The sequence below is a fragment of the Meriones unguiculatus genome, chromosome 4 (genome assembly GCF_030254825.1).
Source record: "Meriones unguiculatus strain TT.TT164.6M chromosome 4, Bangor_MerUng_6.1, whole genome shotgun sequence".
In the NCBI taxonomy this organism is placed as follows: Eukaryota; Metazoa; Chordata; class Mammalia; order Rodentia; family Muridae; genus Meriones; species Meriones unguiculatus.
The window spans coordinates 19378034-19666391 of record NC_083352.1 but is presented as its reverse complement, the minus strand read 5'-3'; the positions used below and the strand labels follow the sequence as shown (position 1 = coordinate 19666391).

Below are 288358 nucleotides of genomic sequence, written 5' to 3'. Positions count from 1 at the left end.
GCCGCACTACCAGTGCAAGATGTGGTAGTTTGTATAAGAATGGGTCCCATATATTCATATGTTTGAATACTTGGTCCCAGTAGTTGGAATTGTTTGGGATGGTTTAGGAGGTGTGGCCTCATTGGAAAAGGTGTGTCACTGTGGAGGAGAGTGGATAGGCTTTGCTATTCAAAAGCCCATGCCTTTCCCAATTATAATTCTCTGCCTCTTACTTGCAGATCAAGATGTGTGTTCTCAGCTGTTCTTGCTGCTGTGGGTTGACTCATCACTCTTAAACCCAATTAAATGCTTTCTTTTATAAGTTCTTGTCTTAGTTAGAATTCCTATCGCTATGATAAAACACCACGGACAAAGGCAACTTTTAGAGTCTAAAAAGATTTAGAGGCCCCTTACAACTCTCAGGCCATAATCCACCACTGAGCAAAGCCAGTGCAGAAACTCCAGGCAAAAACCTGTAGGCAGAAACTGACTCAGAAGCAATGGAAGATTGCTGCTTGCTTACTGGCTTGTTCCCTGTGAATTTCTTGGCCTGCTTTCTTACAGCTCCCAAGACAACAAGCCTACAGGTGACACTACCGACATGTGTCGGGCCCTCCCACATGAATTATCAATTAAAAAAAATACACCACAGGTTTGTGCACAGGCCAATCTGGTGGGGGGTGGTTCTCAACTGAGGTTTCCTCTTCCAAATTAATTCTACCTTGTGTCAAGTAGACATGAAACTAACCATCACTGTTGTCTTGAGTGTGGTGTTTTGTCACACTGTTAGAAAAGTAACTAAGACACCAGGTGTGGAAAATTCCTTTAAAATTGTTGGAGCAGAGGGAGGGAGGACAGGATTGGGAGGAGATGAGGAAGGGGGCTAGAGCTGGGATTAAAGTGAATAAATTATGCTAAAAAATAATAATAATTTTTTTAACTTGTTGGTCAGGGGAGTACAGGAGACTCTAAAATCAATATAGGCTGTTGTCATTGTTCTTGGTTGCCTTCCAGAAAGTGAAGGAGGACCACACTGCTAAAGATACCACACACTTTGGACGGAGGATTTGGAGGAGTCGAGCTGGAACTGACCTAGAAGCCTGCTCCATGAGAACCAGCTCCCAAAGCAAAGGAAGACGCTCTACAAGCCTCCAAGGAAGAAGAATAACCAGTATTCCCATCCAACCGTAATGTCTAACCACAACAATGACTAGAGCGCCAAGATACCCCAAAAGTACAATCGGGGCACGTAGATCCTGTGGGTAACCAACAACTTAGTCTAATTGGACCTAAGGTCTGCTCAGAAGGAAAGAATCCATTCCTGCTACTGTAACAGTAGACAAATGACCAGACGATGGTTGAGCCCAAAGAGCTCTTCCACTTCCATAAACTGATATAATGTCTAACTGCATTCTAAATACCTATCCTTACACCTATAGATAAACATAGCTCTTGCCCCACATCACAAAGATGGTTTCTGTAATAGAAACCATTACAGAAAAGTTTCTATAAGACTTAAAAAAGAGTGCAGACAGAATGTAAGAACCAGAGGAACAGGACATCTCTTGTGAGGCAGTGTCTTCTATATAAGACAGGGGTGCTCCACTCTTGAAATAGACTAAACAAGACCTAAACAATGAGTCCAGTTGACATGCCAGTGTTGGTTTGGAAAATTTCACAATGACCCGCCCCTAGATGATAATTACTGTAAATTAATGGCTGCATTCACTAATGGGAGAGTGTGACTTTGTCTCCTCCAGGGATAAGCCATTCATAGGTTACCCAATGCCAAATAACAGTAAATAAAATCCAGCAGGTTATATTTATAAATTTATCTAAATAACAATCATTACATGTATGTTTATATACATTACATATATGTAAAAACATAATTAAGAATAAAAAGCCATGAAGTTGAGCAGGTAGGAGAACATGAGAAGAGTTGGAACTGTTGTAAATATATTGCTTACATCAATCAGGATTTTCCAGAGGAACAGAACTGATAGAGCGATTTATTAGAGTGGTTTATATGTGTCATCCAGCTAGTCCAAGAATGGCTGTCTCCTAACAGAAAGGTTAAGAATCTGGGAGCAATTCATCGCTCAGTACTGGGTGTCTCCACTGGTATTCAGTCTACCTTGAGAATCCTGAAGAAATGGGTTCTTATAACAACAAATGAATGCCTCAGTAGCAGGACAGATGAAATTGCCAGGAGGAGTGGAGACTGGTAGGGCAAAAGTGTCCTTCTCTGAGTCAGTTTACGTAGGCTGCCACCAGAAGATGTGGTCCAGATGGAGGGTACATCTTCTGACTTCAAATGATCCAATCAAAAATTCCCTCAGAGAAATGTCTAGCTGCTTCTGTTTTACTTGATTCCGGATGTACTCATTTTGGTATCCAAGACCAGTTATCATAGTACTCATACATGAAATAAATGTATAAAATAAAAATTTAAAGATACACAATGTAAAGAAGTAGAAGGGTTAATCTTATATCTTTGAGATGTAAGGGACAGGGACAAGGAGTGAAAGAGTAACATAACCTTAGGATGATGTCTTTTTTTTTTTTTTATGAGACAAGCAGCAGGTGCCTGCTTATAAACATAGCAGGATTTTTTCTCTTCTTTACAACCTCTTACCATAGTCAACAGGTTTCTTTACTCATTTCAGTCCCTGTGAGGAGGCTCTCTGCCATCAATCAATATTCATCAGTCTTTGGTGAAGTGTTATAATCCTAAGCAGCGGGTCCCTGATCTGAGAATCTCTGTCCTCCACACAGGTGTTCAGTTGGATTTTGAATAATCCATTTGCATGTGTTGAGACCCTCTGTTCTAAGTTGCTCTATAGTGTACAAAACAGTGTTTCTTGGGCTGCTTTCTGCTCCAGTTTCCAGGCAGCTTTGGGTTCTCTTTTGAATGCAGATGCAAAGGCAGCAAGTTTTTGTACCTTGCGTGTGTCAACAGCCTCACCTGTCTAGCACTACCCAAGAGATACAGACTAATAAACAACTTATTTCTAAAAGTAAATAGGCCAGCACTACTTATGTCTGCCAAAGTGAAGTCGGCACATGGACATATTACAAACATATCTGGTAAACGAGGCCCTAGAACTTACCAAACACTTGAGAACAAGTAAGAGTAGAGCCTCCTCACCTGGACCCTTTGCAGCCTCCTCAGAATTGTGATATCAATGGCCTCCACTTACCTATCATCTGACCACCAGGTGTATTCATGCCGTGTCAGGAATGGAGGGATAAACGTGGGGGTGGTGCTTTATTTGGTGCTTTATTCTTAGCAAAAGTCTTCTGGACTCCAATGAGTTTAGTCTTTACAAGGGGGCATGGTGCATGATTTTACAACCTACGTTACCAGACAATGCCTGCAGCTTGGACTGGCTCCTCTCAGGCAGCCTCAGAAGACACGGAAGATTTAAGAGATTAGAAACATAAATCTTACTTCCTGGCTGGCTGGCTTACTGCTGATACCAGCAGACATCGGGGTTTGGTGGGCACCTGTGGGATTTCTTGGTTCTTCTGTCCTGGAACATTGAATTCCACAGAAATGTGTGGAGAGTCGTAGAAGCAGAGATGGCTTGCCAAGAAAAAAATCTGCTTCCAAAGAAGAATGCAGGTCCGGAGAAATATCAGAGCTCAAAATGTTGAGACTTGTTTGGGTCATTTGCCTAGCAAGGGCTTCTCAATACACCCTTTGTGCAAGAGCGCATGCTCTGCTGTTATAGTTGGAGGCCAGTTGCTTTTCAGCCTCCCTCTGTGCCAGCATGTTTCTTTCCTATGTTCTGTAAGTCCTTTTGTATTCTATTTTCTGACTTAAGCTCCCAGCTCTTCCCCTTCTTGGTGTACTTCAGAACTAGAGCACATACTGAAGTAGTTAGGGATGAGCTTGGGGCCCTACCTTGCAGAGTCCACACCTGCCTGTCTCCTAGGGGGAAACAGCCCCTCCGGAAGCATCAGCCTCCGTGCTGTCACTCTGCCAGTTAGGAGAGCTTCCCTCCGTGCAGGCTGAAAAATGCTGCTAATTACGGATGGTGGCTGGTCTTAACCTTTCTGTGTGCTCTGCCTTCCTTTTTCTCCATCCCATCCCCTTTTGCCTTGTTAAACTGAAGAGGTCCCCTTAGATACAACACGATTTCCAAATCAGAACGGTAGAAGCAATCAGGATCGTTACATAAGGCCATTAAAGATCCTTCATTAGCATCGAGTGCCCCTTGGTAATGAACCATGTGGCCTGGAAGAAGGAAGGAGGTTTAGCTTCTCTGCAGGGAGGCGAGTCTCAGATGTGAGCTCCCCATCCAAGGAAGAGGCAGCAATTTGAAAAGGACCTATTGGGAGAGTGTTGTTTAGTATTAAGACAGAGGAACCTGCTGGACTGGGCTTTGACTCAAAATCATTCTTCAGTAGCCCAGAGGCCTGGAAATCTCCGAAATACTTTGTGCCTCGGAGTTTTAATCTCAAAAGAGAATTTTGTCTGCTGTGCTGAAAGCTTAGTTGCACTGACTTACCAAGGGGTTTTCCTGCTGTGTTTCACTTGACCCTCTTTGAATCCGATGCAGAGGGCACTGGTTTCCCTTTTGTTTCTGGTTTATCGTTGTTGTTTGTTTGTTTGCTTACTCCATTTATTGGTTGTTTCATTTTCAGACTTAGTGAATGGTAAAGCCATTCTGTGTCTCACCTCTAGCGGCAAAGGCCCGAGCTCTTAAACAGAGGTCCTAATTCCTCGTGAAAAATGAGTTTTTAAATGACCTATAACGGCTTGTTTGAGTTGTTTCTTCCCGACAGCATCAAAGCCATCCTGGGCTGTCAATTTGCTTAATGATCTTTTAAGGAGAAGGTGATTTCTATTGGGGGACAAAAGATAGATGGCCCATTAGCTGGAAACACACGATTTTCAAACTGTAAGCTCTCAGCAAGGAGGAAAGCAGAGGTAGTACTTCCGACTCTCCAGACACCGCTGCACCCACCGCAGCCCCAGCTAGTCCCTGGTCCCTGGGTGATTTGGGGGACAGGGCAGGCCAAAGAGCTGCACTCTGAATTCCTTCACTGCCCGAGGCTGCCTCAGCCCGACAATGAGGTAGAAATAAACCAGGGAAATGACAACCAGTTGTGCCAAGCTTACAAAGAAGAGTCTGAGGGCTGGGGGGGGAAGGGGTATATCTCAGTGTTAGCACTCTTGCCTAGTTTACAGATGGCCTTGGGCTAAATGGGTGGATAGTTAGAAAAATAGATGGATGGTTAGATAGGATAGATAGATAGATAGATAGATAGATAGATAGATAGATAGATAGGCAGACAGGTAGATGACAGATATTCCATGGCTGGAGAGATGAGTAGAGAAAACACAAAGAAAGAAAGCCCCGAACCACCCTGATAATAGCACCCCGAGCTTTCTCGGGGAATGTAATCACATGTCTACGTCTTTCTGCATTTTGTCTTGTACTAACGCTTCTTAAAAGAGGGAAAGTGTTGAGGATGTCCTGCCTGTTCCTGCTTTTTGCTAAACCAGCTGTGTCTGGATCTAGCTCATTCTTCAGGTGGCCTTTGTAGCAGGAAAGGCTGATGCCCAAGAAGGCAGATGAAGAAAGAGAAACAAGTTTGTTTCGTTCTGTTGCTTTGGTTGTTTCTTTACTGTTTTTGGTTCTTTTGTTACATTTCTTAGTGAACAGGCAGCTATCCCAGACAAAGGTCCGCTTCGGGAACCTCTACCAGACACGCTCCTTGGTGGAGGAGCTGAGAGTTAACAGCTCTCTTTTTATGTCATTATTCAAATGACTGTTTTTCTCTCAGGAACTGAAGAAATATGTGTTTTCTGGAGGGGAAAAAAAAACACCACCACAAACAAATAAACAAAACACCTCCTGGGCAAAGAAACACAACTTTTTCTTTAAAACAAACTAGGGTGTGTGTGGAGAGCGGAGCAGAGGGTGTGCGCGTTCTCAAGTTGGTGGATACTGACCTCTAGTGGCACAAAGTCCTCAGCACAGGCACGGGCTTTGTTCTGGTGCAGAAGTCGCGGTGCCACTGCTTGGTCTGGGGTGTTTGGCTCCGCTGATTAGAGACAGCAGCAGCAAGAAAAGAGGTTCCTTCCACAGAGGACGCCACTTCAAACGCTTCGGCGTTCTTGTCAGGCAAATGACATCTTGTCACCAAATCGTTCTGCCTTCTCCATCCATTATCTCTCCTGGCCAGGTCGGATTTGATTTTTATCTCTTGCCGTCATCTCAATGCTTGCTAGAAGTAAGATTGAAAGATACAGGAAAAGCTCTGAGCAGACTGAGCGTTTTACCAAACAAGTTCTAGTTTTATAAACTTCTGGTCACTGATGATGATTTGACAGCAGAGGTCTTTTTCCCCCTCCCTTTCCACAGCATTATGCATTTGGATGCACTGAGGTTTGCAACTTCAATTAGCTTTTAGAGATGCAAGAACAAATCCATCTGCCTGGGTCTCAGTGTCCTCCTCTTTCAGAGGAGTGAGAGGATCCAGGGGCCGAGCCGTTTAATGCCTGGAGATTTTGTGCACCACTGCTTATCCCTACGGCACTTGCAAGTTATATCCCAGAGACCTTTATTTCAAGGACATGACGGAAAAATAAATTAAATGTATCAATGCAAAGAACTGTACAGGCAGGGCATTGCACACACGCAAAAGGCAGTCTTTAGACAAATGCAATTAAAACCACAGTGCTGAACAGGAAAGTTGGAAATACCAATGAGGAGGGTGGCATTGACCTTTGGTGGAAGAAAGAGCAGGGCTGATGATTAACCATGGCTCTGTCTTAGAAGATGATGCTAAGTAATTTCATGGCATTTCACATGTCTTATGCATGCACCTTAGATCATTGTTTGGGTTTTCTTTAAGACGTGTAGATAAAACTAAATTTCAATTTGTGGAAGTTATTCTGTATCTCCAGGACTCTGGGGCTTTAGTTCCTTCCATGAAAAAAGTACTCGGCCTTTCTCAACTGAAAGACGAAACTAAAGATGGATCCCTTCATGTCCTGCCAAGCTTGCAAGAGGAGGAGGTTGGAAAGGGGCTAGGGTGAGAGGAACGGGAGCAACAAAAAGTCATCTCCCATGGCCATGCAACTCAATGGGATGATAGAGAAAACAGGTTTCATCACCATGCTACAATGACAGCTCTCTGTTTGTTTGTTTTTTCTTTTTTCTTTCACCCAAACTTCCTATTGAGACTGAAAGAAATACATCTCATTGTAATTGGGACTTTGGAAGCAGGCTCACACATCACCTGTAGGAATGATGCCAGAAGTCTTTGGGATAAAGCATAGTGACCTGTGATGGACGCTTAAGGGTAGACCCCAACCCTCAGTCCCACCCGGCAACAACACAGGTCAGAATATTTCCTCAGTGGGAGCTGCCTTTGGGATGACTCTGCTGCCCTCGCCCTCACTGATGGGCTAGAAGCATTCTCACAAGCATTGCCAGAGCCAGCAGCTGGCCTGATTACTGAAGAAGCTGATTGCATTATTCATTCGCACAGAAAGATTCTGAAGACTAGTGAAGATACATAGAGATTACATAATATTTGTATGGGTATAGGTATATGGTGTGTGTGTGTGTGTGTGTGCGCGCATGTGTGTGTCTCAGAATTTATAGAAAGCCTAAACAGAACAGGCTTAGAGTGAGGTAAAAGATCTTGGAAGCCCTGCATGTGGTATGGCTGGCTCCATCTTTCTTCATTTCTTAACTTTCCATTTTTCACTTCTACTTTCCAGCTTTATTGTTGTTATTAAAAAGATAAACAAAAATAACAATAAAAGCCAAACCAGAACCAAAACTCTGGCTCCCTGCTAATTCTCTATGAAATACTTCCACCTACTGGCCAAATGAAGAAAATTCATGCCTTAACATTTTATTATTATTATTATTATTAGTTTATTTACTTTACATCCCAAGGCTGCCCCTTCCCCTTTTCCCTCTCCCTTTCCCCACAGAAAAGGGGAGTCTCCCTGCCCCCATTAACTTTCCCCAACACATCATGTCACATCAGGACTGAGTATATCTTGATCCTCTGAGGCCAGGCAAGGTAGCATGGCAAAAGCAGGCAATGGAGTCCATTTAGAAACAACACCTCGTCAGGTGCCCCATATGAAGACCAAGGTGCCAATTGGCTACATGTGTGCAGGGGCCTAGGTCCAGATCATGTGTGTTCCTTAGTTGATGTCTCAGTCTCTGAAAGCCCCCGTGGGTCTGGGTTAGTTGTCTCTGTTGGTCTTCTTGTGGGATTCCTGTCCCTTGCATGTTCTTCTTTCTCCCAACACTTCCACAGGAGCCCCGGAGTTCTGCCCATGATTGGCTGCAAGTCCCAGCATCTGTGTAGATCAGCTGCTGGCTGGTGCCTCCCAGATGATGGTGAAGTTAGGCTCCTGCCTGAAAGCATAGCAGACTATCATCATTAGTGTCAGGGGCTGGCTAATGGGACCAGGAATTAAACACTTGCTTAGCATACAGGAAACTCAGATATCATACTAAGGTCATGGCAGTGAAGAGCACAGCTATTCAAAAAGACCACTCAGAATCCATCTTGTCTTCTACCTGCTCACCCTTGTCCTTCCCCACCCACCAGTGTCAGAAGAACACACACACACACACGTACACACACCCCTATATGAGTAGCATACACTCATGAATGGAAGACATTGTTTGCAACAACAAGTGGAAAATATGGAATAGAGAAGTGTGGACGACCTGGGTTAAGGTCTACGTAGATTCTGATTTCATTCCCCTAACCAATATTTCTACGGACCTGTAGTTTGCACATTCGCTCACCAAGTGATGATTAAGTTTGTATGACTTGCCCGGTTTGTACCAGGTGCAATGTTAGACGCAGGTGGTTAGTGCTGACTAAAACAAGCAGGATCCACTGTGCTTGTGGAGGAGATCCACCATCATAAAGGAGATGACACAAAATGGGCCACTGACATAATTACAATTGTGAGTACTATAAAGTGCAACAAAGAAAGAGGCTGAATCATGTGTAGTGGCTCACACCTATAAACCCAGAGCTAAGGATGAAGTGGGAGGGTTGGAAGGTAAGAACCAGCATTGCTTACGTAACAAGTATGAACTACAGGAGGTCCGGTCTCAGAGAAGAACTGTTACCCTCCAATAACACAAATGAAAACACACAACCAAAAAAGAACAAAAGGGAAGAGGAAGGATCAGAACACCATGAGAGAGACCATCAGTGGGACCTGGAAAGGATCATCCTGAGTGAGCTGTCCCAGAAGCAGAAAGACACACACGGTATATACTCACTCATATAAACATATAACATAGAATAAACCTAGTAAAATCTGTACATCTAAAGAAACTAATCAAGAGAGAGGACCCTGACTAAAATACACAATTCCCATCCTGAAAGGCAAAGTGGATGGACATCAGAAGATGAAGAAAATAGGAAACAACCTAGGAACCTGCCCCAGGCGCAAGGCCTCTGAAAGGCTCTGCCCTGCAGACTATCAAAGCAGATGCTGAGACTTATGGCCAAATGTTGGGCAGTGTGCAGGGAATCTTATGTAAGAAGTGGGAAATTGTAAGATCTGAAGAGGACAAGAACCCCACAAGGAGAGCAACAGAACCAGAAAATTTGAACACAGGTGTCTTCTCAGAGACTCATACTCCAACCAAGTACCATGCATGGAGATAACCTAGAACCCCTGCACAGACGTAGCCCATGGCAGTTTAGTGTCCAAGTGGGTTCCATAGTAATGGCAAGAGGGACTGCCTCTGACATAAACTGATTGGCCTGCTCTTTGATCACCTCCCCTTGAGGGGGGAACAGCCTTACCAGGCCACAGAAGATGACAAAGCAGCCACTCCTGATGAGATCTGATAGACTAAGATCAGAGGGAAGGAGAGGATGACCTCCCCTATCAGTGGACTTGGGGAGGGGCATGTGTGAAGAAGAAGGTAGAAGGGTGGGATCGGGAGGGGAGGAGGGAGAGGCTTATGGGGGGATACAAAGTGAATAAAGTGTAATTAATAAAAAAATTATATTAAAAAAAGAAAAAAGAGAGAGACCATCAGTCCAGCTGACGGGGTTTTCCTTCCACAGGGGGTCGGTAGAAGGTGCTAAGACATGAAGAAGTGGAGACCTGAAGGATGGCAGGTACTAGAGAACTAGGCAGAGGACGCAGAGACAGTACTTCACAAAGGATGCAGAAGAAGAGGCTTTGTATGTTCCCACTAAGCAGAGGTCAAATGGCTGGAACACACAAAGGTGCCACACAGGGGACCAGGAAATCTCACTTTGCCCAGGACTGCAGTTACCCAAGGCAATATTGTTCTCTCTTGAACTTGGCATAGTCTTGGTAATCAAGGGTTATTGACACCCCTAGAGGTAATGAGTTTGAAGACCCCCAAATCTAAATCCAACTGCACATTTGACACATTCACAGAACTAATAATATTATTTTGGTAGAATATCAGATGTAAAGCATACCTTGATATATGGTGGAATGGAATATTTTGTGTCTTTATCGAGTATCTCTGGAAATTGAGAAAAGATGTCCAGACAGCATCTATTGAAAATATTAAGTGGGAAAAGCTACAAAAATGATAAAATTAAGTCAAGCATGATGACTAAATCATCACATAAAAAGAAACTTATTGTGAAGATTATATAGATGAGGTTTACCTTTTTTAACTGAAAATGTTTTTTATATAATGTGTTCTGATCCCCTTCCCCAAATTGTTCCCATGTCCCTACCCACTCAAATCTACTCTTTTCCCTCTCTTTAGTAAACAGTGACAAAAAAGAATACAAAAATAAAGGAAAAGCAAAAACAAGACCCAGAAACAAACAAAAAAACAAAAACAGAAAAAGGAAACCATAATATATGAGCAAAATACCACAAAGCTAAAAAGAGAAGGAAGAAATGCCCAAACAAAGCAATATGAGATTTAAAAATCTACAGATGCATCATTGAATTTCTTTGTGTTGGCTCTCTACTGCTGGGCATAGGGCCTAATCTGGGTCTGACTTATAGATCCTGTAATCCCAGCACTCTGGAAGGCAGAAGCAGGAGGATCTCTGTGTGTTCAAGGCCAACCTGGCTGCAAAGCAAGTCCAGGTCAACCAGGGCTGTTACATAGGAGAGAAACTCTGTCTTGAAAAACAAAAACAAAACAAAACAAAACAAAAAAGCATGGACACACTTGTCAGGTTCCTGCTTTAAATGAAAATGCTTAGAGGTTTTGTTTGGTTGGTTGGTTTTTGGTTTGGTTTGGTTTTCCACAGTTAGTTGGCTGTGGAGTTGCTGTATCTAGTTTTATCACACCAAGATATGTTCTTTCCATTCCTAGTCTCCTCACAGTCTTTTCCAGGAAAAGCTATTGGATTTGGTCAAAGCCTTTTGTGCATCTATTAAAATAATCATGTAATTTCTGTCTTTGAGTCCACTTAAGTGATATTTTGCATTTATTGATTTGATTATGTTGACCTGTTCCTGAATCTCAGCAACAAAGTTAATTTGATCGATAGGAATAATCTTTTTAATGTGTTTTGAATATAGTATGCAAATATTTTATTGAAAATTTTGTATCTATATTCATCAGGAAAATTGGCCCATAATTTTCTTTGCTGTTCTGTCTCTGCTCTCGGCATTAGGGAAATACTGGCTTTGTTTATTAATGAATGTATTTATTTAGAAAGAGTTGGGCAGCATTTTTTCCTTTTCTTTTTTTCTTTTTTCTATTATTATTATTATTACTACTACTAAAATTCATTCCTTTTGTATCCCAGTTGTAGCCCCCTCTCTCATCTCCTCCTAGTCCCACTGTTCCTCCCTCTTCCTCCCCTATCCCTCTCCCCTAGTCCACTGATAGAAGAAGTCCTCCTCTCCTCATTCTTTCCTTTTCTATTTTATGAAACAGTTTTGGAGGAATGAGCATTAGTTCTCTTTAAAGCTATGAAAGAATTCAGCAGTTCATCCAGTTAGAAGCAGAACTTTCTTTGTTGTTGTTACTGATTTTATACAATTACTTTTTTTCCTATTTGTTTAAGTTGTTTATTTCATCTCTTTTAGTAGGCCTACGCATCCAGAAGTTTATTTCTTTTAGATTTTCCTGTTTGGTGAAAAACAAGTCTCTATGTTTTAACGTTTTTCTGAATTAAATTGATATTTCATGTTATTAATTTGGTGTGTGTGTGTGTGTGTGTGTGTGTGTGTGTGTGTGTGTTAATTTGGCAAAGACTTCATCAATCATGTTCATCTCAAACAATCTATTCTTTGGTTCATTGATTCTTTCTATTTTTTTATTTCTACTATATTAATTTATGTTCTAATCTCATCTCTTCCCATCTACTGTTTTTGTGTTTGACTTGTTCATGTGTTCCCAAGGCACTAAGATATATTTTCAAGTTATTTATTTTAGATCCTTCAGATATCTTAGTACAGGCTTATATGGCTATAAATTTACCTCCTAGGGCTCCTTCTATTATATCTCACAGATTTGGGTATGGAATATTTTCATTTTCACTAAGTTTTAGGAATTTTTTTATTTTCTACTTTATTTCTTCCACGAATCACTAATCATTAAATAATATCTATATCATAGTTTCTCGTAAAATTGATTTCTCGCTCTATTCCACTATTAACAGAGAGAAAGCAGGAAGGTACTTTAATTTTTCTATATTTGCCAAGTCTTTCCTTATTCTATTACATTATATATTTTAGAGAAAGTTCTGTGGGATACTAAAAAGAATATGTATTCTGTAGTGTTTGAATAGATTATACTGTAGATGTCTGATAGGTTCATTAGATCGAAGTCATTTAACTTACATGTTTCTCTACTTTTTGTTGAGATACCCTGTCTCTTGGTTAGAGTGGTGTGTTGAAGTTACCCTCTATAATTTTGTTCAGATGTGACTATACATTTAGTATCATTTGCTTTATGGAATTGGGCATACTCATATTTAGTGCATATATATTCTTGATGGATTGCTTCCTTAATAATTATGAGTGACCTTTTCAAAAAGTTATATTTATTGGTGCTGGAGAGATAGCTCAGCAGTTAAGAGGATTTGTTGCTCTTGTAGAGGATGGTAGTTCAATTTCTACCACCCTCACTCTGAATCACAACCATCTGTAAGTCCAGTTCAGTGGACAATATAAATAACAGCTCAACAAAAGGACTTGGAATGGTGTTATAATTCATTATAATGCTACTATTGTAGGAATAGTATTATAGAAAGAAGCTTTGGTGAAGAAAGCAGAACTCTAGTAGCAGTTCCAAAAATAAATAAATAAATAGATATATAAATAAATAAATAAACCCTCAATTGTCTCTTGAGACTGGCATGACACACAGAGCAGTCAAGGAGGGCTCCTGAGGTCCACACGATTTCCCTAAGAATCATCACCTTACGTCATGTCATCTTCAGAAGAACTGCAGTGTTCTAGGTCCTGCACTGAGCACTGATATTTACCAGCCATTCATGCACTGTGGAAGGCAGGATGTTTTTAAACACCCTTAAAACCATCAAGAAAACAAATATCTCACTTTCTGACTCTTACATCTGTTGGTTTAGGAATAGCTCTTTCCTCCAAATTGAAACATCATCTCCTGGAAGGAGAAAGGAATCTCACTAAAGTGTGGAAGCTCACTAATGTTTTAAGACACAGGAAGTTCTCAAAACTTATTAGACTAGGGAAATATAAAACGTACAAGGATCAAAAATGACCCTCTCCCACATCATGTAAGCAGTAAGCAATTGTGAGGAAAGAGGAGACTGTTTTGTGGAGATGCCTCTAAGTTATTCAGATAACTCTAGGAATTCAGTTTCCATGAATCCTCACTCATAATGGGGTGAAGTTTTATAGTGATGCAGCTGCCAGATAATCACCATAGTCTGGTGTTACCCTTCACCCAAAATCATATAAATAATACTAAAATCTTGTACATTTGCTAAGCTAGAATTGAGTGGAATAATTTTTTAATCAAAGTCTGTCATTGATAGTCTAGCTGGCCTGAGTAGATATTTACCCACACCACCCCAAGAAATGTCATGTAATACAACAGGTACCTAAACAGGAACCAACAGAACCAATGATGATTATAAGAGGCAGGCTTATCCAACTGAAAGTGGATGGCTAAACAAACAACTCTGATTTGGCTACCCTTCTTCATGGTGGTATGAGATAGGGTCCTTTGTTGTTTTAATGGCAGTTGTGTGCCCTTTTCTATGAGCAATAAGATATATGCAACAAAGATGAGATTCCTTAAGAGTAATCTTAGGTTTGCCGTTTTCCTCTACATAATACTAAAAGCATACCTCCTTGATGAATGATGTCTATCACATGAGTATGAGGACAACCCCATAATGATGGATGAACTACAAAATACCTCATAATCTCTGAAAGTACCACATGTGTGGGAAAAAATAGGCAATGGTAGAAGTTGAATGGCTTTTCTATGTATAATAAGGTATCAACTGAGGCTTGGTATTCATTCAGAAATATCTTAATTAGGTTAAGGATAAATTACAATGGGGAAAAGACACATGGATGCTGTTCTCTGCGTCAGTCTCTGATATGGCAGGAAAAATAGGGGGAAATGGCATCTATTTCTTACAATTAGTGAGGCAATAGGAAAGGGAGTACAAATTAGATATATGCTAAGGAGTCCTTATAACCCAAAAATTGAGAACCTATGGAAAGAATTGGAGAATGAGAAAGGAGAGCAAGGTAGAAGTGATGGATGACACTCTCAGACCTGACATTTAACACAGAGAAAAAGAGTGTGTATGATTTCTTACAGATATGGTCATTAAAAATATCACCAACTGGCTGAGTGTGGTGGTGCCTGTCTTTAACACCAGCACTTAGGATGTAGAGGCAGGTGGACACCTGTGAATTCAAGGCCAGTCTGATTTACATAGTCAGTTCCAGGATAGTCAGAGCTACATAGACCCTGCCTCAAACAAACAAAAATCCCTAACTGTGAAACATGGGAATATTCTTCATTATGCATGTCTTAAAAGGCTATGAAACATGGAGCAAAGGGAGTGAGTCTGAATGCCATGGAAGTACAGAAACTGAGTAGTAGAACTAGTCAGCTCTCCTTGAGACAAATGTTGCCTAATCCAAGACAACACAGTGGAAATCAGTCCCAGTGAACTATCTCACGTATGCCATTAAGGACACTTTAAAAAAAAAATCTGCTGACATTCCCACAAATATCAGGGTCTGGGAGATAATAGAGGAAGAGCTAGTATTGCTTTGAGAAGTAGTTTGTCTCAGTTCATTGGGCTGGATAGTACTATGTTCACTGGAGTGTTGAGGTGGGTCTGAACTGCATACGACTCATGTTCTACCTGATCCAATTCCCCTGCTGCGCTCACATGGTGTACATGAACTCGCTCAAGTATAAATATATACACATTAAAAGGAATAAGTATTTAAAACAATTTTTTGAATGTCACAACTAAAAAAGTCCAGAGCCAGATGGATTCAGCATGAAATTTTACAAGAACTAACACCAGTACTCCTCAAATCATTTGGGAAAACAGAAAATGAAAGAGTATTTCCAAAATCTTTTTTAAAAACCCATTCTTACCCTAATACCAAAACTAGACAAAGAACCAATAAAAAAGAATAGTTCAATATCACTGGTAAACATAACTACAGCAGCCTCAATAAAATATAAACCAAATTCAGAAGCACATAAAGATAATGCACCGTGATAAAACAAGCTTCATTTCAAAGATGCGGGGATGATTTGCCACATACAAACCAGTAAATTTAATTCACCACATGAATAGAATCAAAAACAAAAACCATGTAGTCATCCTATCAGATGCAAAATCCAAGGTCTCTTCATGATAAAAGCCCCAGAGGATTTGGAACAGAGAGGACATATCTTAAGACAGGTAATAAATAACAAGCCTACAGCCAATACCTTACTGTAGGAAAAAGAACAAAAAACTATTCATTTCCACTGAATTCAGGAACAATGCAAGAATTTCCATTTTCTGCACTCATATCTAATATACTATTTTAAGTCTTTTTTTTCTTTTATTTTTTTTTATCAGTTACATTTTATTAACTCTGTATCCCAGCCGTGTCCCGATCCCTCATTCCCTCCCAGTCCCTCCCTCCCTCCCTCCCTCATCTCCACCGTGCCCCTTTCCAAGTCCACTGATGGGGGGGACCTCCTCCCCATTCATCTGATCCTGTTTTATCAGGTATCTTCAGGACTGGCTGCAAAGCCCTCCTCTGTGGCCTAACAGGACTGCTCCTCCCTTCGGGGGTGGGGAGACCAAAGAGCCAGTCATTGAGTTCCTGTTAGAAATAGTCCCTGTTCCCCTCACTTTGGGAAACCAATTGGTTACTGAGCTACCACAGGCTACATCTGAGTGGAGGTTCTAGGTTATATCCATACATGGTCCTTGGTTGAATGTCAGTCTCAGAAAAGACCCTGTGCCCAGATATATTTGGTCCTTGTGGAGCTCCTATCCTTTCCCCATCAGACTAACTCCCCTTCTTTCTTATGATTCCCTGTACTCTGCCAAAGGTTTGGTCATGAGTCTTTGCTTTGAAAACACTGCTAGTTAGAGTCTTTCAGATGCGCTCAGTAGACTCCTGTCATACGTTCAATGCACATCCCATCTGTCTTTCTAACTGCTCCACTGCTGGTGGGAATGTAAACTGGTACAACCACTCTGGAAAGCTATCTGGCGCTTTCTAAGACAAATAGGAATAGTGCTTCCTCCAGACCCAGCTATACCACTGCTAGGTATATACCCAAAGTTTGTTCAAGTACACAAAAAGGACACTTGCTCAACCATGTTTATAGCAGCTCTATTTGTAATAGCCAGAACCTGGAAACAACCCAGATGTCCATCAACGGTGGAATGGGTACAGAAATTGTGGTATTTTTATACAATGGAATACTACTCAGCAATCAAAAAGGAGGAAATCATGAAATTTGCAGGCAAATGGTGGGATCTAGAAAAGATCATTCTGAGTGAAATATCCCAGAAGGAGAAAGACAAACATGGGATATACTCACTTATATAGACCTATAAGATATGATAAACATAATGAAATCTATACACCTAAAAAAGATAATCAATTGAGCGGACATGGGGTAAGATGATCAATCCTCATTTATTTTAAGTCTTAAATAGAACAATAAGACAATTGAAGGAGATAAGTAGGTTATAAATAGAAAAGTATGGAGTCAAAATATTATTTTTTTGCGCGTGGTATGCGTCTACACATAGAAGACCTTGAAGACTCTACCAGAAATCTCCTAAAGCTGACAAAGGCATTCAGAAAAGCAGTGGGATACCAAATTAACATATAAAAATCAGTAGCTTCCCTACATACAAATGATAAGCATACCTAGAAAGAAACAAGGGAACTGGGTCTCTGCACAGTATCTCAAGGAAAAAAAAAAAAAATATATATATATATATATATATATATCTTTGAACGAACCTAACCAAGTAAATGAAAGACTTACACAATGAAAATTTTAAGACACCGAAGAAAGAAACTGAAGAAGATACCAGAAAATGGAAGACTTCCCACGTTCCTGGTTTAGAAGGATTAATATTGTAAAAATGGTCATCCTTACAAAAGTAATCTAAAATTCAACACAGTCCTCACAAAAAATTCCAATATAATTCTTCAGAAATTTTGAAAAAAAAAATCTTAAATGTAATGTGGAAATGTGGAAGACCTGGGATAACAATAACAACAACAACAAAAAATACTGAATGACTGAAAATAAGTCTGCTAAGAGCTCAAGCTATTCTACAGAGCTATAGCAATAAAAATGGCATGGAACTACTGTAAAAAGACAGATTGATCAATGGAATTGAGGACCCACATATGAGCTCACCATTTTATAGCTACCTGGTTTTTGACAAAGAGGGAGACAGTGAAAATTGGAGAGAAAAGACATCATCTTCAACAAAGATATTAATCAAAATGGATGGCTACATGTAGAAGAATGAAATGGAATCCACAACTAATCAAGTTGTAGGGAGTAAGAGACCGTGAAATGTTCCTTCCTGAATTGAACATCTACAGCACATCCCCACTTAGGCTCAGAGATCGCTGTGAAATAGTATAAGAGCCAGAAGTAACGGATACTATGAGAAAATGGTATTTTCTAGACACAATAGAGTAATTGGTTACACACATGAACTCAAAACATTTGTGGTGGCATGCACAAAACCTGAACAAGCTTAACCTGGACAGAACCTCAGCAGGAGGAGATGTCGGAAGCAAAGCTTAGAGGAAGCATTGGAAAAAAACAGAATTTTTCATTTTTATTTTTTATATTAATTACAGTTTATTCACTTTGTATCCCAGCTGTAGCCCACTCCCTCATTCCCTCCTAATCCCACCCTCCCTCCCTCGTCTCCTCCCATTAGCCTCTCCAAGAAAATCAGAATTTTTAAAAATGGAGGCCTGCTTTCTTCAACAGGAGGAAGAATGAAACCTGGTCCCATTTGCTGACATGCAAATGGTCAAGTAACCTGGAGATCCTCTGTTATTCAATTAGGAAGCAACTGCCACCTGAATTTCCCCCAAATCTTTGCAATTGTTTAGGCCCTTATCCTGGGTTTCGTCTGTCTCTCAGTGACTAGAACTCATTCTTTGTTTGTTTGTTTGTTTGTTTGTTTGTTTAAATATTCATTCATTTACTTATTTATTTAATTTTATTTTATTTATATATTTATTACAATTTATTTATTTTGTATCCCCGCTGCAGCCCCTCCCTCGTCTCCCAGTCCAACCAACATCACTCTTCTACCCCTATGCCCTTTCCCTAGTCCCCTGGTAGGGGAGGCCCTCCTCCCCTTCTATCTGACCCAAGCCTATCAGGTCTCATCAAGGCTGGTTGTATCATCTTCCTTTGTTATGAAAAACACCTCATATATTTTGCATCTTCCATCATTATAACCCAACATTACATTTAGTACAAACCTTTCTCTCTAGGCCCTAGACCTGAACATTGCTTCCTAATCAATTGAACCCATTCTTACGAGAACGGCCTCAGGTACTTTGCTATTGTGGTGTATTTTGGAGGGGAATTTCAGTATAGCCATCCATGAAGCTTGTTATGAGAATTTTCACATGGAGACTTTTTCCCAACGTTCTTCTGTGTTTAAATAAAAATATTGTACTATAGATATGGTCATTGCACAAAATTATTTTACTCCCCATCATTATCTGTTTGGGACCCAGACAGTCTGTTCCCTTTATATCATCTTTGGGATCCTCCTTTCTCTTAGTTTTTATCCCTATCCTGTTATGAACTCTGGAGTGGTAGGAACAAATATCTATTCACTGCAAATAGCACACCATCGATGTCTTAAAGAAGATACAATATTTTAAATGATTCTCGTTTTATTATATATAAAGAAAAATATTGATATACAATAAAATTATTAGCTACACTCAGACAAATTAATGCACCCATCCTTTCACACTTATACTGTGTGCCTGTATGTGTATCCAGAGCCATTAGAACCTATTTCATAGCCAAAAGTTCTGAGTATGTTATCACATTTCTAACTAGTCTTCATGTTTTACATTAGGTCTTTAGATATATGATGCATTCCTTCCTAGAAGAGAGTATATAAGTTCCATAAAAGAAATCATTTACATGTGCATTATAAATTAATATGAAAATTTTGCTTTAAATTTCACATTAAAATGACATAAAATTACAAAATGTGGGTTTGTTTTGTTTAGTTTGATTTGGTTTGGTTTTTCAGAGACAGGGTTTCTCTGTGTTGCTCTGGCTGTCCTGGAACTCACTGTATAGACCAGACTGGCTTCAAACTGAGTGCCTCTACCTCCCAAGTGCTAGGATTAAAGGCATGCACCACCACTGCCCAGCCATAATTATAATAATTGTCCGTTTTTAAAGTTATGAGTACTATGGAATTAGATTTCTGTACTTAAAAAGTACATAACATTCAAATTCAGTTTGTTGTTGAGTTTATAAAAAATTATTTCTATTTTATATGTTAAGTTATACTGTAATTATAAGAAAGAGAATTCTGAGACACTCATGAGTTAGCGGGTTTAGTGAACAGAAACTTTAAACCTACTTCTGTGTGTGTGTGTGTGCACCTTTGTGTCTATGTGTGTACATGTGTGTGGGCCTGTGTGTCTGTCTGTCTCAGTGCCTATATATGTGAATCCCCCCCTCTCTCTCTCTCTCCCTGTGTGTGTGTGTGAAAGAATCTATAAAATTTTAAACTACCTTTAGTATTGTGTTCCAGAAAATGTTCTTTCTCACCATTGTATCCATCTTATATGACTATAAATATTTTCTATCTTCTTTGTCTCTTACCCTGTGTGATTCCTGTGAACACCTCCGTGTGGACACACCATTTAGTTTCAAATAATATGAAATGCTACAAAATGTTGATCAGTGGAAACCAAGCAAATAGACTACTGTGCTGTTCTATTTGGAAATCTTGAGGTTGTTTGATAAAATACGAGTTAGCTAACTAATCTGTTATATTAACATTAAACAGAATTCTTTATTTCTCTGTAAGCTTTTGGGAAAATTGGCCAAATATAAAATTTTCATAAATCTAGGTTCTGTGAAAAATTGTTTTAAAAAATCATTTGGAAAGTTATAATTTCTCCAATAACACACATTTTACCTCCATAATTAGAATTTTATTATTTCTAATGGCTGGTTTATTTCTCCACAGAAGTCACTTCCAATTTTAAAATGAAATTCAAATGGGTATTCCACATTAAGGTTGTACTGAATTTTTAAATTTTATTTTCAAAAATCCAGGGATGTTCAAGCTGAGTCACATGTATTACAGTCAAATCACTGAGCAAAGTGTGAACTGTATTAAGGAGACTTTTAATGAGCATTCTCTTTTTACCACTCAGAAAACATGAGGGCAGAATAAAGTGATCTTGAAATGCTGGTGCCATATCAAATGAGCTCACTAGAAAGTTCAGGAACTTGGCCAGCTCATTGTGGCCAGCCCTTGTTAGTCAGCATATCTCTTTGTTGTTCTGAGCTATATCAAGAGCCACAGATGATAGTTCAGACTCCAGCTCTTCATCATTGCCTGGTCATGAGTAAGCCTCTAATTTTGAAATCCCTTGGTTAAGATTAATTTAATAACATTGACTTAGGACTTAGGTAAATTTCAAGTATAATATGTATAGGCATGCTCTAAATACAAGAAAGGATTATAAACTCAGGAGAATATGCAACAGATAAAGAAGTAAATTTGATAACAACATAAATTTGATGACTGCTTCTTCCTACTTTATTTCGAAAATTGAGTATTTAAGTAATGACTTAATTGTCCATAATTGTCTTGTTGAAAAAGTGAAATTTTACTCTATAGCAGGTAGAAGCATGCTGCTTTTCACAATTTTGATCATTATACTGATGTCATTTTGATTGGTCTAAGACTGAGAGAGTCAGGAAAATCATTTGTGAAAACTGCAGAAAACAGAATAAAGACTGCACAGAAAAATGCAAACAGTCAAATTCATTCTAAGATATATTGGATAAGTATGTTACTGGATTGAAAAATGATTTCAGGCTAATGACCCAAAAGCTATCATCAAAATAAATGAATCAGATTATTTATTCACTTACATATGCAAAATATTCTCATTGATTCTATCAGTGTAGGAAAAGGTTATTGTCATAGAACATTTCACAATCACATAAAAATGTTGCTTTCTAATCCATCAATGTGATCCACCATATTAACAAACTGAAAGAAAAAAAAACACATGATAATCTCCCTAGATGCTGAAAAAGCATTTGACAAAATCCAACATCCATTCATGTTCAAAGTATTGGAGAGATCAGGGATACAGGGCACATACCTAAACATAGTAAAGGTGATATACAGCAAGCCTATAGCCAACATCAAACTAAACAGAGAGAAACTTAAAGCAATCCCACTAAAATCAGGGACAAGACAAGGCTGCCCACTCTCCCCATATCTCTTCAACATAGTGCTGGAAGTCCTTGCTAGAGCAATAAGACAGTTGAAGAAGATCAAGGGGATACAAATTGGAAAGGAAGAAGTCAAAGTATCACTATTTGCAGATGATATGATAGTATACGTGAGTGACCCCAAAAACTCTACCAGGGAACTCCTACAGCTGATAAACACCTTCAGCAAAGTGGATGGATACAAAATTAACTCAAAAAAAAAAATCAGTAGCCCTCCTGTATACAAAAGACAAAAGGGCTGAGAAAGAAATTAGGAAAACAACACCCTTCACAATAGCCACAAATAACATAAAGTAACTTGGTGTAACCCTAACCAAGCAAATCAAAGACTTGTATGAAAAAAATTTCAAGTCTCTGAAGAAAGAATTAGAAGAAGATATGAAAGATGGAAAGATCTCCCATGCTCATGGCTTGGCAGGATTAACATAGTAAAAATGGCCATTTTACCAAAAGCAATCTACAGATTCAATGCAATTCCCATCAAATTACCATTCTTTACAGACCTAGAAAGAAAAATTCTCAACTTCATATGGAATAACAAGAAACCCAGAATTACTAAAACAATCCTCTACAATAAAAGATCTTCTGGAGGTATCTCCATCCCTGATCTTAAGCTGTACTATAGAGAAACAGTTATAAAAACTACATGGTACTGGCATAGAAACAGAATGGTGGATCAATGGAACCAAACAGAATACCCAGAAATAAACCCACACACTTATGGACAACTGATCTTTGACAAAGATGCCAAAACCATACAATGGAAAAAAGATAGCATCTTCAACAAATGGTGCTGGTCTAACTGGATGTCTACATGTAGAAAAATGTAAATAGATCCATACTTATCACCCTGCACAAAACTAAAGTCCAAGTGGATCAAAGACCTCAACATAAAACCAGACATATTAAGACAGTTAGAAGAAAAAGTGGGGAAAAGCCTTGAATTCATTGACACAGGAGACAACTTCCTGAACAGAACACCAACAGCACAGGCTCTAAGAGCAACAATCAATAAATGGGACCTCATGAAACTGTAAAGCTTCTGTAAAGCAAATGACACCATCATTTTGATGACACCCATCATTCAAAACAGAACGACTGCCAACAGATTGGGAAAGAATCTTCACCAACCTTTTATCTGACAGAAGGCTAATATCCAGTATATATATATATATATATATATATATATATATATATATATATATAACTAAAGAAGCTGAGAAGCAGCAAACCAAGTAATCCAATTAAAAAATGGGGAACAGAGCTAAACAGAGAACTCTCTGTAGAGGAATATCAAATGACAAAGAAACACTTAAAGAAATGCTCAACGTCATTAGCCATTAGAGAAATGCAAATCAAAATGACCCTGAGTTTTCACCTTACACCTATCAGATTGGCCAAGATGAAAAACTCAAGTGACAACACATGCTGGAGAGGTTGTGGAGAAAGGGGAACCCTCCTCCACTGCTGGTGGGAATGTAAACTTGTACAACCACTTAGCCCAGGGCAGTTTAGTGTCCAAGTGGGTTACATAGTAATGGGAAGAAGGACTGCCTCTGACAAGACCACTGACATCACGAGCACGCTGTATATGATTATAACCTTTCAACGTTGAATGGTTATCACTGGAGGGAGGGCCACTTTCTTCAGTTGTGCATTCATGCAAGCAACTCTAATTTAACCTCAGTAGGTCAAAGAGAGAGAGAGAGAGAGAAAGGGAGGGACAGAGAGGAGGATATTAAAGTCAGGACAGAACTAGTTGGAAAGAAGTGAGTCAGCAGCAGTGGGAGGGTGGTAAGGGACGACAAATATGACCAAAATTCATGGCATATAACGTATGGAATTTTCAAAAAGAATAAATTTTAAAATTAGGAATTAAAAGAGATCGCCACTAATGTGCACACACCTGTATCCTTGAGGTTCACTGTAAGCTTTTTGAGAAGTCAGACTGTCACATAAATGCATGGAAGTTTTTCCTTGGAAACAGTGGTTGTGCATAGTGCACTAATCTTGCGTCAGTGACATGGTTCAGTCTGAAGTAGACTTCGTAATCTGAGGAACACTATCATCATATGATGTGGATGGAGATTAACTGTACAGTTTGGTTACACAGTCTAAAATGGCTTATAGAGTTGGCTGATTCCTTTCACCTGCTCAGACATAGAGCAGAGTATCATCATTAGCTGATTTGTGCACACGTTCCTGCCATGTGTTCATGTGGAAATGCTCCTACAATGTTATCTTTAAAAGTTGGTGTGTTTTCAAAGGAAAAGGACCAGACAGAACACCTGTATGACCGCTTCCAGAGCAAACTTGATTGGGCCATGGCTTCCACCATGGACAGTCCTGAGTCCTTCTGACAACAGATGACCCCCATAGCTGGGATTGTTCTATAAAACCAGAGAGCTGTGAACTTACTAACTGCCGAACAGGAGACTTGCACTCTGTTGGAGGAGAAATGTTGCTTCTATGTCCATGAATCTGGACTGGCTCCTTCCCTTCCTTCACCCATACTGGCCACTGGAGCCCTAGTCCTCCTAACACCCTGCCTCACCCAATTTCTAAAACAGCAGATGAGTAGTGTTGCAAAAACCACTGCCAGTCAGGATCTGTTTCAATAGCAAGCCATTCCCAACATAGAGCCAGATGACTATGGTGACACCTCCACTTTATTAAACAAAAAGGTAGAGATATAGGGTCAGGGAAACCTGCGCAACATTGGGGCAGGGGGTGGTTCTGAGCGAGAGTGAAGTCAAGATGTGTCTAAACCCTGAAAATCTCATCCTGAGACTGGCAGGCTTAGAATTGTTTCTTCCTTTCTCTGGGCCTGCATGTCCACCACCTATACCTCCCTTGAGGTAGTCATGTAGCCTGGTGGCTGGGTTTCAGGTTAAACTTTCTCTCTCTTTATAAGGACATATTCAGCTAGCACCTGGAATTCCTCTTCATGAAAATAAAGGATTCCCAGCACCTTGGCCCCACCCAAAGGTGCACACTCACCCCCAAAACTAGTACCCACTACCCAAGGTTTATATAGCTCTTATTTACCCCCAACAAAGAGAGCTGTTTCACTGAAAACCATCTTGGAGAAGGCTATTTTTTCCTGTACTCAAGGCTGACTGAGATCCTGCATCACCCATATGCCCAGCTAAGCTTCATTCCTTCCAGTTCAACCCCAGTGCATGACTGTACCTAGCACTCCGAGGGGAAAAGCAGACCTGGAGGGGCAATGTTCTTTTAAAGAACTGGTCTCTTTTGCTGACATAATTGTGGGGGTGGCTTAAAAAACAGAAATATATTGCCTCATAGTATACTAGGCATAAAACTCCCCCACATGTTTCAGATACTGCCTCATATTAAAAAAAGACAAAAATGAATATGGAGATGGAGACAGAGGAAGAAGAGATGAAAAAGAAACAAAGAGAGAGAAAGAGAAAAAAGAAAAGAAAAAAGGAAGACAGAAAGAAAAATAAGAAGAAAAGATAGAATGGAATTGCAATATATATATATATAAACTTTGGTTGAATTAAGGTTTTACTTCCCCTGTTTCAAATTATGGCAGCATAATAGTTATTATCAGCTTTAAAATATTAAAGTAGCTTAAATAATAACAGGGAAGTGATTGAAATGGTTAGACTCCACACTCTGAAAACATAATTTAAACTTACAATAGTCTATGGTTCATTTGTAAACATTTCACATGCATAATAAATACAATTATAAAATTTTCAAAGTACAAGCAGGCAGCATTCACTCAGTACCGAGCAATGAGTGGTGAAAATAAAAACACCTAGACAAGCAGAAAGACATGATGCTCAAAGTACTTAAATCCCCCTCTGTCTCCCTCCATTCTTCCTCCCGCCCGCACCTTTTCTTGAGAAACTGAAGGTATATTTGTAGTATAAATATGACAAAAACCTCACGTAACCTGTTCTTGTGTTATCATGTAAAAGCTCGTCTGAGCTAAATGCTACATGTTTAATTTGGGTGCAAAATAGTAAAAATAAATACATAAAGTATCATGCTCAAAAGTTAAGGAAGACTTATTAAGTCTAGCAGAACATACTAAAATATACTAAAAATAAGTTAATGTTAAGTACTTGATTACTTAAAATATACAATTAAATGCAAAACCGAATAGCTGGCCTAAGTACGGAAATATTAAAACATATAAAACTAGATAGTAAAATAAATATAAATACAGATAAAATTAAAAATCTGTATGTGCAATTTAACTTAAAATTTGAATTCTTTATGAACATGCAAATTATCAAAACTATCCATACAAGGAAGTTAGATAAAATTCTTGAAAAAAGGTGTCAAATACTTATAGTCGTAATCCCGTTATCATGGTTTGTATATGACGTGTCTCTCGTAAAGTTTCTCACATTTAAAGCTTGGTCCCTGTGGCTGATGTTACTCTGAGGGGCTCTGGAGACTTCAGGAAGCAGGGCTTATCCAGAAGTCAACCACTAGGTGTGTTTCTAGGGACTATTTCTTGTTCCGAATTTGATGAATGTCTTCCTCCAAAATCTCTGCTGCCACGGTGTATCATTACCTTCAGACCCAAAGTAATGGGGCCAGCTGGCCATGAACAAAGTGAAATAAACTGCCCCCTCTTCAGTTGCTTGTGTTGGGTATTTTATCACAGCAACGGAAGTCTGTAATTTACTAATATTCTACCTCCATTGCAGACTATGATAATTCCCAGGTGCCTCCTGCATGGGGGGTGGATCATTCCACTTCAATTAACACAGTTAGAAAACGTCCTACAGCCAAGCCCACAGGCCAGCATAATGTAGACAATTACTCAGCGAGATTGCCTTCCCGGGTGATTCTACCTTGTGTCAATCAAAACTAACCACTCAGGTGCCTTCCAGAGATGCTGCTAAAGAATAAAATCAGGGGGCTGCAAGTCTGAGTATCAGGGGCTGAGAAAAGTCTGAAGGAAGCATCAGGGGGCTTCAAGTCTGAGAAGAGCATTAGGGGTACTGCAAGTCTGTAGCAGCTACAGATTTTGCATTACCATGCATCTGCTTTAATGTCCATTACCTATGGAAGAAATTTTCTTTGGGATGTAATTCTATCTCCTGCCCTCTTCTAAACTGTGATATTCTCTTTCTTTGGTGGTTTGTTTATGTATTGCCTGTAGTCATTTTTGTAACTAACCATGTTTTCTGGTTTCTAAACATGCAGCTAGCATGTTTAGATAAATCATGGCGACATTTTGGCAAATGTGTCCAAATAGCATAATTTCAAACATGAGTTATGCCTCTATCTAATTTTTTGGCTTCTGCCTTTACCTGGGCTTTCGTGTGTTTGCATCAGTCCTCACTCCTTTCCAGAGATGTGTAATCATCTCAATGAATGTGTGATCCTCTCAGGTGACGACTAAGCCCTTGCCAACAGTGCCTGCACCTGCACTCGTTGCTAACCTTAGTGCACAGAGCCAGGGAATCAGAAAATGGAGCATCACCATTCAATCAAAAACGAGGAAAATGGTTCAGAAAAGTCACTGGGAAAGCAGAATAAACAAATCTTTGTTTTCCCATTTTCCAAATGCAAACCTCTTAAACACATACACACACACACACACACACACACACACACACAATTTAAAACACACTGAGAAATACCAGGTCCCTCACTTCCCAACTTGGCTTATTCTGTTCAAGATGCTACCCCATAGTTACCAATCTAGCATGATATTATGTGTTGTAACCAGGGTGGCCACAGGGCCAAGGCGTAGCGGGTCCTTCTTGTGTAGCTGTTTATAGAATCTCACTCTTGCTTGTTTAGGTGTTTTTTTGCTTTAAAAGACATAGGACATTGTCCAAATCAAAGGCAGCAATAAAAATGTTAGTGTACTCATTATTTCTATGTTGCTGTGACTGTAGGTTAGCTCACTGAAGTAACCTAAGGAAGACAGGATTATTTTTTGGTTCGTGATTCAGTGAGTACAGTCCATACAACACACACAGGGCAGGCAGGGTTGTGGAAATGGTTTGGAGTAAGAACAGCAGGAATGTGTGGTGAGTTGATCACACTGTGGTGGATGATCAAGAAGAACACTGACTGGTCCACAAGAGAAAGCAGGACTTAATCATGAGTGATCTGCCCAACAGCCTTTGTTGTATAATGAAGCCTTACATCCCAAAGGATATGCAGCCTCTACAAACAGTGCCGTCTTCTGGGAACCACATGTGTCAATACGGAAGCCTGTGAGGGACATTTCACATTAAAATGTATAACAGCGACTTCATGGGTTTCCTTATGGCTTCTTATAGTCTATTCCACTTTTGGTTGAAAAGAATCTCTTCCCAGCTCTCCCTCATCTCCTATCATGCTTGCTCCAAGGTTTACCCCCAAGCTAAGAAAAAAGGACAATGGACCTTGTGTTTCTTAAGGCAATCCCCAAATGATATTTTCTCTTAGCAAGGAAGAAAAGGTCTAGACTCAAGGGGAAAAAAGGCATGAATGTGCAATAACATACAGCTCAGACCCTGGGAAGCTTGTCCCTACAAACTCATAGGCACGTTCTTTCTAGGAGCTTGGGCCTCTAGGCTTCTCTAGGATCCCCATGTCTCCATGGGACTAGAGCAGATTGTCATCTTGTGCACTCCATGGTTTATTTTGTTCATAGATGCCGGTGAGGAAAAGCTCAATGGGCAATGTTCCATGCGTGTTCCATGTGCCATGCTCCATCATCACCTACCTCCAGGCCAGAAAGAAGCCCATGAGAAGGGCCTTCGGATGGGTAGGTAAGCCTACATGTGCTGGTGCTCAGAAGGAAGTTATCTATCTGCACTAGATGGGATGCGGCATAGGCCTTGTGTTCTATGGATGCTTATGCTTCTGCAGAAACGTCATGGTCCCTTCCACACTGTGGCTTTGTCAAAGCTTCTGTTGTGTCTGTATGTAGATGGATCTGTCCAGGACTTTGTTTTCCACCTTCCTGATATGTTCATTTTGGTGAACTAACTGATCATTGGACCCTCAAGGAGAGCCTGATTAGGAACAGCCAGGCTCAACTGTCTTCTCTTCCCATTCCCACTCCATTCCCCACTTCTCATCCTCAGTCAGCTCTGCCAACTTTTTGCTCTAACATCCTGGTTAGTTAGAACCCTTGTGACTTTACCTCAGACTTATCCCCAAAGATTCAGAGCACTGCACATACCTACCAACTACATCATCTAAAACCTTTGATAATGGGACAGTATCCTGACTGACCTAGGTTTCCCAGACTCTTGAGTTTATTTCGGTTGTAAGAATTTCCCCTCAGATTATTTCCTTGGCTGGGACACACACACACATAGGTTAAATGTATATTGGTTGTATATTATAACCAATATTTCATAAACTTTACTAATGCCTAAGCTTATTCTTTTTTATGTAATTGTATTTCTTTTCTTATTTAATTTTATTTTTTCTTATCAGTTATATTTTATTAACTCTGTATCCCAGCCATGTCCCAATCCCTCATTCCCTCCCAGACCCTCCCTGCCTCCCTCATCTCCACTGTGCCCCTTTCCAAGTCCACTGATGGGGGGGGGACCTCCTTCCCATTCATCTGATCCTGTTTTATCAGGTATCTTCAGGACTGGCTGCAAAGCCCTCCTCTGTGGCCTAACAGGACTGCTCCTCCCTTGGGGGTGGGGAGGCCAAAGAGCCAGTCATTGAGTTCCTGTTAGAAATAGTCCTTGTTCTCCTCACTTTGGGAAACCAATTGGTTACTGAGCTACCACAGGCTACAACTGAGCAGAGGTTCTAGATTATATCCATACATGGTCCTTGGTTGAATGTCAGTCTCAGAAAAGACCCTGTGCCCAGATATATTTGGTCCTTGTGGAGCTCCTATCCTTTCCCCATTAGACTAACTCCCCTTCTTTCTTATGATTCCCTGTACTCTGCCAAAGGTTTGGTTACGAGTCTTTGCTTTGAAAACACTGCTAGTTAGAGTCTTTCAGATGCGCTCAGTAGACTTTAAGGTGTTTCAGATCTTAGTTTTTGTTTATAGATGATGTTAATGATCTATTTAGAGAACTATTAAATACTTTGATTTTCCTGAACATGGGATTCATTTGAGTGGCTGTCATTTATAATTTAATATAAAGAAATGTATGGTACAATGATGACATTTGTTTTTATCATTTCCTCATTGTGGATTCTATGATTAATGCTTTGTTGCCTTGAACATGAGCAACCGCTATGATTATAACTGGACTTTGAGAGAGTGTGTGTTGCATTTTCATATCCTTAATTATTTGCTGGATTATTTAAAGGGGCCCAAACCCTACACTTATAGTTTTTTGTTTGTTTGTTTGTTTGTTTGGGGTTTTTTTTTTTTTTTTGCTTTATTCGATGTTTAAAACTCTGAATGACATATTCCTTGTGGTACCAGCTAATACACAAAGCTTCGTATTATGTGCCCTTTGCAGCACATTTAGCCAACAGGAAATAACTCCTGTTTAGTGCTTACTAGTGCTGTTTCTTCTAAGTATTTTATAATACTCCATCAGCATGAAACATGAACTCTCATCCTTTCATTTTACGCATTCTTGTCTGGCTCTTTCTATCTCTCTTAGTTACTTTTATCTGTGTCTCTTATAAATATTATATAACTGAATTTTTGCTCTCGTGTTGATACAAGAATATATTAGTTTTTAATTTACCAGGAGAGTTTCACCATTCTCCTTTGTGGTGCTTCGCTTTATTGGTCTTCAGATTCTTTTAGTGGTTGAAATATCTACTTAGTAGAATATCTAAACATTGGTAGCTTGAGCAAACTAATGAAAGGTCTGACACCTGAGGGGATAACATGTCCAATCAGCAACTTAGAAGCTTTGCCACCATCTGAGCTTCTCATGCTCCTAGAGGGGCAGGCATCGTGGTGGTTGAGCATTTTGAATGCATGGGCTCAAACATTAAGTTCCTCTGTTCCCTCGTGCACAGTCTTGGGCAAGTTTTTTTTTTCTTAATTGGATTCAATTCATATATCATGAATATAAAAGAGATTGTTTAAACCTCCTCAGAGTATCATAGAGAATTATTTGTTAATACATGTAAATCACTCAGAGCACAGTAATCACTGAAAACTGGCTGATAACACATTTCTGAGTCATTTATTTTTGCTTTTATTTACTTGGGGCAGTGCCCAATACAATTTTATTTCAATGGAATACCATAAAATACTAGTTAAATGCATCCCGTTTTCTCTACTAGTCTATGCCTTATATTTTTATCATTCCTTTTTATAATGTCTCTACTCTGATTTTCCTCCATGCTGCCCCTTCCGTAAATTGCTGCGATTACTTGAGTATTTATTTCCTCAATGTGGCTATGTTTGTGTGCAATGGTTGTACAGGTGGTAAGAGCACTGTGCTCACAGATGTCTTCTTAATGTTTGTGATGTTGAAAGTTACAATAATCACTTTCTCCAACATGATGTCTTATCTTTTGAATTTTCCTTTACTTTTTTCCTTGTGTACTTCTTACAGCCATTTGCAAAAAGAAATATGAGCAGTATACTTACAGAATAACTGAATATCTAGTTGTTTTTTTCCTGGTTCTTACGAGTGAGCAGTGCTTTCATTGGGTTTAGAATTATGTTTGAAACATACTTGTATTTCTGATCCCTTTGCCTTGCTCTGCTGTGTTTCCTTGCCATTTGTTTCTATGCGGTATGATTCGTGTATCCATGTACATTGTGAGTTCCACAAAGATGGATTTTGTGTATGTTTTCACTCATGAACCAAAGAGTTCTTGGATCATGAGAGAGGACCTAAAGATAGGTCATCCAGTTTAGTAGTATTTGCATCAATAACTCAAAACAACAGTGGAACCATCCATGCAAACAAACGCTAAACACCTCATGTGTCCAAAGAGTGGCAGGGCAAAGGAGTTATGATTATGAGCACATTAATATTCCCTATAAAAGGTAAGAGTGCTTTAACAGTCCCTTTAAATGGTAAGAGCACTTTAAAACTCCCTTTCTTCGCTTAGCCACATAACCTAGATTTCTGGGGAGGCCAGAGTAGTCTAGCTACTGGGAAACTATGACTGAAAACCCAAAATAGGGTTAAGGAAATAAATTAAAAAAAACAAAACAACAACAACAAAAAAAAAAAAAAACATATTCTTTTCCTAACTACAATTGGTAACATTTGGTCTGGAGAGGGGAAAAAAATTTTCATCTTAAGTTAAACTGGTACTACACTGTTTTGAACGCAGTGGAAATCTGAATGGCTTGGATACTAGAAATAATTGCTTAAAACATCACAGAGGATCTCAAAGATTTCATTTTGTGCCGTGAAGCCTTAGAGTGCGTAGCTTCTTGGCTGCATTCCATGGGCCAGACATAGTTTGCAAATGAGACACACTGCATATTTAACCATCCATTTCAGATTCTTACCTGTGCTACTCCTCCTCCTGAAGAAGTTCTGACCATCCATGTGTGCACATGTGTGGGGCCTTTTTGACATCATGGGCAATTTATGCCCAAGGTCCTTATGTTCAGGTATGTGATAAAGTGCTTCATGAATGCTTGGTGAGGAGAGGCAGGAAGGGCAAATGGCTTACTCTGAAATGCATGACAATAGAATTCAGCTAGGTAAATGGGGTCTATACTGACAATCAAAAGCTTCATTTGCTTTTCCTGTACAAGTCAAGTAAGAATAAGTGCTACGTATTAAAGATAAGGAAAAACATATTTTCTTCTCCTCTTCCTTGTCCCCAGTAATATATGATCTATTAGCGATTATTATCTATAATATAATGCTATATAATTATATATAATATATACTATTTGTTCATCTATATAAAAATATATTTATGCATGTTAAAATATTTCAATAAATAAATTGATGAAATAAATTTCAATAAATAAAGTAAAATAGAAACCACAATGCTTGTTTGCTCATCCATTCCACATCAGTAAAACGGCTCTGTCTCTCTCTCTCTGGTTTAGCTCTGGTTCTAAGTTGTCCTTGTTTCTGTGCTCAGAATCAGCCTCTTATCATCTGTCCTTTTAAATGAGCAGAGTCCTAGACATCTTTGTCTGCTTCATCAATAACTTACCCACATACACACATGCTCAGGATAATGGTAATCAGGTAGCTGTCCGTTGGTAAGCACCAGCCCCGGTTCTGTTACAGACATACGAGTTTGAACCGTATCCTGCCACATCTGCTCTTGGTGTTGGGATGGGGTGTATAGCTACACTTCGAGCTTTTGGACTCTAAACTTTAACCTGTCATTGGCTCACAGAGGACATGCACGAAGGCTTTTGAATCCTTCAAGTTGCACCTTGGTGAACTAAAAAGACCTAGTTTCTGCCTTACATATGGTTACTTTGTTTAAATCTGCACAACAGATTATTCAAGATATTATTAAGTCTCTGTGGTGAGATGGTGCGAAGAATGCTAAGGGGTTTTAGCTTCAAAGCAACTATCTCAAACAGATGAGTTGAATCTATGAACTTAGGGGTTTTTATGATGTATACAAGCCTTAAAAATTGTGAAGACTCAAGAAGTCAGTAGATACTGTAAAAATACCCGCAATGTCAGTCAATATGGACAGACACCACCTTCCTCTGCAGTGCAGGTAAGGGGGTGTTAAAGCAATCTGCCCTCGTAACCAACCCATCAAGCTTAGAAAGGATCAGCACTCAGCATGTAGCACATCACTGGGGAAAGTGACCATATCCAAGTAAATAACAATGCTGTTTCTACTTTCTAATTTTTCCTGCAAAATAAAAGGCCTGTTTACCTAGCTACTTCCAATGTGTCTAAATATGAAAAAAATGTATAAAAACATACATTTACAAATTACGTATTAGTATAAATATAGCACATGTATGGAATGTAAAATATATGTTTATGCATTCTATAAAGTACACATTATGTCTTATACATATTTATAGCATTTGTATAAATAAATATCACAGCATTAATTTAATATTAATAAATAATGTAACTTTAGTTTCTTTAAATTGAAGACTCATAAAAGTCTTTTTTAAATAAAACTATTTTTACACTTTTACTTATTTTGTTAAATCACTGATGTGATTTTTGCATGGAAGGAAAATTAATTTTGAAAGTTTATTTTTCCTTAGAGACAAGCATTCTTATGGTTGGCGTGGCTGAAGTGCAATGTCGAGTGTTTCTCACTAAGGATTATTCTGTTCCAGCTAGAAAGTGAGAACAAAAAGTATGCCTTGGGAAAAGAGAAATGAGGGCTCCCCACCCCCACCCCCCACCCTTTGGAGTAGTCCCAGTGCTAGGAGCAGACCACATGCCCTCTCAGGTGGCAATGATCATCTCAATTCTTAAAACCTCCCCTATCCGTGGACTTAGAGAGGAGCAGGGAGGAGATGAGGGAGGAAGGGTGGGATTGGGAGGGAATGAGGGAGAGGGCTACAGTTGGGATACAAAGTAAATAACCCATAAATAATATAAAAAATAAAAATTTAAAAAAAGGGTTACAGGGGATTTCTCTGGCATGATCTCAGTGCCAGGCTCTCTGATCACCTCCCCCAGGGGGGTGCAGCCTTGCCAGGCCACAGAGGAAGACAATGCAACCAGTTCTGATGAGACCTGATAGGCTAGGGTCAGATGGTAGAGGAAGAGGACTATCAGTGGACTAAGGGAGGAACTGGGGGAGGAGGGGGGAGGGTGGGTGGGATTGGGAGGAGGGGGGCACAGCCAGAATACAAATTGAATAAATTGTAATAAATGATAGTAATAAAAATAAAGAAAGAAAACTGGGTTTTCTAATCACTTCCCACAATTTTCAGAACTGTCATAGCAGCCTCAGGTTCATTTTGTTTTCCATATGAATTGAATTTAGGGGCTTCATCCAATGGTTGTATACTTCTTCCCTTGTATTCCACTTAGAGACTTTCCCATTGTCTTCCGGTAAGCTCTAGCTCAATGGTAGAAATTCAGTGTGTGTGTGTGTGGTGGTGGTGGGGGGTGCTCATAGCCATGTGCCGCAGCATGTGTGAAAGCCAGAGAACTTCTGAGAGGCAATCTCTCACGTCGTTTCTGCCATTGTGGGGCAATCACCCATATCGTTTCTGCCATTGTGCATGAGATTCCAGGTAATTCCCAGCTCTGACGGCCACCTCAGACCAGTAGCACACCACCACATCAGGATTATAAGGTTGTTGGGTTTGCACAAGTAGAGCCTTTACCCACTGACCTATCTCCCTGGACCCATCAGTCACTACTGAGTCCATTTATTCAGCCATGATAATAATGTCCACAGTAATGGTTGGCGTAGATGATATGATAACGAAAGAATAGGTTCCACCATTTTGTTCACCCTGAAGAGTTTGGTGAAGGACACTTTTATGATCTTTCAAATGAAGCTACATAAACAATAAAACATTGGTTAATAGTAAGAAACACAGCAACATGGTTTCAGAGTGAGTTGCCCTATTCAGTGTAGCTGTCACATGTAAGTGGAAAGGCACAAGGATACTAATATTTTCCAAACTTCATTCCCTGAGCCCAGACTGCTGGCTTCTGAGGATGAAGGTAACTAAAGTGCATAGATTTTCTCATTAGCTCTTGCACTAATTTGAGCAAGCCTATCTTCACACATCTCTGCCCTTCAGACTTAGGTCCCTCTAAAGAGGAAGAACAATTGTTATTTGGTCCAGCAAATCCTCTGCTCCTCATCACTCAAATGAGGAGTGACGCACCACGTTGGCATTTAATGGCACATACGGTCCATTTATACTTGCTTCAGGAAGGTAATGAGGGCAAAAGCCTCTTCTTCTACAGGCTTTTATTTCCAGTTCTGAAAGACCACTATCCACAGTTCTTATATTCCCAGTCCAGGGCCACATTCTGACATTTCAATTAGCATCTCTTAGCTTCCTTGGCCCCCATATGCTCAATTTTTTTTTTGTAAGACCCAAGCAGTATAAAGTCAGAATAAGAAGCAAATTAAATGACATGAAGGCAAGAATGGCAGGGCCTTTATAATTTGGAAAGCTGAAAAAAATCATTCCATTAAAATTTAATCAAATTGAAGGATGTAAAAAGAGGAAAATGGTCTCCCTTTAAAATGCTGTTCTCTGTTCTGGCCCCTGGAATGTCAGGATTTCTGCTGAAATAGTGAGCCCTCAGGTTTTACTTGCAGATGATTTTAGAGACTGTTTAGACACATTCCAGAAATGGCATAACATTTTTTATTTTTAGTTACATTTTTGTTTTTATGTTAATTACAGTTTATTTACTTTGTATCCCAGCTGTGACTCCCTCCCTCATTCCCTCCCAATCCCACCCTCCCTCCCTGATCTCCTCCCTGCCCCTCTCTAAGTCCACTGATAGGGGAGGTCATGCACCAAGTTCTATGAAGTAGGCGAAGGAAGGAGTAAGTAATTTTATAACTTCTGCAGTTTAAGACATTCTGTTAATCAGGTTCATATTCTCCATACCTACTGCGTGTGCTACACCAAGTCCAAGAAGTGATAATTTGTCAAATTCTTCATTTTACTACAGAAGGATATGCTAGAATAAATACCATTCAAACAGGAGAGTTGACACCCACTGTAACCTACTATGGAGATGTTTGTTAGAGCATTCAATCAACTATTTCCTAAATAAGAGAGACCAAGCATTCAACATAGAAATAGAGATTACACTAAGGATGATGATATTTAGTTGTGAATAGATGTTTGCAAAGAGAAAAATATTCAATAACAAGTCCATTATAATATATACATAACTGATAAAATATCTAGAAACAAAGTATTTTAATGGAAAGCTATATATAATCTATTTGGAGACATCCATTGCTTGAGGTGAGCAAGAAGACTATAAAATTGGATGCTTCTTTTGGGCATTGAAAATGCAGTCTTTCTTGCTTCTGTTGCTAAAATCTGAATACTGTAAATATGAATACCACATTTCTTTCAAACTAAATGTGAGCCAATTTCTGTCTAGAGATACTGACAAGAAGATACAGGGAAAACTCTCTGAATCTGTGGGCTTAACTAGTTGTACATAAAAAAAAGCCAAGTGGTGGTGGCACATTCCTTTAATCCCAGCACCTGAAAGGTGGAGGCAGGCAGATCTCTGAGTTCCAGACCAGCCTGGTCTACAGAGTGAGTTGCAGGATAGCCAAGGCTACACAGAGAAACCATATCTTGAAAAACTAAAAAAATACCCACAAATTACTAAAAAAACATTTGAACTGGACTGAACTTGTACAGGTGTTTCCCTTTATTCTTCCTTCACTGAAGTCATACGCCAGCTGTTTTCACAGGATCCACATTGTACTAGGTGTTACAGGTACTCAAGAGGTGACATGTTATACCCAAACACTACATAGTTTTAATCCAGGGGCTTCAAGCATGTGTAGGTTCTGGTGTCTTTGGGATTCTTGGAATATTTCCCTAAAGGTACCATTAGATTATTGTTCCACATATGATACATCTCCGTGCTTTTCTTCCTAGTTCACTGTGTTCTACATAAGCACCACTGATGATAGTATGACTGCCTTCATGGGAGAGTGTCTACATAGCTCATGAGTTCGAAATTAATACTTGAAATGATATATATATACATATGTGGGGGCAATGTGATATTCAGGGAAGTTTTAGGAAACAATAATAAAAAATAAAAGCATAGACATCTCGTGTCTATAGTTAAATAGTGCAAATATTTTAGAATCTATTTTTTGCCTATATACTTACAGTATTTACGTGACCCCATTATTTGTCCCTAAGGTTACTCTAATCTTGTCCTCATCACTCCTAATCATAACTTTGTACACAAATCTTGTGCACTTTAGAATTACTGCCTTAGTGGCTAATGATCAGGATTGAAAAAGCTGATTTTAAACTGATGCAGAAAGAATAGTCCTTGATGTTTGCAACCTACGGTGTTTACAGGTAGAGTTTATGTCAATAGATTATGAAATACTGAAGTATGTATATTTAGTTTATAATGAATTTTAAAGTGTAGTTTAAGTACACCAATTTACTTCTTATGGTTTTGCTTCATAATTTCCTTCGTCCTTAGCTTGTGTTTGATTTGTTTCTGAAATCCTTCTTTCTTTTACCTTTTCTCAGGAGGTTCAACATTTTACATTATCTACTTTGAAGCACACAATGTATTTGGATGCATTTTGTGACATTTGTTGTGTCATTTATTTTTGTCCATCTTTTACCTTATAATTTATTTGCGTTTTCATTTCAACACAAAAGGATGTGTCTTTTGTTGCTTGTTTTGTTTTGAGACAGAGTTTTTATGAAACTCGGGCTGGCCTTGAGCTCACTATGTAATGACCTTGAATTTTTGTTCTTCTTGCCTTCATTTCCCAACTTCTCGGAGTACAAATGTGTGTGACCATGCTTGGCTTATGAGGTGCTAGGGAACACATAAACAACACAGAGACCCAGAGGCTTGTTCATTCCAAGAAAACACTCTACCGACTGAACCCCAACCTAGCCTCGATACAGGTTTTGATTTGTCTGTACTCACTTCTATGAACTCATTGCTTTTGCTTTCTTACTTCCTTAGACCACTCTGTTCTGGTGTCAAATTAATTATCAAGTGTTTTTTTATATGATAGTTGTTAAAAATCAAGTTTCCTGGAATTGATTATGTATGATAGATAAAGAACTAACATCATTATTTTCTCCAATGATTAATCAGTTGTACAAACATTGTTCACTAAATAAGGTTTGGAAATTACATTGGATTTCATGCAGCACTGAACATTCTGCATTGGCCCTTACTCATTGTACAATTGAAACTACTGTACATTCCTTTATGATATTTTCAGTACACTATGAATTTGGACTTTTACATATGTGACATCCAAAAGAATACAAAATGTGTGTAGTACAATATGTGTTTGGCTACGTTCTTGTATACTGATGGACAGCCACTGATCTGTTTCTACATCATTGCAGGACTTGTCTTTTTGAGATTCATATATTATTGAATTCTAATAGCAAAGAAAGAAAGGAAAGAAGAAATGAGGGAAGGAGAGAGGGAGGGAAGGAAGGAAGGAAGGAAGGAAGGAAGGAAGGAAGGAAAGGAAGGAAGGAAGGAAGGAAGGAAGGAAGGAAGGAAGGAAGGAAGGAAGGATAAAAATACTAAGAATTTGGGATAGATTTGGGGAGATTGCTCTGCGTCAAAGTGTTTGCTATAAAGGATCAAAGTCCTGATCCCAAAAAATCCACATAAATATTGGGTGGGTAGGGTAGTCAGCCTGAAATATTTGCCCCAGAAGGCAGAGAAAGAAGATCCTCAGAACAAGGTGACTAATCATACCAGACATATTGGTGAGCTCTGGTTTGAATGAGAAATCACTCCTCAGTGATTAAGGTGTAAGAGTGATCAAGTACTATTACTGACATCAACCCGAGTCCTCTACATGCATGTACATACACACATGTGCACACATATCCAAGCATACATGTATCCATACACATGTAATGTATACAGGCATATATACCACATACACAAATACATGAAAAATAGAAAAAAGAAAAAATCAGATAGTTAATCATGAAAATATGATTAAAACGGTGATGAAGTCATCAGATGCAAAGAGTGACATGCTTTATTTATCATTGCATTATTGTGGTGTGATGTGAGTTTATTGCAGACTTGGGGAGAGGCATGCATGGAGAAAGGGGGGGAGGGTGGGACCGGGAGGGGAGGAGGGAGGGGCTTATGGGGGGATACAAAAGGAATAAAGTGTAATTAATAAAAGTTAAATAAAAAATTAAAAAAAGAATGGCAGCTGGGTGCAGCAGCACATGCCTACAATCCCAGCACTCAGGAAGAGACAGGCAGGTTGCTATGAGATCGAGACCAGCCTGGCCTACAAAGTGAGCACAGGACAGCCAGCACCACAAATAGAACCCCTATCTTGAAAAACAAAAAGAAAAGAAAAAAATGGCATTTTGAATAAGAAATAACGGAAGAATTAATCATTGAAAATTTGGTCAGTTACATTTATATTCTTATGGCTCCTGTGTTAGCACCCACTGGACATTCTCTTTGACTCCACAGTCACACAACTTATCGTCCACTTAGATTTCCACTCTGGTGTTTCTGAGTCCCTCTTACACATTTCAAAAGTAAATGGTAAGTTTGTTTTTACATGCCATCTCACAAAACAAATAAAGAAAATGAGCATCATTTTCCATATTAGGAAAATATGCTAATGCAATTCTGCCCAATGCAATTATGGAAAACAGAAAGGTAGCCACTGTCTTCAATGTTCTGAAACCCACATTCATTGGTGCCACCAACTACCTCCCAACAAAATCCTAACTCTATTTCCATTACTTCATTCTCATTTCACAGCCCTATTCAAAGTTAAATCTTGACTCTCTTAATGTTGTAATGGCTAGGTTTTTTTGTTTGTGTGTTTATAATACTTTCCCTGAAATTCCGCTTTTAATATGACCAATATAATCTCATCCCTTAGTGCTCAGAGAGACCTTCCCTGTCCATCTTACCTTAGCTGAAGTCTTAGAATTTCAGTCTATCTCATTAATGTATTTTAATTCTTTTAAAGAAGCTATCATAATCCACGATTGATCTGAATTTTTCTCAAAGCTGTTAACATTTCCTTCTTTCCTATAAGGTCATGTAATTATTCCATTTTAAAATAGATTCTCTTTCTCCTTTTAAATCTGAGCCTGCCTGTCACTGCATTTGTCATGTAGTATGCAGAAGATATAAAACTTTCAGGTCAACCCTATAACAGTAATGATAGCTTCAACTTTGCTTGGTGTCTTGAGCCATCATGTAAAGCATCATACTGGGGAGAAGGCACAGCAAGCTCCCAGCTGCTCATCAGCCTAACTGTCTCCCACCTGAGCTATCTTGGCCATATGGCACAATTATTCATATCGCACAACTGAACCACTACCATTGGAGTAAAACATGCTTTTGGATCACGCAGCCCCTAGACCCTCAGATGAATACACTTGGAGGGGTGGCCCCAGTCATTAGTATATTTACAGTGGAAGACTCGAGTAGCTGAGAACAATCTACCCACAAATTGTGAAAATTGTATAGCATTATTTAGATCAATTTTTAGGGTGCCTTGTTTTGTAAAAATGAATGCCTGTTTACGACAACAAACAAAATGAAATAAATGGAATTAAACATTGTATTTAATTGGTATTAATTAATACCAATTAATACTGTGGTATTGTAAACAAAAGGTTTTTTCTTTCTTTCTTTCTTTCTTGGCACTGGGGCAGAAACTGGATGAAATACATGCAGGGAGTTTTGGGGCAGGGATGATTTAACGAGCTCCTGGTTGAAGGAAGAACAATCCATGCCATCATGGTAGGAGTGTTGGTAATGCTTCTGCTGATAAGAACATTAAAGACAGAAAATGAACCTAATGATATTAAGAATATGGTTGGGGATTTCCCAAAGGCTACTGAGTATCATTTCCTTTAATCAACTCTGATGTGTAAATATATATATATATATATATATATATATATATATATATATATATGATATAAATAAGAGATAGTTTTTAAGCCGAAACAAGAAATTTAAAAGGTCCAGGATATTCTCTCTAGCTTATCAAAAAAATGTAAAGGATAAAATTAGGAAGGAAAAACCTCAAACACAACCCTATGGCATGCAGCCCTGTGTGAAAGAAGGTCAAGCTTCAATCAAGGATGCTGCTGTATGACTAGACCCTAGAAAAATATACAGTACTTACTCTCAGATGCTCTCAGTCAAGCTAAGGAGATCAGGTTAAAGGCACGCCTCTCAGAAGCCTGGCATTCTTTAAGCAAAATAATAATGATAATATTAATATAATAATAACAACAATAATAAAGACAAGGAAACCTCCAAGGAATCATGGATGTGTCTTTGAGGTACGGCATAAATCTAAATCCAGTTGAAAAGATAAGCTAAGCATCCTAAGCAAGATCTTGCCAGCTTAGAATAAAAAGGATGAGGAGAGATTAAAATTAAAAATTAAGTAAATCAATGCCTCTGAGCTCCCAGTCTAGCAGAGGCAACATCAGGAAGAGAAACCTCCTGTTTATCAGAAGAGAGGAAGAATGGAGACTTAAAGGACCAGAAGGTAGAGGTAAGAATCAAGAGGAACTGTGGTTTAGAGCTGGGTCATTAAAAAAATTTTAAAAAAGCTTTCACCTCCCTGGAGTAGGGAACCTAATAAAATGTGCTCAGAAATAGTGCAAAGAGGCAGACCTCAGGTTTCCATAGGCCTTCATCACCGAGGCCAACTCACGTCCAGGAGAGTCTACTACAATTCTCTTCTTCAGGCCTCATGACTGAATGCTAGCTGAAAGGATGAAACAAATTGTCCGTTTTGACCAACAGATCTAGCAGTTATGAGGAACTATGCTGAGGAAACTCATACAGGTAAGAGACCTGACTCAGAAAACAAGACCCAGACTTTGCACCAGTTTTGGAAAGAGATGGAACTTTGGTGTGTAAGGAGTGCATTTTGTATAGGGTAAGGCATGAAGTCTTGTGATCAATGTGCAGGGTGTAAACTCTGACAGACGGTTACTAACAATTCCTCTCCAATGTTTATATATTTTCTTTTCCTTCTATCAAACACAGAATCAATCTGTTTCCCTTTTTGTTGAATCTAGGTTGATCTTTAGATTCATTTAAATATATAAGAGGAGTAGATAGCAGGAAATAATCAATCTCATGACTGAAACTAATAACTTAGAAATAAAAAGAACAATACAAAGAATTAATGAAACCAAGAGCTGGTTCCTTGAGAAAATCAACAAGATAGACAGACCTCTAGCCAAACTGACTAAAAGACAGTGAGACAGTATCCAAATTTACAATATCAGAAATGAAAATGGGGACATAACAACAGACACTGATGAAATCCAAAGCATCACTAGGTCTTAGTTCAAAAGCCTGTATTCCACAAAATTGAAAAATCTAAAGAAAATTAACTATTTTCTTGATATATTTCTTTTTTTTTTTTTTTCAATACAGTTTATTCAGGAACCTTGAACAATCCTCAGACCCTGGGGAAAGCCAGCCCACAGCTTAAATAGCCTCTGGGTAGCCAACCCAGGCGTGCCACGTGGGCAATGCAGATAGGTCCATATACATGGAAGCAAGCCAGATCCTCAGCCTTATCCAAATGTGGATATATTTCACTTACTAAAGTTAAATCAAGAGCAAGTAAACAGTTTAAACAGACCTATAACCCTAAGGAAATAAAAACAGTCATTAAAAGTCTCCCAACAAAAAAAAAAAAAAAAAAAAAAGCCCAGGGCCAGATGGCTTTTAGCACAGAATTCTACCAGACTTTCCAAGAAGAGCTAATATCAACATACCTCAAACTATTCCACAAAATAGAAACAGAAGGAACGCTACCAAACTCACTATGAAGCCACAGTCATCCTGATACCTAAACCATACAAAGACTTCTTCCTTTCCAATTTGTATTTCTTTGATCTCTTTTATTTGTCTTATTAATCTAACTATAATTTCAAGTACTATAGTGAAGAGATATGGGGATAGTGAGTACCCTTGTCTTGTCCCTGATTTTAATGGAATTGCATTGATTTTCTCTCCACTTAATCTGATATTGGTTATCATCTTGCTGTATATAGCCTTTATTATGTTTAGGCATAAGCAAGAGGTCTGAGGGTCTGGAGAGAAAAGGGAAACTAAGGCAGGGGCATCACTGAGACAAGCTGGAGACCTGCAACAGGATAGGCTACCGAGAAGATATGGGTTTTTCTACAAGATGTGAAGAGAGAAAGATAGAGACTGAGGGAATGAAATGACCAACCAACACCCACTGCATGGGAGAGAGCCAACCCCTGACACCATTAACATGGTACTCTGCTATGTTCATAGGCAGGAGACTAACTTAACCCTTCTCTGAGAGTCCCCGCTCCCCGCCCTCAGCAGCTGATCAAATCAGATGCTGAGACTCAGAGCCAAGCATCAGGCAGAGCTGCTGGAGTTCTGTGGATGAGTGGGAAGGAAGGTTAGAAGGACCTGGGAAGCCATGTCCTTTGCTTTGCAGAAGCTTTTCAGTTCCATGAGGTCCCATTTATTGATTGTTGATCTTAGGGCCTGTGCTTTCGGTGTTCTGTTCAGGAAGTTGTCTCCTGTGTCAATGAATTCAAGGCTTTTCCCCACTTTTTCTTCTAACAGATTTAATGTGTCTGGTTTTATGCTGAGGTCTTTAATCCAGCTGGACTTTAGTTTTGTGCAGGGTGATAAATTTGGATCTATTTGCATTTTTCTACATGTAGACATCCAGTTAGACCAGCACCATTTGTTGAAGATGCTATCTTTTTTCCATTGTATGTTTTTGGCTTCTTTGTCAAACATCAAGTTGGTAGGTATATGGGTTTAGACAAGAACGCTGCAAGAAGACCAACAGAGTCAGCTAAACTAGACCCATGCCTCTGAAACGACTGCGCTAACACCATCTTGCTCTGACTTTGTTTTGTGTTTGCTTAGATGGTACTCAGCCCCTCAGCCCTTCCCTCCCCACCCCAACCCCCATCTTCTGCAATAGTCATATCTGCTTTGGCAACTATTTGAGATTTCTATGACCTTGACTATGGTCCAGATGTATTAATACAAATAATTAAACTAAAATAACTAAAGAAGGTACAAGTAAAAAAACAAATGTCATGTTATGTCTGAAATAATTACTATGTTCTTCCAGGAATGAATGTGTCAAGATTACTCTGGGTAACCTTGGGTACCAAAAGACATGGGAAAGGCACAGCCCATTCTTGTTCTAGCCATTAATTTTAAAAAAATGACTCAAAACTTTAACTGGTTTAATCAGCATGGTTACCAATACTATCTCACATGGATCGTTTCACCTCAGCATTAGATTTTCAAGATTTAGAATTGGTGCAATTGTTCTTTGCTGGAAGGAGCTTGCCGCATCAGCCTGGTGAACTGAGTTTAATCCACAGGACCCATCTAAAGTTGATTACAAAGACAGAAAAAAATAAAATCTTACTTCCACAAATGTCATGAACATATGTCTACCATATGTTCATCATATACATACACACACAAACACATAGAGAACAACAAATTAATTCTTATTTAAATAAATGACTGTGGTCATACTTTCTTTCATTGCTCTGAACTATTCTATTGTATGAATATACCTCGATATTAATCCATTCTACTCTTGGTGGCACGTATTCCCTTATTTTGGTGATTAAGAAAAGTGGTACTGTGTATTTTTGTGTGTATTTTTGTGCCATGATGGGCTAGAGTCCATTGCCAACCTTACACAATCTAGAATCACCTAAGAGGCATACCTATGGGGGAGCATCTTGGTTGTGCAAATTAAGGTGGGAAAACTTGTGTCTTAGAGTTTCTATTGCCATAAAGAGACACCACGACCACAGCAACTCATATAAAGGAAAACATTTAATTGGGGCTGGCTTACAGTTCAGAGGTTTAGTCCATTATTATCACAGCAGGAAGAAGATGGAATGCAGGCAGATATGGTGCTGGAGAGGTAGCTGAGAGTTCAACATCTGGATCCACAGGCAGAAAAAAATAAAAACCAACCTGTGATCTACTAGGCCTGGTGTGAGCTTCTGAGACCTCAAAGCCCACCCACAGTGATGCACTTCTTTTCTTTTTTTTTTTTTTTTACTGTTTTTTTTTTCAATGCAGTTTATTCAGGAACCTTGAACAATCATCTGACCCTGGGGAAAGCCAGCCCACAGCTTAAATAGCCTCTGGGTAGCCAACCCCAGCATGCCACGTGGGCAATGCAGATAGGTCCACATACATGGAAGCAAGCCAGATCCTCAGACTTAGCCAAATGTGGAGTTGTTTGTGACAGAGAGCGCTCACCATCAGGAAGGTGGAAGGCGGAAACCAGCTCCATCTTTCAGGCGCGGCTTTACGAAGCTCTCTACAGTTCCCCCTTTTTGTTTTAGACGCATCAGGCAAGAGTAGAGGTCTGATCTCTGATATTAGAAATAAATTGGGACTTTGTACCGATGTTCATTTAGGTGTCATCCACCCAAAGAGCATCAGACCCGTCCAATACCTTTTTCTCAGAGGCGGGACCTGGGGCATCAACCCGCATGCAATCAGACTTGCTCTTCTCTGGGTCCAAAGCGGCTGACCCTAAATGGAGTGCTTAGCCTCACATCCTGAGCGTAACATTTTAGATTTTTATGGTAGCCAACCATGCTTGGGGAGACTGTCCTGCTTCAATGGCTGTAAAGGCCTGAATGATCATGGCTGCATTACGCTGTTGTGAGACTCTAATCTTGCATATACACCACAGGCAAACCAAGGAGACCAACACCAGAAGGCCTGCTAATGCTCCCATGCCCACCCATTCCTTCAGATGATTCATGGCTGCAGCAATCCATGATGATAATCCTGTGGCTAGTCCTGCGTCCACTCTGATAGAATTTACCGTGACAATGGCCACTCTCAGCTGCTCCATCATAGTATCGAATTCTCCAGTCCAATTACCTAAAATATAGCTAGACAATTGTTTAGACAGATTTGCAGTACAGGAAAAATTCTCATGTTGTATGCTAGTGACACAAAGTCCAGCATACTTTCATTGAAAGTTTTATTCCCCATTTTCATTCATTATTAGCCAGATAGAGCCAAGTAATTGTGGTAATGATACTTGCTTTTTTGCCCAATGCTGGAATGCTAGTGAATTTAGGTATGCCCTGATTACTTGCATGCTTCGCTGGGTGCCTGTGCCCGTTGATGCCCCTCACGCTATGACTCTCCTCAGACAGAAAAGGGATCTTGGTACTACAGCCGCCATTGTTACTGCCATCTCATTGGCGGCTGTTGGAGCTACCACCACGGCATTAGCCATGAGTCATACTGTGCAGACTGCTCAGAACCTGAATAATCTTTTATCCAATGTAGCTCATACCTTAGATGTACAAAAGGAATTAATGCTCAACTAAAAGGAGGCGTGATGGTGTTCAATCAGAGGATTGACCTTGTGCAGAAGCAAAGTGATACCCTATGGCAAATCGCTCAACTTGGCTTTCAGTGAAAGTGATGCACTTCTTACACCAAAGCCACACCTCCTCCCTCGCTTGTCTGTTGTCATTCGTGGCAGGCAGGAGAGCTGCCCCACAGGGTCATGAGTGTGGGAGAAATGGCCATATACCTCCTCAGCGGCAACATTTGGGAGAGTGTGCCCTGCACATCACCTAGGCAGCAGAAAAAAGCTAGACCTGAATGTGGAGTTTGCTGATGAGCCAGCCCCGAACGTGTGAGAGCAGGACAGTGAGCTTGCTGACCAGATCAGATACCGCTCAGGCCCAGATCCAAGGCTTTGAATTGGTCCACCCCTTTATCTACCCCATCAATGAATTGCTGGGATACATGTAAGTCCTTCAGATCCAAGACTGCAGGATCTCCACAACGAAGGGCAGCAATAGGATATCTGAGAGGAGTCCCTTTGAGCTTCCAGTATCGATACAGTAGCAGAAGCCAGAGACCTTGTACCAGACCAATGAGTCATTGCAATGAACATTTGCAAGCAAAGAAGTGTGGACAAAAGGATGCACTATGGGATACACTGTGACACACTACAGCTTCCACAACAAGATTTTTTTTCTCTGTTGGTGGGGAGGTTGCAAGGGTCGAAGGCAGGCGGGCTTGAGGGGACAGGGAGAGATGACTGCACAATGTGAAATTCACAGAGAACCAATACAAGTTTTTCTTTTAAGAAGTCTGCTGAATTATTTTTCTTTAAAGAGCTTTCATCTTAGAAGGACACATTTTATTAAATATGAATCTATGTCAAGTTTTACTCTGAAATTTCGTGGGTTTGGATACTTATTCATTGTGCTTAGGACTCAGAAATCTTCCTGAATCTCTAGATAGGCATCTTTTACCATTTCTAGAAGATTCTCGATTATTTCTTGTGATATCACACTTTTTGTTCTTCTGGGACTCAAACTATGGGTTTACTCTCCCTGTCTTGATAGTCTACCTTTGTCTCTTAGTGTCCCTGTTCAAGTTCATTCTTGTATTTTTAAAAATCTGTGTTACATTCATGACCTCAATACCAGATCATTGATCCTTTTCTTTTTAAATCTCTGTTCAATCTACTACTTATAAGCCTAACGAATTCCAACTTGTTATTATGTTCTATAATTATAGGACATATTTTTTTTTGCTCTTTAGCAAATCTGCTAATTTTATAGCCCATTTCACCTCCTACCACTAAATTTCATTGTTCCTTCTGCTGCAGATGGCATACTATCTTATTTTCCTTTTGTGCAATACAGACTTCCATTATGATCAATTCTTGTATCTCAAAAAAAAAGCTGAAGGAATGATTTGTAGCCTAAAAAAGACATACCTCCATTCGTGTTTGCTTTTTGCATGTTCCTGTACACCTGTACAATATGGCATTTTACTTCACTTCAGTGCTCTAGACGACCAGGATATACACTCAAGCCAACAGAACATTTGAAAGTCGCTCATTTCCCCTCTACCCTTCTGTGATTTCCATAAGTTCACAGTCTGTAACAGTTGTCAAGTCTTCATTTACTGAATTAGGGGAAATGGATTTTCAAGTCACTTTGTCACCAAGTAAGTATCCTACACAGCACACACACACACACACACACACACACACACACAAACGCCACACATAGACACCTCCCAAACACACCACACACACAAATACAGACTTACAGTACACACATCATACTCGCACAACACATCTACACACACAAACTCACATCAAATATATCGGACACAAACACGTACATACACACAAACTCACACATACACACAAACTCACACTACAGACTGCACACCTGCATACACACGGCCAGCAGTTATTTTGCAAAATGTAAATGATGCATGAAATGAACACTCATCTTCATTCCCTTTTTACATGACTTAAAGTCAGCTTTACTATTAACACACATTTCAAAGTAGAAAGTCGCACTAGTAACTAGATGACAAGATTTTAGTATGAGAATAAATTTTGCTGACAGATTTGTAAATACCAAACTTCAACCATTTCTCAAATGTATCTTTTTTTTAATTTTTCATCAATTACATTTTATTCATTCTGCATCCCCCCATAAGCCCCTCCCTCCTCCCCTCCCAATCCACCCTCCCTCCTCCCTCTGCATGCATGCCACTCCCCAAGTCCACTGATAGAGGAGGTTCTCCTCTCCTTTCTGATCTTAGTCTATCAGTTCACATCAAAAGTGGCTGCATTGTCCTCTACTATGGCCTGGTAAGGCTGCTCCCCCCAAGGGGGAGGTGATCAAACGTATCTTATAGGACCCAAGGAATGAATTAGAAGTGTTCCATCCATGTTCTAGTCTCTTAGCTTCTATGTGGTGTCAGACTCCTCAACAACTTTCATTTCTCACTGGGCAAAACCTTCTTCGCCTCTTATCTACCACTCCTCAGGGTCCACTAAACTAAAGCCTATCACATCCATCCAGGAGAGCTCCGATGTGGCGCTGTCTTGAGTGGCAGTCAGCTGTTGTAAACTTAAACCTGCCAGAGGATGGCAGCAGAGCACTGTGTAATGGTCACAGGTCCGGTGGGTAGAGGGAAGATGGTGTGGGAAATTTGAATCTGGAGAGTAGTTAGTAGCCAAGTGGGGAGGTGCGGAAACCACCCACTTCTTTCTTTCTTTCTTCTTTCTTCATTTTCATTTCATTTTCTTCTTATTTTCATCATCATCATTATTTGCAATTTATTTGTTTTGTATCCCAGTTGTAGCTCCCCCTTATCTCCTCCCAGTCCCATCCTCCCTCCCTCTTCCACCCCTATCCTTCTCCCCTAGTCCACTGATAGGGGAAGTCCTCCTTTCCTACTGTCTGAAGGGGCTATCAGGCCCCATCTGGACTGCCTGGATCCTCCTCGTCTATGGGCTGGCTAAATTACCTCACCATGAAGAAATGATCAAAAAGCAGACAACCAAGTTCATGTCAGATACTGTCTCTTCTCCTTTTACTAGGAACCCACATGGAGACTGAGCTGTCTATAGGTTACATCTTAGCAGAAGGTCTAGGTCCTCTCTATGTGATCTTTGGTTGATGGATTAGTCTCTGCATCCCCCACTTTTTAAATAACTGTTATGCACTTCCCATGGTCATTACATAGAATTTAATTCTCTCACCAATACTGCATGGTGGCATCTTCATTCAGAAAAGAAAACTTAAAAAAAAAATCCTGGAAACAACCCAGATGTCCCTCAATGGAGGAATAGATAGAGAAAGTGTGGTACATTTACAAAATTACTACTCAGCAATTAAAAACAAGGAAATCATGAAATTTTCAGGCAAATGGTGGAAACTAGAAAAGATCATCCTGAGTGAGGTAATCCAGAAGCAGAAACACATATGATATATACTCATTTATAAGTGGATATTAACCATATTATATAGGATCAACATGCTAAAATCTATGCTCCTAAAGAAGCTAAATAACAAGGAGGACCTAGTGAAGATGCTCAATCCTCATTCAGAAGGGCACACAGAATAGATATCAGAAGTAGGAGAAGACAAGGAAAAGGACAAGAGCCTTCCACGGAGAACCTCTGAAAGACTCTACCCACCAGGGTATCAAAGGAGATACTGAGACTCATAACCAAACTCTAGGCAGAGTGCCAGAATCCCTATGGAAGATGAGGGAGATCAAAAGACCTGGAGGGGACAGGAACTCCACAAGGAGAACAGAGCCAAAACACCTGAGCCCATGGCTGCCTGCAGAGATCAATACTCCAACCAAGGACCATGCATGGAGAAGACCTAGACCCCCTGTTCAAAGAAAGCCCATTAGCTGCTCAGTTTCCAAGTTGGTTCCCTAGTAAAGGGTACAAGGGCTGTCTCTGACATGAACTGAGTGGTTGGTCCTTTGATCACCTCCTTGGGGGAAGGTGGGGGAGCGGTGCAGCCTTGCCAGGCCACAGTGGAAAATGATGCAGCCAGCCTTGATGAGACCTGATAAGGTAGTGTCAAATAGAAGGGGAGGAGGTCCTCCCCTATCAGTGGACTAGAGGAGGGGCATAGGGGGAGAAGAGGGAAAGTGAGTGGGACTGGGAGGAGAAGAGGGAGGGGAGCTGCAGCGAGGATACAAAGTGAATAAATTATAATAAATAAATATATAAATAAAATTTAAATTTAAAAAAATCCTGATGTGTGAAAAGGTGTGCTCATTTATCCATATAGAACTAGAAATATCACCTGTCCTCAAGCCCAGTAATCTCTGACTCTAAAAATCCAGAATTTTCTATTTAAAATCTATGTGGGTTTTTTCCTGTCTACCTTTATTTCTTCCTCCTTTTCTTCCTTTTTTCATTCTTGCCTTTTTGAAAAGCCAAATAATTTCTTTTATCTGAAATAATACTAAGCCTGAATGTATAGAGAAAAGAGTAAGATCAAAAGGTTTTTTTTTTTTGCTCTCTTCATAAAATTTTAATAACTTTAAATGTTTGCCAACAAATGCATAAAATAAGCTGTGATATATCCATCTAGGGCACTACAACTCAGGAATAAAAAAAATATGAAAGAATGGAGTTCTGATGCACACAGACTGTTGGTGAATCTCAAAAAAAAACTGTGTCAAGTGAAAGAAGCCAGACACAAAACACATGCACTGTTCAATTCCAAACCTTCTGAAGGGCAAAAACCCAAACAACCAAACAAAAACCCAACCTGTTCATGGTAGAACAAATGGTTTCCGCATTCTTTCAATAGAAGCAGCAGTAAGCCCTATGGCAAGAAGAGATTTCAGCATGAGTTTGTTTACTCCCTGTGCTCTATAAAGACAGGTGGTGCAGAGTTGGGAACTGATCGCTGAAAATGGAATATGTGTGGGTGCAGTAGGGTGGGAGTGTAAATTCGCTCCACAGCACCTGGATGCAGAAAAGGTTGTTTTCTTTTTCTAAATTACGTACCATCCTGCTCTGCCTAAAGCATCTAAAAAACCCCATTATGCAGGGGTGTTTTTCAGGCTAATGGATGTGTGATGGCTAACCTCTTGCCAACTAGACGCAACTTAGAATCACCATGAAAACACCGTTCTGAGTTTGTCTATGAAGGCGGCTCCTAGAATACTTAATGAATGAGAGAAGCCCCATGCTGAATGCGAATTGCACCCATCTAAGGCTGAGGTCCTAGACTGAACAAAAGGGAGGTGAAATGAGCACCACAGATGGACATTTTCAAATACTCACTCGCCAGTAGGTAAGAGTGCCTGAGCACAATTTAAGATGAGCAATATCAGGATTCAAAGGCTATAAAAACTGAAACTAGTTCATTGAAAGAAGAAAACATCAAAGTTTTAAATGAAAAGAGCACCAGTAAAATCTCCTTGCGGACTACTCTGGATCCTGGAACAAAAGATGTATTCGTTGCACTTTGTGTAACAGGGGGTTTTCTTCCTCCCAGGACTTGGACCCTGGAGCTGAGGAGGGTGGCCTTTCACTCTCCTGTCGGAATCGCAGAGCTGGCAGCGTGTGTATGTTCTCTAGCCAACAGAAGCTGCTGCTGTGTAAATACTTGGGGGAAACTCCACAAGCAGCCCAAGGAAGCAAAGTCAAAACACCCTGGAGGAGACCAGGCAAGACTGGGTCTACTTCACCCCTCCATGGGGACCAATAACCCTGACATTACTAAGGTAGTGAAAGCTGTGTTCCTTCCTCTTGTAGTTACATCTCGATTCTTATGTTTCCTATCATCTCCATTAAGTGTCTACACGTGACGCAAACACTATCAGTTGATCTTTGAGTGCCTGGGAGATGATGTCATCTTAGAAGATCTCAAGCAGGTTCCTTGGGGTTAGGTTTTCCTTTTCTGCATTTGAATTGACTTATTCATGGGGGGGGGGGGCATTTTAGCAAATAAATAAGTGTGGCATAGCTGGAGAAATGCAGACAAAAATGTTTTCAGACAAAATGATTTTAAGCCACGCAACAGTGAAAATGATCTTTCTCGCTTTGGGCACTGTGTGCACTGTGAGGTCAGCACTTGGGGATGGGTCACTGCCCACATGCCCAACGGGGCAGCCAGAGATCTTTGGGGAAGAACCTGATTATATCCACTGTATGTCACTAAATCTATAGTTGCAATGCATGTCAAGACAGGTCTTTGTCTCCCGGGTCATCTTACTGTGAAGAAAGAGTATTCATACCCATGTTCATCCCAACAGTACACCATCAAAATTCTAACACAGCATGTACCAGATCCCAAAGAAAGTATGACAGGACGCTGTAAACAGGATCTGTGAAGGATATGCCAAAAAAAGGTTCTGAAAATCATGAAGCCCTCAACCAGATGGGAAATATAAAATGGGGTAAGAGAATGGAAGTAGGAGCGTGCCTTGCCTCAACCCTTGTGCAAGAATTTGCTTTAGGCCACTTACAGAGCTCTGAATTAAGTCCTTGCATTTGGAGCCCTGAAGATGGTAAGTCATGTAGGAATTCTAACATGGCCTGTGCCTGTGAGGGTGGGAGAGAGGGGGTGGCTGGGGTTTAATGGTGTTGGGCTTGGTTAGGGGGATCTTGGCTGCTTCATAGAGGGGGGCAAACAAGAAGAGCAAAGTTAGGAATCCAGGTTCTGAGGTACCCCACCAGGCCAAGGAAGGAGAGAATCTCTTCTATGTTGGTTGGAGGTATGAGGGTCTGCAGGTTGGAGGTATGGGGTAGTGAGTGAGCTCACACTGTCAGGGGATAACAGAAAGCTTAGATGTTTGACCTGAAGGACTGAAGGTTAAGCTTTTGAAGGGGAGCCTCAGCATCCTTTGCTCTCCTAGGAAGTTTAGAAGTTGAACAGCATGCTGCTGTGACAGTGGGAATGGGGGGAGGCAATGCATAGTAGAAGGTCATCTTCGTATTGAATTAAATGGCTTGGAGACAGGTTGAAAGAAAAGAGGTCAGTGGGCAGATCCTGGCCAAAGAAAGGGGACTATCTTGGAACCCCCCCAGGAGAGGACAGCCCAAGTTCCAGTGGCAGGGTCCTCCCTGATGAAGGCAAAGAGGCCATGTGAGTCTGGGTGTAAAGGAATGGTTTATAAAGCACCTTTAATGGCTGGAGTGGTACGACAGACAGGATATGACTGTTAAAGGGTGAATGAGTGGGTTTGAGAATACTGTTATTAAAAAGACAATGGGTGGTTGTTTTAACGGGATATGGTTTTGAGAGTAATGGGGTAGGAGGTAGGGTCCTAAAAAAGTTCTTAATGCAGGGATTAGAGGAGGTATCCTTATACTTCTGGCAATGAGGAGACCTCTTCTGAAAGAGAAGAGGATGAAGCAGTTGTGTCAGCCGGTAGATAAGGATGCCCTTCAGAGGCTACAAGAAGAAGAAAATTTTCAAAAGGAGTTGATTAAAAAGCAAAAGTGTAATTTAGCCATGGTATTGCTGCCCAATAGTGAGGTTGGGCTACTAGGCTTAATGTGAAAGGAGTGAGTGATCAAGTGGCCCCAGCTGTAACAGAGGAGAGGCCCTAGAGCCCTGGGTTGGTGGGGCAAGTTATCAACACCTGTCACAGAAATCTGAAAGTTTTTACTGGTGTAAGCAGAAAGTGCAGACCAATTAGTCCCTAAATCTGTTAAAAATGGCGGAAACTTACTCATTGACTATACAGTCAACCTGGGCTCCTCCGTGGTAATCGTAGTGGCAGAAATGCCAGGCAGCAGCAGGCTTTGCTCATTAGGCCCAGAAGATGATGGAGATTTTCCTGTGGAGGAACGATGTAGGAAACTGATCTACCTTAGCAAGGCAGAGCTGGGTAGCCAGTCCTCCAGAATCCATAGTTTTTTAGAAGGTCCTGGCAATGGACAACGTGGGGTGTAGTTCTTTGCCCAGAAAGCAGTGTTGCCGCATTTGAAGCAAGCTCTGGGTGGAGTTCATTGGTGACCCATCTTCATTAAAGGTGGCCTCAGGGCCGCAGCCAGAAGCTGGCATTACTGTCTGTTCTGGGAAGCCCTTCATGCCTCGTCCTGCTCTTAGTTATCTTTAGTGGTTTACAATAAGTTAGCAGCTTTTGTAAGATTAAAGTTTGAGCCTAAAAATTTATAATTTTTGAGCTGAAGACCTTAAAGTGTTAACATCAACTTTAAACCACAAATACAGACCATGAAGAGACTTATGGGCCTTATTTTCGAGATTGTTTTACATTTTTTCATATGACTCACTTTTTTTCAAATGGCTGAAGCAACAAATACAGCAAAAACATAAAGTGGTTACGTATGCATCATTAAGGTATTTTTAACCCTAAATAGACCATTATAATCTTAAGGGATTTATAAACCTTAATCATCAAACATATGTTATTTTTAAATCCTCTTTTCTATAAACTTTGTTCATGATTTGGTCCTCAACTATTACTTTTTTACTTTTAGGAAAAAAAATAATACATTACTTTTTATGTACTTTTAAAAGTCTGGTGTTTTCTTCTTAGTTTAGGAAAAATACAATTAAATATTGGGGCTCTTGTATTGTCTCCTTAGTCTAATAAAAAATAATATAGTTTCCTAAGTAAGAATTGAGCCCAAGTTACACACACGAGTGCTTCAGTAAATTAAGATCACCTATACATAGAATTTTTTTAGCTATCAACCCTTTTTGACAACAAATTTAAAGATAACTTTTACTATTATGGACTTTACAGACTTTCTTTTCTAAACCACATGAAAAAGGTCTTACACATCCTGAGACAGTTTATATTTCAACACAATGCTTCACATACAGAAAAAAAAAGTTTTAAAAATTGTGGAGAAAGTCCTCAGAGAGCTAAACATCTGCAGTCACATTTAGCCAGTACTAACCTCTATTTGGAATGGTTTCCCTCTTACCTGTTCTCAAGTTCAAAGTGTGTTTTGGGCAGGGAAGGGAGGGTGCTCTTCTGTTTTGTTCTTCTATCTGTCACAGAGCCAGGTGGCCAGCCTGAACCGGAAGAGAGGCTTTAGAGGAAATTTTTAAACAAACACACTTGGGTCTAAGGCAGGACAAATCCTAATTCCAGAGCCAGCTCATTAGTAGAGTAGAACCACAGCAGGTGACACTATTTTAATATTATCAATACTCAAAAGACATTTGAATCTCTGTAAGGCTGAACCCAGAGGGATCAGAGGTAGGAACAAGAGCAGAGAGTAAAGAAGATTTAGAGATAAAAAAAAAAATCAAAAGTGGAAAGATCTTAGAGATAAAGGGATTTCCAGATCACTTGCTTGGAGATGAAAGTTGTCACAATCTGTAAGATGTACAAAATTGAGTGTACTATTTTCTGGCCATTCAAACTGATTATTTAGTTTGTACTGAGTCCAAGCTACTTATAGTAAGACAGCTCATCCCAATGGAACCTCTGATTCTGAGGAAAGAGATTAGAAAAGGCAGGTGAGGAGTGGATGAGTTTAAGAAGAGCCTGTAGTTATTTCAGGCCACAGCAACTGAGCAAGAGAGATGGAGAAAGCTCCAGGAATAAGCAAGAGTTAAAGTAGTCAAGAGACAGGAAGAGAGACATCCTTAAAAGGGTGTCAGTAAGGAATCTCCAGCAACAGAGCGAGGAGCTGGTGGGGGAGACTTAGGAAAAGAGGTTGTAAATAGAAACTTTCCCCAGAGGGAGGATTCCAATAGCATGCTGTAATAAGATGTCCCCGAGCCATAGGAAAGGAAAGGGAAAGTGCAATGGTGACAGAGCCTCAGTCTGAGGATACCCCCAAAAGGAAGGAAGCTCTTCAGAGAGATGCCCCGAAACAGAGAGGAAAGACATCCACTTTCCTGTGACGGGTACGCAGTAGCGTGAGAGAAACTGCCTGACACACCAGCAGAACTTTCGTTTAGTAGGCTCCAGGAGCCAAGAGAGACAAAGACAACATGCTTCAGTGAGCCAACAAGAGAGACTGAGACAGAACAGGCAACTCAAAGGAGGCATTAACCGAGCAGGTGAGGAAAGATGGGTGGGTGGAGTCGAGGGAAGAGAGAAACAGGGGAAGAGGAAGCAGTAGAGGGAAGAGGAACTCTGAATTTTTAAGTCAACACTTTGGTAGTAAGATCCAGCAGAAGCAAATGGTTTGTACCAAGAAGGGTCAAAACTGGCAGTTTGGTTCAGTTAAGGGGTTCAGAGGCCTTTGGAAAGAGCCCATTGTTCCTCTCCTGGATTTTTGGCAACAAACATAAGCATGGGCTCAGTGAAACCACCAAACTGGATGAATTCATGGGTAGAAGGAAAGAGGTTTTGGAAATTAGATTTCCAAGGAGTCTTGGGAGACAGAAAGAAATGCAAAATGATTTCACAAAGTTCTCAAACCTGAGCAAACTAATGGAAACTCTTCCCAACCATCCTAGCCCAGCTTAGTAAAAATGAAGACAAACGGATTGTTTCTTCTCTTTCATTTTCTTCCTTTTACCCTTAATAATATTAATTCTCATTCACATCAAGAATAGCATCACATAACTGGAACAAAACCTCCATAAGAGTGTGTGTAGCTGATAAAACTTGGAGAGCATGTCTCATGTCAGACCCTCTACCTCCATGTTCTCCTTGTATGCTTAGATATTCTACTAATCACTTCCCAACCACTAAATTTTATGAAGCACAACTCTCAGACAGAGGAATCCCCCGAGCTGGACCTATTTTATTCTATTGATATTATTTTGCGGACTCATTTATCTTTCTTCTTCTAACTTTCAGAGACTAATCAAATCCCTGATAAAAATATCTTATTAACAGACTTGCTAAAAAAAAGGACTTAATATCATGACTCCTCATATTCTACACCATCATGCTCATCATTAGAAAAGGATGATGAAGCCTATCCTTTCCCACATTTTTTTTCCTTTACTTACACAAAGGTTTTACCTGGATATTTTTGTATGAACAGTCACCATGACAGTGAGTGCCATACTGATTTAACAAGCTTAGGCTGCTTTAAGTACCAGACTGATTTGACAAGCTTACTGTGGGCTCTGTATTGTGCTAGGCATTTGTGTAGGCAGGGTTAAATGTGAATTCCAACAAGACAGCAAGAGTACTCGTTTTCTTATGGAGTACATTCTACAACGGTGATCCAGCGTAAAGTACAGCAGGTAATGGTCCACTTACTATCATTATCAATTGTTTAAATCAGCATAACAGTGTTCTGTGTTCCCATGGAATGACTATTACAATTGGCTTATTACAGCTTTATCATAGACTGGTGAGTTATGCTTTATACCACATGTAACCAAGGCTACATAATCATCATAGGATCAATGTCACACAAATGCTTTTCCATTGACCAAAATCTGTATGGGATGAATGTTTACTTCTATGTTTTGGTCTTTGTATTAAAAAGAATAATTCAAAAAATTATGTAGACTAATTAAAAAGTCTCAGTGGACCTAACTCAGTGGTAGCCCCTTCCTTAGCACATGAGAAGCCATGGGTTCAATACATAATACAGAAAAAAGAAATCTCATGATTCTAGTTTAAGTAATATTTACCTCCAGATTGTGATCATCACTAGGCATTTTTGAGTGGTAGACCAGCTATATAAGAAAAGGATATATAAAACAGAGATATCCACATGCATATAAATATTTAGATGTGAATTTCATATTGCACTTTTTGAAATTAGAAAACTTACACCCTACTCAATTTTTCCACTTTTCTTAGACATAGGGCGTCTTTGATATTTGATTCTGACAGATCCTGGCTCTCCTGCTTCCTTCAAAAGCACAGCTCACAGGCTGCAGGCAGCTGTGGCACAGAGCTGATGCTTGCCAAGGGCTTTGAGTCTTGGCTAGAACAGTATATACACATGAGGGCGTTACCTTTGGGCTCTAGGAAAAGGAAGGAGGGCAGCTCATCTCTAGAGGTAGTGGGTGTTTCCAAGAGAATAAGTGGGTAGCAGATGATTCCAGGGCTCCTTGGAGCACTAAATAAATGAACTGATCTCTGACTCTTCACCCAACATTCTGAGCTATTGCCTGCACATTATAGTAGTGTGAGCCCCGTTTCCCCAACAGTTATCTGGGTTATAAGTACCAGAACTAGCATCTGGCAAATACAAATCCAGATAGGTGTTGTTACTCACAGGTCTCTGATGAAGAAGAAATGGATTCCCTGGCATGGTCACAGCGGGGCACTGAGACTGTGAGAGGTCTACCTCCTGGACCAATTTGAGACACTGTAAATGCTCATTCACATTGTGTAACCTAACGTCAACATTCGTGTGCCAATCAGGGTTCTGCCCTAATTCAGCCTGCTTCGTCTTCTGGGACTACTGAAGTGTCAACATTTGAAAATGAGTATGGGTCTGAATTTAGTTCAATTTTCTTTTAAAACACCAGCATGAACTATTTTCTACCACCAAATCAAATGCAGAAAACATTAGACCCCAGTTGGGGTATGTGGCTCATACTTCCTAGAAGCTAAAGTGTGGGGGGGGGGAGTTAACATTACATTTTCAATTTTCTCAAAGGATGAATATTTACATGTTCTTTTAATTTTCTATTGCTGTGATAAATACCATGACCAAAACCAACTTAGGGAGGAAATGGCTCTGCTTTACCGCATATAGTCCACCAGGAAGGGAAGTTAGGGTGGGAAGTCAATGAGGGAAACTGGAGGCAAGAGCTGAAAGCAGAGAGCACACAGGAATAGTGCTCATGTAATTCTTCTTCATAGCTCACTCAGCCCAGTAGGTGAAGTCCTCCGATAGCAATCAATAATCAAAAAAATCTCCCCTGCTTGCCTGTAGGCCAGCCAGTCTTGGTAGTCATTTTCCCAATTTAGTTTCCCTTTTCCCAGATTATCCTAGCTTGTGTCAAGTTGACAAAAAAAGAAAAAAAACTATACAGCAAATACACATATATAATGGTCTTGGGAGAGTAACTACAAAATGATTTTAAAGCAGTGAAATTTTAGGGTTGATGAGAAAAGAGAAGCAAGTCTCGTAGGCTGCCCTACCTACATAGACACACCAAATCATATACACTAGACATGGTATATGAATATAAAACAAAACAACCAGGAAAAATAAATTTAATTTCAAATGTATGCCAAGAAAAAAAAAAGGTTGAAATTGGCCATCTACTTCCAACCAGTGGATATTGCAAGGCAAATGTATCTACATATATATATATATATATATATATATATATATATATGTATTTCTTTCTCTATGTGTGTGTTAGGCACATAAAAATATGCAAAGGAGAGACAAAAGATAGCTTCCCAAGTTGATCTTAGCTCATAGCCTCACTTCCTCAGGTGGTCTTCATAGAACACAGCCCCATTGACCTCTTGTCTCTGATGATTCACTTTGTACTATGTGATTTAGAACATGATTGTTCTCAACTGTTCTGTTTAATTTAGGGTTAGTTTCCAACTTGTGTCAGCATCACCTCCATTATGACCCTAATGTATCACATAAGGCTTATTTAATGTACTTTCACTAATTAAACAAGATACCAAATACAAATATTTTAATTGGATTGTTTAACTACAATGGTTAAAAAAAAAAAAAAGTACACTCTTGTGTAGCCTGTCCCAGAATTTCTAACTCTGTGTGCATCATTTTCAATGTGTACTTTGAGGGAGTTATTTATTTTGGAAGAACATTTACAAAGCAATATTATCATATTTAACAAAATACTTAATTGAGGTTTTTCTGCCTCACAAGTACTTTAGCTTTACAGTTAGTCTGTCTAAACTAGGACCTGCAGCAGTGTTGGACTATTGTGTCTTCTAAGTCCGCGTCAGTCTCTTCATTGGCAGTGGTTTCTTGGGAGAACTAACTTAGTTATCAGCAAGAATGTTCTGCCTTTTCATTTCCCACTCAGCTTGCTTCATATGTCATCTGGCTTGTTCCATTCTCCCTTGGATTTCTTGTAGTCTAAAGTGACAACAGCAATCCAGACGGTATTTCTGATTTCATATTATTGGTCAGAATATATCACAGAAGGTAATGTGAAGTCCACTTTGCATCCTATGAGCATTCAACAGCTTAATGTCATTACTCTATCCAGTACCAAGTTTAGCGGCACAGCCTGTGGTCATGGTACACAGCCAGCTTATGCCTTTACCCAAAACCTTGGTCCTTGTAAAGATGTTTTCTAACTACATATATGGACCAATGCAATTTCCAGAAAGTAATGTTTCAATGCAAAGGTTCTATCTCTGAGTCAAGTAGTTATGTATTAAAATAAGCTCACTTAATTATAAAGATGCCTGTTTCTCTTTAATCTGGCATGCATTTCTTCTTCATATTGTCTTTCTGTTTAGTATGCCAATAAAATAACAATGAAAATAAAAGTGAAATGACATTTTTGGCTCTTGGTTATGGTCTTAGCTTTGAACAACTATCTGAGAGCATCAATGCTCCAGGCAGGGCGGTGCCCTACAGGAGTGTCAACTTACCCTGCTTTAATCAGACAAGACGGTAAAAGCACTTGAACTCAACGATGGTCTCTAACCTATGCAGAAAAGAAGATCTATACTGGCCAGAAGATTAAAGTATCTGAAGATATCCAGGAGGTTATTTTTTTAAAGAGGTATAATAAACTCAGTGATTAACTCAGATAACCTTATAAAAACAGCCATATGAGATGTCCTGTATGAGAAATATTCATATAGGTCATGTGTTTGAACACTTGGTTCTGAGCTAATGTGGGCCTTCAGGTGTGGCCTAAAAGCAATCACTCCAGGGGTGAAGGTTAAGATTTATTATCTAGCCCCACTTCCTCATCTCTCTGCTTCCTGATTATGGAGGCAGCGTGGCCAGCTGCCCTGTGCCTGCTGCCATCCCTTCCCTGCCATGATGGGCTACAGCTTCTCAACTGAGAGCAAAAACTATCCCTTCAAACTTAGTTGATTCTTGTTAGATACCTTATCACAGCAGTGGAAAAGGGCAGCAAACACAGGCCATCCTGATCTGATCCATGGATGCGAGTCCTCTTCACTCTAAAAAATGAAAATCAGAATAAAAGTGTTTTAAATTGAGTCATCATGGAGTAACAAAAACTCAGATCTAAAAAGGCAGACACAGAGGTGAGGCCACCATTCTCTGTGTTTTCCCTGGAGGCACTGGGCAATTAGCAAGGGGTCCTGAGCAAGGGATCAGGTTGATGGAAGGGCTTAGAGCTGTGACGATAGGAGGGGAAACGCAGTCATGGATTGTAAGAAGCTATGTGCTGAGTGCGGAGGTTCTGAAGAAAGAAGAGCTGAAAAACGTGGAACATGATACTGGAAAAGTGTCACTTTTCTCCTTGAGAACATGGTGGGAAACTAATACTAACTCATTGCAACTTTATTAAATGAGAAAAAATTGCATTGTAATCACTTCGGTGAATTTAAAAATAAGAAGGAGAGCGCATAAAAATGAAAAACTAAACAAGATTATAAAAAAAATCATCTTGATCTCAAATAAAGGACAAAAAGAAAAAAGGAAAAGGAAACTAGTAATCAAGTAACAAGATGGTAGTTTTTGAAATACAAATTAACTGTTTAATTAAAGAAATTATTAAGGACAGTGCTGTGTCGTCTTTGCTCATAGGTTGCACCCAGACCAGGGGATCTTGCTCCACTAAAAGCCAGGTTTCCGAGGCTGCAGTTAAAGTTAGCTGGATGTTCTGTGCAGATGCTGTGGTCCCAGGAGATGTCACTACAGCATGTCAAGGCTGCCACATTAACTCCTTTATCCATGGGAGAGATATAGGGTATCTGCCCACCAAATCGTGTGACAAAGTCTAGCCACATTTCTGCAAAAGAAACAAGGAAGAACACCACTGATAATAAGATTTCAAACAGTAACTAAAACAGCAAAAGAATTATGTATTATCTGGTTAAAATTGGTGAGTACATTTTTAGGAGAAAAGATGAAAAGATTTCCATAGCATCAGCCTCAATGAGGCCAACTCAAGGAAGAAAAAAAAAAGGAAACAATAAAATAAGCCCCAGTACACCATTGACTTGCTAGGTCTCCATAGCTCTGCATGTAGTTTCTACACTTGAAGTTTTGGAAGACTGTATGTGTATGTCCAAGCTTAGTGATGACTATGCGTGGGAGATGTGTCCAAGAAGAAAAGGATGAACTTCAGACAGTTCATGAATTTGGGCAGCATTTGTTGTCTTTGTCATAAAACAGTAATGGACAATACGTTGATCTTTGGGGATTTGCCTTGAGCTTGAACACTGGATAACAGCAGGATGTCCAAAATTTTCACAGGTCTTTTTGTTCCTATGGAAAGATAACTGGTGTGAACAGGAGATTCAAGATGCGCAGAGCACAGTGTGGCAAGGATTCCATGGGGAATGTGCTTAAGGAACTGTCTGCAATCAGTGTGACAGGAAGGCCAGATTTTATCAAGCACACAGGTTACTCTCAGATACAAGCAGTTGCATCTCAGAAATTTTTAAAGAAGAAAAATTAGAAAAAAAAATAAAAAGATTGATACTTTGTGGTATTTGTCAAAACAAATACCATGCTTATGGAAGTCTGAACTTCCGAACTTCCAACTTGCAGTTAGCACATTTTGTGCCGTGCAGACAGGACACAAGAGGCTAATTACACACAAGTTTCTCAAAAGGTTTGGATGTGGAGCCTCGTACGAATCACAATGGTGAGTCTTCCATGTATGAGCTTAGTGTAATCTTCATGCACAGAGGAGTGAGTGCTCATTCAGGCTGGTGAAATATCTAAATATAGTAAATGACACAAGTTCAACGATGACTACAGAATAGGTGGAAGAGAAGAAATTACAACCAGGGATTAAGGGAGATCTGGTAGACCCCTCTCTACACCAAGCATATCGCCCAAATGCAACAACAACAACAAATCTCACTGCTCTTGAAATATGTACATGCTCACTTACATAATGAAAAATCGATGAAAAGCCCAGTACAACAACAGTTCGCATTCCTAAACTGAAATTAACAAGATGAATTGAGTTGACAGATGGTGATAACTCAAAATTTGGGGAATGTGGTATGTTGAAGTGGCTAAGAACAGATAAAAAAGCAAACTTACAAGAAGTTTTAAAAGCAGTACTAAAAGTGACCTGCTGATCTAGCTTTCACTGGACCAGAAATTGCTATGTAATTTGACAAGGAGGGCAAACAATCAATAGTCTTATCCATCTGTGATAGCTATGAGCTGCATCAATGACCAGCATGACAAGAGATCCCCAAAGGAACAATAGCGGCACTCACATGTTATTAGTAACTAATAGTTGTCTGATTGGACTTGAGGCCTACTCAACAGGAGAAAAATCGTGCCTGGTACTAGGAACCTAGCAAGTTACCCAGGGCTAGTGAGATCATGGATCTTAGGAGAGAACCTACTACTGCCATGTTTCTAGACTAACATAATTCTTAAATTTATTCTAAAACTTATCCGTATACCCACAAATGAGTGAAGCTCCCACCCCACATCAGAGAAACATCTCTTTGTAGCAAATGGGCAGGCAACAACACAGAAAAACACAATAGGTCATAATGCAAACACTAATAGATCATGTGGAGCCTGGACTTAATGGATACACCCATGACACAATCCTTTCCCCCAAGGCTCAGGGAACACCATGGAAGAAGGGTCAAAGATTGAAAGAGCCATAGGACCAGAAATTCTGCTGTGGAATTGTTTCTTCATTTTTAGAAAAAAAAAAAAATGAAGCCCTACCTAAAATGATTTCAGTTGAACAAAAGACTTCTGAATTTGTCCGGGACAACAACAAATAACCATGTCTTGGCAACTACCCAGAGAGTAGACACAGGTGAGGACAGAAAGATCCAGAAGATCAGAAGATCTGGCCAGAATTAGTTTGAGGCCAGGCAGAGCAATTTAGTCAGAATCCATAAAAAGCCAGTTTGAATCAGTCAGCTTGAAGAGGAGTTTGGGCCAGAATATCTGAGTTGAACCAGCCAGCCAGAGTTCAGAAAGAACTAGAAAGGCTTAGAAACAGTTCTCATCTCATTCTGTCATCTGAGGAAATAAAATCATTTACAAATTACAGACATCTGTAGAGAGAAAGCCCTTCTGAATTCTGCCAATCACAAAAGACTTGAAAATTCAGATCATGTGTGGTGCTTTAAGTCGCTCCCTTAACCACAGTTTGTCAGTTGATGGAAATATCTTAAGAGATGGCTGTACCATCCTTGTTACCTTTGGCATCACTCCTGAATTTGACATCTTAATTATGAACCAATTTCAGACTACAGTGAAGTGGACAAAGTCAACTAAAGGTACAGAAAGAAAATAAATGTGGCTTGGGACACTGAACCTTCAATACTTAAAAGGAGTAATTAAAGATACATATGGATTGACTAGAAAATAGTAAGAAATAATAATTCCTCCCATGGAAGTTGATCTCCTCTTAAGAGGGGAGGCAAGTAAATGCAGAGCCTAATTTATTAATGACAAACAGCAGATGAGAAGAGCATGGGATCATTGAGGAGCTATTTAAATATCCCTTCTGCTACAAATTCTTACAATCATGTGTGTCTCTAGAATGTCTCTTCACCTTAGTACACAAGGAAGAACAGGAAGCAAGAAGATACATGTCTGAGTGTATAGTCATGGTAAACAACTGGACATACCTACCTGGTAGAGGTGTCACCCTGGGTTGTGTTCTGACCTTGCATGTACAAATTCATCCAAACACACATGTGCACGCATGCGTGTGCACATGCTCACATGCACGAATGCAAGCACACACACACAGACACACACACATTATCATCTATCTATATCATTTATTATCTATCATCTATCTATATCATGTATTCTTCTATCATCTACCTATTTATCTGTCTACTTTTCCATCTCATATATATACACAAACGTACATATATATATATAATAGCTAAGTGAAAGAAATGTTTAAATAAATATTTTAAAGCAAAATGCAGAAAAAAGAAGCTTCCTGCCTAAAGCTGTCAATAACTTATTTGATTGGAAACAGGAAGAACAGACAGATCAGCAAGACCTCTGGAGTTAAATACTATGGTGGCTGAAATAAATTACAGCAACCAACTGCAAAGGCAAGTCACTAAATGGCAGAAAATATTGGAAATTATATATCTGGCAATGGACTGAGATCTACATAAAGACGTATGTAAATAAAACTTTGCAAGATCGCCATTTTTAAAATGGAAAAATCATCTAAATGGCATTTCTCCAACAAGGATATGCAAGTTAGTAATATAAGCATGTGAACAAAATATGTAAACCATGTCATCTCATTAGTTATTATAATTTGTGAATGAAATCCCACTTTATATCACTTTGATGACAACTTTTTCAATGCAAAAAAATTTTTAAAGGAAGACAATTTTTGGCAAGGAGGGAGGGAAATGACATCCCTGCTGTCTGTGCAGATACTATCTGTCCTGTGCAGATAGGATGGAAAGAGGCATGCCACTGTCAGCCACTTCAAAGTCAAAGCAGTTGACTGCATGACTTAGCATGCAAGAGTACTTGTGTAGAAGTATTCAGGCAAAAAGTCCATGCAAAAGTACTCATCCAAGAGGCAGTCCCTCTTCACATTACTATGTAACCCAATTGGACTCTGAACTGCCCTGGGCTACATCTGTGCAGGGGTTCTGGGTTATCTCTATGAATAGTCCTTGGTTGGAGTATGAGTCTCTGGGAAGTTCCCTGTGTTCAAATTTTCTTGTTCTGTTGCTCTCCTTGTGGAGACCCTGTCCTATCCAGCTCTTACTATTTCCCAGTTCTTACCTAAAATTCCATTCACTCTGCCGAACAGTTGCCCATCAGGCTCAGCATCTGCTTTGATAGTCTGAAGGGCAGAGGCTTTCAGAGGCCCTCTGTGGTAGGTTCCTAGGTTGTTTCCTGTTTTCTTCTTCTTCTGATGTCCATCCTCTTTGCCTTTCCAGATGGGGATTGGACATTTTAGTTAGGGTCCTCTCTCTTGCTTAGTTTCTTTAGATGCACAGGTTTTAGTGGGTTTGTCCTATGTTGTATGTCTATATGAGTGAGTATATACCATGTGTGTCTTTTTGCTTCTGGGACAACTCACTCAGGATGATCCTTTCCAGATCCCACCATTTACCTGTGAATTTCATGATTTCCTTATTTTTCATTGCTGAGTAATATTCCATTGTGTAGATGTACCACAATTTCTGCATCCATTCTTCAGTTGAGGGGCATCTGGGTTGTATCCAGCTTCTGGCTATTACAAATAAAGCTGCTACAAACATGGTTGAGCAAATGTCCTTTTTGTGTACTTGAGCCTCTTTTGGATATATGCCTAGTAGTGGTATGGCTGGATCTTGAGGAAGCGCTATTTCTAGTTGTCTGAGAAAGCGCCAGATTGATTTCCAGAGTGGTTGTACAAGTTTACATTCCCACCAGCAGTGGAGAAGGGTTCCCCTTTCTCCACAACCTCTCCAGCATGTGTTGTCACTTGAGTTTTTGATCTTGGCCATTCTCATGGGTGTAAGGTGAAATCTCAGGGTTGTTTTGATTTGCATTTCCCTAATGGCTAGTGAGGTTGAGCATTTCTTTAAGTGCTTCTTTGCCATTTGGTATTCCTCTACAGAGAATTCTCTGTTTAGCTCTGTTCCCCATTTTTTAAGTGGATTACTTGGTTTGCTGCTTTTCAGCTTCTTTAGTTCTTTATATATACTGGATATGAGTCCTCTGTCAGATAAAGGGTTGGTGAAGATTCTTTCCCAATCTGTAGGTGGTCGCTTTGTTTTGATGACGGTGTCCTTTGCTTTACAGAAGCTTTTCAGTTTCATGAGGTCCCATTTATTGACTGTTGCTCTTAGAGCCTGTGCTGTTGGTGTTCTGTTCAGGAAGTTTTCCCCTGTACCAATGAGTTCTAGGGTATTTCCCACTTTTTTTTCAAGCCGATTTAATGTGTCTGGTTTTATGTTGAGGTCTTTGATCCACTTGGACTTCAGTTTTGTGCAGGGTGACAAGTATGGATCTATTTTCATTTTTCTACATGTAGATATCCAGTTAGACCAGCACCATTTGTTGAAGATGCTATCTTTTTTCCATTGTATGGTTTTGGCGTCTTTGTCAAAGATCAGGTGTCCATATGTGTGTGGGTTTATTTCTGGGTCCTCTGTTCGGTTCCATTGATCCACCATTCTGTTTCTATGAATTACCCAATCCTTCCCTAGAAAAAGTCTAGCAGTCTAGTGGGGCCGAGGCGCCAGCACTCAGCTGTGCTCCAGACACAGGCACAAACAGTTGAGGCGCGCCTGATGTCCAACTGGGTCACAGCAGCTGATCATTAAATTTACAACAAGAAACCCAGAAACAGGGCAGCTGCCCTCAGGACTTCCCTGGGTGAGAGGAGAACCCTCTCGACTAACAAAGACCACAGTTACCACTCAGGTCTATATCCCTGAGGTGAGCAACTCCTGAAAAAACACCAGCCATCCAGGGACTATACCCAAAAAGCTGAGAAGACATCCTTCAGGAAAAACCAGCTTTCTGCAAAGGGGATTTTCTCCACCACAGGATCCCCAGGAACCACTAGAAAATAACCCCAAACACCTAAGATAACACAATGGGTAGAGGCCAGCGTAAAAGCTCAAGCAACAAAAGACAAAGCAATATGGCATCTCCAGAACCCAGTTACCCAGGGGCAATTAGCCCTGGACACCCCACCATAACTGAAATCCAAGAAGATGACCTAACAAGTATGCTCATGAAGATGATAACAGAGGAAACAAATAAGATACGTAAAGACATAGAGGAAGATAAACTCAAACAGAATATTGCCATCCGTAAAGAAATAGAGGAAGCTGCAGCCAAACAGTTTATGGCCTTTAGAAAGGAAATGCTTAAAACACTGAATGAAATGATAGAAACAGAGTTGAAGGAACTAAAAGAAAAACAGGAAAGTACAATCAGACAGGTGAAGGAAGTAAACAAAACAACTCAAGACCTGAAGATAGAATTGGAAAAATTAAAGAAAACACAAATGGAAGAAATAATGGAAAGGAAGAATCTAGGGAAGAAAACAGGAACTACAGAGATAAGCATAACCAACAGACTACAAGAGATGGAAGAAAGAATCTCAGGTGTAGAAGATACAATGGAAGAAATCAATGTATCTGTCAAAGAAAATGTTAAATCCGAAAAATTCCTGACACAGACCGTCCAAGAAATGCAAGACAATATGAAAAGACAAAACCTAAGAATAATAGGTATAGAGGAAAAAGAAGACTCCCTTCTCCAAGGTCCAGAGATATTTTTCTTTTGAGAAAACCTTCTTTTTAATGAATCAGTATTCTAAATGACACAGAGGTATTATTTCTCTACCAATTGTTTTAATAGAAAATGAAAACGGAACATTTTATAGACATATACTGTAGGTGCTAAACCACACTGTCTCGGTTCGAATTCCAGATCTGCTGTTCACACACAATGCCAGAGCTTAGAGCCGTATGTCTATGGGTACAGTTCTGTAGGGAGAGAGAACATAGTTCCAATATTTTTCTTTTTTTAACTTTCTATTCACTTATTTATTTAATTATTTTACAGCCTGATTCCAGGCCCCTCCTTTTTTTCCTCCCATACCTACCTTCACCCCCCCATTCTCTTCTCTCCTTCTTCTCAGAGAAGGGAGTGCCCCATGAAGACAGTTATGCTAGGCCCCTGTCAACAGCGGACAGTCTTAAGAGAAAAGGTAAGCATTGTCCATACACTCAGCCTGCAATGGTCTTACAAATGATCATTGCGTTGCTCAAAGTACTGAGAGATTTGTACTTTCTCAAAACAAAAGAGGAAAGAAAGAAGGAAAGAAAGGAAGGAAGGAAAATAGGAAGAAAGAAAGAAAAAAAGGAAGTGAACTTTTGTCTTTGAACAAACCTTGTGCCTTAAAAACGACCAGTTTTTGAATCCCCAGTTGAACTACATTCTCCAATTTCATGGCCAATTTTTTTCATTTTCAAGAGTTTCTTAAATCTGCAAGAATTTAAAATGCTTAACAATTCCTTAAGTATGTTCTAATTATGTAAAATAAGTATACCTATAATATATGATCTAATTTTAATCTAAAATTTCTTTAAAGCATTTTATGTAATTATTATCTTACATAAAGAGTATGAAGACAATTGGTATAAAATATGCCACAGTCAAATAACTGACTTTGCATCTATTTACAGGACTCTTACAAATACTACTGAGCTTTAACCCAAAGTTCACCTAAGGACATGAAAAAGTACACTTTTACAAAATTCTTTACTCATTTATAACTCTGGAGAGTGTCGTGTTTCATAATATTTTCATGTTCTAAAAGCATCCAGGCTAAGTGTGAGAGGAGAAACATGGGAACCGGGTCAGGATATACATGAGACCCTGTCTCAACAAAGAAGTGAAAAAGTTCAGATTGTGTAGCAGTTTCTAAAGTTTAAGATGCAGTTATTTGGTTGTTGTTTAATCCTCGTGTGTGTGTGTGTGTGTGTGTGTGTGTGTGTGTGTGTGTGTACGCGGGCACATGTATTGGGAGCTCTTCTTTGCTTTTACCTTGTGGGTCTCAAGATCTGCCTCAGCTTGCTATGGTTGGCAGAGAGCCCTTCTATACACTGAGCCATCTGTAGGCCCACATACGGTTCTTTATGAAAAAGATAAATGAACTTGCTTCTAGTTTTACTAAAAATAAATCTAATATGAATGGTTGACAATATTTGGAATACTAAAATCTTACCCAATAATCTCCTTTTCTATTTCGTCATTTTTCTTCTGTTGCTCATGCAACTTATATTCTAAAGATTGTTTTAATTCTGCAAGTTCTTTGATTGATTTTTCTTCATCTTCCATCTTTGAGAAAGCATACAAAGTAGTTTTAAAACTCTGGAGACTCATTCTTTCTTAAAACTATCTTATGAGTTCATGATTAATGCTCTTAGAAACATCTAATAAATGTGATAAGCCTAACACAACTAGGGGAAAATGAAAAAGTGGGTGATTTTTTTTCTTCTTATTTATCAACTGAGTTATTTTTTAAATGTATTTATTTGTGTGTGTGTGGTTGTTTTACCTTGCTGTTTGTCTGTGCACCATGCATGTGCAATTCCTACACAGCCAGAAGAGGGTAGCAGATCCCCAGAAACTGGATTTATATATGCTTGGGTGTCATCATGTGGGTGCTGGGAATCAAATCTGAGTCCTTTCGAAGAACAGTCAGTGCTCTTAACATCTGAGCTATCTTTCCAGCCTTCTACCTATTTAGTTTTATTAAAACTTAATTATTATTATCATAAAAAACTTACAAGTAAAAATCACACTAAAAATTAACCAGACCCAAAGTCTACACACCTCAGTGAAGACAGAATAGCCATTCTGCAACTGTGGGCCTTCACGTTGGACCTTATGCTTTTACTATCAGATATATTTTTCTGCATTTATCCACTACAAAAAGAAAAGAATGAAAAATTCATGATAGATTTGAGGAAAAAAAATAGTGTTATAATCTCTTTGCTTTTCTTTGAAGAGTTAACTCTAATCAAGAATTGTTTGGGTTTGGGCAGTGGATAAGTGCATAAAAATATATTTGGTTTCATTGGAATGTGTAGACTGGTTAATTTCAGTGTGTTAATTTCAAGTTAACCTCCTATAATAAAGCTTATATATTTAAAAAAAGAATTCAAGTTCATTTATATTTTCCATTTTCCTGTTGTTTAAATTAGTACAATATATTTGCTAAAAATACAAGACTTCACTAATAAGGATAAACTTTAAAAATTAAAATATGGTTGCATTTGTATTCTAGTGTAACTGTCCCGTAGAAACATTCTAATAGTTGTAGGTAGTCCAAGTTCATTGAAGTCATAATTTACTGAGGTAATTTTATTTGAAAACCATTGTCTTATTATCACTGTACTTTTTTATCCTCGTGTGACTTTGGAATGAGATGAAGACACCCATTCTCTATGAACATTCTCCTGGGACTGTCTAGTTTTCATCTGCAGCAGGAAAGCTTTGCTGTGAGCCTTGTCCTCTTCATAGCACATTAAATCATGACTGTGGCTGACTCACGTGGTTTCGTCATCAGCCTCTTACTCAATCCCACCGAACTGTAACACTTGTCAGTGGGTGTAGTGACCACAACAAACCTGCTTCTCAGAAGCTAGTACCAGCTCTTAGCTCTTACACTAACATCAGCCCTTCAATCATACAACTGCAGGGAAAATTTTTGAGAGTCAACGAGTACATTTTAAATCCTTCTTTTTTTAATTTATTTTTATTTTATTAATTACACTTTATTCGCTTTGTATCCCCCCATAAGCCCTTCCCTCCTCCCCTCCCGGTCCCACCCTCCCCTCCCCCTTCTTCACGAATGCCCCTCCCCAAGTCCACTGATAGGGGAGGTCCTCCTCTCCTTTTTTCTGATCTTAGTCTATTAGATCACATCAGGAGTGGCTGCACTGTCATCTTCTGTGGCCTGGTAAGGCTGCTCCCCCCACAGGGGGAGGTGATTAAAGCGCAGACCAATCAGTTCATGTCAGAGGCAGTCCCTCTTCCCATCACTATGTAACCCACTTGGATATTTGTATTTGTATTTCTTATTGAAATGAGTATTCTGTTTATGCTATTTCTCCTGGTTCAGGCTTATATTTCATACTGAGACAAGTACACTTGAACTTTTTATTTGCCCATTCTGCCATGTGGAAGCCACTCTTAGATTCTCAGAAGTGGGCACACGTCTGAAGATGAATACAGCATACACCTGGTCAGTAAGGTAGTGTGGGGCAGTTTCCAGTTTTCCAGTTTTACTGAACAACTTGCACACAGAGACTATAAACAGTTTTCAATGATAGGGGCTTTTACTTAAAAGCTATTTTGGTATCACTGTCATCTTTCTCATTCAAATAAGGGTGAAATACAGAGGCCCAAGTGACCTTCACTTTGAAAATGCAAGCATTTTCTTCGTTACACTATTTACAGTTATTGGAATACTAGCAAGAACTGCGGAGTCGTGAGCATATTTTTAAATACCGACACGAACATGCTTTAGGTTAAATCACAAGGATATCTTCCCAATTAAGAAAATGGAAAAATCTACTTCTAAAAGTTGATTTCCATTTTGTTTCATTTAGTTCTTACACTGAAAGCATTCATTCAAGTTACTTTAAATTATGAACACCCATGAGTGGTGAAGTGTTGGATTCTAGTAATTCACCCCGTAAGCGTGCAGAGCTGGGTATCTGCGGGGAAGCAGGCAGGCGCTGTAAAGATGGATCAAGCTGTTGCCATCCAGAGGCTTCCACAGGCACCTCCAAGTCTGCCCACCGTGTATCCGCTTTGAAACCATGTGAGTATACCTTTTGAACAACGTGTGAAACCCCTCTGTTCAGTTACGGTTACTTAAACTTCTGGGAAACAATGGACCTTTGACACTTTAGAAAAAGAGTGGACTGTCTTCTGTCATAATCAACATATTGGACATTTACCTAATAGGCACATTCAATAAGCCCTTTGGTGGTACACAAAACTGAAAGCAGGAATCCCCACACATCTGAAAACAGAGGAAATGACAAGACAACAAACCGTCCTGGGGTAGCTTTGCACGCAGTCACTACAAGGCCTCATGTTTCCTGGGAGAACCGCGGCCTCCCACGGGAAGAAACGTCTGTGACAGGTGGTGCTTGCCATGCAGGGGCTCTCGAGCGCAAACCTCGATGTGTCCGGAGGAGGCGTGCCCTGCTCCACCGCGATGTGAACTTGTGTGCGAGATTCACGCAGTCTCCTGTAAATACTGAAAGGGCAGACACTGTAAAGATCTCGTCTGTCCACACGTGGCTCCCCGTATTTTAAAGGCAAAAACGCACAGAATCTCCCCCAATAAACAGTCTTCACACTGGAGAGCACATAAGAGGATGACTGCTGTGCGTGCAATTACAGATTTCAAGTTATTCCAAAGGGTTGGATTTATTTCTAGGGAAATTCTGAGGTGACAAGTACACTCAACAATATCAGCAGGAGAGACAAGCTATCAAAGGCATATGACTTCACAGGTAAAAATGCCGCGCTCTGGGAGGGGCCTGCGTATACAGTCTTTAAGGTTGGAGCAGAGATGTTTTAACTGAAAATGTTATAACACATCCACAGCATTAAGAATGTGTTAACATATGTGGTTATAAAAGCAGGTTTGATAATATAGCTTATTATATTATATTCCTTAAACATATATGATTAATAAAGCAGAACAATTTTATGGGTATTTGTATTTAGTAAACAAGTTTAGGAAGGCAAAAGAACAGTCTCCTGAAGGACATCACCAAGCCTTTAGCTTCAACATTTTACAGAGCATGGGGGAAATTAAGCTTTGGACAGTGGGCAGTGATTGGTGGTAACACTAAAGGGAACAGACAGGTAAAGCCACTGTAGGAAGCTCGGGACTGTGTACGAGAAGGGTACAGTTGGCCCATAGGGTTTGTTACAGCCTTCCAAACAGCACCCAGACTCTTGCGTTTCTACTTATTGGCAAGCTAACATGCAAACTTATACCAAACAACTATGCAAGGGCAATAATGGAAGAAATCCCATGTATAATCAAAAGGGAGGAAATAATCCAGTCTATCCCAGAACAACATTTTGAAGGTGAGTTTTTTGTACTATCTAAGATTATTTCCCAATATTATTTTGGCTGGCTCACTTGCACCCACTAATCTCATAACTAGCTCACTGAAGTTTTTGCCTTGTAGAAAAACTGAGGTCACTCCATTTTCTGCAATTCGTTGGTTTCACTCACTTGACTCGTTCATATAACAATGCGTTGCTCATCTTTAATTCTTCTATACACTGTTGCTCATAGCTTTTCTGGGCACTTGCATTTGGGTCTTGCACAGTTTTCCTTGGGGGGGATTCAGACTGCAGACTTTGGATTCTGAGTCCTGTCTGATTCACTGGGCAAATGTCGTTCTCACATAATTCCTCCAGAGTTTCTTGAGCACCTGCCTGCGTCTAAAGCAGATTTAAATAAATATTTAGGGGAAATATACAGATATTTACTGTACGTTTGATAGTTTTACTTTTTGAGTAAATGATTCAAACAGCAGTTTTAAATTGTTGAAAACTACATATCATCATCAACTGGAGAGAAAAGTCAAAGGTTAAGAGCACTTGCTGCTCTTGCAAAGGACCTGGGTTTGGTCCCCAGAACCCACATGGTGACTCACAACTATTTTTCATTCTTTTTTGTGCACTTTTGGTGTGTTTGTTTGTGAGTGTGTGTGTGTATGTGTGTGTGTGTGTGTGTGTGTATTGAAACCATCTTCTTAGGAAAGTAGTCATCAGCAAGCTAAGTGATCCCCACCCTGAATCGTTCTCAGGTAACTCCTCATGTAACTAGGCAATTCAAAGATTTGTGGACTCAGTTCAGAACTATCAACAATGAGGAATCTAATTTGAGGATAATTTGAGAGCATGAGCAATAATTTGAGAGCATGAGAAATGAAAGAAGCATGGGGCTTTAAAGAGAGTGTTTACTCAAAGACTCATGTCCTTCAGTGAGATTGGCAGGAAAAGAGCCAGAGGCAAAACTTATGTGAGAAAAGAGCTACAGAAAAGACTGTCAAATCCGAAAGAACCAGGATGTACAGTACAAAAGTATGTACTTCTAATGTATAGAATTTCCACATGCCAAGTTACCAAATAATGCTAAAATAAGTGCCTTCTGAGATAAGACCAAATAGAGGGTACCACCGAAAACACAAGGTCTAAAGAGGAAACCAAGGACCACGAGTGTAAGGCCCTTTGTTATGTCTTCATAAAGCCTCACATTTCCTAATAGGTTTTAAGGTCCAAAAACATTATTTGAATATAGCTCCGTTGACAGCCAATAATGAAGAGCTTATTCAAAATTATTTATCAGGTGGAGAAACAGCCCAGTGATAGAGAATGCATTCGGCTCCTACAAGAGACCCGAGTTTGGTTCCTTGCACCCATGTTGGGCGGCTCACAAGCACCCATACCATCAGCTCTGAGGGATCTGGCGCCCTCTTCTGGACTCCAGAGGCCCTAGATTCACTTGCATAGGTTCACACAAGAGATTCGTGGAAGTGCGTCTTACAGTGACACGAATCCAAATAAAATCCACAGTAGACACCAAGTTCTAAAAAGGAATGTAACAAGCACTGCTTGTCAGCTTACATTAAGGAGACACAGAAAGTATGCGCAAAGAGGAAAACACTCAACTGCAAGTGCAGTCTGTTTCTCAAGAAAGGAAGAACCCACCACCCGTTCTACCAAGAAGGGGTTGTGTCTCTGTTCAGGCTGGTGAATACAATCGAGCCTTCACCCTTAGGATGTTGACCGCTACACTTCATCTTATTTTCTTTGATGATAGTGGAATTTTCCATGAACTGATTGCCAACTGTTTTCTTCTGAATGCTTTCTATATGCATATATATATATATATATATATATATATATGACCATATGAGAGCTTTGTTCCAAAGAGCCTTTCTGTTACATAATCAACTACTACCAAAGCCATCAGTTTTATCAATGCATCAGCTTCCTGTGTAAAGTCATGGTGACCTAAGCAGCAGTAGTAGCAAGCAGTGTCCGTAAGAATGCAATGAATATCTATCAGTGAGAAATTTAATTTGGTCCCTAAAAATATCCCCATACATTATTAGGAAAGAGAATGCCTTTTTAATATGACAGTAAGTAATGACATTGACCTACCAATTTTGCATTTTGTTCCAATTTTTCACGAAGATATCCACGAAGCTCTTCGATTTTCTTAGCTTGCTTCCTTACTTTAACTTTTAACTCAAAATTCTCATGCTCAACCCTAAAAAAAAAAGTTTTAAAATGGTCATTTTTCACAAACCAATTTTAATACCACATACTTTTTAAATGTTTTCAAATTTGGTTTACAAGTTAATGGATTTTGTTGACATTTTATTCATGAATATCATTAAGCATTGTTCTTCCTTGCCCCTAATCTCCTTCCTCATCCCTTATCCACTTGGATATCCACTGGATATCCCTTATCCAGCCTGATCCACTTCCTCCCCATAGCCCCATCCTGTTTGCATGCCACTGGTGTCCTGTCACAGTCACTTGCTCCCCCCCTTTATAGTTCCTCTTTCCTTATGAAATGCTACATCATTTTTGAAATTTTATTTGAAATAAAACTACATAAATTATGACATTTAAAAAGTATGTGGTTTTGAAATTATATCATTTTTTTCCAGCTCTACTTTGTAAGAATGTGCAAATTTGGGGTATAATATAAAAAGCTGTCTTTCTCTTTCTTTCTTCCTTTCTTTCTTCCTTCCTTCCTTTCTTTCTTTCTTTCTTTCTTTCTTTCTTTCTTTTGTATAGTTTATCCCAGGTTGTCATTCATGCAAGCACATCTTCCTCTACTGAACTACTTCCAAAAATCTGAATTGTGTTTCAAGTGGCTTAAAGCACAAGCCCCAGGCTTTACACACACGTGTTATTGTCACAGCTGACATACTGCTCTTATCACACCTCTTATTTCTTTTTTTATAAATGCTCATGTTATGTTATATGCTGCTTTAAATGATACCTTTGTAAGTGATCTTTCATCCTCTGAGCAGTTTTCATAGCTTCTATATGTTGATCCTGTGCTCCTTGCAACTAAAGGAAAAAGATTGAAAGTAATTTTACTAATGTTATATCATAAATGTAGCCAACAATTGATAATGCGCTGAAGTCTTGTGGGCCACAGCTAGATCCCTTGGTGAACATGCTGTCTGTGGCAACCTTGGTATTGAAACTTCCCAAACAGCTGAGTAGTGCAGCTCACGGAGCCTGAAGTAATTACCCTGTCTTTCTTGCCATACAAATGTGCCTTGATATTTCTCTAGGACTGAAATACATTATTCTTAAATTTAAACTGTATGTTATCTAATATAGATGTTGAAAAGCTGGGGAAGTGGGAAAAAAGAACCAGCCATGTGGTGTCTGTATTTTTGCATCCCTAATGCTAACACCATCACTCATGTACAAAGACTTCCAAGACACGTAAATGGCAATGGCTCTACTAATGATGAGGCACATGGACATGACATCTCAGCCTTTAGTTGTTCCTCTGCAGAGTGGGTGCATTGCCTGCACACATGTCTCAACATCTGCCTCTTAATCCAAGGCCCACCGAGGACCGCATGCCTCTTCGTTGTAAGCGTGTTCGTGTTCTGCACTCCAGTCTCTTCATCTGTGAGACAGAGGTAATCACTGTGTCTATCTCACTGGGTTACTGGGGAGATCCAAATAGAGATTGCACACGGTTATGATTATACAACACGTGATGATATATACCCGCTGGTTTTAGTAATATTATGTTTGTATTTTGTTTTGTAATAAAATTTGATCTCTTAAAGAGCACCAGGTCCATAGAATAGGAGCAAGAGCCTCAGAGTATGATTCTAGTATCTCATGGCACTTTCACTCATTTCACTTACAATAATCTTATCCCTTTTTAATAATCTATGGCTCAACTGCTATCGATATTGTTCACTAAGCACAGATAATACCCCACAGTGTAAACAACATGCTTTGGTCAAGTCACTCATTAATAATATGCAATATTCTGACTGCCAGAGTCAGGCTGACATATTAATATGAAGCTACTGGACTCTGTTGTGACATTAAGATTCTCTAGATATCCAAAGGAAAGAAAATATTTGATGTTTGTTGTTGTCTGATAACGTGCTAATCTCTCCTGTTCCACTCCGACCCCTTTAGACAAATTCTACCCCACATATGTATATCAGGTCAAGCCCTACATTTCTAATCTGTAATTTGCATATTAGAGAAAACACATGCTTATCATCCTAAATTTGGCTTACACTTAGCATGATGACCTCTAGTTTTATTTATTTTCCTGAAAATGATACACTCTCATTTTTCTACAGCTCAATAAAACTCTATTGTTTCTATGTACCACATTTTCTCTACCCACCCAACTCTTGATGAGCGTCTAGACTGGTTCCGTGTCTGGGCTATTATCATTAAATGTCACGATAAACATGGATGCCTAAGTATCTCTGTGGTATTCACATATTTCTTTACAGAAATCCACAACAAATGAAAATGCAAAGTTGCGTAGACAGTCCCAGTGATTACATCTGCAAAGCACCTCCCTCACCTACTGCTCAGGGAACATTTCAGAAGAGCGGACAAAAAGACTGTAAGAGGCAGAGGATTGTTAGAGTCTGTTAGGTTGTGTATTCCAGCAATGTCAGGGAATACAAAGTCTCACCAACATGACTGCCCACAGACATGCTAAACAGTGACAATGACAACAACAAACATGCTAACGTGGACACGGGAAAGCCTGGGAGGCCTCAACCCCCCAGAAAGAACTACAGACGAGTAATGCTCATGACTGCTGAGCATGGCAGAGATGGTCTTCTCCAGGGAAGAGCACACAAATCGGTTTCCCAACACCCAATAGTCAGCCCTGAAAACAGGCATACAAATCACATCAAACAGACTGCGTGGGTGACACGTACATACACACATGTTATATATACATACGTGTATATAACAGCAATTAATGAAGAAGGAGCCAATTAATTTGATGGAGAGTAGGGAGGGCTATAGGGGAAGGTTTGGAGAAAGGGAAGGGAAGGGAGAAATGATCCAATTATATCATAATCTTGAAAAATGAAAGAAATAAATTTTTTAAAATAAAAAAATTATAATAATTAATAATATAGGAATAGTGTAGATACACAACGATATTATCTTGTCCACTGACATGTCAGTTATTTTGAATTTCTGTAAGTGTATGATTAAGAGAGGTTGGTGAGTAATGCAAAGTGTCAAAAGCTGTTTAACAGATGATATTTCTGCCATCAACGGCGACAAATATATAAATTCGTCCAAAGTAACGGTGGTGAAACCGAGGGAAGATGTGGACGGTTCCTGGCCACTGGCTTACCTCCTTCAGGGCATCTCTTGCATTCCTCAGGACCATTTCTCGTGCTCTCAGATGCTCCAGGTGCTCGGTGGCTGCAGCTCTTTCACTGTATTGTTTTTCCTTTTCACTTAATTGTTTCTTAACAGTTTTATAAAAGCAGTGAACGTTTCTTGTCTCCTTGCATTCTTTTCTTAACGTAAACCTGAAGTTAAATGTGCTTATCATGAAGGCAAATTTACAAATGCAAATTCTCACGGATTTATGGGTTAACTATTATTATGATAAACTGTATGAAGAAAATCTATTTTCAATGAAAGAAAAAACAAAGACAAATTTCTGTTGCCAAATAATTTTACTTTTTTCTAGCCTTGTATTTTAAGTTTTGTAATTTAAGACTAGGTAGTTAAGCATTATTCAAACTGAGCAGCTCATATTAAATAATATATATGCTAATTATATACACATATACTAATTATATATACATAAATGCATGTAACACAGTTAATGAAAAACAGAGACCATGAATTTGAACGACAGCAATCAAGGGTATATGAGAGTGTGTGGAAAAAGAAAAAGGAAGGAAGAAATGTAATTATAATCTCAAAAAAAATTTAGCCAAAAAAGACTAAAGATTCTGACATCACTTATGCTCCTTGCAGAAATTTCAGCTTACTCTGTTGATTATCATGTATCTTATCAAAAACTTAAGTGTCCTCTTGGAACAGGATAACAAATAGTTTAACTAATATTGGACATCGTGCTCTTTCATGATAGAGGACAGCCATGCAGGTATGTTGACCTGTGTCAAGTCCAATAGAAACCTGCAGCAAATGGTTAATTGTGGTGCTTATTAGCTTTCCAGAGCTTGTGCTGGTTGCCAGGGCTCACCTGGTACCAGCAGCTTCTCTCCTCAGCTCTTCTAACCCACCCCTAGCCTAAACTCCTCCAGCTCATGGTCCTCCCTTCCCCCAGCTTCTGAGTCCCCTATAACTGTACTTTCAGCCATGTGCTTTCTTGGCCCCCTTTCTTGATCCTCTCTCTTCCCGTTCTTTGACCCCCTCTCTCTTTCTTCCCTATGTTTTTTTTTTCCTCTCTCTAGGTCATCCTCCCTCACTCTTTCCCCGACTCCTCCTCTCACGGCACAGTTCACTGTGCTGGGCATGTTCAATGTACTACTTTCTCTCCATACTCTGGGCTCTTCTAGATGTCTCCGGTTGCACTCTTTCTTATCTACAATAAAAACCTTCTCCTCAACCATGCTTTGGCGTGGACAAGTCTTCACTTTATACAGTATGTGCTTTTTTAGTCACAGCACTCTGGAGGAAGAGGCAGTTGGATCTCTGTGAGTTCCGAACTAACCAGGGATACACCATGAGATCCTGTCTTGAGGGAAAAAGAAGATATCTTTGTACTTTAATCTATGTATAAAAATGATGCTTTCATAACATAATTAGTAATTTTCTCCAGTTTTACTATTTGTTTGTGGTGATTTAGACTGAGCCCATTGTTTGTGTAACATTCAGTCCTGGTTAGCATGTACAAAAACATGAGTTTCATCTTCAGCACATCTCCTTCCCTCAAAAAGTGTATCCTTTAAAAAAAAAAAAAGTTTCCAGGCAATAAAATCGTTTCGTGCTCTGTTGGTGGAATTATGACTGAATATAAACTTACTTGAAAAAATTTAGAAATATTGATCAAAGACATTTTAAACTTCTAGATTTTAAATATATAATTGTATATTGATAGTAATCCCTATATTGATCAATAAATTCTATATTGATAAATATTGATTATCTAAAGTAAATAATCAAAATACAGAAAAATTATTTTTCTAAATGGTAATACTTGCTGAATTATTTCTAAATTGATACAATAAAATTTCACACAATACTATGTGGTAAATAGTAAACTTTCTATATGGAGAATGTCTGTTATATACACATTAAAATTAGTATTTTAAAGAGTATATGTTTAATTATTAATGCTATTACTGACTATCAATTTCTTTTATTATTCCCAACAAGGTCTTGATCCATAAGACACAGAATTTTTTTCTCCCACAAAACTCTAGAAGGAAAAACAGCAAAAACTCCCTCTTCAGATCTATAATAAAAAGAGTTATCATGTTTCTTTAAAAGTAGGAAGCCAATAAAGTGTAACTAATAGAATTAAATTAAATTTTAAAAAAGTGGGATGCCATACCTCAGGTTCCAGAATTCTTCCTCCTGTTCCAGCAGTTCATCTTTTAACTTTGATTTCTCCTCCCTTGTTTCTGATAACTCCTTCTGTAGAACTTTCTTCTCATTTTCCACTTTTTTATTTTTTTCCCTAAGTAGTTCATTAATTTTTTTAAGATCTGCTAATGCATATGAAGTACTTGAATCCTGCAGTTTTAATGAACTTCCAGAATCTGGATAAAGGAAAAAAGTAACAAAATAAAATACATGAATATCATTTTATTTGTTTGTTTATTTAAAAAGCTTGTATATTTTGACATCCTTTCATTTATGTCCTGAACAGATGTAGACTGACTTATGGTGCTAATTACATTAAGCTAAACTGTGAGAAGAACACAGTAGATCTATTTTTAGCGTAAAGTCCAGTAGGAAAAAAAACAAAACAGATTAATGACCATTATAAATTCAGATAGCTATGGTTTAAAAAGAAAAACAAAACAGGTGTTCTGTGATTGTATCAAACAAGGTTATCTGCAGTTGTGCATAAGGTATCTCAGAGGAAAAGATGGATACATTGGAAAATAATGCATGAGCATGAAGCTGCTGAGCAGATGGTAATAGGGATTCTAGCCAGCAGGGCACCGTGGCACCGGCCTTTAATGGCAACACTCAGGATGCAGAGGCAGGTGGATCTCTGTGAGTTTGAGGCCAGCCTTGTTTACAAAGTGAGTCCAGGACAGCCAGGGCTGTTACACAGAGAAACCCTGTCTCAAAAACCAAAAAGGATTCCAGCCAGACTGCAAAGGTGCTGAGAATATTGCAATCTGCTTCTGCCCAATGTGGAAAAAGGGTAGTTACAAACATTAGTACATGAAACAAACAAACTTGTAATAAAGGTTAAGCAATTTTCAAGACAATGGACTTCAGGTGATGGAAACAATGGATTCCTAAAGCTCCAAGTCTCTGCTGTATGAGGGATTTTAGACCAAGACACAGACAGATGAATTGGAGAGTCAGCCAAAGTGACAATGGGGGCACATTTGCATAATCTTACTGTTTGGAACCTGAAAATAGAAGAATCCTGGGTTTGCAGCCAGCATAGTGCTGTCTCGGAAACCAAAAAGAACTGGCACCAGGGTTGTGGGTGAGTGGGAGGAAGAGACGTGCCTACACTGCCTAAGGTGCTGAAGTCTCATCAGAAGCCTTACTTCAACATTAAGAAACTTTTTAAAAAGAATTGACATTAAAGTAAGACAAAAAAGAATATATATATGCAAACATATCCATACAACCTCGAGAGAATCTTTTTGCTTCTATAATGCGAATAATTAGAAGATTTTGAGATCTGTGTCCCAGGAAGCAAGTGATCAGCTAACACCAAGAGACTAAGATCTTCATATTTGGGGCTTCCAAAAACTCCTGTGTGTGTGTGTGTGTGTGTGTGTGTGTGTATGTGTGTTATTCTTTAACTAGTGCTCTGCAGATTCCTTTCTCAGTTTGGGTCCCTGAACCCTGACTACGAATGGAGAGGGGACAAAGACAGACACACAGAGAAAAGCTGGACTTGGGTGGACCGGGCTTTCTGCTATAGACGTCTCTGAACTTGGGTAGCCCGGCGTGTTTATTGTAGGCAGCTGAGCAGGGAAGCGGGGTTGCTACACACAGCTCAATAAGGTGGGCTTAGCTAACCTCGGCGGAAGCAGTGTCTGTAAGGGAGCAGTCTCAAAGAGCAAACATCAGGAGAGAGAAAGCTACGGCGGGCATTTTCAGCACACACTGTCAAAATCCACACTGGGACCCGAGGAAAGCTTAGCCATCCCTCTGAGCCTCACTTAGAGAAGACTATATGCCACTCCCCTGGGCATGCCCACGTGAAACAATACACACTCACTCAGGACTGCACTAGCTCCCTAAAGTACTGAGTGGTATTCTCTTAATATATGTATTGTATAGAAAGGAAGAAAACTATGAGACTTTACTAAAATATTTGAAATGCAGATAAGTTTGATGGAAAACTTATATACAAAACATCTATAAAATTAAATCTTGTTCATGTAAATGGAGAGGTAAACATGGTTGAGGAGTCCAAAGATTCATTTTAAAATTTGAAATCTCCAAGTTCCCAGGAGGATTAATTGGCAAGCTGACTGTAAAGTTCACATGGAGGTCAGAAATGTAGCCCCATGAGAGAAGACTTGCTGTCTGTGTTCAGGCCTAGAAGCCATTCCCACTCATGCAAAAAAGGAAGGAAGGAAGGAAGGAAGGAAGGAAGGAAGGAAGGAAGGAAGGAAGGAAGGAAGGAAGGAAGGAAGGAAGGAAGGAAAGGAGGAAGGAAGGAAAGAAGGAAGGAAGGAAGGGAAGGAGGGAGGGAGGGAGGGAGGGAGGGAGGGAGGGAGGGAGGGAGGGAGGGAGGGAGAGAGGAAAACAAGGAAAGAAAAGACTACATAGGAATGTGGAGTATCTAGAATATTGAAAACCCTGAAAAATAAGGTGTAGATAGCTGATTTGTGTATATATAGTCTAATAAAATTAACTTTAAAGTATTTTTGTGTTTAGATAACTCACCATCCCTTGAGACCAGTTCAGATGACTGAGTTACATCAACCATAGCTCTAACTTCTTTTGTTACCTAAAAGATAATACTATTGTAAAATGTCTTCAAGATATTCATATCACATAATGTGAAAAAGTTACAATTACTCATTTAATATAAACAAAACCAAAAAAACTCCTGAAGAAATCTGTTTTTAAAAAATTGATACATTTTACTAGTTCTTGAAGAGCTTCAAACAATGTTTTGATCCTATTTGCCCCTCCCCTGACTCTTCCCAAACCCACCCTCCTTCCCTACCCAACTTTGTGTCCATGTTTTTTAATCCTTCAAGATTAATGTTGGAGACCCAAAAATTTTTAGACATGTTGCCTTCCAAAACCAAGGACTACCGTGTTAATGAAAACTGTCTCCTTTTCCCCAGCAACTAATGCTTGCCAATTGCTTCATGGCTAGTGGTGGGATTGTGTGCCTACCCCCTCTTCTCCATGTTGGGATTTTGGCTGACTTGGACTTATACAAGTCATATGCATGCTACTACAACTACTGGGAGTTCACATACGCAGCTGCCCTTCTGAGTTTAGAAAATAATCTTTTCTTGTAGCCATCAACTACCTCTGGCTCTTACACCCTTTCTTCTCTTTCTTATGCAATAATTGCTGAGCACTGGGAGCAAGAATGAGGTGTATGTGTTCCCTTTAAAGTTGAGCATTCTGCAGTCTCTTGTTCTCTGCACAATAGCCTGTTTGAGGTCACCGTGTTAATCACCATCTATTGCAAATAGAAGTTTCTTAGATTAAGGTTTAGAGATACATTGATCTGTGAGTATAACAGTAACTTGTTAGAAGTCACTTTAATAGTATGTCCATTTAACAGCTTCCTAATAGTAACTTCTCAGCTAGCCGTAAGTTTTTAGGTCAGTAATGGTACTGATATGGGCTTCATCTCATGAAGTAAAATTTTAATATGATCCTATAGTTGAAGCCACTGTTACGCTTTCCAGGCCAGTCATTATGTAGTACACAGGGTGCACAGTTAAGGCTGATGATTCCATTTCTCCTTAAGTGGCTTACATAGCATCTTTCAGCCACTATGAAAGCCAACCAGTAGGGATGAAGCTTCCTTATACCCCTGCTTGATTTTGCCATGTTCTATGACAGTATAAATTCTATGACTCAAGAAAGTGGTGTCTTCAGAAAAAAATGCAACCTAAAATTTCTTGGAAAACTCCTACCACCCAAGTCAGAATGTCTAAGGTCAACAAACTAAATGCCTACAAGTGGTGGCAGGGAAATAGGAACTTCTTTTCACTGATGGTGGGAATACTAACTGCTGCGACAATTATGCAAATTAATGTGGAAATTTCTCAAGCAATTAAAAATAGATCTACCATAAGAACCAGCTACACAGCTCTCAGGAATATACACAAAGGCATATCTACTTTAAAGATATTTGCTCATTTGTGTTTATTGCTGCTTGACTCACAATAGGTGGAAAATGGAAACTGCCTAAATAGCCATCAGTTGATAAGTGGATACTGAAATGCGGTGCATTTGCACAGTGGCATTTCTGTCAGCTGTTAAGACAAATAACTTTATGAAATTAACAGGTAATTGGATGGAGCTGGAGATAATCATTTTGAATGAGATAAACCAGACCCCAAAAGACAAATGACTGTTATTCCTTCCGATCTGTGGATGTTGGCTTTAAGTTTCAAGTGCAATTTGGAACACCCAAAGAGCACAGGGAATTACCAAGGGGCCAAGGCCAGGTGCTTTTAAGGGAGAGAGCTATAAAAGTATGAAGTGTTCACAAGGGAATAATTAAACAGGAAGGTTAAAGTGTGGTGGGGGGAGCGAAGGGTAGGGCAGAGGAGGTAATTTAGAAAGGGATAAATAATACTGAACACATTTTTTAAAAGAAATGTGGAAACCGATTACTGTAGAAGCTTTGAGAGAGAGAGAGAGAGAGAGAGAGGGAAAGTTAAAATGGAGCTACCTGATAATATGGCAACAACACCTCTTCTAGCTACTGGAAACTAACAACTTAAAAGCCCAGTAGCAGAAATGGGTTACTTTTGGAGTTGTTGGCCAGTGAGGTCCCACAGAATCCCAAACATTACAGTCTGTTGTCATTGCTCTTGTTACCCTCTAGATTTTAACAGTAAAATGAATACGTTTATCAATACCTACTTTTTCTTAAACACATTTTTTTAAAAAGTGTTTTTAGGCAAAAGGATTTCATATTCTCTTTACCTTTTATTTTCTTTATATTTTGAGACAGGGTCTTATTTGTGTCTCACATTGCCATGGAACTCACTATATACTCATGAAAATCCCCCTGCCTCAGATTTCTAAGTGTTGAGATTCCTGATGTGTAGGGGGTTGGTGCTTTTCATACTTCTTCACTTTGTGTTTTATGATGTATTTTAACTTAGAGCTTTATAAGGTTTCACAGCCCTTTATATAACACTGAGTAAAAACTACTTTGATTCTTTTTACAGTACCTTATGTTTTTCTTTAGCTGTTCTCTTTCGGGGCCTATAAAAAGCACAAATTAATATCACAAAAGTAATAAACATATAAAATAAAAATATCTCAAAGCATTAATTACAGGTAGAAAGCATACTCATTTCTAACTATCCCATTTATTAATTATATAGAAGAAAATCACAATGTTTTGCATTATGATAGACAGCAATAAACAAGGTTAATGCTTTTTCAAAAAATTAACATCTGTAAGCAGTAAACTCTATTTGAAAAACATTGCTTAATTCCTTAATGAAATAAACAATTTAATAACAATATTAAGAAGTAGATTTTCAGAATCAACTATGCAATTATTGTGCATTATTCTAATTATTCTTATTACTATAAATGTGTTGAATTCACTTCAATCTATTAGATAGAAGGTGGCTTGGATATTTTATAATGTAAAGATCTGGACAAAGAAACACCAAGTAACTTGCCCAAATATGAACAACTGGTCAATTACAGATGAGAATCCATATCTCAGAATTCTGCCTGCACAGCATATGCCGCTCTAAAAAGCTTTATTATGCTTCTTAGCGAAATCAGAAGAAAAAATATCCTTTTACCGTGTAAAGATATTAATAAAATCAGTTGGCTTGTCAGAAATCATGAAGAGGAGTGTATCTAGCTTTCTTGGGCTTGGACACACACACTGAATTGAATAACTATACCCCTTTTAAAAGCATCCTTTCTAATATCATGCAAACATAATCTAAAAACCACTAACAAAAAAACTAATCTAAGTCTCCTATTCCCCTGCAACTATTATACGTTCTCTGATACCTCTCGTGATAAATTTTTTGACGGAATTTCCCTCCCTTATTTACTACATTTAGGCTTCCATGCTGACGACATTCTCAAATTATTCATTGTGAGTTTTCCTTGCCCACACCTTAAAATTCTCCACGTGAATAGGCCGGGGTGCGCTCTTCCTTTGTTCTGTACTTTTATTTTTAAAAAACTGTTAAGAGATAAATAAAATGGTATTGTATCCTCACAGGAAAAACAAACAAAACTGTTGGTAATCAAGCCGGCCCTTGTGACCGTGGAATGAGGAAACCCACAAGCTCTCACACTTACATCAAAAACTATAGATTGTCAATGGCTGATGACAAAAGAATCAGTTTCCTACAGGGATGAGCTCCCAAAGGGATAACAACTAAGTTGTCTGGTTCTGCATGGCAGCAGGTACATGAACACACAAGCAGTGCTGAATAGACTCAAAAGATTGTATATACATAGGTTTCCATATATGTAGTGTATACATGTATTTATATATCAATAATATAGTTAACAATAAATTACAATAATATGGGACGTGAGAGGAGATAAAGGTGGGATTGAGAATAGTGTAGATTCTATACTCATGTATGAAGCACCTAAAAAATATATTTAAAAGATGCTAGATTCTGAACTACATGTAAAAATGAAAAAAAATCTGGAAATAATGTGATTAAAGAGTTTGTGTAAAATGCACATAGATTCATTGTGGAAAATTCAGTGTAATACATAGCAAAATATCTTATACATAGGTGATGACGTAATTAAAAATATGCTTTGTTTCATTAACATCATTTTGCTTTTATTACAGTGTACTCCGTAAGCTAGAGACAGTCGTCTGCTTCCTTTTTTGTTGTTCAGTTTCTATGTGTGTTGTTTATGCTTTGGACAAAGTGGTGTGTACTGTGTTTGTTTGTTTGTTTGTTTGTTTGTTTCTGTCAAGCTGGCACAAACCTAGAGTTATCTGGAAGGAAGCAGAACTGAAAAACATGCCTCCCCTGGAGTAGCCTAAAGCCTTCTGAAGTTGCTTGTGGTCATGGAGTTTCACCACAGCAAGAGAATCCTAACTAAGACAAGCCTCAATTACAGCACACTGAGTTCTGTGTCTAACCTGTATAAACGGTTTTTTTGAATGAAGCACACTCACTCACTTATAGCCTATAGCATATATAAACAAAATTTTTAAGCTATAAAATTACACAATACTTTTTCACCAATTCTACTTACAAGCCACGTATGCGAACATCTTTTTCTTCAAATTTAACAACCCTGACTATTACCTTTAGAATAAAATCCTTAACAATCTAGTTTGTATGCATTAATAAAACCATAACATTTGTCTTATGAAAATTACCCAAAATTAGACTTTTATAGGACAATAGCAATTATCTACGTCTAAATATTGCGCTCTTACCCATCATGCTTTGCATTCTCCTGAATAAGAAATCTCTGGTTACTAATTTCACCAGATTTCCTCTGTAGAACCAATTCATCCATTGTAGAAGTAGCAGCAGGAGCAGCAGGAGCAGCAGGAGCAGCAGGAGCCGCAGGAGCAGCAGGAGCAGCAGTGGCTCCAGAAGAAACAGCAGCAGCAGTAACAGAGGCAGTTTCATAGGGGCAGTTTGCTCTACCTGTTCCATTGCTTGCGCATCTCTTTGTTTTTACTTCACCCTTCAGTGAAAAGACAGCAGTGCATCTTACCTCCTTACTAGCTAGCAGTTTTGTTAAAAACCCATATTTAGCAATGTCACCATTTGGAGCATCAGTAACAAATGAAGATTTCCCCATTCTCCACTAAGGTATTATTAGCCTCTGTTCATTTTTCTTTTTTTTTTTTTTCTTTTTTTTTTCATTTGGAGACTGAACTATCAAAAATAAAATAAAGATGCTCACAAAAAAATTGTTTGATCAGTTTGCCAAAACTTGTAGACTTTAGACTCAATTCTTTAAATCACATTAGGCAACTATACCAGAAGTTGTCATATAAAAACTGCAGTAGTGAGAATTGGCAAACTTAATGTAGAGACAAAAATCTATTAACATCACTGGACAGTGGTAGCAATGGCTTTAATCCCAGCACTCAGGAGGCAGAGGCAAGCAGAGTTCAAGGTCAGCCTGGTCTATAGAGTGAGTTCCAGGACAGCTATGGCTACATGGAGAAACCCTGTCTCAAAAACAACAACAACAAAAATCTATTAGCACCAATACAAAAGAAAAATTATTACATTTTAATTCAAAGTATGTTTGGTAAATAGTGTTGCACACCTATGTGAACTAGATGCATTATGTCCAATATTAACAGTCCATTGTTCCATTGTGTATTAAAGAGTGCACAATTAATAATAATAATAATAATAATAATAAACACATAGCTGCATTATGTCCAATTTTAACATGTTCTATGGTTCCATTGTCTACTAAAGAGTGCATAATTAATAATCATCATCATCATCATCATCATCAGATAGCTGCATTATGTCCAATTTTAACATATTCCATGGTTCCATTGTCTACTAAAGAGTGCAAAATTAATAATAATAATAATTTTTCTTATACTGGGTTGAAAAAGGTTTGTTGTTTATAAACACTAAAAGCACCTTATGGAAGACAGTATTCTGTTACAATGGGCAGCCAGATTGATTTTTGTGACCTTACACTCTCCCTTCACATGAACACTAAAGTCAGTGTCCACAAAGCACAATTAAATCTTCAACACCATTATTTTTTAATGAGGCATCATCATTATTGACTGAAATAAAAATATCAAGCCACTCCACTCTTTAACATGAACACAATTCAGTGCTCATAACTGTTCATAATTTAAATTTGATTTTACCTTCTCCCTCCTGTAAGAAGATTCTAAAAATGAAGGCAAAAGGAAGATTCAGAATTTTTGGCTCCATGATGCATAAAGTCAACCTATGTTACTGTAGATTCAAAAGTATCTTTTTGTGAATAAAAGGTCATGATTTTATTTTCTTGTCTCCATAACAAAATCGCCTTAAAACTGGATCACTTGGCCCTTTCTCTTCTTATTGCCACTCGGTTTAGAATGCTTGCATCTCTGAATAGCCAGCATTCTCTTAGATCTGAAGATGAGCTCCACTCACTCAAGTCTCAGCACAATCTTCTTTGTAGTTTTAGCCTTTTTGCAGAAAATAGGCTTAGTCAGTCCACCATGGCCACTTTGTTTCCTGTCATAATGCCACCTCCCCTGGGCATACAAGGAATCCTTGCTTCTTGTACTAAGTCACTTTGTGGCATTGGTGCTTGCCACCTTTCTTGCAGAATGTCAGGCCGGTCTCAGGAACATTCACCATGTTTGCTGGACCGAAACGGGCTCAGAAGAAAAGCTTAAACTCACAACTACTTAAAATATTTAAAATTATATATTGATTTATTATATACTTCATACAGAAAAGTTTATAAGGTAATTCCATTTGTTCTATGATACAATATTTTAAAAAGGAAACAATATTAAAGGAAAATTTTAGACTTAAATATCTACATACCAGTGACTGATTACTCTCACTTCCATAACACCTGCTTTGCTTATCCGCTGAGTCCGCTTCTAAGTCTGACTTCACTGACAAAATAATGTTCGCAGTTTAAAATTATATGTACACATACATCTTCATTGATTTAGTATGTATGGCTGGACACATGTTTATAGCTTCCTATAATAAGCAAAAATATAGCTTTGCAATATAATTTACTTCAAACCAAAATACCTTCCCAATGAAGAGTAAGACAAGAAGAGCGGCATCGTCCTCTCTCTATACACTTTAGTCTCATCCGATACGCTGCGGTTCTCTACCAAAAATCGTTTTGCTTTCCCACTCTCTACATAAGTCAACTTTCCTTCTATTCTCGTTATACCCGGCTTTTCCGGGTCTCCGTGTTTCCTCTGGGAACATGCTCAAAATGTAGTCATAACTCACCTCTGGTCACGTCACCCTAAACTAAAAATGTCATTGAAATGTTGTGAAGTTCACAATTACATGAAGAGTATGGACTCGATCTGCTCCGTCACACTCCTTTTAAAGAAACTGTATGCAACTTTCTTTAGCTAATAGAATCTTATTGTTCTTTAGTCTTTACTAAGAATTCTTCTGAATGACTTACATATGATAGACACTTCTTACCTTCTTCTACTCCACTTACAATATTTCTGCTTCTTTGACCCACAGTCATGGATAAATGACCAACGTCCTTCGGCTGATGATGTTTAAATATAGGCTGGGAAAAAATAGATGCCAAAAATAATTTCTGTGAATAATTCCTAATTAATTTGTTGATAAAATATGAATATTTTTTAAATTTTTAATTAATTTAATTTAACTTTAATATTTTATTTTTATTTATTCTTCACGAATGCCCCTCCTCAAGTCCACTGATAGGGAGGTCCTCCTCTCCCTCCTTCTGATCCTAGACTATCAGATCACATCAGGAATGGCTGCATTGTCATCTTCTGTGGCCTGGTAAGGCTGCTCCCCCATCAGGGGGAGGTGATCAAAGAGCAGGCCAATCAGTTCGTGTCAGAGGCAGTCCCTCTTCCCATTACTATGGGACCCACTTGGACACTAAACTGCCATGGGCTACATCTGTGCAGGGGTTCTAGGTTATCTCCATGCCTGGTACTTGGTTGGAGTATGAGTCTCTGGGAAAAATTTTGGTTATGCTCTATAAATTATATATAAAATCTTTAACTCTAAAATATAAATTCAACTAAGCTATAGTGAATTATTCACTAAAATATTAATGTAAAAATTGAATATATACATACAACTGACTGAATATTTTCAGAGGCATGACTCTGCTGCTTTTCCTTTGATTTCACTTGTAAGTCTGCTTCTGACAAAACATAAATATATACACGTGAAGAATGAAAAGCAGTTATATAGTATGAGTGTCATAATAAAAATTAAAATTTAAATGAGTTATACACAAAAAACAGACTCAGTAGGTCATAAATATGTTATATATTTATGCATTTAGAAAGAAAGAGGAAGGGGATGTAGAAGAGACTGGAAGAGTTGGAGGGAGGAAAGAAACATGGTGAAGTGATATCATTATATTTAAATTTAAAATATATTAGTTCTATGCCCCTGCCCTAGTCCACCGATAGGAGAGGTCCTCTTCCCCTTCTGTTTGACCCTAGCCTATCAGGTCTCATCAGGAATGGTTGCATTGTCTTCCTCTGTGGCCTGGTAAGGCTGCAGCCCCCAACATGGAGGTGATCAGAGAGCCTGCCACTGAGTTCATGCCAGAGATAGTCCCTGTTCCCCTTACTAGGAACCCCACTTGGAGACTGAGTCTATGCGCTACATATGAGCCAGGGTTTTAGGTCCTCTCCATGCATTGTCCTTGGTTGGGATATCATTCTCTTCAGGGCCTCCAGGGCTCAGATTTTATGGTTTTGTTGGTCTCCTTTTGGAGCTCCTATCCCCTGCAGGTCTGTCTCCCCCTTCTTTCATAAGATTCCCTGCATTATGCTGAAATTTTGGCTTTGAGTCTCAGAATAAAACCAAAATGAAATGGAAGTAGAGGTTGTAGAAAATTTGCAGGGAGGAAATGTGATTTGACTAAGATTATAATAATGACAAATAATGAGGTTAAAAGAACTCAATAAATAAGACTAAGCTTTAGAAAAATAAAATAAAATATATTCATGACTATAATAAAAATAAAATTAAAATTTACTTTTCCAACTAAAACTTCGGATTAAACTTAACTTTCAATTTTACATTCACTGACTCATAAAACATCAAGACATTCACTACAAATTACTTTCTCATTTTTTAAATTGACAGTTCTTGGATCTAAGATGTCTGAGTATTCATGGTGTTTCAAAGTTGGGACTTTCACGTACGTGTTTTGTTTTTCATTTTACCGTGGTGCATGTACAATTTAAACAACAATAAGATAAGCACTAAATGATCCACCATCCAACTTATGAGACCACACACTTGCACTCAGTAGAAGTCATCTGTGTGGGTCTCCTCACTGACTTCTTCCCCTGCTTCTTCTCTATCCACAGTTCTAACCTTTGTGATCATTATTTCCTTATTTTCTGTATGGCTCTGCCATGAAGTCATGTATTCCTAAGTAATTATATTTGCCTTATCTGTGGATTATTAGTGGAGGATTAGAGGCTTCACTTCATTATTTAGACAGCAGAGAATGCTGTCCTCAGTACGTGCACCTACGTCTGCTATTCATCCACATACATATCTACCCAACGTAGACACATTCAGAAACTCAATAGAAAAACAACACATAATAAAAAAATTCAGAGTGGAATTTTTTATTCACTCTGAAACATATAGAAGCATAAAATACAGAATCAAGGAAGGCAGACAAGTATTTTAATGCAGAAGTATCAATATCAGTCTAAACAACAGGGAAAGCCTTGGAGGGCATTTCCAGTGATGTAACAGCCAAAGTGAAAACAGCAAAGAAAGAAAAGCTTTTAAGATGGAGGTAAAGACCCAGGTCAGCACACCACAGAGATATTTTCATATTCATGATTATTACTACAGTAGTCATAATAGCTAAGAAGGAAAATACACTTTGATAACCACAAACAAATTAATAGATAAAAATAGACACATGTGCCTATGAAAGTTTTTTTCACATGTAAAGTAATAGAAACCATCATGCAGGTGGAAATAAAGTTAAAAACAGAAATATTTTGTTACGAAAAATAAGCCAGAGCCATAGTAAATATCATATGTATTACATTTTCTCTCATACAGGAAATCTAGATTTAATTTTTTATAAGAATATGTAGTGTGTGTGTGTGTGTGTGTGTGTGTGCGCGCGCGCGTGCGCGCGCACGCATGATGAAGAGAGAGGGGACTTTGATTTGTCAGGGCAAGATAGGTGCAGAAAAAAAAAGAAGGCAGAAGAGAGATGATGGGAGATGTAGGACAAACAGACGTGTCTACTATGTGTAGGTAGGAAGGAGGCAGTCAGAAAAGAAGAGAGCAGAGGGTGTAAGGGGGAGAATGAGAACAAGGAATAATAGTATACATGTGTTAAACTGCTTAAATGATATTCGAGACACTGTATTATAATTAGTAAAACTGAATAATTTCTAAAATGGAAGACTGAGTTGTAGTCAGATATGATAATTGTATGTATAATCTTAAAATGGTTAGAAATAAACTATTAGAGTGCTTAGCATTCATTTTTCAACTGAGCTAGTTCACTGTAAATGTGAAGAGAAAATATGGATGGCATGGTGAAAACTGGTGAGAAATGATCTAACAGAAGAAAGCAGCGTGTAAAAAGAGTGCAATCCTAAACTCTGATTATGTCTCTATAATCTCTCAAGTAAAAAATTATTAAATATCAGCCCAGAGCAATATTTCATTTAATGAGTAGAGATATAAATTGTGATTCCCCAAAGGATTAGATGCTGGCATTAGCATTGTCTTTGGAGATGTACAAAAACTGTGTAAATGATGATATGGTTGTGTTCACTTTAATGTTTTCTTTGTATGTGCGTCTATATTGGCAGAATACTTTGAATATTTCTCAGAAATGTCTGCTTCTTTCATATAACAGCCTTACCAAAAAAACTATTATCAAGTAGAATTTAGTTCACTGGTAGAATAGAGATGTTGTGAGGGGGTGGGGAACTAGGGACAAACAAATTTACATAAATAAACAAGCAAACCAACAGAGACTATAATCACAAAGAAATCAGAAGAAAAGTAGCCAAGTAGGAGAGGAGAGAATGTAAGCAGACTGTTGAGTATTTGAGTCTAGATTCGTGACTGTAAATATTCTAGAACATAATTGACACTTTCTTTAATATATAGACTGTTAATGTTAAAGCATAAGGAAAACATAGCTTGCCACATCATATGGACACATTCTATAGCCTGGATACCATGATGGCCAAGGAGAACTAAAGATATTAGCATATAAATTACAAAAAAAAAATACACAAAGTTTGCTGAGTACACGGTTTTTGCAGCCTGAATATGAAAGTATGTCTATATTTTTAAAACGGTTTCTTTGTATGTAATACAGGATCACTGAAAACTTTTATGTATGAGAAATTTTTGCCTCATTCTACCAAGTAGCAGAATTTATACACATAAATAATTTTTGAGAAAATATAATCCAATTAAAAATGGGGTACTGAGCTAAACAGAACATTCACAACGGCTGAATATTGAATGGTGGAGAAACACTTAAAGAAATGCTCAGCATTCTCTGTCATCAGAAAAATGCAAATCAAAATGACTCTGAGATTCCATCTTACACTTGCCAGAATGGCTTAAGATCGAAAACTCAAGTAAAGACACATGCAGGAGAGGATGTGGAGAAAGGGGAACCATCTTCCACTGCTGGTGGGAGTGCTACTTGTACAACCACTTTGGAAATTTATCTGGCGCTTTCTCAGAAAATTGGGAATAGTGTTACCTTAAGACCCAGATATACCACTCCTGGGCATATATCTGAAAGATGCTCAACCATTCAACAAGGACACTTGCTCAACTGTGTTCATAGCAGCTTTATTCGTAATAACCAGAATCTGCAAACAACCTAGATATTCCTCAACTGAAGAATGGATAAAGAAGCTGTGGTTCACTTACAGAATGGAATACTACTCAGCTATCAAAAATATAGAAATCATGAAATTTGCAGCCAAATGATAGAAATGAAAAAGATCATCCTGAGTGAGATAACCCAGAAGAACACAATGGGAGCCTACCACAGATGTCTTCTGAAAGACTCCACCCAGCAGGGGATTGAAACAGCTGTAGAGACTCACAGCCAAACTTGGGCAGAGTACAGGGAGTCTTTTTTTTTTTATCTTTATGCATTATATCTTTTTCTTTTTATTAATTTATTTTAATTTATTACAATTTAATTTATTACAATTTATTCACTTTGTATCCCAGCTGTAGACCCCTCCCCCATCTCCTCCCAATCTTATCCTTCCTCCCTCTTCTCCCATGCCCCTCCCCAAGTCCACTGATAGGGGAGGTCTTCCTCCCCTTCCATCTGACCCTAGTCTATCAGGTCTCATCAGGACTGGCTGCATTGTCTTCCTCTGTAGCCTGGTAAGTCTGCCCACCCCTCAGGGAAAGGTGATCAAAGAGCCAGCCACTGAGTTCATGTCAGAGAGAGCCCCTGTTCCCCTTACTAGGGTACCCACTTGGAGACTGAGCTGCCATGGGCTACATCTGTGCAGAAATTCTAGGTTTATATCCATGCATGGTCCTTGGAGTATCAGTCTCAGAAAAGACTCCTGGGCCCAGATTTTTTGGTTCTGTTGCTCTCCTTGTAGAGCTCCAGTCCCCTCCAGATCTTTCTTTCTCCCCCTTCTTTTCATAAGATTCCAGAGTGCAGAGAGTCCCATGGAAGAAGGGGGTGATAGGAAGACCTAGAGTTGACAGTAGCTCCACAAGGAGACCAACAAAGCCAAAAAATAAAATAAAATCTGGGCCCAGGGGGGCATGCGGAAATTGATGCATCAACCAAGGACCATGCATGAAGAGGACCTAGATTCCCTTCTCAGATGTAGCCCATCGGCATCTCAGTCTCCATGTGCATTCCGTAGGAAGGAGAGCAGGGGATATCTCTGACATGGACTCGGTTGCCTGATCTTTCATCACCTCACCTTGGTGGGGTGACTTTACCAGGCCACAAAGGAAGAGGATCCAGGCAGTCTTGATGAGACCTGATAGGTTAGTTTCAGAGAGCAAGAGAGGAGGACTTTCCCTATCAGTGGACTAGGGGAGATGGATAGGGGGGAAGAGGAAGGGAGGGTAGGACCAGGAGGAGATAGGGAGTGGGGTACAACAGGGATACAAAGTGAATAAATTTAAAATAATAATAATAATAATAATAATAATAATAATAAAGTATTTCTTTACTGGTAAGAAAGAAAATATTATTAATCTTTTTAAAATGTGGATTTAAAAAATTAATTTTCTGTAAACCCTAAGAAACACTGTGCCTTCAGGATAGAACTGTTGACATATCAATCTATAAAAGTTGAAACTGAGTTACAGCTATAAGATAGTTATAGAAACTATCTTAAGCTTGCATGCAGCTCGCTATGAAACAATGATAGTGAAAATGATATTTAAATTGTTTGCATAAAATTCATCCATCAAATTTGAAGAGCCAAATAATTTAAATTCAAAGGCTGATCATTTCAAATCCTCATAAGCACTTGTTAAAGAGAAATTCCCATTTCTAAATTTACCTGCCATCAATGATATTTCACGCTTTATTACTGGGTCTTCAATTGGTACAGAATCTTGCTTTTCAGTGGCAGTCTGCATGGGTTCAATAGGACGTATTTAATGATGTTTACATAGGTCATATATTAGGAAGCTAATAATACATCATAACATGTAAACATTATTACCTTCAGTTTGGGGCGTTTATCAGGAGAGTCTGAAAAGCCAAAGACGTGTAACTAATTATATATTAATATGACAAAGCCAATAAGAATTTCATACAGGATTAGTGTAGAAAATCACTGTCATAGTTAACCACTTGGAGATACTGCCCCTAAATATGGGGTTCAGTGTATTTTCACATTGCTTATTCTGTCTAATGAGAACAGAAACAGAAGTGAAATCCAGCAGGGGGGAAATGAATGTTACTAAGAAGAAAAGACAGATGCTAATATGGTGCTCAAAACTGATTGGAAGGAAACTGGCTACTACACTATAGAATTTCATGATTTTGCCATGATATTGTAATCTAGCAAACAAATTCAGTCATAAATGTTCAATGAAGTAGGTAAATTATTTGTCTTCACAGATATTTAGTTGTAGAGTACTAATGCTTAAAATGCTCCATTTTTGCACGCACTTGGAGAAGATTAGAAATGTGTTTCATTTCCTCTAGTTTACAGAAATTTTTGGTAAGCACCTTATAAAAGATATATAAACCTAAGCTACAACATAAATCCTAAATTTTTCCTCTAATATACAATTGTCACAATAAAATATAAGCCAATTTTTCAAAATTGTTTTGAAATGACTAAATTTCTATGTTTAATAGAAAGTACAACTTTAATGTAAATAAATGACTGATAGGCGGTTAAATTTTTCCATAATTTCCTCGGTCTCTTGTAATGAGAGACCTCAGGTCTTCCAACCTATAACAAAATTATTGAGATTCTATCAACAAAACAACAGAAGCTGCTGCACAGCGTGGAGTTTGAAGGAGTCCCACTCCTTCATGTATCACATTGATGGACAAGAGAAATGCTGGCTGAACTTCACCACTCTTTCTTACTAGATCTTTTTTTTTACCACCAAAGATATATCTGACTTCAATGGAAATGTAGCGAAGCCTTCTTCATAATGCTCCCTCAAGTTTCCTCATCATCCTCATTCACTGCTCTTAAATAGCCCTCATTTCTTACTATACCTCACTTAAAACCCATGCTTGGGCCTTCTCAGAGATTCTGTTTAACCTGCATCTGAAAAGAGACATTACATAAACATTTCATGGGTAGTTTTCAGCCGTGAGGTAATTTCTCGGTCCTCCTCGCTTATGAAATTCAGCTCTTACATGTCATCTGAGCAGCTTTGATGTCATCTCTTCTTTGTTTTGTCTCCACACATACCCGGACACTCCGCTTTCGTTGAAATTGCTCCAGGATGTTCTGTTAAAGTTAGTACCATAATGAATCAAATAAATTTTCCACAGTTATTTCTGCCCCCCCAAATAATCTCTTTTAAAAGCAATAACATTTTTAAAGTATTGAAAAATTTTAAAAAATATCTTCAAATATGCTCCTTTCTAAATCAATTTTACCTTCACTATATTTCTTACTATATAAATTGACCACAAACATCAAATGATCCCATACCCATATATCTACATATACATATACATATACACATATGGACAGCAATAATCGAACTATGAAGTTATTAAAATTAGTAATAATGCACAAAGTTGAGAGACGTATATGATAGGGAACAGCTAAAGCAAATATTATCAACATACATTGTAAGTATTTATGAAATTCAAAGAATAAGTAAAAACGATCACATTTTAAAATGACCATTGAGGACCAGAAAAGATATATTTATAGACAGAACAAAATCAATCTATGTATTTACATAATAAAGTGATGTTATAATTCTTATGTGCATTCCTCAAAGAACTGAGGAATTGGCTCTGCCTGATGCCATGTGGCCCAGCTGAGCGGAGCAAGCCTGAGATGAACCCCTCGCAGTGCCACATGTCCAGGGAGGGGCATAGCACTTCTGGGACAACCTCAGTACCCCGAGGCCCCAGGAACCACTAAGATGATCATGGGGAGGGACAGAAGAGGAGAAGTGGAATGGAGTGAGCATGATGGAGAGAAGCAGAACTGGAGGCAAGAGGGTAGTGAGGAACAGCCTGATGTGAGTGGCCAGTGATGCCACCTGAGGCCATGGTTGAGGTCCTGGCCTGTGCTGCTGCCTAGGGTCATGTCTGGGTCTATGGCTCTGCAGTAGCCAGGGTCTGTTACTATCAAAGGACATGCATATGTCCCTGGTCTAGGCTACTGCCAGGGGCCACGTTGATACCTGAGGGCTGTGCAGAGCTAGCCCCACCCCTCAGCAGCTGCAACACTCAGGAGAAGCCCAGGAAGTGCAGTAGAGGAAAAAAAATGGGGGGGAGGGATTGGGAGGTTGCAAGTGAGCCAGCCCCAAAGACATGAGCTCAGAAGCACTGGCCCTACCCCCTCACTGGCCAGTGTGGGGGCATGTTTGAGGGAGAGATGCCCTTTCTGTCTTGTTGCTTGCCACTGGCCCACCTTCTAGCTATCTGCAGCACTCTAAAAGAAGGCCCAGCACCTCACCCGAGAAGCACAGTTGAGTTGGCCCTGGTGGCGTAGGCAAGGGTGAGCAGGCCAAATGGCAAGAAAGTGAAAGGGCTGGCCCTACCTCTTGCCAGCTGAGGCATTGGTTGAGCCAGTCAGGGCATTGCTGAAGACCTCGCCCTGGTGGTGTGGGTGAAGGAGAGCTGGCAGACTGACCAGCCTAGCTTCCACCCAGGCCCAGATCCAGGGCTCCGAAATGGCCCACCCAACAGGTACCCCATCTATGGACTGCTGGAGCACATGAAAAGTCCAGTCGTGCAGACCCAAAGCTATAGGGTCTCCACGACACAGGGCAACAACAGGATATCCAAGAGGAGTTCCAATGAGGATCCTGTATTGATAGAGTAGCAGGAGCCAGAGGCCTCGAACCAGACCAATGACTCACTGCAGTGAACACTTGCAAGCAAAGAAGTGTGGACAAAGGGTTTACTGTGAGACACACCACGACACGCTGCAGCTTCCACAGCGAGAAGTTTGCTTCTATGTTTGTTTCCAGGGGAGGTTGCAAGGGTAGAGGGCAGATGCAAAAAGATGGGGAAATGGGTGGGATTGGGATACGTGATGTGAAATTTACAAAAGACTCAAGAAAAAGAAAAGTAATAAAAAGGTAAAAGAAAACAAAGCAATAAAATACAAAAAGCCAAAAAAATACAAAAAGGCTGAACCTTTTTAGAACATGTATTTAAGCATATTCTCATACTCCAATTGTTATAAAACATTATTACATATTTAGAATTCTAACGACAGAAACACTCTTGTTGAAAGAAGAAATACAGAAGAAAAAAATAATATATTATGTGATGCTGAGCATATGTTCTTCTTTAGGGATTAAAGTCTAAAATATTTGGGGGAATTTATTTTAATAGGAAAAGAGATTAGAAAGAAAGACCTAGCCATGAGGGAAACTTAGATTAAGGTTAAAAAGCATGCAAATATTAGGTATCATATGAAAGTCTTCCTCGCCGAACATATCAAAAAGAAATGGGGGTATGGGCTACACTTTCCCATGTATGTAAGGACAAAATATATATTTTAAACTTCAAATTTATGCTTGAATTTGAATATATGCTAATAATAATAATAATAATAATAATAATAATTAGCATTAGTAGAAAGTCTCCGCTAAGGTCCACAATCTCACTAGCCCTGCAAAGTCAGCTAGATTTCCAGTACCAAGCATAATTTTCCTCCTGCTGAACAGGCTTTAAATCCAAGCAGACAGCCACCAAGATATGAGTGTCACCATTGCACCTGTAGGGAGATCTTGCTGTGCTGTTCATTGCTGTGGATCATAGTGTTCGTGGCTGAATACAAATTACTGGTTACCTTCTTGTATGTGTATTTCTTGTTTGCTTGGTGCAAAATGTGTGTGTGAGTGTGTGTGAGTCTGTGTGTGTGAGTCTGTGTGTGTGTGTGTGTCTGTCAGTAACAAAGAAAAAGAAGCCATGAATTTGAAAGGGAGTAGGGTTGTGTGGCATGTGAGGTACTGATGTGAGGCAAGTGAATGGGGAAAGTGTTACAGTTTAATTTTAAAATTTAAAAACAAATTAAAGGAAAATATGAAGGCACACATGGGTAAAGGTGCACACCACACAATCTGGTGATCTGAGATCAATCTCTGGAACTCAAAAGTGAAAAGGAAAGAAGGAATTTCACATAGTTGTCTTATAACCTCCCTACACATGCCAACACACATTAAATGCACAAGCACAATAAGAATACATTTTTTTAAATAAAAAATGTTGATCTTAAGTTTTGTTAAATCACTGAATCATGACAGTCACTGGTTGGTACATTTTGTTGTCCATGTTTTACAAGGATAAAAACGATGGGTACATGTAGCTTGTGTTTTCTACTTTGTGGGTTCTTCTTTCTTCCACCCCTCCCCACCACTTTTCTTCTTCCCTTCCAACCTCCTAACACTAGATATGACAGAAAAAAAAGGAGAGAGAGGAAAGGAAAGAGATCTCTGAATGAAGTCAGGTGTCAGAAAGGGGACACTGTTATCTTTAGATTACTTTCTGTTGATAGGAGCATCAAGCACCTTGGAGCAAGTTTGATCTTCACCGTCCGTATATCTATTTTGTTCTTGTTGTTTCTTCTTTGTTCATGACTGCTTTAAAAACCATGATCAATAGTAACCAACAACCAACCATCAACCCCCTGAAAGACCAACACCCCCCTCCAATTGGTGCACTAGCATTTATACACCCTCTGAACAGTCCCCAGAGTTACAAATGTCACACAATCGCAGAAACTCTCTACAGCTGGTGAAACCACGCCTCTGCTAGAGCCTAAGGCAAATCACAGTCAGCTGCTGTGAAGCAGCCCACATCCCCACACCTGGGATTAAAACAAAAACAAATTCTTATTTTTCCGTGTTTTTAAAAGAAACCAAAACTCCAAAATTCTCACTACAGTTACTTCTGGCCTCCATGAATAAACAAGATGCTAAGGCACAAATGAATGGATATGATACAGGACTCTTGGTACACACGTCCTTCCCCATGAACTCTTTCCTCTTCTTTACTTGGTGGCAAAACAGTCATGTTGAGAAAGCCCTTCAGGCAACAAAGATGACTAAGTGGGCAAAGACACATGTCATGCATGCATGAGGATCAGAGCTCGAAATCTGAGAACCCACAGCAATACTGTTTATTGTCCTAGTGTTTCTCCAAGGAGATGGGAGGCTAAGAAAGAAGAATTTCCAGACTCCAGAACAAGCTATTCTAAAATTCACAATAGAAAGACTCTGAGGAAAGCCTGACTCACCAACACACATAATTTACTGTATTTGTGCCCATGTTCACATGCATGAATGCATACATAAGCACACTGAGCATTCACATACATGAAATACACAGACACACAAAAGACTCACATACAAATGACCTTCATGGAATTTAGATTTCAAGTTTCTCTCTCTCGTCCCCATGCTAAAGAGAAACTAGGGCAATCTTTTCTGTGATGACATCATCTCTGATTTTACATGAAGCAACAATCTTCGTGTTTTACTACCCACTTTGCTGCCCTTGAATGATTACAGCACAATGTCCTAATCACCTCGACTCAGTAACTGGGAATTTATTAAGATCATAGCAACCAAAGGTCATAGCAACCAAAGCTTCTACATGAAGGACTCAAGCAGCAGTTGCCTTGTTTCCAATAGCACGGTATTGGTTAGAAAAAGCAACAGAGACTGGACTCAGCTTTCAGTCTAATCCTCGGGAGTGGGGATCTGTGTACAACTCCACTGTCTCACACACTGATGTACTGAAGACAATGGCACTGAGAGAATGAAGTAAAAGTTTATTTTCAGGCAACGATAACTGGCAATAGGAAATCTCAAAAATCTGACTGAATGGAAATGGCAGTGATTTCACATTAATCATGTCCAGGGGTGATAACTACACATACTGTTAATAACTTAATGTTTATTAACTTAATGTTTAATAACTTACATATTTTAGTGTTAAGTCAAATTTAATCTACCTTGCAAATATAAAATGTGGTTATGGGATTGGACAAAAAGCAGAAATGAAACCCTGTGAAAAGCTATCAAGAATAAGAGTTGGGCATTAGTCTCTACGGATGGTTAAAATATGCCTTACTGAGAAATAGCTTTTAAGGTGTTAAAGTGCATATTAAATTATCATCTAGTGATTCTCTGAGTCAGTCCACAAAGTGACTGGACTGGGTTCTGACCATCTTTTATTTTTTTTTTTAACCAAAGAAAACAATATAAAAGAAATCTTTGTTTTCACATACCAACCGTGGCTTCCTCTCATGGCCACGACGTCTTGTTTGTTCTTTAGGTGTAAATAGTGTAGTGGATTCTACCAACAGATTCACACAAGCGGTTAAGATTAACAACGTGAGCAATCAGGAAAAAAAAAAGAGCATCTATATAATCATTCATTTTAAAAAACTTTAAAATTCAGCAAAAGTAAGTTGAGCTTTAACCATTAGACCTTTCAGATACATTAATGTTCAACTGCATATTTATTCACTGGTTTATGAAATGTATACAACTATAAGAATTTCATTTTCCAGGCAAACATGTACTAGGAGGCACCACATTGACATTATGCACATACGTCAAAGATGAATGCGTAAACTGTCCAAGTAAACAGAAATGAGCGCACACTCAGGAACAGAATTGGTGATTCTGCAGAATCCCAGTAAGCCACTGTGCACACTATTTCTACCTGGAGTTCGGAAAATATCAAAGATCCACTTTTTTACTCACAAGTTCTCACACCTCGTTACGTAAACACCTCTTCCTCGTTTTGCAAGTGCGTGTCTCTATTATTCTGACACACCTCTTCTTTCTCATAAAATTCAGCAAAGGATGTGAAGTCTTCCTGAACTCTCCGTGTCAACACGGGCTTTTCTCTGAACTACCTTAGAGTTTGGTTCTTTTTCAAATGTCTTTTTCCCACTTGAAATGTCAAGTATTTCTTTAAATGTCTAATTGTTTGCTTCTGGCCTAGAAGTGACAATGTTTAGAGTACTTTTTGTTTTACTTTAATTTCAATATTTGGTTACTGTAATTATGATTCTCGTGACTTTGTATGTATGGGCGTCTTGGCTGCTTCTGCCTTTGTCGCCACGTGTATGACTGGTACCCATGAAGCACAGGATCCGGTGTTAAATGCCCTGGAACTGGAGTTACAAGGGCTGTGAGCCCTTTGTGGGTGCTGGCATGTGAGCCCTGGGTGCATCGGTTCATGCCCCGGAATGTGTTGGACACAGCAAATGTTTCCATGGTGTCTGTACACAGGTACTGCCTGAGGGGATTTCTGGAGAGTGGGGACAGGAAAGCTAGGAGGTGTGGAAGGCAGAAGCAGGAGAGACAGAGAAGTGTCAGAGAGAAGGAGGAACCGTCCTTGACAATAACTTGGGTACATGTACCCCTGTCTAGGGCTGCCTGTCATTTACTGTATACAAAAGCCACCACAAGGAGCTCCGCAAGGAGACCAACAAAGCTAAAAAATCTGAGCCCGTGGCAGGGAGACTGCAGAGACTGATGCGCCAACCAAGGACCATGCATGGAGAGGAACTAGACCTCCTGCTCAGATGTAGTCCACAGGCAGCTCAGTCTCCATGTGGGTGCTCTAGAAAGGAGAGCAGGGGCAGTCTCTGACATGGACTCGGTAGCCAGCTCTTCCCCCTGATGGTACAGCCTTGTCAGAACACAGAGGAGGAAGATCCTGGCAGTCCTGATGAGACTTGATAGGCTAGAGTCAGATGCCAAGGGAGGAGTCTTTCAGTGGACTAGGGGAGGGTATGAGGGGAAGAAGGACAGAGGGTGGGAAGGACCAAGAGGAGATGAGGGAGGGGCTACAATAGGTATATAAAGTGAATAAATTGTAAAAATAAAATAAAAATTAATTTTTAAAATAATTAATGAACTAATTTGGGTAGAAATTGTGGTACATCTATAAAATGGAATATTACTCAGCAATGAAAAATAAGGAAATCATGAAATTTGCAGGTAAATGGTGGGACCTGGAAAGGATCATCCTGAGTGAGCTGTCCCCAAAGCAGAAAGACACACATGGTATATACTCACTCATATAGACATGTAATATAGGCTAAACCTACTAAAATCTGTACATCTAAAGAAACTAACCAAGAGAGAGGACCCTGACTAAAATGCTCAATCCCCATCCCGAAAGGCAAAGAGGAAGGACATCAGAAGAAGAAAACAGGATACAAGCTAGAAACTTGCCACAGAGGGCCTCTGAAAGGCTCTGCCCTGCAGACTATCAAAGCAGACGCTGAGACTTATGGCCAACTGTTGGGCAGTGTGCATGGAATCTTATGTAAGAAGTGGGAAATAGTAAAATCTAGAGAGGACAGGAACTCCACAAGGAGAGCAACAGAACCAGAAATTTGAACACAGGGGTCTTCCCAGAGACTCACACTCCAACCAAGTACCAGGCATGAAGATAACCTAGAACCCCTGCACAGATGTAGCCCATGGCAGTTTAATGTCCAAGTGGGTTACATAGTAATGGGAAGAGGGACTGCCTCTGACATAATCTGATTGGCCTGCTCTTTGATCACCTCCCCCTGATGTGGGAGCAGCCTTACCAGGCCACAGAAGATGACAATGCAGCCACTCCTGATGAGCTCTGATAGACTAAGATCAGAAGGAAGAAGAGGAGGACCTCCCCTATCAGTGGACTTGGGGAGGGGCATTCGTGAAGAAGGGGATGGGAGGATGGAATCAGGAGGGGAGGAGGAAGGGGCTTATGGGGGGATACAAAGTGAATAAAGCGTAATTAATATATAATAAAAGAAAATAAAATAATAATTAATGAAAATGAATATAAAATTAAAGAAAAAAGACTTTGTATTTCCTTTCTTAATGCATTACTAGCAATGAGGGAAATAAGGAGCCTACTGACTTTCGGTCCTACTGTTCACTGCTGAGACCTTTTGTTGCTTCTATCTTATTTACATCCTTCCTACATGTATAGTTCGACTGCCTTTCATTTTGTAAAGAATTCATTTCCTTGATCTCCGCTAATATCACCAGCACGATTTCCCTGTATTTATTCTTTGCGAACTTCAGGCATTTTAACACTCCTCTGTTTCCCAACATTTTCATTTTAAATAAAAGCCTGTTGCTCTTTATCCTAAGACAGTTTCTCTACTGGCATCTGGATAGGAATTCTTTCAGGGGCTGAGAGCATCCATCCATTGCTGTCACTCGGTGCTTTCTCACTCTTAAATGTTCATGGGGCAACTTTCTTTGGTAAAGATAGTGTCTCCATCTTTCCGTCTTAGTGGGCATTCCCTGAAAAGAATTTTTATTTTGGTTGTGAACCTAGCCTTTAAAAGCTGAGCCATCCCTCCAGCCCAGCAATGACTTTTGATTAACAGAGTCCTCACCTTTCTCTGCAGTGGCTCCCGTGTTTTCTCTTCTTTCTTCGGGACCCACGGACACTCGAGCACTCCACTTCAGCTGCAGCCGCTCGAAGACAGTCTGATAAAATGAGCACCAGTAAGGAACTGCCAAGATTTCCTAATATCACATTTTCCTTTCTCAAAATCAGTTGTAAATAAAGAAAAGTTGCATGTACAGAAAACAAAAAATTGGAAACATCCTTACACATGCTCTCTAAACACATTTTCTTTATTTACGATATTCACAAACCACAAGAATTGTGAAAAATCATGTGAAGACAAATCTTACTCTCCTCTTGCTATGACAGGATGAGACACTGAGTTGATCTGCATGGAAGAAAATGCTTTTTACTGTAACACAAGAAATACACAAGGAAAGACCTTTTTCACCATGTCCTCTTGAGACTGCTCTGATCATTGTTATAGAATTAAGGTTCTACATATATTAGCTAAAGCTTCTAATAAGAAGAGATTCGATTGCATAGAGAGACCAGGGCATATGGAAAACTTCCTTACCAGTTTACCAGTTAAATAGAAGCATGAGAAAATTATATATCCCACGAAAGTTTTTTAAATTAAGGCACAATAGTGAAAACTATATGAAGCATTCATAAGGGATGGAGAATAAAAATGTTTAAAAGCCTAAGCTCCTGAAATGTGTCAGGCACAAAGGGCCACTTTTGCACCCACATGCCACAGAAACAGAAGTGGCTGGTGCTTGTGTTTTCTTCTGCTAATATGACTGAGGATGTATAGCCAAACTCTGGGTAGAGTGCAGGGAATCTTATGAAAGAAGGGGTAGATAGGAAGACCTGGAGGAAACAGGAGCTCCACAAGGAGAGCAACAGAACCAAAAAATCTGGGCACAGGGGTCTTTTCTGAGACTGATACTCCAATCAAAGATGATGCACAGAGATAACCAAGAACCACTAGAACCCCTGAACAGATGTAGGCCATGGCAGCTCAGTCTCCAAGGGGGTTCCCTAGTAAGGGGAACAGGGACTGTCTCAGACATGAACTCAGTGGCTGACTCTTCGATCACCTCCCCCTGACCGGGGAGCAGCCTTACCAGGCCACAGAAGAAGACAATGCAGCCAGTCCTGATGAGACCTGGTAGGCTAGGGTCAGAGGGAAGGGGAGGAGGACCTCCCCTATCAGTGGACTTGGGGAGGAGCATGGGAGGAGATGAGAGAGTATGGGATTGGGAGGGGATGAGGGAGAGAGCTACAGTGGGGATACAAAGTGGATAAACTGTAATTTATAAAAACATAAATAAATTTTTCAAAAATTGAAAAAAAAAGACACTGAGGATGAAGAGAAATGTTCTGGTGGAATCTGTGTTGATGGTGCATTAACAAATGAAAATACAGCAGTTTCCTCACTGGTTAATTTTACTGACTGTGAGCCCAAATTCTCTGCCTCATTCCCTGTGCCTTGTGTCTCTGTGTAGTTTGTTTACTGGTCTATCATCTCTCTGATGTGTGCGTCTAGTCTTTCTGTTCTGTAGCTGTGCCTGTGCATGTCTGTGCCTGTGGTGTCTGTATCAGTATGTGTCCCTAACAAAGGGCTCTGCTCTGTATTTTTTGTACAGAGCAAAAAATACAGGAATAAGGACCTTTTTAATTAAATTTTTTATATTAGTTATAGTTTATTTACTTTGTATCCCTGCTGTAGCTCCCTCCCTCATTCCCTCCCAATCCCACTCTTCCTACCTCATCTCCTCCCTGCCCCTTTCCAAGTCCACTAATAGGGGAGGTCCTCCTCCCCATCCATCTGACCTTAGCTAGAGAAATGGATACAGAAATTATGATATGTTTACACAATGGAATACTACTCAGCAATTAAAAACAAGGAAATCATGAAATTTTCAGGCAAATGGTGGGATCTAGAAAAGATCATCCTGAGTGAGCTATCTCAGAAGCAGAAAGACACACACGGTATATACTCACTCATAAGTGGATACTAGAGCTATAAGATAGGATAAACATGCTAAAATCTGTACACCAAAAGAAGATAAACAAGAAAGAGGACCTGGGGTAAGATGATCAATCTTTACTTAGGAATAAGGACATTTTTACAGAAATATTTAGTACAGCTTTAAAGGGAAGGAATCTCCTTACCAACCTTGAATGCCACTCAAAATGGCAAACAGCTGTTATCAACTACAGCCACACATTGCTTCCAAAACATATAGGATACATATTATTAAGGTTACTGTCACTGTGTGGGATGCCTTCAGCAAATGATACCACAACATACATACACACATACATTATTCTGTCTGGAGGAATGGGATAGTACATAGCTCAAGGTTAATGCTGTGCATTTAGCTCAGGTTGTAAAGCTGATTGCATGAATAAGGCAAGTAAGGTTGAACTGTTCTCTTAGAGGCTGACTAAGTTTAAACAGGCTGAGTACATAGTAAGATACCAGGCTAAGTTCATGGTTATAGATGATCTCAAGGATATTATTAACTTGGCTGCAAGGTCCAGCAAAAATTCAGTCTCTTTAGTGTCAAGAAATATTTTGAGAAAAAATATCTGTATATCTATTTATCTGCATAGTAGAATTTTTAGTCATTGGGAACAATCATCATAGCATTAATCAGGTTCAGAAGGAATCACTCTGCGACTGAATGTTCATACTTTAAACTGCCAAGTCACCACTTCAAATTTGGCCTGTCTCTGCAGGAGGATGTTGTAGCAATGGAACTGCAGCAATAAGAAAAAAGGTTCTGATGAAAGAAATCCAAGGACAAGGCTGAGAGGGAGTTAGTTACTGAAGATCCTGAAAATGTTATGCATGGTACAATTGACATATTCTAAAATTAGATGTCATATTTTGGACTTGACCTCAGTCTCACTAGCACAGCGTAACCTATAACCGCCTCAGCCTGTAGTAAACATTCACCAGTAAAAACAAGCTTAAGGAAAAATGTAGACTCCTGATACCTTCCACTGCTTCTTGTCACTGCCCCATCCCATCTGCTCCTCCTCTGGCCTCAGTTGTACTGTTGTGGCTCCTATGAGATACACACGTGTAGTTAAAAACAGACATTAAAACAGTAAGATAACCATGATCATCTACTTAACTGGTGATACAAACATTGAGAAAAGAAGTAATGAAGAATTGGATTTTTAATTTAACAAACACCCATTTCAGCTTGGTATTCAGTCAGACATTTACCGGCTTGGGAAATGAAATTATCTAGGGATTTATACACTAAATAGACACACGGGAGGAGGCATGATGTTGAAGGTAAACACACACGTCAGAGATGCATGCGCAGGTGGTTCCAGTAAGCAGAAACGAGCACAACTTTGGAAGCAGAACTGGGGGAACACGAAATCACATCCAGCCACTCTGTGTCCACTCTGCACGCTATTTGCTCCAACAATCTGCCAGGCATTTTCTTAATCACAGCTTCTCACATCTCCTTAGATAAGCACCTTCTCCCTTCAAGCTGAAACGTTTTCCTCTACTCTTCCGACGGATGGCTCCCTTCTTAGAAGTTTTGGCACAAAGTGTGCCACCTTCCTTGATTCTACCTACATCCCTTAGCTCGACATGTATGCTTTTCCCTTAACTACCTAAAAAACACTATTTTTTTCCAAAAATTTACATTCTCTTTGAGGTGTCAATTATTCCTTCAGATACTGAATTCTCTTTTCTTTTTTATTAAATTAGTTTTTAAATTTTGTAAACACTTACTGTATTTACATCATCCCTCCCCTCCCTTCCTTCTCTCCAACCCCTCCTTTGCTCCCCATGCTCTCCAACTTAACTTCTTGGCCTCTTTTTCTTAAATTATTATTACAAATCTTTCTCTCTCACTTTCTCTCTTATTCTGTGTGTGTGTGCGTGCGTGTGCAAATTTATAAATACAGCCTGCTGAATCTGCTCTGTGTTACTTGTCTATATATGTTTTTAGACTGACCACTTGGCATTGGATAAACAGTTAGAAAACTCATCCCTTGACATTAAGCAACAGCCTAAGTAGACTTAAGGCCCTCTCAAGAGGAGAAAAATCATGCCTGATACTTTGAGCTTTAAGCCTGAGGCTAGGGAGGTCATGGAACCTGGAGGTCCACACACTGCTCTCACATCCTAATGTCACTGCCTTCTAAATACTTCCTGAAACTCACAGATAAGCATAGCTCTTACCCTCATACAAGAAGCTTCTTTATCCAATACACAGAGACCAGCACAGAAGGTCACAACTGATAAAAATGTAGAAAGCATCTGACTTAGGGAAGCCCATGCCCAATGGATACAGCTACATCACAACCCATACACCCCATACTCAGGGAATATGGCAGAAGAGGAAATGTTGTAAGTGCCATAGGGCCAGGAAGTCTACTGTGGGATTATGTGTTCTGTATATAAGAGGCTACCCTCATAAAATCTAAACAATATGGTTGCAAAACAACAACAACAAAAAACAAAAAACCTGAGCAATGGCCACACCATTTGACATGCCACAGTCAAAGCCATCTTCAGATGAAGAGCTATACACAATTACCGACTGCTGAGAGGACAGATACCTAACTCTTATTTCTGGCCTAAAGGGAACATTTTTGAAACATCCTTTGTGTAAGCAATGTCACATATGTTTTACTCAATAGTTGTTCCTTGAGTTCTTACTAGGCTTGGGCTCTGAAATGAGTTGGAGATAAACAAACATATCAGTGAGGGACATACACAGGTATTGTCTTCTGAAGAATAAATTTAGGATGGAAAAGATCAGGAGAGCAAAAGAGGAATATGGACATTACAACAAGAGAGGTACAGAAGCAGTGGATGAAAAGAGCCATGCAGTCCATGACATTAACTTCAGAATATTTACAACTGGCCATCGTGCTTATGTTCACCTAATGTAAAGAAAACCTAGTTCTGTAAAACCTGGTAAATCAATCTTACTGTCTTCCCAGAAATGATTATGGATGCAAGCTTGTCTTTTGGTTCTACTCTTTGTCTCTTAGACTTGTTGGTACCCTCTTTCTACATTTATAAAACCATTGCTTTTCAATTGTAAAGAATTTATTTCCCAGGCTATCTCCGTGCAGGGTTTCCAGGCCATCTCCCTGTGTGGTCTTTGGCTGGTGTTTATTTTTATTCATAAATATTTGGGGGCAAATTTCTTTGGTGACGAGAATGTCTCTGTCTTCCCATTTTAACAGGCATTTTTACAATGACTTTTATTAACAGTCTCACCTTTCTCCTCAGTGGCTCCTGTGTTTTTTCGACTTTTTTCAGGATCCATAGACACTTGAGCACTCCACCTTGATTGAAATCGCTCAAAGACAGGCTGTTAAAATTAGTATCAGTAAGACTCTGCACAGAGATTTCTAAGACACAGCTAGACTCCTTTATCAAAAGCAATTAGATATTATTAAAAGATACATAAACAGAAAAACAAAAACATATGTGATGAGATTCTTTTTTTCTGAGTTAGAAACACTGTTCTGGGTATTTTATTGCTTTTGTTTTTCTTTTTTAATTAAATTTTTATTTTTTATGTTAGTTACAGTTTATTTAGTTCGTATTCCAGCTGTCGCCTTCTCCCTCATTACCTCCCAATCCCACCCTCCCTCCCTCATCTCCTCTCTGCCCCCCTCTAAGTCCACTGATGGGGGAGGAGATTCTTATGTAAGTTCTTTACACATCTGCATTTTCCTTTATATGGTAACTGCCCATAGAGGTCCAGAGGAGACATGACCACAGCCAGTAGCATCTACCCTGTGCATCTTTAAACAATTTAACTTCAGAATGTCTGACTAGTATATGTAAATATCACATAACCACCAAATTTTTAAACAAATCTTATTCTCTTACTATGACAGTGTGGGACATTGAGAAAACTTACATAGAAACATTTTGTGTCAAATTAAGAAATGTCGAGGGAAAAGAGGTTTATAATGTAAGCTTTATATGTAATATAATAATATTAAAATAATAATAAGTAAGCTTTATATAAGGTTTATAGTATATGTTGAGAATAAGCTGTACAGTGTTATTGTTGATCCTCTTCATATAAATACAAAGAACTAGATACATGGGCCATATGGAGAAACTTTCTTTACCCTACAGCTAAATGAAAATACAACATATTCCACAACAGTTTTTTCAGTTCAGAGGGACTTGATATAAGTAGATGGATATTCATGAGAAACAGGACAGAAGAACTTTAGAGCTAAGTTCCTAAAATGTGATGGGCACTGACTGGCACATTTTGTTCAGATGATATAAGAATACATATGACTGATGGTGGTTATTTTCTAGTGATTTCTATGGTCACACATCCTTCTGCTAGAATTTCCCAAGATTCCTTACTTCTTGTTGTGGGAAAGCACAGATGCCCCAATAAGGACGAACTTGCACAGAGATCAAATTTCACTCTTACTCCCATCCCCATGAAAATAAGGCCCTCCTGCGAGCTCACCAAACTGAAACCTTTGCTTTCTAACAGAAGCTGTGAGGCTTTTGCTGGCTGTTGCAGGGCCGACTCTGCCCTGTCCAGGGTGTAATAACAGAGAACTTAAAGGATACTCAGTACCTGGAGATTATTCGAGGTCAAAGCAGATAAAATGGCCGCAGCGAGGCATTATGCGTCATTGCTGTGCTGAGACAGCATGCATCTGTCACTGTTTCCTACACATTGTATATACAAACTAAAATAGGCAAGACGTTAAAGAGTACAACCTCAAGGAAGTCAAGGTACCAAGCACAGTCAGTGTGCAATGTTTTATTATATTTGTTGATGTTTGTCGCCAAAATAATGATAACAGTGAAAGTTATTACGTGACGCTTAACACCAAAAGCCACATTCTAGAAGACAGCATTCAGTTTATCCCTAGTGGGGTCCAGTGTACATCCCTGTTCTTATGCAAACCTGATATAACGGAGGTAGCAAGAGCCCAAAGAAAAACAGTAGAGTAGAAAATTTTGGGTCAATTTTCAGTCATTGGAAATGAACATCAAAGCATTGATCCATCTCAGAAGGGGTCGTTCGTCCACAGTTTGTACTTTAAACTATTTACGCACCAGTTCAAGTTTGCTCTGTCTGTGTACTAGGTAAGATATGATAGATATGGAACCCCAGTAATTAGAAAAGACTGTCACAGAAATCCCAGGACAGGGCTTTGCAGAAGTCAGTTACTGTAGAGTCTGAAAACGTTACACATAGCACAGTTGACAAAAGGTTCTAAAATTAATTATTAGATAAGAATCTTTTTAATCCTCCAGCACAATGTGACTTGTGACTCACTTATCATGTGTTAAATATTTATTAGGGAGAAGAATGTTAATGTGAAAATGTAAAGTCCTTCATACCTTCTGCTGTTCCTTGTCACTGCCATACCATCTGATCTGTTCCTCCTCTGGCCTCAGTTGTACTGTTGTGGCTCCTGAGAGATGCATATGTGTAGTTAAAAGCAGACATTAAAACAGTGAAATACCCATGGTCATCTATTTAACTAGTGATACAGATGTTGAAAAGCGAAGTAATAAAGAATTAGGCTTTTGGTTTTTGGTTGTTTTGTTGGGTTTTTTGTTTGTTTGTTTTTGTTTTTGAGACAGAGTTTCTTGTGTAGCCCTGGCTGTCCTGGAACTCACTCTAGTCACCAGGATGGCCTCTCATTCACATAGATCCACCTGCCTCTGCTTCCCAAGTGCTTGAAAGAAAGGCATATGCCACCACCAGCACACTTAGGGTTTTTAATTTAATGATTAAACACTCATTTCAGCTTTCTATTCCACTTTTTGGGGAAAGTGTGTGGTTATCTAGAGATTCATCTACAAAGTAGATACATAGGAAGAGATAAAATGTTAGAGTTCAGTGTGCACAAGCGGTCCAGTGAAACAACTTCAGCTTGAGAAACAAACTGTGCAAGTCCGTGTCATCACGCAAACATGACAGACGATTGCTATTGCCCTTGGCTGTCCTCCAGAGATGGAAGGTAAGTACCTATTGCTGAAGACACCCTGTCCTTCAGACACAGGGTCCAGAGGTTCCTCTGGGTTTATGGAATGTCTTGGAGAGCCCTGATCGACAACCCAGGAGAGGCTTTCTCATGCCTGATCTCGGGGGTTTTTGTCAGGAGGTCTTTGGCTCTTGCAAATAGCGTTGTCAACAGAGGTGACAAATATATTTTTTAATAAAGTGTATTTACATATGCATGATTTTCTTTTCAGGTAAATAGTCAATCATATGATTCTTTATGCTTTTTTCAGTCACCCTGGCTGTAGCTTTACCCTGCTCCCTCCTCCTCAAATATCCATCTCATTCCCCTCCCCTATCTAGAGCCTTTGTATGCGCACGCGCGCACACACACACACACACACACACACACACACACACACGAGATTACTAGAATTTACAAGCTTCTAAGGAAAATGTAAAAGTTAGACTAGATCACCAAGGAGAGGAGGGAGGGGGCTACAACCGGCATGTAAAGTGAATAAATAAATTAATTGAAAGAAAACAACAACAACAACCAGAAAGACTCATGGAGAACAATGCCTTGGGGAACTCTGAGAAAGGGCCCCTCCCCTCCTCCCAGTCCCATCCTCCTCTCCCATTCCTTCTCCCCTATTTCTTAGGAAAAGCCCCTCCTACCTACCCACCCCAGTTCATCAAGTCACATGAGGACTAAGTTCACGCTCTTCCCCTGGGGCCTGATAAGGCAGTCCCATTAGGGGGAAGTGATCAAAAATCAGACAACAGAGTCCATGTCAGAGACATCCCCCACTTTCCTTTCTAGTCTGAGCTGCCCACAGCCTACATATCCGTAGAGGATCTAGGTTCAGTCGATATATGGTCCTTAGATTTTGTTCTTCAGACTCCTCGGGCCCCTCTGGGCATTGCTTATTTGGCTCTGTTGGTCTTCTTGTGGCCCTTTTACCCGCTCCCCACCACCACCATTTTTCCACTCGACACCCTATGCTTTGCCCATGTTTGGCTATGAGTCTCAGCATCTGTTTTAAATTGTTGCTGGGTGGAGCCTATCAGAAGGAAACTCTGATAGGCTCCTGTTTGTGAGCAAGCAGAGTCTCCTTAATAGTATCAGGGATTGGCTCTCTCCCATGGGGTGGGTCTTGGGTTGGGCCAGGCATGATAGGTATTTCTTCAAATGACTTCTTACTAACAGAGTTCTCACCTTTCTCTTCAGCCGCTCCTGTGTTTTCTCCACTTTCTTCAGGATCCGTAGGCACTTGAGCACTCCACCTCAGTTGAAATTGCTCAAAGGTGGGCTGAAAAAATTAGTATCCCTAAGGGATCTGCACAGAGGTGTCCTAACATCTTTTCTATAATACAACCAGACTCTATACCAAAAGCAACTAAATATAAATAAAGGACACATGTACAGAAAAACAAACAAACATGTGACAAGATCCTTAATGTTCTCTACATCACATTTTCTTCATATGGGAACTGACCACAGCTGTCCAAAAGAAACATCATTATACACAGAAAGTCTGCACTGTGCATCTTTAAACAAGAAGTTAACTTCAGAATGCCTACTTAGTATTTGCAATAAGCACAAATATTAAATATATGTGTGTGTGCGTAAGCATACATATATACATATATAAACAAATCTTTTCCTTTTGCTATAAAAACTAAGCAAAGTCAGTGTGTAATATTTTGTTATATTTGCTGATGTCCATTCTTGAATTAATAATAACATTACAAGTTATTATACAGAGCACAGCACCAGAGAGCTCATTCTAGAAGATAGCATTCTGTTTATTATTAGTGGGGTACATTTCTATTCGCGTGCACACCTGAGATCATGAAGGCATCAAGAGTCCAAAGAAAAATAAAACCCTACCCTGTGCTATACTGCCAGCTAGTAGGAAATCTTGGGTGAATTTTCAGTCATTGGAAAAGAAGATCAAAGCATTAATCAGGTTCAGAGGGTTCACTCTTCTGCTCTTTATACTTCATTCTTCTACTTAGTTCAAATGTGCTTGTTCTCTCTCTCTCTCTTTCTCTCTCTCTCTCTCTCTCTCTCTCTCTCGCTGTGTGTGTGTGTGTGTGTGTATGTGTGTGTGTGTGTGTGCTAGGTAAGATGTTATAGGAATGGAACTCCAGGAATTAATAAAAGGCTGTGAAAGCAGTCCAAGGACAGGGCTTAGGAGGAATTAGTTACTGTAGATTCTGAAAATGTTATGCATGGCACAGCTGACAAAAGGTTCTAAAATTAACTGTTAGAAAATGATCTCATTACTCTCTAGCACAATGTGACTTATAACTCACTTATCCTGTGTTAAATATTTATCAGTGAGAAGAATCTTAATGTGAAAATGGAAATTCCTAAGTACCTTCTGCTGTTTCTTGTCACCACCACACCATCCAGTCTGTTCCTCCTCTGGCCTCAGCTGTACTGTTGTGGCTCCTGAGAGATACATATATGCACTTAAAATCAGACATTAGTACAGTAAAATACCCATGACCATCTACTAACTCTTTTGTTCTTGGCCTAATGATGATGATCATCTTATGTATAAGTAATGTCATGCTTATTTTACTCAATAATAATTTCTTGAGTTTTTACTAGGCTTATGCTTTCAAATTTAGAGTATGTAGAAAAATGTGACAAAGATAATCAAACAGGTATTGCCTGAGGTGACTCATAAACACTGAGTTTGTGAAAATTATGAAGATAGAGAGGAAGAAAGGACAGGTGTGGAGATGTCAGGAGAAAAAAGCATCAGAGATCTCTTGAATGGAAGAGGGGAATCACATGATACTAACTTATTTACATGTTTGACTGGCCATAGCTGTTATGTTTACCTACTGTGAAGAAAACCTAGACCTACAAGACCCAGTATTCCAGCCTCAATGTCCTTCCAGTACTGAGGCATACAGGATGCATAGTGACTTCTAACTTCAGGCTCTTACAGTCTTTGGTTCTCCTGTGTTATGATATTTCTCCCTGCATTTCTAATACAGCTACCCTTAATTTTATAAAGAATCTATTGGAATACTCTCCCCTATAAACACCTGCCTGACTCCTTTATTTAATCCTTGTGACTTTATCTATTTTAGTCTTGTTCCTTCTTTTTAAATATTTTTTTTAAATTTCCTAATATTTCTTGTTAATATTTCCAATCACACATCAGGTCTCCTAGGGAAACTTGCAATGAAGTAACCCTTGTCGGAGGCTTGAAAAGATACAGAGATTACTGTCAATTAAGACTAGTTTTTAATTAATGAATATTGGCTGGGCAATTGTCTTTGGTGAAGAGAACAGCACCATCTTCCTGTTTTAACAGGTATTCCTTGCAATGACGATTAATAGAGTTCTTACCTTTCTCTTCAGCAGCTCCTCTATTTCTCACACATTCTTCAAGATCCACTGACACTCTTGTGTTCCGCTTCAGTTGAAGTCTCTCAAAAATAGGCTGCTAAAATTAGAATCAGTAAAGAATTGCACAGAGATTTCTTAACTACTCTACAGGAATATCAGAATTTCCTTTCTTAAAAGCAACTAGATATAAACAGAGGAATCATGTCCTGAAAAAAAAAAACATAGATATATAAATACATAAGTAATGATAGATATGTGATAGATAGATAGCATTCTTACATATGCCTTCTAAATCACATCTTTATTTCTCCATACTTCTTTGGCAGAGCAAAGAAGTCTATTAATTTATATTGGTACTTTGTAAGTAGTTGGAATTTTAGCAGTGATGAGAAGATTGCACAACAAAGCCAGGGATAAGGTTTAGGGAGTTGGTTACTGTAGATCCTGAAGTCAGCATATATTACACAACTAAAGTAGAAAAGGGAAGCTAAAATTAAATACTATACGATAGTCTCGTTTCCGCTTAGGGCTGTGCAATGTTAGACAACTCCCACCCTCACCAATGAGAAGAGTCAATTTGGAAATGCAAACTCCTAAATACCTTCCACTGCTTCTTGTCACTGGCATACCATCCTGTCTGTTCCTCCTCTGACCTCAGTTGTACAGTTTTCACTCCTGACAAACACACATGTGTAGTTACTAAAGTCAGCCAAGAAAGCAGTGAAATAAACATGAGGGCCAAAGGCTGGGAAGAGAGGTCTTAGAAGGTGTCAGGTCATTAAGGTTTACTATAAATGTGAAGATACTTGAACACTAATATGGGAAGAAAAGGTTTCTTTTCACTTCTGCAACTGAGGCAGATCAACTCGAGATATAAGAAGGACAATATTTCTGAGTGGCATGCAAAAACAATGGAATACAAAAAAAAATTATTGAATGCAGTACAAAACTTAAAACTTATGAAATCCTGAACTCTTGGAAAGGTTCCAGAACACATTAACAAGACTAGTTCAGAAAAAAATACTTAAGAAAAAAAAATCATTCAAAGAGTACATATCTAAACTTGGACTCCTAAACAAATAGATGCTAACACTGCTTTATTATGAAATATGAGGCAAACTAAGCAAGATGGAATGATTTCTATCTACTCAGGCTGTCATGCTTGAGTAGCAAATGCTATTGTACAGTGAGAAATATTACTGAACCTCTTGAATGAATTCATAAAGATAAAATAGGTTTCTTTTCCTGCACAAATGTAGCCCATGGCAGTTCAGTGTTCAAGTGGATTCCATAGTAATGGGAACAGGGACTGCCTCTGACATGAACTGATTGGCCTGCTCTTTGATCACCTCCCACTGAGGGGGGAGTAGCCTTACCAGGCCTCAGAAGATGACAATGCAGCCACTCCTGATGAGATCTGATGGACTAGGATCAGAAAGAAGGGGAGAAAGACCTCCCCTATTAGCCAACTTTGGGAGGGGCATTCATGGAGCAGGAAGAGGAAAGGTGGGATTAGGAGGGGAGGAGAGAGGGGTTTGGGGGGGATACAAAGTGAATAAAGTGTAATTAATAAAAATTAAAATAAAAAAATAAATCTGATAAAAAAAATAGGGTTCCTACCTTTGTCTTGGCTGCTTATGACGTTTGCTCCTCTTTCATTTTTAGCCATGGGTAAATTTGCAGTGTTTTTTGATTGAGGTTGCTTAAACATATTTTTAAATCAGTGTCAGTAATAAGTTGCATAAAGATTACCTAATCAATCCTCAAAAAAATTAACTTCTATTTTTAAATTACTTGTATTGAAAATAAAACAAGAATGAATGGAAAGATAATTTTAATGAAGGCAGAAAGAAGGAAAGAAGGAAGGAAGGAAGGAAGGAAGGAAGGAAGGAAGGAAGGAAGGAAGGAAGGAAGGAAGGAAGGAAGGAAAAAGGGGTAAAAGGAAATGCACTTCATTGGGGAAAAAAATACATTTTTTTAAAGTAGGAGACTTTAGTTATTCTCTTATCCCCACAGTTATATTGATTATTCACTAAGAATTCACATGGGTGAGCTGGGGAGATGGCTCAGGGGTTAAGAGCACTGTCTGCTCTTCGGAAGTCCTGAGTTCAGTTCCCAGCAACCACATGGTGGCTCAGAACCATCTATAATAAGACCTTGTGCCCTCTTCTGGCTTGCAGTACAAATGCAGGCAAAATATTGCATCTATAATAAATAAACAAATCTTTAACAAAAGAACTCACATGTTATAACTGCATATCTTATCAAGTTTCAAAACCATTTACATTGATAAGATCATTGAGAAAGCAAAAGTACGGGTCTCTTAGCCATTTATACGTTCTTCTTTTTGCACTTTGGCTGCGAATAAATGTCTTTATTAGTGTTGAAATTAGTGTTAAAAGTAAGTTATATAGAGATCACCAAACCCTTTCCAAGATAATACAAGATAATTTCTAATTTTAAAACTAATATAATACTGAAAATAAAAATCATAAATAAAAATAAAATATTATCAGATATTTTTTCTTAATAAATTCTAGGTTTTATCTTCAGGGAGTTGCTGACCATGTACACTAATCATGGACATCAAGGGTATAGACATCATAGTCTATAGACTAGCCAGTGTGCATGCTTTAATGAGGAATGGACTTCAGAATACCAAAATATTATTCCCTTCGAAAACTACAAAGTATTTTTACAGTTTAGAAGAATTTTGCTTTATGATAGCACTGCTGCTGTAAAAAATGACAAGAATGTTTTGTGTCTAAAGAACTATGAAGAGGATTTGAAGTATGCAATGTTGAGTGTAACAAATTTTATAAGAGCTTTGCCATTTTGGTATCCTGGGCAAAGTTTTCTGAGGAAGAAAACTAGTGACACAAAGTGACAAATCAATATAGGTTATCTAAATAAAGGCAAAGAAATATTTGACATCATGTATGGTTCTTTCCCAACTAAAAGAGAACTTCAAAAACATGCAAACTTTAAGAATGAACACAAAAAAACATTTCTTATCACATGTGTAAAATGTTACACGTTCCTACTTGTGCAATCTATTTTCACGTAGTGTGAGTAATGAAATGATTATAATGATGGTTCTATTACTCAGTGTTTCCTGGATAACCCTGAATGCTAATCTCAACTGGTGAACAGATGTGATCTGCTTTTCTCTCTCCCCACATGATCTCCCGACTTCCCCATGGCTCCCTCTCCTTCCTTTAGTTGGCAGCTTCACAGTCTCACTCAGAGAGGCTTTTCTCCAGGTACAGGTTCTGTTCTTACCGCCATACTCACCCTTGCAATGTTCTCCACCCAAATGTTACGTGAATTCTCTGTCTGGAACACAAATGTTGTTTTCTTGTTACTTGTTTTGCTGTTAACATGCTGCCTATAAACTCATGTGACACAATCTACATTTGACAGCCTCATACATATTTGATACGGAAAAAACACAAATTATTCAAGGGCAAAGCAATTAAAGTGTGCACAGAGAAGCCTCGGGTACTACAAGTTCTATTCCATTAGTATCTCCCTTCGATGGTTTTATATAAACTAGATGTCCACATGGTAGCATACATTAATGCATTTTTGCTCCATTCTGTCCGGTCCTGCCATATTCCAACACCAAGTAAAGTTAGAAGCAACAAGTGTTATTATATTTGCTGACTCTCTTTCTTGGAACAAAGACAAGTTTGAAATTTATTCTTTGGAGGACAAAACCAAAAGACACATTCTGTAATTTATTATTCTCTTTATTGGTAATATGGTTGATTATATTGATTATATTTCCTATTCTCTCACATAACAGAGACACTGACAATAACTAAAGAACTAGATGATGAACTGAAACTTTAAGGTGTGTGATACTGTATAGCAATAGGTAGCACACATTTTAAGTCATGAAGATAATAACTCTGTAGCATGAATTAAGTTCAGGGGAAATTGTTATATTGCTCAAAATTTTAATTTCTTACACTTATATATCAAATGAACTGCCTTTGACATGTGACAACATCAAAGGATGAAACAACAGGATAACCATGCTATAATACATAGATCCAAAGAAGCCAAGGAGGGCCCAAGGGAGGATGTTTGACTCTCGCTCAGAAGAGGAAATAAAATAGACTTCCGAAGTAGATGGAGGGAGAGAACTGAGGAGGATTGGGGGTGGGGAGAGTAACTAGGATAGGGATCAGGTATGTTGGGAGAACCTGGAGAAAGAACAAAATCAGCAGGGGTGCATCTTTGGGACAGGGGAGGCTTCCAGAGTCTATGGGGATGCCTCTGGCTGAGTCTCCTAGCTGTGGGGTTAAGGAGCCTGAAGACATCACCTCCTGTAGCCAGGTGAGACTTCCAGTGGTAGGAATGGGACACCAACCCACCCACAAAACCTTCAATGCAAAATCTGTCCTGCCTACAAGAGTGTAAGGACCAATTAAGATGGAGCAGAGATTGAGGGGATGCTACATCAATGACTGGCCCAACTTGAGACCAGCCCCTGTCACTATTAATGATACTCTGCTGTGCTTGCAGACAGAACCCTAGCATAACTGTCTTATGAGAGGCTTCATCCAACAGCTGACGGAAACAGATGCAGAGATCCACAGCCAAACAAAAGGCAAAGCTAAGGGAATTTTGTGGAAGAGTAGGAGCCAGGCAGTTCAGGGACACCACAAGAAGACCTACAGAATCAAGTAACCTGGGCCCATGGGCACTCACAGAGACTGAACCACCAACCAAAGAGCATGCATGGGCTGGACCTAGGTCCCCTACACATATGTAGCAGATGCGCAGCATGGTCAACATATAGGTTTCCTAACAATGGGAGTAGAGTCTGTCTCTGAGTCAGTTGCCTGCCACTGGGGCCCTTTCTCCTAGCTGGGATGACTTGTCAGGCCTCAGTGGGAGAGGATGTTCTCCAGTCCTGCTGCAACTTGAGGAACCAGGGTGGGTTGGTATCCCTTGGCGCCTCCCCTTCAATGAGAAGGAGAGAGGGGTGGGAGGGGTGAGTAAGGGTGGGACTGAGAAGAGAGGGAGCTGGGATCAGGCTGCAAAGTGATTAGATAGATAGATAGATAGATAGATAGATAGATAGATAGATAGATAGAATAAAACACACACATGAGATTTTTTTTTAGAAAATGAAACAAATCGTTTTAGCTTATATTGTTGTTGATCCTATAAATAACATATTGCCTAGCTACATAGCTAGTTGAGATTAAATAGTAAAACATAGTCTATTGATTCTCCGTGGAAGTCAAAAGCAATCTCATATAATCTATGGGCTCAACATTTGCCAGTGAAAATCTTAAAAAGAGAGTTTATTTAAATGCATGTTTACCTTTAGATGGTTCCCTCCACTCCCCTTCACTTCACAAGGCCATTCTTGCTCTTCCTCTGATGACAAGTTTACATTTGATTCTGACAAATCCATACGATTAGTTAAAATAAACCACACACAGTTTTATTAAAATGGTGGACCTTATGAAATATACAGAGAAAGACTGATAATTGGCAACAATTGAAATGGGTCTTTAATTTCTAGTTTAGAAACTTTGATCTGGGCACTAGGGGAGAAAGATTATATCAATACCACACAGCTACACGCCCCGCAACAACTGTGACCTGCTTGTATGATATACTGGGGCAATGACACAGATGTTATGAGAGTAACCAACCCCCTTCTTAAATTGGGCTTACGACCCACTCCATGAAATAGAACTGCTAATAAGTCCAAGAATCCGGGATTGGGTATGTCACAAGCCTGAGAGAAAAGCTACTACTACTGTTCTGCTAAAGGAACGTGCAGTAAAATGTCTTCTAATGACATATTGGTATAAACCATACATAGATCAGTGCCTCATTCAACCCTCATGAGGGAAGCTTCTTTGGGTAGTAAAGGACACTAACACAGACAACCGCAACTAGACAATGAACGGAGTGTGAAAAGCACTGCAGCGCTCAGTCCTAAATGGGATGTCTTAATCAAACCCCTCCCCTCAGATTTCGGAGATCCATGCACAAGAGGACATAGACAAATTGTAAGAGCCCAGAGATGGTGGATGACTCCAAAGAAACAGCATCTTCCAGATACAACAGGAGGACTGAGTTCACAGAAACGGTGACAATATGCACAAGACCTGGGCAGAGTCCAACCAGTCAAAATCCTAGCAGTGAGGAGACAAAGTGGACACAAATTCCCACCCCTAACCAAGAAGCTATTCGCAGTTCATGCCTCTGACAAAGGGAAAATCAGTCATTCACATGTGTGACAAACGCACTAGAGGGCGAATAAACTCCATATTTTCTGGCATGTGCTTTGTAATTGGGTTAGCTTTATTTTGGAAATTTTTGTTGTTGTTGTTGATCTTCTTTGTGTGTGTGTGTGTGTGTGTGTGCGTGTGTTATTTTGAGAAAGAGAGAACATAAAGTTGGGTGGATAAAGAAGTGGGGAAGATCTGAGGAGTTGGAGGAGGAGAAATACACTAATCTTCAGCTCTTTGCTTTAAGGCAACATGTATATTTGAAAGTAATATGAGTTTGTTGTAGATAACAGAAAGATTGATTTTTGTTTTTCAATCCATTCAGCTACCCTGTGTCTTTTCTGGGGGGAATTGAGTCCATTTTAATTTGAAGTTATTTTTGAAAGGTGTGTATTGTTTATTGTCTGGATCATACACTGACCTAGGAAACGCATCCACTACCTAAACTTTCAATATGTCGCTTCTACAATGAGTCAATTCATGCATGAGACCTACACATATCGCAAACGTTCATGCCTAAATTATTCTACTTTAAAAAGTGAACACGGCAACAGCAGCAAAACTAAAAGAGAAGAAAAATCACATGAATTCACACTCTCTACTTGTCCGAGTTTGCTCTCCATTCCTGTGATTGAACAAACTGTGGAGGGAGCTCTTCCATGTTACACTCTATAGTCTATCTGTTGGGATCCCTGAGCGGGCATCTCTACGGCCAGCCCTAATGGACCTGACAAATGGGACATCAAGCATCTGTGAGGTCACCTTACAACCACCTGCAGAACACTTGAAACCACTTGTGCATGCTCTGGGTCACCTTATAAGAGAACTCATATCACCTTTCTCTCTCTCTCTCTCTTTCTCTCTCTCTCTCTCTCTCTCTCTCTCTCTCTCTCTCTCCCTCCCTCCCTCTCTCTCTCTCCCATCCTGTACAGAGACTCCCTCCCCTCCCCTTAATAAAATCGCCCACACGCAACCAGTCACCTGGCGTGATTTATGAACCTGCCATGCAACTTCGCTGCACAATCCTAACACTATCGCCAAGGCAGGAACTCACAGAAGAACCAGGGAGCAGGAGAGGAAGAAAAGAGCGTAAAGTGCCTTACTGACTTGCTCAGCTTGCTTTTTTATACAATACAGGACCGTCTGCCCAGGGGTGGCACCAATTCAGTCAGTAGTCAAGAAGACGCCCCACAGACTTCCTTACAGATCAGGCTGATGGAGGCACTTCCTCAACTGAAGTTTCCTCTTTGCCAGTGAATCGAGCTTGTAACCAGCACAATAGGTTCATCCACAAACAGTATGATGGGTTACAGTTTCCCTTGCTAATATGTTATGTGAATATGTGTGTGGCTGTAGAGTCATTCTTCAGTTAAACAAATGAAGAGATTAGGTGGATGTGTCAATATTGTAAGTATTAGAATTTGGAATTGAAACTGATAGTAACGATTCTTGGAGTCTCTAGATGTTTTCTACACTAAAAATATTAATAATACAGATTAAAATAAAAAATCAGAAGGTATAACGCATATATTACACACATCTGCAGAGGTATAATGACAGGTCTCTATCGCAGACTTGGTATCATATCTGACTAAGGGTATGTACTTAAATAATTGATACTGTAAAAATAAACTCACTTATGACAATCAATAATAAGTCAATGGGTATGCTTCATTTTTAAAACTGGATTATTGGAAGGCTTGGTGGTGCTTGCCTTTAATCCCAGCACATGAACCTCTTTGAGTTCAAGGCCAGCCTGGTATATATAGTTAGCTCCAGAATAGCAGTAAATACACTAAGACCCAGTTTCACAAAAATAGATAAATAAAGATAGATAGATAGATAGATAGATAGATAGATAGATAGATAGATAGATAGATAGATAGGTAGGTAGGTAGGTAGATAGATAGGTAGGTAGATAGATAGATAGATAGATAGATAGATAGATAGATAGATAGATAGATAGATAGATAGATATTGAAGTACATTGTACATTGGTTCCAGCTATAGGACCTTCTACCATGATTGACCAGGGGTGCTGAGTTAAAGAGTCTACTGATTGGAACACAAATTCGATGGAGACACACTGGGCTGAATAGGGTTGAACTTCACCACAACAGATGAGTCCTGGAAGATGACACTTGCTTCTCAGAGAGTCTCTACATCATTCTTAAGCATGTACTACTACAAAGAATTTTAATCTAAGTGTTTTCAAACTTTGCAACAGTACTTGGACTCTTTCACGCCACTTAACATGGGAGTGTCGGGGTACTGGAATATCAAAGGTGAAATATCCAAGTTGTAGTTACAAATTTGAAATTATTATGTTAAGTTACTGAGTAACATTTTTTGGAAAGATAATGACAACAGTAACTGTTTGTTTGCATCAAATAAGCACATAAAAATAGAAGAGCAAAGGAAACAAAATTAGAAGACCATACACACATTTTCTATGTTTTGAAACATTTTCCCAGAGAGATCACAAAATGTACCTGTACCAAGTGGTTTTACTTCTTTCATTGCTGGTGCTTCATATGGAAGAGGAGTTTTCTTTTCATCCAAAGGCTGCATGGGTTTTAAAACAAGACATTTAAAAACTTTGTGGGGCGGGAAAAATGGCTCAGTGGTTAAGAGCATTTGCTGCTCAACCATAAGGACCAGAGCTGGAAGTCTGACACATATGTAACTTGCCAAGCATCACCAAACTCATGTAAACTCAAAGAGATCTTGTGCCCTTTTAACAGCCCCAAAGCATGAGTAGGCATATATACAATCACATACATGTATGTATACACTCAGGTGGATACACAAAAATAAATACATCTTAATTAAAATAGCAGTTGATTATTTCAAATAGTATAATCTTAATGATGCACAATAAAAATCTAAAACTTATTACCTTCAATTGAGCATATTCTTCAGGAAAGTCTAAAATGTCAGAGACACAATTAAATGTCAACATGATAAACTTAAACATGCTTTCAAACAGAATCACTTGCAAAACTGTTAGTAATAGTTAGCTTTCAAAATATTATCAATTTTGGTTTGGGGTTACTTTGTTTTTCTCTTTTAATTGAATAAAAACAACTACATCAGCATGGCGTTCCCAATTGTTGGAAAGAAAAATTAAACTGTAATTATGGGATGATAGCATGACTCAAAGGTAATATTTCAGCTCTGGCTGTAGAAAGAAACAGAATGACCCTTTAGCAAGATGCTTTAGCGTCATTCACGCCAGTATTGAAAGAGAGTTCACCATGCCCTCCACGGATGACAGTTTGGAAGCTCAAAATAGCCCCAGTGTTTAAATGCTAGAATCATTTCAATCACTTGAATACACTCATGAAAACATGATAGTATAATTTTTTGCATGTGTGTGAACTATTTTTCAGACCATATTTCTGGTTTTCCTCTAGTGTTTACATCTTAAAAATTCTCACTGAGCACTTTGGAAATGGTGTGTAAATCCAAACCACAAGGTAGGAATGAGAAATTGTGAGTTCTGAATGATTCCTTTTTTTAATTTTTTTATTTAACTTTTATTAATTACACTTTATTCACTTTGCATCCCCCCATAAGCCCCTTCCTCCTCTCCTCCTGATTCCATCCTCCCATCCCCTTCTTCATGCATGCCCCTCCCCAAGTCCACTGATAGGGGAGGTCCTCCTCTCCTTCTTTCTGATCTTAGTCTATCAGATCCCATCAGGAGTGGCTGCATTGTCATCTTCTGTGGCCTGGTAAGGCTGCTCCCCCCTCAATGGGAGGTGATCAAAGAGCAGGCCAATCAGATTATGTCAGAGGCAGTCCCTCTTCCCATTACTATGTAACCCACTTGGAATAAACCCAAGTTGTACAGGACAACAAATTACTAAAGTGCTACCTATGAAATGCAAGCCATATTTACACAAGATGCAGTCTTCCTATCCCACTATTGAAGTCTCTGTGTTATGCTTCTAAAATGTGATTGGTTTGGTCTATCCTGTGAGTTATCCCTGGATTATATCAAAAACCTGCTTTTCCATAAATGAGATATCATCACAATGATGTATATGCATGCTTCTTTCACATGTATCCCGCTAAATACGGAAGATTAATTTACCCATGGCCTTTCTGCCCCAAAGTGATTAGATGAACTTGCCTCCAATAATCTGTGGGGAGAAATATTGCAGACCTTTTCTTAAAGATTTATTTATTTAGTATTTATTTAGTATTCTGCCTGCATGTGTGCCTGCACGCCACAAGAGAGAGCAGATCTCACTATAGATGTTGATGAGCCACGGTGTGGTTGCTGGGAATTGAACACAGGACTTTCCATTCCTCTCAGTTTAAAAATAGTAACCTCATTAGCCATCAGCTCACACCCATCAGAATGGCCAAGATGAAAAACTCAAGTGACAACTCATGCTGGAGAGGCTGTGGAGAAAGTGGAACCCTCCTCCACTGCTGGTGGAAATGTAAACTGGTACAACCACTCTGGAAATCTATCTGGCGCTTTCTCAGACAGTTAAGACTAGTGCTTCCTCAAGACCCAGCTATACCACTGCTAGGTATATACCCAAAGTTTGCTCAAGTACACAAAAGGGATACTTGCTCAACCATGTTTATAGCAGCTTTATTTGTAATAGCCAGAACCTGGAAACAACCCAGATGTCCATCAATGGAGGAATGGATACAGAAATTGTGGTATTTTTACACAATGGAATATCTCTCAGCAATCAAAAAGGAGGAAATCATGAAATTTGCAGGCAAATGGTGGGATCTAGAAAAGATCATTCTGAGTGAAATATCCCAGAAAGAGAAAGACAAACATGGTATATACTCACTTATATAGACCTATAAGATATGATAAACATAATGAAATCAATACACCTAAAAAAAATAATCAAGAGAGCGGACATGGGGTAAGATGATCAATCCTCATTTAGAAAGACAGATGGGATGTGCATTGAACGTATGACAGGAGTCTACTGAGGGCATCTGAAAGACTCTAACTAGCAGTGTTTTCAAAGCAGATACAAAGACTCATGACCAAACCTTCAGCAGAGCACAGGGAATCATATGAAAGATGGGGAGTTAGTATGATGGGGAAAGGATAGGAGCTCCACAAGGACCAAATATATCTGGGCACAGGGTCTTTTCTGAGACTGACATTCAACCAAGGACCATGACTGGATATAACCTAGAACCTCTGCTCAGATGTAGCCTGTAGTAGCTCAGTAACCAATTGGTTTCCCATAGTGAGGGGAACAAGGACTATTTCTAACAGGAACTCAATGACTGGCTCTTTGACCTCCCCACCCCCCCAAGGGAGGAGCAGTCCTGTTAGGCCACAGAGGAGGGCTTTGCAGCCAGTCCTGAAGATACCTGATAAAACAGGATCAGATGAATGGGGAGGAGGTCCCCCCTATCAGTGGACTTGGAAAGGGGCACGGTGGAGATGAGGGAGGGAGGGTAGGATTGAGAGGGAATGAGGGATCGGGACACGGCTGGGATACAGAGTTAATAAAATGTAACTGATAAGAAAAAATAAAATTAAAAAAAAAAAACAATAGTAACCTCAAAGTATGGAATTAAATCTCATGAGCCACCATATAAGATTATGGCTCAAGGTCATGGTTCAAGAAACAGAAACGTTATCTCATTGGTTTTCCTGTACGTTCTTTTCCATTGTCCAGAAAAGAGTGAGAAATCATAGTAAACTGTAGAGTTCTTCTGTCCCTGCTGTATGTTGGATCACTGCCCAGTGTGGTGCGTGTGGTGTGTGTGGTGTGTGTGTGTGCGTGCGCGTGCGTGCGCGTTTCTTTAGATAGATGTCTATATACTTGTCATTAAACTCAGTTCATGGTTCAGCAGCATCTGCGTCACCTGAAGACTTCGAACGGAGGACCAGAACATGTCACCACAATCAGCATTTTGAGCCTGGCTCCCAACAAACTACCCATGAATGCTGTAGAAATTCAGACCACTGTGAGGTCTTATTCCATATCCCATTACTATAACTTAATTTTTTTTTAGAACCTAGAATGTAAAACCTAAAGCTATTTGTTTTCCTATAAGTTCTCCCAGGTTGAACTGACACAAGGCACCACAGCCCTTTAAATATGCTTTTAACATTTCTGAACACTGCACATAGAAACTCACAGAGACAGCAACGGCACGCACTAGACAAAATCCAGCATTGAGGAGCGGGGAGTGGATACAAAGTCCCATCGCTAACCAAGAAGCTATTTGCAATTGATATTTCTGGGAGAAGAAAAATCAATTTTCTCCAATGGCATGAAACTGGGTATATCAAGTTCACTCTAGGATAGGCCTCACGCCCAGATAGAGGTGCCCAACATGAAATGGACTCCATGGGTTTTGTTTTTGCTTGTTTGGTAGTTTGTTGTTGTCGTTTGATTTGGTTTGTAGGTTTTTCTTTGTTTGTGGTGTTTGTGTGCATGTGCATGTGTGCATGTGCGTGTGTGTATGTATGCGTGTGTGTGCGTGTGCATGTGTGTGTGTGTGTGTCTTCCCATGTATCTGATACTATCATATATTCTTTAAAGTTTTTTTCACATTCTTTCTTATACATTCCTCCTTCATTTTTCTTAATTTGATTCTTATACTTTCTTTTTAAAATTTTTATTACATTGATTTACTTTGAATATCTATGTATGAGAATGCCTTGTGCCCTGGAGTGAGTGTGGAGATCAGAGGACAATTGCCAAGAGTCAGTGGGGGGGTTGCAGGTTTAACTCAGGTCACCAGTCTTGACAGCCAGTGCTTTAATTCACTGAGCCAGATTTCCAGCCCTTCTCTATTTTTCTTACTCTTCACTACTGCTTCTAGTCCCCAAAATCCTCACATAAAAAGGAAAAAACCTCTTATTAACTCATCACGTAACATTCTCACGGATATTATCAATTTTACCTGCTTTTAAAACATAAGATACAATTATTGCCACTGAAAATACCTTATTTCTTAATAAATATTTTAAAAGTAATTTTCTTTCACTGAAAAAATAGCTCAACATTCCTTGTAAACAAGCATATTGTCAAGTAATGTTTATAAATAAGTTCTTACCTTTCTCCTCATCTTTTATTATGTTTTCATTTCTTTGATCTTCAGCCAAAAATAAATTACCATTGTCCTTTTGTCAAAGTCATTTAAAGATATAATGTTAAAATTATTATCAGTAGTGAGTTGAACAGATTTAATAATCACTTTCTCAGAGACTAGCTCATTTTTCTACTTTAAAATTCATTATATTGAAGCTAAAAAAGCATAATTGAAAACCTAAATTTTAATAGAGTCTCATGCATATTTTCTAAGCACCATTAATCTTTTTGCATCTGATTATAAAAATTGACAATGGAATTTCAGAGGAGAGACAAGCACAGATATTATAGAAGCCAACGTTCATAACTAAACAAGGAATTAATTTCAGAATATCAATTATTTTCATTCCCCACAAAATTTCAAGGGTTTTTTAAATGTGTATATGATCAAATTATGATATGTATGCCAGCTATGCAATGCCATTACCGATAAGCAGCTCTAATGGCAGCAATACTTTTAATATCTAAAGAAAAAATATGCAGTTGAGTCAAACAAAACCTTGGGGTGGTATTCCAATTATGACTAGAGTACTAAATATTTGAATAGATTTTACTAATGAGAAAGCTAGTTGCAAAAAAAAAAAAAAAAACGACTGATATGGAATTTTTGTTAGATCATGATTAAGTAAAAACCTAAACTATTAGATACCGCCGCTAAGCAAAACTATATTACAAAACTACAGCAATTCTTAATATTACGAAGAGGAACCTAATTTTCACTAAGCCTGAACAAGGTGCAAGCTGCGTATTTATTCTCTGTGTCGTTTACACAATACGAGAATTAAAATAAGAATTGTAAAGGCAATCTTCTGTCTTGCTTTGGTGAAAAACCAGGAAGTTCCAATTTAAGTGATATATAGATGTGGACCACTGTGCCCTCTGCTCACACGTCCTCTTGTTAGAGTTTTTCAAGGCTCTTTTCTATTTCCCTAAATGGCCATTTAATCCTCACACTCATAAAGGTAGTTTCTAAGTAAGCATTCCAACTCTCACTCGGATATACACATTGAATACAACACTCATTATCGCGCCGTCTATTCAGGTCAGCCGTTTTCTCGGCGGGGAATTCAACAGAGAAGAGTCACTAGTTATCTTGACATTTGTGCTCATGCGTGGTAGGATATAACCTCATCCGCTGTGTTCAGTGTTTAACGGCTTGATATACAGTGACCAGAATTATTCAACATAAAATGTCTGCAGGAAGCAAGGCACAATTTGCTACATTTCAATCGCATGTTCTGCTAAAATTTCTGCAAGTTATACGCTCAAACGGTGGCATGCATTTGTACAAATTTTTTACAGCTATCTGCACCCACTGTATATCGTAAAGATAAAGTCAGTGCACTGCAGTACTATATTTGATGAATTCCTTTATTGCAATTATTTTAAATTTTCTTGCGGAACACCAACGTTTCCATTCTGGAAAGAATTGTTCTCTTTATAGGTAATGGGATTAATTATACATGTCTATTTTTCCCACAGCACAGACAAATAAGGACACTAGTGACTAAAACAAACAACTGAAGCTTTTTTTCCTTGGCAATACTGATTATTAACAAGCGACATCACATTTTAAATCATTAAAAAGTATGGCTCTTTAGAATGACTCAGATTCTGTGGTTATCACTCTAATATTGCTTATAACCTCTACTACTTAATCATAAGCCTCAAATGTGGTATAACTTTTTAAGTAGCAAAAAGTAATGGGAAACATTTTAAGAATATAAATGCATACTTTCACCTAGCTTACACCAGTGTGCTTATGTATCTAAGGGAATGTTAAAACTAAAAACATAATAATAATTCATTGTTTCTCCAGGACAAAGAAAGTGGTACCTTTGAGTGGCTCCTGTGACATTGTTTACCAAAGAAAATGGTCTTTAAAGATTTTAATTTAAATATTCATGTACCTGTCTTTGCATATTTCTTCCATCACACCATTCTTGTTCTCCTTCCGATAACTTTGTTGTTGGTTCAGCTGTAATATAATTGGTTCTAAATTTATTTTTAAGTATGATAAAAAAAAATGATGGTTTATAACTCATCCTAATGGATACATCCACAATTCAGTCCCACACCTGAGGCTCAGGGAACATTTCAGGAAGGGTGGAAAAATTCTAAGAACAAGAGGATCGTGGACTTTGCTGTGAGGTTATGTCTCATCCTCAGATTCTACACTCAGTAAGTTTCATCAACATGACTGCCTAAATGTGAGCTGACACCAATGAGCATGCCAAACTGGAAAGAGAAAAGCCTATAAGGCCTCACTGCTACACAAAGAACTATAGGCAACTGAGGAAAGCTAGGAGCAGGAGAGGTGGTTTAGGTGGTCTTCCTGAGGAAAGATAACACCCATTAGCTGTCCAGTGCTAAATGGTCAGCCTTAAAAATATACATAAGAGGACGATTATATGGACTGAACATGTTGTATCTATGTATGTATGTACACACTAATATGTGAATGCAATAACAATTAGTGAAAAAAAGAGGCTACGAAATTGAAGAAGAACTGGGAGGGTTATGAGGGAGATTTTAGAGGAAGGAAGAGAAAGAAGATATACTGTAATTATATTATAATCTCAAAAGTAAAACAAGATTTAAAAATCTAAAATTGATGTTCAATTAAGAAGTTAGGTGCAACTACCAAAAGCCTCAATGCATAGTACAGACAGAGGGTAGAAGTTGTCAGGTTCAAGTTGTACACAAGTCTCATGGAACTACGCACATATTCCACTCAGTATGAAAAAGCACACTTTCAGAAGCAACACTAGAAAATACATGGAATCAAAGAAATCATACTGGATACTCTTCTACCTTGTCAGTATAACACTGTAAACATCAAATAGGCATTTTCCTCAGTTGTTACACTTATCTTTCAATATTATGTTCTATGCTATTATTTTATTACTAATATCTGAAACCAATTTGTCCAGATTTTGACAAGGTCCTTTTATTCTTCTAAAACACAGTATAAAATATATGGTTCTCTTTTCCTGGATAAAAATGTATTGTTTTCCTTGGAGCTGCCATAGAAGTTTGTTGATTACAACAGTTCCTTACAACTAAATGTAAAAGGTGGCCTCGTATAACAAACCCCATTGCTCCTCAAGTTGATAGAAAATTTTAAGGTTTGCAAACTCCATCTTTACATCATTTTACTCAACAGTTATTTATTGAGCACCTACCCTTGTAATTCATAGGCTTAAGCAACTGTTTCAGAGAAAGCCTTTCGTAAATAGTTGCTGGTTGAAATCCTATAAAATAACTTAATCACAGAGAGGAATCCTATGTAGGACAGAAAGACACAACTGCATAAAATGTTTAGCAAGAGAGTTAGAGAGCAATGACAGACGTATTATACTATAATATATGGAGAGCTGAGGGGACATGGCTAGTTATTCATTAAGATTAGACACAATGTTATCTGTAACAAATATGATGTTGGCCATAAGAAAAGGAACAGACAGAATTGTGATTATAAAAATTTTGCTTAATTTTAAGAGGCATGGCCATTAATGATAAAATTAAAGTTGATGTATGTTTTGTACAGGATACAGTTCACTCTAAATGCGGGTAGGAATTAACAAGAATGAATATATATGAATAAGAACAAATAAAATAATCCAACTCTGAACATAAAGAAGTATTTTCAGGTATAAATTATGAAATTATTAGAGAATAAACAGAAAATATTTTCTTGAATGAGTACAAGCATAAATATGATCCCATGAGACTATATTTTCATCATCATGGGCATCAAATGGGATAGCAATGAATTGCATATAGTGACAGAGTTATTTGGCTAATTTGTCTTTTTTCTCTTTTATAACTTCCTGGTTCAGCAACTAATGAAGGAGCTTTCAGGAGCTCCCTGTTCCTTGTATGTGAGAATATCATGTGTGAGCCTTAGTTCCAATACTGAAAGACTTTATAAAAATCTACATAAATGGAAGAGTACTAAATAAGTAACAACCAAAAAAGAGCATAATAAGAAAAGAATACAGCAACTGCAAAGATGGATCAATGGTTTAAGGTATTTGCTAATCCTGCCAAAGACTGGAGTTCGGTTCCCAGCACCCACAACAGGTGACTCACAACCATCCATAACACTAGATCCAGATATTGTCCTTTTCTGATCTCCATGAGCACTCACACACAAGTAGGTATTCATACATGTAAACAAACACTAATACACACAAATTTAAGCTTTAAAAACAGTATGAAATTTTGTCTGGAGGAAGAGGATCCAGGCAGTCCTGACGAGATGTGATAAGCTAGGGACAGACGGCAAGGGAGGAGAACTTCCCCCTTCAGTGGACTAGAAGAAGGGGATGGGGGGAAGAGGGAGGGAGGGTGGGAATGACAGAAGTTGAGGGAGGAGGCTACAATCGGGATATATAATGAATAAATTGTAAAAATAAAAAATAATAATATAAAATGTAAAAGAAAGATAAGTATATGAATTTACATTTTGGGCTCTTGTGACCTATTATTAGAGATTTTCTATAATACAGAATGGTGGTTTTACATGGTAGGATATGTAACTTATCCTAACATGATAACTGGGTAGTTAAAGTAGCTGAAATTATTTTCTTGTTCCTGTGCATTTGTTCCTATAATTTCATGGAATAATTTGATGTAAATAATGAAAATATTATAAACATTGTTTCTTTTTAATTTTTATTAATTACACATTATTCACTTTGTATCCACCCTGTAGCTCTCTCCCTCCTCCTCCCCAATCCCTCCCTCTCCCTTCTCCACTCATGCCCCTCCCCAAGTCCATTGATAGGGGAGGTCTTCCTTTCCTTCCTTCTGATCATCGTGTATTAGGTCCAAGTGGGTTCCATAGTAATGGGAAGAGGGACTGCCCCTGACATAAACTGATTGGCCTGCTCTTTGATCACCTCCCCCTGAGGCCACAGAGGAAGACAATGCAGCCAGTCCTAAACATTGTTTCTTAGCTTGAAATTTTTCAGAAATGATAAACTATGGCCTAGAAATTAGAGATTAGTTTTAAGTCTTAGTAGCATTCTCATCTCTGCATCCCTAGGGCCCACAGGGTTACTTGCAGTCAGTTAGGAAAGACTAACATGTTTCCAAAGTTTGCGCGTTGCTGGAGTGGGGTTTCCATGCTTCACGCGTGTGTTCAGCTGCCTGGAATGCCCTTCCTGTGAATACATGAGTGTGGGGTGGTAAAGAATGTACATCACACATCCCACATATCCCTGCCCATTACACGCTCCAACTGCACTCCATGGTTGAGTTTGGATATATAGCCTTTTGATTTTCCGTAGCTACTAAATTATGTATTGATCAGTTTCGGCGTCTTTAGTCTGTCATGGTGGAAAGTCTATCGCAAGCATTCATATAATATAACTTGGGAAGCAAAATTCACCTGTGAGAAAGGATTGCACATGCTTCGTTGCTGGTACTTCATTTGGAGATTTTTTTTCAGTTGTAGGCTGTATGGACTCAGAAACAAAGTACAGGATGACTCATCAATTTCTTGCAGTGAAGTTAGTGATTTGGGACAAATATATTAGAGGGATTACCTTCCATTGAAGATGTTGTTCAGGGGACTCTGTAATACCAAAGAGACACACAATCAATTACACATAAATGTGATTGAATGGACCGCACTTTTGTTTAGATTGTTATGAAATGGTTACTTAAAGTTTTGATCCTGATAGGATTTTACTTTGCTTGCTCTGTCTTAGCATAGTTATGAACACTGATACAAATCTCCCTTGTAGCCCACTATGATAGCATGAAAACATAAGTATTTTCTTACTAAAGAAAGTTTTCTGAATTGATTGGGTGGGACATTCGCTTACAGGTAGAGTAGTACATGGGAGCATTCCATATTAGCATCCATGTGCATAGGTTTTGTTTTGTTTTGTTTTGTTTTTGAGGATTGCATTTCTGTAGTTTTCCTCCCTAGTTTACAAATCCTAACTTTTTCAGTTTACTACTTATGAGGCATGTGAACCTAAACTGCAAATAATTCACAAAAAGTACTAAAATAGAGTTGTCTGAAGAAAAACTACAAGTTTCGTCTTAATATTAGAATGTAATGCACAGTCTCTCATGTCTTTGTCATTCACTAAGTTTACATTTCCCTTCTACATTATGCCAATAGGCATAACTTTTGTCAAAGTAAGTTCTAGGTTAGTAGCCTTTAAACTTTCAAGTTCTTTTGAAGTTCAAAGTTCTTTTCCTCTCTGTGTCTACATTTTTGGAATTATGAAATAACCCTTCTTGAAATACTTAGACACAGTGAAATTATTAACCCACAAGCCTCACGGAACTGTGTGTTGGCCCTCATTTCCCTCACTTCCCCTTTGGTGAGTACTCTGCTCGGATATAAGAACGTTCAGGCTTTCCTTTACTTCCTTTGTATTGTAAACTTACACTATAGATCCTTTTATATAATTCCTCAAAAAGAAATCTGTGCAATTGTGTTTTGAATACAAGATATTCTTCACAGGCCTGTGTGTTTAGACACTTAAGAGAAGCTGTATTGGAAGATTATAGAACTGTTAGCAAGCGGGGCCTTGCTGAAGGAAAGCTTTGAGGTTTTACAGCCAGCTCTCACTTGCTGTTCTCCCTCCACTTCCTGTTTGGTTTGCATATCTTAGTAGATGTGATCAGCCAGGTTCTTGTTCCTGCCTCCGAGCCTTCCCGTTTCCAGGTCCCTGCCACTGTGATTTACTATATCTCTCCAGAATCGTGACCCAAAACAAACCCTTTCTCTCCTAAGTTGTTTTTGTCAGGATTCTTCATAGTAACAGAAAAGAAACTAATACAGATATTGGTACCAAGAGTGAGCTCATTGCTGTGGCTTGGCTTTTGTTTTGTAGGAATAATGTGGATGATTTTGGAAGTTTGTGGCAGGAAAAGCCATTGAACATTGCAAAAGAAGCCTATTCTGTTTTATCTATGCTATTCTAGTAAAATTTCAGAAAACAGTAACGCAGAGAACTTGGGCAGTAGAGGCATGGCTCATAAGGATTTTTTTTTTAGAGGAGACTGTGTCAGGAACTGGGATAGAAGCCCTTTATGTGATATTGTGGCAAAGTATCCATTTGCGTTCTGCCAGCATCCTGAGAATTTGCATGAGGGTAACCTAAAAAGAAATGAAATAATTTTTTTTGGTAGAGGAAACTTTGAAACAATGTAACACTGAGCCAGTGGCATGGCAGTTACTCTTATGCATGTCCCTATTGAAAGATACAAGTAAGTAAGGCACAAAGAACTTTAAAGACTTATTTTTGAAAGGAAAACAGCACAAGGAAGCTTAAGGTTGTAGCCCAGAAGTAAAAAAAAAAGGGGGGGGGATGGGTGGGGAGGTGAGGAAGGTAGGAAAGAAAGAAAGCAAGAGAGAAAGAAAGAGAGAGAGAGAAGGCTGGGGGAGGGAGAGTAGGAGGAAGGAAGGAAGAAAAGAAAGAGAAAAAAAGGTTACAATTGTTAAAGATAGTACAGTTTTTTTTAAAGAAGCCTTACGTGAAACCAAGCTAATCTCAAACTTACAGTGATGTAATCCTCTTGCCTCTGCCCTCTGAATGCTGAGATTACAGGTTGCAAAACTATGTAAATTCAAATGAATATTTTATGAAATGGAGTTGTTACCTTCCTCTTGGTCTTCTGCAGAATTTTCTCTACTTTCGTCATTAGCCATGGATAAATATTCGGTATCCTTTGGTTGGGGTTGTTTGAGCATACCCTGCTAAAATTAGCATCAGTAATGAGTTACCTAGAGGTTTTTCTGTTTCCTTTCCTTTACTTCTTTAAAAAATGTTATTTATGATACAACTACCAAGTACTGAAAATTAAGAAAAAGGAATAAATCCCTATTATCTTCTGAATATAGACTGTGTTGTATTTTCTTAGACTCTCTGGCTGCGGAAACAAGCCAGGGAGGTCCAAAGAAGATATAGTCATGGAAATAGGGTAGCCAAGGTGCATACTTGCACGAACAATTTCTTTCCAAGAGATGTAGGATTTAATACATTGTAGGGGAACAGCACAGGAACGTATAATTTCTTAACAAGGTGTTCCTCACTTTTTTTATGCCACAATAGACACTGAAGATAGCTAAAGAACCAAAGGAAGAATTGAAACTTAAAGCTTTGAAATACAGACCGGTATTTCAAATGTGAGTTAAACTCAACTTTTCAGTAACTGGGAATGATAATACATAAGCGTTAAATAAATTCAGGAGTGAGCACTGCAGCATCACCTGTTTAGTTAAAAGTATCACAATTGATCTATCTGTTTAACATGTGAGGAGCCTCTGGGATTGAAATGCAAAACTAATGAAGAAAATGTGTAACTAAATCCAAGGACAAGGTTTGGCTTAAGCTGTGTAACATAAGTTACACATATATTACACATAAGGTACTACATATTGCATGGATACTGATAGATAACAGAGTATTAAATCATAATAAAAGTGTTAAAATAATTTTAAATTATAATCTACTGATTCTCAAGAGCAGTCTGAAGGAACGTCACATGTATTATGGTATATCATTAACCAAAAAAAATAAATAAATAAATCTTAAACAGAAATTTAAATGCAAATACTTATGTACCACTCTCTGATTCTTTTCATGATCATTGCGAGATTTTTGCTCTTTCTCTGATGTCACTTGTACAGCTAATTCTGCTGACAAATCCATACATTAATTAAAATACTCAGAAAACTTTTTAAATAATAGTCAATATATATGCCTATAGAATATTCAAGGTAATGAAAACTGAATTTTTAATTTCCCAGTTAAAAACTTTGGTTAAGATTAAGGTTATCTGGATATTTACTGACTCAGGAAATTTATATAATTACAAACAGCTTCAGTATATCACATACACACGGTCAGTAGAGAGTAATATGTTAAAGCCACGCATACATACTGACCCCATTCCCAATTATTCTACCAAACATGCATGGACATATGTACAGAAACAAAACTAAAAAGCATGAGAAATCAAACAAAATCATATTGAACTATATTCACTACTTTGTAAGAGTAATTTGAATGTTTAATTGGCTGTTTTCTTCTATAACTATTACTCCCTTACAAACCTCATTGTGTGTATACCCTGCTCCTTACATCTGAAGTTTTTTATTTGATGCTTTGAGGCTCTTTTTTTTTCACTTAAGACTCAGTATAATGTTTAAAAATTATTTTATTATGGTTATATTCTTGTAGTAAAATATAATTTGCTTTCTGTAGTGTACCAGCAGCACTTTTCAACATTTTTTTATAACATGAATTACAAGTTATTTCTTCATATATAACTGTTTTCTCCTAGCCTAGAGAGCATGATTTTAACTCCATCTTTGCACAGGCAGTCTTTAATTCATTTTGATCAGTAATTATTTATGTAGTTCCTAGTAAGACCTGGCCCTGAAATTTAAAAGCCATGAGCAAACATTTAATGGATGGGCTTCAGGAAGTCAAGTTTGATTTGACCCCTAAAAAATAGGTTTAGTGGGAACAGGAAAGAAAAGACCATGAAAATCATCAGTAAAAGAGACTGTTAAATGACAAATGTATCTGTGTAATAACAGAAAAAATGAAATTGGATATTACCAGTTGTTATGTCACATCAAGGGAGTTAAAACTAAAGGACTAAAAGAGAGAAAATATTGGATATTACCGGTTGTTATGTCACATCAAGGGAGTCAAAACTAAAGGACTAAAAGAGAGAAAATATTAGTCAATAGAAGATTTATGTAAACTTTAAGTTTCTTGTACTGGCAAAAAAACAGAATGATGGATCAACAGAATCAAATAGAAGACCTAGAAATAAACCCACACACCTATGGATATTGATTTTTGACAAAGAAGCCAAAACCATACAATGGAAAAAAGATATAATCTTCAACAAATGGTGCTGGTCTAACTGGATGTCTACATGCAGAAAAGTACAAATGGATCCATATTTATCACCTTGCATAAAACTAAGGTCTAAGTGGATGAAAGACCTCAACAAAAAATAAGACACACTAAACCTGTTAGAAGAAAAAGTGGGGAAGAGCCTTGAACTCATTGGCACAGGAGACAAGTTCCTGAACAGAACAGGCCCTAAGATCAATAATCAATCAATGGGACCCTTTGAAACTGAAAAGCTTTTGTAAAGCAAAGGACACTGTCATCAGAACAAAACAACAGCCTACAGACTGGGAAAGGATCTTCACCAACTCTTTATCTGACAGAGGGCTAATATCCATAATATATAAAGAAGTAAAGAAGTTAAAAAATAACAAATCAAGTAATCCAATTAAAAAATGGAGTACAGAGCTAAACAGAGAATTCTCAATAAAAGAATATCGAATGGCAGAGAAACACTTAGAGATATGTTCAACAACTTTAGTCATCAGGAAGATGCAAATCAAAAGAACCCTCTAAGTGAGGTCCCTAGTAAGGAGAGCAGGGGCTTTCTCTGGCATGAACTTAGTGGCAGGCTCTCTGATTACCTCCCCCTGGGGGGTGCAGCCTTGCCAGGCCACAGAGGAAGACAATGCAACAAGTGCAGATGAGACCTGATAGGCTAGAGTCAAATAGAAGGGGAGGAGGACCTCCCCTATCTGTGGACTAGGGGAGGGGCATAGTAGGAGAGGGAGGGAGGGTGGGATTGGGAGGAGATGAGGGAGGGGCCAGAGCCGGGATACAAATTGAATAAATTTTAATACATGATAATAATAATAATAAAATGCAAAAATATTTTGAAAAACGCTTCATATTAGTTTTTGCAACTTAGATAATTGTAAATGTGATGGTAGAACCAATGTTAAAAGCTGTAAATGTGAGCCGGTGGTGGTAATACCTGTCTTTAATCCCAGCACTCAGGAAGCAGAGGCAGGAGAGTCTCTGTGAATTTGAGGCCAGCCTAATCTACAAAGTGAATTCCAGGACAAACAAGACTGCTACACAAAGAAACAAACAAAAACAAACAAACAAACAAAAAAAAAAAAACTGCCATTGTGGAAGCAGAATCCATGTTAAGAAAAGGAGTAAAAAATGGAGTGATATAGCTTAGTAGTTAAATACAAAATGATGTAATGTTTATTTGGAAGTTTGCTAGATAAATAAATTTATGAGAAAATAGTAAAGAAAATACAACTTTTAAATGAACACAGAGTCAACACAGATCCCTGTATAGTAGACTCTGTATTATTGTATCCCAAATGATATGTGAAATAATTTAAATGAGACGATTAACATTTTGTCTTACACATAAAATAATTCCTCTGGAATTCTTTAGGAATGCACTGCTTATATATATCAGGCTCATCTAAAAAATGGTATGATGAAGTCTCACTGAGCTAATAGATATGGTATAAGAACAGACTATGTGAAGTCTTAGGGTCCATATAAAATAACATGTGTATAATAAATATTGAGTCAATAATTCAATAATGTGGATAACACAAATAAAGTTTCTAATGACTATTCTAGGAGACATTTAGTCATTTTCTCTCATATAAAATATTAATTCTACATGTAGACAAAAACTGGGAAAGATATTTCATCATATGTGTATTACATTAGTTCCTGCTGCAGCCTTGCTGCCACAATTAAGGACAATGAGTTAGAAAATAAATGGATTAAAATACAAACTGTTTGAAGGAAATGAATAAACAGTGTGTTGAATTAAAACAAAGCATTATTTGAAATTGAACTAGAATTTAGTTCACACCCTAAATGTATGCTCCCCAAAGAAAGTTTTTTTTCCTCAGTCTTCTAAGTAGATGACTCTTCAAACAACAATCCTATATTTTTGAGCTATGCAAAAACATATATAATATATATTTTAATATATATTATAATTGAAATTTTATACCTAGCACAACTATTATGTAAAAAAAATGGCAATGTTCATTTACCAAGACACAAAGGGTAAATATCTGTGTTAGATTTAAAACTTTCAAAATATTATTTTAAGCAGCCAGATTATTTCATGTAAACAATGAGACATAGCAATGATGATTTAGTCCCTTAAGTAAAAGCTTTCTATCAAATTTGAAGACAAGTCAAAATCAAGCAGTCTGAATTTCATGATTTCAAAGCACTTTTCCTACATAAATCAGTATTGTATAACTTACCTGCACAGTGTGGTTTTGCTTGCCTTGTTGCTGGTACGTCACTTGGAGAAGAATCTGCCTCATCAACAGAATGCTGTACACATTTTGAAAGAAGATATTTAATAATATATCATTTCAAACAGTATGATTTTAATAACTCAGGATAAGAGATAAACTTATTACCTTCACTTCAACATATTCTTTAGGACAGTCTTAAAAAAAACAGAGACACAGTAAATTATATGTAAACATGACAGACTTTACTACACTTTCATAAAAAGTTAGTAAAAAAATCATTCCTTGTGCTTTACAATGATTATGCTTATTTTGGAGTTGTGGCAAAATTTACTTTTTGTTTTGTTCTTGAAGGAAATACACATGATAAAAATCTACTGAAAAACTATATAATTTTCATTAAATTTGACAATTTTCAATTTCATTATGAACTTACTAAATATTTCTAAGAAAACTTATGTGCCTGCATTAAGGTGGCATTTCTAATGGGAGGAGAATAAAATGTTTCTTTAATTTCAGGATAAAATCAGGAAACCAATATTATATTTCAGTGGTCAAAAACTGATTACAGCATGGGACAGAATGAGTCCTTAGCAATGAAATACTTCAGTCATTCATTCTAGTGTTCTGTGAGAGTTCACGATATATAAGTTATATATATAACTTAGATCAAAGTTATAAGCTGTCACCACTCTTCAGAGAACTATGAATATCACTTCTTTTTTAAGACTGTTTCTGAATTTACCACCACGGTTGTACACTTGTAGAATGATAGCATATAAAATTTTGTTATTTTTATACCCACTAAGTTGACTATATTTAGTATTGCATGTTGCATTTTTCTTTAGTTTGTAATTTTTTTATTCTTTTGAAAGTTTCATAGATTATTTCCAATCCTTCCTCTCCCCCTCCAACTTCTTCTGAGTCTCTACCTTCTCTCAAATTCTTAACTTTTAAATTACTATTGTTACACACACAAATATATATTCAACCTACTGAGTTCACTTAGTGTTGCTTATATGTAGATGTGTTTAAAGCTGACAAGTTGGGATCAGTTAACCTATCAGGAGCTTGTCCCTGGAAGAAACTGATCTGCTGTCTCTCAATAGCCATTGACCAGCTATAGCTCTTCCTCTAGATCAGACACTTTGCCTTGAACTCTTAAATAACTCATTTTGAAACATTAACACTAGCATTTGTATTGCACCATTTACATCAAACCCTTACATAAAATTTAGGGAACACAAGAGTAAAAATGGGGAAATTTTAAACATGTCTAACATTTGTATTTACTTGCTTCATAAAAACTAGTATTACTAACTCACTTTCTTGGAACCATTTCCCATTCTTTATATCAGGGACTTCATTTGGAAGAGAATCCGTTTTCTCAACTGTAGGCTGCATGGGTTTAGAAATAAGGTACATAAATTCCTGCACATTTCAGACAAGATGAGATTAATTATGCAGAAAAAAATGTACAAGTAATTACCTTTGATAGAAGATAGTCTTTAGGAGTATCTAAAAACATCAAAGAAAGTAATTATCAATTCCATGTAAACCTGATGTTTTTCCCTATACATTTGTGTAGGATTAGTACAGAAAATAATCCTTGTGGATGAGAACGGGTGTTTTAATGTTAAGGTTTTATGTTTTTTGCATGGCTTGTTGTGTTTGGCGAAGCCAAGAAAGAGCGAATCAAAGATATCAACTTGAAAAAGTAACACTATAGCTGAAAATAAACTTAAGAGGTTTCCAAAAATAAGAGCACAATCCAAAGTAATAAAGTGACACAAACACTGTGGTAACAAGTGGTGAAAGGCAGTGCGGGTCCGTGGTAAGACCTACGTCTCGGTGTTTGGAGATGAAGTGTGCAGGGTCAGGAAGTGCTTCAGGGAAGGCTGGTACTAGACCTGGTCGATCTAGACCTGGGTTTGTGGAAATGGCACAACTGGAAAACTCTCCAGGAAAATCTATTTCAGGAGCTACATGTCTGTGGGTGGGCTTGGGAGGGTATACGGCATGGACATCTTGGTTCTAAAGATGACATTTAAACCGTTGGAGCTGATGATTGAATAGATCAGCACATATTTTTGTTGTTTTGTGCCTTGTTTGGATTTTTTAGTACTTTATGAATACTTTGAGATTTTCATGCATTATATTTTGATCATGGTCACAACAGCTTTCCCCCCTAAATTCTTCACAGATACACTCCGTATTTACCATCTTCCATTTTTTAAATTTAATAACCCATCAACTCTACTTTGTGCTGTCTGTATCCTTCTGGATGAGCAGCCATCCACTGAGGTATACTCTTCCTACAAGAATCTTTGTATGAACAGATGGGATTAGATACATATGTGTAGAATGATGTTGTATAAAGATATTCCTCTATACATTACATTTTGGCTATTTGAGGGACTTCGTTAAGTTTTCTAATACTATATGCTTCTTAAAACTACTATTAAACATTCCTGTGGATGTGTGTAAATTTAAACTACAAGAAAATCTAGGGTATGCAATTAAGAGGGAAAAGTGTCCAATATACAATATATAAGTAAACAAAAAGTTAATTTAAAACGCAGTCTACTTAGATTGTTAAAAAAAAATAAATTGACTTGTCACATTAAAATTAGAACTAAGCTGCTAAATAGTCTCTTAAAATTATTTATTATAACTTTATTAAATTTAGCAGGCAGTTGGTATGTTTTTCTTCCAATGTTGTAGCTTGAAGCAGAATAGGAAACCATGACAACTCAAGGATTGTGGAACGCCTGGTTGTATTCCTGACCACTCTCATGATCAGAACATCAGGCCTTTGTTCTCACTGATGCTCCCTTTTAGGTTTACAAGATGTTTTCCTAGGATTTAAGAAGATCTTACAAGAGAAACCTTGATATAATTACATTGATTAATGACTAGAGAAACCTCAGAGGGGGCATGAAAAAAAAATGGGCCAGTGCAACTGTAAGGCATGAAAACAGAAATGTTCTCTTGGAGTAGTTTAACTAAGAGTGAACCCAAATTTGAATTCTGTACTTCTCTCCCTGCCTTCCCTGCATGATTTGGGGTTCCTAGCCTATTTGTATCTGTCTGTGCTGTGTAACTAATGTGTCCCTGTCGCCTGCCTGACCTGTCAGTGTGTTGTTATTATCTGATCTGTTAATCCATGTTGCCTGTTTGTTGTGCTTGTTCCTAGAAAAAGGCTTTGCTTTGTATTTATTGAACAGCACAAGAAAGACTGTGTGGAAAAGGAATGAGGAGTACTTTTTTTTTTTTACAGAAATCTTTAACAATATTTTATGAGAGAAGTTGCTTTACTGACTGCAACTGACGCGGAGTAGCTCTCATCCATACACAGATGTTACACAATGTGACCTATGTCGACACTGTTTTTAACCCTTCTTGTCACATTAAAATGGCTGAGGAAACAGTTGGATGGCACATCGAAAATACAGTCTTAAATGATCTCAACACACATGGCTGCAGGATCCGGCAAAAATTCAGTTCTTTTGAAGACATGAGATATTTTCAGAAAAGTTTATCACCACAGCAAAGACACATAAAAGAAGGTATACATGAGCTAAAGTTACCAACTTTAAATGAATTACCTTAACGTAGCAGATAACGTCCTTAAGGTATTCAGATTAACAGTAAGAACTGTATTATTTACTTCAAATTCTTTGATGAAATTTGGGAAAGATGAAAAAAGCAATGAGCAGACTATAAGCATTTCAAATATTTTGAGGTATTTGTTCTGGGGAAAGTAATACTGCAGAATTCACCTTCTAAAAACGATTTCACAGGAATCGTATCCCAGGCCTCCCTTGAAACAGGCTCTTTCTCTACAATGGTAGGCTGTATGAATTTACAGAAAAAAAAATTAATGCCTCTTCTATTGATTATAAAATATGAAATTAATGATTTGGAATAAAATTAGAAGTAACTACCTTTGATTTGGGGCCTTTCTTAGAAAACTCTGAAATGTCATAGTGACCTATAATCAATTAAATACAATTATGATAATATTATAATATTAACTATATATATTGATAAAGAGTTAATATAGAAGTTAACCATGAGTAACTTTCATGATGGCTATTTAATTTTGCTTTGATGGATTTTTACTTAGTTGTTTTTAGATGACTAAGGAAATACAATAGACAAAATTAAACCATAGCTGTATATACTTAAAATGTGATCCAAATGAATATAACTTAATAGGAAAGGCACAAATGTGAGATTTTTTAACTGAAGAAAAGAAAACTGACCTATGGTCTCAGGAAAAAAAAATCATTACGGTGAGGTAGCATTTCACTTATTAAAGCTGATGGCTGAATGTCAACATGTATCTTTAATAAAATACCTCAGAGGCATTCAAACAATACTGCAAGAGCTCTATTCACGTTCTCTATAGCACATTCTAATTTTTGCAGTACCAGTTGGTCATAAAACGTCAAAGAGGTGAATGATTCATATGTTATAGGTTTCAAATTTGGTCAATTGGGTATTCGTGTACAGTTGACATTGTATGAGGTTCTCCTCGGGGGACCCACATACGGGGTATTGCTCAGACTTCATTTCCTTTTTACAGTATACATGTTCCTTTTTTTTGGTAAATGACTTTCAGAAGATAAGGTACATAAATTAAAACCACAAGAAAGAAGAGAGGACTGTATCTCAAATTAATTGTGAATGTACGTGTATACCGACAACTACAAAATTAGTAAATTGGAAAGCTCTTTCTGAGATATGATTGTCATCGAACCAAAAAAAAAGAAAACAAACAAAAAAAAAAACCAACCTAGGTTGCCACAGAAGAATTATAAAGTACTAATTTGCTGTATCTCTCAAATCAGAGCCATGTTTAATATTAGATGTACATGCAATAAATAACTATATGTGTCCTTTTTTTGGGAAGAGTCAAGTAGATTTTCATCGATTAACAATCTTATAAGGAAGTTCTCTATCATTTCAAAACCAGATGGTGATTCTGCATTAAAATTAACATCATCTTAATCCCTAAAATCAATGTCACCTGCATATTTGATGCCTCAGATTGACAGAAATCTCACGTTGAGTTGAATCAACATATATCAAAGATTTCTGAGATGGCATCTCTATAATTTCTTATCATTAACTCTAAATTTGCATGTTACTTCTTTCTCCCTGTATTGGTTAGTTTCCTGTCAACTTAACACATGCTAGGAGGAGGGAACCTCAAAGGAGAAAATGTCCCTTCCAGGTTTGCCTACAGCCAAGCTTTCTTTACTAATACTTGATTTGGAACACCACAGATCACTGTGGCTAGTGCCACTCCCGGGGTATAAAGCAAACTGGGCAGGCCTGGAGGAACAACCAGAAGCAGCATTCCTTCATGACTGCTACTTCAGTTCTTTCCTCTGGGTACCAGCTTTGGCATCCCTCAATAGAGTGTGAATGAGCGGGGATATATAGCCAAATAAAGCCTTTCTTCCTCAAGCTGCTCTTGGTCATGGTGCTTTATTACAACAATAGAAAGCAAACAAAGACACTTCCCACTTTTAGTTCCACTGTGTAATCTTCTTTCTGGTGTATTCCTTCCCTTTCACATTCTTTAAGTAAGCCTTGTTTCTGTGGTGTAGTGGTTATCATGTTTGCCTCACACATTCTATTAGTAAATTGATCCTACAAGTTCCTTTCTGCTTTATTTACTCTTGACATGTAAATATTATATTCTCAAATCATGTAGATGGATATGATATTGGTGATCAAGACGTCTCATGGTATATTTTCTCTATGACATTTTTAGGCTCATTCTCCCCCTCAAGAAATATTCTCAGAAATAACAACAAAATTTAGGTTTTTCTTAGAGGCTGTGTCAACCAAAGGGTCTTTCTAGATTTCTTCAATGTGAAGTCAACACACTTGCTGCTCATTGTTTTTAGAACATCAAATGCTTCACTATACACCTTCTTTTTAACATTATTGTTGTTGTTGTTATTTACAAGTTTTTCACTTTGTATATCAGTGGTAGCACTCTCTCTGCTCTCCTCCCAGTCCCACTCTCCCTCCCTCTTCCATCCCTATCCCTCTTCCCTAGTCCACTGATGGGGGAAGTCCTCCTCCCCTACTGTCTGTCCCAAGCCTATCAGATCCCATCAGAACTGCCTGGGATCCTCTTCCTCTGTGGACTGGCTAGGTCACCCCACTAGGGAGAAGTGATCAAGGAGCAGGCAATTGAGTTCATGTCAAAGACTATCTCTTTTCCTCTTGCTAGGGAACCCACATGGAGACTAAACTGACTAGACAACTTCTTAGAAATGAGAAATCCCAGAAACGTTGAACCAAAATTATTTTGAACATTGTCCTCAACAGGTTGGCCATGAAACTTTAAGAAGCTCTGGTCCATAAGGAGTCTTTCTCAAAATCCCTTTACTGCTTAACTCTATAAAATCTAGATTCTATTCGGTGTCTTACAATTTGAATCAGCATCATAAACCATGACCTGTGAATGCTCTTTGGACCTACTGATGACACTTTTAATCAACCTATAACTGAAGCCCCATGTTTTCCTTTTCTCTGATACCCTTTTAGGTCCGAATGGTATCATACTGGGATTTACGACCAATTTACACTGATGTTAAATAATATATACAGCTGTGAACAGATATACACAAGATATAGCACTGAAGAAGGATCTAATATGTTAAATCTTTATGCCACCCCCAAACTGAGAAAACAAGACTATGGAGACACACTGTTCAGTCTCTTACACACAATTCTCTGTTTTCACATGAGCTATCCCCTACCCAGGATTTTTAGATCAATTTCATGCCCTTTCCTATATGCTGCCTTTCTTAATTCCCTTCATATCCTCTCTGTCCTCTCTAGTTATCTTACTCTATCCCCATTCTTCATCACTCCTGCTTACTTCCTAACCTCCTATAAAAGCAAAAGGACCTGATAGGTTACTCATACTCCCCCTTTTGAAACCCTTCATTTAACATGTCTTTTTTTTTTTAGAAAATTAAACTTTTTAAATTTTTTATCAAAAGTAATAATTTTTTTTTTTACTTTTTGTATAAACTTGTTTTATTTTTTTTTATTTTTTTTTCAATGCACTTTATTCAGGAACCTTAAACAATCCTCGGACCCTGGGGAAAGCCAGCCCACAGCTTAAATAGCCTCTGGGTAGCCAACCCAGGCGTGCCACGTGGGCAATGCAGATAGGTCCACATACATGGAAACAAGCCAGATCCTCAGCCTTAGCCAAATGTGGAATTGTTCGTGACAGAGAGCACTCACCATCGGGAAGGTGGAAGGCGGAAACCAGCTCCATCTTTAAGGCATAGCATTCCGCAGCTCTCTACAGTTCCCCCTTTTTGTTTTAGACGCATCAGGCAAGAGTAGACTTTGAGTCACTAGCATATAACATGAGAATTTTTCCTGTGCTGCAAATCTGTCTAAACAATTGTCGAGCTATATTTTAGGTAATTGGACTGGAGAATTCGATACTACGATGGAGCAGCTGAGAGTGGCCATTGTCACAGTAAATTCTCCCAGAGTGGACGCAGGACTAGCCACAGGATTATCATCATGGATTGCTGCAGCCATGAATCATCTGAAGGAATGGGCGGGCATGGGAACGTTAGCAGGCCTTCTGGTGTTGGTCTCCTTGGTTTGCCTGTGGTATATATGCAAGATTAGAGTCTCACAACAGTGTGATGCAGCCATGATCATTCAGGCCTTTACAGCCATTGAAGCAGGACATTCTCCCCAAGCATGGTTGGATACCACAAAAAGCTAAAATGTTATGCTCAGGATGTGAGGCTAAGCACTGCACTCAGGGTCAGCCGCTTTGGACCCAGAGAAGAGCATGTCTGGTTACATGCGGGTTGATGCCCCAGGTCCCGCCTCTGAGAAAAAGGTATCGGATGGGTCTGATGCTCTTTGGGTGGATGACACCTAAACGAACATCGGTACAAAGTCCCAATTTATTTCTAATATCAGAGATCAGACCTCTACTCTTGCCTGATGCGTCTAAAACATTTAACATGTCTTAAAGCCTGTCTTTAACATGCAAATCACTGGAAGATAATATACCCTGTTACTTAGCAAATATTTAAGAAGTAACTTTTCTGGCATGGAATATATGTAACTCCTTGTGTTTTAGACAAACAGTCTGTCAAAGGACGTTTTATTGCCAAGATTACTCACCTTTTTCCTGACATGTCGTCATTTTTTCTCCTCGTTGGTATTTAGTCATTGATAAATAACCAACATCCTGTGTTTGAATTTGTTTAAAAATATTCTGTTAAAATAAGCATCAGAAATCTGTTACAAAATATATTATAATCATTTTCCAGTAAAGTCTCAGTTTTCTATTTTAAAACCAAATAAATTTAATTTAAGGGGACAGGGAGGGAGAGGAAAAAATGGGAAGAAAATGAGGGATGGATCAAATCCAAACACAGTACATATGTATACAAATTTTAAATTTTGATTTAAAAGTAAAAAATAGATTTAAAATAGATATGTATTGAAATGTATTACAAACAACAAATATGACTCACTATTTATATACATATATTTACATGTATATACACACACATATATGTGTATGTGTAATAATAATACATAAATAAGGCTATCAGTTTGAGAATAGGCTGATATGGGAAGGGATTTGTGGGAAGGTAGCTGGGAAAGGCTGAAGGAAGGAAAGGCTGAAGATGGAAAATGATGTAATTCTATTTCAATTAAAAACATCACGGTGGGAAAATGGATAAAGATATCTAGAGAGGGGGATAATAGGAGACAGGAGATAAAATGGAAAAATGAATTACAGTGACTTCAGAAGCGTATGACAAGGCGAGAGAGAGACAATGGAGGGATAAGTAACACTAAGGATGTTTGAGAGGTCACAGGTCAACTTATTATTTTATGAGCTTACATATATATGTAAAAACATAGAGTGTAAGTGTGACTGTGGGTGTGTGTGTGTAGACAGAGAAAGGCAGAGAGACTCAATTAATGTCTGTTGTCAACTTCTATTCCTTTTCCACATATTCTTCTATATCCAAAAACACCTTCTCTGGGTTCTTATTTTTGTTCACACTGTCATTCCAATCACAATATCGAATAAACCGCATCGCCCTTCCCCCGCCTCTGCTCTTCAGGGTGCCCCACCTCCGAGTGCCACCACATGTTACTTCCTGTTACTACAGCACTTCCTCCATCGTGGTATCCACTGTGTCCATCGTATGAAGAAGCTGCGTGTTTGCCGACTGTTTTTGCTTTGTCGTGATCTTGTATGTTGCGTGCCTAACTGCCTAGCTCTTGACTGACACTCGGTAGCTGAAATAATTCCAGATCATACTATTAAAACTGTGGTTGCAAGGCCTGAAACACCAATATGCTCAAGCAGCGTGTATTTTTCAATAGTTTTCTCCAAACTAGCAATCCAGACGCCGGCATGAAACACACACACATCTTGCACAGTTAAGTCCTGACACATTCTAGTGTTTGGTAAAGCACCCTTGGCCCTAACGGAAGACAGAGTTGCTCTGTAGATAGCGGGGCTGATTGTACACACCTGGGTTATCTCCCACGACAGAGATGCTGCAGGGTGCCAAAATGGGCAAGAGAGACTTACACATTGACACTACTGACTGGTCACAGGAAATCTCAATTTTTGAGTTACTTTTAATGATAGCCTTTTATAATGCAACAAATTATGGGGTGACCCCCCCTGTAATCATTCAAACTTTAAAGCACTTAGTTATAAGTCTCAACTTCGATTTATTCTTTAAACGGGTAAGTATGTCATAAGGATGGAAAATGACAGAAAATTTAAATTTTTTTGAGATAGGATAGGATAGGTTCAGCTGTAGTTTTCGTTCAGATTCTAAAAACATTCTGTAACCCATAAGTAAATGGCATTAAAACTAAACATCAAGTCACAATCTATTGATTCTGTGGGCAGTTTGGAAAGTAACTTTGTCTGACCCATTCTACATTATTTTACAATGAGTAAAAGTAAGTTGGTAATTCAAATTTAAATGGTTAAGTACCAGTGGTGAGTTCTTTTCAAAGCCATCCTGAATACGTGGTTCTTCTTCTGATAACGATTTTACAGCTGGTTCTTCTGACAAGTCCATATATGTAATTAAAATAAAAGAAAAACATTTTAGTAACATGATATTTATATATATATATATATTCCATACAGCAATTGGGGTTTGAATTTCCAATTAAAATCTTCAAATAGGTTTACTCTTCAACAGGAGAATTACTGACTTACCTGTCAAGAGTTTCCTTGCACCCGTTAGATAGCAATCAAGTGTGTCATGTGCACAACAGACACACATATCAAAGAGTCTGTAACAACCACCCCATTAAACACCAATGAAATCCCTTTTGAAACCAAATTGAAAACAATGGAAGCATTTATAGTCATCCCTATACATCTTTCTGTACTGAGTCACAAATCATAATCAATTGTGCATTTTCCTCTCTGACTTCGTTCTGTGTAATTACAGAACTTGAAATTTATATTGGTGAAGTTAACTGGTTATGGACAATCTTTTTTTAATTTTTTTCTTCACAATTTATTCATTATGTATCCTGATTGAAGCCCTCTTCTTCAGCTCTCCCAGTTCCCACCCTTCCTCCCTCTTCCCCTCATCCCCTTCCCCTAGTCCACTGAAAGGGGGAGTTCTCCACTATTGACATCTGCCCGTAGCTTGTTAGGTCTCATCAGAAATGCCTGGATCCTCTTCCTCTGTAGCTTGGCAAGGAAGGCTACATCATCAGGGGTGAGTGATCCAAGAGCAGTCAACTGAGTTCATGATAGAGGCAACCCCTACTCCCTTCACTCAGATCCACATAAAGACTGAGCTGCCAATCAGCCACATATGAGCAGAGGTTCTAGGACCTCTCCATGGATGGTCCTCTGTTGGTGCATCAGTCTCTGCAGGACCCCCTGGGCTCAGATCTTTTAGTTTTGTTGGTCTCCTTGTGGGGTTCCTGTCCCCTTCATGTCCCTCTATTCCCACTCTTCTCTTCTTCCATAAGACTCCCTGTGCTCTGCCCAAAGTTTGGCCCTGAGTCTCAGTATCTGCTTCGATCCCCTGATGGACAATCTTATTGTTTACATACTCTAAGATACAGTTAACATAACTTACAGCTGAAAAGCTATGTTCACTATTCTTACATACTGATTTTTCCTCTTTGAATGCTCAGTGTCATAGGCTTTCTTCATTAAAGTTCTCTTTGCCTAAGTGACTATACTTACTTTCCATGACACTCCCTTTGTTGTTTTTGTTCATTTTTCCTTTGTATTTTAATCATGCCCATTGTAAATTATTTATTTATATGTCTATTCATTTTGTTCCTGGACTACATTGGTGCTTTCATTCACTGTATAAACAGCAATTTTTACCATACTGAACAATTAATTATTGTGATCCTGGAGTCAGGCTTTAAACAGTGTGAATTTTAAAAGCTGGGTGGATTTTTTTAAATATAATGCCTTATCTCACAGTTAAGGAATGATTTATGCAAATATCAGGACAATAAATAGCAAGCACACAGTGAACAGAAACAATAGAGGAGGAGAAGTGACAAATGAAGCATGAGATGGTGTGAAAATAAGGTGACATAATGACATCATCATCACTATAGACACACCAAAAAAATGGCTCAAAGTAGAGATTTGGATAGAAGTTACATTATGAAAACATACATATTTGTAAGAGGCTTGAAAACTGATTTGTTTTAATTCTTTATTAATTACATTTTATTCACTTTGTGTCCCCTCTGTGGTTCCCTCCCTCCTCCCATCCCAATCCCTCCCTCCACCCTCTGCATGCATGTCCTTCCCCAAGTCCACTGATAGGGGAGGTCTTCTTTTCCTTCCTTCTGATCCTAGTCAATTAGGTCTCATCAGGACTGGCTGCATTGTCTTCTTCTGTGGCCTGGTAATGCTGCTTCCCCCTGGGGGGGGGGGGGCGGGGATGGTGATTAAAGAGCAGGCCAATCAGTTCATGTCAGAGACAGTCCCTGTTCCTATTACAATGGAACCCACTTGGATACTGAACTGCCATGGGCTACATTTGTGCAGGGGTCTCCATGCATAGTCCTTGGTTGGAGTATCAGTCTCAGGAAAGACCCCTATGCTCAGATTTTTTGGTTCTGTTGCTCTCCTTGTGGAGTTCCTGTCCTCTTCAGATCTTACTATTTCCCTCTTCTTTCATAAGATTCCCTGCACTCTGCCCAAAGGTTGGCCATAAGTCTCAGCATTTGCATTGATAGTCTGCAGGGCAGAGCCTTTCAGAGGTCCTCTCTGTCAGGCTCCTGCCTTGTTCCCTCTTTCTTCTTATGTCCATACTCTTTGCCTTTCTGGATAAGGGTTGAGCATTTTAGCAAGAGTCCTCCCCCTTGATTAGTTTTTTTAGGTGTACAGATTTTAGTAGGCTTATTCTATGTCATCAGAACAAAACGACTGCCTACAGATTGGGAAAGGATCTTCACCAACCCTATATCTGACAGAGGACTAATATCCAGTATAAATAAAGAACTCAAGAAGTTTAACAGCAACAAATCAAGTAATCCAATTAAAAAATGGAGGACGGAGCTAAACAGAGAATTCTCAATAGAGGAATATCAAATGGTAGAGAACCACTTAAAGAAATGTTCAACGTCCTTAGTCATAAGGGAAATGCAAATCAAAACAACCCTAAGATTTCACTTTATACCCATAAGAATGTCTAAGATCAAAAACTCAAGTGACAACACATGCTGGAGAGGTTGTGGAGAAAGGGGAACCCTCCTCTATTGCTGGTGGGAATGTAAACTTGTACAACCACTCTGGAAAGCAATCTGGCACTTCTTCAGACAACTAGGAATAGCACTTCCTCGAGATCCAGCTATACCACTCCTGGGATTATACCCAAAATTTGCTCAAGTACACAGTAAGGACATTTGTTCAACCATGTTTGTAGCAGCCTTATTTGTAATAGCCAGAAACTGGAAACAGCCCAGATGCCCCTCAATGGAGGAATGGATACAGAAATTGTGGTACATCTACACAATGGAATACTACTCAGCAATAAAAAAAACAAGGAAATCATGAAATTTGCAGGTAAATGGTGGGATCTGGAAAAGATCATCCTGAGTGAGCTATCCCAGAAGCAGAAGACACACACAGTATATACTCACTCATATAGACATATAATATGGGAAAACTGATTTTTTTTTAATTAGTCCATGTTATCATTTGATGCGGTCACGGAGCACTCAAAATGTGGCAGAGATGCCAATGGGAAAAATCCCTGGGTAAGTGCATGGAAATGGTTTAGTAGAAGGCAAATTCACATTGAAGCAGTCCCAAACTGGGGGGAAGTTTCCAGAAGATTTTGAGTTACAAAATTATCACCACCCAGTAAAAACTAAATTTGATTCAGTGAGTAAATTTATAAGCATTGTTCCATGGAGAGTTAGATGGTCGTCGTTACTTGACAAAGGGTGTGGAGCAGGATGTGAGATGAACGTTCTACTTTATGTGGGATGGCTTTGTTAGCTTTGTTCTTTTCCTAGCACATCTTCTGATACTGAAGGAACTAATGAGTGTGTTGAGACATAAAAGCTGAAACACCTAATTTGAGTTGCTTCTCCAACCCAGTTCCTTCAATGTGTAAATGTCTTCTGCAAAATCTATGTCAAGAGTAACACTCACTGTGTTACTTAAAACATACCCTGCCATCTACTCTCAGAGAAAAAAAAGAAGAAATAGGAGTGAGAAGTGTGTGGGGATTTCTAATATTTAGGGCGTTTCTTTCCAGAGTAACAAGTAGGGTAAAACTTACCCGCCTGTACTATCCTTGCTTTCTTCATCGCTACTGCTCTGTCTGGAACAAAGTCCTTTATTTCACGGGTAGGCTGTAAAGGGTTTGAATGAACAATTGAACAATAATTGTATATTTCATTTAATGTGATGTGAAATATTCTAAGTAATAACATAAAGGTTATTACCATCAAGGGTGGATATTCCTTTGCAGATTCTAAAAAGCCAAAGAGAGAATCAATGATATGTTAATAAGTTGATAAACTGCATATTCATGCAGAGTTAGTATGGAACTCAGTTTCCCTGGCTTTATAAATAATAACCTTATCAAGGACCATGCATGGAGATAACCTTGAACCCCTGGAACCCCTAGAACCTCTGCACAGATGTAGCCCATGGCAGCTCAGTCTCCAAGTGAGTTCCCTAGTAATAGGAACAGGGACTGTCTCTGACATCAACTCAGTGGCTGGCTCTTTGATCACCTCCCCCTCAGGCAGGCCACAGAGGAAGGCAATGCAGCCAGTCCTGATGAGACCTGATACGGTAGGGTCAGAAGGAAGAAGAGGAGGACCTCCCCTATCAGTGGACTTGGGGAGGGGCATGGAATGAGATGAGGGAGGAAGGGTGGGATTAGGAGGGGATAAGGGAGGGGGCTACAGCTGGGATACAAAGTGAATAAACTATAATTTATTAAAAAAATAAATAAATTTTTAAAAGGAAAAATAAATAAATAATAACCTTATGGTTGGGGTTTTCAGGATTTGAGTTTGTTTATTTTGCTTTTGTGTCTAGCTGGGATCATAAAGTGAAAAAACATATACTAAAGAAAAATTTAAATCCAGTCTTAATTAAACTTGCTCAGCTTTTCAAACTGAGATGATTATGTAATGACTATAGCAAAAATGCACATATTCCCATTGTAACCAAGTGAATATACTAATAAATGAAGAGAAAAGCAATCCTTAATCAGGGAAGCAAATCATGACCCCAAGTTCATGTCAACTGTCAAAGCTACTGTAGAATGGAACAGTATATAATTTAAAAGACTTCTGAGCCATGCTGGGTTTGTTTGTTTGTTTGTTTGTTTGTTTGTTTCAACAATACATACTGCAGTCACCTGGGAAGAGGGAACCTAAATTGCTGGATTGCCTCCATAAGACTGGACTGTGGGCATGTCTATTGTGCATCTTCTTAGTTGGCAATTGGTGGGGGGAGGTTCCAGCCCACTGTGGGTGGTGCTACCCCTGGGCAGATGGTCCTGGGTTGTGTAAGTAAGCAAGCTAAACGTGCCATAAGGAGCAAACCAGTATTTCTCCATGGCCCTTGCTTCAGTTCTTGCCTCCAGATGGTTTAAGCCGCCTCCTGCTTCCAGTAATGTATGTGGGAGCACAACAATGCAGTACGGTTTGAATGAGAATACACTGAGAGCATCTAAAGTGGGTTCTTTCAAGCCTCCTCAGCATTAACCTTCTTGCCTCCTAGGCAGTTCCTCTCTTATCTAGACACCCTTTCCTTTAACATACCACCTGTAGGTTTTATTTCAGTTTTATGCTAGTTTATGGATTATTATGATCACTTCTTTCATCTTTGTTCAGCAAGAGTAATAACTAAGGAGTTATATTTTATAACCATATAGACTTAGTATCCTGGGAATCATACAGAATTAGTCAGTTTCCTTACATTTTTGCTTATTTCTTTCTGGATAGTGACAAACTCAAAAGTGAGGGCACAATATGCTTTCCAGGACAGTTTGATGTTTGTCTCAATAGATTTCATTCAAGCCTCTAGCCTCGCTACTCATTATACAGCATGACTTTCTGCAGCATCTGCACAAGCTGGGAATTCATCACAAATGAAAATGCTTTATCAGAGTTTATCTTTAACAAGGCCAAAGTAGATGTTCAGCAAAGTCTGAGAAGCACTGGTCAGCAGTTTCATTCCAAATGCCTTTACCTAACTTTTTGGGATCTACTCTATGAGTCTACTATGTCATCTTTCAAACTGTAACTGAAACAGTATACAATGGACTTTTGAGATCCATATATATATATATGGTAATCACCTACAGGCATGCAGTGTTACAGGCCAATGTAATGTAATCTCTCACTGAGAGTATCCTCCCAGATAATTGAAGGTTGTGTATGAATACACAGTGTATGATGGACTTTTGATATAATCCCATGAGTTTCTTATATCCACATCATTGCTTTTCATTTATACAGCACTACTTTTTGAAATGGTGGTGCCTGCAAGATGCAAAAATACATACATTTACTGTGAGCCAATTGTTATAGCTATACTGTTCTTTGGCAATAGGACATAGACTTGAAAGACCAAGTATTTAAATTCTTAATGGAGTCCCACCAATTAAGAATACAATAAGAGTTGGATTCTTTGCTCCAGTTTTAGACAATCTTGGGTTAAAGGCACTCAAGGTTTTTTTTTTTTTTAATTTTTTTTTAATTTTTCTCAACTTAATTGTTAACTTGACAGAGCCTAGAATTACCTAGGAGGATAGTCTCAACAAGTGATTATCTACATTGCATTGGCCTGTGGACACTGGATGCCTGTAGGTGAGTATTCTTTTTTATATTATCTGAGGTGTAAAGGTCCACCACTGTGGGTGACACCATTCCCTAAGCAAGAAAAATGGGACTGTCTAAGTAAAAAACCTCCTTGTTTTGTTCAAAGCATTTTCTCAAAAAAGCAGAGAAAATCTAGGGCACTAAACATTTGCTTATACCTGACATAATTTACTTACTCCTTATCATCACTGCTTTTCTCATTCTTTATTCCACATTTTCTCACCTCTTCATAACTTATTAGTATATATTTAGTGTTAGGATACCTAGAAATGCAATTCACAATTCATCTTTCTTAGTAATACTCTCACATTGCCATTGAAATTTTATAACAGATTATAATTTTTCCTAATTCCAGCTTCGTTGATAATTTTCTTTGGTTGGTAGCTAATACATCAGCTTCTTTTCATATACCAGCATCACTCCAAATGACTTTTTCATAAGATGTACTTCCTACCTGTTGCTTGTCTGTTTGTCTTTTCTTTTCCTGGTTCTGTTGCCATGGATACATTGTCAGATATGTCTGAAAGATCCTCATAGATTTGCTGTTATAATAAGTAGTGATCGTCAGTTGTGCAAAGTCCTCCCAATCAAATTCATTAAGGTACCAAGTCTCGTATTTTAAAGTCACACAGAGTTGAATATAAAGGAAGCTTTTATTGAGAAGGAAATTACTGAGGAGGAAAATATTTGGAAATAGAGCCTCATATGTGCTCTTCAGATCCATTCTGTCATGCTCATGCAGTCACTGACTATGTAAGCAGCACAGAAGGCCAAAAGAACATACAAGTTTGACAATAACAGATGATTTACGTGGTTCGGTCAGAAATTTACTTCTACATAACAAAATGTACTTTGCATTCTCCCACAAAAATAAGGGAACTTTTTCAAGTAAAACAAATCCTTAAACAATGCATCATCAGTGTCCTTGATGTAAAACAACACTGAAAATCCAGGGTTTTAGAATCAGATATAAAATGTGTCACAAACTGCTGTTGGCGCAATCAGAACTGGTCATATATTTGAAGTTTCTTCACTTAAGTAAAGAAGAAAGGCTTATTTTTAATTGCTTACTGATTGGAGAATAATGGTTTAAAAATGACAACCTGGGTAGCAGAAGCAAGATGGCAAATTAGAAGACACAACTGAGATAAGAAGGGAGAATATGATTAAAAAAAAAAAAAAAAACTAATAGAAATGTGAGGAAGATATAGAAAACAGAAATGAAACTGGCTAAGACTTTCTCTACAAAGAAGCCAAACACACCAGTGTGCTCATGCTGAGGTGGGTCTCACCCAAAGGAGAGTATATTCAAGAACTCCAGTGAGCCATCCCCACAGAGAGTGAGACAGTTCACTTTGCCGTAAACCTAAACTGAAAGTGGGAACTCAGCCCTCCCAGAGGGGAAAGTGGCATGCAACTGGTTGATGAAAATGCATTGTGTATACAAAATGGAGTTTAATTCATACTTAAAGAAAAGAAGGGCATGAAGTTTGTAAGAAAATACATTGATAAGCCGGCCATGGTGGCACAAACCTATGATAGCAGCACTTGGGGAGGGAGAGGCAGGCGGATCTCTGTGAGTTCGAGACCAGCCTGGTCTACAAAGCAAATACAGGAAAGCAAAGGGCTATACAGAGAAACCCTGCATCAAAAAAAAGGGAAAAATACATTAATTTGGAAATTATTATATTAAGTGAAGTGACCCACACTCAAAAAGACAAACGCCAACCTATGCATGAACTCAGCCCTACAAAACAGACTAGAAGGAAAACTCCCACCTGAGGAAGTTAACCACATCCTACAGCAAAACCAAAAGAGACCAGAACACAACCACACGGCTGCAACCAACATCTACATCTAAGAAAGTCAGGATAGGAACTCAAAGCAGGGCGGGGACTTGGAGGTAGAAGTTGATACGGAGGCAATGGATGGGTGCTGCTTACTGACTTGCTGTGCATGACTTGCTCAGCCTGCTTCCTTATACAACACGGGACCACCCGCCCAGGGATAGCATCCACAAGGGGCTGGGTCCATCAATCACTACTTAACAAAATGCCTTACAGCTTGCTCATATGGAGGCCTTATCTCGATTGAGGAGTCCCTCCTTGCAGATACCTCTAGCTTGTGTCGAGCTGACATAAAACTGCACAGTACAGGTCTCAGCACTTAAAATGTCTTCAGTGATGTCGCAAGCACTATTTGCAACATTTCTGTTGCAGGTTGTTCTTCCAAAAATTGGAATATATTTAATGTTTTATTACCTATAGAAACTCTCTGCATTAAGTTGTTCAAATATGTTCTAAATTCCACTAGAGGAAAACAGATCACGCTATCAATATTTACTGACTTGACTTCCTTCATGCTGGGCTCATTGCTACTACCTTGTTAATACGTACTCATGCTCAAACCCAAGACCCAAAAACGGTCATGGTTTTTTGTCAGATAAAAAAAAAAGATAAACAGAAAGCATTCGTTATAAACTTGACCCTAAGGGAAATAAACACAGGGAAAATAATGTTTATCTAAAGATAAATATTATCTTTATTTTTATAATATTTTATATTATAAAATATTATTTTATAATATTTTATATTATATATATAATATATTTTTTATATAATAAAAAATCTTCATCTACTTATGCACACACTGTGGGCATTCATCCTCCAGCGATGACTTGTCTTCATGGAAAAGGTTAACATGCCAACATTTTGAAATGAACATGTCAAACCTTCTTAAAATTATGGAGGAGGCTTTCATTTATTTTATATATATATATTATATATATATGGTAAAATATCCTTTAAAAATCCTTTAAGACTAAGTATTAAATTCTTGGTTTTCTGAACTGTGATTTTCTTTGGTCTATGCAACATTCTTGAACAATAAAATTTTTATTCCAGAAATTCTAATTCATATTTACATACCAATGACTGGATGTTTCTCCTGTCATCAAATCTATTGTCATCTTCTTCTGATGTCACTTCTAAGTCTGGCTCTACTAATAAATATATCTAGTTAACCAAACTATTAAGACATTGTACACAAAACAGTAGTTTTTATAGCAATAGATGGAGGTATTTTAAAATTTGTGTTCATAAGAATTGCATTTTGGGTTTTTCCAATTAATCTGTGTCCTGCTTAACAGGTAGCTGAATATTTGGTTGTGAAAGTGTTGCTTTCAGTCACCACTGGCATTTGGATCAACTCTAGATGTTGACAGATTCTAGATGTAAAAAGCTTTATTTGAGATTTATTCATACATTCAACCACTCAATGCAAATGGGCAAAGCTCTCAGAAATGAAATTCAAAAATATCACAAAAAATGAATAAACTCATTAGGGTACATTCTCTTCTACCTCATACCATTAACCTTGAAATAATCCACTAATTATTTTCTACACAAAATTGCCTTTATTCTTTACACCTTTGTCTTTGCCACCTGTTCTTTATATCCTCTATATAATATTTCCATCTACTATTCAGACAGTTTTGTTTCAACTTTTAATACTTAGTTTACCATATAAAGAATTGAGTTCTGACTCGCTACATAAGCAGATAATTCTTTTCTTGGGTCTATCTGGATGTTTTATTGATTTTTTCAACTTTATTTTTATTGCTAGATCTTAAAATTATTTATTTAAATGTTTATTCCTTTATAGCTACTCTAGAGGGAACAATCTTTTAAGCCATCCCAGTATAAGCAGCCTTTAGTTCGATTTACTCAATAGTTGTTCATTGTATTCTTCTGCTGGCACTGTGCATAAAAGAATGAAAATAATGGATATATAGATGGCTTTTTCTAAACATAATTACTTTTTGATACTTAAAATATGGAGTTACTCAGGCATCAGTCAAGAAAGTGCAAGTACATAAAAAGGAAGTAACAAGATTGTGTAACAAGGTTATTTAATAGGGATCTATCTGAAAGCAAATTGTTAGAAAGAATAACACCAGCAGCCTTGTCATTTCACAGGAAAGGGGAGACTGAAGGGTGTGTTAAGGACACAACACTGGAAACAAGTCATGAAAGCCTCCTCCATAATTTTAAGAAGGTTCGACATGTTCATTTCAAAATGTTGGCATGTTAACCTTTTCCATGAAGACAAGTCATCGCTGGAGGATGAATGCCCACAGTGTGTGCATAAATAGATGAAGATTTTTTATTTAATTTAAATTTTTTTAATTTATTCACTTTACATCTCAATCGAAGCCCCCTCCCTCATCTCATCCCAATCCCACCCTCTCCTCCTCTCCTCCCCTCATACCTCTCCCCTAGACCTCAGAAAAGGGAGAGAGCCATCCTCTTCTCCAACTGACCCCAGCCTATCAGGTCTCATCAGGCCTGTCTGCAGTTCTCTTCCTCTGTGGCCTGGCAAGGCTGACCCACCAGGGGGAAGTGATCCAAGAAGCAGGCAATAGAGTCCATGTCAGAGACAACCGCTGCTCCCCTTACTAGGACACCCACATGGGGACTGAGCTGTCTATTGGCTACATCTGAGCAGGGCCGTGGGTCCTCTCCACGCATAGTCTTTGGTTCATGTGTCAGTTTCCACAGAACCCCGTGGGCCCAGATATGTTGGCTCTGTTGGCCTTCTTGTGGAGCTCCTTTCCGGAGGAAGAGATTTTACAAGAAGCTACTGGAACTATTCAGACCATAATTGGTAGACTGTGTATAGAAATATTTAGGTAATGACATTATGAGTGTCTGGTTCAGAACATATTTTATTAAATGAAGAAAAATATAAATAAGTTTGTATCCTTGGAGAAATAGACTCTTATCACTTGAGAAAACTAAAAAGTGAGTTATGTTTAAGTTGCATGTGTTTGCCATTTTTCTGGTGCACATCTTTCTGGGTTCAGAGCCCAAGGTTGGTGTTTTTGTTTTGAAAGCAATGACATCATAGTAGGGTATTGGTTCCTTGGTAAATTATGTGACTAGCATTTGTGAAGCAATTGTATGGGTATGTGATTTTGTGTGTAGGGCTTGGTGCCTCCACAGAGCTACTGAAGTCTGTAAAACACAATCTTAATGTTAGGAGAAAATGGAAAGTACAAGATATGTCATATCACACTATAGTATACCTGATTGCCATAATAGATTAATGGCTGAGACCTTATAGGCTAGGTTCAGATGGAAGGGAAGGAGGACCTCCCCTATCAGTGGACTTGGGGAGGGGCATGGGAGGAGAAGAGGGAGGAAGAGTGGGATTGGGAGGGAGTGAAGGAGGGGGCTATAGCTGGGAGACAAAGAGAATAATCTGTAATTAATATAAAAAATAAAAGTTTAAAAATAGATTAATGTCATGGAAGTAACAAATATGCAACTTAAAACACATCTAGATGCATGTAATCCATGAACTTCACAATTACAATAAAATGAACCTTATTTATAGATGTAATTTATTATGACATTGCTTACAAGGTCCTTGAAATTGTGGATTAAAGGGAGGCTCTTGTTTTTCAGCTTGCTAAGTGAATCAACAGGCATATGCCAATTCACTCAGCCACCCAACTACTATTTTAGACTTGGAGAAAAACCTTAGACTTCCCCAATTACTCTCCGTAAATACCTAATGATTATAGCTATTCATTGAGGCAAACCTTATGGGATGACCCAAGAAAGAAGAAATGCCTGATTTAAAGCATACATTTCCAATGTAATTCTCTAGCCCTGAAAATGCCCCTATTTTCCATTTATCTATGCCAACAATGACCTCAGAAATATCTAGACAGAATCAATGATTAAATTTATCTGGATTTTTGAAAGTAGGAATGAGGAAATTATGAGGTAATTTCATTGCATGCTTTACCTGATTTGAAGGCGGGTGCATCCTTTGCTGTCTGTGCTCCTTTGGAAACAGTGTCTCTCATTTCAATAGGAGTCTGGTTGGGTTTTGAAAGAGGACACCTAATAAACATTGCATACTCACAGACAACAGTGATGCCCATCGTCCAGGATAAAGCACAATAGTGATTACCATCAACTGAGCATGTTCTCCATCAGACTCTAAAATGCCAAATGGACATCAGTCAATCCTAAGTATCTGGAAGTCACCCACACACTCACACACAGTGCTTTCCAAATTGAGTGCTCTCTTTTTCCTTTACAGTGTTTACGACGGGTTTGGGAGTTGGGCAACTTTCAGCTTGTTGTCTTGTTTTCTGATTGGGGCAGCAATATGGAAAAAAATATATTGTGAATAAAACTAAGACAATAGCTTTCAATAAATGTTTTCAAAGGAGATTATGACTCCAATGACTCCAGTGCCGGAAGCAGAACAGGCACAGGTGCCACTGTGCTGAGCAGGCTGATGGATGCAGAGAAAAATGGCCTCTAGTCAAAGAAGCAAAGCATCACTCTGAGGACATTTAACTGGCAAAGATGTTGGGAGAGTGAGACACCATGCTCTTCACTAAAACGCTGTCACCAAGTTTCCATCTGTAAGGATGCGGTGAGGGGGTTTGTTTTGCTTTGTTTCGTTTTGTTTTGTTTGTCTTGCTTAATTTGTACCTTAAGTTAGGAAGGATGCACTTGTGGTAACTTCTCATGGAGAAGTACTTTTAAAAATAAAATGTACAACATCCTCTTTTTCCTACACTGTTTTTCCTACCCTTTTTCCTGACACTGCTGTTGTCAGTTGTGTTTGTATTTTTACATTTTAGTTTAGATATCCTAATGCTGCTTGATATACTAATATAAGAAGTAATATGAATCACAGGTCCAGCATAATGTGCAAGACTTTATTGAAGGAATGAACTCTCTAAAGTCAGTGTCTCCAAAAGTACATTATTTTGGCATATCACATTGGTGCTCAAAGAACTTCCATGAAACAACCATATGATTTTGTTTCTCATACAAGAAAAGAATGCTACTGTGTTCAAATTAATTTCACTTGTCAACCTAAGGTCAATTCAACCTATTTTGAAGCTTCAAAGTTATGAGAAGTGACTGGCTGACATTTGCTCTGATCTACCATCTCCATTTTCCTTTGCTTCCACGAGCCTACACAACAATAATGAAACAAAGATGGTGCCTTTGTTTTCAGCATTAAGTGTGCAGGAGCCAAGTGAAGTGAGTTATCTGAAGACTCCCTAGTGTGCCCTTCAAGGTCTTGTAGTCAGTGTCTCTCTTGCTCTTCTCTAACTAGACCATCTTCTTTTGAAAATATTCTGTAGATCTGTTGATATGAGTCTTTAGATGTTATAGTACTTTATGGATTATTAGAACTGCTTCCTTTTTCTCCATTTACCAAAAGTATCTTGGAATTACGAATTTAATATTCTGGAGCCATACAGAACTCAATAGTATTACACTTTTTGTTTCTTTATCCGTTTGCTCCTTTCCCTCTGGCTAGAAACATGATCAGAAATAAAAGCAAAACACTTGGTCTCCTTTTGTCCAGTTTTGTTTCTAAATATCATTCAGTTGTTTTGTGTATAAAAAAAAAAAAGGGTCTGTAATTTCTCTCTTCAGAATGTGGAGGGAACCCCAGTGCCTGCATCTCCTAGATCATATTAGAAACACCGAGCCCCAGAGACGCTGAGGTGCAGGGTGCATTTGTAACACGGTGCCCAGGGTAAGAGCTAAAACTTAAGAATTTCTATTAAGTATGAATCTTCTCAATGACTTTTCCTAACTTGCCTTTCTAGACCTAAAGTTTCTCTTTCCCAGTCTCCCCAATCAAAACAGCATGCGCAATCATGCTCTACCTTTGGACATTTTTTGGCTTTCAGTTCCCTAATCTTTCCATTAGTAATCCTGTGCTTTTCTTTCTGATTCTGTTATTTTGTTGTATAAATAACTACTACCCCTATGGAGATGCAGTACAGCACACAATATTAAACTTTTATGTAGATTTATAACCTGACACTAAATTTATTTATCAATGGTACACATAGCGTAGTTTTGCTTGATGGGTGCATAATGCCTCTGGTGATGAAAGCAAGTACAGGGACATTTTATTTTACTTCTTTTTAAAAAATTTTTTTATTAATTAAACTTTATTGACTTTGTATCCCTCTGTAGTTCCCTCCCTCCTCCCCTTCCAAACCCTTCCCTCCTCCCCTTTCTGCATGCCCCCTCCCCAAGTCCACTGATAGGGGAGGTCTTCTTTTCCTTCTTTCTGATCCTAGTCTATTAGGTCTCATCAGGAGTGGCTGTGTTGTCTTCTTCTGTGGCCTGGTAAGGCTGCTCTCCCTCCCCCCGCCCCAGGAGGAGCTGATTAAAGAGCAGGCCAATATTCTACTTCTTAAACATGTTTAGGCACTGGAAGCTCAACATTTATGATACCATTCCACGCTTTAGCTAAAGTAATCTCAAAATTCCCTCTTTTCTCCTGTGTACAAAGCCCAATTTCCATCACTCACTCCCTGTACTCACTACTTTTCTTGTTCTTCATTCTACTTTCATCTTTTTCCTTAATATCAGAGTTCTTTGGGTACTAGAAAATCCTGTAATGTAACTCACAATCCAGATCTTTTAGTAAGACTATCAATTCAGTTTGTTGCTAAGTTATCCTGCTTGTTATTTAAGCTTCTTATTTTTTCCTATATATTTAATAAGTAATATTTTAGTATCATGTGGAAGTCACCTGCTTTGAATAAATAAGTCACCTGTTTTGAATCACATAATTTTTTAGTAAAATGCTATTCTTACCTTTCATTTGTCCACTTATATTATTTTTTTCCATTTGATATCCTACACCAGATACATGGCTAACATTTGTCTGTAGAAGATGCTCCAACGTGCTCTGATAAAATAAGCATCATAACAAGTTAGATAAATATCTTCTAGTTGCCTTCTCCTCAGATTTCTGAGAAGAAATCTAATTTCCAACTTCAAACGTGATTAACTAGAAAATAAAAGTAGAATAGATAGTAAAACATTTTATTGGAATGTTTTATATGCTTTTTATATCAATTTAATCTTTTTCTGTTATACTGCTGCTATGTAAACAGATCATGTAAGGCCAAAAGAAACAAATGTGTATATGCAGTAGTGGCTCGCCTGCATATTTCAATAAAAATGATCCTAACTCTACTTTGTATCCCCACAAAAAAGAGAACTCTCAAGAAGACATACTTAGAAAAATTTTTATTTGAGAAAAAGCACTTGCTATAGTACAACATTTAACATGTAGAACATTTCTCCAACGATAGAAATTGTCATAAAGGCAGAAGAAGATATTTTCCATAAAGAGAATTCATAACTTATCATGTTGGGCATAAACAAAACACTGAAGAAGCTATTTGGTATGGGTAAACAATTCTTAAACCATACATGTTTTTATGTAAAATGTTTACTGGTAGAGAAAAAATGCTTAAATAAATAATAAGTTAGAAATTTTTTCTTTATGTTATATTTAAATAGTAGCATGAAAATAGATGTACATTCAACTCTTTCATAATGAAGAAATTCCAAGAAACACAGCAAGCCTTACTGAGAACAGGAATGTAAGGCTGTGTGTATATATACATACATACATACATATATATATATATAATGCATATATATACATATGTATAAATATAACAATAAAAATTAAAGAAGAGGAGGCATGGATATGAGCAGAAGTATGAGGGGCACAAGAGTAGTTAGATGGGGTAGAAGGAGAGCTAAAAGTGATATAAATGACATAAGATAATGTAAGAAGTCCTAAAAACAATTTGAAATTTAAATTTAAAAAGAAATATTTCTTTATTTGCAGATGATATGGTCGTATCCATCATCTAAAGAACCCAAAGACTCCACAAGAAAATTTCTACAGCTGATAAATACATTCCGCGAAGTCACAGGATACAAAATTAATATAGATAAAAAATAACATATATTAAAAAGCAACAGTCTTCCTATATATGGCAGGCTAAGAAACATGTATGGGTTGGACCTAGACACCCTACAAGTATGTAACAGATGTACAGCTTGGTCATCATGTGGGTCCCCTAACAATTGGAGAAGGGGCTGTCTCTGCCTCTGTTGCCTGCCTTTGCATCCCTTTCCCCTAGCTGGACTGCTGTCTTGGGCCTCAGTGGAAGAAAATGCACTTAGTCCTGTTGTGACTTAATGTGTCAGGGCAGGTTAGCACCCATGGAGTGTGTTAACCTCCTTTCTCTGAGGGCCTTTCTCTGAGGAGAAGGAAAGGGGGAGTCAGGGAGACACAGAGGTGTGAGGGTGGGACTTGGGGGAGGGGCTCTGCAATCAAGTTGTAAAGTGAATAAATTAATTAATGGAAAAAAATTCAGGAATGTGAAAAAATAAAATAAATTCAAAAGAGAGTAAGGAGAGAATATATAAGAGGGCTTGAAGAAAAGGGAAGAGAAAATGTAATTATAATTTAAAAAAATTTAATCAAAGAAATCATTTCATTCACAATAGCATTATACATATATATAAATAAGTTTAACTGAGGAAGTAAAAGATTAACTGAGGAAGTTAAAAAAATCTTCAGATTACTGAAAAATGAATTGAAGAAGTTATCAGAAGATAGAAAGACTTTCCATGTTCATGGATTGGTAGGATTAATGTTGTAAAAATGACCATCTTACCAAAAGCAATCTATAGATTGAACATAAGCTTTATCTGGATTTCAACACAATTCTTCACAAAAGTTGAAAATGTTTTCTTAAATTTCATATGAAAATAAAAAATATCTAGGATTTAAAAATATCTTGAACAAAAAAATAGTAGGAGGTAGCATCACCCCATATTTTAAATTCTGTTATGAAGCTGTAATACTGCTCTTTGGGTGGATGTCACCTAAATGAACATCGGTACAAAGTCCCAATTTATTTCTAATATCAGAGATCAGACCTCTACTCTTGCCTGATGCATCTAAAACAAAAAGGGGGAACTGTAGAGAGCTGCGGAATGCTATGCCTTAAAGATGGAGCTGGTTTCCGCCTTCCACCTTCCTGATGGTGAGTGCTCTCTGTCACGAACAACTCCACATTTGGCTAAGGCTGAGGATCTGGCTTGCTTCCATGTATGTGGACCTATCTGCATTGCCCACGTGGCACGCCTGGGTTGGCTACCCAGAGGCTATTTAAGCTGTGGGCTGGCTGGCTTTCCCCAGGGTCCGAGGATTGTTCAAGGTTCCTGAATAAACTGCATTGAAAAAAAAAAAAAAAAAAAGAACATAGTACTGGAATGAAAAACAGACTCATTGATTAATGGAATAGAATTGAGGACCAACACATAAGTCCATATTCCTAAGCAAACCTTGGGCAGAGTGCAGGGAATCATACAAAAGAAGGGGGAGTTAGTATGACCTGGAGAAAACAAGAGCTCCACAAGGACCAAATACATCTGGGCACAGGGGTCTTTTCTGAGACTGTTTCTCCAACCAAGGACCATGCACAGATATAACCTAGAACCCCTCGGATGTAGCCCATGGCAGATCAGTATTCAAGGATCTAGTTAGGGGAACAGGGACTGTCTCTGACATGAACTCAAAGGCTCACTCTATGACTTCCTCCCCCCTGAGGGAGGAGTAGCCTTGCTAGGCCACAGAGGAGGACATTGCAGCCAGTCCTGATGAGACCTGATAAACTAGGATCAGATGGAAGGGGAGGAGAACCTCCCTTATCAGTGGACTTAAGAGAGGGGCAGGGAGGAGATGAGATAGGGAGGGTGATTTTGAGGGAGGGGGCTACAGCTGGGATATAAAGTAAATAAACTGTAACTAATATAAAAAAATAAAAAATAATTTTAAAAAGTCCATATTCCTACAATTACATGATTTTTAACAAAGAGGTCAACAATAATATTGGAGAAAAGACAGCATCTTCAACAAATGGTGCAGGTCAAACTCAATGAATACATGCAGAAGGATGAAATTTAACCCTTATCTCTCATCCTTCATAAAACTCAATTCCAAATGGATCCCAGACCTCAAAGTAAGACTTGATAGCCTGGAAAAAAAAGGGCCATATAGAAACTTTCTGGTATAGAAGCTTCCAGATGGATGGATAGATTAGATGACAGATAGAAAGATAGATAGATAGATAGATAGATAGATAGATAGATAGATAGATAGATAGATAATCCTGTAGCAAGGTCTAGCTATATCACTGCTAGACTCCAGGGAGTAAATAATAAAAAATCCAGGCTAGTGAGTCCCCACAGATATCAAACAATACAGGCATGCTCTTGATTACCTTCCATAATTTGAGAATAAGACCTTAGTACTGAAGATGTCATGTATTTGAGTTATAGAACATGAAGAAATCAAGATAATACTGAGCCAGAAGGTCTGATCCCTATTACCCAGTTCCCATTGCTCTGGTAGGTGCTATGCACGCTTGTAGAGGAAAAAAAAAAAAATCAGTTACCCAACTGTGAATGCTCAAAGCTACAATAACGGCTGACCTGGCAGTACGTGCTTACGAATATAATCATGGCACAAACGTTATAAAAGTTACTAACCATTGTGATCTGTGGTCCTGGGGACCAGCATAGATTGGAGAGCAGCAGGTGAAACCCTTCCCCAGTCCCCGGCCTGCCATAGCCTGCCAGCAACAGCAGCAAAGTCTGCCAAGGGCCCTCTGCACTCCACACAACCCAGTTCCCGGGCCTGTGCCATTTCCTGGGACCCACCCCAATCTGTATCCTGGGAGATGGCACAGATCAGGGAGAAGCAGACCAGAAAGGATTAGGGAGCAGCAGGAAAGCCAGAGGACTGCAGCCGTCTGGGACCACCAGCTCTACCTACAACCCCAGAGACCTACTACCATCAGAAACCACCACGCCTACTAAAAACAGAGTCAACCAAATAGCTAGAGGTCAGTGCAAGAACACAGCAACAAAACCCAGGGCCATATGACACTACCAAGACCCAGCTATCCAACCCTGAGGATACTATCACACCAGAAGCACAAGAAAGTGATCTTAAATATGAGGTTATGAAGATGATAGAGGACTTAAAAGAATAAAAAAATCCCTCAAGGAAATGCAGAAAAATACAGTCAAATGGATGAAGGAATTGAATAAATCCCATAAACAAATATAGAAAAATACAACCAAAGAGGTGAAGTAATTGAATAAATCCCTTAAAGAAATAAGGAATATACATCCAAACTGGAGAAGGAAATGAATAAAACTGTCCATGACCTAAAAATGGAAATAAAGACAATAAAGAAAACACAATCTGAGGCAATCTTCAAGATGGAAAACCTATGAAAGTGAACAGGAACTACAGACAAAGGTATCACCAACAGAATACAGGAGATGGAAGAGAGAATCTCAGGTGTAGAAGATACTATTGAAGAAATCAATGTTATAAAGTTCCTGACACAAACATCCAAGAAATCTGAGACAATATGAAAAGACTAAACCTAAGAATAGTAGGAATAAAAGAAAAAAAAAGATCCCAAGTTCCAAGGCCCAGAAAATATTTTCAACAAAATCATAGCAGAAACTTCCCCAACCTAAAGAAAGAGATGCCTATAAACATACAAGAAGCCTACGGAACACCAGATTGGACCAGAAAAGAAAACCCTCCTGTCACATAATAACCAAAACACTAAATGTACAGAACAAAGAAAGAATATTAAAAGCTACAAGGGAAAAAGGCCAACTCACATAAAAAGGCAGACCTACACCTGACTTCTCACCCAAAACTCTAAATGCTAGAAGGGCTTGGGCAGCCACTAAGGGACCATAGATGTCAGCCCCAACTACTCTACTCTACCCTGCAGAACTTTCAGTCACCATAGATGGAGAAAACAAGATATCCATGCTGGAGAGGAGGTGGAGAAAGGGGAACTCTCCTCCATTGCTGATAGGAATGCAAACTTGTACAACCACTTTGGAAATCAATCTGGCTCTTTCTCAGAAAAGAGGAAATAGACCTAGCTATACCACTCTTGGGAATACACCCAAAATGTGCTCTGCCACACAACACAGGCGTATGTTCAACCATGTTCATAGCAGTTTTATTTGTAATAGCCAGAATCTGGAAACAACCTAGATGTCCCCCAACTGAAGAACTTGTGGTACATTTACACAATGGAATGCTACTCCACTATTAAAAATAAGGAAATTATGAAATTTGCAGGCAAATGGATGGAACTAGAAAAGATCATCCTGAATGAGTTAATCCAGACCAAGAAAGCACACATCATATGTACTCACTTATAAGCAGATATTAGACTTATAGGGGATAACCATACTAAAAGCCAAAGAAGCTAAGTAACAAGGAGGCCCCAAGGGATGGTGCCAGAATGTCATTCAGTAGGGGAAATAGAATAGACAGCATAAGCAGATGAAGAGAGGAAACTGGGACCTATTACGTGACATTTAAAATTAAATATCTTCATACCGGTGGCTGATTATTTTGACTTTCATCAGATACGTCGTCTTCTACTGACATCAATTCTAACTCTGGTTCTGTTGGCAAATACATTTATTTGATTAAATTGCAGAGCACTCATGTAAAGCCATAGTCTGCAGAGTAATAGGAGTGGTCAACACTGTGTTGTTGTTACTTTCCTGTTAAGAACTTTAATGACGTCTATAGTGAGTGCAGTATCTCTAGTTATCTAAACCGTCAATCATCCACTCAAATGTAACAGCAGAGGGCGCCATGCTCACTCAACACATAGCAACATCCTAAAAATTTGCATATAAAGTCATCTACTTCCCCCTTTCACCCCTGCACTAGAGCTGCCAGTTTTTTACATCATTCTTCTATAATTAGTTTTTCTTGATTTTATTCAATAATTATTTTTGTACCCTTATAGGAAATGGCATAAGGTTTTGCAGAATGGAAATAAAATATTGGGGATGGATTTTCTAGAGCTAATAGGTGATTTGACAAATATGAGGGATGATGGGGCAGATACAGGACTTTCTAGGGGGGACATACGCAAACCCCTATGACAAAGATCTCACACTGGAATTTTGGATACTGAAATACAAAAGCAGAAGCATCCTTTTGAACTTACATCAAAAAGATTTAAAAGATCTTGCACTCATAGATTCTCTTTTTCAAAACATAGGTGCTAACATAACATTCATATCATTTGTGCCAAATCAACTTGGGAAAAAAACAAAATTAAGATGAAGAAGTCTACAAGCTTTTCAAACACTCTATTTCTATCAAAACGATCAGTTTACAATGTGTACCTGGTATAGATGGCAAAATCTCTATCCTTTCTACTGCTTCATTTGGAACAGATTCGCTTACGTCAGTGGCAGACTAAATAGGTTTTAAAAGTAGAATATTTAAATCAAACGTATATCACATAATACATACTTAATAATTCATAATAAAATAAAAAGCTTATTACCTTTAAAGATAGCTCTTTCTCAGCCCATGCTATAAAGCAAAGGAAAATATAATCATTTCTAAGTAAATACAATACCAGTCATATGCTCATAAACAGTTAGAATGGAATTAAATTCTCATTTTTAGCTTTTCAATTATTACTCTATGGTTTGAAGATTTGGAAGATTTTTACAGGTCTTGACAGCAAAACAACTGAAAAATATACTCATGATGTTGAAGACATGGCTCAGTGGTTAAAAGCACTTCCTAATCAGTGCAAAATTAATGAAAATAGCAATTTGGGAATGGCACAAATAAACCTATAATGTTCATCATTTCCCAGATTAGAATTGTGTGGTAGTGTCTGTTACCATTTGAAGGATAGCTAACATTCATGAAGTAAGACACATTCAGAAGGGCAAATGTTGCATGTTTTAGCTCCTGTGTAGCATCTAGACTTCCATATGTATGAACTGTATAAAGTACAGAAGGTATTATTCTCAGAGAACTGCACATGAGAAGGGGGTGGGGCAGGACGAGAGATTGTTAATAGGGAACCAATATGAACAAAGTAAAAAGGTTCTGTGAAAATGTTGTGATTAAATACATTATTGTGTCTCTGGAATTCAAAATAATTTTAGGGCTGGAGAGATGACTCCACGGTTAAGAAGAGCACTAGCTGCTCTTGCAGGGAACCTGAGTTCAATTCCCACCACCCACTAGGTGTCTCACAACCATCTGTAACTCCACTTCCAGTGAACTCAAAGCCCTCTTCTTGCTTCCATGGTACTTCCACTCACACAGATACGCACATACACATAAACAAATAATAACTCTTTAAAAGGTAAATAAGTAAGTGAAAAAAAATAATTTAAATTTTTGAATAACATACTCTTCCATAATCAATCATTTATCATTATTGGTAATGTTGCCCATTCCATCTACATCTTCTGTGTCTGGTAACTACGGAGAGCTGAGAGTGACTGCATCTTACTAAATTTTAGCATTCCTTCAACCCATCACTTTTCCACGCAACAACATGACTTTATCTTTGGTTTGAATACATATATATTGAAGTCATCTGAGCTAAGTATGTGTACATTCCCTAATTGATTCAGTATTTTCCAGAATTACTCTTGCTCTTTCAGCTAAAAACAAAAGCAAACACTCTTCCTTTCCCATTTGTTTCTTTGTTTGAGCTGACGTTTCCTGTATCTAAGGCTGACGTTGACCTCAGTATGTAGCAGACATAAACTTCTGGTTCTCCTGCCTCCATCCATGTGTTCTGAGAGGCCACACCCATTTTTGGAGGTGCTGGGACACAGGCCTCCTGCATTCCAGGCCAGCACTCTGCTGACTGAGCTTCATGCTCAGTACCCCCTCTTCTTAACAAAGGTAATCACTGATCTTCATACTTTCTACTTTTCATTCTTTCTGTCGATTACTCTTAGCATGAATTTCCTATTTAACAGAATCATTTCAGGATTATAATTTCTGTCTCTTTCTACCTTTTTTTCTGTAAACATGAGTTGAAACAAAAGTAAATTCATTATGTCCTAATTTTATTGTATCACTGTGAATTACCCAATAGCATTTTGTCTATATTTTGCTAAGAAGTGGTCTGGTCCTGCTACTGAACAGGTGACTAAGGACCTATTGTAAATGCAGAGTCCCTGATGCCCTGAACCACCTTGGTGGTATTTAACAGCTTCCCTGTGCTTCTGTAAAGTGTGTGGCTTCTGTGAACTCAACATCCATAGCCCTTTGCTTCAACTTGTATCTTTTAATCCAACCTGTATTTCCTCACAATCATGCCTGGCAATGGGTTTTCTGAATTTCCTGTAACCTGGCCCTCACTTTCCTTCTTTCCATGTTTAATTCTGTCCTGTGTAATACTATGCACTGAAGTAGTGACATTTCACTTGACATTGTATTCCACATATGTATGACTGCTCACGTGGTGTTGTATTCAGCCGTGTATATCAGACTTATCTTCTAATGGTTGGTACATCGATCACTAAAGTCTTTCCGATAGTGAGGAAGACAGACAGAGTGGGGAGAAGTTTTCCTACTTCTCAAACCAGTTCTACTACCAGAAAATCACTTCATAAATTTTCCTCACATGTCTGATACCCTGTCTCTTTTTTTCTTTCTGAGGGAATACTTTCTTTTCCCACTGTCCAATAACACATTTGATTGCTTTCCCTTCATTGACTCCCTGTTTCTCCTGTCTTGTTATCACTCACTCTCTGTGCTCATCTCCCCTCCTTATATACCTGTGGCCGTTGACTATAACCTTATCTTGGAATGGTCATCTTAGTGCCTTTAAGTGCATTTTTCAGCTTACCATATTTCAGAAAGCTAAGGTGACACTCAACTCATCGGCTTCATACTCTCCTTTGTTACTGTCCATTAAAAGGAAACTGTATCTTTGTTGTTAGATTCCCAGGGCTCATGTTATAAAACACATTCTACAAAATGACACTTTTTCCAAGTAGAGAGTATACCTTCCACTGTTCTTTTTCCTCTGTTTTCAAATACTTTGTCTGAAGCCAACGACGAATTCCTAGCACAGTTAGGAGGAGCACCCTCTGAGACACTCTGTTAAAATTAATTTAAAATTAGTTGCATAAAATTTTAATCACTTTAAGATATGTTAATTGTTTATTTTTAAGGCAATTGTACCAAAAATGTGTTTAAAATCTCAGTGCTTCAGTACCAAATATTTCTTCTTTTTTAATTATTATTATTTATTACAATTTATTCACTTTGTATCCCAGCTGTGCCTGCCCCCTCCTACTGATCCAGGTATTGAAGCAGAGGCTGAGACTCATAGCCAAACTTCGGGGAAAATGCATGGAATTTTATGAAAGAAGGGGGAGATAGAAAGACCTGGAGAGGACAAGAGCTCCAAAAGGAGACCAACGGAGTCAAAAATAAGTAGATCCTAGGGGCCCTACAGGAACTGATACCTCAACCAAGGACCATGCATAGAGAAGACCTAAAACCCAGGCTCAGATGTAGCCCATAGATTCAGTCTCCACGTGGTTTCCCTAGTAAGGGGAGCAGGGGCTGTCTCTGGCATGAACTCAGCAGCAGGCTCTCTGATCACCCCTGAGGGGTGCAGCCTTGCCAGGCCACAGAGGAAGACAATGCAGCCAGTACCAAATCTTATGCATGCCTCTCTAGAGCAGGCAACTATATGTGGCAACTTTTATATGGCTACTAATTCTGTAAACCTGACACAAAAATTCACAGGAAAATTATTCATAGGCAAGGTACTCATGCATGTATTTCCAAAGTGAAACTACCACTATACTACCTAAAATCTTAGATTCCACATTAAAAAAAGGAAAAGAAATTTTTAAAGTATGCATATGTGAACATAGTGTTATGAACATGGTGGGCATATTAAAGCAGTAGACATGTAAACATTTCAGATGACTAAAATTATTTTAGTGTTAAGGTACATGGCTTGAGTCCTGCGAGATGGCTCAGAGGATAAAGGCATTTGTTTGAATGTGGAGTCCTGTCTTTCTGCGATGGCCTCTATTTTTTTGTTCATTTCTTCTCTATATGCCACGAATTGTGCCTCTATTTGTGCCTCTCTTTGTTTGGTTGTATTTGCCTGTATTTCTTTGAGAGCTTTGTTCATTCCCTCTTCATTTGCCTCCATTTGTGTAGCTATTTCTTTGAGAGATTTGTTTGTTTCCTCTTTATGTGCCTCTAATAACTGGATGAGCATAGCTTTAAAATCATTTTCCTATGTTTCCTATGAATTAAAATATCCATTGATTGGGGGGGGGGGTTGCTGGTGAAACCTGATTCCTGTTGGATATGTTCTTACGCATCTGTTTATCCATAACCTTTGCTGTTTGTTCCTGGAGTTTGTACTTCAGACTGGGTCAAAAGACCCACAGAACAGGGGCTTCAGTGTTGAGAACGCTGTCCCAAGAATCCCCATGTTGCCCACAGTGGGGATGTAGGTGGGAGGGAGCAGATGACTGGCTGCTGGCGTAGATGGACCCTGGATCTGGGGCTCTGCATGCTTTCGCTTGAAGGTACACTCACTCACTCACTCACTCACTCACTCACTCACTCACTCACTCACTCACTCACAGGCCTAATCAGAAAGCACAAGTGTTCTTTCTGTTCTCTACTCTCAGATTTGGGCCTGCAGAGGCAAATGAGAGTGTGGGAAACCTGTCAGCTCAATGGTGTCCGCTATTTGTCCGCTGGGCAAGGAGACCCATACTTGGGGTAGCCATTTCTGTTGTCTCAGTCATGGAGCATCAAGGCTCCTATTAGGGCTAGCTGCCACCCCGCTGCCACAGCTGCAGACCGGGAGGCCACTACAGTTGCTCGCTGGGAGGCCCTGGGAAGCCTGTACAGCTGCCCCCGGACCTGGGAGGCTCATACAGCCGGCTTGTTACTGCGGAACTGGGAGGGCCGCCTCTGCTGTCTCAGTTACAGAGCTGGGAGGTCCGTGTTTGCTAGGAGCAGCGGGGCACTGCAGGCCTCTTCCCCTGAGGAGGAAGGCCCGTCAGGGGGAAGTGCAGGGGGGTTGAATATTCTCCACTCTCAGTCCCAGGAGACATCCACGAGTGACCTGGATCCAAATGGTCTCAGTTCACGAGTTGTCCCCTCTCACCCAGGAAGCCTCAACGTCCATGTTCTGGCTTCAGCTGCCCCTCCACTCACCAATTTCGGAGTTTCGGATCCTGTGCCCCTCTGATTTGGTGCGCACTGGTCGTCTCCATCTTGGGTCTCCAAGGCATTTGATAGGAAGACTGACACCTGAGTTTGAGTCAAAGAACCCACCACATGGTGGAAAGAGAGAAATGACTCCGCAAAGTTGACCTCTGACCCCCACGTGCTTATCGTGATACATGCACACACACACACACATGCACACACATATATGCCCACACATGCACAGACGTGCACACACACCACAAACAGAGTAATAAATAAAATTAGGAGAAAAAAGTGGCTAGAAAATCTTTCTTTTCATGGGAGTTTGGGATTTTAGAAACTGGAACGTTTGGGCAGAGGCTTCCTAAACAATTTTATTAGTATAAAGCACCCAGGATGGCTTAGAAGTGTTCGCTGTTTGTTTCTATTGTAAAACAGTAGCACAACTCCTCACCTGCAGCAGACAATGTGTGCACAGCACACGATGGATACTCAATAACAAAGATGAACTGAAGGTCAAAATTTTTAAAAATTGATCAGAAAGGCTTTTGAGGGGCAATTTGGTGGCTCCCTTTAGGATGTATTCGTAAGTGAGATACTAAAGTTTGCCACAGTCCAAGTTAGAAATAATGTGCTTTCTAAGTATGTTCTTGACAGTACTATCATTTTATTGTCCTCGGTTAAAGGAAAAAAAATGTATTCAACACTTAAGTCTCAGAATGGAAACAGGATTGGTTTTCTTGTGTAGTAACCTATTTTACATTTCGTGAGAGGTTTTTCCCATCCCCAACATTTATTCATGAGGTACATGAAAATGTTACATGCATCATATCATCTCAAAGTCACAGTGACATTACTTGTATTGACACATGTTTTATTTTACTTGGTTTTGCCAAGATGCTAGATGACAGAACTAGGATTCTGATGGCTCCTTGGCCTTCACCTGCTATGTTCACAGCACTGTACATCCCTGCTTCCATTTATCATGGCCTTTTCCATCTCTTCCCTCAGTGTTATCTTTGTTTTCATTGTTTATACTTATTGTTACAAGAATGTAGTCCATAAAAGTACTCGATGCACTTAATTCCTTAGTGGATTTATCTTTAGATGAGCATCAAAAACCAAACTGAATGTCTAGTCTCCAAATTTGCATTTGTCCCTTACCTTCAGCCATCCCTGAAAGCCTCTACCTGGCAATCCAGATGCCATAATAATGTCACAAATTATGTTTTTCTTCTTCCTCAGATAGTTCACAAATATGCAGCTTTAAATTTAAAGATGCTTTACTTCTAAAACAAGAACTCTAAAAAACACAGCAACTACATTTCTAAAAATAATTCTGAAACGGGTAAAATGTCGGCCTATCTGAGGTCCTGTCCTGGCAAAGTGTGTGGGTCCCACAGGGAGCATTGCCCTCTTCCTACCCTCTGAGCCCAGCCACCACCACTTAAAGACCTGATTCTTCATCTAAATGCACTCCAGACCTGAGGATGTTTAAAGAACATTCATAGCCAATCCTTTATAAACTATTCAAAAAAAAATAGAGAAAAGAAAGATATTCCCAAACTCCTTCTATGAATCCAGATAAAGATTAAATTTTTAGAAAGAAAATTACAACAATATCTCCAATGAACACAGACTTTAAAATGCTCAACAAAATGCTTACAAACAGAATATAGATATACATCAAAAAATATTACCCACCATGCCACGTTGGTTTTATCCCTGAAATTCAGGCATAGTTCAACATACACAAATCAATAAGTGAAGTAACAACATAAATGGACTTAGAGACAAAAATCACAAGATCATCTCAACAGATGCAGAATAACCCTCCAACAAAATATATCATGCCTTCAAGATCAAAGCCCTACAGGATACAGAACTATAGAGAACAAACCCTAACATAATAGAAGCTGTATATGAAAAACCCACAGTCGCCATCATCCTAAATGGAGAAAACCTTGAAGCAATACAACTGAAGTCAGGGTCAAGGCATCCCACTAATCTAACTCTTTTTCGATATTGTTTTCAAAGCACTAGCTGGAGCAATAAGGCAGGAGAAGGAAATTAAAGGAATACAAAAGGTAAACTATGTCTAGTTGCAGATAACACAATATTGTACATTTAGAGATCCCAAAGTTTCTATCAGAAATGATAAATTCAGCAATGTACAGGATACAGAATCAACTTACACAGATTAATAGCTTTTTCTGTACAGCAACAAGCATACAGAGAAAAAAATAATGGACACATTCACACTAGCCTCGACGAAAATAAAATATCTAGGAAAGAAAACCTAACCAAAAAAGTACAGGACCTCTACAATGAAAACTTTAAATCTGTCTCAATTGGGCTGACAGTGCTCCCTCCAAGATCCAAAAACCAACTAATAAAACCCCAATGTCAGACATGAGAAACCCTCTTTTGAGTTGTTGGCCAGGACTTTCCAAAAGAAACCCAAAGCCTAGTCTTTTGCTATTGCCCTTGATTACCCCAAGGGGTAGAAAGTAAGTCCCAATCTTGAAAACACCAGGCACTTCAGAAACAAAGACCAGAACTGGAACTGAAATGAAAGTCCACTCTCTGAAGACTAGCTTTCAAGGTACCAGAAGGGGCCATGCAAGTTTCCAAAAAAGGGAGGCAACCAAGAGTCCTACCCAGATAAGACACTATAAACCACATCAATGATCAGCATGGCATGCTAACTTTAAGCGTGTACGAAGAGCTACAGGCAACCAAGTAATGCTGAGATTGGGAGAAATAGTCTTCTCCAGGGAAGAGCATACCAATTGGTTATCCAATAGCAAACGATCAGTCTTGAAGTCAGACATACGAGTAACAGCTTTAGGGTGTTTTCAGTTTCTTTTTTTTTTTCTTTTTGTATTTTTTTTTACAACTTTATTCATTGTATATCCCGATTGTAGCCCTGTCTCACAACTCCTCCCAGTCCCCGGTATCTCCCTTTTCCCTCCTATCCAGGGGAAGAGGGAGTTCTCCTCCCCAGACTGGATCCTCTTCATCAGTGGCCTGGCAAAGCTGCATTACCAGGGGCAAGTGATCAAATATCAGGCAACCGAGTTCACAACAAAGGCAGCCTCTGCTCCCCTTACTTGGAAACCCACATGGAGACTGAGCTGGCTATCGGCTACACCTGGGGAGAGGGTCTAGGTCCTCTCCATGCATATAGCCCTTGGTTGGTTCATCAGTCTCCGCAGGTACTGCTGGGCTCAGATGTTTTAGCTTTGTTAGTCTCCTTGTGGGGCTCCTGTCCCCTCCATGTCCTTCTCTCCACCCCCAACCCCCCCCACACACACACACCTCTTCCATAAGACTCCCTGCACTCTGCCCAAAGTTTGGCTTTGAGTCTCAGCATCTGCCTCGACCCACTGTTGGATGGAGCCTCTCAGAGGACCCTCTGTAGTAGGTTCCCATCCTGTTCCCTCGCATCACACTGGTCACATGATCCTTACACTCCTCATGGAACAACTTAGAAAAACTCAATAGCCCTTTTAACATATATTTTGAGAAGCAGACTTTGAAAGTATACATTCCCATATTTCTAATACTAATTCAGTTTAAATACAGAACCAACTATAAAAATAGGGGGGAAAAAAACTCTCCTAAAAGTTTATAGCATACTGAAAAACCAAAACAAAAACCAAAAAGACAAGAAACATGAAAACAATTTTAAAGATAAATTTTAAATGTAATGAAAAAATATCCTAGAAAATAAACTGCTAGACGCCCTGTACTGTCAAAACTAAAAGTACCATGGAAACTGGCTACTATAATAACAAAATGAGTCTATTAAAGATTTATTTCAGCATTATAAAAGTCATGTTAAGATAACTTAAAAGTCACAGTACATTACATTTATCCAAATAAATTTTAAATCCTATTTATTACTGTAAAGCTAATATAATTTCTCTTTGGCTCTGTAATTTTAAACCATTACCCCATGATCTCAAAGCAGTTACTAGTTCTTTTCATTGTTAGCCAAAGTGACAATTGTTTTCAGCTACTCATGATCTTGTTTCTGCTGACTAACTCCCCAATTACTGAGATGGCATCCAGACCACCAGTAAACCTTAAGAGTAAAACAAAAACAGACTTAGGGCAAGGAAGTTAACTCCACAGAGGAGCACGTTACCTTGGTATCACAGTGGTACTCATCTTCCTTCATTTCAGGCAAGGGAGTTTCAGGACTCTGACAGCCGGAAGTCCTACGGAGCAAAGAATGCAGTAAAGACGGGTGAGCACAATTCTGGAAAATCTTATACAAATTCTGCTGCTGCTGTGCACAAATGGCACATGTTAATTGGTGTAAACACGATTTGCCCTCTTACTGTACAAAAGCTTTCACTTAAGTGAAGACTGACTTTATGCTTCATTTAAAATAGTAGCAGCCTGAGAAAAACGTGCCTTCACAAATTGCCTTTAATGAATGTGGACCTGAAAAATTAGTACTAGAAAAATTCGTACTAGAAAAGCTGAAATGAGCGTGGTAGCCTTAAATAGGAGAAAAGATGCACCATCTTCTCTCCAGTCTTTTCCTAGGTTGAAGAAGACTATGACCAAGCTGTGTATAAAGTTGCAGGCATGGTTTCTCAGCTTGAGAAACAACCATTAAGAGAATCTATTCATTCTCTTTGACTCAAAACATCAAAGAGAGTCTCTTAAAACATTGTAAATGTTTTAAAACTGTACAAGAGTCAACCAATAAATTAATTTTATGTGTTTACTGGTGGAATGACCTTCCCAAAAAGATTAAATCCTTTAAAATTTTAAATTCCAATTATTTTCCTGTCCTCTTGCATCTTTCAGGTTTCATGTAAACAATCAGGCACTTAAAAACTTTCAAAAGCACCCACTCAAAGGGAAAGACATCTGTAACACCAGCATCTCCTGTTAGTTGTGCCTGTTCCTCTAAGTCCTCTGGAACTATTTCCTTCTGGGTAGCCTCCACTTCCTCTTCTTCAGGTCTAGACAACGATCTCCAAAATTATAATCTCCAGCCCAGGAAAATCTTAAGCAAAGATGTGTTCAAAGCACCAAGCTAAATAGAGCTTCAGCTACCCACACAGCCATCTTACTAACCACCCTACAAAGCCTCGATGACTTTGGCGCCAGGGGATCCTAAACTGTCCTACCCATCATGCAGGTAGGAAAGATGCAATTTCTTCACCAAAGCTGGAGGGAGACACCTGTCTCGGCCACAGGTATAATTTGTTCCTCAGCTTCTAATGCCCCAGTCTTTGATAGGATCTAAGGTGATATAAAGCACCATATTCCTAGCTGCTGCAGAGACTGTCCCCAGATGCCTAAATTATCTTAATGTTTTCAACATAAATGTAGATGTTTTTCAATTCCTACAATTAAACAAACAAGCGGCATCTATATCAAGACTTGTCGTGATACCAGTTTCAATGTGCAGGCATACAAACTTCCAGTATCTTGCGTCCTTAATTTTTGTCTTCTTGTTGTCAAATTTGCCAACAATTCTTGCATTCCAGTCTTTTCTCTAAAAGACTGAACCCTTTTGAACCTATTGAACCCTGTGTCCTTTTCTCTATCCAAATCATCTGTCCATTAACACCATTCTTATCCTCTACCATCTTAATTTTATTCTTATCCTGTGCCAGTGGAATTACCGGGCTCAAGTTCCAGTTACTTTATTAAAATATCCATCAATTGAATCAAACATAAGATGACAATTGGCCTTAATGTTAAGGCACATGAGTCTAATGTCATCTGCACCATTTTTTTTCTGTCTAGAGAAGTCATGTTAATATCTTTTGAGTTTTTTAAGTTCTCCATCTGAATGAAGTATAAGAGTATATTTTGATTAGTTCTTTAATCCCTTAAAATTCTGAAATATCTTATGCTCAAAGGAGAAAAAAATGAAAAATTTAGTGAGCATGAAAATTAATTTCCAAGTGTGCTCTAAATGAGTATTAAATATAATATGAATCATATGGTCTGCATTCAGATCTTCTTCATTTTTAGAAAAGAACGTTCACTCCTGCCTGGAGTTGTTCCTATGGCTCTAAGTTTATCCACATGAGCAAGGTAAACAAGACAACCATTGGTCCTCAGAACAAGGTGCTGACTAGCACTGCAGTTATCAAAATTTTCAGAGAAAGTTTTATGGTGTAGTTGCACTTCTCAAAAACACCCCAAAGACGTTCATCTGTAAATTTGACTTCTGCAGTTGATCTGACATAGAGCTCATCTATCTCTGACAACCTGTGGATAAGCAAGTGAATGAATGGGGAGCCAAGCAAGATGGCGGTCAAATCATGAATGTGGGACTCTCACTCACAGCTGGCTACTTAGTGAAAAATAACCTCATGGTAGCATGTACTTTGAATGTCTATCGTGAGAATTATAATGAACAACAGTATTTTAAATATAAAGCATGGTGCCTCCCACAGTACAGCACTGAACAGATACTTGTTTCTCATCTGTCCAACAATACTTAGACACATATAGATTTTATAAACACGTATAACTTACCTTGCTAATGAATCACTTCCACAATCGGTTTTCTCTACTAAAAAAAAAAAGGCATAAAATTAATTTTAAACAGATGAAAGATAAGTATCAAATGTTAAAAATCTATGTCTCAGAAGCTTTGCTAAAAAACTTTCATTTGGAATACCATGTAAATTAATATCTCCTACAGTAGATATGAATTATACTGCTGATAGAGCAAGCAACGCATTAAGATTCTTTCTTTTGTTTATGCTCATGGAACACAAGGAAAACAAAAAACTTATGAATTTTATGAAAAGTAAAATGTTTGATATAATAACCATACTATAACTAGTATGAGACTAACTTAAGATGGTATCATCATATTATAAGTTAATAGTGTCAAGCAAACCACTTGATATATCTGGACTAACAGCATAAGGAACATTAAAAAGGGAATATAAGTTACAGCCATACAACCCTGAACACTCCTAATATCATCTACTAAGAGAATATGTTTACTTTGTAGTAACAGAAAAGATTTTTTTTTTCAAGTAGTCAGTTAATTTTTCAGTTTAGGGTGAATATACTATCTCATTGATACTTAGCTGTGGACACCACACCCTGCAGGGGAAAGATTCAAAACACAACAGCGGACCAGGAACAAGTGCCTTGCAAAGACTTTCCAGATGCTAATAAAGAGTTCAAGAGTCACCACTGTCATACTTGTTCTAGCTAACCCTTTTTATAAAGAAGATACCATATGCTTTCTCTGTAAAAGCTATTTTCTTGTTCTTATCTGTGGAACAAAGTTCATATATGGTATATACTCACTTGTAAGTGGATATTAGCCATATAATATAGGATAAACATACTAAAATCTGTAGTCCTAAAGAAACTAAACAACAAGGACCCTAGCGAAGAGGCTGAAACCTCACTCAGAAGGGCAAACAGGATAGACATCAGAAGTAGGAGAAGACAAGGAACAGGACAGGAGCCTCCCAGAGGGGTCCTCTGAAAGACTTGGTATTGAAGACTTATGGCCAAACTTTGGGCAGAGTGCAGGAAACCTTATGGAAGAAGAGGGAGATAGAAAGACCTAGAGAGGATAGGAATTCCACAAGGAGTCCAACAGGGCCAAAAAACCTGGGTCCAGGGGGTCCTATAGAGATCAATACTCCAACCAAGGACCATGCATGGAGAGGACTAAGAGCCCCTGCTCAGAGGAAGCCCATAAGCTGCTCAGTTTCTAAGTCTCCTTCCTAGCAAGGAGATCAGGGTCAGTCTCTGACATGAACTCAGTGGGTGGCTCTTTGTTCACTCCCCCTAGTGGGGAGGGGTTGCAGCCTTGCTAGGCCACTCAGCCAGCCCTGATGAGACCTGATAGGCTAGGGTCAGAGAGAAGGGGAGGAAGTCCTCCCCTATCAGGGGACTAGGGGAGGGGCATAGGGGGGGAAGGAGGAAGGGTGTGTGGAACTAGGAGGAGAAGATGGAGAGGGATACAAAGTGAATAAATTGTAATAAATAAATGAGAGAGAGAGAGAGAGAGAGAGAGAGAGAGAGAGAGAGAGAAGAAAGAAAGAAAGAAAGAAAGAAAGAAAGAAAGAAAGAAAGAAAGAAAGAAAGAAAGAAAGAACAATGTTCATATATGCCAGCAGTGGCTATGCAGACAGAGGAACCTTCCTTCTTTACAGATGGTGACTCTGTAAACTATTACAACCAGATTAAAAATCAGCATGAATTGTCCTCAAAAAAAAAAAAAAAAAAATTCATCTAACATTCTTCTTTCAGTGGAAAAATTATTAAGTCTGTTCCTTGAGAATGTATCCATTTTGAGCTGTACCTAATGTAGAAACACATTTAAAAAAAAAAAAAACTGGGGTGGCTGAATATTGCCTGGGAAGACATAATTCTTAAGAGTCTATTTGAACTGAATAGAACATGGTTGTCCAATCACTGCTACCAGTACAAGTACAATGTCGTGTCTCTCAAACTCTCTTATTAGGTAGCAGATTGCTATAAGGACAGAGCTTGGGGGTTAGAGAGATGGTTTAGGGGTTAAAAGCACTTAACTGCTCTGGCAGCACTCACATGGGCGCTCACAATTGTCTATAACTCCAGTTCCAGGAGATCTGGAGATGCCCACTTCTTGCCTCCACCAGCACTATCCAAATCAACAAAATCAGAAATGAAAAGGGAGACATAACAACAGACACTGGGGAAATCCAAAGAATCATTAGGTCCTACTTCAAAAGCCTATATGCAACAAAATTTGAATATCTAAATGAAATGGGCAATTTTCTTGATGGATTCCATTTACCAAAGCTGAATCAAGAACAGGTAAATAAATTAAATAATCCTATATTCTTTATGGAAATAGAAGCTGTCATCAAAATCTCTCATCCAAAAAAAAAAAAAAAAAAACCCAGAGCCAGAAGGTTTCAGCATAGAATTCTACCAGATCTTCTAAGAAGAGCTGACATCAATACTCTTCAAACTATTCCACAAAATAGAAACAGAAGGAATGTTACCAACCTCACTCTATGAGGCTACAGTCACCTTGATACCTAAACCACACAAAGACCCAACAAAGAGAACTTCAGATCAATCTCACTTATGAACATTGATGCAAAAATACTCGCAAACTGAATCCAAGAACACATTAAAGATATCATCTACCACAACCAAGTAGGCTTCATCCCAGACATGCAGGGGTAGTTCAATATACAGAAATCCATCAATGTGATCCACCATATAAACAAACTGAAAGAAAAAAAAAAACCACATGATCATCTCCTTAGAATGCCAAAAAGCATTTGACAAAATCCAACACCCATTTGTGTTTAAAGTAAAATCATTTTTATAATAGCTTTAGGGGGCAGTGAGATGGCTCATTAGGCAATGTTACCTCACCATGCAAGCCTGGCCACTCATGAAAGAGTAGAAGAAGAGAACTACCGCCTCAAAACTGTCTTCTGATCTCCAGGTTCATGTCCAGAGTACGTTTTCACAAACATGAAAATAATATTGGCTTAATTTTTTAAACATATAAATTGGACTTTTTAACATGTAAATTATGTCATAGCTTCCGATGATGAGCAGAAACAGTAGTAAAGGCTGGAGGTAAAACAAATTCTGCAGCACTTACCTAAAATGCAGGAGGTCTTGGGTTCAATTTCTAGTGCCCCAAAAAATAAAAGTTTTGATTAGTTTTGTTTTTTTTCTCTCCTTTCTCTCTCTCTCTGTCTCTCTGTCAAGGTCTCTCTGTCTCTGTCTCTCTCTCTCTCTCTCTCCCTACACGCATATGTTCATGGGGGTGAAGGTTATCTGTGCACGTGTGTTCACATGCATGTGTAGTACAGAAGTAGCTATTAAGGGTCTTCCTTCATGACTCTCCCCACGATTTTTGGAGACAAGGTCACACTTCTGATTGTAGCTTTCATGTAAGTAATGTCTGAGATCATTCTGACCTATAGACTATTCAGAAAGGACTTAAGAAAATACAAATATATTTTTCTGGTCTTTTTGAATGAAAACGTTCTTAGTTTGACACTTTTGTGTATGGTAGGACCACAAAGAACAATTCATCATAAGTCTTACCTGGTTTGTTATCTTTTTTGTTACTATGCATTTTTTCTTCAAAATCCAAAAGTATCTGTCTACTATCATGTGAAAAAATAATAGGTACAATTACTGTTTAATACTTATTTTAAAACATTTTTAGTATATTTAATCCTTAAGGATGATCCAGGGGTTGGGGGTGACTGTCTAGCATATACCAAGCCTTGGTTCCATTCCCAACTTCACATGTAACCAAGCACGGTGGTGGCACACACCTGTATTCACAGCATTTGGAAGGTGGGGGCAGAGAGATCAGCTGATCCAAAGTCATCCTCAGACACATAGTGGATTCAAGGTCTCCCCTGGTACATGAGACCCTGACTCTAAATAAAAACCGTCACTGAAAACAGAGGCACAACCAGAAGATTTTTGCCGTGGTTTGAAATGTATGGGCTCTAAATCCTGTGATTAAGTCTATACTGAAGGGGACCCCCAGGACTGCAGCTTCAGTGGTCTGTACAGGCCACCCAGATCTGCAGCTGCGTAGGGGTGGTGGCTAGCCCAAGCAGGAGTCTCCATGCTGAGTGACTGAGACAGCAGAGGCTGCTGCCCCAATTACAGGTCTCCCTGCCCAGTGGCCAAACAGTGGACACCACTGAGCTTCCTGATCACCTGCACCCAAACCTGAGAGTAGAGAACAGGGGTAACCACTGTGCTTTCCGAATAGGCCTGTGAGGGAGTGAGGGAGCCTTCAAGTGAGTGCATGCAGAGCCCCAGATCCAGGGTCCCTCTGCACTAGCAGCAAGACAACATTGGATCCCTCCCACCCACACTCCCACTGTGAACAACGTAGGCATCCTTGGAACAGCGGTCTCAACATTGAAGCCCCTGTTCTGTGGGTCTCCCAGTGAAGTCCAGGCAAACAATTCCTAGAGCCACGATGGTGCAACCCAGAAAGATATGAATATCTAGAGGAAAATATGACAGGCCTGTGGGCCACTGAGGCATTCGGGGCACCAGTGCATGCGCATTGCACCCACAAATGGAGCCAGCACCCCCGCCAGTGCTTATGTTCCATCCTTCCAGGCATCTACAGTTCTAACACCCTCTCCTTCAAGGCACACTTCCGTGCACACTCCCATCCTTGTGCATTTGTGCCTGTGATCTTCTTTCCTTGGGTACAGCTGAAACACCAACATCTACTCTTGAACCGGTGGACCTCCCTCATCTCCCTGAAGAATACTCAAGATCCAGCTATACCACTCCTAGGCATATATCCAAAATATGCTCAAGTACACAATAAGGACATTTGCTCAACCACATTTGTAGCAGTTTTATTCGTAATAGCCAGAACCTGGAAACAACCCAGAGGCCGCTCAACTGAGGAATGGATACAGAAATTGTGTACATTTACATAATGGAATACTACTCAGCAATTAAGAACAAGGAAATCATAAAATTTGCACGCAAATGGTGGGAACTAGAAAAGATCATCCTGAGTGAGGTATCCTAGCAGCAGAAAGACACACAGGGTATATACTCACTTATAAGTGGATAGTAGACATATAATATAGGATAAACATACCAAAATCCATACACCTAAAGAAGCTAAGCAAGGAGGAGGAGCCAGGGTAAGATGATCAATCTTCACTCAAAAAGGCAAACAGGAAGAAAATTGGAAGAAGGAGAAAACAGGAAATAGGACAGGAGCCTACCACAGAGAGATTCTGAAAGACTACCCAGCAGGGTGTCAAAACAGATGCTGAGACTCATAGTCAAACTTTGGGCAGAGTTCAGGCAGTCTTGTGAAAGAAGGGGGAGATAGAAAGAGGTGGAGGGGACAGAAGCTCCACAAGGAGAGCAACAGAAGCAAAAAATCTGGGCACAGGTTGTTTTTTTGTTATTGTTGTTTTTTTTTGTTTTTTTGTTTGTTTGTTTGTTTGTTTGTTTTCTGAGACTGATGCTCCAGCAGCTAAAGGGATTTCTTAGGTCCAAGGAAGCTAGTTCTCATAGAAAAGCCAGATGAAGCATAAGAAAAAGGTTACCCTGCAATTCTTTATTTCTGTTGGTTCTAACACTATTAAAACATGCTCTGAAATTCAACAGCCGTTAATCTACCCTGTTGTCCTCACTGAACCAGACCTCTAAGACCTTAAGACAACATATGCTCAGACCTTACAACATCTTAAAGTCACGTGTATTTAGTTTTTATTATTCGGCTATTATTCTCAAAGCAACACACCATCTTTTGGCATTTGGACTTTCTTGCTTTGGTCACATACATCATTAGCAATCAGACCCTTTCTGCACATTTAGAATCTCATACAGGACTCACACATTAGCTTAGATTTTTGTGGTCAGTTCACATTAAGAAATTTGTATATCATTTTTGCTGACAAATATAAACTCTATAAACTTGCATATGTTGCAGAAAAAACATGAGGTTTTTTTATTATTAATACTAAATCTGTCCATCAGGTCCCATGGTGTCCTTTGGGTACCTTTTCCTGGGTGCTGGGATGCCCTATATCCATCTGTTTAGGATTGCTGTTGATTTTATTCTTGGGTCGACACCCAACTGATATCCATTCTGTCTCTCTCTTGTCTATAGTAGTAAAAATTTTCCAAGTTGTTTCAATCCTGGTCTCATGTTTACATAGGTTTTTGAAAAATTTTCCCCACAAAGAAGCAACTAAGCCTGTCTCTGGATCCAAAGAATAGTAGGAGTTAAGCGAACAAAATCATATAGGGTTTTATTAGTAGCTATATATAAAGGAGGGTTTTGTTTTATGAGTCATATGGCGGTAAATGTGATAATTTAAAATAGGCAGGGGAAGAAGAAGAGAAGAGCAAAGCCAGACCTTGGAATGGATTCCCTTTCTGCCTTCAGTGTGACTGATTATTTTGGTAATAGTGAGCGGTAGTTTAATTAAGGAGGTACCATATCATAAAGTACTGAGCTTCACATTGTTAAACAACTCATGTCTCTGAATTACAAGTCACAGAACAGAATAGCCAATGACCAAAACGAGGGCGTCCCATTTTCTAAGCAGCTGTAATACTTGAAATTTAGTCAGTGCAAAGAAATACATTAGGCTTAATTTGGGGTTTAAAAAGAGCTCAGCATCAGGAAACTCTTGTTGCTTTGTTATTTCCCTGGATATGTTTTAATACTATCAAATAAAATCTTAAAAGAAACCTACTGAACTCAAACAGTAAAATGTTTGTTTGTTTGTTTGCTTGTTTGTTTAGAAAAACACTTATCTGTGGGAAAGAACTTGTGCAGTAGCCAATCGCTGTTAGTCATGGAGGAAGGATGTCTTATGACATCAGGGAACATCACTGCTTATCGAGCTAATCCATTCTATACCCTAAGCTTTGTTTCTCTCACTTCATGCCCCTTTAACTTAAGTTTTTTCTTCTTTAATTATAGACTTTTTTAATTTTTTTAATTACAGTTTATTTACTTTGTATCCCCACTGTAGCCCCCTCCCACATTCCCTCCCAATCCCACCCTCCTTGTTCTCCTCCCATGCCCCTCTCTAAGTCCACTGATGGGGGAGGTCCTCCTACCCTTCCATCTGACCCTAGTCTATCAGGTCTCATCAGGACTGGTTGCATTGTCTTCTTCTGTCACCTGGTAAGGCTGCTCCCCTCTCAGGGGGAGGTGATCAAAGAGCCAGCCCCTGAGTTCATGTCAGAGACAGTCCCTGTTCCCATTACTAGGGAACCCACTTGGAGACTGAGTCAAGGAGTGGGGCACAGAAGACAGCGCCCACAGGAAAGCAACACGATTGTTTGCTAAAGCGGGCATTTCAATATCTGACTGAACATTCCACAGTGAATTTAAAAGATCAAAAATGTGATAGATACTATTTATACCTTATTTTTAGGAGTTATGTATGGGCATAATATGGAAAATGCTGAGATCCTTAAGGTTAAAGGTTTTTAACTCTCTTAGCTTAAGGTACAGTAAAATGAAAAGAAGACTTGCCTAGCACATGTGAGGTGTTGGGTTTAATGTTCAGCATTCACCAAAACAAGTCCATAACTTAAGCATCCCATGCCCAATGCTGTTCCTAGCTATTTTACTTGATTCCTGACTGGCTAGGTAGACTAAGTCATTGACATTTTAAAACTACCTGCACAGTGCAGTATCACCCAACTGGATGATGCAATAGTTGTATCTGGTTTTTGAACTTCAATATAATTTCACTTAACATGTTAATAGAAATACTTACAAAGTACAGTGGCCTTCAATAGCGTAGCGTAATGCCGTCCACCCAAAGACATCCTTGTATAGGAAATCAATACCTTTCTCAAGGAGTAATGTGGCCATTTCTTTTGATCCACATCTTATAGCATATATCAAGGTGTTTCTAAAACAACAGATGTAGAGATTCACTATTAGGAAATGAGTGAAATTAGCTAAATCAACATAGATGTGTTTTACCAACTTAACACCTTGTCTGGCTATGTTGAATCTACCATTTACTAACAGCCATAGCATCATGGAATCAAACTGTTCCCCTTTGTGAGGCTGTATCCCAGGATAAAGTCGGGCACATACAGGAAATCTTTTTTCCCCATTGTCTACTTCGAAGTGAAACTCCTGACTTCATACCCTTTGAAAGAAAATAGCTATACTCAGGCCATGTACCTGAAATAGTTAAGTAAAAGTTCATAGTACCCTAACCTAATAGAACACATAACATATACTACATTGATTAATAAGGTCAAGATAAAATAATCAAAGCTGTTGCATGATTTGAATATATGAATAATATGAACATAAGAATAATAATAAAATTGATAGTCCTTTCAATTAATGTTATTGATCATATACTAAACTACATGTTATGTAAATAATCCTATAACAATTTATCAAGTATGTTAGCCTCTGTTTTATATCAGAGGATATATTTGACTAAGAGCATCATTTTGAAGATGACATACCTAGCAACTGGGAAAACTGAGAATTAAATTCAGTCTTGAATGAATCTGAAGTTTCCTCTTTCATCACTCACTTACAACTTATCTTCATTAAAGTTAATTCAATTTACACTATTTTATCTCCCTTTCATTGTCAAGTAAATATAAATGGATTAAAATAAATCAAGGGGGTAAAGGGTAAAATGAAGACTTAGTAGTAACAAATAATAGTCACTTAAGGATAACCTGTTATCAATATTCTACAAAGAAAAGAAATTTAAAGAGTCATCCCTCACACCGTAATTTTCAAATCCTATTGGACTGAATATAGAATCTTAAAGTGTACAAGAAGGAAGTGTGAAAATACTATCCGATCTCTGAGAGCTCATTAGAGTTTTCTTGTGGAGTAAATGGTGGTTGATGCAGAAACCCATAACTGGTCAAAGTGCAGCCATAAATGGGACATGTAAATGACGCTGCTTCCTCAATGCTCAGGGAGGGGGCAGAAGGAAGAGGAGAAAGGAAGGTTGTAGAGCCAAAGGTTGGGGAGGAGAGGAGCAAAGTGTCTTCCGGGCATGGCAGGACTGCTATGCTCATGAACTCGCAGTAGCTGTGGTTTGCCTGTGCACGGGCAAGCCAGTCAACAGGGAAGGACGTAGGAGTCCCTAGTCCTAGTTAAGGAACTATTGATGGCTTTTAGGGGAAGGAGAATCAGATACCTTTAAGAGTGTGGCTCATGGTAAGTCAGCCAAGCTCCAGCGGAGGACACCAGAAGCAGAAGCACATGGATAACACCAACCAGAGTGAAAGTGTTAAAAAAATAATTTAAAAAAATAGAGGGCATGAAGTTGGGATAGAAAGGTAAGGAAAAAAATAGACACAAGTGAAGGGAAACAGTGAGGTGAACATGATCAAAACAGATCACATTCAATTCTCAAAGAGTCATAAAAAATAATTTAAATAAAAATGAATAACTGAAAAGAAAATATTAAAAATAAAAAAAGGAAATACCTTAAGATGGTTAACAGTTTTGTTGTTTGTGAATCAAAACAAATCATACTAAAAGTTAATACATTTTGGACACAAATGAAACTCATTTACTTAATAAACTTTTAAGATCATATGACCAACAATATCAGATTGCAAATAACAATCTTCAGTCATTACTTTAAGGCAATGTGACCCATTATATATATATAATTTATATTGTTTAAAATATATTTTTTTATATTGCTTAAGCAATCATTTTTCTTCCTTAACAAACTAAACTGATGCCTAAGTCTGTTTCACTGTGTCCTTGTAAGCTAATTCTCTTCTCTCAACAAGCCATGTCGCTGAGTCCAGAATACCGCCAAGGTTTAGTTTCTTTTTAATTCAAATGACTTTACCTTTGCATGTCATCTACAACATGAATATCTGCTCCGTTTTTCACTAAAAACTCTGCCACCTCTATCCTCTTTTCTCTGAGTGCCAGCAAAAGTGGTGTGAAGCCATCCTGAAAAACAACAGAGCCAATGCGTGATTTAAAAAGTACATATTCTAAAAGCAGAATGCAGCTCCTCTGCCTTGGGACTCTCAGCTGAGGACTCCTGCAAATTTAGCCATTCCTTCATACCCTGTTATCTCAAATCTTGGGAAAGCAAAACTCATTTTCATCAGAATCTCAGAGATCGGCATGATGAAAGATTTGAGTCATACCAACTAAACTCCTGCAGAACTTAGTTATAAGTTGGTCACAGACCCAAGACCATTTGGAAAATAGAACAACAAGAAAAATACATTTCTGTGTTACTATGATTCCTGGTAGCAAATCAATATAGGAAGCCAACAGACTTGTAGTCTGCTTGGTGAGCACATAGACAATGCAAGAAGAAAGGTAAAATAGTGCATGAAGTCTTACAGAAGAAGAGGGAGACAGAAAGACTTGGAGGGGACAGGAACTCCACAAGTAGAACAACAGAGCCAAAAAAATTTGGTCCCAGGGGGTCCTGCAGAGACTCATACTCCAACCAAGAACCATGCATGGAGAGGACCTAAACCCCCCGTTAAGAGGAAGCCCATAGGCTGCTCAGTTTCCACATGGGTTCCCTAGTAGGGGATCTGGAACTGTCTCTGACATGAACTCAGTGGTCTGCTCTTTGATCACTTCCCCTGGGGGTACATCCTTGCCAGACCACAGAGGAAGATGATACAGCCAGCCTTGATGAGACCTGATAGGCTAGGGTCAGATAGAAGGGGAGGAGGACCTCCCTTATCAGGGGACTAGGGTAAGGGCATAGAGGAGAAGAGGGATGGTGGGTGGGACTGGGAGGGGAGGTGGGAGGGAGCTGCAGCAGGGATACAAAGTAAAGAGATTGTAATAAATTCCTACATAATCTCTTTGATAATTTGTGAAACACTTGCTAGCCAATTATATTGTTCTCTTACTTGGAATTTTTAAAAATTAATTAATTAATTAATTTCAAAATAAATAAATAAAATAAAAAGTACATATTCTCAACTTATCTATAAAAATCTTACAAAGGTTGGAAATACAGTCTCATAAAAGACCCCTGTGTCCAGATATATTAGGTCCTTGTGGAGCTCCTGTCCTCTCCAGGTCATACTAACTCCCCCTTCTTTCATATGATTCCCTGCACTCTGCCCAAGGTTTGGTTATGAGTCTCAGCATCTGCTTTGATACACTGCTAGGTAGAGTCTTTCAGAGGCCCTCTATGGTAGGCTCCTGTCCTGTTACTTGTTTTCTCCTACTTCCAATGTCCATCCCTTTTGTCTTTCTAAGCGAGGATTGATCATCTTACCCCACATCCTCTTTCTTGTTTACCTTCTTTAGGTATACAGATTTTAGTATGTTTATCCTGTCTTACAGGTCTAGTAACCACTTATAAGTGAGTATATACCGTGTGTGTCTTCCTGCTTCTGGGATACCTCATTCAGGATGATTTTTTTTTTTTAGATCCCACCATTTGCCTGCAAATTTCATGATTTCCTTGTTCACCTAGAACCCCTGCTCAGATGTAGCCCATGGTACATCTGAATACTATGTAGCCCATAGTATCCAAGTGAGCTCCTTAGTAAGGGGAACGGGGACTATTTCTTGAACTCAGTGACTGGATCTTTGACCCCCTCCCCTGAGAAAGGAGCAGCCTTGCTAGGCCATAGAGGTGGACATTGCAGCCAGTCCTGAAGAAACCTGATAAGCTAGGGTCAGATGGAAGTGGAGGAGACCTATTTGTGGATTTGGAAAGGGGCAGGGAGGAGAGGAGGGAGGGAGGGTGGGATTGGAAGGCAATGAGGGAGCCGGCTACAGCTGGGATACAAAGTTAATAAACTGTAACTAATATTTTAAATAAATAAATAAAATCTTACAAAAGACCATACACATACAAACACACAAGAAAAGCACAAAATCATGGTGGATAAATGATTCTTCCTTCTTCTAACCATGCTGCCTTTCACATGTCCCACTTCTTTTCCTTGAAATGCCCCTCCCCTGCCTAGAGAGGTCACGTGAACCTAAGCTTCTCCAGCATCCATTTCAAACCTATGTTGCCTCAAATATTTGCTTCTATTGCAGCATCCACTATTTGAAGCCATGTGGACACTCTCATATAATCTAACAGCCTCTTGAGGGCAAAGACTATATCTTCTTTACATCAACAAACCAAACCCCATCACATGGTGGTAAAAGATGCTCATAAGTCAGTGAATCCATGGCCAAATTTTCATTTCTACATCAAGAATGTAAAGTGCATGTTGGCCTCAGACAACATGGCCGCCTTCTGCATGGGCACTCAAGAGTACAAGGTTCAAGGGAGACAGGGCTTAATTCTTTAGGAGCAACAGGAAGTCGGGTTCTTACAGGAAATCTCCTGGAGCTTAACAGTGGCTTCAAGTCATGGAGTAAACTAAGTATAGCCAGGCCACTTTGAACCCAAATCTCCTGTGCTTTCCTTGTTGCTGTGGGTCTGTTTTCTACTGGTTTCATATTTAGCAAAATATGTTTTAGAAGGATCAGTCTCCCAGAATGTAATAATAAAAAAAAAAACTCATAATACTTAGTTCTTCCTGCCCATGATAATTCACGTTCACTTGTTTTCTGCTTTTCCAGTGTTCACAAAAAAAGGTTACTAATCACATAGAAGCTCAAGATAAATGATTGCTATGGACTTTGTAGTGTGTGTGTGTGTGTGTGTGTGTGTTTACAACTGCTAGGCTTCATCAACTGAATACCTGCATGAAGACTGGCTACCAAACAGACAACTGCTCTTCAAGTGCCAAGAAGATTCATGTTTTCCTATATTCTGATGGAGAGCCTGCTCGCAACTGACATTTGGGGAATCTGTTAACTTGAATAATGTGGGGTGCTGTGAAATTTTTTAAAAGACAGTCTCTACTTATTAAATTTTTGAAGACCTTCTAAAAGTAGAGAATAACTATTGATAGTTAGAAGAAAAGTGATTTATTCTGTGAGCTGGTAGTCAGTTGTTGATTGCGATGGTCAGCTTTGATGGTTAACCTGACACAACCGAGAATCACGCAGGAAGAGAATCTCGGCGAGGGATTGTCCGCAGTGGGTGGACACGGACACAGCCTACTGTGGGCGGTACCATTCTCTAGACAGAGGCTCCTGAACTGTAGAAGAGCACAGAATTAAAGCTTTACATAATCAAACGAGTGAGCATAAATGTATTCATTTCTCTCTGCTATTGACTATAGATGCTATGGGACCAGCTGACTCAAGCTTCCCTGAAAAGATAGATCTAGAATTGTTAACATAATAATAATAATAATAATTAATAATTAATAAATCCTTTCTCCGCTAAGTTGCTTTTTTGTCACAGATGCAGAAATGAAACTACTTAATAATACTCAATTTAGCTTTTCAACACAAAAGTTAGGCTAATATTTTTGGGAAAGACACATTGTCAGGAAGTAGTATACTGTCAAATTCTACACTTGATCTTTGCCAATAGGCCAAGGGGTGATATAACCAAATGCTAGTTCTCTAGAGATGTCAGGATTTTAGAATCCAGAAATGCCTACATTTCAGTTATCTATTTAGGGTGTTTTGTTGTTTTTTGTGTTTTTTTTTTAACTAGAAGTTGTTTCAGAATATCAAGGAAATATTTTCAGGGATGCCTGCCCATTTCTTATTAGATGTACTGAACCAAGCTCCACTCAGCTACAGCTGAGAACTAGAGCCACGAAAACAGAACTTTCATCTCATGTATATGGACATGGATAGCTCTCTCAATCATTTGGTTATTTGACTAATAAGAAGGACTCAGTAAGTGAAAACAGAGAACATGCAACTCAGAATTCAACATAATTTCAATATTTAAAAAAGCAATATAGAAAAATTAAATATGTGCCCCCTTCCTCACCAAGCAATTATAGATTTGAGAGCAGAGGTTGGTTTTGTTTGTTTGTTTGTTTGTTTGTTTACCTAAGTGAATATCTCTTCCAGAAAATATAATAGTGAACTCCCTGCTTTTCTCTGTGGTTTCCCACATAATTATTACTTAGTTACTTCCCATCCTTAGTTTCTTCCAGGGTCCTCCTTAAACTGATTTCTAGATATGTTTGTACCTAAATAGCTTTCTTGCTCAAACTACAAATTACTGCCTTCAGCATGGAGAAAGACTATCGGCACATACTAACTGTTGTTTTTTTAATTCCTTCTGCTTTATTGCCTCCGGTACCTAATTTTCAGGTGTATGTTTCTGATTAATTTCCCTCTACACATTTTCTTCCTCAGCCTTGGGTCACTTGACAATAACCTACCAACAGCCTTCGGATTTTCATTTTTGTTTTACAAAAATGCTCTTGTTGTCTCTGAGTTTTAAGCTGAAGCCAGAGTAAAATTTGCTGAGTTTTAAGCCCTTCCCAGAGTAAAATTTGCTGTCCACTGGGGTTGCTTTACAAAAGCCAGGAGGACAAGTTGAGAAAAAAAAAAAAAAAAGACAAAAATGAGGAAGTTTTACCCTTAACAAATTCAGTGGTTTCTCAACTATTTCACATTAAATGTGTAAAAGAAGGAAATACTGTGCATCAAATATTTCTTTCAAACTATGAGTGTTGAACTTGCCGCTTCTACAGTTAAGTCCTTTCCAAACACTTTCAAGAAATGCTTGGATTTCTAAACACGAAATGTTCACACACACACACACACACACACACACACACACACACACTGTTAAACCTATCTCAGAGACTTTGGGAATCAAATGCGGTGAACTGCACCTTGGTTTTTTGTTCGACGTCAGCGTTGTGTTTAAGCAGCAGCGCCGCCATCTCCGCGTGCCCGTTCTTCACCGCGTAGTGTAAGGCGCAGTTCCCGCTGTGGTCGACAAGGTTCGGGTTGGCACCGTGCTCCAGCAGGAGAGCCGCGCACTTCTGCTTCCAGCACTGGACAGACTGCGTTAGATAACAAGAAACAGATCTTCGGCCTGAGGAAATCAAGATAAGCACCCCACAGGGCTCGCCAGCGAGCTGCAGGTAGACGGAAGTAGAGTTCCTTCGGTAATGAGCGCTTCGGGCACGTCTACCCCACGCTGGAATCAACGGCTGCCACCTACCTTCATCAGAGGTGTGATGTGGTTCTTGTCAAAGGCATCGATCTCACAATTGTTGTTTATTAGAACAGTCACCACTGGCAGCCGGCCGTAGACACAGGCAAAATGCAAGGCCGTCCTGTGGAAATAGGAGGAATTTTTGAGACATTGGAGCGGGCTGTCTCAAAACCCACAATTACATAACAGTAAGGACCATGTCATTCCTCTGCCTTCCAAACAAGTCTTCCATGTTCTTCTCAGAAAAGGACAAGATTCACTCTTATTAAAGAAAGGGCACCTGTTTGAAGTCCCTTTTCTATCTGAGCTGTGGGGAGATCACATGGCCTCCTTCCTGCTAGGAAAGCGCTCTGCCATTGAGCTGCTCGTTTGAACCAGCCCCGAGCAGCCTGTTCGAACAGAAAAGAGCAGAGCACAATACAAAAAGAACTCAGTGGTATTTCTGTAGACTTTTTGTATTATTTTGCCTTCTTCGATCAATTTGTATGTTTGGGGTGTGTCTGTGTATTATTGACCTTTTGCTTTTAGATTCCATATTTTTATGTTTTTATGAGGCTTTTTGCATGAGTTTCTTGGCTGTTTTTTGTTTTCTTTTCTTTTGTTTTGTTTTTTTAAAAGGGGGCTACTGTTTGCTTATTTTTTTAACCAGAGAAAGGCTGTGGAGTTGGATAGGTGAGGAGGTGGGCAAGATCTGAGAGGATTTGGAGAAGGGGAAAGCTTGATCAAAAAGCATCACTTTTGAATTAAACTGCCCTTGGATTTACCTCTACTCTAAGCTAAACTACTTACTAGGGACTTCTCAGCTTTCCTATGTCTCCGTTTCCACATCCATAACATTAGAAGGACAGGCAACTGACTTTTTTTTTTTACAGTTAAAATCTATTTTTAATTTATTTTTGAGAATGTCATGCTATATGACTGAATTTATATCATTTTTTCTTTATTAATTTTTGGGGATTTTTTTCATTTATTTATTTTATTCACTTTACATCCTTGTAGCGTGTCCTCTTCACCTGTGGCCAGACAGGGCCATCCTACCAGGGGAAAGTGACCTAAAAGCTGGCAAGTGAGTTTGTATCAGATGCTGTCCCCACTTCTCTTACTAGAGGACATAAAGCCTAAGCGACCCATCTGTTGCATCTTTGTGGGGGACCCAGGTCCCATACATGGTTGATGCTTCAGTCTCAGCAAAACCCCTCTGGGCCCTGGTTAATTGGCTCTGTTGTTTTCTTGTGGTGCTCCTGTCACTTCTGGGTCAGTCTAGTGCTTTCTTAAAAAATTAGGAATAACTTTACCTCAAGATCCAGCTATATCTCTCCTGGGTATATACCCAAAAGATGCTCCACCATACAAGGATATTTGCTCAACTATGTTCATAGCAGCTTTATTTGTAATAGCCAGAATCTGGAAACAACCTAGATGTCCCTCAACTGAGGAATGGATAAAGAAACTGGCACATTTCCACCATGGAACACTACTCAGCAATTAAAAACAAGGAAATCATGAAATTTGCAGGCAAATGGATGAACTAGAAAAGATCACCCTGAGTGAGGTATCCCAGATGCAAAAAGACACACATGGTATATACCCACTTAGAAGCGGATTTTAGCCATATAATACAGGATAAGCATATTACGAGACCCAAAGAAGATAATAAGGAGGACCCAAGGAAGGATGCATCAGTCTCAGTCAGAAGGGGAGATAGAATAGACAGAGGTAACTCTGTTGGACTAAGCAGAGGGAGATTGGGAAGTAACTGAAAGTTCCTGTGGGCAGCTCAGGATCCCTCCCAGGTGTGCAGATCTCAGGGTTAGAACCCCAGAAGCACAGGCAGACCCCCCTTTCCTTGCCATCCATCTGGACTCTCAGGAGAGCCAGGGAGACGGCCCTTCTCCCACACTGGCCCGCCCACGAGGTAGACAGCTGCTCTCCCCCCACCTCCCATTACCTGTTCTTGCGGTCTCGGTCATACACGCTGCACTGCCCAAGCGTAATGAGAATCTCCATCCGGGCTGCATCGCCCTCAGCGGCAACCCGGTGGATCTGCCCCACGGGTCTGTATGCTGTATGGTATTTCGGATAGTTTGGAAAGTCACCGAAGAAAAACTCAGAGGCGGTCATCTGCGGGCCATCGCAGAAACCCAGGGGTGTCTTTTTCTTAGCCCCCAAGATCTTCTTCATGGCAAAGGTCATTAGGAGGTCCCTTCCCAACCGCTCATCTTTTCTGGTCCCGGAGCCCAGTATTAGGTCTTAGCAAAAACCAGCAGCATTTGCACAGAGACTTAAACGCCATGGCTTAAACGTCTGCCAACCAAAGCCTTGTACAGTTGGAAGGAGCACCGTTGCCAAGCAACACTTCTCAGTACAATGTGCACGTGCTAGTTTGCACAAGTAAGCAAGAGCGAGCTGCTGACACCGGTGGCATCTCTGAGGCTCTGGGCAAAGGTTCTGAGTAGGCATGCGCAACACCTCGCCTATCCAATCTGCGCTGGGAAGCGGGCCTCCAGTCTAGGGGCGGCGTGAAGGAATGTTCGCCTCGTTTCAGACTTGTAACAGTGGGAAAGCAGTCTATATATTAAAGTTTGGTTGAAAGCGGAGGACAAAATGAGGATGGCAAAGACTCAGTCACAAATAATAAAATAAAATAATAAAATAAAATAAAAATTGCTCTGAATGTGATCTGCATCTCTTTTCCTCAGCTGATCCTCCTTGCCGTTTATCCGGGCCCCGCCAACCTTCCCAATCCAGCAGTTGCCGTGCCTCGGCTTGCCTCTAGGCTGCTGTGTTTAAACACTGGCTAAACCGAGATTTACTTGGCTCATGGGTTATAGTTCATTATCAAAGGAAGCCAAGGCAAAAACTGAGTCAGACACCATAAAGAAATATTGCTCACCGGATTGCTTCCTCAGTTTCCCTTCAAACACTGTCCAGGCCCATCCGCCATGGCACCACACCATCTACAGTGATCTGGACCATCACACATCTATCAGCAATCCAGAAAATGCCCTCACAGGCATTCCCACAGGCCAGTCTGTTGAAGGTGATTCTCTAATTGAGAGTCCCTCTTCTCTGATATAAACATACAGACATACAGGTGTGTGTCAAACTGAAAAAAAGCTAACTAGGACAGGTTAAGGTAGTAACGGGATGGTGACTTCATGATGTCAGAGATGATGGCAATTCGTCATCAAATGGAAAAATTTTAAAAGAAACCAAAAGACACCGTTCAAATTAAATGAAATACACTTATGCGTCCTTCTACCTCTACCCTTTGACCCTGCCGTATGTGTATGCTCTACTTCCCCTACACATCTGCGATGAATGGAGGCTTGTTTGGAATGCTAATGTGCCACATAGAACCCTTGTTTCTGTTAAAGTTATGTGTCACAGCTTATAATAGGACATTAATGGCTCTCTGGGTACCAACACCCCAAACAATGCCTGAGCCTCACTACCCTGCACGCCCCCTTTGTTGACATCATGATTATTGTAATCTTTGTAGTCATAGTCTTCCTCTTTTTTCTCCCCCTCTTCCTCTCTGTCTCCTCACTGGCTCACCTCTCTCCTTCCTTCAGCAGCCACTAGGCTTCCCAGCAGAAGTCACCAGCCATAACTCCTGGAAAGTGAATTTTTACCTCACCCTTCCTTCTTTATCTATTACCTTGTCTAATTCTTCTCCTCCAGGTCTCCCCAAAAATCCTGACCATACCCATCCCCTATTCAGTTGACCTCTGCCCATACTGTGTTCCTTCCCACTACAGCCCAAGACTCCAGAAGCTCCAGAGTCCACAGTGCATGACCAACAGAGCCCTGTGCCCAGAAAAGGCCAAAGTAGGTAAGCATTTCCTCACTCAGACCCACACCTAGGCTGTGAAAAATATGAAGAACAGTGGCAAAGCTGAGAACACCTTCCAAGAGAGGCTAATTTTCAAAGCAGGATGGTCTCCAGACCCTTTTCAGGGCACTCTCCCTCTCCTTCTTCCTCTGCCTCTCCCTCTCCCTTTCTCTCTGTCTCTCTGTCTTTCTGTCTCTCTGTCTCTCTCTCTCTCTGTGTGAGTGTGTGTGTGTCCTTCTCTGTCTTTCTCTCTGTGTGTCTCTGTCTCTTTGTCTCTCTCTCACACACACAAACATACACTTCAGGATAACTACCTCCTTTTTTTAGGTCTTTTAAGGTGTACAAAGATCCTCTTTGTAGACTCTTAACTAAACATCCCATAGGATCTGTCAGTTGTGACAGTAGTTCAGGGGTACAAACTGAAAAAAAAAATGTTTACAACAACCTCCATTTCCATTTTGAAATTTGATGGCCATCTTGTGCTAAGGAGAACATGAAGATGGCCAAGAAAGAACCATGAGGGATTCCAAACCCCAGTACTTGGTGCATAGGGATGCCTCTGTTTACTGCCAGAGAGTCATGTGAGCTCGCAGTACTTGCACTGTACTCAGCCTTGAGGACCGGTCCCTGGACCTGTGGTACCCAGAGCAAGTAACAGACATCTTCCTCTTTGCTCTCCGCTACTCCACCTACTGCAGCCCAGGTGCACTGGCTTTCTCCCAGGCAGGCTTCTTCACAGGGCTGGAGATCCCACGGGTAAGCAGAATTCTCTGTGAGAGCTGCTATACGTGATCCCAGTGGGTAGGAAAACAGCCTTCCACGACGGCAACTGATGTCTACAGAACTGAATCCCGTTGGCTGGGAAGCACTTTGTGGTTTTTATTTAATGTTGGAAAATAAAGTTAAAGTGTTTCGTCAGTTTTCATTAAATTTGCCTACTGATTTAACCCTTTTCCAGCTCGTTTCCTCTTATATTTCCCTTTACCTTCCAAACTCTCTCGTTCTCAGGAGAGTTTCATTGAAAGAGTTAGAAGCTGGGAGCTATCCCTGAAAAATGATGAAGGTATTGTTCCCCTCCTTCCTGATTTCCTTCTGTGGGTAAAACTCTTGTTGGATTATTTTTCCTAAAAGAGTGGTCATCTTAGAAAATGTGTGTTTTGTTTAATATGTATTTAACATTTTACTCTGTCCTGTGTGGGCTTGAATTTCTATTCATTCATTGTGCTCAGGATTCAGAAATCTCCCTGAGTCTCCAGACTGATTGTTTGTTTATTTATACCATATTTTGAAGACTCTCTATGTCTCCCACTATTAACAGTGTCTGGGACTCCAACTATATTACAAAAAGTCTGTGACCTAGATATGTTTCTTCCTTTATCCTTCAAATCTACCCCTCCTCTTTAAGAGGTCTGTGTTACACTCTGATATAGGTACCAGGTCCTCTTTTTGTTGTTGTTGTTGTTGTTGTTGTTGTTTTAAGAAACAAAAAGTATATTTATTTGTTATTATTGAAAATGATTTTTTAATCATATACTATATTCTGATTCGTTTCCCCTCTACTTCCATACCCTCCCCACTTCCTCATCCACACAAACCCAAACCCTTTCTCTCTTCCATTAGAATGCAAAAAAAAAAAAAAAAATTCTGAAGACCAAGGGTAGAGTCCAGAGAGCACTTGCCCTGGGCAAAGTCTTCAAGGATGTTTAAAGTGGATGAGGTGGTGCTCACCTGTAGTCCCAGAAACCTTGTGGTGGAAGCAGGAGTGTCAGAAGTTCAAGGTCATCCTTAGTTATACAAGGCACTTCAGCCAAGCCTTGGATGAATGTAAATGAAGCCCTGCCTCAATAAATAAATAGCAAAAAGGGGGGGGGATAAATTAGATAGATAGATAGATAGATAGATAGATAGATAGATAGATAGATAGATAGAACATTCTTAGCTGGGAATTGTGGTGCACACTTGCAAGCTCAGCACTCAGGAGGCTGAGGAAGGAGGGTCTTGTATTTGACTTTAGCCAGGGCTACCTAGAGAGTCTGGGATCAGGGGTGGGGATATAGTCAATGTTAAAATGCATGCTGGTGAGTGCAAGGCCCCAGGTTACATCACTAGTGAGGCAAAGAAGGGGAAAAAAATCTTAGACTAGTATACATTGTTAGAGCTAATACATTAGGAAATTGAAATATGATTGTTTCACAGAACAAAACTTAATTCTCTTTTTTAAATTTATAAATACTAACAACAATTGGCATGTTATTGCAAAGTAACTTTGTAAACATGAAACTTTTATTATAAAAATTATTTTAAGGTTATCCTTTTCTTGCTTACAAACTGCATTACCTCAACCTGTCCTCAAAACAAGGGAGCACTTTTGACATGGTTATATAAGATTGAGTGTGTGCTCTTTTGAAGTTTGAGGGGGTTTTTTGACACAGAAAATGCATGAATGAACATTCTACAGAGCTCTGTCCAACTGTCAATTCAACTTAAATTCACAACAAGAAAGCAATCTGTCTATAAAACATACACATGAAAAGGCCTTTAAATATGCGTAATTTGTAAATCCACTGCAGGGTAGCACAATAAATAATATATCGTGTGCTTTTTCAAATACATACTTGAACTTCGATGGTCCTCTCTGATAGTTCATCGTAGCAACTCCACTGCATGCAAGAAAATAAATCACTAGATCAAGTAATAAAAATAGTAGTGATTTGGAACCAAAGAAAAACATTTAATTGCTAATTAAAAAAAGGACCTCAAATTATCCCTACCATGCCCACCTTTTATCCACTAAATCTTAAGACAAAGAAGAACCTGAGGAACAGGGGTAAGATAAAACACAGAGCCATCACCATGGTGACAATGGTGGGCAAGGATGAGCCACCTCAGCACCACTGAGCACTTCCTGTCTGCCAGCCATTGGATTAGTCCTTTTAATTCTCTCTGCTAATCCCCCAGCCATGACTCACTGTGAGGCAGGACTTCATTTGGAGGTGAGGACAGTGACAATCCTGGAGTTAAGTAACTTTCCTAAAGCCCCATCAGAGCTGGTAAGTGGCTGAGCTAGAATGCCAATCTGCATCCAGCTGGACCTAAGCAAATACTTTCTAAAAGCCCTTGACAGGCTTTTAGAGCCATGAATACTTTATACATGAGTGTGCTTCAGAGCCGGTTCTGAACTGGGTCAGTGTCAGCACAGCTTCCACTCCCTGTTCCTCTGATCCTCTCCTGTGCACAGAGCTGTGAAAGTCAGGGCTGATTGGAAAATGGAGCTGGGCCTGCAGCTAGTGCCAGGCAAGAACCCCCAGGTAGGTGTGTCTGGTCTCAGACAGGCAGACTCTGAGCTCTGGGAGAAGAGTGGGGACAGGCACAGCTAAGTCTGTGGTTTTCTCCTTGCACTGCTGGGGAGGGAAACCTAAGGAGACTTCTCCAGCTGAGCCACACCCAGCTTTGAGAGTGTTGTTAGCCCTGCCATAGGCACCACTCAGAGACTTCCAGTGAAGGACATACTCTAGTGCAAAGGACTCCCAAGACAGGATTCTGGGAATTCTGCAGCTCCTTTCCAGCCTCTGGATTTCTCATGTTGCAGAGCAAACTTCTGGGGTCTTCAACACACAAATAAATGTGCCTAAACTGTAAGTCTCATGACACCAAACCAATTTCAATACCATTGTCCTAGAACCCAGAAGTGTGTGAACTAAATTCTATTCCACTGCAGGAGTCTGAGATGTGTGATTAGAAATAAGAAAACTGGTGTGGGCTTATAGGAAATATTATGAGAAGCCTTAACCCCACGTTGGAACATCCTGCGTCAGTTCTAGAACTAGCAGTGGTGGTGTCCGAGGTCTGAGTAGGTTCAGGAGACCATTGCCCCCAGGGGCGAGACGTGCTCCATGCCAATTGACTAACTCCATGTTTTCCTCCAATTTTGAAAGTCATTTAAGGTTCTTAAATTATTTTTTTCCCTTTTTTTCTTAAATTTTTCATCAATTACACTTTATTCATTCTGCATCCCCCTATAAGCCCCTCCCTCCTCCCATCCCAATCCCACCCTCCCTCCTCCCTCCTCCCTCCTAAGTGGCCATTGTCACAGTAAATTCTACCGGAGTGGACGCAGGACTAGCCACAGGATTATCAACATGGATTGCTGCAGCCATGAATCATCTGAAGGAATGGGCGGGCATGGGAGTGTTAGCAGGCCTTCTGGTGTTGGTCTCCTTGGTTTGCCTGTGGTATATATGCAAGATTAGAGTCTCACAACAGTGTGATGCAGCCATGATCATTCAGGCCTTTACAGCCATTGAAGCAAGGCATTCTCCCCAAGCATGGTTGGATGCCATAAAAAGCTAAAATGATACGCTCAGGATGCGAGGCTAAGCACTGCACTCAGGGTCAGCCGCTTTGGACCCAGAGAAGAGCATGTCTGATTGCATGCGGGTTGATGCCCCAGGTCCCGCCTCTGAGAAAAAGGTATCTGACGGGTCTGATGCTCTTTGGGTGGATGACACCTAAATGAACATCTGTACAAAGTCCCAATTTATTTCTAATATCAGAGATCAGACCTCTACTCTTGCCTGATGCGTCTAAAACAAAAAGGGGGAACTGTAGAGAGCTGCAGAATGCTATGCCTTAAAGATGGAGCTGGTTTCCGCCCTCCACCTTCCCGATGGTGAGTGCTCTCTGTCAGGAACAACTCCACATTTGGCTAAGGCCGAGGATCTGGCTTGCTTCCATGTATGTGGACCTATCTGCATTGCCCCCGTGGCACGCCTGGGTTGGCTACCCAGAGGCTATTTAAGCTGTGGGCTGGCTTTCCCCGGGGTCCGAGGATTGTTCAATGTTCCTGAATAAACTGCATTGGAAAAAAAAAAAAAAAGAAAGAAATGAGAAAACCATACCAATTCCTATTGATTTCCTAGGGACCAATAATAAATCACTGTAAACTTGGTGAACAAACACCGAAAAATGTTATTATTTCATAGCTCTAAGGCTGAAAGCCCAAAATTTGGTTGGGAAAGCAAGGCTCTCCTGTAAGCTGCTGTTAAGAATCTTCCCTTGTCTCTTCCAGCTGTTGATGACCACAGGTGTGTCCCAGGTGTAGCTACAGGGCTTTACAGGGCTTTGTCTAAGACACCACCTCTTTCTCCTCTGTTTTGTCCAAGGAAGGTCATGATTAGATACAGAGCCCTGTCTTCAGAAATGCTGCTTCTACAGACGTGGGTTCTGACTCAGGCTAATGCATTTTTAAAGCTCTGAGGCTGATCTCCGTGTCCATGACCAGCTTTGTCCATCTGAGGAGAATCTTTTTCCAGAGAGCTGGGGAAAAGTTCACATGTGGCTCATTCACAGCATAGCCCAGTGATATTATACACTTGGACATTTCTGGGACATACCTGTCTGTACACATTTGTGTATCCTAAAACAAAGCTGTGAGAGAGGATACGGAAGTTGTTATGCGGGTGCTACGTTTCATAAGAAACAGCCCAGTAAGCAATGATGTGAATCTTGTGGTGTTCCAGGTGTAGTAATAAAGGATCAAATATAGGCACAGAAGATGCACATTAATTTTATAAGCACCCATTGAGCATTCACAAAAATTGACTTTTGTTATGATTAAAAAAAGTTTCAACAAGCAATAAAGACTCTATATCACAAAAAGTACACAATGTCCAGAAATAGTTAAACCAAAGCTCAATTCCAGAACTCTCCAAGCTTGTCTTCATTGCAGATATCAAAGTGCTGCATTGGTCCTCTTTTTCTGCAGGGAAGGAAAACAAACCTAATAATGCACAGGAATTCAATGTTCAGGCCTCACTGCAGTGTGCATACAACTGAAGATAATTTTACTCACCTCCACCAGGTCTTAGCCTAAAGTAGTGCTGAATGCAGCCTCCTCCCAAAGATGACTTGTTCCTAAGAGTCTGTCAGAGCCTCAGGCTTCTCTGCTGCATTGACACGCATGGTCACCTTCCCAATGCCAAAGCCACTTTTCAACCTGAGCCAGCTGAAGAGGCCTAGGTATGGGGTGCAGACATTGATTCAGGTGGGGAAGGGGGGCAGAAGGAAGAAAATGGTGCAGTGCCTTTAAAGGACTAAAGCAGAAAGAGAGTCCACCCCCCTAGACTTCTATTCCCAGCAGAACTATGCTTCACAAGCAAAGGCAGCGTAACATTTCCAGACAGAAGAAATCCATCATCTACAGCAAACCTGTGCTACAACTCACGGTGAACAGAGTCAGTCAGCCTCTCGAATAGACAGATAATAGGCCAGTGAGACCCTCGCTCAAAAACAAGGTGAATGGAACCTGAAAAATGGCAGATAGCAGATGTGTACATACAAACATGCACAAACACACACACACACTATGCCTGCCTCTCTCTTTCTCTCTCTCTCTCTCTCTCTTTCTCTCTCTCTCCTCTTCTCTCCTCTCCTCTCCCATCTCTGTAGCCTAGTCTTAAATCTGTGCTTCTGGGATAAATCATATTTTCTCATAGAAGGTAATAGTTTAGAAATGCTTACAGAACATTCTGTGATGATGGTACTCCCTTTCCTTATTGTCATGACTGGTTCTTTGTCAACTTGAGGAAACGTAGTAATATAGTAAAAAGGAAACCTGATTGAGAAACTGCCTGAATAAATGTGCATATAACTGAAGGTGGTTTTAGATAATTTTCTTAATAATGTCTGATGTAGAAAGGAGAGCCCTGCCCACTGGATAACTGGCCCTGGGTGAACAAGAAAGCCGTACAAGCAAGCCATGGGTACCAAGCCAGTAAGCAGCACTCCTGCATGACATCTGATCTAGTTACTGCCATGAGCTCCAGCCCTGCCCTGACTTCCCTGAATGATGCACTATAAGCTGTAAAACGAAATAAACTTTTTCCTCCCAACTTGCATTTTGGTCACTGTGTTTTATCAGAGCTACAGAAATGCCAACTAAGACAGCACTGATACAAGTACTCAGGAGGCTGAGGCAGATGACTCTCAGATTTGGGATAAAACTGTGCTACATACTGAGATCCTCTGAAAACACAAACATGAAACTTTTTAACTTTTACCATTACTGTTTTATGGAGGGTTTTCATAAGTAAGTGATTTGCTCTTTAGCTCTCTTTTTCTGTAATCTTTTTCTGACCTTACAAGAATACTAATATCATAGTAAGACTGGGAAAGATTTTCTCTTTTGGAGGAATTTGTTAAAGGTGGTCCTGAATTTTTAAATGATTGCCAAACTATCTAGCCTGTTATTTCATTTATTGGAAGTTTTTAATTCCAAACAATTTTTCTGCCACTTTCCCTTTCTGCCCTCCCTTCCTCCCTGTTACTTATTCTTTTCTAGATAAGGAGTCTTTCATGCTGCTCAGCCTGACTCAGACATTCAGGTTCAAGCATCCCCCTGCCTCAGCCTCCTGAGAAGCTGGAACTAAATGCCAGACCTGACTAACTGCTAGTTCTTCCTCAGGGGTTGACTCAATCTACCTTGGAAATTTTCACCTAATTTAATTCATCTACTTCAACAAATAGGTGTTCAAATATCCCTTCCCAATCACTCTCATTTCTATAAGAGCAGCACTGACTCCTGCTCCCGCCCATTCCTGATTTATAGTTCATAGCTTCATCCTTTTCCGTGTTTTCTTACGTTTCTCCTTTATTTGCTGTCAATCTAGTTAAATGTTTGCCAGTTCTGATTTGATGTTTTAAAAACACCAACTTTTGGCATCTTGGTTCCCCTTTGGGTTTTAACTGTGTTTCACAGCCCTCTCTACTCCAGTCCTGTTTTATATCATTCCTGTGCCTACTTGGGGTTTCCCAGATCTGAAGTAGAAGATTAAGTTCTTGGAACCACTTTCAATTTGTGTGCTTACCGCTCCACATTCTCCTCTGTGAGATTTCACTACATTCACAGGACTTCGTAAGTCATGATTATTTTTAACAAAAAATATTTTCTACTTTCCCTGTCATATTTTCCTTTGTCCCATCAGTTGTACAACAATGTGTGCTTAATTTCCATATGTTAATGAGCTTTCTGTCTTCTGTTACTCATTTCAAATTTTATTGCATTGTGATCAGAAAATAGGCATTGTACAACTTTACCTCCATTAAATGTATCCCCATCCTTTTATCAGCCTATGATATGAACTAACCTGGAGTGTTCTATCCACTAATGCAAAAAAAAAAAAAAGTGTGTCATACTGCTTGGAGATAAAAAGTCATATAGATACCTGCAGACTGTGGTTGATTTACTGTGCTGTTCAGTGGAATCTTGCCCCTTGTGCCTTGTTATTTCAGATGTTGCCTAAGGTGAGGCGTTGGCCTCCCCAGCTGTTTCCGTTATTTCTGCTGTGTTTCCTGTGTTCCTTTGTGTCTGTCTCACCTCATGCAGTTGGTGCCCTGGCATTTGATACCTACCATTGTGCGTCACTGGGTACACTGGCTGCTTCCTATTTCTTAAATGTTTATTGATGTTTAGCATTATTTTTTATTTTAATGTTGATATTACTGTAGATAGTCCTAGCTGCTTTGTATTTTAAAATCTTCTTACTAAACCAAACCTCTCTGCATCTTTGTAACAAGTGTATTTCCTGTAGACAACATATAGGTAAATACAGGTTTTAATCTAGTTCAACCACCTATTCCTTCAGCTGTATTATTTGTGTCATCCACACTCTGTGCTTCCAACAATACGGGTGGATTCACATTTGTCTTTCTCCCTTTGGGTCTTTGTGACTTTACCCTGTTCGTCTGTGTCTCCATTACTGTGTTGTTTTGTGTTAAGTGAATTTTCCCACTGTAAATTTTTAATGCCTTTAACATGCGGCCTTTTGAAAACTTTCCAGATCCAACCGTTGCTTCACCCTTCAAGGCACATAGTGCTATCTCAGGAATAGCAAACACCCTGTTACACCCCAGATTCCATTCCGCTCTCAGGGAAGACCTTCTCTGCAGAAAGTAAGCTTGTCAGTCATACAGTTGACTTTGGAACTGCTCATTTGGCTGCAAGTATTGGACAGATGCTGAGCTTTCAGGGAATCAGATGTCCTTAAAAGAAGGTTTATGAGGATACTTGGACATGAGGAATGAGACAAATTGCTAACTGTTTCTTAATAATGGTGAATCAGGCGATAACACTGTAGATGTCATAATGTGACCACAGGTCTACAAATTCTGCATAGAGAAACCCCAGTGTGTTTTTCCCATTTGAAACAGTAGAAAGCTCTGAAGATAGGAACCTGACTAAAATGCAACATTCCCTACCTCAAATTAAAACAAAACAACAAGAAAAAAACAAACAAAAAACTCTTTTTGCATTGCTGGCCTTGCAAGGAAGGACGTTCTCAGGTGAAAAACATTAAAACATGGCACACACGCACCCAGAAAGCAGAAGGTAGGCAGGTAAGGAAGATGGCATTGCCCTGAAGGACCTTGAAGATGCCTGACTCCAGTGTGATAAGACAAATCATGAGGCCCTGCTCTTTCACATACAGGCAAGAAGAGCTTGGGTTCACTGGAGACCTAGTCTCTCTAGCTTCCTGTATAGCAATGTGATTTCTTACCCACATGCAGACGTGTGAGACCATGCCCTTGAGGGTCTTTGCCAGAGCTTAGACAATGTCAGTCATAACTTTTGAGTCTCCCCACCATGAACTAATAAATCTGCTTTTTAAATATATAGTCAGGGTGCCTCAGCTATTTCATTAATAGTGATACCCAACGGACTAATGGGGTCACCTTTAGAATTCGAAATTAGCTTTTGGAAATTCCATTGTCCAACATGACTCAAATGAAAGGAAAACATCTTAATGACACAGGTCATCATTCTGTGATTTATTTTTCTAGCAATGGTACAAGTGTTTGAGAGATTAATCTATTACCCAAAAGAGATAACAATGGATTCTAAGACAATGAGGCTATAAAGGCAAGAAGAAAATAAAGTTTGAATAGTTTGGGCAAGATCTAGGCCCCTGAGGAAAGAAATCCACCAAATTAAGCCACTGCTGCACTGCCTGACCTTACTGGCTTAGCCTATCATGACTATTTCTTTGTGTGAAGAGGTATTTTAAGTGCCAGGGAGCCAGAAGGATTATGGTAGCTTTCAAGCTAACATTAAATCAAATCATTTCAAAGCCTTGAAGCTTAAGGTCATGTTTATATAACAACGCCCAAATTGTAAGGATAAAAGGTCAAGCTGTTTTGTTTACTGGAGCCTTGAGCCACATTCCACAAATACTTACAGAACCCAACATGTATTCTGCAAGATGCCGAAAGATCTTGTTTAATTAAATGATATTTTTGTCTGAAATTAAAATTTTGTACATAATCGTAAGTTTGGACTCAATATGAATATTTGGAGAGAGTAAATTCATTAGACTAAAGCTAAGATAGTATTAGACGCCTAAAAGCTCATTAATGAAATCACAGAGAAGGGATTATTTTTTTCCCATTCTCAATGTCTGCTTCAAAATGTTGTGTTCAAGAAGTGTTGAGAATTATTACTTTTTTTCCTCTATTGTAAAATGTGAAGAACAATGATTGTGTGATTTCTTTAAAGTTTCACCATATTATTTTCTTTTTGTGAGACTTTAAAAACTTTACATGTAATAATTGTATATACATATGCGTGATACTTAAATATGATAAGGTCTTTTTAAACCATATATACAGTGTGTATCAACTAGACTACAGTAAGTAACTGTGATGGTAAATATTGTCAGCTTGATAAGGTCTGAAATCACCCAGAAAAAAAAAAAAACCTCCAGGCCAACCTGATTTGTGGGCCTCTGGGCATAATCATGATAGTGTTTGTTGAGATGGGAATACCTACCCTAAAAAAGGACAGCACCATTCCCTAGGGTAGGGCCCTGGGTGACAAAAGCTACCTGAGTAATCCCATTAATGGTCTCTGCTTTCTGACTCTGGATATGACGTGACCGGCTATATCATGATGGATACCCTGAAACCGTGAGCCAAGATCACCTGGCTTTCTTGGTTGCTTTTGGCAGAGTATTTTATCACAAAGGGCCTAAGACACTGGACTCTTTACAGTCAGAACATTCACATTACTCTGTTTTAGGAACATTAGTTGTGTTTTAAAGTTTTGGCACATATCTAGGTAGAGAGCTAAAAAGCCATTGTGTGTTTGAGGCTAGTGTTTACCCAGAAATCTTAGGTAAACTTGGCACTTATGCTAAAACACAGAAAGTACTTGGCCACTTACAGCATCTGAAGACAATACTAGTCCTGAGATGTCTAAAAATGAGCACAGACACTATGGGCTCACTTTACAGAAAAGAAAACAGTGATTGACTCTGAAATCTCACAAAAACAAATGGTTCTCACTGTACAGTGCTTCTGAAGATGTCCTGTATCCCTATAGTGCACACTGCACAGTGCCTCTTCTGCAGATGTTCTATGTGCCCACACTACTGTGATCCCTTTTCTAGAGTACCAGTTCTTCTGTGAACGTGGAGAAAATAACGTATTTCTAAACAGTCATCTCCTTCTAGAACAGGTGAGAGCTCAGAGGGCTAGGGAGGCTGTATGTGGGTGCATCCGGATGGTTAGGAGGGTGTGTGTGGAAAAACTGGGTCTGAAGGTTTGTTCCCGGCTAAAGAGACACAGAGGAGTCAAGAGGAGATAATCTCAAGTATTCCCAGTCTGGCTCCTTCCAGTCCCCACGACATAAAATGAATGGTGACTAGACATTCCGAGAGTTTTGTGTAATGGCCATTGTCGCCCTTGAGTGATAATGTAAGATAACTTGTTACTTGTCTGGGGACCTGGTTTCTCCTGAGCAAATTCTGTGACACTGGTGCCCCCGCAGAACTTGTGGAGCAAAGGTAGTTCTGCCACTAGAGAAAATCATCCATGATGCGTTTCCAGATCACAGTCAGCAACGACAGACAATGATGCCACCCAAGCAAGGAAAGGGGTTCTGAGGATACCACTCTGATATTAACAGAACAAAGGGAGGGAGTGTGGTTGGGAATATGGCTATGTTTATGTTTCTCAAGAGGGGAATTGAGAATGACAATAAATGTGAAAGTAACATAGGGATGCCTACAGCCTTCCTCAGTTTCTAGAGAACTGTTAGAGTAAGTAATGGTCCCACCTTCAGACATTTTTCTGAGGACAGATAGCATTGTTGTGCTTTATATAACCTTGATCATGCTGCCTATGGAGCAAGCTTCTCTGAATAACTGTAAACTCATACTCTATTATCAAAAAAACTATTAAAAAAAGAACCTTTTGTGAAAATTTCTTCACTGCCTTGAGTTCTCTGGTTTCCTCATTTAGTCCCCTTATTTCCTGCTTTGGCTCTTCCAGCATTAATCAAGGGAGGCAACTTGGCCAGCCTCTCTCCCACCTACTATTGTTATTTTTGCTAAACATAATATCAAACTACCTTCAAAATATCATCTCTACATCCACAAATCCATGCAGCTCCCAGTAAAGTTTCTTTGTGCAATTGACAGCAGTTGTAACACAGACTCACGACTGGTCAAAGAGCAAAGAATAAATGTCTGTGGAGTGATCCGCCATAAAAATAAAATAAAATAAAATCTCCCTAATACCCTCTTTCCAAAAGACTTAGGGAAAATTGCAGAAGAAGGTGAGAAAAGATCAAAAAAGATTATCAAAGACTATCAAAGATTATCAAAGATTATCAAAGAAATCAGTAAATAGGGCACTGAAACAGCATCTTCAGGACATGGCAAGACTGTGGAATTCAAGGGTTCAAAGAAGCAATGGTTGCCTGCACGAGGCCTGAACAAGATCAAGCCAATCAGTATAGAACCATGACTGAGCCTATGAATCTCTCCTTTACCTGAGGTCCTAAAAACACTTGATGGCTGGCTACTGGGAAAAGAAAGTCAGCTTTCTTTAGACATATGGTCCCAAGTAGGTTAATCTTGCTCAAGTGGATAGCCCTACACCCTTATTGGCAATACTAATTGAAATCACTGTGTTATTTTAAGGGGGGGAAGAGGGAGGCTGCTGAACAACTTTATGTCAAGTTGGTACCAGGAATGGAGTATTGCTGTGACAGACCTGACCACGTTGTTTTAGAGAAAACTGTAGAAGGAACTTTGTGCAAGAAAAGTCATTGAGTGTCCAGTGTCTGGAGAGCTTTTCTGTAGGAGCTTGGAAGATAAGAATGTTGAGGGCAATGCAGAAGGTGGGGGACTGGCTTGGGAAGTTTCAGAGGGAAGTTTAAAGACTCTATCTGAGTGATTTGTCACTTTGAATTAAGATTCTGTGGTTCTGGTTAGCTGGGACTCAAGGATCAGCTGTGACTAATAAGATGCCAGACCTACTAATCTTTGCTTTTCTGGGATACTTGTTTCTGGTTGGCTGGAACTGAAAAATTAGCAGTAATTAAGAAGAGACCAGCATCACTGAGATGAAATCTTCTGGGAAGTGTTTCCTAGGAATCAGGCACACAGAAGCTGCAGAGGCAGCCATGGTTGTGCCTTTTGTTGACAGCTGGACTTGGTCATGTGTAAAAGTCACCCAGGTGGCATGAAGGAGTCATAGAGAGCAGCTGAGGCACGGCACTGTGAGAGGCCAGGGAAGGCTATTGGTGAAGGTGCAGCCTAAGTAACAGTTGAAGGCCCAGGATTGAAGGGGATTGTGCAGAGAAGTTGAGGCTTGGCACCAAGAAGCAAGCCTTCGAGAGGTTATTGGTGAAAGTGCAGCCCAGTTGTGACAGAAGGCCCCAGTGTTTTGGAGATACCAGTACCATGGAATGATCACCAAGAACAACCTTGACATGGAGTCATCTGGTGCCTAGGAGACAAGGTGTGTGTGTGTGTGTGTGTGTGTGTGTTGCAAGTGTTGCAAGGCAGAGCAAGAGTGACCCAGCTCCTGTGGAGGAGTTAAAAAGATTGTGAGTGAACCCCAGGTGATTGGACTTTGGTTTATACACTGCTGCAGTTTGGTTTTGCTTTGTTCATATAGTGTCTGTGCCCTGGTTCTTCTCTTTTGAATAAAGTATTTTACTTAATTTTGATTTGGGCCCACAGCTGAAAGATTTGGAACTTCTATGAGATTCTAGATTTTTAAAGACATTGAATATTTTAAAGAGAGTGAACTTTTAATATGTTTGAATTTGAAAGCTGTTAAAGAAAGTTTGAATATGGAGCTGTTAAAGACACTTGTGTTTTTAAATGTGAGATCTTTGGGATGAGTGACAAAGGAAAGGTTGTGGCTTAAGTGGTGAGGTGTTTTACAAGTTGACAAGAAGTCAGTTGTGCTGTAGAGTTTTTGTCAAGTTGATACAAGCTAAAGCCATCTGAGAGGAGGAAACCTCAGTTGAGAAAAATAACTACATAAGATCAGGCTGTAGGCAAGCCTGTAGCACATTTTCTTAATCAGTGATTGATGGGGGAGGGACCAGCCCATTGTGGATGGGGCCATCCTTGGGCTGGTGGTCCTGGGTTCTAGGAGAAAGCAGGCTGAGCAAGCCACGGGAAGCAAGCCAGTAAGCAGCACCCCTCCATGGCCTCTGCATCAGCTCCTGCCTCCAGGTTCCTACCATGTTTGAGTTCCTGACCAAACTTCCTTTGATAATGAACTGGGATATGAAAACATAAGCTGAATAACCCCTTTTCCTCCTTAACAGGCTTTGTGTTCATGGTGTTTCATCCACAGCAATAGAAACCCTCACTAAGACAGGGGGCAAGAACATGAAATAGGGAGAAGAGTGTGGTAGTTTGAATGACAATGGCCCCCCTAATGCTCATATGTGTGAATGGTTGGTACCCACGGAGTGGAACTGTTTTGAAAGGATTAGAGGGTGTGGCCTTGTTGGGGGAAGTGTGAAGTGTGTCACTGGGAGTAGAATATAATGTTTCAAAAGCTTATTATGTCAGACCCAGTCTCTCTCCCTCTCTCTCTTCCCCCTCTCTCCCCCCCCCCCCCCCCGTGTGTGTGTGTGTACCTGCTGCCTATGGATCAAGATATAAAGCTCTCAGCTACTGCTCCAGCACCATTCCTGCCTGCTTTCCACCATGATGACATGAATTAATCCTCTAAAACTGTAAACAAGCCCACAATAAAATGCTTTCATTTATGGGTTGCCTTGAATGATGCATCTTCACAGCAATACAGCAGTAAATAAGACAGGGTTGTTGGACGAGGATCCAGGAGTTAGAAGGAGGGGAAGCTGAATTTGACCAACTGCATGACTGAAATCATCAAAGAATAAATGAAAGTATTTTTAAGATTGACATATGGAAATAAATGTAGTAGTCGTCTTTATACTTGTAATTAAATTTATTTTAATTGAAAGCAGCAGCCACTAGGTGGCAGGAAAAGCCTGGCTTTGAAACTAAAAAAAATTGTTCTGTAATCAGACATGAGGCCTCCTTCTAAGTCCTTAATCACATTTCACTTCCTAAGGTGCATTGCTTGGGCAACGACACTGTTTTCCTTGTTATTCACATCCATGCTCTAGTCTCCAACAGTCACAAGAACTCTGCCTTCTTCCTTTCTACACATTTATTTTTCCAGCAGGAAAACTGACTTGATTCTCTTAGTGTCACAACTGGAGTGCCTCTGGGAAACACTTTTCATGGCACTGAGATGTGCTCCATGGTAGATCATGCTCATAGCTGTGCCAGGCCCTGGATTTAAGCCCCAGCAGTGGCGATCCCAAACCCAAACTGAGTTCTCACTGAAGGCTCATCTTCCCAGAGGTCATTGCAATACACTTTGTTGCCTGTCGGTGTGGTCCATGGCACACAGCAACTGTCAGTCATGCAGTCCCTGGAACTCCTTGCAGTCCTTCCTTAGGTGAACACAGCACTCACAACTACCAACGAGAACTCCCTCCTGTCATCGTGTATTTACTATATAACCCTAAGCCATACAGAGTTCCTTAGCAAAAGGGTAAGTCTAAAGTTTACGAATAAAACTGTATCCTTTCCCCCAAGCAATGCCTTTATCAGATAGATTGAGGCCCATGGCCTAAATGCAGCCAGCAGGGGACATTTTGTAGAAATTCAAATTTGTTTGTTTGTTTGTTTGTTTGTTTTTTAATTAAAGATCAGGTCCCCTGTGCCCTACACCCCCAGCCTACAGCCTAGCCTCCATTCCCAGAAGCCCCAGCCACCCACCCCAGACAGAAAGGTGAGATCTCTATTCTGGAGCCCTCTGCCTGCTGGGTGCCCCTGGGCAAGCCCAGCAGCAGTGAGCTACTACCTGGCCCCTGAAAGCTCCACCTTACAGACCTCAGCCCCACCAGCATTCGCAGAGGACTGTAGCAACCAGGAACCACCAGAGATAAATCACACCTGCTACCCAGCTCTCAGCTCTCTGTTCCACAACTCAGCCTGCATTACCTGAGGCCTAAAATAGCAATACCTGGCTAAGGGCCAGAGTAAGAATACAAACAATAAGAGATGGGGCAATATGGCACCACCGGAACATAGCTTTCATAGCCCAGAATATCATAACACAGCTGAAGCACCAAAAAAAAAAAAAAAAAAGATACAGAGGCCTTTAAAGAAGAAATTGATAATTCCCTTAAAGAAATATAGGAAAATACAAATCAAACAGGTAGAGGACTTTAAAGAGAAAATGAATACATTCCTTAAAGAAATATAAGAAAACACAAACGAGTGAAGGAAATTAATTAAACTATTCAAGACCTGAAAACAGAAATAGAAATAGAAGCAATAAACACACACACACACTGAGAGAACCCTAGAGATGGAAACCATAGGAAAGAAAATAGGAACATCAGACAGAAAGCATCACCAACAGAATTCAAGGATGAAAGAGAGAATCTCAGGCCTAAAAACACAACAGAAGCAATTAATACATCAGTCAACTAAAATGTTAAATCAAAAAAAATTCCTGACAGAAACACAAGGGAATATGGGATACTATGAAAAGACCTAACCTAAGAATAATAGGAATAGAAGAGGGTGAAAAGACCTTCAGTGGAAGAATTAATAAGAAAATAAAAAATAATAATAATAAATTTTAAAATGTGGTACATTTACACAATGGATTACTACTCAACTATTAAAAACAAAGACATTGTACAATTTGCAGGCAAATGGATGGAACCAGAAAAGATTATCATGAGTGAGGTAACCCAGACCCAGAAAGACACATGTGTTATGCCCTGACTTATAAGCAGCTATTAGCCATAAAGTACAGGATAACCATGCAACAACTCATAGACCCGAAGAAGCCAAGGAAGCCAACGGAGGATGCTTGAATCTCACTCACAAGGGGAAATAATACAGACATCTGAAGTAGATGAAGGGAGGAAACTAGGTGGGAAAGGAGGTGGGGAGGGTATTGGGGGTGGGGACCAAGTGTGGGGAGAGTGGGGGTTAGGGAAAAGGACCGGGAGAGAAAGAGAACGGGAATTGGTGGAAGGGCATCTCTGGGACAGGGGAGGCTGCTGAGAGTCTGTGGTAGGGACCCTAGCTGAGATGCCCCTAACAAGCGGAGGTTAAGGTGCCTGAAGTTGCCACCTGCTGTCGCCAGGTGGGAGGGGGACACCAACCCACCCATAAAACCTTCGACCCGAAATTTGTCCTGCCTACAAGAAGTGTAGGGGTTAAGATGGAGCAGAGATTGAGGGAATGGCAAACCAACGACTGAGACCACCCCATGGGAGAGAGTTAACCCCTGACACTATTGAGGATACTCTGCTGTGCTTGCAGAAGGGGACTGGCATAACTGTCTTCTGAGACGATTCATCCAGCAGCTGATAGAATCAGATGCAGAGGCCCACAGCCAAACAATAGGCTAAGCTCTGGAAGTTTTGTGGAAGAGTGGGAGGAAGGACAGACGGACCCAGAGGGGTCGAGGACACCACAAGGAGACCTACAGAGTAAACTAACCTGGGGCCATGGGGGTTCACAGAGATTGAACCACCAACCACAGAGCATGCATGGGCTGGACCTAGATCCCTTTCATATATGTAGCAGCAGATGTGCAGCTTGATCATCAAAAACATCATTGAGTTCTCTGTAGGTCATCAGCTGCTAAGTATGGGGCCAGCCATTAAGTGTGGTTCCTATAACCAATAAGACTGCATTGGAGAAAATTAATTTTTCAATTAAAAATTGAAATTGTCAATTGGAGATGACTTGTGTGTAGTATAGGCATTTTAGGTAGATAAGTAATAGTATGATTTCCTATGACTTTTTCAGACATTTTTACTGATTTTTTCACCCTTCTTCTTCCATAATTACATTATTCCACCCTTCTATTTTATTTTCCCCCTCAGATTATTTGTGCTCTGCTATTCCCCTCTCTATTGCTTTCCCTGTCACCTCTGCCTTGGTCCTTTTTACTTCCCTGGCTTTTGGAGTTGCTCCAGAATACATACGGACATTTGAATATTTGAAGCTAGGTGTGTCTAATGAGAAAGAGCATTCAATGTTTGTCTTTCTGGGTCCAATCCCAGTAATTTTTAAACATGACATTTTTGCAGCCAACAAAACCCTAAAAAAAAATATGTCTTTCCATATGTTTTTTTTATTAGCCTTTAGGCATCTATTATGAACTTAGATATTATCTATTAAATTTCCTTTCTCCTGTATACCTCATACTAAGTCAAAACTTGCAACTAATTTTAAATTCAGATCCAAATCCTTTCTTTAAATTTGCTACAAGCTCCCTCAATGCCTTGCAGAATACAAATGGGGTTTCCAAATGAGTTTTGGGGATGTACCTATAAGGTTCCAGTAAATAAAATAGCCTGACCTTTCCATCCTTGCAAATTTGGCCATTGTTATATAAACATGACTTTAAGCTTCAAGACCTTGAAAGGATTTGATTTAATTTTTAGCTCAAAAGCTACCATAATCCTATCTTCTGGCTCCCTGGCATTTAAAATGCCTCTTCACACAAGGAAATAGTCATAATAGGCGAACACAGTAAGGTTAGGCAGTGTAAACACTGGCTTGGCTTGGTGGGTTTCTTCCCCAGGAAGCCAGGTCTTGTCTAAGTTGTTCACTTTGTTTTCTCTTTGCCTTTACAGCCTGTCTTAGCATTCACTGTCGAATCTATAACTTGTTCCTAAATAATAGCTCAATCCCAAACATCTGCACCATTGCTAGAAAAAACGGAATTACAGAATGATGACCCGTACCTTTAAGGTGTTCATTTTTCATTTGAATTGAGTTGGAATTTCCAAGCCCTAATTTGGAATTCTAAAGATGACCTTGTTAGTCAGTTGGGTATTATAGGATACCTGAAGTCTTTGTGCTCCTAGGTAAGTAAGCACTAGGGGAACCTGGAATCTTAAACACACAGGGTTACTCCTTCGGGAAGGGAATACGTACCTGTTATTCACCCAGAAGGTTGGGAGCAGGCATACTTAACTAGTCTCACAACCTTTCTTCTATCTGTGTGGCCAGAGACTTTCCAACTTTAAGGCTCTTCCCAAGGCCCCTATCGTAAATTTGTTTTTCTTAGTCAGTCTATAGAACCTACCCTTATGGAGTTTGCTAAGTGTTTCCATGTAGTCGCCTATGATCTGTATTTAGCTTACTTTGATCCTCAAAGAGATTTATCTATGCTTTGCTGTGAACACTGGATTTAGTCAGTTATAACGGAAAAAGTTTTCACCACATTGTGCTGTGCTTACATATGCCTGAAATAGGGCTGGTGAGATGGCTCATTGGTTGAGAACACTGGCTGCTCTTCCAGAGGTCCTGAGTTCAATTCCCAGTAACCACATGGTGACTCATGACCGGTCCTCACTCTGCTGCCCATGAAGGTCACAGACACCCCCTCAAGGTATCACATTATTAGTGAAATATTTGAGGCATCCTGGCTATATAAAGGGAGATTTACTTAGTTCACAGTAGGAAGGACTTAGGATAATGACTGACATTGTTGAAGCCCATGATATCACCCATCTGTACTCATGCGTGTTAGTAAGAAATCACATTGCCAGACAAGAAACTGGAGAGACCCTTCTGAAGACAGGGCCTCAGAGACCTCAAATTCATTCTTGCCTAGATGTGAGGGAGCAGAGCCTCATGATTTCTCTTATCTTACTGAGTTGGGGTACTAGCTGGTGCCCTCAGGGTAATGTGATATTCCTTACCTGCCTAACTTCTAGTTCAGCATGTGTGTTTGCCATGTTTTTTTGTTGTTTTGTTTTGTTTTGTTTTGTTTTGTTTTGTATTTTGTATTTTTTAGGGACAGGGTTTCTCTGTGTAACCTTGACTGTCCTGTGGAGCACGTACTTTTTAAACTTTTTTAAACTTAAAAAAGTTTAAACTTCTCCACCTCAATCCCTTCCAACACCCCAACACCAGAGAGGAAAGAAAGAAGGTGAGGGGGAGAAAGGGCATAGGTCTCTTTGGCTACTTCCTGCTGGTTAAGGTCCTTGGGTTCCTTGGGGGCAAGTCCAATCTTTGTTTCAGGATATCTCCAACTTCTCCTCAAACTGCATCAACAGTGACCAGGAGCAGCAGGGGGGCGAGCAGCAGCAGCAGCAGCAGCAGCAGCAGCAGCAGCAGCAGCAGCAGCAGCAGCAGCAGCAGCAGCAGCCGCCTTCTTCTTTCTGTTGTGTGCAACTCTTTCTCTCTCTGTGCTCTGGCATTTATTCCCTCTCCAGAGTCCTCAGAATTAAACTATCTGCAGCTGACAAAAAGCCCTTCTCAGAATCCTTAGGAGACAAATACTTTACTGCTGTGGGCAATCTGAAGAAACCCCATATCCCACACCTGGGATTATAACAAAAACATCTTTACATAACATAACTGAGTTTTTATTATTATAGTTCACTTTATGTCCTTGTTGTATCCCCATCCCTCTTTCCCTCCAAATCCCACCTTCCTTCCCTCTCTCTCCCTTCCCCTTTTCCTTAGAAAAGGAGAGCTCTCTTTCCCATCCACCCATCAGCTCATCAAGTTGCATCAGAACTGAGTGTATCCTCTTCCCCTGTGGCCTGGCAAGGCAGTCCCTCCAGGAGGAAGTAATCAAAAAGCTGGAAAGTAAGTTCTGATGCTGAAAAAGCACTTGACAAAATCCAACAGCCATTCATGTTTAAAGTTTTGGAGATATCAGGAATACAAGGCACATACCTAAACATAGTAAAGGCAATATACAGCAAGCTTATAGCCAACATCAAACTCAATGAAGAGAATCCCACTGAAATTAGGGACAAGGCAAGGCTGCCCACTCTCTCCATATCTCTTCAACATAGGACTTAAAGTCCTAGCTAGAGAAATAAGACAACTAAAGGAGATCAAGGGGATACAAATTGGAAAGGAAGAAGTCAAAGTATCACTATTTGCAGATGATATGATAGTATACCTGAGTTATCTCAAAAATTCTACCAGAGAACTCCTTCAGCTGATAAATGCCTTCAGCAAAGTGGCTGGATACAAAATTAACATAAAAAATCAGTAGCCCTCCTGTATACAAAAGACAATGGGGATGAGAAAGAAATTAGGGAAACAGCACCATCTACAATAGCCACAAATAATATAAAGTACATTGATATGACTCTAACCAAGCAAGTGAAAGACCTATATGGAAAAAAAAAAAAAACTTCAAGTCTTTGAAGAAATTGAAGAAGATATCAGAAGATGGAAAGATCTCCTGTGCTCATGGATCAGTAGTATTAACATAGTGAAAATTGCCATCCTGCCAAAAGCAATCTACAGATTCAATGCATTTCCCATTAAAATACCAACACAATCCTTTTATCCCTAAGCAGCAGAACACACTTTTTGTAAGAGTGGATAGAACACTCAAGGTTAGATCATATCATATACCATTAAAGAGATCGGATGCATTTGATGGGGTTGAAATTGTACACTAAATACTCTCTGATCAAAATAGAATGAAATTTGAAATGAGTAATAGAAGATGGAAAACTCATGAACATATGGAATTTAAGCATATGTTTTGCACAAGTAATGGAACAAAGAATAAATGACACAGAAAGTAGAAAATACTTTTGTGGTTAAAAAAAATAGTAATAATAACCAGGACTTATTGATTTGGTGAAATCTTCACAGAAGGAAATGTGTAGCTGTAAACACACAAATTGAAAGGTGGTTCTCAGACTGAGAACTTAATCCCCTACTTCAGAACATGGAAACCCCAAATAGGCACAGGAATGATTTAAAACAGATAGGAGTAGAGATGGCTGCAAAACAGAGTTAAAATCCAAAGGGGAACCATGATGCCAAAAGTTGGTGTTTTTAAAACATCAAATCAGAATTGGCAAACATTTAACCGGATTGACAACAAATAAAGGGGCAAAGTAAGAAAACAAAGAAAAGGAGGAAGCTATAAACCATAGATCAGGAATGGACGGCAGGAGTCAGTGCTGCTCTTACAGAAATGAGAGTGATTGCAAAGGAATATTTGAACAATTGTTTGACAAACTACATGAATTAAATGAAGTGAAAATTTCCTAGATAGATTAAATCAACCCATGAGGTGGAACAAGTAGTTAGTCAGGTCTGGCATTTAGTTCCAGCTTCTCAGGAGGCTGAGGCAGGGGGATGCTTGAACCCTAATGTCTGAGTCAGGCTAAGCAGCATGAAAGACTCCATATCTAGAAAAGAATAAGTAACAGGGAGGAAGGGAGGGCAGAAAGGGAAAGTGGCAGAGAAATTGTTTGGAATTAAAAACTTCCAATAAATGAAATAACAGGCTAGATAGTTTGGCAATCATTTAAAAATTCAGGACCACCTTTAACAAATTCCTCCAAAAGAGAAAATCTTTCCCAGTCTTACTATGATATTAGTATTCTTGTAATACTAAGGTCAGAAAAATAGATTACAGAAAAAGAGAACTAAAGAGCAAATCACTTACATATGAAAACCCTCCATAAAACAGTAGTGGCAAAGGTTATAAAGTTTCATGTTTGTGTTTTCAGAGGATCTCAGTATGTAGCACAGTTTTATCTCAAATATGAGAGTCATCTGCCTCAGCCTCCTGAGTACTCTTACTAGTACAATCTATTGCTGCGATAAAGCACAGCGACCGAAATGCAGCTTGAGGAGTAAAGGGTTTATTTCATCTTACAGCCTATAGTCACTCCATCACTCAGAGAGTCAGGGCAAGAACCAGTCTGGCAGTAACCAGAGCAGATGTCACGGAGGAGTGCTGCTCACTCCCGTGCTGCCCGCTGGCTGGCTACCCACGGCTTGCTTATACCGCATTCTTGTACACCCAGGACCAGCTTCGCAGTGTGTGGGCTCTCCTTATCACACCAATCATTAATTAAGAAAATGGTTTAAAATCATCTTCGGTTATATGCACATTTACTTGGGCATTTTCTCAATCAGGATTCCTCTTCCTATATGACTCTGCTTTCTGTCAAGTTGACAAAGAATCGGCCATGATGACATTAAAGATAGGACATACCATGATGCAAAAAATATTCCGTGAGCATTTCCAAACTATTACCTTCTACGAGAAAATAAGATTTATCCTCCAAACCCAGACTTAGGACTACACATGTGGGTGGGGAGGAGAAGTGGGGTAAGCAGCCAGGCTGGGAGAGAAAGAGAGAGAGTGTGTGTGTGTGTGTGTGTGTGCTTGTGTGTGTATGCGCGCGTGCCTATATGTGCACATGAAGGACAGAGGACAGCATCTGCTATCTGCCACTTTTCAGGTTCCATTCACCTTGTTTTTGAGCGAGGGTCTCACTGGCCTATTATCTGTCTATTCGAGAGGCTGGCTGACTGTTCACCGTGAGTTGTAGCACAGGTTTGCTGTAGATGATGGATTTCTTCTGTCTGGAAATGTTACGCTGCCTTTGCTTGTGAAGCATAGTTCTGCTGGGAATAGAAGTCTAGGGGGGTGGACTCTCTTTCTGCTTTAGTCCTTTAAAGGCACTGCACCATTTTCTTCCTTCTGCCCCCCTTCCCCACCTGAATCAATGTCTGCACCCCATACCTAGGCCTCTTCAGCTGGCTCAGGTTGAAAAGTGGCTTTGGCATTGGGAAGGTGACCATGCGTGTCAATGCAGCAGAGAAGCCTGAGGCTCTGACAGACTCTTAGGAACAAGTCATCTTTGGGAGGAGGCTGCATTCAGCACTACTTTAGGCTAAGACCTGATGGAGGTGAGTAAAATTATCTTCAGTTGTATGCACACTGCAGTGAGGCCTGAACATTGAATTCCTGTGCATTATTAGGTTTGTTTTCCTTCCCTGCAGAAAAAGAGGACCAATGCAGCACTTTGATATCTGCAATGAAGGCAAACTTGGAGAGTTCTGGAATTGAGCTTTGGTTTAATTATTTCTGGACATTGTGTACTTTTTGTGATATAGAGTCTTTATTGCTTGTTGAAACGTTTTAAAATCATAACAAAACTCAATTTTTGTGAATGCTCAATGGGTGCTTGTAAAATTAATGTGCATCTTCTGTGCCTGCATTTGACCCTTTATTACTACACCTAAAACACCACAAGATTCACCCCATTGCTTAGTGGCTGTTTAATATGAAACGTAGCACCCGCATAACAACTTCCGTATCCTCTCTCACAGCTTTGTTTTAGGATACACAGATGTGTACAGACAGGTATGTCCCAGAAATGTCCAAGTGTATAATATCACTGGGCTATGCTGTGAATGAGCCACATGTGAACTTTTCCCCAGCTCCCTGGAAGAAGATTCTCTTCAGATGGACAGAGCTGGTCATGGACACCGAGATCAGCCTCAGAGCTTTAAAAATACATTAGCCTGAGTCAGAACCCAGGTTTGTAGAAGCAGCATTTCTGAGGACAGGACTCTGAATCTCATCATCACCTTCCTTGGAAGAAGCAGAGGATAAAGAGGCAAGGGTACAGACAGAACCCTGTAGCTACACATGCAGAGATCCAGGCCAAGACACACCTGGGTTATCAACAGTAGGAAGAGACAAAGGAAGATTATCCTTCAGGAGGTCTGGCTTTGAAGCCTGCAGGATATTCTAGCTTTGCCAACACCTACATTTGGGGCCTTTAGCATGATACTTGTAAAATAATAACATTTCGTGGTATTTTCCCACTAAATTTGCAGAGATTTATTACAGGGTCCTCAGGAAATCAATAGGACTTGGTACGGTTTTTCTCATTTCTAATCACAAACCTCAGGCTCCTGCAGTAGAATAAAATTTATTTCATACTTCTGTGCTCTAGGACAATGGTATTGAAGCTGAAATTGGATTTGTGTTATGAGACTTAGTTTAGACACATTTATTTGTATGTTAAAGACCCCAGAAGTTTGCTCTGCAACATGAGAAATCCAGAGGCTGGAAAGGAGCTGCAGAATTCCCAGAATCCTGTCTTGGGAGTCCTTTGCACTAGAGTATGTCCTTCACTGGAAGTCTCTGAGTGGTGCCTATGGCAGGGCTAACAACACTCTCAAAGCTGGGTGTGGCTCAGCTGGAGAAGCCTCGCCGAGTTTCCCTCCCCAGCAGTGCAAGGAGAAAACCACAGACTTAGCTGTGCCTGTCCCCACTCTTCTCCCAGAGCTCAGAGTCTGCCTGTCTGAGACCAGACACACCTACCTGGGGTTTCTTGCCTGGCACTAGCTGCAGGCCCAGCTCCATTTTCCAATCAGCCCTGACTTTCACAGCTCTGTGCACAGGAGAGGATTAGAGGAACAGGGAGTGGAAGCTGTGCTGACACTGACCCAGTTCAGAACCGGCTCTGAAGCACACTCATGTATAAAGTATTCATGGCTCTAAAAGCCTGTCAAGGGCTTTTAGAAAGTATTTGCTTAGGTCCAGCTGGATGCAGATTGGCATTCTAGCTCAGCCACTTACCAGCTCTGATGGGGCTTTAGGAAAGTTACTTAACTCCAGGATTGTCACTGTCCTCACCTCCAAATGAAGTCCTGCCTCACAGTGAGTCATGGCTGGGGGATTAGCAGAGAGAATTAAAAGGACTAATCCAGTGGCTGGCAGACAGGAAGCACTCAGTGGTGCTGAGGAGGCTCATCCTTGCCCACCATTGTCACCATGGTGATGGCTCTGTGCTTTATCTCACCCCTGTTCTTCAGGTTCTCCCTTTGTCTTAAGATTTAGTGGCTGGAAAAAGAGAATAATTGGGACAACTTGAGCTCCTTGTATGACTAGCAATTAACAATTTAAATTTCTTCTAGTCCCCCAAATTAACATATATTTGCATACTCAAAGTCCTAATGCTTGTTTTTCCTGAGTGTGGTAGAAATGCTGAGTGTGGTGGAGTTGAGCTACTACTGAAGAACACTGAACATGTGAGGTTCAACATGGGTAGGCATTTTAAACCACTCAAGAGATCATTACATTATTGATGGCCTTGTGCTGTGGTGGATCATGAGTAAAACATGCATATCAGGCTTTCGTATGCAGTTTTTTACAGACAGCTGTTTTTCTTATTTTGAGTTTAAAGAGAGCTGACAGTTGGACAGAAGTCTGATGAATGTTCACTGATACAGTTTAAACCTGTAGTCTTTAAAAAGAAAAGAGTACACACCTAATTTTTACAACACGCCAAAATATCTCCCTTATTTTTAGGGGAACGATGATGCTGTACATTCTGCGAGCAGGAAAATTCTTAAAACACTTTTTAACAGAAGTATCCTGCTAATGAATGTTACTTCCAACCCAGGAAAATCTTCAAATTAAATCTAGCGTATGACAAAAACAGGAAACTCAAAAAACAATTATTCTCTGAAGTACTTGCTTTCCAATTTTCTAATATATTAGCTCTAAGAGTGTGTTCTATTATATGCTTTTCTTACTTTCTCTTCCTTTCTTTCTTTCTCTTTCTTTCTTTCTTTCTTTCTTTCTTTCTTTCTTTCTTTCTTTCTTTCTTTCTTTCTTTCTTTCCTCGCTGGGGATGTAACCCAGGGCCCTGCATGCACCAGCATGTATTTTAACTATATTTGACTATATCCCAAGCTCTGGTCCCAGACTCTCTAGGTAACCCTGACTAGCTTCAAATACAAGACCCTCCTCAGCCTCCTGAGTGCTGAGCTTACAAGTGTGCATCACACTTCCCAGCTAGCTTCATTTATTTGTTGTATTTGCTTTTTGTTTAGTGAGGCTTCACTTACACTCATCCAAGGCTTGGCTGAAGTTCATTGTGCAGCTAAGGATGTCCTTGAACTTCTGACACTCCTGCTTCCACCAGAAGATTTCTGGGATTCCAGGGGAGTACCATCTCACCCATTTTATACAGTGCTGCAGACTTTGCCCAGGGCCTGGTGCGTGGTTGGAAAGTGCTCTCCCAACTCCACAACACCCTTGGTCTTCAGGATTTTTGAATAGGGATGATGCAATGTGAACATCGAGAACAATGGCTTCAGATACGTCTGAAGCCAGCTGTGACTACCCTGCTCCCAAGCGTAACATCTCATGCTTCTGTGACTCCCACAGAGTTATGCACCCAATTCTGTTTTCTTTTCACCTGTGTGTGAAGAAGAGGCTTAACCAGGAACCCAAGTTCCTTGCTCCCCACATAAAAAGGTCAGTGACCCAAGAGCAAGTTGCTGGAGTGAAGAAAAGCATTTGGTAAGCCAGAAGAATAGACATTGTTTTGAAAGTGGTAAGAAGGAACAAGAAAGGGGAAGGGGGAAAGGAGGTAAAGAAAGGGAAGGTAGGGAACCTAACTTCCCCATTGTTAACCGGTTTTTCCTGCCCAGAGCTCTACCATGCTCATTCTGACGGTGTCAACAATGTGAACGAACAAGAGGTGATTCTTAGAATATACCAGGCCACAGAAGAAGACACTGCAGCCACTCCTGATGAGACCTAATTGACTAGGATCAGAAGGAAGGAAAAGAAGACCTCCCCTATCAGTGGACTTGGGGAGGGGCATGCATGCAGAGGGTGGAGGAAGGGAGGGATTTGGGACAGGAGGAGGGAGGAAACCACAAGGGAGATACAAAGTGAATAAAGTGTAATTAATAAAGAATAAAAAAAAGAGAATCTATTTTCTTAAATAAATAAATAAATAAATATGAAGTAATATCCAGCAACAGCCAGAGAAATCTGTAATTCCTTTCAAGAATTATTTTATTCATTCTCTCTGTGTGTCTGTCTGTCTGTCTTTGTCTGCCTCAGTCTTCCTGTTTATCTCTCCCTCTCCCTCTCTCTCTTTCTCTCTCTCATATGTGTGTTACACCATGTATGTACAGATAAGCACCGAGGCGAGAATAAGGTATCAGGGCCTTGGAGCCTAAGTTACCTGCTGAACATGAGTTGAACTCTCTGGAAGAGCAGCAGACATTCCTAAGTGATGAGCCATCTGTCTAGCTCAATTTCTATGTGGTTTTTTGTTTGTTTGTTTGTTTGTTTGTTTGTTTGTTTGTTTTTTCTCTGATACTGATAAAGATACTGATAAAGAGGAGGAGGATGATACTGATAAAGAGGAGGAGGATGCTGTAGGCAGGGGCTGTAGGAGAGTCTTGCTTGAGGTCACAGAAGCAATTCCATGCCCTGAGCTGTAGGGAAGCATCTTAGACAGGGATCAACAAACAAACCTTTAGTGGGTTGCTTCTCTGGTAGATATTCTAGGCGCTGGATCTTTTTTCCTTTTTTTTTTCCAACACTTAATGAAGTTTTATTGAAACATAACCATGCCCACAGGTTACAAACATAATTGTGACAGGTTAGATCAGTGGTTCCCACCCTTCGCAACCCTTTAGTACAGTTCTCCATGTTGTGGTGAACCCCAACCATAAAATTATTTTTGTCGCTACGTCATGACTGTAATTTTGATACTGTTACGAACCAATGGACCCACAGGTTGAGAACTACTGGGCAAGATGATCCACAAAGGGCACAACCTAGAGAGACTTTAAATTTACAGTTTAAACATTGGCCAGATACCAATGCACTTGTAAAATGAGATTCACTGTATTTTATAACACTTTATTGAGAAGGAACCTATGTCAATAATTCTATGTAAACAACAACAAAAAATCAAGGGAAACATCAAGGATAAGACAATAACTTGTATTATCTTTTCTATAATCAATGCATAATATTTAAGCAGAGTTGAATCCTTATTGAGCAAACTTCTTTGCATACACTGCCTTCTCTTTACCTTTCTGTGCCTTCATCATTTATTTGACTTTAAGCACATATACCTGGAGAGCTGTATCTCCTGGGGCTGTCTCCTGCGCCTTCTTAAGATCAGCCAATACTTGATCATATTCTTTTAATCTTGCCATCCTTGTGCTCTGTGGTATAGTGCTTTGGTATTTGATGGGGCCATTTCAAGAGCCTCCCAACAACTGTCAGTTGCTCCCTGCCGATCTGACATCTTCAATTTACAAACACCAATATTCAGCATACAACTTAAGTCTATAGGTTGCAATCTGGATGTATCTGCTTTCTCAATTACAGCCTTTGAACTATCCACATACCTTAAAACCTTCACATATTTTTCTATAGCCATTTCCCAGTTCTGAGGCTTGAAAAAAAGTATTTCCAATGTTTTCTAAGTCTTCAGCTATTAACAAAATCTTATCTGCACCTTTTAAATCTATATCTACATCATCGGGGAGATCTGGATGATTATCACCAGAGCCATCTTTGGGGAATAGTCCCCAATCATCCCCTTCTTTCAACTCTCCACATTCTGCAGTAACACACAGCTTGGCAGGTTTTTCACCATTCACTTCTACATCTTCAAGCATCCTTGCCACACCTAGTCTTTTAACTATGTGACCAAATACCACATGTTCCATCCAGATGAGGAGTTGGAACTGTTGTGATAAAGAACTGAGAACTATTTGTAGTGGAGCCTGCATTTGCCATGCTCAGCAAACCCTCCCGATCATGCTTATAATTAAAATTTTCATCTTCAAATTTATCACCGTAAATACTTTCTCCACCTGTACCATTATGACTTGCGAAGTCTCCACCCTGAATCATAAATTTCTTAATAATTCGGTGGAAAGGGCTTCCTTTAAAATGGAGAGGTTTCCAGTTGTGAATCCAGTACCTTCTTCTCCTGTACACAATGCACAAAAATTTTCAGCAGTTTTGGGAAGAATATATGCAAACAATTCTAAAACAATTAAGCCAATTTGCCCTCCTCCAATGTTTGTGTCAAAGAAGACCCGAAGGTTCTTGGGGTTGTAAGACTTGGCTGCCAGGGATGGATGTGACATCTTCTCTGCAGGTGCTGGGAACCAGGACCTAGGCACTGGATCTTGAGGAATGATCTAGTTAATCAAAAGGTATTATGATTCTTCAAGTCTCCTCCTCCATCCCTTACCCCACTTTTCTCAGAAATGATAATTCTGTAGTTAGCTGTCAGGAGAAGAATATTTTTGGAGGGTTGTGGAAGATGGAAGGCAGGAACTCCCTGAAGAGGACAAGGGGAAATCACTGAAAGGCAACTGTCACCAGACAAGATATTCAAGTGCATCTTTTCATGAGACAGTCACCATTACACTGTTTCCCTCAGAGTCCTGCACAGCAGCAAAGCCGAGGAACACTCACAACTCAGTGCTCAGCCCCGTGACCTCTGCAATTAAAACTATTAGCATCGATTAAAGGCACACAGAGCCAGAGGGTTTTAGTTCCCACAGTTCTCATCAGCTATCTGACCTGAGATCTGCCGTTTCTATTTCCTTTTAAGACTCGCTGTGTAACTCAGGATTTCCCTGCCACAGACTCTGCTATGGCTGTCCTAGCATTTCATATATTGAAAGAGTTAAAAAGAAGAAGAAGAAGAAGAAGAAGAAGAAGAAGAAGAAGAAGAAGAAGAAGAAGAAGAAGAAGAAGAAGAACGAGGGAGGGAAGAAGAGAAAAGGAGGGGAGTAAGGAAGGGCCAAAGCAAAGATGTTACACTGTTGGATATGGATAACCTCTCCTGCTGTTTCACCATCCTCCCTTCATTCTCTCCTCATCCTGTGGACCCTGCTAAATCATGGACAACCCTCTCTTTATACTTTGGCTAGTTCAATAGCACAGCTGGGCAGGAGCTTAGTCCTTGACTACAAATTTGAAAAAGTACTCCAAACATAGGACAAAACATAGATCTTTAATTCATTCTTTGAACTAAATTGAGTTTACTGCCCATTATGTTTGCTTTTAACCTGTAAGCTTGACCATTTTCCTATAGACTTTGAAGCAGATATGTAACTCGACTGTGAATCTCAAGCATTTTCTGGTGGTGCCAGCATAGCTTAAAATGTTTTCTTTAAATGGAGAGTTATTGCCCTACAAGTGTTCAAAAGACATCTGTCTCACAAGTTCCAGTTCTTATTTGTAGGGGAAGAGACTGATGGCAAATGTCACACAAAACTGGATAGAGAGATTTATGGTTGATTTAACTGCATTGAGTCACATTTTGTTTGCTTGTTTGTTGTTTGTTTGTTTGTTTTAAGGTTAGGACAAGATTAGTTGGAGTGACATGGGTAATTGGCAGAATGTCCTCCAGCAGGGTTTGAGGATCAGAATCCAAATCCAAGTCTGTCTGAATCCAAACCCCATGCTCTTTCCCCTGCCTTGCTCTCTCCGGTGTCTGCACTGGCACCTTGGTAGCTTGGATGTGGTCCAGGGTCCTAGAGTTCATCTAGGCTGCCTGAGGTCCTGGGCTTGACCCTAACACTACCAAAAAAAAAAAAAATAGAAACAAACAAAAAAACCACAGAAAAGGGTCCATATGTCACCCCATTGCACCTGTCATAAGGATTTAACTTGCCTGCTGAAGACAGCAGGTGCATCGCACGGAGCATTGAAGGTGCATTTCCTGTTGCTCCATTGCATCAGCAGCCCTGTGCTGGTCGGCTGTGAGCTGCAGAGATCCAGAAGCCAGACATGAAAGAGCGGTCCTGTTGAGACTGAATTGCGTGTCCAGCAAACAACACAAGAACAAGGACGCTAAAATGTGCATTTTGGCAAGAGCCCAGGTGATTCAGGATATGCGATCCATCACAGCAAAGTGTCATCATGACTTAACTTTGTATCACCCCAGGTTCTCTGGGAACTCTGTGGTACTTCAGGAAAAGACAATAGCCTACTTAGCTATTAATAGCTAAGGGTGAACTAAAATAACAAGGAAGATCCGAAGGAGCCAGCCTGATGCCCTAAGTTCATGCTAAGCTTGTATGAGTTCCTTTGCTGTTGCTGGAAGCTGGGAGGCTAAGAGGACTGGTGGCGGCGGGGGGGGGGGGGGGGGGAGGGTCTTCTGATCCTGCAAGTATACAAACTGTGTAGCATTTGCAGTGAGGTCATAAACTCTTTGACTGAGAACACTTTGAGACATTCTATTTTGCTGTCTGGTTCCTCTTTAAGCAATGCTGAAATCTAAACCAAATACCCAGTTAACCAGAACACTTTTAGTACCACAGCTACAAAGAAAAGAGGAAAAATAGCTTAAGCCCAAATCAACCCCGTGTAATTAAAGAGTAAAATACTGGGCAGATGGCCTTTCTGCTCATTCTTTGACATTTGACCTCTCTCCTGATCAACAGCACTCAGAAGAGCAAGGCACTTGGAGAGTTGGAGTTAGAAATCTAAAGTAGAAGCAAAAGTGTCTTCTAAGCTTTCCCCATAAAGACAGGAACTGTAATTATTTTAGACAAATTGCTAAGCGGTAAGCCTCAGCTAAACAACAAATTCAGCAAATATGCTCTGGGGCTGAGTGTGCATTTGTCTTGTAGTGGAAGCCAAGTAAATAAGTGGGTAGCCCTGTAAAGCAGCAGTTCTCAACCTGTGGGTCACAACTCCTCGAGGTCAAGGGACCATTCACAGGGGTCGCCTAAGACCATCAGAAAACACAGATATTTACATTATGACTCATGACAGTAGCAAACTTACAGTTAGGAAACAGCAACAAAAATAATTCCATGGTTGGGGTCAGTACAACAGAACTGTATTATAGGGTCACAGCGTCAGGAAGGTGGAGAACCACTGAGCCAAAGATTGGTGGGTGAGGCGGCCAGTCCCTCAGAGGCCTGTCTGCCTAGTGTTGCACGCTGTCTCTCTTCATCGTCCTTGCACAGAGATCTAGGGTGACGGGGGATGTGACAGCCCGCCTGATGCGGCAGTGATAGCTTTCCTTGCCCTTTACATCTGCTTCCGTCTGTGATGCGGGGAGCAGCTGTGTGACGCTCCGTGTTTTCATTTCGCAGAAGATCCGTGTGGATTGCCGTGAGCTCCCGAGGCTTTCTGTAACGGTCTGATTCTTGCCGCTGACTGAAAGCTGCATTTTTCCACAGCCCACTGTGTAGAAATCGGGATTTGGGTGCTTTTATCATGCTGAACAGCCAGGACCAGAGATCCCTTCCCTTGGGTTTGTGTTTGTGGTTATGTGGAGTCTTGGCTTTCTTTGAAGGTAAGTTATTTCAACTATTCCCTGGAATGTTATTAGTTCTGTGCATATACTCTTCTTCCTCATCTTGTCTGAATTAAAATGGCCAGGAGTTAAGTTTAACCTAAGAGATGAGATTTGGAGAGTAGGGTGGAGAAAATATTGAAATATACTGTAAATCATATTTCACTTCTCTAACTAAAAAAAAATGCTTTTCCAAGTAGCATACAGAATTGTCTGTTTTCATAGGCATTTATGATATCATTATGCTCCACTTATTCATTTGTGGATAAATGTAATACATATTTTAAACAGTGATTTATTTGTTAGCTAGTACTCACTACTCAGCCTGTGAACCCTCCCACTGTGACTGATTGTCCTCATTTGGGAAGGCCATCTCATTTTATCTGTACTAAGCTTGCATGCTTTAAAAGTTGATTCAGACACGGCTGCTACGCGGAGCAGATCACACACACGCACATAAACACACAGGCACACAGACACACACACTCGCACATGCGCACACTCAGACCCTGCTACTAAGTTTCAGAGGGGCTGATGGAGAGTTCAGCCAAAGAGGCTCAGAGGAGGGAAATGGTAAGAGTATTCAGGAAGGTCTCTCACTGTCTTCACAAGAAATGTTTTCATCCTGGTTAATTGCACTGGCTGAAATGACAGGTGACAGGTGAAAGCTTTCTTTCCTGCTGATATCCCAGCGCTCAGCACTTCTAAGTGGATGAATGAAGCAGCTTTCACTGAGGAACACAGCAGTTTTTTTTTTCTCTGTTTGTTTTGCCTGAGCAGGTTACCAAGCCCATTCCTTTCTCTCTGGGAAATTCATAGAATAATATTTTTGGAGTCAAATCTGAATTGCACAATACAAACTTTAGGAATGTGTTTCAGGGGGGGTGTTGAGGAAGTGAGTTGTGCAAATCGGAGACAAAAGAACCAATGCTTTCTTAAAGAATTAAAGACGCAGGTAGCACCACTGTCCAGAATTTAATGGCTTTAAATTTAAAGAAGGTACTGAGAACCAAGTTTCAATTGCTTTTGAAGGATTTTCAGTGAATTTACTTTAAAAGTTTTCCTTTCTCACAAAGCTCAAAGTGCATGGTTTCAAGGTATGTTTTTTAAAGGGTGTGGCTACTGAGGCTCATGGCAATGATTAGATGCTGTGTTTGCTTGGTGGGGGTTCCAGCAGGTGCCTTGCCAGTCAGTTATCCACACACAGACCTCTGGAATCCCTGCAGAGCTTATAGTCCTAACGGTCAGGCTGAGAGGTGGGATAAGTGACATAAAAATTTTCCGTCCCCGTGGCTTTCTACCCCGTGACATTTACGGTGCCCTTGATTGACTTCAGCAGGCAATCTCTCCGGATCGCTTTGTGAACATTGTACTAGTTCTGCATGAAGACTGTGTAGTTGTTCAGCGCGTGTCAGCGCGGACACAGTAAGCAAGGCTAGGAAGGGCGGGGTGGAGCTGCCCTAGCGCAGGCAGGAGTGGGCCTACCTGGTAGTGAGGAGACTGATGGAGACACCGCTAGCCTGGGTCCAGGAGAGAAGGCGGCTCAGAGCCACCCACAGCACCTCCCGAATGCCGCCCCGGTGTCCTGTCGCACAGGTTGCACAGGCTGCGCGTCCGAAGAGCAGCTGTTCCGCGCGCTGTTTGCGCGCTACAACCGCTTCATCCGGCCGGTGGAAAACGTTTCCGATCCTGTCACCGTGTACTTTGAATTGGCAATCACCCAGCTGGCCAATGTGGTGAGTGCCTCAGACCCCTGACCCCTTCCCAGAGGGGCTCATTTCCCAGCATTCCTGCTCTTTGTGCGCCTGGTGAGCACAGAATTCTCTCAAACAACTTAAAGGTGAACGCAGAGTTCCAAGGAACAGTCCCCCAAGGCCCTGTGTACTGCTGTCTTTGCTCAGGCTGCACATAAAGTAGGAGGGAGGCTTGCCATTCACTGTGGCCCGTGGCGCTCTGTAAGTTCACTGGGAATCATATTCAAGGGTTGGTGGGACTCTTTTAGGTTTTCGTTTCTTTTCCTTTCTGAACAATCTGCTTTTCCTTACCCCAGGAACAGAAGGTGGAAGGGTCTGACTCTCTAAGACAAGCAGGAATCTTAGCTCGAGGCCTTGGCTTCAGCCCAAATTGCACTACTAGGTAGACTAGAAAATTAAGGAAATCCTGGAGGGTCGCCAAAGAAGGAATTAGACATGGTCCTGAGACCATGCTACACATGGAAGAAGCCTGTCGTCCTCCAGCCCAGCCCAAGGATATGGAAGGCGTCCTCCTGCCCTTCATAATTTGTCGTGTGGGTGAACTGGTATGACTTCTCTAGGCATACTTACAGAAAGACTATATATATATATATATGCAGACACCTCCAGGCTTTTCCCATCCACATTGCCCAGTGGACTTTGCTGATTCAACCTGGTCTTTTAACTTAAGCTTAGACCTACGCATATTCTGGTAAATACTGGTTCATGTTTTTAAATCAGATGTTTCTTCTTGCCTGGGTAGACCTGCTAAAGGCTACTACAGGTGTTAACAGAGGAGCCATAGTAATGCTAAGAAATAAAGTAGGTCTCAACAGAGGGCCTATGGAAGTTAATCAGGTTGCATCAATATGTGTCATGTGGACAATTTAAGTAAAATGAGTTCTCTCTCTCTCTCGCTCTCTGTGTGTGTGTGTGTGTGTGTGTGTGTGTAACAGAAATCTAAAGACTCATAGTCCAAGAGATTAACGCCGTCTCTCACCATGGTGTTAATGCTGAGCCTCTATGTTTACTCTGAGGTTTTATCCTGTTCCACTCCACAGTGTACTGCTTACATGAGCCATGATGCTGAAAGCATAGCCAGAGTTGGTGGCATACAGACAGACAGACAGGGCTCCTTCTATCTCTTTTGCCAGCCTGTACATATTAATTGTTTCTTTACGTTGTTTCATGGTCTGACGTAACTTCTCTGTTTCCCTATTTGTACTCATATTCTCTCAAGAAATGGTAGGAGGAGGCAGAGGAGCAAAGGGACACACCTGTGGCTCTTCCAGGCTCCGCCGTAGAAGTCTTCCTGTCTTTGCCAATATGTGATAAGCTCTCCACCTCTTCAGTTTCTCTAGCTGCAGCTGAGACCTGAGGAAAGAAGCTTCGTTTGTTTGTTTGCTTGCTTGTTTGTTTTGAGGTGGAGTCTTGGGATGGAGCCTACAAAGGCATTGAGCTCTCATAGATCCCTAAGCTTCGTCCACGTAAGTGCTGGGATTCCGAGGATGGTGTACCACTGTACCTGGCACAAAGCAACTGTTATAAATTGCAAATTTACCATCTTAAATTGTTATCGATTCCAACGCCATGATGGAATCTCCCTCATTTTTCCTCCATTTCTAAACTTGGCAGGATTGGCCTCATGTAGGAGCACATACCTGTAACCCTAACAACTGGGAGGTAGTAGAAGCAGCAGGATCAGAGATTCACAGATATCCATTGACTAGATAGAGCGTCTAGAGCTAGGGCAAATATATATGAAACCCACCCTGCCTCAAAATATATAAATAAATAAAATATTAATACAACACCAGTCATAGAATATGCACACTTGCAGGGCTGGCCTTTTCACTCATGTTAGTCCTCAGCTTCTTGGTGTGTTGAGTACATCAATATGTGCTCCTTCCTGTGGCTGGCTCATGGTTCATGGTCTTTCGTGGTCCACAGTTTGCTTACAGGTTGAGGAACATATAGGCTTAATCCATGTTTTGCTCTATGAACATTGGCGGGCAGCATTCAGCCTGCACACTTACCTTCATATCTCTGGGATAAGATTTCCTGGGTCATGTGACAGTCGTTAGATGAGCCCTGACATCCATTACTTTCTGGAAGGGCTTTCAGACCCCTGCCACTGTGTAGTCCCCTGATGGGTCGTCCATCTCTGAGAATATGCACAGAAGTGACTGTGGCCCTATGAGGTGACCTCGGCCTGAGAATGCATGATCTTTCCATGTAGGAACATGTTCTCTCTCCTCATCTAGCACAGAGAGTCCCGGTGCAACATGGCCAGACCTGACATCCATGACAAACCTCAGCCATGATAAACTGTTGTCTGTGTGGCCTTTCTAAGCCACATCTCCCAGTTTCTCATAGCTTTTCCAGAAACTAGTGCATTTGAAGCCATGATTCAAAATTGTGTACCTGTGTCAACTAGTCTTTTCCCAATAAAGAGATCTGGGTTGCCGGCTCCAAGAATGTGGTGATACCGTGGGTCTCTGGCCTCTTCCTCCGGAAGGGCTCACTGAGCACAGTGCTCATTAGAGTGGTCCGGAGTTACCTGGAGACTATGATGTTCCAGACCAGGTCCTGATCCATGAAATTTAAAACACCATGAATGTACACCATGTGGCCCTTATCCAAACCATGGAACTGTCTCGCAGAGGGCAGGCCTGTTAAGAACAGTATTGATAATGAGTGTCAAATCCCTGAACACAGCACACTAGTCCAGAGATAAATCGTGTTTCGGGGAATATGCGGGGCTTAGGCCAGTTAGCTCTAAGATCTCTAAAACCGGTGGGACTGAAGCAACAGAAGTTATCTAGTTTGGGGCCAACAGCTAGTGCATATGCTGGTCAAGCTTCTGTTAGACCCTAGAGATTCGAGGCGACTCGACACCAGAAGGCCCTGATCAAGAGGGAATCCCCGTGAAGCTGCGCAGACCCCACTTATCTAACTCTTCTTGCTGACCTTTCCAAGTAGCCATGGGGTGAAGGAGTGGAGCCCAGGAAGCAGCTCAGTGGACTGAGCTTCTGTCAGAGGCCTGCACAGAAACCTTGGCAAAGCTGGGCTCCTTCACTCCACTGGGGCCTCTTGGGGAGATTCTGGAATCTCCTGCTGCCTGCAAGATCATACCATCAATACCCAAGCTATTCTGCTGTGACCTACCTGTCACCTAGATGTCTCGGGGAGCTTTCCTGCCAAAGATCAGTGGCCACTTAAGTATCAAGTGGACTGAAGATGGTGACAGGGAATGCCTGTGTACCACGTGCCCTGACTCTCCTTACATGGCATGAAGGGGCTGCTTAGACAGTACCTCTTCAAAGAAGCCTTTTTAGACTCTCATATAAAACAGATGTGTGTGCACGCATGACCCACTCTACCTCTTTGTTATATCACGATATATTTTATGTATGCACGTGCAGGTGTTATCAGCTTTGTGTCTCCCCAACCAACAGCTAAGAGCACATGAAGGCAGGAGCTTTCCTCACTCCGAAACTGAGCACACAGGGGTCAGTAGAAGCGTCCTTCGCAACTGAAGGGCTCTTGGGCTGGAGAAAGGAGATCATAGGCAAGCTTGCTAGTGAGCTGAAGCTGCTGTTTCAGTTTGGATCCCAGGACAAATGCACACAGGATGTTTCAGGCTTCTTTGGGGAAAGACCATAGAGTAGAGGTAGAAACGGTGAGCAGCTGTCACCACCTACAGCGCTTTTCAAACCCTCCATTGTCCCTGAACCTCTCTACCCTCCTTCCTGTTTCCTCCATGAATCCAGGAAGCTTTATGGGCTGAGATGATGAGAAAAGATTCACAGAGGAGGTGGAATCCAAATGAGCTTTGAGGGACATTTTAAAGCCATGTGTCATTTCTAAGTCAACAGAGCAAGGACGGGTGTAAGAATACCGTATTTCTGTTGTAGTTAAATCGCTTTTGTATAGTTCTCTCAATCTTCATGTTTGCCTTCATTAGCACAAATAACTTAGATTTGTCTATTTCTAGCCGTAACTCTTGCATTAAAGACGTAGCAAGCATATGGGTGGTTAAAAATATTATTTCTCCCTCCCAGGATGAAGTCAATCAGATCATGGAGACCAACCTGTGGCTGCGTCACGTATGTGTCCCCCATTGAACGTCAGCAGCATGTGCCCCCACACACAATACCTCGTTCCCTCCCCAACCTATAGTAGCTCTAGACTATCCTTTGCCTAGCCATCTCCTAATCCTTGGAGTCAGCTCTGGTGGCAGACGGCTTAATGCAGGCAGCACATGAGCAGGCAGAGCCTGGTGCCTTTGATATAGAGCCCTCTGGCCCTTCTACCCTCTGCTCTCAGATCTCTTCTTATCACTTACAGAAATGCCAAGTCTGATGCTTTCTTTCCTCTTTGGTAGCTCCAGGAAGTCAGCACTTGATATCTGGAGAACCTAGGTTACATAACCACCCGCTGGTTTTTACAAGTTATACTGCCTCTGCTCTTAAACGTCTGACTAGCGTAATAGACTCGCCCTTTACATACAAATTGTGTTTATCATTAGAAATGTTTGAACATAGTCCATGAGACACGATGTGAAACCTTAGCCAGATAGCATGTTATAGATGTGCCAAAATCAGCTTAGCTATTTAGCTCCCTGTGCTCATGGATATAATTCCCTGCTTTTGATAAGAAACCAGCATAGTCTTCAAAAACATCCTGCTTTTTAATCAAGGAAATTATTGAACCAACGTAAACATTTGGAAAAATTTATGATGAAATTCTCAAAAGTGATTCTTATCCATGTTTAAAGTTAAAAGGGCTTTCAGGAAGGAAGGGAGTAAAAGTGGGTTGGGATGGGGTTCAGAAAAGACAGAGGGTAATGGTAATAGAGACCCCCAATGTATATGTATGAAATTGTTAAAGAAAAAAATTTAACAAAAGTAAATCAAACAAAAAACTACCACCACAAGAAAAGAGCTCTTTATTTCTTTTAGATCTGGAAGGATTACAAATTACGTTGGGATCCAACAGAGTATGATGGCATTGAAACACTTCGTGTTCCAGCAGACAAGATCTGGAAGCCTGACATTGTTCTCTATAACAAGTATGGATGTCTAGATAGATTCACAGTCAATTTTCAAAATCTTTGGCCCATGTGACCCACAGCAAAGGGGCACACAGTGCTGCTAACGGCCTGTCGTTTTCCTTCCAGTGCCGTTGGTGACTTCCAGGTTGAAGGCAAGACCAAAGCTCTTGTTAAGTATGATGGCATGATCACCTGGACCCCGCCAGCCATCTTTAAGAGTTCTTGTCCCATGGACATCACCTTCTTCCCTTTTGATCATCAAAACTGTTCCCTGAAATTTGGTTCCTGGACTTATGACAAGGCTGAAATTGATCTTCTGATCATTGGCTCTAAAGTGGACATGAACGATTTTTGGGAAAACAGTGAATGGGAAATTGTTGATGCCTCTGGCTACAAGCATGACATCAAGTACAACTGTTGCGAAGAGATTTACACAGATATAACCTACTCTTTCTATATCAGGAGGCTGCCCATGTTTTACACCATTAACCTCATCATCCCCTGTCTCTTCATTTCCTTTCTCACTGTGTTGGTCTTTTACCTTCCTTCGGACTGTGGTGAGAAGGTAACTCTTTGCATCTCAGTCCTGCTTTCTCTGACTGTCTTTTTGCTGGTGATTACAGAGACCATCCCATCCACATCTCTTGTGATCCCACTGGTGGGTGAGTACCTCCTCTTCACCATGATCTTTGTCACGCTGTCCATTGTGGTGACTGTGTTTGTATTGAACATACACTACCGTACCCCAGCAACACATACCATGCCCAAGTGGGTGAAGACCATTTTCCTTCAGGTCTTCCCCTCAATTCTGATGATGAGGAGGCCTCTGGACAAGACAAAGGAGGTAGGTGGTGTTAAGGACCCCAAAAGCCTTCCCAAGAGGCCTGCCAAGGTCAAGTTTGCTCATCGAAGAGAGCCCAAACTTCTGAAGGAATGCCGCCATCGTCAAAAATCAAGTGAGATGGCCCCTGGCAAGAGAAGATTGAGTGAGCAGCCTGCACAGTGGGTGACAGAGAATTCAGAACACTCACCAGAGGTGGAAGATGTGATCGATAGCATTCAATTCATAGCAGAAAACATGAAGAGTCACAATGAAACAAAGGAGGTAAATCCTAACTGCACACCCTAACATGCCTACAGGCACATTGCAGACTAGTCAGAGTGTCAGTTGGAGTTAAGTTTCCTGTTCAGTTGGGCAGCGGCTTCCAAAACCAGCTCTGTTATCATGCAGCCTTGGGGGAGCCTGGGTTAGAGTTTAGGGAGCTATAGTGAGATGGTAGGTAGCCCTACAAAAAATCTTCAGTCTGCGTTTCCTTACAGTGAGATCCAGCTACAATACACATGCAGGATAAGCTTGCTTCGCAGAACAAGGCTTCAACACACCAAACAGTGTCAAAGTGAGGGTGGGGAGGAATACTGCCTGAGGGAAAGGAGAAATGACTGTGGTGCTGCCTGAAGCCGCAGTGGTGAAAGATGGGAGCTCCCTAGTAGTCAGCAGCTCTGATCACACTTATTCTACTAGAAGTGGAACAGACAAGAATCAAGTGCATCTTGGAGATGTGCTCAGCAGGCACACATTCTGCTCCTGTCTCCCACACTCTAACGCCAGTAACTTGGCTCCTCCTTCCCCAAAGTAAGAGCTCAAAGTCAACCATACCAGCTCTCCATGCCACCACTTGACTAGCAGAGGCTTCCAGAAGCTCTTGCCAGTGGATTGCTTCATTCCCTGCATCTATAGCTCCTAGTGAACGGATATCAGACCCCCAACACTACCTGTCAGTGCTCTGGGAGATACCAAGAATGCCCGACATAACACATGTCACAGGACAGGAATGGCCGCTGAGCTCACCTCTAGGCTGGCATCCTTTAGTATGTAGGAGATACTGTTGGCTGAGCATGTGTATCACTAAATAATTATTCTGTGTATATTAATCAATACAGAAATTAATATGACAGCGGTTTTCTTTAACTGGCTAGTTCCCCAATGATTGACAAAGAGAAACTATGATTTATTGTTAATCTGTAGGCACTCTGCTGGGAAGATTCTGAGCTATTCTAATCCTACTGCCCTTAAAACCAACAAAAAAAAACAATCACTTGCAAATCTGATGACTCCCAAGTGGCTTCTGCTCAATCAGCCCGTCCTCATGGCCACAGGCTCATTGTCCAATCTGCCCTCATGGCCACAGGCTCATCGTGCCCATGTTTACTCCATTCTCTCTGGCTTCCTCACCTCCTGTTACATCTGCCTACCTCTCTTCTGCCCAGTCACAGGCTTCAGCATCCTTATTAGCCAATCAGAAATAACTGGGGAACATTCTTTACATCACATAAGTACAGGAGGTGGTTCAACACTCATAACAATGTGCATGGCAGGAGAGTAACCAAATCTCAGGACACTGAAATCAGCATCGGAAAACACAGTATACAAGACCGTCCTCCAACAATCTTGGCCTACAGGTTCCCTAACAGACAGCCCACTGAGACCATAGCAGAAGGTTAGACGTTTAGAACTGGAAAGATTTCAGATATGCAACAAGCTTTCCCTGTTAGCATCACTTGGAGGCCTGGAGGCTGCTTATTCCTGTGCAGGGGGCCTCAGCCATATCTCATATCCTCCAGCCTGTTCCTTCACTGCTTCAAACTCAGATTCCCCAAAAGGCCAGGCTCTCCTTGTGCACAAGTGACAAGCATTGGTCTCTCAAGGGATACCTTTGGAAAATGTCCCTGGAGCCAGGAAAGAACCTTTGTCAAGGAAAGAGATCACCTAAGTCTTTGGCAAGGTCCATCGGCAGCTCTATGAGGTACCGGGGATGTATATCTACCCTCCTTACACAATGGAGGGAAATGACAAAGGGCACACAGGCAGACAGACAAACATTATTGGTAAATAATTGATTTTTGAAGTATTGGAGAAATTTGCTTTGAAAAAAATCAAACAAACATGTAGTCCTAAAACATAGCCTGTCTTCCTAGGGTCTTGGTTTTTAAAGCTATCCTTGATCTTTTGTTTGCATTTCAGGTGGAAGATGATTGGAAATACATGGCCATGGTGGTGGACAGAGTCTTTCTTTGGGTATTTATAATCGTCTGTGTGTTTGGAACTGTGGGGCTATTTCTACAGCCACTGCTTGGGAACACAGGAAAGTCTTAATTAGTATTTTCCCTTTGCCTTCTGAATATTCTAGATGTTATGGTGTTTGTTTGTTTTTGTTTCATTTTTGTTGTTGTTGTTTGAACTACTTACCACAAGAAAAGGCCAACTACCCAGTTCCCTAAACCGAGGCAAGAAGGGCAGGGGTGGGGACAGTACTGCAACTTTAGGAGCCTGAATGCACGTCTTCATTGCCCTGGGTATTTTACCACCTCGGAGCCCAGAACTGGCAGTGCTCCTAGGCTAGGAGTGCTGACTCGGCTTCTCTGTGCTTTGCATGCTTTGTTCCCAGGAACATGAATGACGCCTCACAGAGTTAGGCCTCATACTAAGCATCAGTCTACACTGAAAAGAGATTCTCTTGTATCTGAAGCTCCTGCTGGTTACTGCAGTGATGTGAGTGGCTAGAGAGAAGCTCTGAAACACTGCTCACACTTGCAACACCTGTCTACCCCTATGTCATACTCTCTTGTGTGTGGCTCTGTGATGTGGTCCACACTATCATCTGATGCATGCAATGGTTAAAGGAGAAACCAGATAGCATCGCTCTTAGAAGACTATTGAATTTTTGGGACTAGTGGCTTTCTGTCAGGGTGGGAAAAAAAATCACATGAGATAATCAACATAAATGGATGAAGTTTATATGAGCTTATAGTTTCGGGGGATTTACTCCATGGTCACTAAGCCTTATCACACTGAGACCTTTGGTGAGGCAAACCATCATGGCAGGAGAGCCTAGCAGAGGACCACTACAAAGAAAGAAAGAAAAAAAGAGGAAAGGTCTGGGGTGCCAATATTCCTTTCAAAGGCACACCCCAATGAATGACTTAAGCTCTTCCTACAGGGCTCCACATCCTAGAAGCTCCACTAGCATGGAGAAATAAGTCTTTAACACATGTACTTTGTGGTGATCCACTGTTCTGGCAGGACATTTGGCTGGTGCCCAGGACAATGCCAGGTGCTACAAGGGTGACATAAATAGATTCTTCTCCTTGTAAAGTTACAGCCTGTTAGAAAAGTCATATATGAAAAGATCTATAGGACCTGATAGTGGAGAATATAGCTAGAGCAATACAAATGGGAGAATATAGAGCATAATATACCTAGAGCAATGCAAAGAGGAAAAATCGAAAAGCATTCTTGTGGTTCAAATAGGTATCTGTCCAGTCTTTTCCCGTGAACCCTTCACATGCTCACTGCATAGAGACAAAATAAAATCTGTAAGGAATTTTAATCATGTACCATTTGGAGCGATTTCTTTTCTGAGTGGGAGAACATGGGAATTGTGTCGTGTTCCACACTGATTACTCCTTTGTGTGACTGTGGTAACCTACAGAGGTATCTTAGACAGCAGCTCACGTAGTCCAGCAAAGAAGCTGGCCTCAGTTCCATTTGTTCTCTCCTAGAAAGTTGCTGTCCATGCCCATAGGTAATTTCATGGTTCAATTTTACCTTTTGATCCTGTTGTCTTAATACAATATCAGCAACATTTGGCAGGGCTTAGATGATGGACTATAGAGGAATTTCAATTCAGAACTTGGCTGTTCTGGCGAGAGATTACATGCAAAGACCTTCTAGGTCTGTGTGACCCAGCTGGAATCCAAACACACCTTTAATCCAGGAGACGAAGGTAAGCAGAGCTGAGTTCAAGGCCAGCATGGTATAAAGCAAGTTTCAGGTAAAGAAAAGCTTAGGTCCAGGTATGGTGGTAGAGGCCTCTAATCCCAAACAATGAAGGTAAAGTTAGTTTGTAGAAGGAAGCAGCCATGTTTGAAAGTAATATTTAATTAAGTGGCAGAAAAAGTGATGAATAAGAGAAGGACTTGACAGTAGGACTTGTCCAACTCTCATGAGAACAGAGAGGAAAGGGAAGATACTCAAAGGAGCAACACAGAATGAGAAGAGGAGGCATCTTTACCAAGACAGTTTTACAGAGAGAGGTTGAATGAGAGAAGAAGCCAGACACAGGTGAAAATAGAAGGAGCCAGCGATGAGGAGACAGAGTATCAGCACATATTTCTGGAGTTAGTATGAGGCCAAGCTGAGTGATTCAGGGGCTGAGAGAGAAGCCAGATTGAATACGTCAGCTGGGAAAGGAGTTTGAGCCAGAAGAGCTGAACTGAACGAGCCAGCCCAGAGCTCAGTCAAAACAAGAAAGGCTGAGCTTCTTAAGCAGTAAATCTCAGAGGCTGAAAACATTCTAGGCCTAAGTTAGATTGCACGGAGGCTGGAAGCTTCCAGGGCGAGGCCCAGGTTGGCAGACAGAAGCAGTAATCCTCTGAGACAACAGCTGAGACAGGTGAATAAAGGTTGCTTTTATAATGGACTGTTGTCTTTGAGAAGTAAACACCTGGTCCCCTTTCAGGACAAGGCTGCAGGGGCAGCGATGACGGATGGCTTGATGTGCTCTGGCTCACACTGGACAATATAAAAAGGATCTCTGAGATCCCCAGGGATACTGAGTCTGCAGCCCTTCCCAAAAGTCCTCCGCAGGTTGGGGACTACCTTGGCCTGAGCTATAATAGTGGTCTAGCTACACCAGGTAGAGATAACTATGGTGGAGCCTCCATCTTCCTGCAGATCTAGGTGGCCAACCATGTGGGCTCATGGGGTTGCTTCTTGTTGTTGTTTTTTAATTATAACATTGTTTTGTTGTGCTATAGAAGTTTTGTTGTGATGTGTGCACAAATTCTCCACCTAGTATGAGCATACACATTTTGTGAATTGCATTGAAAGAAAGAAGGGTAAAACTGATCTCGGCAGGGACCAGAGGAAACCCACCTGAATGTCTTCACGATTGAGTGTTCTTTAATACTTGATGGCTGAGATCCTTGAAATTAGCAAAAGATTCTCTATTAAACAATCTATCAATACACCTTTAAAAGGAAGTATACCACATTTGCGGTGAAAGGGAAGCCACATTTATTCAGAATAACAGAAGAAAGCATGGACTAAAAAAAAAAAAAAATCTGTAAAGGAGCATTAAACAAATTCCTAAATACATATTTAAGGCTTTTAATTTTTAGAATATTCCCTGGTCACTACCACCTTATTCAATGTGGCGACGCCTCTCAGTCAAATCCGAAGCTCACTGATTCGGCTGGTCCACTACCAACTTGTTTCGGGGATGGCCTGTATCTGCTTCCTAAGGCTGGAATTACAGGCAAGCTGCCATTCCCACCTGACAGTTACCTGTGTTCCAGGGATCCAAACTCCGGTCCTCTTCCGGTCCTCTTGCCTATAGTAAGTGCTTTAGCTGCCGAGGCACCTCCCTAGCCAATTGATTTTTGTTCTACCAGTCTGAATGAGTTAAGAATCAGCAATTCTTTCCCAGAGATCTTTTGTATGCACTCTTTCTCTCTCTCTCTTTCACACACACACACACACACACACACACACACACACACTTAAATAAAAATAATAAAAGTAAATATTTGGAAATGTCTAAAAGGCCACTGTGCCTGCCCCAGTGGGTAAGCAGTAAATGTCTTGTGAAACAGGTTGGTGCAGAACTTTCCCTGTCAGAATGACCATATGACTGATACCCCTAAGAGGAACCAAGACTCTCTTGAGGTTTATTTGGGACAGAGTGTGGGAAGGATGAACAGCCACATGCCCAAACACTGCCTTGTGGCTGGACCATCAGCCCTGTCAGGGTAAAACAGAGACCTTTGTCCAATCCTTGTGACCACTGAATATGATTTGTTTTTTCCTGAGAAAGGGTTCCTCTGTGTAGACTCGGCTGTCCTGGACTCGCTTTGTAAACCAGGCTGGCCTTGTACTCACAGTGATCTGCCTGCTTCTGCCTTACTGAGTGCTGGGGTTACAGGCATGTACCACTGCACCTGGCTGCTGAAGGTTATTTTAAAGCTCCAGAGTATTGTCATCTGTTAATAAGACCAACTATAACCTGTATTAGTTTTTTCTTTGACTACTATGATCATATATTTGACAAGAATCCACTTAATGAAAGCTTTGTTTTTGTGCGCAATTGAGAGGCTGTAGTCTGTCATGGCAGGGAAGGGGGCATGGCACCAGGAGTGTGGGACAGCTGGCCACATCACCTCCATAATCAGGAAGTGGGGCAGGATAGGAAACCCCAAACCCCACCTTTAGGAAACCCATTTCTTCCAGCTAGGCAAGATTAGTTGGAAATCATGTATTCAAACACGTGATCCAGGGGCCCATTTTGTATTCAAACCACAACACAGGACTTCTTCTCGGGACTGTTTCTAGGTGACCTGAGTTGATCGTCACACTGTATCACATTCTTCTGCATACCTTCAAATATTATAATCTTCAGGTTTGTCTGAAATCCCCCTTGCAGTCCAGGGGAGAGGCCATCTTCAAGTGCTCTGGTGCCTGACTCTGCAGTGGACTGAACTGATTTTCTGCAGTGGGCAGCCCCACCCAGAGCCTTGATGATTCACATCAGCAGCTCCAGATGGTTTTTCAAAGACCATAACCACGCAGCAAAGATATAATTTCACTGTTATTTTATTGATGCATTGAGCAGAAAGCATGGTGAAGAAGAAACACATGCCAGGTTAAAAACAAATAGCCATCATCATGATTAACTGAACTTATTTTAATACATAACTATTTGCTTCAGAGATAGAACTTTGAGACGATCAAAATCTCCATCTCAGCATTGCTTTGAAGCATTAGTCTCTGGATATTACAGTGGTTCATGTGTCTAGTTAGATCCACCTTTACAGTTCCAAGGCATTGGGTATTATAATTTGGCTATGCATCACAGCCACAGGCTGTGCTACCCAGCTTACTACTGGACATACCGATTATATCAAACTGTCACCATCTAAATCCAGTAACTAACCTTAACAATAATGCTATGGCAACAAGAGAGCAATGAATGCTCACAGGCCGTAAAGCGCACTTCACATTACCTTCTGTGATGTATTCCGGCCAATGACACGAAATCAAAAGTACAGTCAGGATTGCTGTTGTCACTTTAGACTACAGGAAATTAAAAAGACAAAGGAACAAGCCAGATGAAATTTGAAGCAAGCAGGTGCAGAAATGAAAAAGTGGAACATTCTTGGTGATGGCAGAGTTATTCCAAGAAACCACTGACAAAGAAGAGACTAAAATGGACTTAGAAGGCACAACAATACAACCCTACTCCAGGTCCTGTTTTAGACAAACTAACTGTAAAGCTGAAGTCCTTCTGAGGCAGAAAAACCTCAATTAACTATTCTGTTAAATATTACAATATTGCTTTGGAAATGTTTTCATGTAAGAATTCTTTCAAGGTGCACACTGAAAATGACACACAGAGCTAGAAATGTTTGGACAGAATGAATACACAATGGTACATCACATGAATAACCCAAAAAAAAAAAAGAAAAAAAAAAACCACTCCTAGTACCCAAAAGATGTCATGGAAGCTTCCAAAGAGGGAGGCAACCAACAGTCTTACCGAGCTATGACACCTATGAACCCCATCAATGATCAACAAAGAATGGTTAATACTAAAGGTGCAGTAGTGGCATGCATACCTCGGTGGTAACCAACAACTCTTTAATTGGACTTCATACCCATTCAACAAGAGGAAAATAATACTTTGTGCTGAAAACCTAGCTAACTACACAGTGCCGGTGAAGTCATGATTGCTGGAGGAGAATCTACAACCACTAATTCCCTGGGCCAGCATAATCCCTAACAACAATCTATAAACATTTGTCCTTATACCCACATGTAAATGTAGTCTTCACCCCTTATCTCTGCAAGAGAGACCACTATAGAAAACCACAATCAATCAAAATGCAGAGTTGTAAGCCCAGTCCAAACTAATACATCTACAAAGCACGCCCACATCTAAAATTCAGGGTCTTTGCCAAAGAGAGTGGGATTATAAGAGCCAGAGGATCAGGAAATTGGCTGAGACTGTTGTCTCCTAGTATATCAGAAGCTACATCCAAAGCTTCTGATACATCAGACCAACATGAACTCAACAAAGATGACACCAATGAGCATGCCAAAATGGAAATGGAAAAGCCTCACAAAGAACTGTAAATAACTTAGGAAAGCTGGGAATGGGAGAGGTAGTCTCCCCCAGTGAAGAGTATACCAATTGGTTGTTGACTGTGCCAAACGATCAGCTCTGAAAACATACATGCAGATTGAGCCGTTATATTTAGGAATATATATGCATATAAAAATACATACATTCAGGCAATAACAATTAATGAAAAGAAAGAGGTATAAATTTGAAAGAGAGTGGGGAGGGGTACATAGGAGGGTTTAGAGGAAAGGAAGGGAGAAATGTTTTAATTAAGTCATAACCTTAAAAAAAAAACTTCTGGTATCTGGTTCAATTCATGAAAATACATTAAATAAGCCTTGTCTACCACTCAGCCCTATTAGATATGTTGGGGATGTGACAGAAGAAGCTGGCACGGGTAAGAACTAACCCTCACCAAACAGAACAATCTTGTTCGAAATCACGTCGTGCAAAGTGAAACACCTGAGACAGGGAGGAGGTGAGGGTTATGAGCTGAGAGCCAGAAGATGAGATCAACTCCAGAAGTTGGCCATCTGTAGAGGTCTTCTAACACCCACCGACAGGGATCAGCTAGCAAACTTTGCCCACAATTTTTTCTTCCTTCGCGTGTGAAGTTAAAATTTCCTTATTCTCCTTTTGATCTATTTATTTATTTATTTGTGGGGGGGGGAGGTGTGCACACACATATATACTAAGGCATTTAGGGGTACTGAAAGGCACCTAAATGGGAGTCAGGTCTCTCGTTCCACCAGGTGGGTTGTGGATATGAAATTTTGGATCCTCCTGCTTGGCAGACACTGCCTTTATGGGCTCAGTCCTCTCTCCAGCCCAGAGATGTCCTTGCTTTAACGCTATCTTTTGAAGTACTCTCCCAGAATCATTACAGTATGTAAATATTTATCCTTTTCTACATTCGAAACTATTAATGTCATCTTCTGCTTTAGCTGCTAGTAAAAATAAGCCGTATTCAAACACTGAGGCTTAATCTTTTCTGCATTTGACTAGGTCAGAAAACGTTTACTGTGGAAAATGGTTCATGCTGGCATTTTTCAAATGTAAAGCTAAATTCGGATCTAAACACTTTTTCTAATATTAATACTGCCCTTTTCCTAGCATAATAGCAGGTTAAATGTGATGAGTGAAAACCAACATGAAGGAGGAGGGATAACTCTTTGTCCTTCTGTCCACATTATCATCATTCAGGAAGTCATAACTAAGCCTTGATTTTCATCACCATGTGGTTTTTCAAAGACTGTCCTGAGGTGGCCACAGAACAGACTACAGCCCCCATCCACCCCCACCCCACCTCCCTCCCACCCCCTCCTGCCTCCTGCCCAGGGAACAAAGGGCAGCCTGAGACTGGAGACTCCCCAGTGCTACTTCTGCTGCATTGTGAGAACAGGGAAAGTACCGACAAGGGCTTCCAACCTCCCTTATTCACACTTCCTAACACTCGCTGCCAGAGAGGGACCAATTGCAGAGATGTGATCAATGGCTAGGACCACACCAGAGTATACATACAGACATCACAAATTGGACTCACAGGGCTATTTAAGTAAATAAATAAATTAGGGCATTGAGGGGTAGGATGAGAGAGCAGACCTGGTAGAAGCTGGAAGCAGGGAAGAATTAGAGGTAAATAGAATCAAAGTACATTTTATGGAATTGTTAAGGAATTTTTTTTAAATATCATATAAAGAATTTTAAAGTATGAGAGAAGAGTCAACCAGATAACAAACATAGAGAACAGGTCCAGCAATGACAAGATCTCTACCAGAAATTTCAAGAAGCAAACAGACAAAATAGAGAACAGAGATAGTAAAAGAAATAGAAAAAAAAATCTGCATAATTTGAAGACCTTAGTCATCAAATGCAGAGAAGATGGAGAGAAAGGAGATGGAAAGGGAAGGGTAGAGAGATAACAGATAGAGATGGATATCACTCTCTGCTTAGGCATGATGTGACATATCTAAGTTGGAAGATGAGAAGAAATGCTTAAGCGGTTTAGGAAGGAAAAAATGTGGACTAACAGGAAATAGAAGACTCAACTCTTACTGTATTTTGCAATGACAATAATCTAAAAATAAAACCTTAAGCTGGGTTTTAAAAATAACAGGGATAAACTACTTAGAAGAAGCATGTCTAAAATAAAATAGAACAGACAGGGCTTCATCACTGTGCAGGAACAAACTCCTTTAACAAAATCCAGGAAGGATTCAGTAGCAACAGTAGCATGTCAGTCTGATAAACACTTCCCCTAGATCCTAGAAGAGGGAAACACAAGGGAAAGGAAAGTGAAGGCAGAAGTCTCAGTGGAAACCAATACTATCTGTGGTGGCTTAAATAGGAATAGCCCCCACAGGCTTCTATATTTTAATACTTAGACATCAGGAATTGGCACTACTTGAGAAGGATCCAAAGGTGTGGCCTTGTTGGGGATGTGCTTTAGGGCTTCTAAAGCCCAAGCCAGTTTCAGTGTCTTTTTCTTCCTGCCACCTATGGATCCAGATGTAGAACTCTAGGCCACTTCTCCAGTACCATGCCTGCCTGTGTTCCCATGGACTAAACCTAGACCCAATTAAATGCTTTCTTTCGTAAGAGTTGCCATGGCCATGGTGTCTCTTCAGTACAGTAATAAAACACTGGTTAAGACAATATCCAAAACCATAATCAAAGAATATTCAACACTTTTAAATTCCTAAGAGGCGAAAGACATGTATTAAAAAATGATGTTCTAGTAACCAATCACTGTTTTTCTGTTTTAAGTTAGTTTGACGCAACCTTACAGCAGGTTACAACCCACCAGAGTTCCAATCTGCTCAGAGAAGTTTTGCAATGCTGGGAACAAACTTCCAGTAACACCTGCCTTAGAGAACTGTCACAGCCACTGAAGGGCCTCTTTAATGAATACCTTATTGGTGGGACATTCATTGATAAGTGGCTCCTTGGACCTATATACTAACAGCATGCTAGCCCAAGAGTTGCACCTGTGTAATTTCTGAAACTGTCGTCAAAACATGTTCACCCACACTGCTAGAGAAGTGCCATTCAGCCCCAGTATGCAGATCATACCAACCACGAAGGGGATGGGCAGATACAGGAGTCTAGGGATGAGCAGATGGAGGAGTTCCATGCCTCCCACACAAGAACATAACATGGAGGCCTCTTTGAATTGCCCAAATCCATCGCTAATGGCAGCCGCCTGTGACACTAAGTCAAACCCACGTTTTCTCAGGGTGCTCCAATCACAGGAGGCTCAGATGGCAAGACAAGGAGCTACAACTAGTACATGCATCTGCTTTCTGTGCACATGCCAGCAGCAGTCCTAAGATGGGACTTGCCTCTATGTGTGTCCTCTACATGGATCCAGAGAGTTGTTCCTAATAGAATCAATGTAGCCACATCTTCAAGGCTGGAATAAAAATCAGAACGGAGCCCACAACTGAAACTATCAGAAAGAGCCACAGGAAGATGCGGTCAAGAACTTGAGCCACAAATTTCCAGTCTTGTACTACCTACAAAAAAGAAAAAGGGCATCTTTCATTCAAAAGGCTGAGCAGCTTTTCTGAACTCATCAAAGACTGTAAAAAGAGAAATATTGGATTTAGGGCACTTTTGAGTTTTCAAAATGTATCTACACATCGCTGATGGCATGGCCTCAGATTCTGTCTAGTGAGGTTATTCATGGCACCCCAAGAATATAGCTTGCAAGTTCAGCATTTAGGAACACTTATCAACATTGAAGATGTAAAACAGAAACTACAGAAGGATTTGTACACTTCAAAATATTACTGATCAAAAACTGAAAGCAAACAAACAAAAAACCCCTGATTTGTATACAATGCTTCCTGATAGGGCTATAAAACCAATCACAAATTGCTATCTTTAGAGCATTTGTAATTGTCACAGTGATAAGCTAAAGCTTAACAATAGTTCCACCAGATTAGTTCATAACCTTAATTTGGCCTAATGTTTCTTGACCTAACCAAAACATCTTCTTGTTCTAGCTTGGAAACTCCCCATCATGAGGCCCTCTTTTGGAAACTCCCTGGACTCCTATGATGTTAGACCTCGCCAATTAGCTTAAAGGTTAGAGAGCACTGTTTTGTCTAGAAAGCCTAACTGTTGCAAATGCACCTGTTTGTGGTTGTTCCCATCCAAAAACTGGCTCTGAGAACTTGGCTTTGGAGTCCTGGCTGTGTCCCTGATTAATGAGTCTTGAGGTGTACATTCCATAAACCATCCGTTTCTGACTGAGATTGGTGTCTGAGTGGTTGGTGCAGCTATTCCTGAACCCCAACTACAGGACTTTCCTCCTATTCCACAAGTGGGCAAGGCTCCTATAGATCCAAAAGACAACACTGAGGAAGAGGGGAAATGACAGGTGGGACAAGCATTATAAGAAAGGAGTCTATGGAGTCTTTAATTAGGCAGAGATGCTGGGAGAGAACGGGTACCGCCGGGCCTGGAGCAGCAGGCCCAGGAAATAACAAGCCATGAGCTAGGGAAATCTGCAAGAGAAGCATGGGAGCTCACCTTTCAAGGGACATAGAGTTCAGAAGAAAAAACCTAAGCCCCAGGATGGCCTTTAAACCATGTAAATAAAGAAACCAGGACCCTTTAAATTTTTCAAAACTCAGCTGGGCAGACGCTCAACTATGTCACCTACATTAACTCATCCACCTTGCCTCACCCAGCCACATGGCCAACTATCCTCCCAGATCCATAAAAAGCATCTCTCTTCCCCTAAAGGAAGGCTTTTCTCTTTTCCCTTCCCAGAGTTCCTGTCTCCCTACCAGGAAGTCCTGCCTTCTATTTCCTGTTCTTCTGCCCAGCTAATTGGCCAATAATTTTTATTGACAGCCACTACATTCATACAAGACATTCCTCTATAGTCCAGTTTGTACGCTTGGACTAAAGCTTATAGCAGTTTCACAGAAGCTTCAAAGTATAATCATTAGAAAGCAAATACAGTTGGATAGTGGTGGCACATGTCCCTAGTTAGGGGTACAGTGGCTGTCTCAGATATGAACTCAGTGGCGGGCTCTTTGATCGCCTCCCCTGGGCGGGGCGGGGTGCAGCCTTGTCAGGCCAGAGGAAGATGATGATGCAGCCAGCCTTGATGAGACCTGATAGGCTAGGGTCAGATAGAAGGGGAGGAGGTCCTCCCCTACCAGGGGACTAGGGAAAGGGCATAGTGGAAAAGGAGGGAATGTGAGTGGAACTGGGAGGAGATGAGGGAAAGGGGCTGCAGCAGGGACACAAAGGAAATAAATTTTAATTAACTAATTAAAAACTATAGCATAAAATACACGGGCAAGATACAGGAAAATGTTAAAATGTTAACCCTAGGTAGTGGGATTATTAATGATTGTGATCCTCTCGTCTTCGTTTGCATTTTCCAAATTATCTGTGTCATTCATATTTAAAAACCCTCTTAAATGTTTATATTGGTATTTACAAAAGATGTAAAGAAATAAAACAGGAACTCCTTCCCTGACAGCTAAAGTACATTCATAAGAGGTGTTTTTCTAGTCTTTATTTTAAAACAAAGTCTTTAGTTGTATAAAAAAATAAAATAACTAAGAGAGAAATCAGAGATAAATCAGGCTGAACCTATGAAGACAAGATAAAATATAAAGCATATTTCAAAAACACTGTCATAAGCCTGTTTGTGAGCCTTGATCTAATTTTCAAGAATTTTAGAGTAAAATGACCGAGGCCCGCAGTTGGCGTGAAGACAAAGGTTGCCTTCAGCCTGTGTACTGATGGATTTTGTCATTTCTTCCTTGTTGTGTTCTTCAAGGTTCCAGAAAAAACAAAGTTCTGGCAAAATAACATGTCACATGTGTGCTCAGGATGGTGGTGCCTCTGAATCTTAGGCATTTCTGGTTTTGAGACAGGATCTTTCTGTGTGAACCACATTGCTCTCAAACTGCTGGCACAGCAGCCCTGGCTTCCTGAGTAGCTAGGATTCCGGGATTGAACCACCCAGCTTCATTATGTGTACAGTATGTAACCAGATCCTCTTCCCTCATTTAACTACCTGTTATAACTAAGTTTATATTGCTTTTCAAAGCTTGGTTCTCTCTAATCACTAACCATTGGGTTTTAAAACATCATAGCATGAAAAGGTGTCAATTACCATAGACCAGAGGAACCCATTCAAAGGGGTAACTAAATTCTGTAAAATGGAAGTGGGGAATCATGAGGAACAGTGCTGAATCTGCAGCTGCTCGCTTTGAATGGTTATACTTACGTGAACTTTTTTCTAAAACCCTAATGCTAAAATTTCTCTGGTTTGCTGGGCTTGGGTTGCCTTGTTCAGATACAGAGAGCAGCTGATATCAGCACTGTAAACAAGGGCCGTACTCCATTGCGCCAGACACTACCATGGCTTTCTTGTGCACACCTCAGGGACAGCGGATCCCATCACAGCATACTCACCTGGCTGATGAAATGTTCCTTCTTGACATGCCTCGAAATGTATCTGATGGACTCGGCGGCCTTTTCCAGAAAAGTGACCAGAACCCTTTCTCCATCTGTAGGAGGCTGTTTCTTTTTCCTGAGGACTTTCCCCCTCACTGCTGCTTCACTCTCCTTTCCTTCAGGGAAAGAGAAGCGGTCCATGGGGTCCTTCATGCAAAGCCATCTTGGGAGTCTTTGCAGAAACAGCCTCTTCACCCAGGGGGCCATGGGATGGTATGTTGAAGAAGATCTGTGGTGCACATTAATTACAAAAACCGTGACGATAATTGACAGGGTGACAAAAATCATAATGAAGAGGAGGTACTCGCCGATGAGAGGGATGACTTTTGAAGAAGACGGGATTATTTCTTCAATGACTAAAAGAAACACTGTCAAAGAGACCAAAACTGAGGTGGATAATGAAAGTTTTTCCCCTTCGTCGGAAGGTAAGTAGAACACCAGGACTGTGAGAAAAGACAGCCCCAGGCAGGGGATTATCAAGAAGAGAGTGTAAAACAATGGCAGGCGTCTCAGAACAAAGGAGTAGGTAACAAATGGGTAGGAATAGAAACCTTCTCTTCTGCTGCCCTTCATCCCCTTTGCGTTTAGTATCTCCCACTCTCCATTATCAAAAAAGTCTTTCCGGTCAACATTTTCATTGATCAGAACGAGGTCAACCATGGTACCATCGTAAGTCCAGGATCCAAACTTCATTGAGCAGTTCTGCCTGTCGAACGGGAAAAATGTGACATCCATGGTGCAGGAGCTTTTGTAGCTGGCAGGAGGAGTCCAGCTGACCATGCCAGTGGATTTCACAATGGCCTTAGTCATGAGGGAGCCTTCAAAACGCCCATCAGCACTGCCATGAAAATAGTTACTTTTTAGTGGATGGCTGAACAGTCACTGATTGAAAGTTTTCCCCGACTGTCTACCATCTATGCTGCATACCTTTCCGACCATGATGGCAAACAATACCTTACAAAGAAATCACATTGATACATAAAGCTAATTATCCTGCCCAAAGCCAGACTTTGTGTATCCTTTGTTAATCTGACCAATGCAGTATTCTTCTAAGATACTTACTTTTCAAAGAGAACTATGTCAGGAAGCCACAGCGATTCCGATGGAACCTTGATCGAGTTAATGCCACCATATTCTTCAGGATTCCAGCGTAATTTTTGATCTGTCCATTCCTGCATGAAATGGGTATGCAGCAACTTTATTCTAAAAACTTAGTACTGTAGAGCTCAGGATCTTCAAATTTCTTCAACTTATCAGCCCATCATTTCATAATGCAATTTGCACCCAGGTTAGGACCTGGCATCTTCATCCTGAAGTGAGTGCAGTTTCAGGATACAATGTAACCCATCCTGGTCTCTGGACCTCCACATGCCCACAGATGAGCCAGTAAAAAGGCTGACCACAGAGAACATTGATTCCTGATTCGTGTTTTTACCCTTTCCTCATAAGAATCAAACAAGAAAAGCCACAGCTGTGTGGGAAGGTCCATGCCACTGGTCCCAGTTCTTGGGAAAAGTAAGCCAAGAGGACCGTGAGCTCAAAGTCAACCTGTTTAACTGGTGAGACCCTTACTAAAAAGTAGTAGCTATCTCGTTCAGTTTATTCCAGGAGGATCTGTCTATTGAGATGTCAGTCTTTTGACAATGAGAATGTTTGATCCTGGCCTGCTACTATGAAGTGCTCACTCAGCACCTGCTGGCCATGCCTGGTGGCATTGTCACTTCCATGCAGTGAGAATGGGCAGAGATGTCACTTTCATAGTGTATCTAAATTGATTTTTTTTTTTTTTGCAAGCTCCTAGTTAACATTTTAAATTACATCCCTAGAATTCTAGGCCTCTATGTGTTTAGTTTTTTTTTTTTTTTTCCAGGTATTAGAAGGTTATCTCCAGTGTGAAGCCTCCTGGAGCCCAGTGGGACCCTCTCTGTGAGTAAAAAAAATCAGGAACTGGCAGATGGGGGATTTAATTGGATGGTAAAACATTGAAATATGTACGATGCCTTAAAAAGTGCAAATCTCTTTCTAAATATGTTCCTACCCGTTCGTTTATGATACCCTCAACAGTGGTCAAAGAAGCATTGTTTCCAGTAGAAAGTGGCCGGTGCAAAGAGCTGTAACCGTTTAAAGTGTTCAGAATAAGTGACTACAAGTGCTCAGTGGTGGTAGAAAGAACATTATTATCAACCTCCCCAGACCCTGCCACCCCACCCACGGCTCAGGGAACATCACAGAAGAGGGAACAGAAAAAGCGTAAGAGCTGGAGGTCAGGGATGAAAGTGTCTCCTGAACACGACAGGACAAGGCACTCCTGAACTCATGTAGCTCTGGTGCGTAACACAAAATGTGCACAAGATGAAGCCAGCCAATATTCCTGTACAGATAAGGACAGGACGCCCAAGCTCCCACCCCACCTGAGTAGCTATTGACAATTGATGGCTGCTAAGGGAGAGAGTATGTTTTCTTTAGGGATATGGTTCTTGATAGCTCAACCCTGCTCCAGAGATTGGCCCAACACCCATACCTGTAGAGGTACCACTAATCAGACTCAGAGAGTTATGTAAAACAAGAGGGGTGTTTTTAAAAGGACATAAAACTGGGTTGGGAGGAATCCTGAAAAGTGGGGAGAAATGGGAGATGAATATAAATAAAATAAACTGTATACAAGTATGAAACTCTCAAAGAATAAATCAAAAGTATTGATAAAATAACTTTGCCTTAGATTTCATGTAGTAGGAGATATGAATGCTTACTTTGGTGCATTTACTGAAATTATCTTTTTTGTATTATTTCCTATTATTTTGGGCAAAGAAGCTTAGGCGGATTTGTTCTGGGCACAAAGGACACATGTCTAGTTATAGCTGGCATTTTCATCTATGGGCTGCTTCAATAAATACTGATTTATCATCTCTTTCTTAAAAAAAAAAAGTTCTAGAATGAATAGAGGAGGGGCCCCCGAGGCCCCCCTCCCGGCTGGGGAACCGTTGGCTACTGATGTCTACTGAAGGATGGAGAGGGATTTTTTCTTTGCAGTATTGACAGGCTATGTTGTTTCCACCCCGGTGGATGGTCCCGTACCTGTGCCCAAGTGGGAAGAGCTACTTAGATCCCATGAGTTGGAGATATTTTAAAATAACAAACAAGCAGAGGACGTGAAGCTGGAAGTGTGCTGGGAAGGCTGGATAGAGTGGACGTGGCAAGTGGGGTGTGGATGCGTCTACATGAAGTTGAAACACTATTTTTTTTAAAAAAATAAAATAAACCTGAAGCTTCTCAAAAATGGCCGGATCTCAGCTAAGGTGGCATCTCTTTACGTAAAGGAAGAAGAAGAAGACATGGCCTCCGGGAACGTGGCATCTAAAATTGTTAAAATGCTGTTTAACTGGGGGAAAGCGCGCATAGAAGACTGGCTACTTAGAAACCAGACTAACTAAAGCACGTATGGTATTTTCTCAACATTCTCGGGCTTCTCTGTTTCCTTATCCCCATCTGGAAGAGCACACATAGCTCCCTGCTTGTGACTACCTTGTCCCCTTCTGAGAGACTCTTGGAATCGTCAGAGGGGATCTGAGGCTCAGAAATGTCCACAAAGAGTTGACGTTTTGTTTGCCACCCCTCCCCCACTTGCCGCTGAGGAGTCTGTTCACAAAAGAACCCCAGCTCTTCCTAGCCCTGCACACAGACAAGTCATTCAGTAATTCAGCACCGCCTTGCTGATAAGACTTTCTTCTCCCTCAAGTGCCATTGCCTCCTTTGAAAGTTTAAAACAGTTACTGGAGGTCCCTTTATTAGCCAACCTTCACTGAAATGCAGGCATGTCAGAGTTAAATCTAGAACTAGGGTTAGGGGGGGGGGGGGGAAGCTCTGTTTTCTAAAGCCCAGGTTGCAGCTGTGTGATTAAGGCTTGATTGTGCTCTTAATGTTTAGCCATGTGGACAGGTGACCTTAATCTGTTACATCCCATCAAAACGTAATTTAGGTTTAACTCTTCTGCAAGCTATCTGGGACTGCTCGCAAATGTGTTCTCATAACCTACAGGAAGAGTAAGAACTGAAGATTGCTTTGTCCCTGGGACTTCGTGAGGAGTCGCTTTCTTACAAGTTAAAATTCTGCTTAACCTGTGCAATGCGATGTGCAGGAGATGAGGTTGACAGCAAAAGAATTTAAGCTGTGTTTCAACTCATAAAGCCATGAAGTATTTTATCTGAAAAAAAAAAAAAAACAATAATAATTTTTGTCTAGGCTTAAATAATGTTGAAAGGGGTTTGAAAATGTAAATTTATTTTCTGTGCAAATTTTAATACACTGCTACTATTAGGAACAAGTTCTCCTTGCCTAAAACAATATGGCTTTTTTTTTAAAGATTTATATGTTTACGTGTGTGTGTGTGTGTGTGTGTGTGTGTGTGTGTGCAGTGCATGCATTTGCAAGTGCCCATAGAGGCCAGAAAAGACCTGGCTAACTTTGAGAGTGGCAAGTGCATTTAATCCCTGAGCCATCTCTCCAGCCCAGCAAATAAGGCTTTCTTAAAAATACTTCTGTTGGCCTGGCCAGTGGTGATGCCTTTAGTCCCAGCACTCAGGAGGCAGAAGCAGGGGGATCTCTGTGAGTTTGAGGCCAGCCTGGTCTACAGAGCTAGTTCCAGGACTTGCAGGGCTACACAAAAAAGCACTGTCTCAAACAATAAATACAAAAACAGACAACAAACAAACAAAAAAATACTGCTCTGCTCTAAGTCATATTAACTAAGCTTGTCTTGTGCTGACTTTGTAATGCCTTTGCCTACTTCAGAAACTGGAGTCTTTTGAAGTAACAATATTTTACAGTACATTATGGATTTAAAGTGAAGAGGGGTGTGGGTGTGTCTGTGATGAAGAGTTAGTTATATGTATGACTTGATTTGAGGGATGGGAAAGACTACATCAAGTAAAAAAAACATTTAAGATAAAACATTGTAGAAAAACCTACAGAATTAAAAACATGTAAGTTTAATGCACACAAAGTGAGTGGTGAGCCGTCTTTTATATATGAGTCATATGTCAAACTTTAGCATATAAACTGGCTGGTAAAATTCGTAATTCTACTATTTACAAGCAGCATGATTCGGATGGAAAACAAGCCATTTCATCAATCTGTTAATTTAAACTTCATCTACCTGTATTTGCCCTGACTCAAAGAGCATTTTTGTCAAATATATAAAATGTACTTGTACTTCAGAAAAGGGTTGTATTGTCACTTGTCACTGCTCTCTCCCTCTCTCTCTCTCTCTCTCTTTCACGCACACACACACACACACACACACACACACGCACACGGTATCATAGCAGACCCAGGGAAACAGATTTTGTCCCATTGATGAGGAACAGAGCAAACCACAAAATGGGTAGTCAACAATATGTTCACAGAAAACTGTTTGGAAAAATAAAGGGGGCAAGTTATCAGACTCGAAATGAAACCATACTAGCAAGGTGGTCCAAGCTTGTAATCCCAACACTTGAGAAGCAGAAGGGTCATGAGTCTGAGGCCACTGAGCTACCTTTGCCTCAAAGCCAAGGTCAAAGCTTGGTGGTGTTGCTTGTATCCTGGATGAAGCTGTATGTACAGCCTTGCCCCTGACCTCTCCAGATCATGAATGCCAGCACATTCTCAGTTTGCTAATGTGGGTTTTTCTAAGGACCCATAAAATTTCTTGGACAAAAAGGGGTAAAGAGTGAAATAATTTCAACAGTATTCTAAGGGAACTGAGGCAAGCCCCAGGGGAGGATTTCTAAGTCGGGACAGTTGTTCTTGCTTTCTGCCCTCCAGCAGCAAGATCAATGCGCTGTTTGAGGATCTTATTATATATAAGATCACCAAATATACCACATTAACTGGCACTGGTCCCTGACACTCACACAAGCTGCGGGTGGTGCTGGGAAAGGAAGGGTGTGGGCATTCTAAAGAAACAATGTTTAAAGCTAAAGTGGGAAGGGTGAGGAATCAGTGTGGGTGGTGAGGCAGGTTGGGGAGATGGGGGGCGGGGACAGGGTCTGGGGAGGTGCCCAGAAGAAATAAAGTGTGGACAAATGGATGGAAATGCACTTGGACTTGACCATGATGATGCAGAATCTGAGGGGGTCACGACATCATCCTTCCTCATGCGGTTTCAGCAAGTCTGTTAATAAGATATTTATGGTCCCCAGGGAGATGATTAATCTCTGAAAGTTCAAAGAAGAAAGACAAACGAGTCTGCAAAATAAAATCAATAGGATAAAAATAGGTGCAGCTTGAGGGATTCCTCTGCATCTGAGAGTTGTGCTTCGTAAAGGTCAGTGGCTGGGAGGAGTTATCATTGGCTAGTAGGGCGGGACAAAGGAAGACAGGCAGGGAACTGAGTGTTCTAGTCTTCGTTTTTATGAACATATGCTGTAATGTTTGGGAAGAGTTTAGGTGTTAAGAGCATTGTGAAGTTATGGGAATTATTGGGAAGACTGTTCATGTGATTCCCAAAATCCACTCCTATCTGGCTTTCAGGACTTCTGTTTGACCTTGACACCAACGTTAGACATCTGCTCTTCTTGGGAGAATTCCCTGCCTTTCCCCCATCTCAATGTCACCTTCATGTAATCACAGGCCTTACACACACTTATTAATGATGTTCATCATCTTACAGTAACTGTCCCTAACATAACACAACTAACCCTCTGTCCTTTCCTGTTTTTTCTCTCTTTTTCTGGGATCTTGCACAATGACTGTCACTTAGCAGACTCTCAGGAAACAGTGTTAAATCACTGTCAGTCACCACCTGCCTAGTGTTAGCCCTGTCCCATGCTGTCCCACCCCTGAGGAACAGTGCCACAGGAAGATACATGCCCATACACTATCCCGTGCTCAAAGCTGAAGATGAAACAGACCCTTCCCAGGCATCCCTAAATCTTTCCCTGAGGAAGCCAGCATGCTTCCTAGAGTGTCTTTCAGATAGCAATCTGTCTAAATTTAAAGTAATGTTAGTGCCTGGGCTGGCTGGCAGACACAGCCTTGGAATGATCCTCACCTGCTTGAGCCACACATTCGTTGTCATCAGCTGATTCTTTTCATCCTAAGAAAGGGACAATTAAAAAGGTTGAACATTGAACAGTGTCTTCTGGACATGGCGGGGTACATGCACAAATTAACTGAAACCGGTTGCAACAGTGTGCATGAAACCTGGACAAGCCCAGAGCAGACCAAATCCCAGTGTGTAGGTACACATTGGGCAGGAAATTCCAGCCCTAGCTGTGGAGCTATTTGGCCATTGTTAGCTCATGGGAGATGGAGAGAGAGTTTTCTTTGAGAGTGCAGCTCTGGTTAAACCAGCCATGATACACACATCCAAGAATATTTAGGCAACAAGAATTTGTGTTGAAGGACTTGTTTTTAAGGGTATAGTGTTGGGTGAGTGTTGAATCTGAGATCAGATGGAGGCATTATCAAAGTGACTTATATGAAACGCTCAAGGAATAATAAAGAATTAAATCGTTGATATTAAAAAAAAAAAAAAAGGATAAAAATTGAGGGTTTCAACTTTGGGGGTGTTTGTTAGGAAGAATCCCGAGTCTTACTTCAGAAGTGTTCAACACCCAAAAGATGCAAACATTCCAAACTTAAGATGAAGTCAATGGTATGTTGCCCTAAGGCATACTGCTCAAGTGAAAACTGCCTATTACCACAAGCAGCAATTCACAGCGGAGATACTTTTATCAACTGAACAACTCAGAAGGCTTTCTATGGTGCAAAGAAGGAAATTACAGCTGGATTTAAAACAAACTATGTATGATTTTCCAGAAGGAATCCTGGGGTATTGAGCCAGCCGAAGAGAGAGGGCCATAGGCTTGAGCCACACAGGAGATGTGTTTTAGAATTTTGGGGACCATAACAGGATGAGCTCCTGCATTTGGGGGATTTGAGCATCCAGGTTTCTCCACAAACAGAAACATATCAGAAATACAAGCCTAAGAGGAAAGTGAGCAGAGTCGCAAAGGTGTGGGTGACTTCAGGAAAAGGAGGCGTCCCATGGCGAGGATGTGGCCCTAACAGCCACTATCATTACCACTTTGTCTTCCTCTAAGTCAGCAGTCCTCAACCTGTGGGTTGTGACCCCGTTGAGGGAGGACAAATGACCCTTCCACAAGGGTTGCCCAAGACCATCAGAAAACAGATATGTACAATTCATAACTAGCAAAATTACAGTTGTGAAGTAGCAACGAAAAGAATTTTATGGGGGTCGTCACAACATGGGGGACTGTGCTAAAGGGCTGCTGCATTAAGAAGGTTGGGAACCACTGGTCTAGGCACAAGCTCTGATACCCCAGGGCTTATGCAGCAGGAGCTTGGATATTGCCTGCCATCCTGGGTTTTATTCTCCCTTCTCCCCTGCTTCCTACCAGGGGCCAGCCTATGCAAGCTCCCCTCTCCACCCTCTGCTCAAGAGTCCCACAGCGCTGGAATGGGATGACAGCCTATTCCTTCTTCAGGACATTTCACTGGCTGGTTGGGACAGATTTCCTCTCACCATAGCCTATTTGTGAAATGTCAGTGTCAAGAACAGGCAAAGACAAAAGTCAGGAGTCACAACCGTTAAGGACTGGGTATTGCTCTGACCGCAGAGCCCAAGTATCACTCACCACATCCACAAGCTGAGATATCTTCAAGCCAAAATAGACTTTTATGGTGTCACTGGAATTCAACACGGGGCGAACCCATTTTTGATAGCCTTGGAACAGATGTCTGAGGAGCGCGTCTTCATGTTCAGCTACTGAGCTGAGTCCTGCAGTGGCCGTAAGAGTCACCCAGGAACCTGGATGAAGGGAACAGCAGAGCAGCTGGCTCAGAAGGCCTCTGCTGGGGCCTTCTCTGTTTCCCGAGGGCTGACTCAGCAGAGGCTCCGAAGCGGGGCACTCCGAACCCCACCCTCCACCTCCACCCTACTTCCCTATGCCACACTAGCAAAACCAGAATCTACGCTTTTCTGAAACGTCTCATCACTGTGTATACACGTTAAGTCTCTGAAGCATCACCCATAGCCTCCCACCTTGTCTCACCACAAATGCCATCTTCTTATAAAAATGTGCGTTACCCACATGCTGGCTCCTTCATGGCACTGAAGATTTGTCCTTTGTCTTTTCAATTGACTATAAACATATATGTATATACATATATGTGTGTATATGTTGTTGTTGTGTGTGTTGTATATATGTTATCATTGTACGTACATTGTATATGCAGATTGTCCTTTCTACAACATACATATTGTATGTATGTTGTATAAATAGTCATATTATGGGTGTTCATTATTGTACACATAAGTTTGTATCACCTTCATATGTGTGTTGTGTGTGTACAGTTTTATCATGTATTGCCTTTGTATGTGTGCTGTATATGTGTTTTATGTGTGTTTTATAATGTGTGTGCTGTGTGCATATTTATGCGTTCTCATCATCTCCCCTTGAACTTCAAGTTGACCGGAACAGACAGCATCTATACCATGTAACAATACTCCACATTCAGAACAGGGCTTGGCTCACAGCAGGCACTCATTTTTTCACATGTGGAATAAACAAACCAGGAAAAAGGTTATATATCTTCACTGAACACACACACACACACACACACACACACATATATATATATATCTTTACATATATATCTTTATCTGTTACATATATAACAGTTATTTCTTCTGTTAGAAGTTCTTCCTGGCCAGCTCTCAGGAAGAGTTCTTACAAGCTCCCAAATACATAAGCCCCTGGAATGATTCTGACTTAAAATTGGAGCCTCAGTTGGAGTAATAGCATAGAAATTGCAGTCTAATGAGTCCTCCTTCTATTCAAGCGTGTGCTGGCAAACCCAAAGCAGTTGAGGTCCCTAATTATTATTTTCAGCTTCTCTGTGAATGTTTAATATCCTGTTCTTTTATTTTATTTATTGATTTTTATGTGCCCTGGTGTTTTGCATGTCTGTCTCTCCGTGTGTAAGGTTGTCGGATCCCTTGGAACTGGAGTTACAGACAGTTGTAAGCTGCCATGTGGGTGCTGGGAATTGAACAGGAGTCCTTTAGAAGAGCAGTCAGTGCTTTTGACCACTGAGCCATTTTTCCAGCCCCCAATCTCCTGTTAGGAGACTAGAAGAACTGAATCTGCCGAATCTTCTTTATTTATGAGGACCTTTGATCCCACAGACACACTAACAATGGCCACTAATCACAGGCAAAATGCCCACTCCAGTTTCACTAAGGAAAATCCAGAGATTGCTAGATGGACAAAAGACAAGAGGATGGCATCCCTTTTGGTACATGAGGTCTCCACAGAAAGTTCCCTAAAAGAGGAATGACTCAGATATCTGCTCTCAGGGCAGGCTGAAGCTGGGAAAGATAAGATGACTGCAAATCAGTATAGATGTTTTTCAAAAGACTAAAAATAAAATTACTATATGTACCAACTCCCTGTCTCCTGGGCATTCACTATCTTACTAAAAACTCTATCCTAAGAGGATGTCATGCTCATTGCTGCTTTATTCACAATAGCAAGGATATGTAATCTGTCTAGACACCCATCAATTGAGGAATGCATAATCGAAATGTGGTACACAATGGAATGTTTCTCAGATGTAAAAAAAAAAAAAAAATTCAAAGGAAAATGGATGAAACTGGAAGGTATATTGTCCCAGAAAGACAAATACAACGTGTTTTCTCCCTCATAACTGGGATTCCAGCTTCAAACTTTTAGATTCAGGTAATGACTTTGGGCTTCCTGCAGTGGTCAGTAAACTAGAAAGGACCAATGAATCATGAGGAGAAGAGATTTCAAGGCAGAGGAGGTGGAAAGGTTTAAGCAAGGACAGGGACAGGGAATGGGAAAGATGAAGTTGTGAGGGGAGGATTAACCAAAACTAAGAATGTATAAAAGGCCTAATGGTTTTGTAAGCTAATTAAAAATATAATTCTTTTTTTAAAGGAGTTGGAATAAAGGTTCCTTGCATGAATACATGATGCTGCTCCCAAAAGCCATGAGTTATTAAATGAAAATCTCTGTGCTAACAGTGTGATACCTCTCTGTGAGTTATTCGTTAAGGAGACACCAGAAAGTGCGTATGTGGTTAGTTTTTTGTCAACTTAACATAAACTATTGTCATCTAAAACGAGAAAACCTCAGGTGAGAAACTGTTTCCAACAGAATAGCCCACAGGCAGTGTTGTAATATAATTTCCTATATTAATAATTGATGTAGGAAGGTTTGGCCCACTGTCAGTGGTATCACCTCTGGGTGATGGTCCTGGAAATGCAGGGGATGAGAGGAACAGCCTGATCTGAGTAACTTGTACTGCCACCTGAGATCATGGTGAGGTCCTGGCCTGTGTATCTGGGTCCTCGGCCCTGCAGCACTGGGGGGTCCGTGTCATGTCCGTGGCCCATGTTACCACCAAAGGCCATACAGATGTTCCTGGTCTAGGCAGCCTCCTTGGCCATGTTGATGTCCACTTATCAACCAGGCCCAGAACCAGGGTTTTGAGTTGGCCCACCCCAAAATCTATCCCATCTATGAGCTGCTAGAGCAGATGAAGATGCCACGGGCAGAACCAAAGCTGGAGGACCTCCATGACACAGGGCAACAACAGGATGTTAGAGAGGAGTCTCCAGTAAGGATCCTGTATTGATGGTGCAGCAGAAGCCAGAGGCCTCGAACCAGAACAATGATTCACTACAATGAACATTTACAAATAAAGAAGTGTGTGTGTGTGTGTGCACGCGTGTGTGGCCCTGACACACACTGTGACACACTGCAGCTTCCATGGCAAGATCTTTTTTTTTTTTTTTTTTTTTTTTGGTTGGTTGGTTGGTTGGTTGGTTGGTTCATTGGTTTGGTTTGGATTGGTGTTTTTTTGGGGGGAGGGAGTTTTTAACTTTTATTTTTTGTTTTCTTCTGGGGAAGAGGGTTGCAAGGGTGGTGGGCAGATATGAAGAAATGGGAAGAGGAGATTGGGGTGAATGATGTGATATTCACAAAGAATCAATAAAAAGTTTTTTTATAAATGTAAGAGCCAGAGTGGATGGAGGATACCAAGGAAACAAGGCCTTCTAAACACAAAAGGACAGATGCACCCACGAGCTCACAGAGACTAAGGCATCATGCACAGGGCCGACAAGGGTCTACACCAAATGAATCCTCGAGTTGAAAGGAGAAGTGGACACATTTCTAACCCAGAACTTAACCACTTGCATATAAAAATGTACTCTTTTCCATGGTAGTCTCATTCAGGAAGCAAACTGTTCTTAAGAATAGGCTATATAGCTGGATGTGGTGGCAAAAGCCTTTAATCCCAGGACTCTGGACACAGGGGCAGGCGTCTGATTTTGAGGACAGCCAAGGCTACACAGAGAAACCCTGTCTCAGAAAAAAAAAAAAAAAGAGTAGGCTACATGACCAGTACTAGATAGCCAACAAAAAACAAATTCAATGACATCTTTAGATGCTCCTTGGCTCATAATGTCATGTCACAGCTTTTTCTTTTTCATTTATTTTTTTTAATTTTTTCCCTCTCCTCCTATTTCTCCCTCTCCCCTCATCTTTCTCCTCTTTCCTTCCCCTCCTTCCCCCCTCTTTTCCCCCTCCCCTCCACATGTTCTTTTTGTATATGTTATGGCTTCTGGTTTTGTGTCTTTATGGGATCACTGAGTGTTCAAACGTATGGGTCTCTACATCTGTATCTGTTTCTTGGGCCCTTTTCCTTCTGCTTGTTTGTTTTGTCCTATTCTGATGTGTTTGTTTTTGTGTCCTTTAGATGCCTGTTTGTTTTCTAATGAGAGACAGAGAGGGGGTGGATTCAGATGTGAGGAGAAGGGAGGTGGTACTGGGAGGAGTGGAGTTTGGGGAAACCATAATCAGGGCATATTAGAGGAGATAATATGACCTCTCTCTCTCTCTCTCTCTCTCTCTCTCTCTCTCTCTCTTCCTCTCTCTCTCTCTCCATCTCTCTACTCTGCTGCCTCTATTGTTGAACTAAGCTCTCGAACTCTTCGCCTGTCGCTTCTGTCCACCCACAGCAACCGGCTGCCATGCTGCATTTGCTGCTTGACCTTCTGACTGCTGAGCTGCCCACTGCCAGCCCCACTGCCTCTGCCAGTGTCCTGCTGTCTGCTGATTTTTTTCTTCATTTACCAGCTCAACCCACACTACTGAAAGGAGAGGGTAAAAGCCACTTGAGAGAAACTTGTAATCGAGCCTAATGTTTTGACACCAGGAAGGCAGCTCAGGGAGTGTCTCACAGCCTGTTCCCTAAAGGAGCCTACCAGCAGGCTTACACAGCCTGGGGAATGGTACTTGGGCCTGGTTTCTTTAACACTAGTAACAATCGTCCCTCCTGGAGGCCACCAGGGGAGGTGACGCTCTTCTGGCATAACTGCAGTTCATCCAAGGTTTGTCCTAGTGAAGTTCCTGACACAAAGCCTTTCAAATGGCACTGCAATCCCTGTGTAGTTTTTTTCCAAAGTATCAGTGGCGTGTTCAAGACGGCATCAGGCAGTCTGGCAAGCTATTTGACGGACAGTGCTTTCGTTCAAGATATCCAGGACAGCAAGGGAAACTCCTGCGGCTACCAATCAGAGAGACAAATTGCCCCATCCTTCAGCATCTTTTTTTTTTATATTTATCTTATTTCGTGTGTGTGTGTGTGTGTGTGTGTGTGTGTGTGTGTGTGTGGTGTTGCCTATGCACATAGAGGGTACTGTGTTCATGCCTGTACCCACAAAGGTCAGAAGAGATCTTCGGATCCCCTGTAATTACAGTTACAGATGGTTGTGAGTCAGCACGTGGGTGCTAGGGACCCATCTGCGGTCCTCTGCAAGAGCAGTAAGTGCTCTTAGCCACTGAGCCATCTGTCTAGCCCAATCCTTCAGTGTCTTTGCTTATTTACAAGAATGTCATCAGAAGCAACGCTTACCATAAGTAGTTGAAGGACGTATGAGGAATACTATTAGCGATTTAAACAGCCTTTTAACTATGAAAAACACCTGCCCCGTGCTCCAGGGAAAGGTTGGTCTATCTCATCTGTCTCACTGGCACTTCCTTACTAGGCTGCTGGGCCACAGGCTGAACTTCCTAGGAAGTTGCCCTATTCTAGTTTAGCACAATTAGCACAAATTACTTATAATGTTATCTCAAGTGGTGGATTGAGACACTCCTGAAATGCAAAGAACTATAGCACACACACACACACACGTGTTTCTTAGCTCACACAACCCTGTGCCCTGAGAAGTTCTATGTGAACCAGGTTTTGCTGAGGATAAGCATGGCCCTTGCCTTTGAATTTTCAGATCCCTCCAGAAAACTGTACCAAAAAAAAAAATTGTACAGTTCTTTGAAAGGGAGATAAGGTTTAATATTGTGCAGTAAAATCTAAAATGATGACATCTGGGTCTTGCCTTTCATCCGATTCCGAGGGAAATGTGTGACTCTGCTCTCCCAGGAAGGGAAACATATTTCACACTGTATTACCAATCTTAGATGGTGGGGCATCTCAGAGGGGTCAAGCACACCACGAGAAAACCTACAGGATCAACAAACCTGGGCTCACAGGAGTTCACAGAGACTGAAGCGCCAAACCAGGAAGCTGCATGGGATTGACCTGGGCCCTCTGCAAACACGTTACAGTTGTGTAGCTGACAGTGGGAGCTCTCTGACTCTGCCTTTGGGACTTTTTCTTCCTACTGGGTTGCCTCATCTCTCCTTAACAGGAGAGGAGGTGCTTGGGCTTACTGAAACTTGATGTGCCCTGGACTGGTTGATATCCATGGAAGGCCTCCGCTTTTCTGAAGAGAAATGGAGCAGGAGTGGTAAGGAAGAGGGACTGAGAGGAGAGGAGAAAGGGCAAACCGAGGTTAGGATATACAAATTAATTATTTTTGTTAATGTAGGGTTCCCAGAGCATGTAAATTTGTCCTGTTTAGAACTGACTAAATGTTTGTGTTGTTCAAAATCATGTATTGAAGCTCCAACCCCAAGGTGGAGCGTTGTAAGGAGGAAGAACAGAGGAAGGGGCTAAGTGAGAATCCAGAGAAAAATCTGCCATCCAAGAAGGAAGCTCTCACCGGGAACTCTCTGCCCTGTTGAGCATGAACTTCAGCCTCAAACCTGGAAGAAATGAGCATCTGCTTCTTAAGCCACCAACTTGTAGTATTTATTGTATTACAGCAGCTGGAACTGACTGGGACAAGTCTGTTTTGACCAAACCAAAATTCACCAAAGCAAACAATTTAAAAAAGAAAAGAAAAAAGGAAAAAAACATAAATGCTTTAGTAACTCCTCTGCAGAAACAGAGGATGTGTCCAGACAAGGTAATGATTTGTCCTTTTAGAATAAAATATTAATGACAATGGGCATATTTGATCCTTTGAAACTGTAGCCTTGATAAATATTTGATGATGTGTGATGAATGAACACATGAATTAGCAAATGGTCACATTCTCTAACAGACAAGAAAGTGGCCCTGGCTCACTGCTCTAGGACACATTAAACCGCATGTAACCAAGATTTCAAGGGGAAAAAAAAAATCTGTTTTGCAAACTGATTCATCCTCTAAATTGACAGTAGAAGACCAACCTTCTGAGGTAAATCCCATTGCCCACAGACAAGACAGGAAGCTGTTCTGAGCTGATGGGTGAGCCTGGCTTGGAATGCATCTCTAGGAAGCCTGTACTCCCTACATTCAGTGTCAGTGAAGAACAGAGGAAAAGGGAAATGATGGAGAAGCCAGAAGATGCTGAAAAGACTCTCCCATGCCCTTTAATGTAAGCTAAAGATGCTGTGATACTGAAAGGGAGGGACTTGCCTAGCCCTAGGCTGAAAGTAAGCAGCAGCTTGTGATCTTCAGACTGCTAAATCAGACCTCTCTACCTGCCTGTGATTACATGAAGGTTGCAAGAGGGTAGATGACTTACGTTCATTATAATATATATCTATATCATAGTGAATATAACATATATTATACATAGTTATATACAATATGTGATTAAAATATTCTCAACAGCTTGATTCTAGGAACACATGTCCACTAGTGTTGCCATTCTTGATGCCGTTTAGTGACGCCAGGCAGTTTCCAAAGTGCCTTCCTCTTTGCTATGGTCTAGCTGTTCAGGGGCCCCAAGACCCATGCGTTGGGTGGCCTTTGAGATGTACTAAAACCTCTAAGAAGTAAAGTTGGGGGATCTTTACGGTATTCAAGGGCACATACGAGGGGATTATGGGAGTCTGGAATCCTCTTCCTTTGGTACGTTGGTTCACGATGTAGGCAGTCCCCACCCCAACTCTACTATCTCCCTGCTACAACCTGCTCCCTCCTCACAATCTCTAAAGGAGATCATTAATCATAGACTAGGAAATCTAATGGCAAGATAAAATTCATGTCTTATGCTCACAAGTTGTCTACTAAATGTATTTTACTACAGGCTCAAAAAGCTAAACCACATCCTGCTGTCTAATGCAGCCTAGCACTTGGAAGAGTATGAAATTCCAAAACTGAGGCACAAATATTTGTTTGATCATAGGAGAACACTCCATTCTGGTGTTTCATAATCTACTCAAAAGTTCCCTTCTGTAGCTGATGTCTGACCTTCGGGCTTCATCACTTTGTCCATGGATTCTTTAGTGGCAATGTCGCTCTGCAATCATTCTCCTTAGAGGCAGACATAGAAGGCTTTAAAGTAAGAGTGTTCGTGCTTCAAATTCGGCCCTTATCACCTAGCTTTGAACCTATCCCATGAACGTATACTGAGTACATGCAACAAGTATGAAGAACATGTGTCCACCTGAGGAGGCTTTCTCATTCCCTTATCTCCCCCATCTTCTCCTGTTCCTCATCTCTCTACTTACATTCTCTTTTGTTTTGTTTTGTTTTGTTTTGTTTTGTTTTGTTTTGTCTTGTCTTGTTTTTCACAAAATATTTTCTTTACAGCCAGACAAGTAAATTCTCGAGTAGAGGAACAGAAAAGGAAGGAATAGAGAGGGTCAGAGAGCATATGCTGAGAGGAAGAGATGGGGATTCTGTTGCCTTCTGCTGCTTGCTTCTACACAAGGAACTTTGAGCCTTGGAATGCATTGTCAAGACCCTTGCCAAACTCCTCCCTCATTAAAACAGAAGTCCATCAGATCTGTCTGAACATCAGTGGATGCCGAAGCCAGAGTTAAAAGTTTTCCATCTGGTCCTGATTCTTCATCTTAGGCAAAGCATGTGGATGGTAAACACGGGGTGGGTGACTGTTGTGGCTCCTCCTGTTCCTAGAGAATCTTGGCATCCATGCAGAAGCCCCAAGAATACCCACTGACTGAGCCCTTCTTGGTTTAGGAAATATAAAGAGAATGTTTTATGCACCACTCCTTGGTCACAGTACTCCACTGATGTCCAATGCCAGCTTCAAACAGAAATCTTCCTCTGGGAAGAGGATGCAGGCAGTCCTAATGAGACTTGATAGGCTGGGGTCAGAAGGTAGGAAAGGAGGGCTCCCCCTTTCTGATGACTAGGGGGTATAGATAGGGGGCAAGAAGGAGGGAGAGTAGGACTGGGAGGAGATAAGGGAGAGGTCATGATCATATGTAAAGTGAATAAATTATAAAAAATTAAATTAAATAATTAGATACTATTAAAAAGGAGAAAACAAAAGAACTCTTCCTCTAGAATTAAGAGTTTCTCTTTTGGGCTCTTTATTCATTACCAATTTTCCTGGCCTCAGACTTCAAGGGTCCACACTCTCTTACCATCCCCATACCAATTTTCCTTTTAGGAGGCTCTGACAAACTTGCTTATTCCAAGGGATACATAACTGACAAGAAAACCAATGAAACTTCCATGGACTCTTTGTGATTTTGCTAAAGATAGCATCTTTGTTGATCTTCAACTATGAGAGAAAAGAAAAATTTAACAGTTGAATGATTTCAACAATTTTGTTTGAGAGAGGCAATGTTTTTGACATCTTTTGCTGTGTTTTGGTTTTCCTTACTGTTATTATGTCACAGGAATGGTAGTCACTTCTGGTACTCAAGGTGAAACCAAATAGTAAATATTTAACGGATTCTTCCAAGCATGGGAGCTTATTAGAATGACTTGGCTCTATTCTCCCATATATTCACATATCTTGAAAGTATTCCCAGGGTACAGTAGATGCTTAATAAATATTCACTGAATGAGTAAATAGCCATTATCCCACAGGAAGAGTGCTGGGAAGGCAAATAAGCCAAAGATCTTCCTCTTTGGGAGCACATACAAGCACTCAAATGTGAAAGGTCAATGCTAGAGATGTTTCACAGTAATATGAAATTGTTCTCATCTACCAAAGCCAGAAATACAAAAAAGGATAGGGTGTATATCAAGTGTCATCTGAAAAAATAAGTTTGTGAAATTAAGTATTTTTACAGTGAATATTAAGATTAAAGAACATGAGGAAGGAGGGTCCGCCCAAAATCTAAGTTGTCTCACAGTTAGATTGATTGTGGGTTATTGGGTTATTATTATGATCCATGAGAAATAGACACTCACAGAATACATGCCCACACTCTGGCAGCCTCCACACTGGAGAGAGAAAGAAACGCCAGGTTCTCTTCCAATTCCAGTTTTCTGATGGAATACTTACTGTGCACAGAGGACAAGGCAGAGTTAAGCATAGGGTGAATGCTAATTATCTTTGCTAACCACTGAGGTGGCATCCTCGGGAAATGCATTGTAAGAACCAACTCTTTCACAGTAAAAGGAACATCCAAATAAGTCAAGGCAAAAGATAAGTCAGATGCATGAACATTCATCATATGCTAAACATCCAAAAGCTAATTATCATTTTTATAACTACAAGACTATACTTAAGACTTTTCAGAGAACAGATGTGGTGCTATGTAGAAATGAGCTTGGTGTTCTCTGCACTTTGTGGGCACCATGCTTGCTTCTGGGTGTGGGCATGGTGGAAGGCCACTTCTGAAGGTATGTATAACAGTGTTCCTGCGGACCTCACAACCTATGACTTTTAAATCTAGGATTGAGTTCTAGATGTTCAGCTCTCAATCGGAAAGTTGGGAGTCTTATGGAAGAAGGGGGGATAGAAGGACACAGAGGGGACAGGAACTCCACTAGGAGACCAACAAAGCTAAAAAATCTGAGCCCAGAGGGCCCTGCAGAGACTGGTGCATCAACCAAGGACCATGCATGGAGAGGACCTACACACACACACACACCCCATACAGAAATAGCCAATAGGCAACTCAGTCTCCATGTGGGTTCCTGAGTAAGGGGAGCAGGGGCTGCCTCTGTCATGAACTCGGTTGCCTGCTCTTTGGTCACTTCCCCCTGGCGATTTGGTCTTGCCAGGCCACAGAGGAAGAGGATCCAGGCAGTCCTGATGAGACCTGAAAGTTGTAATTATCAAATGTGGCGGAAATACTACTGAGAAACAAAGACAAATTGCTTATGGAGCAGCACTTCTCAAAAGCTTGCTCTTAGCTTCATGACAAAACTTTTTGTTTCTAAGTTTTGTAACAAAGGATTCCAAACCCCAGTAATGTGACACATGAGTAACCACTGTCCCCTAAACCTTCAGGAGCGCCTTCCTCATTACCTGACCCCACCCTTTGTGCTTTCATTCTCATCTCCTATTAGTTCTCTTTCCTTATCAACAGTCCCTTTTCCCTTGGTCACATAGCACACAAATATTCAGAGACATTTGTTTTTTTTTTATTATTATATTATTGAAATACATGAAACTTCCAAGTTTTAAAAAACTATTCAATTATTAAGAGGTCTATAGGATAGACCTGTCAATTAAATTAAAATTACAAAACTAAATATTTACAAAATCAAATATCTAATATAATTGTTAGTAAACATAACATTAAAATGTCCACCTAGTAAATTTCTGCTGGACATTTTAGCAATTCTGAGAGTAACATTTCCCTCTTATATGTCTGCCGGGCTCATAATGCACAGTGATTCAAAAGAGCAACATGCAGTAAATGAGCAAACCGTACTCAACGCTCTGACTTCTTTAGCAATCTGTCTATAAGGGATCTCATGGACTTATCCATCCGAACCACATTTTAAAGCTTATCTTCAAGGGATCGATGTCTGACTTTTACAGTAATAACATGACCCACAGTGCTGTTTTCCCTCCCTTGAACAACCTGACACCTGCAGTTTGCATTTAGTTTAAGATGATCTTACCTGGAAGAATGACACCAAGAACCAAAAGGACCAGCAGGAAGCCTGTCATGATGTCTGCTTTGGAGAGAAAATTCTTCTTTTCATCGACAGGGCGCTTCCACAGGAAAGGAACAGGGTTGCAAAACAAAATACAAGTGGTTCAAAGTCGAGATGGAACCCAAGGGGATCATGACCAGCTGCCTGAGATGAAAATAGTCACAAGTCACCTCCCTTCCGTGTGGGTTTCTTAAAGTGCACTTCACTGATGCCCAGTGAGCTGTCAGGTCTTATGAGGCTAAAATACATCTCTGGGTCCTAACTCCTGACTTATTAACTCACTGTTTTACAGAAGAGAGATGGCACAAGAGAGAAAGATGAGGCTAGACAAGTTTAAAACATCACAGTGGTGTTTTCTTGTGTTTGTAGATCTGTGTAATGCCTGCATTTCATGATCTCCGTCACCGGTTCTTCAGTTTGGACCAGGAGCTTCCAAGTGGTGATGATATTCTGTCACCTACTGTGACCCCTAATGGGACCCATGCATGCTGATGTCAGACTATCTCTTTGTTCCCGTGAGCCTGCTGGTCCCCCTCTTCCTGGTGGCAGGAGACAAGCTGGTGGGGTGTCATCTCTCAGTTTCACTCATGAGGCTGTACCACCATTTTTCCTGTTCCATCTTCTTCATGGGAGATAAAGCAGTTTCCTTTCTTCTATACGTGCACACACACCTGGGTGGCGGGAGGAGGGCACGGGGAGGGGAATGGGGAGGGGAGCAGGGAGGGGAAGCTCTAGCAGGTACAGATCTAACCAATGAGCAGGTGCAAAGCCAGAGCCACATAGAGAAAGCAGCCAGAAAGAAAAACAAACTACCTAACTGTGACAGGCTATGGGGTGGCGTGGAGGCACCAAAATGAATTTGACTTTACAGAGAGGGATTTTGTGCGGTTTTAAGGTTCCTCAACAATAGCTCACTAACCTTCTACTTGTGTGTGTGGGTCAGCTTTCTGACACCGGGTCCAACACCGGTAACTAATAACAAGAGAGTGATAACTAATAACAAGAGGTCGTGGGGCTCACATGGATTTCAGTCCTGTGATCAGTGGGCCCATTACTTTGGGCTTGTGTCCAGGCCATGCACAGGCAGAAGCATGCAAATGGCAGTGTCCTATTAGTCTCCTGGTGCCCAGATGGTGCTCTGTGATGAAATGTCAAAAAAAAAAAAAAAAAAATGAAAGGAGCCCTGTGCTCGGAGCCAGTAGACCAAGCTCTGGCCTCCCATCCAGGCTCCCCAGGCTCCCTTTTGGTGTTCTGGCCACGTTACTCTGCTCCACCCTGCCTGTCTCTGATGTGCACCCCAAGTTCCTGTGGGAAACCTGCTATCTTTCCTCCTGGGTCTCCATGGTCTGTCACAGACTAATATGTAAGACTGGTCCTTAAAGGAAGATAGGAAAGGAAAAACCCATGCTGTCACTCACCATGATGTACAGCAAGAATCCCTTTTCTTCCTGGGAAATTATATATGTAAGTGTACTTGTCTTTCTATTACGGAGCAGGAAATCCAATCTCAGCATTAAAATATCCCCATCTTCTTCCCTAGGGCAGCAAAGGAATCTGGCAAGCTTACAAGCCCCTGTAGCCTCCAGTCTGTCTTGACCCCAGAGGATAGGTCAGTAGCCATCAACATGGTCCCTCAGAATTAGCAACAGCAGCCGCTGGTGCCAGGTCTGATGCTGAGGACTCTATAAAAAGCAGAGAGTTCAGGAATGGGATCCTGCCTCACTGAGGGCTACAGCCTTTCTCTCTTTCTCTCTCTCTCTCTCCCTCTTCGTCTCTCCCTCCCCACCTCCCATCCAGGTGCACACTCATGCACATATGCACACACCAAGCATATTAGAAGAGGTCCTGCTTTCTAGGAGGAACAGCTGGCCTCTGCTCCTGGGTCTTAAAAAGCCCTCTCCTTCCTTCTGCTTTAGAGAAAGTCTCTTCCCCATCCATAACAACTCGACAACCCCTCCAAAGAGCATAGGCTTTAGAGAGAAGCAGGTCCGGTGCTGGAAGATAACTTGTCTATATGTAGCTTCCGCTCTGATGTCTCTGTAAACAAAAATGCCTGACTCCCTTCCTGAAAAATGGATGAGAATAAAAAAAAAAAAATTAAAAAACAGACTGTGACCAAAGCGCGGCTTATCTCTCAAAAAACCTGCCCTTCTCTGAGCCAGGCACGGATGCTGGTCTCACTTCTCTGCAGCAGTCATACAGCCCAGCCAGGCAGCTGCCAGAGAAATGCTCTGTGCAGCCAGACAAGCAAATATCGCTGGATATTTGAGACAATCTCCATTGTCACTGGAGAGCAAGCTACGTTCTAGGGCCAAACTCTGTAGGTCCAGACTGACCCAGTGCTGTCTGCTGATAGAAGAAACTCTTGTCTGCATCCTAGGATGAGGGGGTTTTCCCAGCTGCCTCCAGAAAAGGCGTACTCACAACAGTAATGAAAGGAATGTGAAGTGAGACAAAACAGGTGCAGTTCCCACTGGAAAAGTAGGTCATGCTGAGTAGGTTTTGGACTGTGAGAGTAGTGTTGTCCTGACACTTTTCCTATTTATTTATTTATTTATTTATTTATTCATTCATTACAATTTATTCACTTTGTATCCCCCTCCCTTATCTTCTGCCACTCCTACCCAACCTCCCTCCTTTCCCCCTATGTCCTTTCCCTAGTCCCCTGATAAGAGAGGACCTCCTCCCTTTCTATCTGACCCTAGCCTATCAGGTCTTATCAGGGCTGGCTGCATCATCTTCCTCTGTAGCCTGGAAAGGCTGCACCCCTCGGAGGAAGGTGATCAAAGAACCTGCCACTGAGCTCATGTCAGAGGCAGTCCCTGATCCCCTTACCACGGAACCCACTTGGAAACTGAGCAGCCTACGGGCTTCCTTTGAGCAGGGTTCTTGGTCCTCCCCATGCGTGGTCCTTGGTTGGAGTATCAGTCTCTGCAGAAGCCCACCCCCTGGGCCTAGGTTTTTTGTTGTTGTTGTTGTTCTGTTAGTCTCCTTGTGCAGTTCCTGTCCCCTCCAGGTCTTTCTATCTCCCTCTTCTTCCATAAGGTTTCCTGCACTCTGCCCAAAGTTTGGCTATGAGTCTCAGTATCTCCTTCGATGCCCTGGTGGATAGAATCTTTTAGAAGTCCTCTGTGGAAGGTTCCTGTCCTGTTTCTCATGTTCTCCTACTTCCGAGGTCCATCCTGTTTGCCCTTCTGAAGGAGGATTAAGCATCTTCCCTAGGATCCTCTTTGTTGTTTATAAGTGAGTATGTACCATATGTGCCTTTGTGCTTCTGGGTTACCTCACTCAAGATGATCTTTTCTAGTTCCCACCATTTGCCTGCAAATTATTATTTTTTTAAATTGCTGAATAGTATTCCATTGTGTAAGTGTACCATACTTTCTGTATCCATTCCTCCGTTGAGAGACATCTAAGTTGTTTCCAGATTCTGGCTATTACAAATAAAGCTGCTATGAACATAGTTGAGCAAATGTCTTTATTGAATGGTGGAGCATCTTTTGGATATATGCCCAGGAGTGGTATAGCTGGATCTTAAGGTAACACTATTCCTAATTTTCTGAGAAAGTGCCAGATTGATTTCCAAAATGATTGTGCAGGTTACATTCCCACCAGCAGTGGAGGAAGGTTCCCCTTTCACATCCTCTCCAGCATGCATCATCCCTTGAGTTTTTTATCTTAGCTGTTCTAATGGGTGTGAGGTGAAATCTCAGGATCATTTTGATTTGCATTTTCTGGATAACTAAGGACGTTGAGCATTTCTTTAAGTGTTTCTTCTGCCATTTGACATTCCTCTGTTGAGAATTCTGCTTATCTCTGCACCCCATTTTTTAATTGGATTATTTAGTTTGTTGGTGTTTAACTTCTTCCACAGACCCATATTTATCACCCTGCACAAAACTAAAGTCCAAGTGGATCAAAGACCTCAACATAAAACCAGACACACTAAATCCGTTAGAAGAAAAAGTGGGAAAGAGCCTTGACCTCATTGGCACAAGAGACAACTTCCTGAACAGAACACCAACAGCACAGGCTCTAAGATCAACAATCAATAAATGGGCCCTCATGAAACTGAAAACCTTCTGTAAAGCAAAGGACACTGTAATCAAAACAAAACAACAGCCTACAGACTGGGAAAGGATCTTCACCAACCCTACATACGACAGAGGGCTAATCTACAGAATAATAAGAACTCTTATCATCAAGCTTCCTGATCCAACCACCATCAAGATTCTGGTTCCTCCATTCTAGGCTACATGAACATGCTTGCACACATGAGCCAACACACAGCCAAATAATTAGCTAGCTTTTATTCACCAATTGTTCTCTTACTATTTACACTATGAGGTCTGACACTATTGAAAAGAAAAAAGGAAGACGTAGGGGGAGAGGTATGTGTGGTTCCAAAGCATAATTGAGTCCATCCAGAGCTCACACTGAGTGAATGTAAAGAAGGCAATGATTAGAACTTAAACCTGAGGGAAGGTCTCTGGTGCTTGGACACATAGTTGTGTCGCATTTGACACCTTAAGGCAGTGGTTCTCAGACGGTGGGCATTGACCCCCAAGAGACCATCAGAAAGCACAGATTGTTTTTTACCTTATGACTCATAACAGTAGCAAAAATATGCAGTTGCAAGGTAGCAACAGAAATAACTTCATGGAAAAAAAAAATAAATGGTTGGAGGTCACCACAACATGAGGAACTGTATTAAGGGGCTGCAGCCTTAGGAAGGTTTCGAACCACGGCCTTAAAGGCGTGGAAGATGTGCCTCAGGAAACTACATAAATATAAGTACCAGGTGATGACTGAGCCAAATCCAGCTGCACAGCTTTATCATCCGCTGCAGATGGCAGCTGAATGGGCTGAGATGCTTGGCCCATGCTAACCATTAGCTTAGTCAGTGAGCAAACTTATGCGAACTGATAATATGTTCTTCTGCCATATGGTTTTCTTTAAACTACTTCTTACATTCACTGTGTTGTATCTATGAGTGGATGTGCAAGATACAGCAGGTGTCTAGAGGTTAAGGACAACGTGTAGGGGGTCAGTTCTCTCCTTCCAGCCCAAGAGCTCCAGAGAATGAAACTCAGGTCAGAGGATTTGGCAACAAGTGCCTTTACCCACCCACTGAGATAGCTCTCTGGCCCTCTTTCAATGACTTTTTACAAAGTTATATAAACTATATATATAAATATATATATATATATATATATATATATATAAACTATATCTCCTTGAGCACTCCATTTAATAAATGTGTCTGATTGCAGGGAGTGTAATTACACAACACTGATAATCCCTAAGGTGTCTTGGCCTCAACAGAATCATCTGGCACGCGCACCATTTTTTTGCTTGGTGTAGTGTAGCAAAAGAAAGCAAGAGCCTGAGAGTCTAGATCAGGAATTATTGGGAGCTAAAAGCAGGGAAATGGAGTCTGAACGAGTGATCTCTTTGCTCTGTAAAGCTTGCATGTGACAGCTAAGCCAGCATCGTTCTACAAGCTACAAAACCAAAGCCCAGGATGGTCCAGTTGTTCTAGAGAGTCACACAGCTAACTGACTGCAAAGTCACGATCAGAACTGATTCTCCTACAGCCCCACACAGTATCTTTGTACTGTTTCCAGAGCCCTGAGTCATAAGAACCAGCCCTGGATCTGGGCCCTCGCCTAGCAATGGGGGATATGCAGCCTGAACTGGCCGTCTCCTGTATCCAGGCGAGACTGCCGATGGAGCTACTGGGACACAGCCGTGAAACCTTCGACCTACAGTTTGTCCTGCCTACAAGATGGGCAAGGGTAACAGTGGCGCCGGAACTGTGGGAGTGCCCAACCCCTAACTGGTCCAGCTCGAGACCCAGGCCATGGGAGGGAGCCCACCCCTGACACTGCTGGGAGAGCAAGGAACCAGACGCTGGATAGCTCAGAGGCCTAGTACAGAACTAAAGATGACCAGAAAAAAACATCAATGAAACGATTCCTAAAGATACTTTGCTATACTCCTAGAATGGCGGCCAGCCCAGTTGTCATCAGAGAAGCTTCACCCAGCAACTGGCGGAAACAGATGCAAAGGCCCACAGCCAAACATTAAGTAAAGCATGGAGAATCCTTTGGAAGAAGGAGCAGAAGGATTGTAGGAGCCAGAGGGTCAAAGACAGCATAAGAAAACCTACAGAATCAA

General features: G+C 40.1%; 3 protein-coding genes and 2 pseudogenes across 4 annotated transcripts; 1 reads left to right on the top strand and 4 right to left on the bottom strand.

The window, feature by feature from the left end:
• Positions 1-69820: 69820 nt before the first annotated feature.
• Potea (POTE ankyrin domain family member A) lies at positions 69821-204567 on the bottom strand. The gene is made up of 63 exons (XM_060381358.1): positions 204323-204567; positions 202381-202495; positions 202046-202219; positions 197188-197294; positions 195109-195246; positions 190907-190968; positions 190455-190484; positions 187349-187385; positions 184963-185055; positions 181994-182093; positions 178642-178735; positions 176157-176185; positions 175993-176065; positions 175187-175254; positions 169525-169618; positions 166847-166875; positions 166679-166751; positions 163792-163862; positions 161319-161406; positions 158302-158496; positions 154507-154580; positions 152654-152747; positions 148405-148433; positions 148240-148312; positions 145947-145975; positions 145783-145855; positions 144626-144654; positions 144464-144536; positions 140946-141019; positions 139981-140077; positions 137904-137932; positions 137747-137813; positions 134259-134326; positions 132314-132380; positions 128154-128176; positions 127760-127828; positions 120606-120687; positions 119587-119684; positions 118986-119082; positions 117997-118070; positions 116829-116922; positions 115003-115076; positions 112885-112978; positions 110622-110692; positions 107656-107749; positions 104521-104588; positions 99447-99540; positions 98287-98315; positions 98122-98194; positions 92674-92741; positions 92033-92126; positions 91400-91473; positions 89302-89558; positions 87083-87116; positions 84591-84654; positions 82051-82258; positions 79870-80050; positions 77491-77561; positions 76638-76746; positions 74698-74909; positions 73494-73701; positions 70651-70763; positions 69821-69908 (listed from the first exon to the last, which is right to left on the bottom strand). Exons 1-63 carry the CDS (start codon positions 204565-204567, stop codon positions 69821-69823), a joined length of 5706 nt encoding a protein of 1901 aa, XP_060237341.1.
• On the bottom strand, positions 90889-91207 carry LOC110543299 (ribosomal protein eL42-like; annotated as a pseudogene).
• Positions 204568-235191: 30624 nt separating the features above from the next.
• On the bottom strand, positions 235192-236315 carry LOC110540296 (peptidyl-prolyl cis-trans isomerase D-like; annotated as a pseudogene).
• Positions 236316-239082: 2767 nt separating this feature from the next.
• Positions 239083-252480, top strand: Chrna6 (cholinergic receptor nicotinic alpha 6 subunit). Of its 2 annotated transcripts, XM_021627096.2 has the most exons (6): positions 239084-239480; positions 241077-241216; positions 245278-245322; positions 246178-246287; positions 246396-247374; positions 249292-252480. In XM_021627096.2, the coding sequence occupies exons 1-6, from the start codon at positions 239402-239404 to the stop codon at positions 249421-249423; spliced, it is 1485 nt and encodes a 494-aa protein (XP_021482771.1). In that variant the 5' UTR covers positions 239084-239401; the 3' UTR covers positions 249424-252480. The 2 variants fall into 2 exon arrangements, with proteins under 2 accessions (XP_060237549.1, XP_021482771.1); XM_060381566.1 differs by lacking the exon at positions 241077-241216 and having other exon boundaries at positions 239083-239480.
• Positions 252481-258292: 5812 nt separating this feature from the next.
• On the bottom strand, positions 258293-282537 carry Chrnb3 (cholinergic receptor nicotinic beta 3 subunit). The gene is made up of 6 exons (XM_060381565.1): positions 282143-282537; positions 270577-270749; positions 268968-269012; positions 263000-263109; positions 261896-262775; positions 258293-258963 (listed from the first exon to the last, which is right to left on the bottom strand). Exons 1-6 carry the CDS (start codon positions 282189-282191, stop codon positions 258838-258840), a joined length of 1383 nt encoding a protein of 460 aa, XP_060237548.1. The 5' UTR covers positions 282192-282537; the 3' UTR covers positions 258293-258837.
• Between the last annotated feature and the right edge of the window lie 5821 nt (positions 282538-288358).

Excerpts from the sequence above, each read along its gene's own strand:
- Potea (XM_060381358.1), bottom strand. The coding sequence starts at position 204,567 with ATGACCTTTGCCATGAAGAAGATCTTGGGGGCTAAGAAAAAGACACCC. Across the intron at positions 190,969-195,108 it reads ATTGAAGGCCACTGTACTTT|TAGACAGATACTTTTGGATT; the intron begins GTAAGTATTTCT and ends TTCACATGATAG. Across the intron at positions 104,589-107,655 it reads GGGAGCCACTGCAGAGAAAG|AATCCACTACACTATTTACA; the intron begins GTGAGGACTCTG and ends ATCTGTTGGTAG.
- Chrna6 (XM_021627096.2), top strand. The coding sequence starts at position 239,402 with ATGCTGAACAGCCAGGACCAGAGATCCCTTCCCTTGGGTTTGTGTTTG. Across the intron at positions 239,481-241,076 it reads AGTCTTGGCTTTCTTTGAAG|GTTGCACAGGCTGCGCGTCC; the intron begins GTAAGTTATTTC and ends CCTGTCGCACAG. Across the intron at positions 246,288-246,395 it reads GACATTGTTCTCTATAACAA|TGCCGTTGGTGACTTCCAGG; the intron begins GTATGGATGTCT and ends TTTTCCTTCCAG.
- Chrnb3 (XM_060381565.1), bottom strand. The coding sequence starts at position 282,191 with ATGACAGGCTTCCTGCTGGTCCTTTTGGTTCTTGGTGTCATTCTTCCA. Across the intron at positions 270,750-282,142 it reads TCTTGGTGTCATTCTTCCAG|GTTCCTGGGTGACTCTTACG; the intron begins GTAAGATCATCT and ends CCCTTCATCCAG. Across the intron at positions 269,013-270,576 it reads TATCTCAGCTTGTGGATGTG|GATGAAAAGAATCAGCTGAT; the intron begins GTGAGTGATACT and ends TCCCTTTCTTAG.